This window comes from Anser cygnoides, chromosome 1, assembly GCF_040182565.1.
Source record: "Anser cygnoides isolate HZ-2024a breed goose chromosome 1, Taihu_goose_T2T_genome, whole genome shotgun sequence".
NCBI lineage: Eukaryota > Metazoa > Chordata > Aves > Anseriformes > Anatidae > Anser > Anser cygnoides.
The window spans coordinates 182,645,210-182,933,567 of record NC_089873.1 but is presented as its reverse complement, the minus strand read 5'-3'; the positions used below and the strand labels follow the sequence as shown (position 1 = coordinate 182,933,567).

The 288,358-nt window shown below is 41.6% G+C and overlaps 5 protein-coding genes and 2 long non-coding RNA genes across 14 annotated transcripts; 4 read left to right on the top strand and 3 right to left on the bottom strand.

Moving 5' to 3' along the window:
- Window positions 1-53,074: 53,074 nt before the first annotated feature.
- On the bottom strand, window positions 53,075-80,759 carry CYSLTR2 (cysteinyl leukotriene receptor 2). 4 transcript variants are annotated; one of them, XM_066988907.1, is made up of 4 exons: window positions 80,357-80,759; window positions 80,158-80,230; window positions 63,863-66,810; window positions 53,075-57,496 (listed from the first exon to the last, which is right to left on the bottom strand). In XM_066988907.1, the coding sequence occupies exon 4, from the start codon at window positions 57,329-57,331 to the stop codon at window positions 56,402-56,404; it is 930 nt and encodes a 309-aa protein (XP_066845008.1). In that variant the 5' UTR covers window positions 57,332-57,496; window positions 63,863-66,810; window positions 80,158-80,230; window positions 80,357-80,759; the 3' UTR covers window positions 53,075-56,401. The 4 variants fall into 4 exon arrangements, with proteins under 4 accessions (XP_066845008.1, XP_047902560.1, XP_047902563.1 ...); XM_048046603.2 differs by lacking the exons at window positions 80,158-80,230; window positions 80,357-80,759 and having other exon boundaries at window positions 63,863-63,924; window positions 64,060-66,810; XM_048046606.2 differs by lacking the exons at window positions 80,158-80,230; window positions 80,357-80,759 and having other exon boundaries at window positions 53,075-57,354; window positions 63,863-63,924; window positions 64,060-66,810.
- Window positions 80,760-112,148: 31,389 nt separating this feature from the next.
- Window positions 112,149-148,423, top strand: LOC106035040 (RCC1 and BTB domain-containing protein 2). The gene is made up of 13 exons (XM_013179559.3): window positions 112,149-112,667; window positions 121,407-121,470; window positions 124,317-124,475; window positions 124,929-125,079; window positions 127,121-127,287; window positions 128,007-128,165; window positions 129,744-129,851; window positions 132,213-132,355; window positions 136,390-136,580; window positions 139,319-139,445; window positions 140,449-140,585; window positions 141,009-141,139; window positions 144,708-148,423. The coding sequence occupies exons 1-13, from the start codon at window positions 112,219-112,221 to the stop codon at window positions 144,846-144,848; spliced, it is 2,127 nt and encodes a 708-aa protein (XP_013035013.3). The 5' UTR covers window positions 112,149-112,218; the 3' UTR covers window positions 144,849-148,423.
- Window positions 148,424-149,771: 1,348 nt separating this feature from the next.
- Window positions 149,772-231,820, bottom strand: RB1 (RB transcriptional corepressor 1). Of its 4 annotated transcripts, XM_048046559.2 has the most exons (27): window positions 231,581-231,820; window positions 231,371-231,488; window positions 222,235-222,347; window positions 219,939-220,073; window positions 218,240-218,278; window positions 217,543-217,610; window positions 216,214-216,324; window positions 213,999-214,147; window positions 213,214-213,291; window positions 210,542-210,651; window positions 209,053-209,130; window positions 205,026-205,113; window positions 204,255-204,371; window positions 203,471-203,527; window positions 203,362-203,393; window positions 203,203-203,279; window positions 202,792-202,994; window positions 158,444-158,562; window positions 157,811-157,956; window positions 156,994-157,139; window positions 156,184-156,288; window positions 155,101-155,214; window positions 154,850-155,016; window positions 153,906-153,936; window positions 153,430-153,572; window positions 152,942-152,991; window positions 149,772-151,751 (listed from the first exon to the last, which is right to left on the bottom strand). In XM_048046559.2, exons 1-27 carry the CDS (start codon window positions 231,676-231,678, stop codon window positions 151,678-151,680), a joined length of 2,766 nt encoding a protein of 921 aa, XP_047902516.2. In that variant the 5' UTR covers window positions 231,679-231,820; the 3' UTR covers window positions 149,772-151,677. The 4 variants fall into 4 exon arrangements, with proteins under 4 accessions (XP_047902516.2, XP_013035011.1, XP_066844985.1 ...); XM_013179557.3 differs by lacking the exons at window positions 231,371-231,488; window positions 231,581-231,820 and adding an exon at window positions 223,287-223,305; XM_066988884.1 differs by lacking the exons at window positions 218,240-218,278; window positions 219,939-220,073; window positions 222,235-222,347; window positions 231,371-231,488; window positions 231,581-231,820 and adding an exon at window positions 217,864-217,920.
- Window positions 185,909-189,025, top strand: LPAR6 (lysophosphatidic acid receptor 6). Its single transcript, XM_048046562.2, is given in 2 exon segments — window positions 185,909-187,422; window positions 187,425-189,025. Coding segments are annotated over 2 exon segments (903 nt in total). The 5' UTR covers window positions 185,909-186,545; the 3' UTR covers window positions 187,451-189,025.
- A 2,721-nt stretch (window positions 231,821-234,541) lies between the features above and the next one.
- LOC106035027 (uncharacterized) lies at window positions 234,542-236,377 on the top strand. Its single transcript, XR_001206466.3, has 3 exons — window positions 234,542-234,678; window positions 235,349-235,417; window positions 235,584-236,377. It is a non-coding gene; the product is annotated as an uncharacterized lncRNA (long non-coding RNA).
- Window positions 236,378-242,663: 6,286 nt separating this feature from the next.
- Window positions 242,664-269,428, bottom strand: ITM2B (integral membrane protein 2B). Its single transcript, XM_048046570.2, has 6 exons — window positions 269,166-269,428; window positions 252,718-252,849; window positions 250,442-250,648; window positions 248,289-248,399; window positions 244,638-244,788; window positions 242,664-243,389 (listed from the first exon to the last, which is right to left on the bottom strand). The coding sequence occupies exons 1-6, from the start codon at window positions 269,265-269,267 to the stop codon at window positions 243,301-243,303; spliced, it is 792 nt and encodes a 263-aa protein (XP_047902527.1). The 5' UTR covers window positions 269,268-269,428; the 3' UTR covers window positions 242,664-243,300.
- Window positions 269,429-271,059: 1,631 nt separating this feature from the next.
- LOC125179837 (uncharacterized) lies at window positions 271,060-279,320 on the top strand. 2 transcript variants are annotated; one of them, XR_007157692.2, is made up of 4 exons: window positions 271,060-271,476; window positions 274,639-274,784; window positions 275,250-275,379; window positions 275,801-279,319. It is a non-coding gene; the product is annotated as an uncharacterized lncRNA (long non-coding RNA). The 2 variants fall into 2 exon arrangements; XR_010827943.1 differs by lacking the exon at window positions 271,060-271,476 and adding an exon at window positions 272,471-272,674 and having other exon boundaries at window positions 275,801-279,320.
- The last annotated feature ends 9,038 nt before the right edge of the window (window positions 279,321-288,358 follow it).

Here is a 288,358-nt window from a genome sequence, read left to right as displayed (position 1 = left end):
AATAGCAGAATCTACCACTATAGATAAATGTCTTGGCAGAAATCCTGTGATAACCTTGATTCCTAAGGCTGTCAGCACTTTTCCTTTCTATAGCACAGAGTCAGCTGATCCTTCTGATATTTTTAATCCAAATCTATTTTTAATTCATTCTTCTTTCATTTCTAAGACCTACCAGTCACATTTTTCCTCAGGTATATATATATGCATAATTCCCATTAGTATTAATGGCAGTGGTAAAGCATGGAACTGAGAACAACATGGTCCTATATAATTTTTTATTTTTATTTTTTAATGAAGCTATACAGTGAGACAACTGTGTCTAGATGAGGCTTCCAAAATAGTGCTTTGTTCATGGATTTTTATTCTCAAAGTTAAAAACCTCTTTTATGAAACGAGGAGACTACTGGTGGGAGCATTTCTCTTACAGGCTGACTTATTACTAAAGAAATGAGCACTTGTCTCAGATATTTTTCCCAGCCTGCATAAAGCAAAAAGGCCTCAAAGGAAGCAGCTGTAGGTCATTTTCCTTTCCACAGAACCACAACAAGAGCTGGTGCCTTTGTAGCGCTGGATGAGAGTTAAGCCAGTGACAGTCCCAGGGCAACAGTAACTGAGAAGATGAGGACAATGGGTTCAAACTAAGAAAAAACATGCTGCTGACAAACTCTAAATAGATCAAATTGTAGCAGAGATGCTGTGGGAGTCTGTAAAGAGTCAGATTAAGTAGCAGCAAGACTCATCTAGAAAAAACTGGAATGGCAAGCTTCATCTGCTATCTTAAAGTCATGCACATATGAAAAGCTACTTGCTGTTTGGGTAGCTAGAGTGCTGGGAGATGTCTCCTTCCTCTGCCATTCTCCTGGATGCTGTGAGCTTGAGCTTGAAAACTTTGTTGGGAGTGACTGCTCAGCTCATTCAAATGCTTTGCATGTGCCCGTGTGTAAGTCCCTTGCACCAAGCCAATGGTTTGCAGGGCGGTGTGGAGCTGAGTGCAACGCCCTCCTGGATTTTCTGTGAATCCCAGCCTAAACTTCTTGTGTCTTGGGTAGTTCCAGTATGGAAAACTCCTTCAGCAGCACGCAGGGGCAGGTGGGTGCGCTTGGGCATGGTTGTGCTTCTGGTGCCCTGAAAGAGATGACTGCACTCACATTTATTGACATAACTTGTATGCACTTCTCCTGAAATCTCCATACACTCCATGCTCTCATATTTCTTGTGTTATATCTCCTTCATATGGTATAGTGACCCTGGCATGGACCCAATGCCCTGAATTACCCTCGGAGCATGTGGTCTCCCCAGGCAATCTGGTGAACATCTGCAACTCATATTTAGTGTGAAACTAAGGATGAAGAGAGGACTCCCATGCCAAGTAGCTGCAGAGCTGGAATTAAAACGGAAAACACAATAAGTAGGATGAAAAGTAAACTATCAGGAATGTAAATAGAAATTTCAGCCATGTGTGGAAGTGGCAGAGATGAAGCTTTGCATGCAGTGTTGTCTGTTTGAGCAAGTTGTCATGTGATACGGAGAGTAAAGTTGAGATTGTACCGAAGGCTTCTTAATTTCTGTTGGACCAGCAAGAGGAATGTGTCTGGATCTTCCTGGTAAGGGAATCCTACTTCAAACCCACTTGTGTCACAGAAGATAGTGTGAAAATGTGTTTTGCATTGTTTATACTGAGGTTTAGTGCTTGGAAAAGGCTCGGTATTGCATTTTCTAGCCACTGAATCTGTCTGAAGGAGGTGCCTTTTATTGCTCCTCCAGCTACGAGAACACTTCTGTAATCTTTTGGCACTGGGCTGGCATTGCTGTTGCTGTAGCATTTGCAAGGACTCTGAAAAATATTGAAACACTAGCAGGGAATATGCACTCCCTATATTAACAGTGACTTCAAGAGAAATGGTCTGAGTGCTGGATTTGTATTCATCATGTGTCTCTGAAAGGCAGGTCTCTCTTACACTGAGGTCTGGGAGAGCGGCATGATGGAGGGAGGCATTTAACTTGCTGTTATTGAGAACAGCCTGCTACATACCTTTGTCCTAGGAAACCAGATAGAAGAAAAGAGTTTTGGTTTAGGGGAATTGTGTGATTTATAGTCGTAGTTGTTTCCTTTTTCTTTGCATAAGCCCTCTTGAGGTGCACTATAAAAAGCACAGGGAAAGTCAATTTTTATCGGAGAGTATTTGGAACAGGACCGTATACGGGAAGGAGCAGTTACTAACATCTGTATGGACGTGGCCAAGGTTTTCTAGGATGTTACGAATTGCCAGTCATTTCCATTTGGGATAAAGGAATCAGATGGGTGGGGGAGACAACAGTAGACTTGCTGCTTGTGACTACAGAATCCCACGAAGTCATGTGGTGAAGGAAGTGGCCGAGGCTGCACAGACATCAAAGGGGCAGGAGTCTTTCCTTCCCTGCAGTTTTTGGTGTTTCAGCACTGGCTCATATAAATGTTGGCAGGACTGCGGTGGGAACAAGTCTTTGACAGTGTTACAAGCCACATCTTTTAGATTTTCTTTTCATTACAAGCATGGCATTTTCCAGTTAATATGTAGTGACTGAAGAACTTTTCAGTATACAGAGATTTATCTGTCTTCTTCCTGAATTATAAACACTTACATTTAGTTTCACTGTAGTGTATTACAAACTATGTTTTAATGGTCCTGACATATCCAGATTGGTCTCTATGGCAGGCTTTCTCTTCCTCATTACTTACCTGTTAGTCAGTGCTTGATTTAGTCACGATTTTTGCCAAAATTGATTTTAGGTTTCTCCAAATTGCTGGTAAAGATTCTGCAAAAATCCTCGCTCTTTTCAGAGTAATGTGTGTCTGTGCTCTCTCCCCAGTATTATTTCTTCTCTGTCTTTCTGGGGGAAGATCCTAAGCAGCTTTACAATGGGATACAAACATACTTATTAATCCTAGCCTTAATTTAATTATTGAGGATCTGATTCTGAAAACATCAAAAGGAAAAAAGAGAAGCTTCATGTCATGGCCTAGAATTTTCCTCCAGAGACCTAAATAAATTAGTATGGACATCTTAAGTTTGTACATTAGAAATAAAATGGAATAGCCAAAAGCACTGTTTTTCTTCCCTGCAAAAGAGTTTGATCTCCGAGTTAATTTACAAGAAGGCCAATTCCAGTCTAGTCCTCAGGAGGCTCTCAGAGAATGTTTTCAAACCTCAGTGAGTTGAAATGGGGGGAACAAAGTGAGAAACATAGATATTAAAAATGAAAAGAGAATTATTTCCTAGGCTGACATCTTCTGAGATAATACGGTGTATGATACCTGCTGGTATTAACACCTACAATTTTGTAATTTCATTTGTTAATCTTGTTAACATGCTATTTTCCTTCTATTTCGGTTAATTAAAAAAGACACATCTGACCTGACAATGGTCTCCATGGTGCTTGTAATCACACTTTCCTAAATCCTGACACACTGCCGTTTGTTATCACATTTTCTTGGGTTTCCTGTTGTTTTTCAAGCCATTTTTCACAATTGAATAAGAGCTGATAGGAGATAACATGCCAAACGAGGTTGCGTGAGTTTTTGCTTTGAAAGCAACAGTAGTGAGAAAGCCATCATTTGGTAAGATTACTGGGCAAGGTTTCCAGATAAGCATTTAACTGACTAAATGCAGGCTGATGGAGAACAAAGCTGCCTGCAAATGTATACAGCAAGCCAGAGCTGTAATCTCTCTCAAAAAGCAAGGAAAATCATTCCACTGGTCTTCTTTTCCTTTAATTCAACACAGTGAGAAGTGGCTTTCCAATTTGGGTCCTGATATATCTGCTTGCATCACTGTTTATAAAACAAATCAAGCAAAAAGTAAAGGAAAGGACCTCTTTGTTAACCCTCACAGCTTTGCAGTTTTTTCCTTGACTGATTACAAAGTTCTTTCCGTATACTAATTAATCACGTTAAAAGGCCACACATGCTGATATATTCTGTCAATTTTCAATGCCAAATATCTTTGCTGCCAACAGGCAAGAAGAAGTTAATGAATGGAAGAGATTATATATGGAAATAATTCAGCTGGTAAAATGATGAGCAAGTAAAAATGAGACCAACTAAATGGAACTAAAAAGAAAGAAAGAAATTAGTAGGTTTAGATGATGTCCAAAAGACTTCTGTTGAAGTCATGACTAAAGTACTTTTATTATACACTGAATAGGTCCTCACCTGGAGCAAAATTAAACTTCAGTTAATTAAGACAGAAGGACTTCTTATTAGTGTTATGGAAACTACCAACATGAAATTTGTGAGGGGTCTGGAGAACAAGCCTTACGAGGAGAGGCTGAGGGAGCTGGGATTTTTCAGCCTGGAGAAGAGGAGGCTCAGGGGCGACCTTATCGCTCTCTATAGGTACCTTAAAGGAGGCTGTAGGGAGGTGGGGGTTGGTCTGTTCTCCCACGTGCCTGGTGACAGGACGAGGGGAATGGGCTAAAGTTGCGCCAGGGGAGGTTTAGGCTGGATGTTAGGAAAAATTTCTTTACTGAAAGGGTTGTTAGGCATTGGAATGGGCTGCCCAGGGAAGTGGTTGAGTCACCATCCCTGGAGGTCTTTAAAAGACGTTTAGATGTTGAGCTTAGTGATATGGTTTAGTGAAGGACTTGTTAGTGTTAGGTCAGAGGTTGGACTGGGTGATCTTGGAGGTCTCTTCCAACCTAGATGATTCTGTGATTCTGTGAAATCTGCTTAAACTACACAGTGAAAGACAATGTAAGAGGGTGTTTTGACTCTTGGTCAATATCTGACATGTCCTGAAAAACCACAGAACTATTGAGCAATAGGGTAATTTGTGTTGGAAGGGAGTCTCTAGAGGTCCTCTTGTCCAACTCTTCACTCAAAGCACATCCAGTTATAGCTTGTTGTTCAGGGCCTTGTCCAGCTGAGTTTTGAGTATCTCCAGAAATGCTGATGCCACTACCTCTCCGATAGATGTTCCAGTGTTTGACCATCCTCATGGTGAAAGGAATGTTTCCTAAAACCTGATCAGAATTTCTGTTTTTGCAATTTGTGTCCATAGCCTCTTATCCTGTTGCTATACCCCTCAGAGAAGAGTTTGGTTGTCTTCTCTGCATCATACTGTTATGTATCTGTGGTCAGCAGTGAGATCCTCCAAACCTCCTTTTCTTCAGACAGAACAAATCCAGCTCCCCCTGCCACTCCTCATGCATCTGTGTGCTTCTTCTGAATGTTTGCTTTCTCAGTTGACTATAGCATAACTTGCACTGTCTAAACCCAGCTGGAATGAATCTGAGTCATCCAAGAGAGGGGGAATCCTTCTGATTCCAAGTCACCAAAAGAGAGGAGAAGGTTGATGGGCTTTGTCCATAATTTGAGGCTTCTGATCAAAAAGTGTTTCATAAGTCCCAGGGTAAAAAATAAAACATAGAAAAAAACACCAAAAAAAAAAAAAAAACTGACACAGAAGTATGTTCTGCTTCACGGTAGCAACAAAAGAGACAACTTTGAACAGTCTGAAGGGATTCATTCAAACTAGATTTGTCTGGCACTGAAGGCTTCTGCCTAGTCTCTAGTGGAATTCCACACTCTTGGATCATTTCGTTGTTTCTAGAGAGTTGAGATAGCCAGTGGTGAAATGGTTAACCTGAAAAAGCAATTCTAGTAAACAGGCTTTGTGTTAACAGCACTAAGAGTCTGTGACTCTTGGACAGCTGTTTTTTCCATCTGTATAGAGATGTTGTATTCAGAAAGCTGCACCTCCAACCCTAAGGACCTTTCTTTTCCAATGACAACACAAGTTCCTTGGACTATGGTGAAGTACTAAGCAGTTTTTGGTAGGAAGGGACCACAAAGTATCTGCTGATTGACGACTAGTGGCATCAAAGAGAATTAAACTCACGTAACTTCTGAAAAAGCTGAATAAAAATTTGTAATGGGAAGAATGGATTAGAAAAACAAATCACAGTAATTCCTTTTGAACACGATATTTTTCTCATAAATAGAAAACAAACTGCAGAACTGAAATCAGTGGCTTGCCTTACAGAGATCTGTTCTAACAAATGACTGTACACTTTTTTCTGTTATGTGACCAGACTGCTTTTATGGTAGAAGGATTTTGAAACGAGGAAATGGTCACTAATAAAAATACCCCGTGGTCATTGCAACAGAGCTGTTGCAGATCCAAAGAACAAGGGGATTGTGATCCGCCTAGAGGTGAGGTAATGGGGTTAGGCAATAGTCAGACTATGCAGGGTATTTTCTTAAAGGGACAACTAATACACCGACTATGGCTTTTCCCTCTTGATCCTTCAGTCCCTGGAAAGCGACATATGTGATAACAAAAGATGGTGGGAATGTGGCACCAAAGACAGATTTACCTGGGACTCCAAAGAGTGGCTCAGAGCTCTGCAGGAGGAACCTGGGTTCAGGCAGATGTCCAGGAATCACTCAAGACAGGGTTGTGTGTGAGTTGTTCACATGCAGATACCTGGTACAAATTAACGTGGATCCTCTCAGCAGTGGTTTATTGTATTTAAGATAGGCAGGGACTACCAGTTTATACAACAATACAGATCACCAGGGACTGAGATGTTTCAAGATCCACAATGAACTCAATTCAAAACTTTCCCCCAAACAAATGATTGACTAAAATTTCCAGGAAATTTCCTTTGCTGCACAGGAAAATTCCATAGAGGGCATTGTGGTCCGATCTGTTTAGAGGTGCAGTGTCCTTGCTCTTCAGAGAATTTCAGAGGAACTCAGCAAAGCAACTAGTTTACATATGATGTCACTTTTTAAAAAATGGTTACCTGATCTCAATTTAATGCATCATATCCTGTACTTTTTTTCAGTCACAATGAGCACTGACCATCCTTGCACACTATGTCTTACCTGGGCTTGCATGGGGATGGGGAAAAGGAAGTAATAGGGAAAGAGATTCTCCTTTTTTGAAGTGGGTGAGATACAGCAAGGGTAATTTAAAAGGAGAAAATCTGGCACAAAGAGAGAACTGCTTGTGCCTCCGTTCTCGGTGGAGTTTTGAGTCATTCATGCAGTGCAGTAGCTAGGGAGCCTGAATGACTCATACATTGCTAACTACGGAGAAAAAAAATATATATTTTTTCTGAAACATTCAAGCATTACTCACATTTTCACTTAGTATCAGCTGATTCTAGTAGCCTTATTCCACCTTTTGGGAGCTGCAAGTTAGTATGCTGGGTTATATAAAAGATAGATTGGGCTCAAGTTCCCTTTAAAGTGATGAACTATACCTGGCATCAGGCGCCTTGCCTAAATTATGAAGTATTTTGCATGCCCCTCAGTTCAGCATGGAAGTTATTATCTTTAACAGAGAGGACCTGGAAAAATCATGAAACTCTCATTGCAGCTGACTTCAATAGAACTTGATAACTGTCTTAAATTTATGTTGCGACTCTCTCATCTTAAAGGCTTCTCAGATGTTTGTCTAACTGTTAAACAGAGCACATCCCCAGGGATTTCTTACCCATTGCTGAACTGGTGTGGTTCCTAGGATCTTTGGTGCTCAAAATCGTGGAACTGTAGGAAAAAAAATGAGCCTTGTCCAAGCTGAATGAGCCCAGCTCTCTCAGCCTCTCCTGGTCCACGATGTGCTCCAGCCCCTGGACAGCTTGGTGGCCCTCCCCTGGGATTGCTCCAGTGTGCCTGTGCCCTTCAGTATGGGGGAGCCCAAAACCAGACACAGCATGTGGTCCAGAGGTGGTACCACAAGTGTTGAGTAGAGGACAGTGATCAATTCCCTTGATGTGCAGGTGCCACTTGCTAATTCAGCCCAGTGTACATTTGGGCTTTGCCACAAGGACAGATGCTGCCTATGAGCAATGACCTGACGTGGGTAGTGTAAATGCACAGCATGGCTGCATAGTGCTAAGGTGACCTGGAGACGTATTAGGACTTCTGTATATGTTCACAAAGTCCATAATTTCAGCCTATTTGTGGAAGACTGTGTAGATTATCATAGATCCCTGGAGAAAGACCAGAAGTTCCCCATTTTTTAGAGGATACTGAGTCACTTCAGTTTTAAAGAAAAGTGAAATGAGATGGATCCTTTTTGCAAATACTTCTGAGATCTATGGGAAAGTGCTGCATAAGAGTTAGAAGTTGTTTTACACAAGCTTTCTGTGAATGTTTGTGTGAAGCAGGTCCCTGGTACAAAACTCTGCCCCAAAGCAAATTTCAACATTTGTGCTGCATTATTCTAGAAACTTTCTGTTATAATATATCACTGTGGCCAAGAGCTTAGTATGAATCAGAAGAAGACTCAATATTTTTCAGGATAATGGGAATATCTAGTTTTAGTAGCAAGGAGTACAAGATAAATAAAGACTTTGTGAATTCTGGAAAGGTTGAGGTTCCTTAATAAGAGGTATGTTTGTGCTCCAAATAGGAGTGGAGGAGCCGTTTCTGTTAGATGGAATATTTCCACAACTGTCTGATGCAATTTCATGTTCCTTCATCTGAAGTCCATGACAGCCCTTCCCAGAGACAAGACATTGACCTCATACTGGAAAGGTCCAAGATTTCTAGTGCTGAGAGGATGAAATATTTCACCAGAGAACAAGAAGAGCCTTCCAGTGCATCCCCGTGACTCTGTCCTCTACCCAGGAAGGCAGAAACATTTTCCTGCAGTTGGATGGGGAAGAATCAGAGGTGTTCAGCTACTGAAATCCAGAGAAACATAGGATTTATCTTTTCTGGAGGCTTATCAGAGCGCTCAGGGATGGACATGGACACAACAAGCTCTGGCCCTGCAGTGTACTAGGATGTCAGATGTCAGTCACCCAGGGTTAAAACTACAGTTAAGCCCATTTCTAACTTGTGATGCATTTACTTAAACATCCGCCCTTTTCTTAATAAACCAATACATTTATTGAATTAAATTAATTGTTTTGAATGTGTTGGGCTCCTAAAGTCGGGATTACATTAATTGAAGTCAACAGGTGTCCGTGGGGTAACACAGAGCTCCATCCTCAATGTGGTGATACTCAGTGTTCAAGGACCTTCACTGGGGAGATGTGGGCAACCCCAGGGTTTAGTCAAGCATGTTCTGGAGTGTGCATGAATCAAATAGAGACAGATGTTTGTTTGCTCACAAGAAATATGTAGGTTAATTCCATAAGGGAATGTATGTATCTTTATCTGATTGCACTTCAGGGGTAATTTGAGTGGAACAACTTCAATGGGAATTGTGGGAAGCACTGAACAGTCAGGTTACTCAGTTTCTTGTGGATTGAGAGGTTTAATATTAGCCAATGCAGTTGGAAACTGTTAGCGAAGAAATAAGGCAATGCTATTGCAAAATGTCTTTAAGATTTTGAAAGGTAAATGTTAGGAAATGAATCAAAAGCAGGACAGAAAATGACATTATGTTACTAAGTAATGAGTAGTGTAACTGTGAATGCAGGATGGAGTTATGGTCCACCCATCTCAGAGGTAGAAGACAAACAGAGAAGGGTGGAAAGGACAATCAGGAGTGTAAATTGGTTTAAGGACTAAGAGAAACAAATTGGACCAGGAGTCTTCATCTAGGAAAATAGCCAGTAGAAAGTCTGTAGAGACCTGTATATCCCATTGGGGTCTGCTGGGTTTGGAGTGCCATAAAGAAGGTGAGTAAAGTAGAAGTTATTCACTATTTCTCACATTATAATAGATAGAGGGGCTCCAGCAATCAGCAGGTTTGGCACAAACAAAAGATTTTTTTTTCTTGTAAATTTTTATTTTTTCACAGAGTACCTATAAAATTTTGGAACTGATTGCTGTGGTAATTGTGAAGGTGGAAACCCTAGGGAGACTGAAGCCAGACTGAACAAATTAGATCTGACTGATCGTTAAGCATGGTATTGGAGATACAATCTCTTGCTTGCCAAGTCACCCAACCCCTCCTTTAGCAGAAGGCACCAAGAAGACAGGTCACTTGTACATGCACCATACCTGCTGTTCTTCCTGTCTCTTCCCTGCTTACTACCATAGTTCTTGGGGCACCTGCCTTTGAGGAAGGCAGAGTTATGCATTTTTTCTTGTGTTTTGGGATCCTTACTTCCCACAATGTTGGACTTCTTTGGAGAGCGCGTTCCTGGCCGCATTAGTAAGACACTTGGGGGCTGAGCTGGGCATTGCCTGTAGCACATGGGGAAGAGGAACTGGTGGGCAGAGCAGGGAGATGCTGGCTGTCCCTGCTGGCAGAGGAACCCTGGCTGGGATGCTCCAAAGCCATAAGCAAAGACAAAGCAGGTTGTCTCTGCTTGGGCAGAGCTGGAAATGCTGGGATCTGAAAAGCTGAGGTGGCATTGTGGTGAACTCAAGGCGGGGAACACCTGGGGGCTACCTGGGAGGTGGCCATGTCCACCAAGGCTGTGACCAAATGCTACCAGGCACACACTGCAGGGGAAGGATGCTTGTCACTCCCAGAGCCTCCATCACATCAAACCTCAGGTTTAGAGTGGAAACTCTGGAGCAAACACTGCCACCTCCTATTACTCTGTGTGTGACAATGAGATACCACAATGAGGTCCTCCCTGGTGGGCCCCCAGGAGCTACTGTAACCCTCTGCACCTTATATGTTCAGAAGGAATCAGCCTCGGCAGAGAGTTAACACCGCTGGTTTCACTCTGCTGCTCTGCTGCATGAATAATCATGGAGAAAATTTGCATTCGTTCAACAGAGTGTGGGAATGTTTAAATTATAAAACTTGCTTTCATTTAATTAAGGGGGGGGGGAGGGGGGAACAACAACAACAGAAAAATCATTCATGTTAGATAGTCTAAGGTCCTTAATTTACTTTAAATGAAAAGGTTGCTGTCAGTTTACGTTCAGGCTAGAAAGATGAATAATTTGTCTGATCACTTGAGAAGCAGAGGATCGTGTTGCCCAGTGGTTTGTTATTATATTTCAGCAATAGTGTCCTTCTCGTCTGAGGTTAACGAGAGTTACAGAACTGACAAAGCACCACGCTGCTGTACTTCTGGCTTTGTCTCCTTTGATAGCTACTGCTGGAGCAGAAGCATCCTTACAATGAGACATAAAAATATGCAGGAACCATCAAGAAAAAAAAAGCTTTCTCTTGCTCCTCTGTAAATCCAATTTACATGTAAGTGAATTGACTATATTTCTTAAAATAACAAAAAAAAAAATAAAAGGGAGAAACTCGGGAACTTGCAGTATCAAATTTTATTGGAATGGCAGCCTTTTGACCAAAGAAAGGCCTTTGGGAGATATTTGCATTTTTCTGTTCACAGAAGAATGGAGTCTCCCTAACACAGAGCGCATTTCTTCCCCTTCCCTTACTGAACTGTGCAGTGTAGGTCACTCCACGCTCCCATCCCTCAATCGGATGATGCTGAAATTAAAGATCCCAGCCGGAGCATCTCTGGGTTCCTCGGGTGTGTTTGTGGTTTGTGCAGGTCTGGAAGAAGAAGTGCCAGGGTCATGGGACATCACTGGGGCAGCACAGCTGCTGGGGATGGTGTGGTGAGGGTGGGTGGTGGCAGGGGACATTGCTGATGCCCAGGGATGGGAACAGCTCTATCCTTGCACCCCTGTCTGGGTAGGATTTGCCCATCAGCTCCCTTCACACTGAGCAGAAATGCACTTGTAGGCCGTGGGTCCTCTCATCCTAAGGAAAGCAGCTAAATGAGTTCAGAACCATTCTCCCCCAGAAGTGCTGCCTGGCTCTCAGGAGAGCTGGGGGTGACCACCCCGTGCCCTGTTTGCTCAGGCAGAGAGCCCGGTCCTGCCCGCTGGGTTGTGTACTGGTGCAGCATGCCCTGATTTGGGGTGAAGCAGCCTTTCCCCTGTATATTGCCTAGCCAGGTTGGGAAGAACAACAGAGCCAATGGGCTACAAAACATGGGCAAACCCAGATATCCACCTGCCCTTACTGGCAAAGCACCTTGTTGACCACTCCAAGGGCCCTTCACACCCAGGAGGCAATAAACCCACACGTCACTGTGGCCTCTCCCTGTGGCCTCCATCCCAGTATGCAAACAAAAGTCAGTCTGGGAAAGGTCACAGGTTTCTTGGGTTTCTCCACAGGATCTGTGCTTGGCTGCTCCCTCTGCCCAGCCTCCTCACACCTCTGAGATGTTGAAATAAAATAGTGTGTCTTCGTTTCTGATGGGGACCAATGATTTCTGGAAAACGTGTGGAAATTCTTGGCAGCTTCCTGATTGCAAATAGTCATTGTGGGTTTGGGAGGGATTTGTTCTTCAGTCCTGGATGTTTTATTAACTGGAAGAGAATTTAGGTCAAAGCTTCAGACTTTGGACAAATCTGGGTTTGTGTCCACTGCCATATATAAAGGTGGCAGGTCCTTTATTGCTGGTGTGGGCGTGAGCTCAAGATGCTTCCCCCACCATGTTCTCCTTCATGGCACGTCCTCTTCTGTTCATCTCCTCAGGTGGATCTGCTCCACCCTGGGAAAGTCCTTGACTAATAGAGCACCTACTCATCAGGCCTAAACACCAGACCAGGAATTTGTCATGGGACCATGAGGTCCTTTGTTCATGCATTTGTTTAAAAAGTGATCCACCCCAAATCCCAGAAGGCTGAGACCACCACACCGTGCCCCCATTAATACGTCTGGCTTCTCAGATGTAATTCGTCACACCTAATTCAGACAGCTGAGAGTCTGATGCCTGGCATCCTGGGCTCCTTTTAGAGCCGGCTGGTACCAACAGGTCTGTCTAGAGAGTGTTTAATGTGACATGTTGTATGTCATACCTTAAGGCTGTACTCTGGAGGGATCTATTTCACCTCATTGATTATAAGTTGAATTTATGGTGACCAGCTCAGACATCCAACCTCCAGATGCTTTAAATAGAGTAAATTTATCCCTCTGCTCCTGTTCCTATACCATCTCCTTGGTATATACATCATCCATCTGTAGTGTCCTGACTTGCTAACTGCTGAGCGTTTCCCACAGACTTTATTTTTATTTGTATTTTTAAAGCAGCCTCTACAGAAGCTACTTCAGCCTGATGCTGACCCTGGGGGCTGCTACAAACCAAGCTGCAGTTGAGCTGAAAGGGGATAGCAAGGTCTAGCTGCTGCTGTATGTGGCCCAAAGGTGCCTTACTTAGTGCACACCAGAACACTGTCTGGTGCAGCTTGTGAGCTCCTCTTACTGCATGAACATCTGAAATGCAGCAGTAGGCATTTTCTCACAGCTCGTGGTCTTACTCTGGGGCTTCCTCCTCTGGGCAGGGATATCGGGACCATTACGCAGCACTAACACATCAGCCCTTTTATTCCAAAAGGGTGGTGACAGTCCAGCCATGATTTTCTGAGCTCATTACCCAAGAGGTATTACACAAACACGAGGAGCATCACTCACGCACAGGTAGACCATCAGGCATTTCCCACACTTCAGTCTCAGCTCTTCTCTGTCTCGCATATTTTTTCCTGACTTCATACTTTTGCTTTTAACTTAAAGTTCATTGCTCTCAGTCTCAATTTGTGTTTCAGTGTAGTCATCTAAGAAATAACACAAAACAAGGCTGGAAGTTAGGAGGAGGTGTTTGGTGACCAGGTGAACAAAGAATAACTCAGGCTTTCCACTGAGGAGGTGGTGCGAAAGAGCAAACCACCCTCGAGGACAGTGCATGGAAGGAATAAAATAACGTGGTTGCCTGAGATAGCCCAGACATCCTTTGAGGCCCTGTGATTCACATGACATTTGTTCCTTATTTTCAGCTTCTCAAACGTCCGTAATCCTGCTGTTATTATTTTTAGCTTGCTTTGCTGAAGAAACAAGGCTGATGTGATGAGGCCGCCTGTCTGCCTGTTGTCCCTCCTCCCAAAACTTTCTGGCCTCTTTCAGCCCAGTCTGGTGGATGATCCTACACATGCCATGGAGATGTTCCTGGGGATAAGGGGAAACGTGAAACCTGAAGCAGCACATGCTCTCACCTGCAGGAGGATATCCCAAAGTATACAGGGTGGCCGGGGTATTGCCATGCAATGGTAATGGGACATTTCTGTGGAAAACCAACTCTGCAAACCCCAGCTCTGCAGCTCAGTGAGCATCATCTGCATTCATAATCCTAGGTAGCTCTCCCGGTGATGGATTCAGCTGTCGGCATTTTGCCAGTTAGCTGCCTCCTGATGTGAGCTGCTTCAGACGTGTGTTTGATGTGGCTACTGGTGCTGTGCATGTCTGTATGTATACCGCACACCTACCCATGCATGAAAAGACAGCAAGGTCTTTGAGGACCAGCCCAGGAGCACAGAGTGATCAGTCCCAATTTCGGATTTCACGGTTTGATCCGTTGTTCACCTTCCCACACTGCCGAGGCAGCGCTGGAGCACGCAGGCAAACGCTGCAGCCTGGCCAGGAATAGAAACGCGTGCTTAGGTTTGTCTGCTGGGGCTGCCTAGCCTGTAACAGGAATGAGAAATTCTGCTTTGCAGGCATGAACCTGCTCCGTGTTATGGTCTCACAGCTCTGAACGCTTCCAAGGCTGCCTTACCTGTAAGCTGAATGATCAGTGCAAAGATACATTTCCTTTCCTGCAGGGCATTTCCTTCCCCCCCAGGTCTCTCCGCACCACATCACACACACCATTTTGCAGGTACAAAAGGATGTAATCCCACCCAGGTGCTCCCAAGACACCCCTCCAGTGACTGGCAGCTGCTGAAAGACCCCCTCTCTTCATTTTCAAGGTTTTCTCCACTTCTATCAGGATCCTGCTCTGCAAATATCACGCACAGCGTTTTGTTGCCTAAATATCAATTGCAGCCACACGATCTGTTCGTCCATGAGCAAAAGGCTTCCCCCGTGTCAGAATACGAATTGCAGCCATGAATTCACCCTTGGCTAAATCGCGTGTTTATTCCAGCTGTGAACTCTGCTCCTGCAGGGAGGGAATCATTACCGACATCAATTCCCTGCGAGGGGAGGGCCTCAGGAGGGAGCAGCACAAACACCGCAGAAAAAGCAAGCCTGACATGCTTGTTATGAATAAAATACCCAGCCCAGCTTTAATCACGGCTCAGAACAGCACAGGAGGCCTGGTTTATGAGGCATAGTACATGCACTTTTTTCCTCCCCAAGAGGAGTTTTATTTTAGGTAATAAAAACGAGGAGAAAGCACTGGAAAGTCAGGGGAAAGTGGAAGGACCCTTTGCACAAGAGTCCCTTCGTGTCTGTGTGGCATGGAGTAGAGAAGCTGTTTTTTTGCAGATTCCCTGTGTCCCAGTCTGCCCACTGACCTCCCGTGGTGGCATCCCAGGGACACGTCCCTCTGCCCCTCATCCTGCTCTAGCTGCTGCACTCAGACCCCCACACACATCCATGGACCATGAACAGCGTCCACCAACTGGGAGGACAATTAAAAATGGCTTTTAATGAAGAAACAGGACAGTTTGAGCTGATCAGGGCAGGGAATGGCCAGACAAACATAGTGACCAGCCCTGGTTTGCGTGCACATAGACCCTTTTATCCCCTTATCCCTCTATTTTCCCATGCTTGTTCCTCCCTAGGTGACCTTGATCCTGCTATCCCCACCTTTGATTCTTCCCAAAAACATCCTACAAGAAGTGTCATGCAGTCCCCAAATGCCCTTCCCCTGCACCCCACAGTGTGCCCCATGCCCTCCTCAGGCTTGGGGTGACACAGAGAGCTTCTCCCATGGGCTGCTGGTGACGGGTGTCCTTACCCTAGCCCATGGGGATGAGGCTACCTGGGGGGGCTGTTTTAAGGTTGGTGTCCCCCAGGGGTTTCTGGGTCTCGCCCAACTGCTGTGGTGCCTCTGGGCTCCCTCTGTGGGTGGAGATGGCCCTCTGATGGCTCCGATGGCCACCACTGGTGGCTCTGGTGATGGCCTTGGGGGGAGTGGGGCAGGGGGCGATTGGCCAGAAATCACTTTGGGTTACTGGGGTCTAGCAAGAGCATATGTCACTTACAACACTTCCCAGTGTCTCTTCCCCAAAACAACCGTATCTGGGTGATGGTGAAGGTGTGGGACACCTTCAAACAGCTCATTCACCCCTGTCATTCCTCAACAATTGAGAGGGATACATCCCTTTCTGGTTTTGCTTCCACATTAGCATTGGTTTTATGGTAATCTCTTATCCTTTGTTGAATATAAAACAATAAAAGGCTTTGGAAATGACTTCAGTAACCAAGCTCTTCTTTTATTTTCAGATTTAATGTAGCAACTATTAATTGCTTTGAGTCCAAAAAAAAAAGAAAAAGATTTTTCCAAAACTGTGTAATAGCATGAAGCACAAACACTTTTATGTTTTCAGTGCATTATTTGGTAGGTTTCTGGTGAGTAGGATTTTCCTCAGACTCACGACTGGCTTGTGGTGAGATAATACAGGGCTGGAGCAGAGCCTCGGGTCGGCGGCAGCCAAATAACGACGTCTTTCAGAGCTCACTTGGCAGCACTGGCCGGCCCCGAGTCCTTTCTTATCAACAGAGAGAGCTGGAGCAAGACTTTGAGGAGTGTCTGAAGTCAAAACCTGGAGGTGAATTAAAAGCCACCTCTACTGACCTCTGTGCGGTCCCATTAGCTCACCTGGATTCCAGGATAATATCAGGGGGCTCTTACTGGGCTTCATATCTGATACCTGCACGGTCCCACAGGTAGGTGAGGGTGGGAGCAGGAGCAAGGGGGAAGGCAGGGAGGTTTTTCTCGGAGCACACCACACTGCTCTGGCCACCTGCTACCAGCTGTGCACCTCTATCAGTACTGCTGGAGCAGCGTCCCCCATCCCTGTTTGATCACAAATCCAGTAGCACTAGGGAACGTCCTCCTACAGATCTGGAAGGAACCAAAAATGCTTTTATCCCCCCCATCCCGCTTGCCCGGCGCCAGACCTGCTGGCTGGAAGGGCACCTTCTCCTCCATCTCACCTCACTGCCTTAGTATCTGCCCCTCGTGTTGGCAAGGGTAATGATGGGACCTGCTCAAACCCCCCCTGAATTTCTCATTCATCTCCAGTAGACCTCAGCCCAAGTGGGCAGGGATCCAGTGATCCATGGCCAGCTTTGCAGATGTGGGAGATCACTTCAGTGGCCCAACGGTGCCACTAAGCTCCATGCATCCGTACTAGGGCTCACATTTATTAAAGGTGCTATTAAATGGCCTGATGGATATTGGAGGGCAGCCAGCACCTCTGGCAATAAGAAAACTCTTAACCAGGTGTCTAAATCTGAATGCTGGCAGCCCTGAAGACAGGTCCTCTTTCACCATGTCTTCCCTACTACATGGCTGCTGTAGGGCACCAGCAGGGCAAAGCCACCCTGCAGTGACCACAGGGAAGGTGCCACAGCACACATGGTGGTCTCTAATCCCTGTAAATATTTCTTCAAAGAGCTCGGTTGTACTTGCATTCCTGCTGGTACTGCTCCTTGTAAGGCTTCTTGCAGGTGCTGCAGAAATCCGCAGCCCACCTGCGTGCCAGCTCCCTGCCTCCTCTTCTCAATAGCATGCCCTGTTGTAGTGGAAGACAACAGGGATCTGTTGGTTTTTTTTTCATCTCAAATTAGCTGTGAAAATTCATATGAACATTTAGTTCTTTAAACATCCAGTACTAATATTCCTTTTGTTTACACTCAGATCTATTCCTGGCCTTATTTCAGAAATTAATCACCGCACACATAGCACCCTTCTCCTCCAGCTTCATACACAGGGAAATCCTGTCCCATACCATCAAGGCTCCCTAGATCTCCACTTTGCCTTTTTCACATGGCAAGTCTGTGCCTGTATTACTGAAATGAACTCTTCCAATTTCCAGCGATGGGAGCTGAAGCAGGTGAGCAGGTTCAGGGCTCTGCTTCCCACCCCTGCCCTTTCGCAACGCGCCTTCCCCGTGCACAAGCCCGAGTTACCAAAGCAACTCCGGGGGCTGACGGCTCCTGCTACTTGACACTGAGTGTTTGCTGCAGCCTCTCTTAACACCACAGCACACCGAGAAAACTCTCTCCTGCCTGGTGTAAAAAGAGAATCGTGTTGGATTAGCAGTGCTGTGAGAGATGGGGCTGCTCTCAAGCTCAGGGGACCGTGCCAAAGGCATCGCACGGTGCCACACCGAGCAGGGGGCCGGGGATTTGCCCCTCCTGGCTCTTTTCTCTTGCAACATTCCCTTGACAAATTGCTTCTCAAGCAAGTGATCTGTAAAATGGGGATAATCTCGCCTCCCGTTGACGGTAGAGAGCAAGAGGTGAATGTTTTTAATGTTCGCAGGAACACCAGTCACGCGGTGGTACCTCCCAGCTGGGCACGGCGAGCCTGTGCATCTGAAAGACCCCAGTAATGCTTTCCCCCACATTTTCATCCCTGGAAGTCCCTGGGAATACCCAGAGCTTTGCTCTTGGTCTCAGTGCTCAGCAGGACCCTCCTCTCTGATTCAGTACAGCCGCCTGTGACTCAGCTCTGAAAGACAGTATTTTTCCACTGATAATTTTGATAAGTATAACCTTAAACTGGGCTACATTACAGATGAGAACCCAAGAACACTTTTTAATCTCCTGTTATTTACTTGCAACAATATGAATCACGGTGCTGCACAGTGTACATGATATTCCCTGATTATATAATTACAGCACTCTCCATATACCGTGCTTTCTTAATTCATTGTGTTCAACATTCACCTTTTAGCGAGACGGGCTTTAATTTTCACATGCACATTACTCAATCTGAGACTAAACATGGAAATTGGAAACACGACTCCTGGTACAGCAGCCAAATCATGCCGGCCATCTATCTGCTGGGTTTTCCCAGCAGGATCTGTGGGTGACCAGGTCAGGAAGAAGCCTGCCACCCCCTCCCCACGACAGGATGGTCATGGATGGTCAGGATGCTGGTGCTGCGTGCACCCAGCGCTGAAGCTGCTTGTTGAGGCTCAGTGGTAGGTCTGAGGCTGCTATTTACCAGGCTGCAGTGGATCTGCCTGGGGAAAATCCCTTGAAACAATAAGCAGCATCACCCCCAGAGCCTCCTTTGATGGCACAAGTGGGGCCAGCTGCGTCTGGGCTGGCCAGAGAGGTGACCCGGAAAGTTTGCTGCAAATTTCAGGGAAATTACCTCTGCTGAGCATCACTGAATAAGCAACATCCCCACATCCTGAATATGATTAACTTACCCCAAACTTTCTCAAAGCTCTAAACTTGTATTTCATTCAGTATCTGTTGGATTTCCAGCCCTGCCTTAGCTCTCTCCTGACAGTTACCAACACAAAGATCTGTCCCTGATCTATTTCTCTCTGTGCCACCAACCCCTGCAGGGAGGATGCCAGTAATTTTCCAGGCTTGCCCCCACACATTCAGCCCACAACAACTGCTGCTGTGTCACTGAGGGGGCCGCTGAAATAATAAAGGTAAGCAAACAACGCCCAGGCTGATCAACAAACGCTGTTATGGGTGCCTTATGCTCTCAGAGCAGATCCTACAAAGCTTTGGGTTTTCTTTTGTTTTCTTCCCTTCTTCAATTTCTTATCTTCATACTTATGAACATGCAAATGCAACAGGGAAATTTAGGAAATCTGTTACTAAGGCAACTGATTAGGTGATGATGCAAGTTACCTTATTATTTGAAAGTCAGGGTGCCCTGCATTGCAATCAGCTTCCACCAAAGGGGAGAAGGAAAGTTTTTGGTAACAGTTACTCACTCAAAGGCAGCATGGCCCTAAAAAAGACTAGTCTTGAGAATAAACCATGTGCCAGAAGCCAATGAAATCCTGGAAAGTGAGTGGAGGCAAAATCTCATCACTTTCATGCAGGCAGGACTGGGGAGAGGGCAACTCAGTAGATGTCCTGCAGTCTGTAGGAAAAAGCACTCGTGTACTGAAAGTAATTAACTAGACATCCACTTGCAATTATAATTAATGATAAAGAAGAGAAATCATAGCAGCAAAGATGCAGGTTTTTTTACCTAAATGTTGTACCTAAATGCAAGGACACAGATGACATTGGACCAAGGCCTGTGGTTCCACAAGGTGGTTCACTTGGTCTAACTTTGTTTTCAAGAGCCACCTCAGTACCCAGCAGCTGGAACGGGTGCCCTGTCCAGCATGGCTCAAGAGCCAGGTGGAGGTGCCAAGGGAAGCCCATTGTGCTCCCCTGCTGCCACAGGGCACTTTTGTAGGCTGGGGATAACATGTCCCCACGTCCCCTTACCCAGCACAATGGCTGCCAGCAATAAGGAAAGGATGTCCCTGGAGAAACCACCAGCTTTGTTCCCTGCTCCCAGTCCCTTCTGCCTCCCTCTTCTTTCTGAGTACACAGATGAAGGCCACCATCACCACCTGAGTGCTTCCTCCTCCACCCACCCACATGTCCTTCACCCCAGACTGTTCAACAGCCACAGAAATCCCTGGGACCATGACAAGCATGCAGCTTTGGCTTCTCTCCATGTACCTGTTTGGGTCCCCATAGTACCAGGAACAGACTTTGCCTGAAATCCCCCAAAGTACATATACTGAAGTTGTCATTGCTATCACTGCTCCCAACCAAGGAGTGGGTTGTAAATAGCAAGGTGGAAGACTGAAACGCCTCTCTAGCCAAGGTGAGAATGAAACTTGCATTCATTTTCTTCCTTAAGGCTTCTCAGCCTTGGTGGGTGACAGCCCAGGGGATGGGGATCCAGTCAGCCCCCAGTAAGGGTGATACCTCCTGCCTCTTTCTCCATGTCCATCCTCACTACTTTAAGTCCCTTTGCAGCCTGCAACCCCAGAGTTTGAGCCCAGCTGCCTGCTGCCCATGTGTCACAGACCTTCCTCACCAGAGGAGTCACCTCAGGTGTGCTGGTGGCTCTGGGACCCTGCTCGATCCAATGCTGCCTGCAGCCAGGCCACCTCTGCCAGTTGTGAGTTTCCACTGTGAATTTCCACGAGCCTCCACACAGATCTGGCTCCTCCCTGCATGCTGGGAGAAATGTCCTGGACTTGTTATTTCTGGCCTGTTTTTAATGTTTTTCTTAATAGGTCCACATGCTGCTTGTCTGCTCACAGACAAGTTGTGGTTATTGTTTCTTGGGTCCCATAAATGGTGCTGGAAGAGTCAATAAAAGTCAGCAGATATGGATCTGGAGTGTGAGGTGTTGTCAGGAGCTGCCAGCCCTGGCTGCTGGGGCTTTGGTGTCCATATGGTGCTGAGCAAAACGAGATTCGCTTGCAGCTGTGTGCACGGTGTCAGGCTGGAAAACATGGACATTGTGTGCCCCACCAAAAATGTTGGAGGTAATGTCCAAAAATAACATGGAGAAATACCTTCTGAGGGACCTGGCTGGACCTGCTGATAGTGCCCTCATTGCCCTGTTACCTGGTGGCTCTCCAGACCCAGACAAATGTTCCAAGGATCCCACAGCAACCCACAAATCCTTATTCTCATCCCTCATTTCTCCAGAGCCGTGCCGCAGGCAGGCCATCAGCACTGGGGATTTCTGGTGCTGTGGCCAATCTGGGCTGCACTGCCATGTGCAGGGCAGGTGAAAACATCTTGCTGTTCCTGCAGGATGGATGGTCCTGCAAGTGATACCACAATCCAGGATGAGTTGCTCTTTCTGGGGATCACAGGTGGCCTGTGAAGCCAAGAGACACCATTCCTCCTTCTCTGTTGGGAGGATGATATGCAAAACTCCCCAAAAAGGCACAGAGGTCTGGGTACAGCTTGAGGTCTTAGGCAACACATCCTAGCTTAAAATTTAATTTGCTTCTGAGCCTGTTTGTTTCAGGGGAAGGCAGAGCCTCTGGTGCAATCCCGTGTGCCCAGGTCCTTAGGGGATGCAGTGACCTGGGTGCCGTGATGCTTGTGATGCTCGTGCCCCCAGCTCTGGGGCAGGGCTGGCACCGACCCTCTGCCACGACCTGCTCCGGGGTGTGCATGTGGGCAGCCGTTTGCACTCTGCAGTGATTTCCCAGTGGGCCGGGGGAGAAAAATGAAAAGTAAAATTAAATTGCAAAGCTGCATCTGCTCTGTGGGAAATGCTCAGGTAATATGAATAGTGAAGGAGGGAAGGAAACCCCCTACCACTTTCTAAATAGAGCCAGCAAGTGACTACAATGCTGGTAAGGCTAAAATGATCATCACCCTCCTCTGGAGGAATTAATGCACTTACATTAGGCTCAGTTTTCTATTTCATTTTCTTTTTTGGGGGGTTAAATGCAGTGTCTTGGAACATGCTGTTACAACGGGATTTAGGGACCAGAGTTTAGCACTCCTCGAGCCCCCTTTCCCTGCTCCTCTCGCATCACATCCCCGGCTGTCCCACAGCCTCATGCTCCCCCTTCTTGTAGACATCACCCAGAGGCTTCATGGCGTGTTTTGGCAGAGCTGAGCAGGAGCCACGGTACCGGGTGGGTGTTCGTCCAGTTGTAGGCAGGTTGCTGGGGTTTGCTTGGGATGTATTTCTGTGGTGGCTTTCCCCTAGGGCCATCCTCGGTGGATAACATGGATGTCCTGAAGTGTGACAGGAGGGCAGCCGAGTCACGTCTTCCCTCTGTGCTCCCCCAGGTGGGAAACAGCCTGGGCACAAGAAGTGGTTCAGTGCAAGTCTCCCCAAAACAGGGAGGGCTGTAAGGGACTTCCTCGCCTCTCCTGGCCCAGCCCAGAACTGCCGCCCTCGTGTAACCTCCCTCAGCAAGCTGTTGCCTCCACTTTTAGCTGCAGAGAAGAGTTCCCTCCTAAAACCACTCTTTTTTTTTTTTTTCTTTCATAGGGGCAAACGTGACTGGACCCTTGTGCATGCTTTCTGGGAAATGTTGGCTTTGGTTCAGCTCAAACAGGCTCTGCGGTTGCCTCGACAGAGCATCCCAAGGAGAGGGAGCTCTCTGTAGGGCCCAATTTGTCTTTCCCCCTTTATATACTTATTTTCCTGATTGTAATATACTTTGGCAGCCAAAAGGAATCGAAGGATGTTTTTAGGTTGAAAACTTTTAACTTTTTTTTTTTTGGTAACATTTATTTATTTATTGCAATAATTATACGTTAATTATGATGTCTGCTTCCAACTTTTGTTGCTCCTGTAACAGCTTCCTTGTACAGATGGGGTCATGCCAAAGCTCAACCTGAAGGGTACTGCATGTGCCGTTTTAGGATTTTTGATATGCATTTTTAAATTGCTCAGGTGAACTGGAGGTGAACAACAGAAATTCACTGTCATTTCAATATCTGCCACGGAGAAAGTGCTGAGCCCTTTACAAGCCCTTCCACCCATCTTGGTCTCCTCTGTCATGTTATTTGTTCTTCTGATTTTTAATCCAGGAGTTGGTATTTGCACTGGAGTGTTGTTTCAAAGCATTGACTGATATTGTGAGTGTTTTATCTGAGAGGAAGCTAAATAAATACAATTACTCAGATGTAGCCCATGAAGTTTGTCCAAAAGCCTGATCCTGCTTCTGCTTTTGGCAGTGCAAATCAGGAGGTAACATCCTCATCAGCTCCAAGATGCAGACCCATGGTAGCGCTGCATTAATTTGTTTCCTCGGATCGGGAGGCAAAAGCGAGAATTGCCCGGGGACTCTCAGAAGTAAAGCTTCACCTACACTCTGGTAATCTGGACTTCCAATTAGGACGGGAGTGATTTGCCTTGCAAAACCTGAACTCTGATTCTGCACAGCAAGCACAGCATTGCTGACATGAAGAAGCACTGGGGCTGGGAAGCACATCCCCCCACCAGGTTCAGAGCCACCCACAGACTTGGTGTGGGTGCAGACCATCCCCTTCTCCACACCACTGAGAGATACCAAGGAGGGTGCTTATGGAAAGTAAGTGGGAAAACACCCAAGCACAGCCAGGAAGTGATTTTGACGTTTGGAGGTACATCGGTATAAGGAAGGAGCAAACCCCAGCCAGGACCCATCCCGGCCAAGTGGTGTCCTGATACCTGCACGCCGTGGCAGCACCCTCATCCATCACAGGCAGCGGTGCCAAATCCCATTTTCCACACCATCTATCTCACCAGTCACTGTAAAACATTATATAACTCAGCTCCACTTGATATTCAGCCTGCATCACACCTCCACGAGGCTTCAGCCAAAGGTCTGGGCAGATTTTGCAAAATCAGACCCAGCCCGTTAAAGGGTGCCTCCTGGTTTCACTGTTGGGGCTGACCGTGTGGTCCTACCCAGCCCTGCATCGCCGCCCCTTCCTCACATACACCCTGCAAGGACTGCCAATGAGGAGGAAGAGAAATCTCCTGAGGGTGAGCCACCTCCGTGTAGATACCCTACTGCAACACACCTGGAAGCCTTCGGTGCACCAGACTTCCACCCAAATCCCACAGCATCTCTTAGGACTTCTGCACAGCCCTTGAGGTCTCTCTCTTTTTTTTTTTTTTCACATCAACTTTCCCTAGAATATCAACTCACATTAATTCCTTTCATGTGACCCACAGTCCTCAGCACAGCATCACCCAAAAAGACCATGCAGAGCTCTACAGCGCCCTATTATCTTTTCTGCACATTTTCTTATTTGGATATTTTGTGAGAGGTGGAGGACTGATTTAAGAAGGGACAGTCCAAGAGGTAAGAAAATGAAGACAGCCATACCAGGCCAAAGGTCCATCTAAGCAGGACTTCCAATGGTCTCTGTTGACACACAGGAAAAAGTGTAAAACAAGAGTGGGAGGAGAGCACCTCTGGCTCTCATGCAGCTTCCAAAAAGCAGAAGCAGCTTAGCTGGAGGCCACAGCTAGCCTATTGCATTTAATAACCATGCAAGAACAAAAATAAGTAAGAATAATCACAAGTCATCATTCCCCTGTGTGCAAATTGCACTCCTGCATTTTTCTAACATGCCACCATGTAGGTGCAAACACTAAAACTGAAAAAAAATGCAGAAAGTAAACCCTTCGAAAAAAAAAAAAGAAAGAAAAGAGAAAAAAAATATATGTATTGTGCTGCTAATGTAATTCTCCCCTGGGGGAGCAGCTGGGCGAGGGGACAAGCCACACCTGGTGCATGTGAGCGGCTTTGCCAATGAGCTGGTAGACGGCACTCAGCCCTGATGGAGATGAGGGTCACAGCCCATCCTGCATGGAATTTAGATGTGGGTCCTGCTCACAGATCTTTCCTGTGTGCTCTCTGCTAACATTTAATATCTGCACAGCTCATGCTCACAAACACGTGGAAGCCCTTGCCAGTCACTATAGGCTAACTCTGCATTTAAATATTTGGGGAGAGCAAATATCACATTATGTGTTTTGGATAAGAAAAATTGTTCCTTGCCTTGAGTTGGTGAGACAGATGACTAGCTGGGATGAATCACAAATGTTACAGTCCAATACATAATTCCAGATTGTACGGTGCTGTGGCACATGGCTATGTTCACTGATTTGATGGCTTATTTAACTAATCAGCACAGCAGGAGCGATTCGTTTCGACTATTCCAATAAATGAGAGCTCTGTAATTTGCACATGCAGCTGTAATAGTTGTAATGTTTCATTCCTGCTGCGCTGCTTAGTTACATAAACCATCTAGTCAGAATCAATACTTATTTACTGTACCTAATCAACACAGCCTGAATTACAAACATCCCGAATTTGCATATAGGCTGAGCCTCCGGGCTGTCCCTCAGGTACCAGCATCTGAGGGTTTCTTAATCTGTTCAAAAGGGCAGCAGAAAATCTTGTAAAAATCAGCTGAATAACAAACAGCCCTCGTGAAGGCTTTGTTAGCTCTTTTCATGTGAAACACGCCGATTTGACATTCAGAACCAGAGGCTGCTGGAAACCACAGAGGAAAGCTGCGAGAGCAGCCTCTCCTCCATGGCACAGACCTCGACGAGCAATTTCCAGGCAGCTTTCGATCACCGAAGGGGGGTCCGGAGCTCATAACGAAGCCCCGTGGCAACCAGCAGCCCCTGGGGTGGACGTGGGCTGGTGCCACATCGGGGCTGGGATATCGCAGTGGGTGAGCAGAGCTCCCAGGGGAAGCCTGATTTAGAAACAATCGGTCATGTTCATTTCCTACCTGGTACCTCATATACAGTGTTACGGTGCCCCTAAGGCTTGGAGGGTTGGCCATGGGTAATGCTGCTCCTCTTCATAAGCCTGAGCTCTTGCAGAGCGACAGCATGGCTGTCACTTTTTATACCTTTCTGGCAGGATCTGCCAGCCTTGCCATCAAAATGCACTCCTCTGAAGATTAGAATATCACCATACCCTGTGTCCATTTGAAAAGGAACATGACAGTTTCATTTCCCAAGATAATTTCACCCTCACGTAAAATGTAACAGAGGGGAGAGGGGAGAAACTGGAGAGGAAAAGGACTTCATCCTCAGAAAGATGGGGCTTTGAACTCCCAGGTTCAAAACTTCTCAAACAGCTTTGACTAGTCATTTCTGGTTTTATTTCAATTCTAAACTTTCTTCTTTTTATTTTTCACTTTTTTTTCCTGGAGGAACGTGCAGCCAGTTTGTCACAAACATGTTTAATCAGAGCAGATGGAAGGCAAAAGCTGGTGGTTGCTGTGAGCTCATGTTCCTTCAGAAGGTACATCTAGGGTCATCTTCCAGAACCGGCTCCAGGCTTCATGGTCTGCACAAGATTGAATTTTGCTGCCCAAAGGAGGCAGATGAAGTGAGTTTTCCTGGGGATGCAGGTGTCATATCCTTGCTGCCATGGCTTGGGAGAAGACTTTGTCTCTGTTGGAGAGCTCCTGGTGCCCCAGCATAGCCCCTGCCTCCTTTGGGAGCAGCAGTCTGAGGAGCTCTGCTCTTCAGGATGCCCAAAGCTCAATGCCTCAGTATTTAACCTGGACACTAAGCACAGACACCCAGTCCCATTTTCAATGCCCGAAGTGCCTTAGATATTTTCTTGGGATGGCAGATGGGGCAGCAACTAGAGGTAGGTCTGGTTTTTCGGGGCATCTCAAACATATTGAGCCCCAGCTTGTAAACAAGAATAAAAGGAAGGCCTTTCCTGGCATGGAAATTATTAGATGTTGTCTCCATGTATTTGTAGTAAAGCATTTGAGATATATGGAAGGGGCACATGGACACAAAAAGATTGCATGAAATTAATTAGTGTTCTTATTCTCCCTGGAGCAAAGCACCCCCTCTCTGCTCTTGTGCTGCACAGTGTTGTGGAGCAAAACACCCCGGCACCAAATACCTTGGGAACCACAGCCCTGTGGGCATCAGCTGGCTTTATGAAGCTGTTCTTTTTTTTCCAGCAGAGCTAGAGGACATTACGACTGCCATACCAGGCTGCACCTCCAGGCTCCGCAGGGTAACACAACAGAGACCCCAAATGTCTTTACCTGGCAAGCCCAGCATGAAGGCTGTGAATAGGGCTGTCCCAGTAAACCTGAAATACACACTCACAAGGCAAGCGCAAGACCTCAGTGAGCAAATTTGAGTATCGTTTAGGAACAATTTTAAGATCAGTACACAGAATAAGATGTTCTAGCATTCATTTTTTTTTGCTGTTATTGTTTTTTTTAAATAAATGCACAGCGTTGGAAGTATGCTCCAAAACCCAACAGAGACCCCTCCAGCATTGTTACCAATAATTACACCGTGCCACTTGGCTGCAGCATGCTTTTCAAAGGATCCCCAAACCTGAAATGCCTCTTTGCTGGTCTTCATGTGATGTTAAAGAAAAAAAAAAGAATAATTGCAGCAATTCTGAGATCTTGGCTTGCTCTAGTACCCACGGTGTTTAAACCCTGCGATCAAAAGAAACAGATTTGACATGAGCTTGGACAGAGACTGCATCAGCAGCTGCTCTTTTATCTGTCCAGGATGGCCTCTGCCTGGTTTTGAGGAAAAACTCTTGGCAGGTTAAGAAAATTGAACCCCACTATCACTCTGGGCCTTGAGAACGTGCAGGCAGTTTTGCTGCTGTGAAAATGTATTCCCCAGTATCAGTGCATGGGTAGGAATAGGTGTTTTCTCAGTACATGAGCGGGGAGGCAAAGTGCTGGTCCTGAGCTGCAGTGTGCCCTTTCATTCCTCCCTATTCTCCTTATTTACTGAAGATTTTGTACATTTGCCTGTTTTGCCAAGCTGCGAATCCCCCCAGGCCAGTACAACTTGTTTAAAATGCTTCACGGTTGCTGCTGGATTTGCACTTTGAGTTGGGCCCAATGCACTTGTACTTTGTAGTTGTTTCTTTGTTGTTGGCTCTCTGCTCATGAAATCTGTGTATTGAGGAGCTCCTCACTGTGCTCAGGTTGTATACGGAAGCTGAGAGAATAATGCAATTGTATACCTCTACATATTTTGTTTCAGTCAAAACGTGTTTTCGATCCTCATCTATTCTGCATCCTTGAACATTTCAAGGGATGGAGTTGAGGTGGATGTGCTGGTATCACCCCCAGCTGTGTTAACAGCCTTGGACTATGCTGGGTGCAGCCAAGACAGCGATCTCAGAATATTTCCAACAAGGCATGACAGAACAATATAAAAATTAGCAGAAAAAGCCAGACGAGGTCTGACTGTTTCACCATTGCTTCTGATGCATGCCTGCAGCCAAAGACTTACTATAGGGGAATGGGGCTGGATAAAGCTGTGGTTCAAACTAAGAGAAATTCATTGAAGACTTAAAAAAAATCAGTTTTTGATGGAATGCAGTAAAGGTCTGCTAGACATAGTGAAGGAAAGGTTTACATTTTTCTAAAATCCCCAGATCTTCTTGATCTGTTTGCATCCCCTCCCTCTGTAAATCCTCAAGCTGTTTTCCTGATTATCGTTACCACGCTTATCGCAACGGGGAAGGGGAATAATACACTTGACCAAAATTCCCAACACAGCCCATATTCCCTGCTGGGCATCACATGCTCTCTGGCTCCAACCCTTGAGGAGGCATCCCACGGAGATGAAGCAAATGTGAACCATGATTAAACTTAAAAAGGGTGTCCTATGGAACAGATAAGAAAGAAAGAAAAAAGTGAGACAAGGCCTGACCAGCGCTGGCAAAGCAATCATCAAAGCCCTGGTGTTAAAATGTTATTTATTATGCCTAATACTATAAAGAAAGAGAGATTATTAGAGAGATGAGTCATGAAGAGACGTCAGGTAATCTAACATCCCTTTAGATGAAGGGAACCCCAAGTTGTGCAGCATCAAACTGGCCTCCCGTCCGCCTGCACGCCCCTTCCGGAAAGGTTTACCCCATTTCTGTTATTCAAGCTACTAGAGGATTTTCTTACAGGAAAACATCTCTGTTCATAATTTCTAGGGTGTTCACATGAGAGTTTGTTGCTGCCTTGTTAGATAAAGACAAGGCGACAGGGACAATGCAAACACTGGTTCCACGTGGCGGCTGCCCACAGGCTCCTATGATGCAATGACCCAGCTGGGTCTGTCCTGAAGCTGTGGGAGATGTGCAGTGTGGCACAGCCCTGAAGACCAGCCCATATGCACAGGCACATCCTTATTTGCACACCAACTCCTCCACGTGCAAACTCTTTCCATCGGGATCAACACTGGCACCATCTCTGGTGGGCTTCCCATCGTGGTGATGAGCTCCGCAGCAAGGAGCTGGTGGGGCCAAGCTGCCGTGGCTGTGGTGGCTGGGCTGGATGGAGCAGCCCCACCACCTGTCCCAGAGCCACATCACCAGCAGAGCCCCCATCACCCCACACCCCTAAGGCATGCTCCGGCTGTACCCAGCTTCAGCAGGGACCAGCCCTGGCCTGCTTTCCCCAGATTTTGGGTTGGGAGATGGCTAAGCACGGCAGTTCCAAACTCCCTTACCACAAAATACATGGTTTTAGAAGTATTTGTATCCCCATGTATATTTTGTTTGCTGGGCAAGCACAAACAAACAGCACTTTGGACACAGACCATGGAAAAAGCAAGAAGTGCTGAAAAATAAACCTAGGAAAAATCAAAGCATTTAATAATGTTTTCATGATGGGTTTGTTTGTTGTTTTGGTTTTATACTTTTTTTTTCCACAATAAAGACTATTATGTTACCCTGGCATGCTGATCCCAGTTTTTAAATAGCTGTTTTCCCTCTGACAGAGGAGAAACGCTATCAGTCATTTAGTTTTCTGAAAGACACTCCCTTCACTTTTATCTCTCATTTCTGCCAATAACAGCATATATACCTATATTTATTTCTGTCTCTATCCATGACAGATGAGAAAGCAATTCTGGCATGAATATACTTGTTCACATGCTGATTCCCATTTGCCTGAATAAAATTTCCTCTCCAGACATCTGTCTACTGATCCATCCAACTACTCATCCATCCACACAAGTAGAAAACCCCATAACAATATTTGAAAAGAAAAAAAAAAAAGCCAAAAAAATAGGGCACAATTGCAACTGTAATAAACTGTAAGTAATAGAGAACACTATTTTTAGATTTTTTGACAACATATCACTCTCTGATTTATGCTGTACTGCCAGTGTGTTTATGATTCGAGAACTATATGAAGAAAACTGTTGTTGGCTGAGTAGTTTACAGAATGCATTTTGTCTTAGTGCTGCTGTTTAACTTCTGAAATATTACGAAACAGTCAAAAAGAATAACTTGGAGAGGAATTCTGCTGAAATCTTTCGTCTGGTGTACTTTTTCAAGCAGGTGTATTAAATGGCAGGAAGAGAGTTCAGCAACAGCTTTCTAACATAAGTCATGCAGCTAAGAAACCTAAGTGCTTTAAGATGAAGTTTTTGTCCATGAATAAAAGAGTAGTCTTTTCAGTACTCTCACAGCCTGGTGACTGCAGCTGAAAGAGGCTGAACTTTCCCCAGGAAGACTCTTCCACTTTCAGGCTTGTATGTCTAGGACAATAATTCAGTATATGGGGAAGATGTATATATAGATTGCCTTTTGAATCTTAGAATCACAGAATCACAGAATGGTTTGGGTTGGAAGGGACCTTAAAGACCACCCAGTCCCAACCCCCTGCCATGGGCAGGGACACCTCCCACCAGACCAGGTTGCCCAAAGCCCCATCCAGCCTGGCCTTGAACACCTCCAGGGATGGGGCAGCCACAGCTTCTCTGGGCAGTCTGTGCCAGTGCCTCACCTCCCTCATAGTGAAGAATTTCCTTCCAACATCTAGTCTAAATCTACCCTCTTTTAGTTTAAAATTGCTACCCCTTGTCCTATCACTCCTCTCCCTGACAAAGAGTCCCTCCCCAGCTTTCCTGCAGGCTCCCTTTAGGCACTGGGAGGTAGCTATAAGGTCTCCCCAGTGCCTTCTCTTCTCCATGCTGAACAACCCCAACTCTCTCAGCCTGTCCTTACTGAAGAAGTGTTCCTCCTCTCCATTCATCTGGTGGCCATATCTTCCCATTGGTGTCACTGAACTACCTTGAAGCATACACTTTGGAAAGGAGATGGCTCTGTCCAGCAGTCTGGGCTCTTCCATTGTTACTGAAATTTGTTGGGTTTTCAAATGTTGTTACTGATTTCTTATCTTATCACAAACTTGTAACAGAGAAGAAGATAAAAATGTGGCCTGAGTGACAGAAAGGAGTATCCTGAAGATGAGATCTACCACTTGAGATGTATTTTCCTCAGGATGTGTGTCATTAGGATAAACATTGTGTGAGCAAACATTAGAGGGATGAGCTCTGCAGTAATGCTCAGGTGGAATATCTGGTTAAATCTTCCAGCTGCAGCTTCAGTGATCTAAGTCTGGCAAATGAATATATCCAAGGAGGAATATTTAAATAAGACTCTGTCCACTGACTACTTCATGTGGTGTTGACACCGCAGTTCAGTAGATCTTACTGTGAAGATATTAAAGATACATCTCTTCTTGCCACTCGACCCACATTTACTTTTGCTTGACTGGTTGCAATAAAATAAGGGATACTCCAAGAACACTAGATATTTAATAATTGATGATCACAATAAACAAACAAACAAACAAATAAATAGTCTGTTCTTGTAGCATTTTTCACTGTCTTCCCTACCTTCTGGTGGGCATCATTTCTCAAGCTGACTTCCTCCAAAACTATGACTAAAATGTAATAGCATTACATACCCTCTTCAGGACTTTGCACCTTTTGCCACCTCCCTGCAGTTCCAGCATCTCTCCAGCTCCTTCATTCAGTGCTGGAAGCCTCTTTCCTTTGCGTTGCTGCTGCTTCTCCCTTGGATCCAGCAGAAACTGAGAGGAGGTGTGCAATGTCCAACAGGTGAAGGAGCTTGCTGCTGGGAATTTGTTCCTTCATCAGTTTCTCCGAAACCTCTGCTGGAAGGCTCTTGGCCCTTCCAAGCACAGAAACATTTTCAAGTGTAAGCCCCAATAGATAGAATCTTCTACCTTTTTTAATCAGACCTGACGGGGACCAAAATCAGCATGGTGACAAGCCACAATACAACCCTGGGCTTGTGGTGCTCCCTTGTCCTAATGGTGACCTGGGATAATTTCCATGATTTATTCCTGATAAAACAAAGCCACTGAGTTTTTGACATCTCCATTACAAGGAAGTGTTATATTTCTTGGGATGCTCTGGCTTGGGCCTTCTCACTAGTTTAGGGAGGACGGCTCATATATCGAAACTCTGACACCACATGAATACACACAGGAGGGAAAGAAGAAAAACCCATATGTGAATAGACTTCAGCCTCTCTGGTTATAATATTAAGATCGTAGCACATTTCAAGACATGTGACTTATGTTGCCACTGTGGATGAAATAATCTTACAGGGGACTGCAATTTATTCCCTAAATTAGAAGAAAAGTGAAGCTAGGATATAGAAATAGAATATGGGGAGCTAAGACAAAGAAAGTTAGTTCCCTGGCAATTCCCAACATTTCCAGGGTAACTTAGGGCATACACATCACAAAACCTGGCAGTCAGGAAACAACAGACATTTTGCATTTCATTCCATGCCTTTCAGCTTCCAATAGCAATGATGAACTGTGGCCAAAGTAGTTTGGGAATTTATGGTCAATCAGGGTTATTGGGCCTTGGCCTTAGGTCAGCAGGTCTCTAGGAGGTCATTCATCTCTATGAAATGCTCCGTGTCTCTTTTATTGCTGTTTAAATGATGAGCAACTGTGAATTACAAGAGTGGCATTGCTATATATCAAGCAGCATAAGGTTGGTAAATCTGAAATAAATTAATGGAGGCAAGTGGGGTACTAATTACAAGTTTGTTCCCCTTCACCTGTACTTTGCTGTTTCTGTTGCAGAGCTAGAGGCTGGGCTGACTTGAAATCAATCATGAAAGAAAGTTTGCAATGCTTTTTATAGTAAAGGAAGAGATGCTGGAAAATACAATACACAATTATCTTCTGCAGTGCAATTTATTAAACATGGTCTGTAGCCTCTTATATCTGAGATATGTTTCATATTGGCAGCATGAAGGGGGGTGAGGCAAAAATAGGAGAAAAACAATGAAAGGGAGTGTATTTTTACATAGTTCTCATTTTCAGCAAGAGAGAAAATAAAACATGAAATGAATCAGGTTTTAATAGATTATACACTGTATATATATTTAATAGATTATACACTGTAAGTGGCAAGTCAAACTGTTCTGAGAATTCTTAACTTTATTTTAAAATGACAATGGCCAAAGTATCATTTACAACAAGATTCAAAGGGGAAAAACAAAAAAAAACAGGAAAAATAGAAGGGAAGGGAAGGGAAGGGAAGGGAAGGGAAGGGAAGGGAAGGGAAGGGGAGGGAAGGGAAGGGAAGGAAAACAGAAAGAGAAAGAGAAACAAAAAGAAAAACAAAAAAAAACAAAAAGAAAAAGTGAAAGAAACAGAAAAAGTCAAACAGAAAAAGAAACAGAAACCAAAAGAAACAGAAAAAGTGAAAGAAACAGAAAAAGTGAAAGAAACAGAAAAAGAAACAGAAAAAGAAACAGAAACAAAAAGAAACAGAAAAAGTGAAAGAAAAAGTGAAGGACAAAGACAAAGACAAAGACAAAGACAAAGACAAAGACAAAGAAAAAGAAAACGAAAAAGAAAAAGAAAACGAAAAAGAAAAAGAAAAAGAAAACGAAAAAGAAAAAGAAAAAGAAAAAGAAAAAGAAAAAGAAAAAGAAAAAGAAAAAGAAAAAGAAAAAGAAAAAGAAAAAGAAAAAGAAAAAAAAAGAAAAAGAAAAAGAAAAAGAAAAAGAAAAAGAAAAAGAAAAAGAAAAAGAAAAAGAAAAAGAAAAAGAAAAAGGAAAAGAAAAAGAAAAAGAAAAAGAAAAAAAGAAAAAGAAAAAGAAAAAGAAAAAGAAAAAAAAAGAAAAAGAAAAAGAAAAAGAAAAAGAAAAAGAGAAAGAAAAAGAAAAAGAAAACGAAAACGAAAAAGAAAACGAAAACGAAAAAGAGAAAGAAAACGAAAAAGAGAAAGAAAAAGAAAAAGAGAAAGAAAAAGAAAAAGAGAAAGAGAAAGAAAAAGAAAAAGAGAAAGAAAAAGAAAAAGAAAAAGAAAAAGAAAAAGAAAAAGAAAAAGAAAAAGAAAAAGAAAAAGAAAAAGAAAAAGAAAAAGAAAAAGAAAAAGAAAAAGAAAAAGAAAAAGAAAAAGAAAAAGAAAAAGAAAAAGAAAAAGAAAAAGAAAAAGAAAAAGAAAAAAAGAAAAAGAAAAAGAAAAAGAAAAAGAAAAAGAAAAAGAAAAAGAAAAAGAAAAAGAAAAAGAAAAAGAAAAAGAAAAAGAAAAAGAGAAAGAAAAAGAAAAAGAAAAAGAAAAAGACAAAGACAAAGACAAAGACAAAGACAAAGACAAAGACAAAGACAAAGACAAAGACAAAGAAAAAGAAAAAGAAAAAGAAAAAGAAAAAGAAAAAGAAAAAGAAAAAGAAAAAGAAAAAGAAAAAGAAAAAAAGAAAAAGAAAAAAAGAAAAAGAAAAAGAAAAAGAAAAAGAAAAAGAAAAAGAAAAAGAAAAAGAAAAAGAAAAAGAAAAAGAAAAAGAAAAAGAAAAAGAAGGAGCAGTGTTGCTGTGAGCCACCAATGTTGTTTATCAAAACGAAAAGTCCAATACACCTCTCAGGAAAAATCCAATGCAGCACTGGATCTGCAATGTACCTATAACCCTAAACTGAGAAATCACTATGAAATTTCCCTACTCTGGGTATAGAAACTTGCCCAAGTTAACTCTCCGCAGTGCGCTTTTCCCCATGGTGTGTGCTCACTGAGCTGTAGGCACGGAGCAGTTTTGGTGACTAAGTTACCAGTGACCTCTGCTGGGAGGAATCACGTACATTCAGCTTCGTGTCACGGGTCCTGTGCTGCTGACATGTGATGGAGATGCCTCTGGCAATGGTAAACGTGTATATTATATTCATATACATACATCTAATTTATGCATGCCTATGTGCAGGAGCATGCATCTTCCATCCGTGTTGACACTGGAATTTCCCACATGACCAAGCTGTATGAGAGAGTAAATCCAACCCAGTACTTCTAAAAAGAAATTTTCTTTGCAATGAGGAAGACTTAAACCACCTAAAGAGAAGGATCCCTACCAGTTTCCTGTAGGATATAACATCACATGCATGTAAACATACAATGTTCAGATATCTTTGGGTTCCTAAGAGCTGAAGGGTGAGGATGGGGTTCTAAAGACCTGGCTTGTGACCGATGTGACTGAAAAGCAAGGATGCTTGTGATGACTGGTGCATCTTCCAGGTGGCTTTTAACGAACAGGTTGCACATGCTCCGAGCATGAGCAGTACAGTGTCAGACAAGTAAAGGTTGAAACTGGCAATGTACAAAATATATGAGAAAGAGAGAGAGGAAAGAAATCAGTGCAAACAAAATAATTCAAAGAAAAAAGTCGCTCCATGGAATTACCATCTTTCCTGTGTGAGTGAGGCCAGCACCGAACCATTGTGTAACTAAAGAAAAAAGACCTCTCTCTCCATGACATCCAGTGTAGGCATGTCCCATTGGTGGCTCAGAGAAAAAGACAAGCTGAAAGCAGTCCATTGGAGAAAGTATTTAGAGGGGAAGAGTCAGAGCTTATAAACTGAACTAATTTGTTCACTTATAATGAGTGGCATGAAATAATTACTGTAGAGTGGAAAACAGATCAGATGAACCTGCAGTGGAGTAGCAAGGGAAGTTCAAGATGCCATGTGAAATTCTGGTCAGTAATAGCTCAGATCAAAAGTGGTACTGGCCACACAATTAACAGCACGAAGGACAGACCTACACCTGGAATTTGCTTTGTCCGTGAAGTGAAGTCAGTTTATAATGGAGCAACAAATCACTGAGATTGAACAAAGAATGTAGACAAACAGGATTTATTCCCTTATTGAAATATTCTAGTGGCATTCCAGCTATCCATCTCTTGCAGGAATTTATTGCCATGAGAACAGAAGATGAATCAGGTTTTAAGACTGAAGATAGCAATGAAAAGACTGATCTTGATTATATTAAAGAAGAAATGACAAGATTTAATGAGACAAGATTTAGTGTGGCTGAAGGAGAGAAAAGAGTCCAGACTACAAGGCAGAGGAAAGAAAATGGGGTTGTCCACAGTGATAGATGATGCAGAAAAGGCCAAAGGGAAAAGATCTGGGTTTCATCTTAAAGAGCTTGCAATGGGGTAGCGGATGGCATGCAAAAGCCAATGTCAAAGTAATGAAATGCAAAGCTGAGAAGGAGAAGATGAGCTGGGTTTTTGGCTCAGCCAGACAAACAGCATCTCTGTTGCACGTGCACTTGTAGCCCAGAATATTGGACACTGAGCTGTTGACTGCAGGGTTTTACATAGAATGGAATTGTTTTGTATGAGACAATGGTTTCATATAAGACCATCCTTCCAATTCCTTACCCACCAAGTGGTCTGTCTGTCAGAACCATGTCTCTCCCCTTTAGAGACAGGGATGTTGTGCGGGACAGTACCAAATGCTTTGCTCAAGTCCAGGTGGATGACATGAGTTGCTCACACCAGGTAAGGAGGCTGTATCTAGGAGACCGAGGAGAACCATCAAAGAGCTGATATATTGCCTAAATCTGTAACTGGGGATGTCCCTTTGACCTGGCACATGCATACCCCCAAGCAATGAGAAAAGGGGGTTTCAATTTTTCCCTATGACAGTACTTAACACACATTTGTCAGGATGTCTCTCAAAAAATTATAGAAATGGTCACTTTCTATATTTTATGTGGCCCAGTTAAGAAACTTCTGAGTATTATTAAATGCTCGCAATTAACATATTGCGAAGAACACACAGGGGAAGGTAGATACAAGAATGTACAATTATTTTTTTTAATATATATATATTTCAGTGCAGCTGGAAGATATTTAATCAAAGAAAAAGATCAAATCTACTCCACGAAGGTCAGTAGATCTGCTGCTGGCTCATACACAATAAGGATGAGCTGCTACATCCTAGGAAAGATTTAAGACTCCTAGTAATCTGGTCAAGTTAGCATGATTTGCTCTTGGCTTTGCCAGAACCGAATAATAACCTGACAGAAAGGATGTTTTGAAGATACAATGTTTTTAACCATGTTTACTAATGCGTATAAAAGATAAGATGGTATCTCACACCATCAGTGTAGCAGAAATCAATGAGCTTACGTTTCATCGCTGTGATACCTGCTAGCACCAAAACACAGGACACAATTATTACTTTCCCCTGAACTAAAATCAGTGTTGCCATTTCCACAGTGATGTCCTTTGAGGAGCAGATGAATGATTCTCAGGGTATTGAGGTCTTAATCTCTGTTTTTTCTTTTCTTGCAGATTTTTTCTGATCTCCGCCTGGACATTTGTCCAGGTGGAGATCAGTGACAAGTGCTGTTCCCCAGGGGTCAGTATTGGGACTGGCACTATTTAACGTCTTTGTTGGTGACGTGGACAGTGGGATTGAGTGCATCCTCACTGAGTTTGCTGATGACACCAACCTGAGTGGTGAGGTCAACACACTGGAGGGAAGGGATGCCATCCAGAGGGACCTGGGCCTGTGCCAACCCCATGAGATTCAACAAGGCCAAGTGCAAGGTCCTGCACCTGGGTTGGGGCAAATCCAAACACAAACACAGGTTGAACAGAGAATGGATTGAGAGCAGCCCTGAGGAGAAGGACCTGGGGGTGTTGGTTGATGAGAAGCTCAACATGAGCAGGCAATACGAGCCTGCAGCCCAGAAACCACCCGTATCCTGGGCTGCATCAAAAGAAGTGTGGCCAGCAGGGTGAGGGAGGGGATTCTCCCCCTCTGCTCTGCTCTTGTGAGACCCCACCTGGAGTGCTGCCTTCAGATCTGGAGGCCACAGTACAAGAAGGACATGGACATATTCGAGCGAGTCCAGAGGAGGACCATGAGGATGGTCAGAGGGCTGTAGCACCTCTGCTATGAAGACAGGCTGAGGGAGCTGGGGTTGTTCAGCATGGAGAAGAGAAGGCTCTGGGGAGACCTTATAGCGGCCTTCCAGTGCCTGAAGGGGACCTACAGGAAAGCTGTGGAGGGACTCTTTGTCAGGGGGTGTAGTGATAGGACAGGGGGAAATGGCTTTAAACTAGAGGAGGGGAGATATAGATTAGATATTTGAAAGAAACTCTTCACTCACAGGGTGGTGAGGCCCTGGCACAGGTTGCCCAGAGAAGCTGTGGATGCCCCATCCCTGGAGGTGTTCAAGGCCAGGCTGGATGGGGCTTTGGGCAACCTGGTCTGGTGGGAGGTGTCCCTGCCCATGGCAGGGGGGTGGGACTGGGTGGTCTTTAAGGTCCCTTCCAACCCAAACCCTTCTGTGATTCTATGGTTCAAACTCTGGGAGAATGTACAGTTGCCACTAGAGAATTAGAGAATATATGAGAGGAGAAAATAGAGAAATGAGAGGAGAAATCAGGAGGCAAGAAAAATGTGCAAACATGGGGGAGACAGGATGGTACTGCCATTAAAGGAGGGGGGGAAGGAACATGGTATTTTTTTCTATGCTAGCAATTTGGAAGATCTGACAATGTCTTCACTTTGAATGTTTCTTAGCTATGGAGATGTAACTTAACGAGGGAAGCTGTAAGAAAAAAAGAATAACAACAATAAAGGGCCAGAGTTAAAAGCAAGAACAACTACAACAACAACAACAAACACCGCAACAACAATACAGATGGTTAGAATGTACCTCAATACAGCGGGAATTAGCCCCCTTTTTAGAAAACAAAAGTGAAGGCATCAGTTGGGAAACAGTACTAGTCAGCCATGGAGATAAATCCTGGGCTAACAGAAATTTTCATGAGATTGTACCCGCACACAGGGCCATTAGCCATCCTCCGACTGGGAGGGAGTGGAAAAGATAACTGTGGCAAGTCCCATGTGAAAAATGAAAACCACATCCTCTGTGCTGTGCAGTGAGAAAAGGTAGTTGGTTATTTCTGCTTCCTGTGGGCTGCATGGTTTTCTTTTTTTTCTTTTTTTCTTTTTTTTTTTTTTTTAAGGCAGCTCAGCCTTTGACAAGCAAGAGGCAATGGGAAGCCATCATCTTGGAGCCTGCAATGGCCAGCCACCACTGCAAGGGTGCTTCCCAGCACAGGGAAGATGTAGACCTGTTAGAGGGGGTCCAGAGGCGGGCCATGAGGATAATCAGAGGGCTGGAGCACCTCTCTTATGAATAAAGGCTGAGAGAGTTGTGGTTGAGCCTGGAGAAGAGAAGGCTCCAGGAACACCTCATTTTAGCATTTCAGTACTTAAAGGTGCCTTATAAAAAGGATGGAGAAGGGCTCTATAAGCCAGTAAATAATCATAGGACAAGGGGGGATGGTCTTACACTAAAAGAGGGGAGATTTAGGTTAGAGGTTAGGAGGAAATTCAGAGGGTGGTGAGGCACTGGCACAGGTTGCCCAGAGAAGCTGTGGATGCCCCATCCCTGGAGTCGTTCAAGGCCAGGCTGGATAGGGCTTTGAGCAACCTGATCTGGTGGGTGGCATCCCTGTCTATGGCAGGGGGCTTTGAGTTAGGTGATCTCTAAGGTCCCTTCTAATCCAAGCCATTCTATGAGTCTATGATTCCCACTGCCACCTCCTGGTTGGTGACATGGGTCTATGTCCATGTGGCAGGATAGTGTCAACCCCAGCTTTCACATCTAAATTTAGACTACTCTTCAACGTCTTGATATTGGTTTAAATTATTCTTTACTTATCCAAAGGGGAAAGAAAAACAAACAAACAAATAAAAAACACTCACTTTAATTCTCCCAGTGCTTCAAATTCTTATGTTATTTTTTTAGCCCATCCAAAAGACTTTGAAGGGCTCTGGGGCATGGTCACAGAGGCAGCTATATGCAAGCTTTTGTCTGTCGTTACACAAACCAGCCTGTGGTACTTCTTGCCCACACACACTTTTCTCATATCCCATATAAAAGACATATTTAGGGAGCTTTGCTTGGCCACTGAGGCCTGTCCCAAGTGGTGTCTCCAGTGCTTGGGGGCTCCTAAGGACTTACAAGATTCCTGACAAGACAGGAATGGATTTGCCATGGGAGCTTGTCAGAGTCGTAACTCAGCCATACAGAAGGTCACTGTAGGAAAGCTATTTTGCCAAGAACTGAGGTGCGCATGAAGATCTCCCACCAGATTTTGACTGTGCTGAACACAGAGAGGAGCAAAGATGCCCGATGGGCATGTGTTAGAAGCTGAAACACCGAACTAATCGCAGATGTTGGGTGGTAATTGTGGAGCAAGGTAACTAGCACAAAGAGCTGGGACTAAATGTCAGCACAAAGCTTAAGGCTCTTAACGGCATAAAACCTTAACAACATATTACCGTGCAGCCAATATTAGGTTTAATAACAAATACTGCAGAGTTAGCAGCAACCTCCAGGATGACAGGGCTAGCATTGCAAAAGTTAATTTGGATTTTTAAGATTTATTTATTTACCTGGAACAAAATATGGGTAAACATCAGAAGAGCTTTGTACAGGCAGAGAGGTGTAAGTTGTGCTCATCAATATTAAAGTAAGCAATTACCTATAAAGACATAATATCAGTGATTTGTTTCAGTGGCTGGTATATAAAGCGTGACTACATTGCTATTACATGCTCATCTTATAAAATGACTAGGGAAGGATCATGGATAGTAGAGTGCCAAAACTCTGTTTGGTCTTCATTTTATGGGGTAACAGCTTAATTTACCAATCTGGTGGATTTCAATTTGGGAAGGAAGCAAGTAAAAAAGTACTTGACCGAGTGAATTCTGGGTTGATTTGAGGTCCTGCCGGTATCTGTTAAACTCTAATGGAAACTGAGAGGCAGAAGTCACAGTCTGCAAATTTCTTTGTGATTTAAACATCTGTGGTGGGGTCCAGGTCTAGCTTAGGACTCCTCTATATAGATATCCATGTGCAGTAGTCAGCTGGTGCCATTTGGTCCCATGACACCTATGGAGACTATGACACATGTGCATGCCAGGCAGCTATGACACAGCAATTACAGGAGACACATATCCTGGTAAGCTGGGCAGGATATCCCCCACCATTTAAAATGACACCAGGTTGACACCACTAATGACCATAGGGATGTACGGACAACTGAAACCAGCTCCATGCCGATACAGACAGAGGAGGCTAGGGAGTCACTGGGCTGAATGCTGTCATTGGTGAGCCTCTGCTTGTATCCATCATACCTAGTGACATTTGGGATGCCCTTGTGTATCCCTTGGTCATGTCTATCAGCCTCATGCGAACGCTGACGGGCCTCTAAACGGCATTAGGCACCCATGTGGGGGTGACTAATAATGAGCCTTGAATCACCATTGCTGGAAATTTAGACCTTGGGTCCAAAACCTGTAGCACCTGGCAGACACAGCAAGGGAAGCTCTGACTGTTTTGGCTGGCTGGTATCACATCTTCCCACCTTTCTGCTGTTCCAAAAGAGCATTTTTCAGGGCATCTCTGGACAGAGTCCCCATTCACTGAGAACTTATCTGGGATAATTTTCGGGAAGAAGGAGCTTATAAAGCCAAGCCAATACCTGCTAATGCTGTCCCAGGAGAGTGTGATACTCAATACTGATGGTCATCCTGAAGGACCAACCTTCTTGAAAAGTGGTGTGAGTTTTGAGTCCTTGCTGTGAATTTCATTTCTCTTTATCTTTCTGGGTGCATTGACATTTCCAAGCCTTGCATTGTGCAAGGTCTCTGATTGACAGCAACCACCTCTCCGTTTATCCTTTCTCTGGAGTGCCAGGGAGTAGAAACGTAAGAGCTCAGACCTCCACTCTCAGATGTCACTATGCATCAACATCAACCCGTCACCATGGAATTACTCTAACACTGCAGGAGCCGCGAGAGCCCGGCAGCCTTCTGACAAGACTGGCAGATATTTTTAATTGTTTGAGAGCATCACTTTAACAGCCTTAAGTCACTCAGAGCTGGCACAGGACCATATTTGTTCACAAATCCCAGAGGGCTCCCTCTGCATTTTAATGTGCAGTTTGAGTGTATGCGATTTTCTGGTACGCTGTATTTTTAGCAAGAAGATAGGTTTCTTTTGTATTGGCTCAGGAAGGTGAAAGTTTATCATTTAAAGAGCTCGGTGATGTCATCTGTACCGAGGGATTTACTTTTATGAGCTCACTCTGTCTGCTGCTGTGTGACAGCTGCATTTTAAAACTTGCATTGCTTTATTGAAAAATCATATTTATAAACACCAAACTGCGTACTGTGGTTAACTGTATAAAGGCTATTTAAATGCCTAAGTGATAGAGCAGGATTTGCTTCATTTTTCTTTGCAATTCTGCAAAGCTTCTCATATTTCATGTTCAGTTCCACCTGTAAATATCTGAAGCAGTCATTGACCTCTGTGGAGCTATGCTGAGTTTATATAGGTGCACCAAGGCAAAATTATTCATACTTGCAGGACCTTTCTTCCAGCTGGAAGTCTCCAAAGACTAATAAAAGGCACCAGCAGATTAAGAACGTGGCTATTACTGTTACTGCTGCTGCTGTAAGTAATACAGCTATTCATTGTGGCTCAGAGTTGCACAAGAGAGGTGGTGGAGAGTTTTCACGGTGCAGAATAGCAACGGGGATTGTCCAAAGTAGGCTGCCAGTACAACAGGGCAGCTTCTTCTCTCCTTTAGACATCTACATTGTAATCAGTACTTTAACCCAAACCTTCCCTAGATGTCACTGGCTACTACTATTCAGGGTCTCTTACTTCACACTGAGACCAAGTGGTGCAACGTGGTTCACTCTTCCTAAAAGAGTGATTAAGCACTAAAAGAGGGGAGATTTAGGCTAAAGGTTAGGAGGACATTCAGAGGGTGGTGAGGCACTGGCACAGGTTGCCCAGAGAGGCTGTGGCTGCCCCATCCCTGGAGGTGTTCAAGGCCAGGCTGGATGGGGCTTTGGGCAACCTGGTCTGGTGGGAGGTGTCCCTGCCCATGGCAGGGGGCTGGGACTGGGTGATCTTTCAGGTCCCTTCCAACCCAAGCCATTCTACGATTCCTGGTACGAGTCCATGTGGTTGCAGACAAACTCTCTCCTGGCCAGCCCATGCAGTGCCCTGAACTCATGTGTTGCCTGAGATTGTCAACACGGACCAAAACCTGCCAGGAAGCTGCAGTCTGGCAGTATGAATGAACATGTGCTGGTGTCCTCAGCCTCACCACCTTTAGTTTTCAGAACAGACAAAGCCAGGAAGTTCAAAGCCTATTTTCCTCTTTTCTTGGATTTCCCAAAGCTTTAGCCTTTAGTTTTTAGCTCAAGGGAGAGAAGCATCAATACTTGCGATGAGGGAGTTCCACCACCAACCCCCCCCCCCCAAAGTGGGTGACTCCTTGTACCTCGAGCAGAGAAGGAGCAGGGCTCCCTTGGTAGAGAGTTAGGAGCATAAAAGCTATCCGTCTGCAAAGAGGACAAAAGTGATCCTTTGTCTCAGAGTTTTCCTCAGAGTTTTCCTCATGAATCACTCATGCTACTGTTGACTCATTTCTGAGTGATGGAGAACAAGGGAGAAAAACAACAGTTTCTGGAACCTGCATTTCCCTTTACTAGACTGCATGTAGATTTTACCCTACTGAAAGCAGGAACAGGAGGCTTCTGGACATTTGGGTTAAATCAAGGGGTTGTTGAGACCCCAGTGTGGGACCCCCACTAATACCTGCAGAATATCAACTGCAGAAGGAGCTGCTTCATATCACTCATTTCAGTCTTCTTGTCAGCTATTACTCATTTGTCTTTCTGTGTCATATGCACAATATGCCTTGGGAAAATATTCAGATGGGCTCGGTGCTGATGATTCTTTAAGTTGTTAACATCCCACAGTTCTAAACAAAGCATCATGACAAGAACTAATATTCGGGCAAAACTTTTAGACTAGTGTCTCTTGGACTCTGCTGCCCTCTCTACCTCTTTCTCATGCAACACTTCCCCCGTGACTGTAAGCCAGTCATAGTGAGACTGACGTAAGTTAAACTTTCTATACAGTTTCTCTAAATGCAGCATGCATCTTCCTCTCTGCCACTGCATGGCTTTGATTCCTGGATATCAGCAATAAGATCTTTTCTTTGTCTCCCTTTTTTTTCTCTTTCTTGTCCCCTTTCTTTCCTTTTGCTCATGTCTTTGTCAACTCCTGTTTCTCTCTCTCTTTCTCTCTTTTTTTTTTTCCATTCCAGTATGTGTGTTGTTTTTTTCCTTCCCTTTGTTCCCCTCTTTCATTCCTTGGATCTATGCTCTCTCCCCAGTTTTCTGTGGCTGGAGAAGTGAGAAGTATACATGAAGCCAGCAATCAGCACCAAAACACAGTTATAACCATACCCCTAGAAAGAGCATCCAGCTTCCAGCATCCATTCCCGTACAAAGATGTTGCTCACCAAGGCCATAATTTTGTCGACGTAACCCTGCCTTGGTCCTCCTCACTCAGGCTGGATCTTTGCTCCCAGTGGTAGCTGTGAAGAACCAGGGTCTTCCTGGCCAGCTCCGTGTCCCTTTCCATAGTAGGCCAGGCCATTTGCAAGCTGTGGTGTTCAGCAGTGGGATCAGGGACCTCCACCTCTGGCACCCATTTCTCATCAGTCAGAAATGTGAAAAGAGTGTTGTCCCACAGGAGAAGTCTCGGCTTGGCGCCAAAAGCTGTCTCATGCTGTGATGAGTTATCCCATAAAAATGTTTCTGTTTCTAATTTCTTCCCTATTTCTGCTTCTTCTCACTACTGGTTTTCCCGGTCTTGCTTCCTTTCCCTACTTCTCTCTCATGACATTGTTTCTTACAGTTTCAGCAATTCATCAAGTTAATATAAAACAGCAGTCTTATGGTAGTCAGTAGATTCAGAGATGATTCATTTATAGGAACCGTGATTTGCTCTGGTCCAGTCCTTGCATCACAATACTCAGCCTCTTCCTCCAAACTGGGAGAGATCTAGGGTAAATGGTGTTGCAGACTGAAGAGCAAACATTTTTTTAGTAAGTCCTTCAAGCTGGGGGTCACGGACTGACCAGCTCTTGGTTAGTACTGCTATTGAAGAGGAAGAAAAAGAGATGCACATACATGAGGATATGTCAGTTATCCTTCTCTAAAGAAAGATCACAGCAGGAAGAAGGAGATGGAAGCTGTAGGGAACTTTGTATTGTGGGTCCTCCATAATCAGACCTGAAACTCATCCCCTTTTACCTTATTATTGACAATGCTGCCACCAAAAGTGAGCATGTGGTAACAAATTAAAAGCAAAGGACTCCAGCATCATGTTGAAAAGCCTGTGGGAAATCTATGACAGGAGCAACATCTGAAGTGCAAAATGTGAGACCACTTAATCTTTGAGTATTGTTAGATAAAAGGGAGCCAGGCCAAGCCAAAAAGTTGATTATCTGCTTCTCAGAGAGTCTGTTATGTCAGTCCCAGCTCCATTTTGGAGGGCTCCAGGTGGCTCTCTCCAGGTTGTTCTGAATGTTAACATGGGTGTGAGCTGGTTCAGACTGCTTGGCCTCTTTTATCCATCAGCGTAGGCACTGCTGTAAACATTCATAACAAGAGCAGATATGTGGCCCTCCTCTGTTGTAAACAACAAATTATTTCACTTGGGCTGAAACACTGTGTGCAGTCCTGAACATGCATGTGCAGGAAGAGGCCATCAGCCTCAAGTGGGTGCACAGAAGAATGACATGAGTATGTGACATAGAGTATGTGACATGCTTATCTGAGCAATAAACCAAAACAAAAATGTTTCCACTCAATAATATGTCTTTCAAATAAATCTCAGGTGGGGAAAAAATAAACGAAAAAAAAACAGCTATGGAAGATACAGGAGAGTGCCAATGCTTGAACAAAGCATCTATAATTGCATTTAGACAGGAAACTGGAAAACTGTTTCTTGCCATCATCTGGAAAAAGGTTTTCAAAGAAACATTTTATTTTAGTCATTTAAGTGCTTTTCAGGTGCCTCTGATTGCTTTGTGTACCTGGACATATGGTGTTGTTGTTGCTGGCAGCAGAGCAGCACCATTTCCCAGGAGATATCTTCCAGTGCTGCGTCCCTGTGGTTTTCACGAGCAAGAACTGAGAGATTTAAGATGGGATTTGTTTTGCTCAAGAGTAGCAATCTATAAAATATATTTAAAAAAAAAAAAAAAAGGCTGAGAATCACCCTGAGTTGCTCTTAAAGTCATTGTGGTCAACTCTGTGTTAGGGTGGAATAAACCAGCACTGGGAAACGCCCACCTCCTTCTGCTGATTATATGGGGAACCAAGAGGGACTTGTGCATTTATCTCACAGGCATCGGAAACCCAGAAACTACTTCTGGTAGCATCACAGTGCTTATGGAAGACGTTCTCTGAATTACAGCCAAACAGAGATAGCACCTCTGGTTTTCCACTGATCATCTCATTAGGAAACCACCGGCATTTGTAAGCACCAGAAACACAGACAACCCTTGGGCCTCCATCTCGCAGGATGACTCACAGAGGAGGTGGAGACATCCTGGCTGATGCTAGAGCCATGAAGTTCTGACCTAATATCTGTCCCTTGCAGCTGACATCCGCTCAGGAAACCCCAGTAGTGCCGGGGAGGCTGGGCTGGTGGGGCAGCCTCCGTGCCGCAGGCAGCAAACCTGGAGGGAGGGGAAGGTGTCCTCTGCAAAAACTAAGCTAAATGCACCTGGAGGCAGAGACTCTGCTTGAGGAAGTTCTTGCAACAGAGCAGTTTGGGGAAACGTCAAAGAAGTGGAAGTAGTTTCTCACAAAAGTACAGCACAAGTGCAGGGGGGAATATTTCTGCCTTATTGTATTTTATGGGAAGAAATGAAGCCAAGTCTAATGTACTGCAGTGTTTTCAGAAAATATAGGGGAGATTTCTTCACAGCCCCCCTGCCTGGGACACTTCTCCAGCCGAGTCTATCTGAGGTGATCATCTCACCCCAGGGTTTTGTAGCTCACCATAGACAGATGTGCCTGGGATGCTTCAAATGCACATCGTCACAATGTGACCTCTTTATATTTCTCTGAACTGTGCTGCACTATGATTTCTATCACTCTGTGGTTTACAGGGTGGAAATCCCTGTTCGTTATGTCAGCGTTTTGCTTATTGCCACACAGTTCTGGTTCAAACTTTGGGCTTTGCCTCCGTATCCATCACAGGCTCATTCTACACCACAGCATAATACTGAAATATTGAGGTCTAAATAATCTGACTAGTTTTAAATTGTCTGGCCTGGCCTGGAAAGCACCTGGCTGCACCAGGACATTGCTCCATGCACATGAATTCAACCTTGATGTAGTTATGGTCTCCATACTCACTTCTTCCCCTACTCAGAATTACTTTTTTGTCTGTCTCCTCCCATAGAAATCAACATATTTATTAACATTCTTTCCTGTATTTTGTGTTTTTAGGCACTTCCAGATACTCTGCTTGGATTTTGAAAATACAGTGTCAGTGCAGTTTGCATCTGATTTTATACTTTTCTACATTTGCCAGAGGCAGCTGGGCAATCCCACAGTGTATGAGCAAAAGTCCCCAGAGCTGCAGAACAATCTGACTGTGTTCTGTTACCACCTCCGCTTATGGCACATCTTTTTTGAAATAATAAAATTTGATTGCTTCTTACACATTTGTGTATGGGAAGAAGATATAATACTGTCTTCTACTGGAGGGAGATTATATTGGCCTTCAAATCAATTTCAATTCCTCATGAGTCTTCAATATAATTTTATTTCATCTTTATTTTTGGCTATTACATTTTCATCTCTTCATTCTACTTTAAAAATTGGAATTCTCTTGATGCCTTCCACATTGATAAATTAGTTGTAATTGGGAACATTGCTCTTAATGGGAGAGAGAGGGGGAGGTTTTAGGTTAAAAGTCCTAAATATTTTAACAGAATCCCTTTACTTTCTTCAGTGCTGTTTTGAAGGGTTTGAATTTTTGCTAGATCTCCCTTTCTTCTTTGCATATGTTGAAGCACTTGCGAACCCAGCCAGAGTGCAGCACTATCCAATGGAGTTTGCACATAACTTCTCAAAATCTAATGCTCAGCCTTGCTGCTTTTATGCTCTTGCTTACTCATGCTGGTGGTACATGCAGGGAACACAGATATCTGCATTTTGGGTTGTGATGTCCACATTTGGTAACGATGTTTCATGACAACTTTCTGATTCCCTTTGGATGTGTAATCCCCCCCCCCCCATTAGCACATTTAATCTGAGTGACAGCAGATTTGCTTATTTTTCTTACATACTGTAGTCTCTTGGAAGGATCTATGGATCCCAGCAGTCTGCACACCATAGGGCAAGAAATACTACACCAGTGTCAGGCTATAAATCTGCTGTTTATTTCACAGCCGTCAGTAGAGATTTTTGAAATCTTTTCCACGTGGTTTTCATGCGTGTGAAAAACAGACAGCTTGTCAACTTCTTAAAAAAGAATACAGCATGTTGAAAGCTTTACATATCACCTCAGGCCAAGTTGGCTTACAGTCAAGTTGGAAGTAGAAATTCTCTCATAATAAGGATTTTGAGCAAAATTTAGCAAAATGTTGGACAAGAGATTTAGGGTGGTTTTGTTGATTTTTTATTCCCAGAAAGGAAAGAGTTTCACCAGTGCACCATGAATGCCAATACACCAGTTAATGAACAAAGTTTCACTATTGTATACATCAGATCTGCATTGTAATTTGGTGGTAGAGGAGGGAGGGCTGGCTAGTTCTGAAGCTTATATTTTGGTAAAATCTGTTACTGGAATATTAATGGAATATGGTTATAAAAGACATTCACCTTGAAAAGTTTGGCACTGATTATCAGATACTTATTCATTGACTTCACAAATTAATATCTATGGGCCCGTATATAAGTACCTAAATATATAAATATACAAAAAATAAATGTGAGAGTGTGAGTGTGCCTGCATGTGTAACTAAATAAATGTGTACCGAAAACTTAAGAATATGAATGCACTCCAAAGGCAAGTATATTATGGGACCATGTGATGGCTACGAAAATGCCCATTACAAACCAAATGCCCATTACATACCAAAAAATAAACATCTTTAAATGTACGGAAAAATTAAGAAAGTTCTCAGCTATGAGGCACAGTCCAAGCAACTTGGGAACACTCCTGTGTGACTTTAAAGGTTCATTCCTGGAAGATTGGTTCTAAGTAAATGAATTTCTGAAATGGAGATATTGCCATGCCATGCCGATCTATTCCTGGCAGAGGTTTCATAAGTTCCTTGCTTTTACTTGATGTTTTCTGAGAAAGTCTTTGGCACCATCCCCCTTACTGTTGGTTTCTCTTTGCCCCGTGACCCCGGTTCCCTATGAAACTTGAAGCTGGATGCACCCTAAAGTCAGTTTTAGTCACGCTTAGCTAAAAGAGTTCCCTCTGGTTCCCCATCCATTTGGCTGCCAAAGTGTCACACGCATTTTTTGGGGTGGGGCAGGAGAGACAGGCAGATGTCAGGGTATCCTTGGCCCTCCAAGCTGCCCAGGGGTACAGGAATGATGGTCATCCTTACCCCTTCTCTTCTGACCAGGTATAGACGCTCTGCCAATGTCTTGGTTGGTCTCCAAAGCTATGTCATCTCATCAGCTCAGTGGTTAGATGGCATATAAACAGTATGGGTGGAAACAGCAGGGTGTACTGGCCAAAGAGAGGACATGGGAGAGGGGGTATTTTGGTTTGGGAGTTCCCTTTTATAGGTGTGTGTCTCTACATTGATATTACTGGTTTGGTTCGATGAGTAGCTGTGTGTGCGCCACTCTTGGTTTAGAATCTGAGGTAAGAGGACATGATCATCTAAAGGCTTTCATGAGGAGATTCAGTGTTTTTTAAAGGTGCTTACTGCTGGCTGATTCAAGGGAAAAAGTCTTACTTGGGGAGTGGTGTTTGGAAAGGCTCATTTAAATGCTGTCTTGCTTCAGCATGCTGCTCTTTGCTCATGGCTTTGGAATACTCAAGGTAATTTAGGGGGAGACAATAACACTTTTTGCTTCTTGCCAGTGTAAAGTGCATCAGTGGAACTGGTATCTGAGGAAAGTCTGTCATTTCTACATTTATCATCTCCCATAGCACAACCCTAAGAAGAACTTCTTGTCCCTATTGACAGGCTGGCTGCCAACGTCATGTGCTTGTGTGATGCTGAGTTTTGCTGACTGTGAGTCAGGTCTGCAGGATCCCCCTGAAAGACAGGGCGCTCAAGCTTTAGATCAGATAGTCAGAAAATAGCAAAAAGCACCACAGGCCATGTTCATAGACCTTGAGGTCATCTTGCTCCTTGCAAGCCTGTAGATAGGTTCTCCCTGTGAGACCACAGCCTGCTATTTGAGCTGCAGTGGCCCTGAAAAGTAAATGGTAAAATGAGAGATCCTGAGACTGGAGAAGGTCTGCAGGTGGGCTTAAGATGCATTGTCTTTGAGTGTTGGCTTGAACGTCCCATTCCTCTGAGGATGGTGCAATGTGCTTTCCTATGCCAGTCCCAACTGGACCTGCCCATCTGCTCTTATGCTTCCCCATACTGCATAGCCTGCTAGCTCCATAGCCCAGCTAGCTCAAACATAAATCACTACTTAAGTGTAATCAGGAGTTTGCAGATGGAACAGAAAGGTCCACAAATATGGCCAGCCAGAGGGTGTGCTTCAAATCCGGGACCACAGGCTGCCCAAGTGAGTGTACATCTGTGAAGGGCTGGTGTAGCAGCACTGAGCTGTGTTCTCCACACACCACCTCCACCTTCTGGAGGAGCTGCGTTTGCCTGTTCTGCTGCTATCAGTTTTATATAGGGAATTCTCCATGCTTACCATCAGCCCAAACCTAATGCCATGCAGACTGGCTAGGTTCAATGTCTTCAACAGCAAAGTTCAGTGAGATTCAAAATGAAGAAGAGAAAAAGAAAAAAAAAAGAAAAAAGAAAAAAAAAAGGAAGAAAGAAAAAAATCAATGTGATAGTACTGTTTTTAGAGTATGTTCACATTTCTGACTTGGGTTTAAATCTTGTCGTCTAGTGGTGAGGGACCACCAGAAGAGACAACTCCAACTGGAGTAATAAAGGCCTTCAAAAGATGTATGATGACTCTTGGGCTGGATCATTTTTCCCATTCTCTCTGGGTTTGTCCTTGTAGCTGCCAAGAAAAAAAGCTAACACACAGCATGCAAGCAGTATCTCAGCAATGAGCAAAGCATAATATCAGGAAAAAATATCTTTTTTCCTGAAACTCTGGCAAGGGACTAGTTGCAAAGAGAAACCGAACACAAGCGAGGCTGTCTCTTCCATGGAGGGCTTGTTGGGCCAGGCCTCAGCAGGGCCTGGAGCCAGCCTGCCAGGGATGGCCAAGCTCTCTGCTGCCACGTGCTTTGTACCAGAAGCATTTCATGACCAGGCCATAACCACATCAGAAGGCTGATGAATGAGACAGCAGTGGTTTTCATGGGCAGGGCTCAGCCCCAGCTTTGTGGCCTTTGTTATCAACTTCTATATGCCAGCATTTGAAACAAAGCCCTCAAAAACAGATATGGAGACTTGCAGTGGGAGGTCACTAGAAATTACTTCCAGCGCAGAAAGCTGGCAATAAGATAAAAAAAAAACCCACCTGCACCAAGTGTAGATCCCCACCACAGCTGATTTCCTTTACAAAAATTGTGTACATTATAAAACATAGCTCCAGTGTGAGTGAACCTTCCCCAGTTCACATGCCATGGCTGCTCAGAGGAAGGCATAACACCAGCAAACATGTTTGTTCCATGTCTGGAAACGGGGACACCCAACCTGATGAGTCAATCTGCCCACTACCAGCCCCAGCATGCAAGGCCTACCTAAGGTGATACAGGTGGCAGACACTAAAGTGCAGAGCTTTATTTCTCAGCTTCAGAAATGAAGGGTCTAATTTTGCTCATGTGAGCAGGAATATGACTTGAGTGACCAGGCTTTGGCCCCAGCCTTAGGCAGCTTCGTGCTTTCAGCTGTAAAATCAAAGGGAGGGGAAGTGGTGGTGGAAATCAGGCCAGATTCTCTGAGAGGCCAAAAGGGAATCTGGGACAAAGGAAGCTATTTAATTCCTTTGGCTTCCTTAAGCTTTTGACCAGTGGATAAACAGATGTAACTACATACCATCAGCTGCATGCAATTAAATACGTTGCTTATATTTGCAGATGTCTAGAAAGATTCCTGTATGTACACAGCACAATGTTGTGAGAGGTAGGGGATTACAGAGCTAGATGGGGACAGTCATGTTGTGTGTCAGGTCATGGTCAGTGCTGGCCAGAAAGCTGCAGCACCTTGAACAATACTGGGCTCTCTCAGGGAATTTGAGTTTGCGCTTTTAATACAGCCTTTGAAAGAGGGTGTCGTTCGAACTGGCTCAGATACCATGCAGGAAATAAAAATATTAGTACACAAATGGACTAATATGAAATAACATCTGACTCTTCCTGACTGTGACTGAACTTGGCTGTTTTGGATGGAACTTATTTCCGCTCCTGTCAGCTGGAGGGGCAGCAGGTCATTTCTATCTTGGGACGATGAGAAGCAGCAGCAGCTCAAAGACAGGCGAAAAAATCTGACGCCTGGTCTGCTGCCAACAGACAATGTGCTGTTACAGCACAGAGGAATATGAAGCTTGGAAGGGGAAACAAAGTGTGTACCTCTTTCTCCAGACACGCTTAGGAGCTCAAGCAAAATACAAGCCTTGGTAACAGTATATATGTTGAGGAGGGCAGAAGAAATATCATGAAAATGAAAATTATGTGAGATAATACATTGCTTGTAATAATACATTACATATATTTATATAAAAAGCAGCATTATGTATGTTAAATATACTGAATATGACACAACAAATACATATTCCATTTATTTATATATATTATTATACTAGTCATAATTTGTAATGTTTATGATATAATTTAGATATAATTTAGACTACTATATATAGTACATTGGTTATAATAAAGTTCTCCAGCCCATACTAGAAACAAAACAAAACAAACAACAACAATAACAAAAAAAACAGGTTGCTCAACAATTCTCTTCCAATTCACACCAGTCATCCCTGAAAGGCTTTTGTTCACCATTGGCTAGTTGAAGAGTAATATTTATGCCAAACATTGTTTTTTTCTTCTGATTTGTGCCACTTCCATTTTTTTTATGCATGCGGAAAGATCTTTTATAAAATGGCAAGGAGCAGAGTTATCCTTTGGGAGGGCATAGGGTCACATTTGGAAAACAGAAGAGGCAGGATGCAGAGGCATGTCTGTAGTCCACGAAAACATGATGCTTCCCTGTGCACTGTGACACTGCTCCATCAGGAAAACATGCGAACCAGGGTGAAAATGCAAATGTGAAGAGTGGTATTTCCCTGTGCTGAGGGTCAAGTGGTTCAGGATGCAGGAAGATTTACTTTAGAAAACCTCTTTGTCCCTGGTGTAGCTTTGGACTGAAAAATTGCCTTTGCCTAGAAATACCAGGGCTTCCATGAATGACAGGAAAACATGTATATGAAGCTAACACATTTACAATTGTTTAGGGGTACCAGTCACTTAAAGACTTCTATTTCTATACTTATATCTCTTTCAAGCTCAAAAATTTACCATTGGTTTAAATTTTAAGGCACATAGCTATTTGTAGATTTTTGTCTCCTGGAAAATTAAGGAACTGTGCCAAAATACTTTGTAAGGGTAGGTGGTCCCTTGAGGAACCCAGAAGCATTGCTAGGAATTTAACTGTCAGGAGCTTTATTTTTCATAATAAACATGGTGTGTGGTTTTGTTCTTTTTTGTTGTTGTTGTTGATTTTTTTTTTTTTTTTTTTTACTACATGGTCCTCTGTTCAGTGGGCAGAAACATACAAGGGTACCAAATAGAGAAATGACAGTAAATGTGAGTGTGGCATGTTATGCATGTTATGCAAGTTATGCAAGTATTTCTAAAGTTGTAGGTGAGGATCTCTAACACGGATGAACTTCAATCCTTTTGCAAGTAAATAATATTAAGAAAATCTGTTAATATATCCACACCCCAGATTTTGACTCATGTTCCCAACTATTTCCTTGGTGAAGATGACAACAGGATGCTCTCATACCTCCAGAGACATTTCTGTCTTGTGAAATATTAGCCCACTTACACAAACTCGATCTCCGTGTCTTCATCTTTCTCCCCCTGCACTCCAGAGAGATTCCTTGTTAGCTGTACAATCAACACAAAACATAACCTCAGCAACTAGTCAATCTAGTTTATTGAAACATGGTTTTGACACAAGTGAGATATATCTATCCTTTAGATGCAAAACTATTCACTAATAGGGTGCATTTGGATAGACACAGACACAAACACATTGGTGAGATTAGGCTGAAGATAACCATCTCTAGTTATTTTCCATTCCCTTGTAGCATTTAAGGTGTAGAGTACCTTGCCAGAGGCTCCAAGATTGTCACTTGTCCCTGCTCAGGCTTACTCCTGACAGGGGAAAAACACATAAAAAGAAGTTGCCCTCTTTCCTTCTAATTATTTGCCCACTATCTTTTTGCACAGGCTACCATCTTGATCCCACTGACATTGCAGACCTTACGTATTACTCTTTATTCCTTCAATAGCATGGGACCCAGCACTGCAGGAATTCATATGGCTTCCTTACATCAGCTTCAAGATGTGCCGCTGGACACATAAGCCAATCTGAGCTATTGAAATAAGGATTTGGAAAATGAAAGTCGGTGAAAACTTCATGATAAAGCTTTGTGCTTACGTCAAAGACAGCATAAAATGACTAAAACACATTGACTCTTCAATTGAATATAACCCTTAGATAGCCAAGAAAAACAGGATTTTCCCAAAGCTATGTCAAGTACTTTTCCACCTGACCAGCAATGACATGTTTTCTGCAAATTTGAGACAGAGCTGAAAATAGCTAGTTGCAGTTATTTTTGCTTGGGAGTAATAATGCTCAGTTTACCAAGAGCTTTCTCCAGCAAGGTTCAGAGCATTGAGAAAGCACTTTCACTGGCAGAAACCTTCCTTTGGGAGGATTTCACAGGAAGAGAAGGCTTTCAGCCGCGTCTGCAAGTTTTCATGAGACAGTTGCTTTCCTGGGAAATATGACAAGCCATGACAAGTCTTTTTTTTTTTTTTTTTTTAATTATTATTAAAAAATGAGTTACAATTAAAAAGAAATCTCAATGTGGTCAGAGTTTGGACGCTGTTTTCACTTAATTGCAACTGGTCTGATTTGTAGGAAATATGCTACAAATTATTCACGGACTTAAAAATGCAGACAGCAATTTCATGAGATTTCCCAAAGTACGCATACGAGTAACTTGTCATTGCCTAAATAATTTTAGTTTTCTTCTGGATCCCTACATGAGGATGAGCTGCCAAACCTGCAGCCTTCCAGCTCCATGCCAGCCCACGTCCTGCCCTCACTGCCAATAGTCATCATTCGTAGCATCCCAGTACCCACACTGTTTGCTGGAAACCATTATCTCACTTGATAATCAGCGAAATGTTAAACAAAATACCTCAGTGGCCAGCTCAGAGAGGAAAATCTGGAAATGGTAATGCCTTCTAAACAGGCTGTGCCAGCACTGGGTCCCATTTAGTTCTTCACCTGATCTACAAAGTCAGCCTCAGCAGAAAGTATTAGTGATACTTTACATTTCTATTATGTGTAAACCTTTGGCCAGTGTTTGTGAAGAGACCTTGCAGAGGAGTGTGAAGCTGTTGGGTGACACAGCACCTGAGATAGGCACCTCTGCATGTGCAGAGAAACAGAGAGCAAAGAGGCACTAAGATACTCAGGTGAGCGTTTTCCCTTTAAATCACTGGTTGGGTATCGTGAAATTAAATAAATGGACTCCAGTAGCAAGGCACATTCCTTTCCTTCCCTTGTCATGGGGAAGGTGGGCACTAGAGCTGCATCTACAGTGCTCAACAGACAAGGACCAGGGATCACACCCAGGCACCTAACCTCTGACCAGACATGCCACTGAACTCCTGCCTTGCTTTTGGCCAACCCCGTGAGGTCTTTCCCAGACACTTGTGGTCCAGAGGGGCCTGGCACAGAGCAGCGTGGCTACAGGGTGGCCAGCGCCATGCAGCCTCTTTCATTTAATAGCATGGACCCAGTCTAGATGCTCCAGCAGGAATGTGCGTATGTGATTTTGCAGTTCTGCACCAGCTACCTGCGGTATAAACTTCTGATTCTTGCTTTGAAATTTTCAGCAGCAAAGTAGTAGAGCACAGGGTCGAGGCAGCTGTTCATGGCAGCAAGGCAGAGCGTGACCACCAGTGCTTTGTGCACGGACAGGTTGTTCTGGCTCCAGCTGTCGAGCATCAGGTGGACTGTCCTCAGTATGTGGTACGGCAGGAAACACAGGAGGAAGAGGATGAGAGTGATGATGATGGTTGACAGTGCCTTCCTGTGAGAGACCATCTTCTTGCGCTGAGGAGTCCTGGACTTGAGCAGTGCCCTGATGGCAAAGACATAGCAGATGATAATCGTGCAAAAGGGCAGGATGAAGCCCACAACGAGGACAATGCTGTTCATCATGAGGAGAATATCTGTGCTTTCAGGGTGGAGGTCCAAGCATTTGTCTGGGTTACTGTACCCAGCAATTTGTTTGCAAAACAGAGGGCTGGAGGCTGCCAGAACAAAGACCCATATCGCTGCACAGGTTATCTTGGCATACTTCATGTTGGTTACTTTCCAGCGCTTGAATGGGTAGACAATGGCGGTGAAACGAACCACGCTGAGCACGGTGAGAAAATAAATGCTGCAATACATGTTCACGTACAAGGCGTAAGTCATAATCCTGCAGACAATATCACCAAATATCCAATGCGATCCCAACAGGTAATAGGAGGCCCGAAAGGGCAAAGTGCTCACAAACATAAGATCTGAAACAGCCAAGTTCTGCATGTAAATGTTTACTGAGGTCTTCCTCTGGGAAGGCTGGAAGAAAACATATATGGAGAGGCTATTTCCAACAGCACCCAGGAAGAAGATAAAGAGGTACATGACAGGATAAATGGCTTGCTTGAAGGCATCAATGGTATAGTTGAATGAGCTGCTATTTGAGTTGTTTAGCATCATCTCGGAAATATTCATAGTCTGGAGTAGTCTCTGCCTTCCTGCCAAAGTAGAAAGAAGTGGAGTGAGTTCAGGGTTGCAGCCTCTGCAGGGACTTCAGTGCTGGGGTGGTTTCACAGGGCAGAAGTTACAAGATGCAGTGGAAAATAAAGGTTCCTTAATGAGTAATCACTTGCGATGCTCCTGTAAATGATCTCAAGATGTAAAAATCTCAAGATATAAAGCACCAAGTAAGCTCTAAATGGTTTCAGTATTACAGCATCTCTTTGTTATCTCAAACTATGAAAATCCTGGCTCTTGAAGGTGAATGTTATGCCTACATTTTGATGGCAATTCCCTGATCTTCCCTATGCAAAATAACCTGACTTACCACCAGCCATTTTGTAGCAGGGAGGTTTTGAGTCCCCAGTTACCTCCCAAGGGAACATCAAAAGAGAAATCACTGTCCGCTGGTAAGTTTGTGCTTCAAATTAGGATAAAAAGTCAAAATTCGTCTAGTTCCAATTCACCAATTGGAACTAGACAATTTTTTCTGGTATGTTATCTGCTGTTGAAAGTGTGTCACTGAGCTTTCCTGAGCAATACCAAGGGCATATTGACACACTTCAATATGTGTCAATTACGGATGTTTCGACCTGAAACACTGAGTAAATGTTTTGCTAGTCATGCATGGTTCCTTTTTTAACTCCCTCCTCCTTATTTCTTCTTTCCTCTAATTGGTTTCCAAGGTCTCTTTTTGTGGGGCCTTTGCTTCGTTTACTGCTTTTTCAACCTTTTTTGTGCTCATTTCCTCTAAATCAGACACTCATCTATGCACACTTCCAGGACTGCCTGCATTAGCAGTCCTAATGAAAATGGCCTGCGAAAAAACAGGCTGTGTTCATAGAGAGTGACATTTTCCCCCTCCATGAGACTATATTTCAATCAAATCAAAATCTCTGATCACTAAACCACTCTAAATAATATATATTTCTAATTAGAGGCTATTTCCTTGCTAAACTCCTCGTTTCTTCTCCCAGCAAACCTGCAGCTAGTAGTATTTGAAAATGAAGTCTCTAGTCTTGTTACTTGTTTAACAGTGGGACAGCAATCCCCTCTCTGCATCTACCAGCACATCCCAGAAATGAAGCTCTGGAAATTTTTACCCTAAAAAAGAGAATTATATGAGATTTCCAACTGCATTAAGAAGGACGTCTTAATTTGCTCCAGAGGGAGTGATACTGGGCCAATGGCACATGATTGTGCGTTGTATTTTAATTTGGACCTCACAGGCTTCATGATTTTAAATGAAATTATTTGCACTCCTGGAGTCTCCCTAGGGGGGAGAGTAGGATCTAGACTTGGGAGCCCTTGTCTGCCATTTGCCCACTAGAGTACTGGCAATGCTGCTGCGAATGGGAGGTGATTTGTGAACCCTTAGCCTTTTCCCATGGTGTGGGAGCCTGTGCCATGCTGAGGGCAGCCCACGACATCTTCAGGGCTGTGTCTGGATCCCCTAATATAGCAACCAGATGTGCCCTAGCAGTCACCTTTTATTGGTTCCCCTGTGAGACGGAGCATGGGAAATGGGACCTCTCCAGGCTGGGCTCCTGTGGGACAGGCTTACCCTCCCTGTGGCAAGACGGGACCGTGGCAGCTTAGGCAATGAGGACATTTCACTCACAGTGAATTTGTGTCCATCCCTGCAGTGACCGCAATCATCCCTCCAGAAAACAAAGACAATATCTAGGAAGCTTAGGAGCACTGAAGACTGGAACGGGGAAAACTGAATATTAGTGCTCAGCAAAGCCTCTGGGAACAAGTGCTCCTAGAGTAAACCTCATCCGAGAGCCTCTTCCACAGTGGAGGGGATAGACAAGGTACAGTCCCTAACAAATCTTTTGTGGTCTGAGGAGTTTTGAATGATTTTGGTTGACTCTGTACAAGTTGCTTACTGTCTGACACCGAAGTTTTCTGTGTGGGATCAGGAACCAGCTTTTCTCCTAATGGAAGTTGGTCCCATTTTGCAGGGAAACATTGCATCCCTATGTATTACAAAGGAAAGAGACCTGTTGATTGTGTTTTGCTATGACTCAAGCATCTGTGCCTTTAGAAACCTCGAAACACAACAAAATATCTATCAGTGAAGAAACCTGCCAGTTGTAGAAGCATCCCTGTTTTGTGGGCCACCAAGCTCTTCTGTGAGATAAAGGAGTAGAATGAGGAGGAAGAACTTGGAGCATGGTCAAATTCAAAGCCCTGCTCAGCACCACGAGTAATGAAAGTCCCGTTGATGAAAAGCCCTTGGGTACCTGTGCTCTGGGGAAAGCACTACAGGCACAGAACCTGAATTACCATTGGTCAAGCTCTTCAGGTGAGGTTATCCAGCTAGCAACTACCATTACAGATATTTTGTGCTCCTTATCTCTCCTGCCATCTGAAGACCTTCAAGAAACCAGATGTGTATGTGTAATTGAGGAAACTCAGCATTCTTGCATCTGGCAAGCGAGCCAGTACTCAGACTCCTCTCCAAATTATACAAGTAAAACCTTAAGGTGTTATGGGCTGTCTAAGAGAAAAAGACTGGGGACCAGTAGCCTGAAATGCGTTAACCACCATGGTGCCTGCCTTCTGCAAACGGCCAGGAATGACCCTTGCAATTGTCATATGCAGATGCTCCTATTAATTGTGTTTTAACACACAGATCAGTGTCGAACAGAAGATGTGCAGTGAAAGACATATTCCACGCAGGACTATCTCAAGCAACCACAGAGGAGAAGGAGAGAATTTTAATCCCGTCCTTGAAGCCAAGAGCTGTTCACCAGCCAGCTAAGGCCAGGAGATGGCTCCTTGGTACACAGAAAGAATGACATGTCTAAGGAAAGGCAACAAACTTTTTCACAGAGCATCCAGACTGTCTCCTGGGTCAGGAACAAACAGCAGGGGTTTCAGGTGAGAGGGGATCTATACGGTCCCCAAAAAGACTTCCAAAGGGAGATTGATAGTTCAGTCTAATATCCTTCTGAGAAAAAAGAGGGAGAGAAAGGGACAGTCTGCAATGAGAGTCTCTCTTCAGTGGTGCTTGAAGACTTCTCTGCTGTAAACTCGCTGGGAGGAGTTTTTTCTATATGTGACTTTCTCTTATGGAAGCTACCAAGAAGAAGGAGCTGATGCACATCCCAAAGCTCTACCTTGGCAGGAGAGGGAGCACATCCACTGATCAAGGAAAAGGGAGGCTTTTCTGAAGTAACTGCTGTGTAAGTAGATTAGATGTTGAGTTTGGGCGGTCTTATTTTTTAATTTCTTCTCCTCCGAGAAGTCTTCTAGAAACATTTACAGCTTGATTATTATGGATATCATAAAGGAATATTGACCTTTTATTATAAATCATATATATACAAAATTATATTTTTTTTAATTTTGAATAAAAATGCTGCCTTTTATTTTAGCCTGGCTTGAGTGTGATTTACGATTATGTGGCAATAAGAAAGTGAATCTAACACTCTCAAGAAACATGGGTACACAAGCCTGGTGGGGAACTGACAGAGCAAAAGAAAGAGGAGACTAATCTTGATTGAAGGAGATACTAAACTAATAAAAGTGTCCCAAAACTATCAGATTTTAAGTTGGGGATGCAGATAGCAGTCTGCACAGACTTGGGGTGTTTCAGCACGTGGATGAGACTGTAGAGAGGAGAGATCTAGGATGTAAGGAAATGAGGGATCTTTCGGGATAAAGGCAAGCCGTACAGAAAGGATAGGCCGCTCCATACCCAGAGTGAAGCCGGTGTGCTGGCACTGCAGACTGAAAGGTTTGCAGAGGAATAATTGATTAGAAGCAACAGGAGAGCTGACGGGCATGGGAGAGCAAGTGGGCTGGACTGACAAGAGCTGCAAGAGCAGTGCTGCTGACATCCAGTGCGCTGCTGAAAAGGCCAGGAGGGAAAAAGCAAAAAAAAAAAAAGCTGTAAAGCACAGCTGCAATAACAGCAATAACCAGGGAAGGCAAATCCAACTGCCCGTAAAGGCTGGCACATGCTATATTGAGGGAGTGAGAAAAAGCAAACCTTACACGTAATTCTGCACCAAAGCTCAAATCCTAGGATAAGACAGGGGGGCTGGAAGGTTTGGCATGAAACAGCAGCCCTGGTGCAACAGGCACCTCAGAGACCTGCTGGGGAGAGGATAATCAATGGGAGCCTGTGTTGCCATGCTACCGGCTTTATGGTAATGATAGTGTAGGATGTACAGGTGGAGGAGTGGCACTGTGCAGGAAGGACTGTGTAACTAGCAATAGCATAAAAATATTATCGCTACAGAGAAGCGCTACGAAGTCCTTGTGGGCAAACATCCCATCCTATGATAATAAAAATATAGTACTAGGACTGCACTACCAAGCTCCTCATCACGACGATGATAGTCATCAGAAAATGTTAAGTGAGATTAGAAAAGCTGAAAGCAGATAGTATTAGCAGGGGATTTCAGATGCCTTTGTACAGATGTGATACTGCATCAGAATAAGATACAGAGATGATATCTGTATGCAACAAATGCACAGTTCCTAGGATAATTAGTCCCACAATCCACAATACAAGATGTAATTCTGCATTTGATCTTTAGTGCTGCATGGATCCTAGTTAAAGCAGTTTTGGATGGAGAGAGCCTTGTACTAACAATCACAGTAGAGCCTGGTTCCAGAACCAAGCATTCTACAGAATTTGGGGGGGGCATTAAAAAAGAAAGAAGAAAAAAAAAACACAGAAAATTCAACAAAACCTGTTAGGTCAGAGGAGCTAGATGCACTTGACGTTATGTGTGCAGGAAATATTAAGCTGGCTAGATAAGTAAGAAGCCAATAATTAGTGAGGTCCATGTGGCATTCATGTGAGTATCCCAAAGGATCTCAAATGTGGCACTGCTGGCCAAAGCACATAACCCACCATTACAATCAAGCACGGTGCCAGGGGACCAGTGTGTCACCACTAAAGCTCTTCACCTACAAGAAAGGCTTGAGAGAGGAACTCGAAGTCTGTGAGTTGGTGGTCTCGATCCTGCCCTACTCGCCTGCTGAAGGGCTGTAAGGATGGATGAAGGGGGGCATTTTATACGTGTATATGCATATTTATGCATTTACACAGTTGGATTTGTCAAAGCTTTTGACAAAGCTCTGCACTAAATGTTTCTAAGTTGCCGGAGAGCTGGAAGGTATGTTCTCCTACGGACTGAAAGTTGGCTAAAGGGTAAGAAGCAAAGTGTGGGGCTTAACAAATCTGCAACACAGTCCTCTAGAGTTCAGTAGTCAGACCAGACTTGTGGAGGATTTTAAGAGTGAGGACTAAAAAATCTGGGTCTCTTCAGTACGTACAGGAGGATAGGGTCAAGGTCTGCAGATTTTCAGAGGTGGAGGATAGTGTGAATGCACTATTATTCACAGGGTCCCACAGCACTGGGACTTGTGGTGCTCAGCAGGGCTGTTGGGAGTCTGCTTTCAAGCAGGTAGAAGAGGGTGTTCCTCTGTGCAGTAAGGAGCAGGCAGCACTGGCAGCCTGGGCTCTCCCCAGTTCTAGTGGGGAGCTACACCATGAGCGGACAGACAAGTCAGCCAGCATCTCAGCTGACAATGGGAACAGTTTCTGTGCTTGCCCGGACGGAAGGACATGCTCCTTTTGGGGAGGTGTGATGGAGGGGACTGCTGCTAAATGTATAAATGTGGAACTCTCTATTTCCAAATTGAAAAAGACCAAGTAAAAGCTCAAAATCTGCTGCCTTGAGATCTACTACTGAGATCTCTGTAATGCAGAGAACTACCAAAGAACATATTTTCAATAAGATGTTCTGCATATGTAATGATGAATAAGGATTTCAGGCTATTCATTCAAAATACATATCTTTGTCATGCTAAGAGGTATATAGACCTGGTTGTATTACAGGAAGAAGAGGTGCTCTGTGAATCTATCACAGTATCCCTTTTGTCTGCAGAAGACCCCAGACACCGCAGTCTCATCATATTCATTATCTGAATAGGAAGGCAGTTGTGGTATTGCTGCTATACAGAAGCAACAGAAGTTCTAATATTCCTTAAAGTTCATGTTGGCTTTCTTTCTAGTATTCACTTTGTGTTTCAGGAGCAGCATTACCAAGAATAAATGTAACAGAATGTAATATTTGGAATTAACACTGAATTCAATTTGCCAAAACATATGGCATTTTATTAACCTTTCTACATGCAAGAATCTGACCTCTAGCCCTTTTTATTTTAAAAGTTGGCCATAAACTAAATCTGTATTTGTCATCTAGTTAAAAAACAAGACTTACTTAATCAGATCCACTACTTGACTGCTATCTTCCATCTGGAAACAGTCCTAGTTACATAAACCTACTTTTCTTTTTTTCTGCCAAAGAAAATTCAGAAGCCCTGTGTTATCACAGAGAAATTTAGTTAACAACCACAGCTACTAGCAAATTCAAAGTTTACTGCAAGTAAGACGAAGGTCGTGTTTTAGTAGTTTGTATTTGAGTTATTGCAACCCTTTTTATCTACATCAGAAAAAGCAGACAAATCTTGTCTTACCTCAGCTCGTGTGCCTTCTGGTGTGCTCAGTATTTCCTTCTTCTGCTTGCTGTTGTTAACAACTTTCAGTTTTGTTAGTGGAAAGGAAAAAAAAAAAAACACACAAAAACTTAAAGCAAAATTCAAATGCTATTTATGCAGAAGCCACAGAAGGGCAATGAGTAGTAGGAAAGGGAAGTAAATCCTGATGAACAGACCTTATGGGTTCTTAAGAGAGAAATGGTCTCAGCTCAAGGAGTGGTGCTAGCAATCACATGGCAATGTTTCATATCTTTCACCCAATGGAAGGGGCCCTGCAGCTTACGTGGTATCTGGAAGCTCTCTGGATTTCTGTATTTGGCTCACACTTAAATATATGTGCTTTTGGGAAATCAGGATTGCTTGAAGTATTAGAAGATGTTCCTGTATATGTTTCACATGGATAAGAGTAGTTCTTGGAATTATGGAGAGGCCATATACCCACTTTATCTCCGAGGCTTCTTATGCAGAAAGGTCATGATGAGCAAAACCATAAGCAGGCATCTAGGAGTTCATGAGAAATCTAATTCAGCTCGCAGTCTAAAGACAAGTTTATGGAGCAGAGGGACTAATTTTCCCTGAATGTAGATAAGAACTGAATACATCACTATTTTAGGCCATGAACAAGACTGGAGTGAATGACTTGCTGTCCCTTAACATTTTACCACTTCTCGGTGGAGCTACAGTAACTGTAGTGTTGGGTGCTCCTGGACAACTGCAATGCTGAAATAGAGTTCTTTAAACAAAGCTTGTTAATTCTTTATAACTGCTTGTTTATCCCTCTTCTGTGTCGTCAACACACAGGTAGACCAGACACACCTCAGGTGCTGTGTTTTATTTCATAAACATCAGGAAACGCAATCAGGAATTCACACAGAGCTGCTTACCACAGCTCAGCAGGTGGGGAGTCTCCCAACAAACCTTCTCACCACCTACGTTTATAGTCTTTTGCATCCCAAATTGCTTTAGGTCATCCCATTTGTAATCTTTCCTCCATTGGCCACTTGCATATGATTCTCTCATATGGTGTGCTCCCTATGTGGGGTCGTAGTGGGCAACATGCAGTGGCTGTGAGGATCAGTGCCACCAAAACTCCCAAATCCCACGGAGGTACATATAGCTTTCAAGTGGCTCCATGGGCTTCCTTTAGCGTGGACCTGAAGGAGGACATGAAAAAACAGCGTACCAAGGAACTAGACTAACATCTTCAGTCTCTGGGGTGAGCTCAACATCCATGAGTGGTGGCTTTGAACGTTTGCCTATATTTGCATTGACACTGCAAAGTAAGTTTAAAAAGACCCCTGGTAGAAGTCAATGTCAAGTGAACTTTCAAGGTGTGGTGGCTGAATTAGGACCCAAATGAAACCACTCCACTTAGAGTGATCCACTCTAAGTTAGGGCCTAACTTAGACTTGCCAGCTCTTGTGGCACCAAGGGTTGTAGAAGGCATCCTCTTGAAGCTGTGGTCATGCTGGCTGCTTTGCTTATTGTCTCAGCCCAAGGTCTGCCAGCAGTGGCTCACATGTGTGCTCCCAAACCCACTTTGGCCATAAAGACAGGTGCTGTAGATACCTGAAACAGGAGGTTTTAGCTCACCCAGCCTCTTTTGACCAAAGCAGGGTAGGAAATAACCCAGTGGGCAGCTTTCAGGGGCAGAGCCCTTTAGGAGGAAGCTACGATGTGCAGCAAGAGGCAGCATGGGGAATGACTGCTTCAGACAGCAAGACCATGGCCGGAGGAGAGTTATGGGCCCGGAGTTATCTCACGAGATGCGCCATCCATTGAGACTGCATCTTAACTGTATCTCATCTGCAAGTGGCAGAGGCAGTGCAGAAGCAGTCTGATAGCATCTCTGTCACATGGTTCACGGTGATAATCATGCTGGGACTGATAGGCAGGCTGTTCCCAGATACACAGGGTCAGAGACTGAAACATGCAAAAAAGTTAGACATTGATCATGTTATTTTCCTGAATGTGTTTTGAGACTGACTCTTTCGCCGTATGATATGGTTATCTTCATTGCCTGCAAGACTTCCTATATTCACGTTCTAGTACACCCTGCTTTCTGGACAGACCTTTTCCCTTCCTTTTATAAAGTAATTCTGCATTTTGCTTTTAGCCTCAGTTTGAATAGATGGGGTTGGCTGCCAGCTCACCCTGCACCTGACGAGCTAGATCCGGAGTGACTGCTTGGGATTTTTTATATACAGTCAGTGGATGACTCAGCTTCCGAGGAGAGTTTATTACATTTCTTACTGATAAAAACTTCAGCAATTCTGGAGAAGCCATCTCAGAATATCATGAAAGAGTCATTACAAGACTCTGTGCGCACATCACACTCAACAGTTCACAACCCAGATTATTTCTGCATCTTGAGTTCCACAAAACTCACAGAGGATTCAGGACGCAGTAGAGTGCAAGCCACCCCTATGGGTTGCAGTTACACACCGTCCTGCCTCTGTTTCTCTTCCCTTTTTACACTTATGGCTGCACAAAAGCACAGTTTCAGGACGGGGTGACTCATTCTTTTTAATTCCCCTTCTATACAGACCTGCCTCCCCTCCAGCCCTGCACAGGCTCATTGCCCATGGAGGGCACCACTCCCTCCAGCCCACAGTGGTGAGCAAAGCCACCACTGAAGGCTCTGCATTGCCGTTGCATGGAGAAGCTTACCTTTCAGACTTGAGATAAGCATCCCAGGCCAGTTAAAAGCAAACATTTAGATTCTCCTTCTCCTGTTCAGCATTTTCTGTAGGCTAGTTGGAATGTCCTTGTGGGCTAAGCACTACCTGGTGGCAACCAGTCAAGCAGTCTACCTCCCATGCCTTGCTTAGCATGGACATCCTAAACACATATCATACTACCACATGCTGCAAAGGGCCAGGCCTTCCTCCATACCTGTGCTGTATTTCTGGAGAGCTGGGAGTTCTCTGTGGGGAAAAAAAAAAAAAAGAAAAAAGAAAGTGCTTAAGGCATTTTTAGAGAGCTCTGCACAGGGGTTTTCTGGCCTGGGTAGAGCTGCTGCTCCTGTTTTAAACAACAAAAGAGCAGGTGTCTCCTTCTAAAATAAGTCTTTAGGCACATCGGACAAATTGCCATCTTCATTTTTCCCACTGACTAGAGAGGAATGCTACATTTTGTCTCCTAATGTCACATCACCTGGTGCACATCTCTATCCCTGCAGTCTCACCGGGCAGGTAGTTGTCTGCTTCACACTGCAGCAAAGGGGGCCGAGAGCTGCCCGACACCCACCTGGGCAAATCTGTGTGTCTGACACGTATGCGTAGCCCAACAGCTATCAAGCTGATGCGCACGTTCATCAGCCAGTGCTCAAGGGGCACAAAGGCATTTGTACATCAGCCCCACTGCCATGGGGACCATGCATGTGAGATGTGGCAATCTCCAGCTTTGGGGCAGCTATCAAGTGACCCAAGCAAGCCAAGTGAAGAAGTCCGCATATTTTTTCTCCTGTTCAGTCAGTGTTTTGCTTTCTGCAGGCACAAACTTCCAGTGGCAGAGTTTCACTTCTGCATGACAAGAGATTTTTGATAAAAATTGATCTGTCAAGCAAGCAGGAGGAATTACCTTCATCGAAGGTTTTAGCACTGCATGTCTTCAGCACAGCAGCTTAGCCTACTAACACATATCTCTTTTCAGAGACTAAAATCGTAAAGCCTGCATTCATTTTCTCTGCAATCCAGGAATAAAACAGTATCAAATGCTGGTGGCTCATCTGCTGACAGCCATAAGGCTTGATAGATGGGAAGATGAAAGTGACTGCTGCATGAAGAAAGGGGAAGTAGGGGCAATTTTAACAGAAATAATTCAGAAAGGAAAAGCACAGGAGGTTTTCAAGCTGTTTCTTCTGCAACAGTAGTAATTACATCTTTTTTAATTGCCTCTAGTTATCTTGTTACTGTTTGCTATTCCTCTTTAATATACTGATGAGGGCAGAAGAATGTTAATATTTATCTGGAATAGCAAAAGACACCTAATATTGTTTTTATATAAAATAAGCTGTCCTTTCACAGAATCATAGAATATCCTGAGTTGGAAGGGAACCACAAGGGTCATCAAGTCCAACTCCTTGCTCCACACAGGACCACCCAAAAATCAGACCATGTGTCTGACAGGATTGTTCAAACACTTCTTGAACTCCGGCAGGCTTGGGGCTCTGACTGCGTCCCTGGGGAGCCCGTCCCAGTGCCCGACCACCCTCTGGGTGCAGAACCTTTCCCTAACCCCCAGCCGGACCCTCCCCTGTCCCAGCCCCATGCCGTTCCCTCGGGTCCTGTCGCTGTCCCCAGAGAGCAGAGCTCAGCGCCTGCCCCTCCGCTCCCCTCGTGAGGGAGCTGCAGGCCGCCATGAGGCCTCCCCTCAGCCTGCTCTGCTCTGGGCCGAACAAACCAAGGGACCTCAGCCCCTCCTCATACACCTTGCCCTCTAGATCCTTCACCATCTTTGCAGCCCTCCTTTGGGTACTCTCTAATAGTTTTATGTCCTTCTGAAATGTGGTATGAACTACCAAAACCGGATATGTTTTCTGCCCAACCCTCCAAGGGTGACTGTGGGCCTTGGGAAGAATTGTTGGTTTTCAAAACTGTGGATTGATGGTGGCTGGGAGCATTAGTGCATTTCCTGGACAGTTACCGATCTAATCTTTGACTCTGAAAAGGCTGAACTACAGCAGGACAAAACACCAAACACTTTCTAAGGCCTTCTTCTAAAGCCCATTGAAGTCTTCAGAAAGAAAAGGTTTTGTTTTGTTTTGTTTTCTTTTTGATCAAAACCTACATAAGATAGCCTCAGAAACTTTGAAAGGAAAAAAGAGCTAGCGATCGCCACCAGTCGCCTTGATGCTGCAGTGACTTTCTGCTTGCATTATGTGTTTTGAATAATTGTACAGTCAGCAACTGCAACCTCTATTAGTTCTGGTTGTTTTTTGTGGGGGTGTGGATGTGTATTAGATATTACAGAATTGCACATTGATTGGATAAGGAAAGTGCAGAATCTGAAGGGCTTGCCAACGACTAGTTATCTCTATCTTAAATATGGTCTCCCAAAGACTTGCTGTTTATATATTGTGGCACATGTACACAATGTTACAGTAAGTTCCCTACTCAGAAAGCTCTTTTGTTTTGATCTGTGTTTATCTCATATTAAGTGTTCTGTTAATCCTGTGCTATTCTGCTGAACTCTCCCTTCATACAAATATAGAAACCACACGCAAAACAAGCTTCTTTTAATGTATTTTTTCTGACTGTTTTATAATAACCATGACACAACAACTGGATAAAAAAACACCAACGATGTTCCAAAGTCAGAATGATCAGGTTTTAGTGCTCTGCATCTTATATTCAGTGGTTAAATGCCACTGTTAAATATAGCCTGCAATTCTTTCCACATAAACTCCAACTAAAAACAAATCCACTTTCGTATCAGTGTAGTCGCTGCTAATTCTTAACCTCATGAAGTTCAACAAGAGGAAGTGCAAAGTGCTGCACCTGGAGAGGAACAAGTCAGCTGGAAAGCAGCTTGGCAGAAAGGACCTGGGGATCCTGGCGGACAGCAAGCTCAATGTGAGCCAGCAATGTGACCTTGATGCTAGGGAGGTTAATGGTGTCCTGGGCTACAGTGCGCAAAGCAGTGCCAGCAGGTCAAGGAAGGTGATCCTTCCGCTCTGCTCAGCACCGGTGAAGCCACACCTGGAGTGCTGGGTCCATTTCTGGCCCCCCAGTACAAGAGAGATGTGGAAATACTGGAGAGAGCCCAGCAGCGGGCCACCCAGATGACAAAGGGCCTGGAGCACCTCTCCTGTGAGCAGAGGCCGGGAGAGCTGGGACTGCTCAGCCTGGAGAAGAGGAGGCTCAGGGGGATCTCACCCAGGGCTGTGAATCCCTGCAGGCAGGGGGCAAAGAGGCCGCAGCCAGGCTCTTTTCAGGGGTGCCCAGCGCCAGGCCAGGGGCAGTGGGCACCAAGGGGCAGGCAGGAGGCTCCCTCTGAGCACCAGGCAGCGCTTGTGTGCTGGGCGGGCGGCTGAGCACTGGCCCAGGCTGCCCAGAGAGGCTGTGGGGTCTCCTCTTGGGAGACACAAGTCCCTTGCTCTTTCTATCCGACATTGACCGCTTGTGTCTGCCAGAGGTGATTCTCCCTGGAGTATGTAAGATGTTCTTCCTTCAGGCACCACCTGTACCTGACATAAAACGTAAGTTTAAATTTTTGTCCTGGGTCTGGATTTTAATGATGCTTCTTTAGGTAAAACTTAGGCTTTGGATCTCAGTGGCAACATTTTCTATTCTACAGGCTTTGTGAAATAGTTTAGAGCTTTGGATGCTTACTAAACTGTATTTTAAAATACCATATAAAGATAGACTGACTATATATGTGATTTTGAAGGAGATAATAATGTGACCTTTAGTCTCAGGTTTTTTTATCAGAATTTTAGGAAAATATCTAACTGTTTATAAATGATTGGTCATCAGTTGTGAAAAATGTCCATTTACAAATGAAATTTCCAGCCTTGTATTATATATTTCTTTCATAATTAGTTTGCAACTAGTGTCTCTCCAGATAAAAATGAGAATTAATTTAAGCTCATCTCTGTTACCCACTACATGCTTTTGTGAAATGATGTAGCAAAATCCTCTTTACTGGTACATACTGGCAGAGTCAGGCTGGAGGTGATGGTGGCAAGGGCGGGAGAGGGCAGGGGGAATTTCTGCAGCACCGGGTTCCTCCACCCTCGTAGGACAGGAATCATTCAGCACTATGGGTAGTCTGTCACCCACACATCCCACACCACCGTGCTCTGGAAAGCTGCCCAGACTGAGCCGATTAATGCCGTCTTTGGTCTTTATCTTCAATGTTTTAGTCTCAGCTCTGGGTTTCTTTGCAGAAGACAAGTGAAGCCTGAGCCATGATGCTGCCCCACATGCCTGGGTACCAAGCCTGGGGGGTACCTCAGCACCCATCTTTGGGGTGGTTTGTCACTGGTTGACCTTGTTCACCAGTACCACTAATGTTTGGGACTAGCCTGGAAAAGTTTGAGCAGCCTGAGGTGGGCTGGCTACAAGAATGGTTGATAGTCAGTCAAGCTTGCATGGGGTTTTACAGCAAAACCAGGAGATAGCTCACTATGTCTTTTATAAACTGCCTGCTGTTTTGCTTTTAGAGTCCTCTGTGCAATGAGGACAGGCTGGGCAAAGGCTAACTGCTCTTTTTCTGCAGAAAGAAAATAAACGCAAATACATGATATAATTCAGTTTTGTTTGGCAGAGATGTTTCTGCCGGTTTGTTATTGCTGCTACAAGACCAAAGCTGTAATTCTCTTTAAATCTGGAGCATGACACCAGAGAAAAATTAGCACAATGGTTTTAGTTTTATGTAACATTCCTAATACCCAGCGACCGAGTGCTTTAGAAGAGAATAAACAAAATGAAGTAAGCTGTTTGTTCAGCATGTTCCAGCACCCATCCATCTGCTTCCCTTTGTACTCGCAGTCCTGCAGCCACAACTTTTCTCATCCACTCCTGTCAAAAATGTGACTCATTCTTCACATAATGGACTGGGGAAGAAGTAGAGAAGTTTTTATACATAATAAAGCTTTCTCTTGCCCAGGATCTCCTGCATCAGCTTATTTTACTTCTCATTAAAATGAATGACACAATGAAAATGTACTTTTTGTAGCTCTAGTTATCTGCAGTAAGATTCACTATCTGTGCCACAATTAGCTCTGCTTGACTCTTCTCACAACCAGGCAAATGAAGCTTTGGTATAGCTAATTTTAAGACAAGGAATTTGTTCAATTCCCAGGCCAGGAGGGTACTAAGGGTTAGTAAAGTTTACAAGTAGTGAATTTTGTGGATAGAGGGGAATTCTCTTCTCTCCTCAGGCTCTGATAACACACTTTCCTGGATGTACAGGGCTGGCATGGATGTCCAGCTGTGGAGGCAAGGGCTTGAATCTGAATGCCTTTGAAATCAGAAGCCACTCTACAGTGGGGACACAGGCCAAAACTTCTGTCTCTGTCACGTTTTTAATCTGCGTTGCATCAGTATAAAAACTATATATCCCCAGGCAGATGAAGTGTTTTCCATGGGAAGGGGCCATGCATTCTGCCCTGTTGGTGGCATCTTCAGTAACTCTGTTTTCCATGGAGTTGTGCTGTACTCTGCTTACAGGAAGACTGATACTGAATTCCCATGCTAAGGCTGTTTTCCTGGAGCAATAGCACAGATCTCCCTGCTCTTGCTTTACACATGCTAGACTGGTTTTAACAACATTTCTCCTGGCTGATAGACAAGAAGCAAAACACACAGCAGGCCGTCAGCAGATTTCCAATTCAGATGAAATCTCACAGCTTTTTTTTTTCACACAAATCTCTCACTTTCTCATGAGACCTTCCTATGAATCAAGCAAGCATTGCTGCTGCAAGAAACTAGCATGAGTTAGACCAATTTCCCCATGAGGAGAACATCACTTGCCAAGCAGGTGGCGGGAAGAGATACAGCAAGCCCAGAGGGTGACCTGGTCTGCTGGGAACCCCTGTCCCATACATGTGGCACATGTGGCACTGTGCTGGGGAGAGGAAGGCACCTACCAGTGTAGCTGATCTCCAGTCAGTTGGAGGATGTCTCTGACAAGGAGATTGATCCTTTGCATTTCTCAGTGCTGAGAAATTTAATGTTTCTTAGTTGCAAACACTGGTATTCATGCACAGGGCAGGAGTGGGACTACAGCCTGTCAACTCTGATTGAGATGCCCATAAACTTTGCCAGCTTATTTTGTGACACTGAAGTTATTACAGAAAGTCACAGGCTTATGTAAAGAGGAAACAAGACAAAGTTAATATGCTTTAAAATCACAGCAGCTATTTACCTTCTGGATCTTAACATGACTTGACAGAACTGCATGATGCAGTCTCCAAAAAAATATCACTCTGTGGAAAGCTCCAGAGAACATTGCCTTTAATATGCCTTTTGCACTTCATTTGCTCTACTCTACACATTAATTTCCTAGGCATCTTTTAAGTGAATTCAGTCAGATAGTAAGTATAATTCCTAGGAGCTACCTAAATTACTTTTCTCCAATTTGTATGAGCACTTATATCATTTTAGCATCATTACGTGATAATTTAAACCTTTCATTTCACTACTAATCAAATGCAATTCTAGAAAATAACCCAAATGTTCTAATTTAACAATAGTATCATGTCTTTACTTTCTTTTTTTTAATAATCAAGGATGGTCACTATAACCTCTGAAGGTAATAGAAAAGTTTCCACATATCGGTATAGCAGTGCCATTTTCTTATGTCAAGCAGACTTACTAGGTCTTAGAATTCACTGCTTGCGTCTCTGCAAAGCTTAAATGCTTCAGTAGGGTCAGCAGCTTTATGTACAGCATCGTCTGCATACACCCTTAGAAAACTCCACAGGCCCATATGTATGCATATGGGTCTCATACAGACAAAATGCTCCCTTTCCCTGGTACCCTGGCTGTGACAGGGACCAGCCAGGGGCACCTGTGGAGCAGTTCAATAAAAAAAAAAAAAAAAAAAAGTCAAGTATGTAGTGATGCTTCCCCAGAATAATCTTTCAGCTGTCAATACCTCTTGCTTAAGGATTTGCTGTGGGAGATTCAATAACCCTTGATGTTTTTTTTCTTCAGTGAATTTGCCCATGCCAGCCCCTGACAGCCACAACATCTTGCACAGAAGAGTTCCTCTGCTGAACTGCTTATCGTAGAAAACATATGCTGCTGAATCAGATTGTGTGCATTAAAGATGTACAAAAGTATAGTAGAGTTACATGAGTGAAAAGCATATCATTTCATCTCTTTTGAACTTTTGAACTTTTCTTTACTCCCTAGTTTTGTACTGAAAAAGAGCAGAAAAAAATGTTTCTTCCTATGTAGGAAGAAAAGACTGGCTGATGTGGAATGAGGATCTATCTAGGCCAGCATCCTATCTCCACCTGTGGCTAACAGAGGAGACTAGGAACAAAGCAAACTTGGCACTTCCCCTTAGTATTCTCCCACCTTGCATCTATTTTAGCAAAGACAATTCCTTTTGTGTATTCTGGATCTGGCTCCCATTTATCTCTACTGATGACCCTTCAATCCTATACAGAAAAAAGTGGTGCATTTGGAAGACAGCATACAGCTTTCTGGCATTACCGTAGGTGACAACTTTCCTTTTATTTCCAGACTGGATGTGAGTGTTCACCCTTCCCAGGCCATCCATGGTTTTGCAGACATTTTCCACATCCCCATATCATCCCTTTCCCAGGCTGAAAAGCCCAAGCCTACCCATTCATTCCTTGTATGGGAGAGGCGTTGCACACTTTGGTCATTTTTAACCCTGAAACTCATCCAATTTAATACCCACTGGGCAGGGGAGCTCAATACACCACAGAATATTAAAAACATGTGTGCATTATAGATTTACACAGTGGCATAGTAACGTTTGTAGGATTTTACACAGTAGCATAACAAGTATTATTTAATTATTAATATTATTAATATTTGTTATTAATAGAATAATTGTTTATTTTACTTCGACCCTTTCTCTCCTGATTATTCACACAAGGATCTTCTCTTCTACCCTCCAGCTGTTAAATTGCTTTAAAAGGTCCCCTTGGCAAGAGAGCTTCTTTGATTTCCTTTGAGCATTCAGGTATGCTGAATCCATGTCTCCTTTATTCATGTTTTTTTGTTCAGAGGACTCTAATATTAATTTGAGTGATACAATTTCCCATTGCAAAAGTTCTTCCTTGCTATGTCAAGTTTATGCATAGATCCACTAATTCTCAATGTTTCTTTAACAGAGTTACTAGTAATTTGCCCAGTATACACATCAGGTTTCCTAATTAGTGGTTCCATTTTTCTCATTAATCGTCTTCCATTCCTTTGGTACTAAGACAGCTGTAAGTGCAAAGTTACACTTAACAGTGAGAAATTTGGTGATTTCTACCTGGAGCTCCTTTGATGCTCTTCAGATAAAAATGATCAAGAAATGGGGACTTGTTAATTCTGTCTGCTTGTTCCATGACATTTTTAGTTCAAATTGAGACATGTCCTCTGATAAACCCTCTGCAAGAAGAGCTATTCAGTCTCTTCCTCAGCAGAGAGATCCAAAAAGTACAAATAAATATGTGTTTTTTTTTTCCTGCCTGTGGCTATTTTCCCCCACATCTTTCACACATTGATAATTGAGTTACACCAACTCACCCCTAACGGCAGTGGTGGCAGCAGGCTTTGTGCTGAGGAGAGTGTGAGGCACACAAGGCCCCAGGGGATGTCTGAGGGGGTTTCCGGGCCCTGAAGCTCTTGGGACAGTCCTGTTCATCATCTTATCAGTGATCTGGATACAGTATTGTGTGCAGTTCTGGGCTCCACAATCCAAAAAGGATATTAAGGTCCTCGAAAGCATCCAGAGGAGGGCAACAAAGCTGGTAAGAGGGCTGGAGGGCATGTCCTGTGAGGAGAGGCCCCCTCCAACTGTTCTGTTTGGTTCGGTTCGGTTCTGTTCTATTCTATACTATTCTAAACAATCCTCTGAGAGGCTTTGCAGTCTGTGTTTTTAGGGTTTACTAAAAGCTTTTATGCCTTTTTTTTTATATATATATATAAATAATTTCCAGTGTTCTTTGGATTTTTGAGGGATTTAGGAGAAGGTTTTTTTGGCCTGCTTTACTGCATTTTTGCACGTAGGCACAGCTTAACGGATCTGTCCATTCACCCTATTTGGTCACAACTTCAGCGTCCCGAAGGAAGCTTTCTTGGTCTTAATTGCATGCCTTTCACTGATGTTTATCTATGCTGTCTTCCTTTTGTGCCTTCCCAAATCTTTTTTGATTAGCAGAAGACATTTTCTTTGTTGCTCCAGTATGGTATCCTTGAGTGGTCCCAACATTGTGTACAGTGATTCAATTCTGCCCTTTTAAACACCATCTTAATAAACATCCTTACTTTTGTGTACTCCCCCTTTGTAAAATTTAACAGCTCTAAGTGAATCTTACTCGTTTCATTGGGAGTTTTTGCTTCAGTCAATCCTGCAAATGTTGTAAATCCAAGCAACTCATGGTCACTACTACAAAATGGCTCTTCCATGGTAACAGTGACTGTACGTCAATGTTGTTTCTTCTTGAAGTCCTGTGCAACCTGCTCCAGCTGACCCCGTTTTGAGCAGGGGGGTTGCACTAAGCAATATCCAGAGATTCCTGTCAGCTACATCTATTCTGTGATTCTATAATGTAATACTATAGTAATAACATACTATTATATAATAGCAAACATTCTAGAAAATAATGTAATATGAATACAGTCATATTTGCAATATGTTAATATAATATGATACGCTAATATTGTATTTTTCTTTCAGAAACCTGGAATTGCAACCCACAAAGATGAACATGTAATTAACACAAGTAGAGTTTTCTCTAACATAGAGCAGAGCTCCATCAACATAGGTGTCTACATTGTTCATGGATACCTTGTGCCCAGTATTATCACGTATCATCAGGTTTCTGATACACCTATTACATTGATATCCTCATTCTAATTTTCCACTTCGATTTCTCTGTCCCATTTTCCAGACTTCACCTGTTTTTCCACATTTTCTATTTGAATATTGCAATAGTCTGTCCTATCCTTTACTCAGTATTACAGAGTTTTCCACTAGTGGATACTACATCTCAAATCACGTACACTTCCTTTTAAATACTGATCTGTGACCTTCTTAAGTCGAAGTGTCAACAGCATGATTACTTTATGGTGTATATCAGGTCCATCTGGCTGGTATACTCTCCCTTTACTATAGAAGTATCCTTTATAGTCAATGAATTTTTATGCCTCCCCTTTATATCATTTTCTCCAGCAACTATTGGAATTATGTCTCTGCCTCTTTCTAGTCTTTTATGAGGTGCCAGGAGCATTTTGGACAGAGAGCTTCCAGCTTCCTACTCAACATGGGTCATAAGTACCTCCAGTATTTCATAGAAGCTGATTCAGACACCTTTTGAGGTTCACCTGGCAAGCAAGTCACCGCTATGAGCTCACCTGTTTACATAAGTGATGATCAAACTGCCCTCTGCTACAGCTGTTCCTCCCTATGACAGGTATCTCTGCCTCTGGAGGGCTGGCTTCTATGCAAGCAGCCTAATTCTGAGATATCTGGAGAAGGGTAGGGGAGCAGCTACTTCCTTCTGGGTAGGAAAGGAAATAGAGCAGTATCAGAGCACTCCTGGATAAAGATTCAAGTTCTTGTGGTTTCCACCTTAAGGTAAAAATTTTTCAGTATTAAGTTAGTCCTGAAGGATTTGATTAAGGACTTAGTTAAGGATTTAATTCCTTAACTTAAAGACATAGGGTTTAATTTAAACCTGAAAGGTAGATTTTGATGCAGGAGAATCTATTCCTATTGAAGCAGCAGGAGACTACTTGGTCTGTGCTGGAAATTAAATGCTTTTCTAAGAGAGGTTAAAAATCCATGGAAAAAGGCAGATAGCCACTAGGAAATTTTAAGAGAGGTGATTTCTGAAAGGTTACAAGGAGTCTTCAAGAAGCTCAGGAAGATGCAAGAGGAAGAAAGGGCGGATATTTTTCAAACAGTATAGGATGATTAATTCAGGTATGTCTAGTGCTATAGCTGGAAGCGCTCAGAAGGCCAGCAGAGATCTCTTCTAGTGGACTTACTAATCAATAGGTAAATACAGGCCGAACAGCAAAGCACATAGATCGATGCTAAGACCTGAACTGACAGAGCTGAGGAATTCTCATGTAGGAATTATGGTTTATTCACAGCAATGATGTCCACTTATATGTGAAAACATTTGGAAAAGGATTAATAAATTGAGGACTGCAATAGAAAGAGGTGGACTGCTGCTAACATAGCTATGAAAGAATACTGATATTTCAATGACTTATTTCTTCAGGGCCTACGGTGGTAAAGCTGGGCGTGGTGAAACCTTGGATGCTATCATTCAGAATAGTACCTGGGAGAGCATAAGGCTTCTGGTGCCCAGGGTAATTCAGAAGGAGGAAGAATTAGGCTCCTTTGAAGGTTGTCTTAGGTATCTTGGGTTGTCTTCTGCCCAGGGAGATTGTGGAGTCTTCTTCTCTGGAGATATACAAGGCCCGTCTGGATGCCTACCTGGGCAGCCTGCTCTACGGAACCTGCTTTGGCAGAGGGGTTGGACCTGGTGATCTCTAGAGGTCCCTCCCAACCCCTACAATTCTGTGATTCTGGATATGAGCATCTGATTGCAGCGTTGGTAAAATTCTGTCCCTAGCAGGACAAGACACAAGGCATGTAAATCATTGCTGGTGAGCTCTTATATCAAGACACAAAGAAAAGAATAGTTCTGTTACTAGATTTCATCCAGCTGTGGTAAGGTAATCAAAGAAGGCCTGCGACAGATAGATAGAAGTAAGAAAATAGCAGCTAAGCAGAAAGTCTAGAAGGGAAGGATGGCTGCTGTGCAGCGAGAGAAAGGAGACCCCAACAAAACAGGGTGCCCAGTAGGGAGAAAAACAAAGGAAGAGTCATCGGAGATCGAGGAAATGGTCCCTTTGTGTTTACTGCAAGGCACATGCTGAATGCTGACCAGGACTGGGTGCACTGGGAGAAGCCAGTGAACAAAGAAATATCCTCAGCAGCTGAGACTGCAGGAGAATGACAGCAGGGTCATCTGAGTACTGTGCCCCTGAAACCCATCCCTGGGATCTTCTCAAGTACGGGGCAAGGAGGTTCTAACAGCATTTACCAGTGGCTCTGAGCATCTAAGATTTGAGACAGGCAGTAAACACCAGTAGCATTTACAGTAGAAAAGAAATATAAACCTTAGATAATATTTACTAGGAAAAACTTCCCATTGGTAAATTTAAAAATAGAGACCCCTGGGAAGAGCAAGAGTCTATGAAACGGTTATTCTGAGAAATATGGTCCATAATAACAGGGAAATAATGCATGCCCAGAGATGTTCTCACATACCATAAATGTTCCCAGATTGTCTACAATGTTAAATGGTTTGAACAGCTGATAAACAGCAGATTTCTCAAGTAAATAAAAAATGACATCATGAGAAAATAGGCATCCAAACTGAGAGAAAGAGTCATTGGCAGGAAGATACAGAAAAATATACTAATGATTGCCTACCAAACAAAGGTGCCAACACTAATCATAAGAAACCAGGCATTCCTATTCTTAGTATAAAGAATAAATTCTTAGTATCTGTTCCAAGGAGCCCATTACAAAGAACTTAGCAAACCACCCTCCCTTAGGCAATGCATGCATGATTCAACTGTGACAGGGGTTGAAGCATTTCCCACTAAAGTCAAAAGAGAGGAAAGCTATATGGAGATTTCTGGGAAAAGAGAGACTGCCAAAGGAGCTACTTCTGTAGGAGACATTACTGATTTGTACTTCAAATGGAGTGGACTGAATGAGTTAGTCAGTGAGTCCATACTCCCTTTTGCCCTTTGCGCAATGAGTATGTGGAGAACACCATCAGGGCTATGACCATGATTTGATTCCATCACAACGGAGAAAACAATACCAGAATAACGATAAACAACATGTCAGTTAATATACAGGGTGCCAGTTTACATTTTGTTTGTGGTGACCCTCAAATGCTTGCCTGTTGGCATAGTACGGTGCTTGGAGGCTAAAGAATTATTTGCCTGAGCCAAGGTAACCTATGGAGGTGAGGTGAGCAGAGTATCCCAGTGACACTAGCAAGGAAAGCACAAAGGAAAGTGATTGCCAGTCTCACAGTCCACCCGTCTTTGGCTCTCCAGTCTGAAAAACCAACTACTTTATTTATGTAACCTTCATTTTGGCCCCAGAGTAAGGCTTGAACTGGCACTTCTGTGTCTTTCGCTTATGACTGCACCTCTGTCAGGGGATGAAGTGAGATTTCGCTAATCAAGGTATGTGCACAAACCCCAGTTTACAGTATGACTTTCTTAAGTACATAAAATATTGAAAAACTCTCAAAAGGAGCTGAAGGACCTGCCTGGTTTATTTTAGAGTGCAACTGACTATGAGGAGCTAGGACACCTATGCTAAACCAAATCCTTATCTGCTGAAATCCACCTGGATGTTTTTTGTTTGAAGGCTGGTTGTCCTTAGCAACTTCTTAGCAAAAGCAAAAAAAAGCCTTCAGGAAATGGCTTAATGACTTTGATCTAAGCAATCAGAAAGCAAAAACTCTACAGATGTCTAGTGTATGCATTGCCAAATAGGAAAGGGTCTCTTTTCAAGGCAAAATTACTTACCGATGCAGTAACAGAGGTTGTTTGAAGTGAATTGATATGCATTCATTCCTGGTACATATGAATACTGTGGCCTCTCCAGTGAGAAAACCATGAAAGTGAATAAAATGTAAGGATATTAATTTTGAAATAAGTTTGGGCTTTTGTCTCATAATGATCATATGCCAAAAGAAAGTAATATTTGAGACTTTGTAGACCTTACCTCTACAGTCTTCTGGTGGAAAAAACTTCTCCTAAGAGGTCATCTTCATAAGGGTAAAGAAAACAGGGCTGGAAAACATTTTTTAAAAATGTAAAATACATCTCTTAAGGGAAGTATATAGAAGTGCTTTCACTTACAGTGTTTCCTTCCCACACTCTCATACTGGTAACAGCATTGCCTACCTGAAATGTCCAGGAAGACAAGGACTGCAGAATACATGAGTGTTAGTTAAGGCAAAGGAACACAGATTCTTAAATGCAGTATTTTCTTTTTAAATGTACTTGTTTCTGGTCATTAACTCAATGGGTAAATTACATGGCACCTAAAATAGGCCTTCCAGTATTCTATCGCAAGTAATTGCTGTTCTACATCCAGCATGTCAGCTCCCAAACCATCACAAGTTTTCAGGACAATGTTGCAAAGGTTCGTTATGTGTTTGCACTCTCTCCTTGCCAGTCCTAATGAAGAGTGATGGGCTTTGCTGATTTTATCATGGGTGAGAGGTTATATGTCAAGGATGATCTGAGAGGTGACAGATTCTTGTCTGTCAGAAGGGACAGAGTCTTTGAGCCAGTGCTTTCTTCTAATGTCAAAAAAGCCTAAGAATGCTGCAGCCCACTGAACAAAATAGGCCAGCAGCGCCAGAGCGCTCTAAAGAAATTGGACTTTGGAGTAGCAGCAGTTCAACTTGAAAGGGCCACAAATTTGGACAGTGGTCTTATACAGTGCTTCTTGCATTTCAGGTTCAAGAATATCTCTCTGTCGATGGAGGACTGAATTCTGAAAACCAAGTCTCCATGTTGATTTGAGCACAGAACTGAAGGCAGATTTATGGTTTCAGGGTATGTGTTTTACTGTCTTCTGCAGTTTTATGAACCAGCAAAATAAACATACAGACAGACTGCATTAAGAAGTACTTCAACACCCTCTACAGGAACCAGAAACTGAAAATAAAATGATTTCTACCTGCATTTAATTCTGGTGGATTGAACTGATAGACTCAAATTCGTATGGATTACTCAGGTAGTTCTGAGAACTCTCTTTCTCCTGACCTCATCGATATGTACATTATATCCTAGCAACTCTTACATGTTTTGTTTTGTTCTGTTTTTCTCAAAACAGATGTTGACTTGAAGAATACAAACTTCCCTCACCTTTTCACTGATTGTATACTTCTTCTTTCTTGGTTCTAAGAGTAGATTGTAACTACCATGCAGTCTCTGAAGAACTTTATAATACCAATGTTTGAAAGCAAATTTAGTCCAAGCAGTCCATGCTATTTCCAAAATTCAAGTGTGCCTTTTGTCTTATCATCTGCTAACACCATTGACAAAGGGTAGGTACAACTTCTGAGTAAAATTCCAGTCTCTAATGTATTTTGGAAGTACTGAGAAGGGCTTAGTCCATATTGTGTCTCAGCATACAAGATCATTGTTTTCACCTCGGTGACTTGCTCAAAGAAGAGAGGACAAGAGCAGGTAACACAAAATTCAGATCCAAATCAGCAGTGCATACCGAGGACTTTCTCTGGCATGGAGTAAAGCCCTGAATGCCTTCTTCTGTGGAAGGAGCTTATGAGCATGAGACCAAAACTGCACAACTCAGGAGCACCCACAGACACTACAGACCACTCTCCTAGACTACAGGAGAGAGAGAATGACTTTTCCTGGGTATTTATACATGGGTGTGAGGAAAGAGTGGGATGGGATGTGGGTATCAGTATTCAAGATGCAAGACACACATAATCAAGCACCATGAATTTTATCTTCACTAAAAGCAAAACCTAATTCTGCTGCCAGGCTTAACACCTCTGCTCACCTTACTCTTGGAGATTATGGGCAAAGCTGGGGGTTTCATAAGCAGTCTCCTGAGAAAGTCTGTCCTACAGAAGCCACACAAGCATCTTATGTAAATGCAGCCAGAATGCCTCCACATCCAGCCACAGTACCCACGAGCTTAAATACCTCCTGTAAAACTGGATAATTTGTTACCCACATGTCTCATCCCCCTTCTTGTCGCTGGCTTTAATAGCTTTTCTCAACAGATTTCATGTAATGTGAGCCACAGGGTGGCAAAGCATCTATTAGGGAGACCTGTTCATAGTGAAGCATCGGTTCGTCTTTGAAAAGGTCAGCCTTCTCCCTTGTGTGTTTGGAAAAATGAGCAATCATGTTATAAAAATACTAAAAATACCTGAAAAATGACTTGGAATCATTTCTCCAAGATGTGTCAATGCCGCTTTCGAAGTGAGTTGCTCTTGTGTGAATAGGGTGAGCTGAATTTCAGACATGCTGGTTCTTGCTCTACCTCTTAATGAGTTCTTTGGATGCCTACTTGTCATATAATTTTGCCATTTGCTATTTGATTAAGGATGTGTTTTTTAACCATTCCAGTAATTTATTGAGTTCTGTGTGAGCTGTGGGTGTGAGTACTCTTTGATCTCTATTTGTATGCACACAGTTTGCTAAAATCCCTGCCGGTTCCTGCTAAAGGAAGAAAGCAAGTTGCTACCTGTAGAGTGGTTCCTATGACACTTTGCAGTCGCCTGGATTAAACCAGTCTCTTTTGCTTACTGAGGTGGCTTTGGGAAGAAAATGTGCTTCAATGAAGCAGTGTCCAGTTTGAACTCAGAAATTCCTTTTATGTATATGAATATTCTTTCTGCATATAATATATGTAAGAAGAGCGATCACGGACTCCTGATACATCACACGATTCAAGCATGGGGGTCTTTTTAAGGGGTGTGACTGTAAGATGGCAGAATACTATTTTCCCCATGTTGCATGAAGAATATTCAGGGACACACACTTGCCATTTTATTTACAGAGTCTCCAGCTAATGATGAAAGCTATTTTAGGAGGAAAAAAAAAAAAAGGCCCACAGGGCAGAGAGGAAAAGCGAAAACTCTCTGACTGACCACCTGGGAAGAGCAGACCCAGATGAGCATCCTCCTGGTTTTCTCTAAACTAAAAAGCTCCAAAATGAAAGGTAAGAAAGGAGGGAAATAAGGTGCGAATCTCACGCCAGTGGTGGCTGCTTCCTGTGAAAACCCATCATAACAACAATATCTGGGTTTGCAGGTGGAAAGCCATGAAAAAAGCATGAAAAATGACAAGAGCATGAGGACAACAAGGGAAAAAACACTGCTTTAGAAGCTCTGGAAAATGCTGCCTCAGCTGCTTTGGAGAGAGGTTGCAGAGCTGTGAGTAAAAGGCAAGCTGCAGGGCTGCAAATAGCAGGCCCTCAGCATTACCAAGGCTGAGGCATTGAGGTGCAATGGGGCAGAAAAGCCTCAGGTCCAGACCATGGAGACCACTGCAGCAATGTCACCTCTCCCCTGAGCCAACCAGGCTGCTGCTGTCTGGTGAAACAAATCTCAGCATCAAGACGCTGAGTCACAGACAGATGTTTTCAGTGCAGTGTTGCCAATGTGGAATGAGCTCCAGAAGGAAATCAAAATGATGCAAACCATAATTAACCTTCAGGTGTGCTGCAAAATCCTCCTTCTTGTTTCAGTGGTCCCACTTGAAAGGCCAGAAAATCCCAGTTCTACTGAGGGCACTCGGGGTACTGAGTGGTTTTTGGATGACACATGATATAAAAAACCCTGTGACAGAGAAAGATTTTGACTGGCAAAGCAATATAATCATAAATCTGTTAGCCAGGGTAGGTAGACCAACAGAAAAGTTGTTCCACAATTTACAAAGCAACATAACCCTTGTATTAGAAATGTTATTAAAAATAATAGATCTTTAGAGCTAACAGCACCTTTTCCTAGGTCTTTGCATGATGCATCTGAAATTAAAAGCTATCAGTTCTTCTTGAAACAGCTGGAACATGGTAAAACTGATTTCAGTTCATAACCAGAGGCATCAGTCCTTCAGGGAGAACAAACTGACATTAGGCAGTAAAGAGGTTTGAAACAACTGCAGGGACATATAAAGATAAATTTCACTGCATCAGTTACATGTGAAAGGGCACCCCAAAACCTGCTTTGTAGGGAGGTGAACCAAGCAGCATCCCTGATCTCATCCAAATATGTGAGTTGGGATGCCTTGGTACAGACAGGCTCTGTTCTGCTCTTACAGTGCCTGTTACTACAGGGCCATGCTGCAGAGTGGAGAAAAGACTCCAGGCTATAGAAAAGTTGGAATAATGTCATCAATCTTCTTTCATATTTTATGTAAGCTAGCATGTTCCATACAACAATAATAAAGCATAAACTAGATATTAAAAAAAATAGTAAAAAAAAAAAAATCTGCAGAAAACATCCTAAGCCATGAAGTCAAGAGTGAGATAAATAATAGCAGTTGTCAAAAGTTAGCAGAAGGGGATGCAAAACTCAGGAGCGAGACACTGGCGCCATCTAGAAGAGGAACAGAACATGCACCGAGCAAGAGTTAACTGGGAGCATAAAACACAGCCCAGCCTGGTTTGCGAAGTGCAAAAGACACTTCTGCTTCTCACGCACTGGATTTTTATGAATTGTAAGACCACTTTTCAATGAGGAGGATTCTCTACATTTCCAAGCCTCGGTGATACTAAAATAAAATACTTACAAGTGTTTTTATCCTGTTTTTATTCATATTTTTTCATATCACCATCTAGTTACTGAGACATCTTCCTCTCCATGGCTGCTACTTTCAAAATCTTATTTTAGTGGCTTCATACATAAACCACTGAAACAGGTACTTTTCAAGACCCAGTTTTCCATCCCTTTCAGCTAACTTTTTTTTTGTCCCCAAGGCACCGCCAAGATGTGGGGACTCTGAGGGCTGAGGTGGGCAGCTGTTGCTCAGCCTTTCATGAGGGTTACAGGGAGGCATTGCGGGTGGCTGGCTCCGTCCTAGTGCGGTGTGACAGAAGTGCCCAAAGCGACTACAGGGGGTGTGACTGTGGCTTCCTGCTGGGAAGGCTTTGGAAGGGAAAAACAATGTGTGATGTTTCTTTTTTTTTTTTTTTTTCTTTCTCTGCTACATGCAATAGGCCATTTGAGTGGGATGAGAAACCATTTCCAAATGGGAGAGCAAAGGTGAAAGAACTGCACTGGTCTTGCTGGTGTTTTGAAAGTAACTCTTCATGATGCCCTTATTGCAGTCTGAGATTCATGAATGTTTTGAACATTATGAAACCTTGTATTCTAACATAGCAGTCAACACTCAGGGGCGTATCAGCCATGTGGAGTCTCTCCCTGTTACTTAGGAGAGAGATACTGCACGACATTCATGCAACAAGGAGATACTGCAGCTGCAGCTTGTGCTGGCTGCTCACAGAATAATACAGGAGAAAGACCAGACCAGGTGAGCAACAACTCAGACTAACCTGACCACCAGGAACCAGAGGATCAGCTCGAAGGGGTACACTGTTAGCCAAGAACACCTATATGAGACTGCCATGTCTTGAAAATATCTGAGCTGTGGGTCTACAAACACATCCCCAATTTTGCCATCATCTCTTCTCCTTCGTGTGTCATTTTGTTAGACAAGAGAACTGACTGCTCTCCACAGCTCCACCATAAATGAACTACCCTGTCTTTCTAATAAAAAGGACTACTCAAGGGCATGAGACGTCTACAGATGCCCTCTCTCAGGAAAAGATCTTCACTAAGGTTTCAGGTACCTCTGATTTCCACTTGGGTTCAAACAACTCTTGTTTTGACTATTTTTCTTTTGTGTGCTTGAATCAACTAATTTCATACCTTTGGTAGGAATTCTCCAGCGTGTTTCAACAGGACTAGACAGGCCAAGATTTCTGAGCTCAAAACCTGCCTGTACATCTATATTGCTCTGACAGGATTTGTTCCACCAAAATTAACTCCAAAATGGGAAGAGAAACATAAGTTTTATAATCCATGGTTCTGATACTGAGCAGCCAGACAAGATGATCCTAAACAGGGAGACCTTTCACAGGACTATTTAATGGAGGGCTTATTTGTCATCTGTGTGCCTGATTCATGGGGGGAAGCCAGCAAACCTCATGGCAGAAATATGACGCTCAAATAGGGCCACACTGTAGGGTTACACAGGGTCAGAGAGTTAAGTGGCAAAACCACCAGGGGCAGTTTTATCAGTAATATGGGAAAAACTGTGTAAAAGTATGAAAAGTGCATCTTCCTCTTGTTGTAGTCAAGTTACTGACTCGATAAGGCTGTCGTTTTGAGCTACACATTGGTGACCACATGAGTTGGTCACTGCTGTGATGCAAACAGTGCAGCTCGAGAGGCCAAAGTGGCTGAGAACTTATTTCACAGAATCACAGAATCACAGAACTGTTGGCGTTGGAAGGGACCTCAAGAGATCATCGGGTCCAACCCGCCTGCCAAAGCAGGTTCCCTAGAGCAGGTTGCCCAGGTAGGCATCCAGATGGGCCTTGAATATCTCCAGAGAAGGAGACTCCACAACCTCCCTGGGCAGCCTGTTCCAGTGCTCTGTCACCCTCACCGTGAAGAAGTTGTTTCGCATGTTGGTGCGGAATTTCCTGTGATCCATTTTGTGGCCATTGCCCCTTGTCCTGTTGCCACAAACCACTGAAAGAGGTTGGCCAAATCCCTCTGTCTCCGACACTTAAGGTATTTGTAAACATTGATGAGATCCCCTCTCAGTCTTCTCTTCTCAAGGCTGAACAGACCCAGGTCTCTCAGTCTTTCCTCATAAGGAAGATGCTACAGGCCCCGTATCATCTTTGTGGCCCTCTGCTGGACTCTTTCAAAAGTTTTCAACAAATTTCAGTTGTTGTAAGGGAAATATTAAGGATTTGTCTTCGAAACAGAGGAAGGCGTCTATCAGACAAAAGGCAAGAAAGCTTTGTGATGTGTCAATTTCTCAGTGTGGATGGATTTTGGGAGAAGTCACAACGTTTGATGCTGTGTTATAAGGAGGCTGCGATAAAACATTTGAGAGTCAGGGTGGCTGCTCCACCAGCAGCTGTTGAGATATGTGTAAGATTACTGGGACCTTACAAGGTCTTGGTCTAGTAATGCTGTAATGACATAGACATGAATTAACTGATGTTTGATGAGGGGGACAGAAACAGAATCTACTGCAAATTAAATGATTTAGGCTTTAAAAGGCAATGGCTGAGGAATGTTTTTGGAGAGCTCATCACCTCTTCATCTCTTGTTTCTCTTTTGTCCAGAAAAGCAGGTTGTGAGCAAGAAAAACATAGGAAGTTAATCCAAAGTTGTTCTTTGTGATTTTTTTTTTTTCATTTTATCAATTATAAACATTACCTCTTGATTTCTACTTAACTAAGCTTATTACTTCAGTGTTACGTTCTTAGGGTGAATGATCCAAACCATTCCTAGCTAAAATAAAATGACCACCATTTACTGGGGCTATATATAAACTCAGTCTAATCAGACCAACGTCTGTGCCTGTGACACTAAAAGCAGTGAGATTAAATTAAAATCCAAAAGTGGTCACCAGACATTCTGGCCTCTAAATTTTCAAAACATTCAGACTCGAGTGGAGATTTCAGTATGGAAAACCTGAAGTGTAGGAAAGTTGGCAGTCATGCTTGATTCTACCTCTGAACTTTGGAGGCTGGCATGCTTTTTTCCCTAAGGTAAGCGTAAGTAATAGCACTCACGGCATGACACAAAGCCCACAGGACCAATGTTTTAATGAAGTCAGGATTTTCTTTGGATGAGAAACCTACAAGCAAAGCCAAAAGGCTGCAAGAAAAACTACTGCAAGTGGAAGGTAATTTATCTGAACCAGAGTCCCACCACAGTGGTCGCAGTGCTACCCTGCAGATGTAGCTTCAGATAGGAGCCAAGATGGTTCCTCACTGCCAAGATGGTTCCTCACTGCCAAGATGGCTTCCTAATGGAGATTCTTGTTAAGAGCTATTCTCAAGAACCTTGCACTGGGATGAGGTAGCCGAGTGACGGGAAGGTCCCTAATGTGGCTCAGGGGAATGAAAATCCAGACTGGGGGAAGTGAAAGGGGCCTAGAGGAAAGAAGACCTAGGGCAGGAGCACCTGGACTAATGGAAACTGCAAGCTGGACTGATGAATGAGGCGAGGGAAGAAGATATCTGTGCAGATAAGATGACTGAATGCTGCTGTGGAGAAGGACACTTTGCCCTTTCCAGCTGAGAGCATCCTGCAAGGTCCCGGCCTGCTTGCCTACACCAGGCCCTGCACAGGACTCACAAAGTGCATTTGCCTGGGCCTGTCCTGAGCGCTGCGTGCTGGTACATCTACACAGAACTACACCCAAAGGCAACGACAGCTCCCTTTTAATCCACATATAATGCACATTTGAAATCAAAACTGACAGATTTTAGCAGAATTAGCAGACTCAGTGTCTCAGCTCTCAACAGACAAATTGGAGTTGCATTATCCCCCCATTTTAGAGGGTCTTGAAAAAACATAACTTGTGAAGCTTTCAGACTCTGAAGTTGTGTGTATCATGGCAAATCCCAAACAGAGAATAATTATTGCTTTAAGAAGAGGAGCAGAACAAGGCTTATGGGCCAGCATTATTTCACCTAACTTTAAACACTCAAGGTGTGTGATATAGGCAGTTATTCACCAGTGGCTTCCTTCTGCAGAAAAGAGAGAGAAACACTTCCAAGAAGTAATTCAAAGTTGACACTGAACTGAAAACGGCTGAGGAAGTGCTAATATCTCACCACTGACTCCAGAGGGAGCCTTGAACAACTGTCTCCTCATTGCAGTGCCGCTAAACCAGGCCAAAGGCTGAAGGCTAAAGCAGGACAAGGCCAGCTGCTGAGGAGCAGGTCTTGAACAATCATCACTCTTCCTCATTGCAGAGATTAAGGTAGAAATTATTTGGAGCAAAACTAGGAGGGGAACTAGAGGCTGCATCACAACATGCCTGTGCAAAGGGAAAAAAGAAAATTGTCTGCGCAATTTTTTCTGGCACTTCCTAACTTTGGAGAGCTTGGGCCTGAAGCCTTCACGCTCTTTTATCATAGCTTGCTGTGCAAGATGTGCAGATGTGCAGATAGGAATGGTAATAGTACTTTTTCTTTTTTCTTTTTTTGTTACCTATCTAGTTTCCATTTTCAGTTTTGGTTGGATACAGGATTTCTTTCACCTTCAGAAATGCCCAGTGAAACTGTGAGTTATGTTTTAGATGATACAATTGCTTATTTAGTACATGGTATGCATATCTCTATATATATTTGTGTACACATCAGTACATTATAATACACAGAGTATATTTAGAAGGAGCATCAGGTAATCAAAACATACCTGGAGGAAACAGGAATTTTTAGGGGATATAAAAATACTTCTGCCATGTTTAGATTCTGGTTTTCCTTTAGGTTGTGTGAGAGGAAGGGACAGGGGTTGAACAAGCACTATACCTCCAGTACTGCACCTGTGTTAAAGGCAATCCAAATACTTCCTGCATGTGGCTCAAAATAGGTTACAGACAGCTCTCCTAATTCAGGCATAGGCTTTTTTTTGTATACTATTTCTGTAGAAGATGCAGAGTACGTCTCTAAAAGGTGGTGTCAGAGCAGCTTCAGAGGGAGCTTTCCCAGGAGCCATAGAAAAGTTTTGCCTGCAGCAGCACCCTGCAGCAAAATGCCCTTGGCCAGAGCTGCTGATGAAGTACCGCTCCTCATCTTTCCCTTTTCCTGCAGTTCTGGGTGGAAAAACCACATAACAGCATATCCAGAACATGCATAATTATATACGGAAACATTATTTATAGAATATAATTATGTAAGTATCACTCTGTCTTTGGCATGACTTGCACACAGCATCATTCTCCCTGTAGCCCTCTCTACTGAGGGAATTAGCTGCCTGTAATGATTTACACACTTGAGAATGAATATTGAGTTAAATCTTTGAGTTACTAATGTTATTTTAGGACAACAGCCAAGTCATACTAAGCTATTTTGGTGAAGTTTCACTGGAATAAAAGATAACTTTAGGAAAGACAATCTTGCTTCCATTTCCTACATCTCAGTCATACAGAAGTGAACAGAGTTGTACGTTACTGCTGTTGACACCTGACAGTACCCAGAGATGGATATAGCAGACAGTGCCATTTCACAAAGCAAACAAAAACATGCATGATCTCACGCAACCTCTCTTATGCTCTCACTTGTGCTCTTTTGGGAACACAATGGGAATTGTCAAATGACATTCTCCACCATCAATACTGTGCCTCTTTTGCAAACTACAGGTAATAAACTACAGACAATATGGCATATAATACAGAATCAATTATACACTTAAGCTTTAGTAAAATTAAGGTTTTCTTCTTCCTTCACATATTTTCCAAATCTACCTCCATTCATGATCTGTCAAAATTTGTCTCCACTATCTAATTATTGAGTAGTTTGTGGTCAGAAGTCAAACCTTTAAACCATTTCGCTCCAATTTAGTAATTTCATCCTCCGCAGTATCTCTAAGTGTGGGCACTGCTCTCTTGTTTTCAGTCATTTCAGAATTAATAGCATCCGTGATCTTATTCCATTTTATATAGCACTGGTTAAGGCCACAGAAAATGTTTGATGTGCCTTTTAATCCTAAGATTATCTACACACTAATTTGCTGTGAATTCCAAGACAACTGGAAGACAGTACGATAGTAATCTTTAAACTTTACAATTTGGTAGTAAGGTTGCACTATTACTGAAATAACATTCCTGCTTTTTAGCAGCATAAAGAGCATTATCATACACACATCATCGCCTATGGTCTTACTTTTCCTTATGTCGGTTCACTGTTTTGCAGGAAGAAGTCACTACCTCTCTTGGATTATCTGGAAGAGTTTAACAGTAAAAAAATAATCTCCATGTTCTTACATCCTGTCTTGCTAAATTCAAATCAGTACTGATTTCAGAGCTTCTGAGAATCATCATCAATTCAAAAACTTTTCTTCACAAAGCAAATGCATCTGCTCTGACTTTTAGGACCAATTAAAAATTTTAAAAGGAAAGTTCTCAGCAGCAGCCAAAATAAATCTTCCCCCTTCCTGCTCCAACCTGCAACTAGCCAGCATTTGTTCCTAATTATATTTTCACACATTACAGTGTCTCTTCCTTTGGAGAAACATATGGAAACAGCAGCTAGTAATACTTTCCAACAACCTGTATTTTCCCTGCATTATGGTGGGTATAGTGTAATGGATGCATCTCTGGCAGGCAATGGGTCTATCAGTGCTCACAGTAATAGTATGCACTGCAAGGTCCATATATCTGCTTCTCTTTGACTTGTAGGTGGGCATTTGGAGCTGATGTATGTTCATAAAGGAAGCTGACAGAGGCAGCAAGTAGACTGCCACAGGGCAGATTCCCAATACACCCTGTCTGCTTTGCTGCCTTCATTCAACCATAGCCATCAGAAACCAATCCCAATTACACTGTTAAACTGGGTTAATGACTACTTTTTGTCCTTGGGAGGAAATAAAGCATAAAAAGTCCTGGGTGTTTTCAGCATATATCCATTATATTTTAAGTGACTGGGCCTACCATATTAGGCATACATCCCATTACAAACAGTCTCTATAACTCTTTTTCATTGGCATGGGCACTTGTGCTTATAATGTGTCACAAAAAAGGAGGGGTTGAAGGGCTGTATGACCACAGATTGCCCCATGAAATGCCATGTACCTGATGTACTATGCTATGAGCAAATAAATGAATAAATACAGTGTGAGCCTCTTGTCTACCAAACTTGATGTCCCTAGGACAGAACAGGTACACAACAAAACTGAAAACAACAGCTTCCTAATTCACTGTCAACTTTCATGAACACTTCCATGTTCACTCTCAACACTCCTTAAGTTGGTGGTCTGCAGACTGCTTTTATTTGCAGTAATAAGCCCATGTCAGCTGTACATTGCGGGGGTGGGACACAATTCTGCCAACTCCCTGCACAAACAGAAGGTGTTGAATTAGGAAGTTTTCTCCAAAAACTTTCCAATATTGTAAACAGACTTATTTAATCACACCAACCCACACTAAATCTTTCTTCTAATTTTGCCTTAGGCTCTCTCTTCTATTTCAGAAGACATAAACTTTGAGGTCTGAGGCCTATCCAGCAAGAGGGATGCAATGCACTGTCTTCTTTGGTTCACTGCAGATTTCGGTCTCTGTCAGTCCAAACACAACTGTCTGCCTTACAATTTGTGGCTCAAAACACAAAAGACTGTGATGGTTGAAGTAATTATAATATGTGGGGGAAAAAAAAAAAAAGTTCATTTCTATTCAGAAAAAAAAAAATGTTTTTAGAAATGCTGTACATGCTCATAACGAAGAACAGTAAGGAAAAAAATGTAGTTAGCCTTCAAAGTTTAGCAGCACGTTATTGAAACATTATGTTGATGCTACTCAGCAAATACCTCAGTCTACCCCAATACCATACCACAAATACTGCGAATTTGTAAGAAATAAATGCTATGGTTGCATGTGTGATGAGGATTAGCAAAAACACAGCCAAGATGGGGTAAAGACAGTTTTGTTGCAGAGCATTAATAATTCTGCAGGGAAAGAGGCCAAAACACTGGTATTAGCGTTCATCACTGGTACGATGAGATTACAGGCAGTGCAAAGACAGACAAGAATCTGATACAAACCCAATCAGACTAGCAGGAAAGCACAGCTATGTTTTTTTTCAGAAGACCAAATCATTTTCATGCACAACCCAAGACTGAATTACTGATGCCTTCCCAGAGGGTTCAGCTGCAGCCAGCCCCCTTCCAGAAAAACTACCTACTTTTGAGAGGGGAATTGCTTACCCAGCCAGGAGACTGAGCTCTGCACCTGATTTTCCTGACAATTTGTCAGCTTTGCTCAAAAGACTGAAGAAACAAAGGATTTGGATCACTGCCTGTAGGGAGGCACTATGATAGTCACTTGAGAAAATGAAGGGTTTTACGGAAAGGAGCTGGGAACAAAGCTCAGTGCTGAAAATGGAAAGTGAGATAGCGCAAGACAGAGCCTATCAGGCCAATGGGAAAACCCATTTCTGCTCTGGCATCAAACATATCAACACATCATCCATCCTAGCCTTTTGGGTTGGATCCCAAGGCCCCAGGTGTGAGGGTTTGAGGAGGTGTGGGGTAGCTCACCCCATGCTTTGTCACTGAGCAGCTCCTCTGACCAGGCTCACACAGATCACCCCCCAAAGCAGGGGGTTGTGATAAGGCTTTCAGGAGTCACCAGGAGAGTTTCAGCACCCACTAACTGAATCTACAAAGAGATTTTTCTACACTACGTGTGTATGTGTCTGTGCCTGATGCTTCTCCACATAGCAACAGGTTTCTGCACAGGGCAGACCAAGCCCAGAACTTTTTCATATCTCATACCAAATATATATATATATATATATATAGGTTGAAACTAATGGATTTGTGCAAAAGAAGTTTTCATTCTAAATAACTGATGTTTTCTGATGACATAAAAAGTTCTTGGCTGTCTCTAATTTTCATAGAAAACTATATTTAGTGGTTTTTTTTGCTTTTAGTTTGTGTTTTAGTCTCTCTCTTACACATATACTTTTGTACAACATCAAGCCCAAAGAGGCCACAATCCCATTTGAGACTTGCACATGTAAATAAATATAGCGCTAATTGTGGTGCACACAGAGTGTGTGTTATTATCTGCCACAGATATAGTAGCCCTGCTTCTGAGTTCAAGGAGTTCACATTAAAGCTCTGGGACTGTAGATCACTTTTCCTGGAATTTTACATGCTTTTCTTAAAAAGGCCATGAAAACCTGTTCCTGAGGCAGTGAACCAAGGTCAAATGGATTCTGTTTTCAGTCTGGTTGCATATTTGGACAAGTTTAGAAAACTCTTATCAGTTCATTCAAAGAGGGTAAAGCAAAGAAAAATGAACCACGGAGGAAAAAAAAAAAAAAAAAATGCAGCCAAATTACTTCATGAATGCCAGAAGTAATAAGTCAATCAGACTTCTTCTTTTTGGGTCCCTTAAGCCACCTTTCAGCTGCACGAATGTGCTCATCCCACAGTAACCCAAATGTCCCCCAGGCTCTCCTGAGTTCCCCCAAAGCCAGAAAAAATCACATGCTGGGGCAGCTAGTGGCTGCTAAAATGGATGCATCATGATCTGGGTCTGCTTGTTTGTCCGTAGGTAGACCCGTTTGTTCAGAAATCTCCTCCACCTAGCTGTCAGTCTCAACAAATCTGGTAGAAGCACGATTATTTGGAAAAGCTCCATCCCTCTGTTTAATTTGGTTGAAACAGGACAATGAGTTTAAAAGTAATTTGCTGAGGGGAAGAGAAGGAGAGAAAGGAGCAGAGAACATGATTGTATGGATATCTTTTCTTCTTTAAAAAAACTGGTGTAAGAACTCAGCAAAATATCAGCAGTGAGGAACTCCCGTAAAATAGGAACAGAGAAAAATAGCACTAGAATTATTTTTAGTGTGGCCAGAAAAGAGAGAGCTAGACAGTAACAAGAATAGATAGCAATAATTAGTCTTTCAGGTTTGGAGATTCAGAAGGCAATTTGCATTTTAAGTAACCCAATACATATTGAAACTAATAATATCCAGCATCTCTTCTTTTTGATTTTTTATGTCACTGTTCTAAAGAGAGATCAAGACTTTTTTGACTTACTCATGTTGATTAATATCTTAATTGCAATTTAAATGTCTGGAAAGATTATTGATTTAAATTTAAACCTAAGTGCTCAAAGATTGCTCTCAGCTTTTCCTGATGGAGCCAGAGAACAGGCATTTCTAATTCTTTGTACAAATCAGAGTAAAAAAGAATTGTGTGAATGTAAGCTATTTGCTCTGATGAATATCAAATGAAAAACACGAGTGATTTTTTTTTCCTGATATCTATTTACTTCATGACAATATTACAGCATTTCTGCACATACCTCCGAATAGACAACATCATTATAATTATTAAAAAGTCATCCACTGGCTCAGTACATCATGCTTTTGCTTTGTGGGCTGCCATGTGCCCATGAAGTCTGAACAGTAGCCAGTGGTGGATTTACTCCATCACAGATTTCTGAGCCAGTCACGATCCTAATTCCCCTCTGTAGTCAGCAGAGAAGAGGGGACATTGCCAAGATTTAATTCATCTCGTCCTAAAGCAGACAGCTAAAACAAAATAAATCACCCCTCAAAATGATGATTATTCTCTCCTGACCGTAAAGGATGCATGAGGGATCGTATAGGTCTACCCTATAGATACCTGAAGTAAAGGAAGATGCTCCCACCTGCTATGTCTGCTTGTGTGGGGACTGGACCCAACCTCACTGAGGAACACAGAAATTTCTCACAGCTCACATCACTATAAACTCTAGTTTCCACTTAAGAGGCCATGGCTTTTCACAGCATGAAAGAAGGAATATTTTAGAGTTATTAAAGAAGGAAGAAACCTGTACTTCTGTGAAGCCTTTTGTTTCTGGGGAATGGAACCAGATTCCTCCTGATATCACACGTTATGAAAAGACTCAATTCTAGGCGGGCATTCTTCATCTAGGTTTAGTTCTATCCATATTTATTTGCTTATGTGATCTTTGTCGGTCTCTGAAATGTTTTCTTTCTGTAGAGCAGACAGCTAAAAATGCATGATTTTTTTTTTTCAGTTAACGTATGGGTTTGATTAGCCATTTGGATTCAAAGTAGCAGGAGGAAGAATGAAAAGAGGTTAAAATTTTCTTTGCAGAGTTTTGGACAGAGAATAGAAAAGAACAGGGTTAGATAGAATTGCAACCATAGCTCCTCAGAAAGAAAGAAATTCCACTAACAAGGAATAAAACCAAAATCATTGCTAAGAAAGAGCTTCTGAAGAATGTTTCTTTATATATGAAGCCCCTGAAGGCGACAAAAATGCCCAAAAGAAATATCTTTGGTAAACTGGAGCTGGAACTCCTCTTTAAATTTTGAACAGCTCCATCCCAGCATTTGCAACATGAAGCTTGTACCCAGAAGTCCAGATGGCTTCCAGATGAATAAATATCATTTTGTCCACACCCCACTTCGCCCCATTTTGCTTGTCTTTCTGTTCACTGAACCGTGCTAATCTGAACCCTTAGCACCGCTGCACGCTCTGTCACTTGTCAAGCGATGCTTTTAGAAGTCGCAAGCCTTGCCTCAGTCCCCTGGCAGCAAGTCAACCGGTCAGCAGGCAAAGCTGGGTAATTACTGCTTAGCCTTAAAGAGCTTAACTTGTGTTTGCAGAGGCTTGTGTCCTGGCAACACCAAGGCACCGAACCAGAGAGTAAACTTTCTTCTCCCTGAATATTTTCTGTATGGGAAAGGACACAAGGGACTTTAGCACAGACACAAAATGATGGTTACCAAGAAGGATTACCAGGGATTGGGATATCTGGACTATCCTCTTGGGTTGGCTTGCTGACTTTATAGAGAAGAGACTGCTGGGCTCCATTCCTCCTTTTCCATGTTTATAGAAAACTGCACTGGCCTAAAGGTACTTTGACAATTGCCTTAGCAGAGGTGCTTAGAAAAAGGCCTGTCAAGAAGGCTGTAACACAGACAAGAGAAAAGGCAAGCTAGGAGGTATTAGATTGTCACAGGGCAAGAGATGTTTGAATAGCGGACAGCAAACCACCAACAGAATGCCAGCTTATAGCCACTGTATTGTAGCAGCGAACCTTTACTACACAAACATCTATTTTTAAGTGAAGTATAACCAATTTAAACATAACTGTACTAAGCAAAATGCAGACAACTCAGAATGAGCATACTAAACGCAATGTCAACAATTTAAACTAGAGCAGGGGAAAAACACAGTTATCAGAATGACGGGGGATGATGCCTTTAATGATTAATCTCACCCACTGATGAGCCATGCTGGAGGAAGTTGTGAACCTCTCATATTCTCCATCACATCAGATGTCTCCTTCGCTAGGCAGCACCTCTGGACCACCACCAAGAGCTACCCAGAGCTCGAGCTGGGGAGCTGCTCTTACAGGGTGGTTGCTTTCAGCTGCCTGATCTACTGGCTGATGCAAAAGCACCAGTGTGTGTCTAGAAGGTTGGTGGTCCATGAATAGTGGACTATTATCTAGTGAATAGTCTATCCATGTCCCTGAGGAGAACATTGTCTAGACCATTCATGAGCAACCGAGTAGGCCAACACAGCTGTGTCATCTGTGAGTAGTCCATTGATATGTTTAAGGACCACTATGTGATAAATCACAGATTTATTTGTATAAATTGGCTATGCAAGCATGTTACGTGAGCATCTGTTGTCCCATGCCATAGCTGAGGAAAGGAACGTCTCACCACACAGGTTACGTGTTCCAAGTAAAGGTAAAGTTTTGTTTATCCAGTCCAGTTTGCTTGTTGGGTTTCTCTTGTTAGTTTTTCATGGCTGAAGCATCCTGACTGGCTCCATATGGAAGAAATAAATTTCCCCAGACAATGACCAGGGTAGTAAGGAAGGAGCTTAAGACAGCTACACTCAGTTTCTCTACGGCTAGCTGCAGCCTTTCCATGATGTTGGCGTTCAGTGTGTAGGAAGTTACGCTGGAGTGATGGCAGCAACTGCCACCCTACGTGTCATGCTCATGCATGAAGGTGATCCTGTGTCCACAAAACAAAAGTCTAAATGGACGTCTTCAGTCACCAAATCATCTTGCAAATGTAGGCAATCAGGCTATACAACCCTGTTCGTGGTCTAAATGCCAAAGTATCAAAAAGAAGCTGCAGTGTTCAACCTAAGTACACTCATTCTTCACTGTTATGTTACTCCTATTCCCATTTAACTCGTGACATTTATGCAATTGCATTTACACTGTAATCTGGTAAGTATTGAGGTAGTTTAAAGCTATATTAAACACGTTGGATGCAGAGTGACAGAAGTAGCAGGGTATTTTTGGAGTCCAGTATGAGCATTATCAAAAATGTGGAGGGGAGCTGCATCCTACCACATCAGTCAACTCTGTTCTGCAAGAATGAACCTAAACCCAGCTTGGGGCTGGATTTGCTGCCTGTTTCTGATAACCTATGAGAGTCTTCAGAGGCAGTCTAACTTGTATGTTCAGGGAAAACCAGACCTACTACTTTCCTGGGACGTTTCTCAAGGTGTTTATCAGCTGTACGAAACAGTCCTGCTGTGCCTGACCTCTCTAAACCATCTCAGCAAGATCATACAGCCAAGAGACACGTGAGTTCATGGTCTTTCTTTGAAGAACACTGACCCTGCTGTCAGCCAGGGAAGAAGGGAAGCACAAGCAACCTTATATTGGCATGGGAGAAATGTGGATGTTCAGAGGGAGATCCCAGAAATGCTTTAAGCTTCAGGTTTGCAGCAAAAACTTAGAGATCTTTAGGGTGTGTTTTTTAAGACTTTGAGAGTCCTTGGTTTGGTTTGTACCCCTGAACCTTGAGACTTAGGCACCATTTATGTCCTGTGTCTAACCTTCTAAATCCAACCTCATTTCTTCAACTACATTCTGCTTAGGTCCCCTAAAATGTCAGTGGTGCCACAACTGCAACTGATGTTACTCTGCACCTCATGGATTGGATTCATTACTTAGAGATACTTTTTACTTAGCATTTGTATGGGTCTGTAATGTGCACAATACTTGTTGCATAATGTACCACTGCAAGCTTGTAATACAATAGGAATACCAACCTCAGCTTGCAATGCTACTGGGGCTACTGTGTTTCTCCATTAGGAGCATGTTCTTTTTTTTTTTTTTTTCTGTTTCAGCTGGGGGCCTTTTTTGGAAAGGGGTGTGAGAGCCAGTTGTTGGGTTTTTATGGATAAACAGCACGACATAAACACCCCACAAATCACTATTCCAACGCATAAAAAAGCATTTTTGAAAATGTGCTAATTGTGGTTCTAGTCTCTCTTTACTGGCGTACTCCGTTAAGCCTGTATAGAAAAATAGGTGGTATCTTAGCAATTTTTTTGTTCACCATTTAATAGTCATATAATCTGTTTTTAGTCTTTTGGCTAGTTGAACTATCACAAGAAGAAATACATAACCACAGTGCTTGCATTAATGATGCCTGGAAAAGAGTAACAAGCACTTCACTTTGAGAACCTCTGAGGACTTAGGTACCAAAACTGGGACCCGGGTGAAATGTCAGTTCCTTACTCAAAGTTGGTATGAAAATTGCCACAAAGATATTGCCCAGTATGAGATAAGTGTCCCAGGGGAATGCGCTAAGCTGGATGCATGCCCTGTTGAAAGACCTGTGTTCTCAAGTTCTTTGAGTTTGCTTTGTCTATCTCATCCCAAAAATGAAGTAGCAATGGGCATGAAAGATGGACAAAGTCTGTCTCCCTGACTTGGGAAAAGGAAGGAGCAAAGCCAGATGTGCTCTGCCTGGGCTCCTGATGATCCTGGAGAGGGCTGTAACTCCAAGGCTACCATAAACATCAGGGCTAACACAAAGCTATGATGTTGCACACAGCTGCCTGGCAGCTGCAGTTCTGTCAGCTGGTTTCATGATAGCTATTATACATTTTTAGTTTTTTTTGTTGTTGTTTTTTGGTGTTTTTTTTTCATTCTGACCCTCTTAAAATTATTTAATGACCTGTGGGCTAAAAGGTTATGCTGTCACAGAAGTCTTCCTTCATGTGAACGGAATACCTTTAGTGATGGTACACACGATTAACAAATGAGAAAGGTTTGGGCATGGAGCAGTGACACAAGTTTGCCCTTTGAAAATGGAGTCAGTGGAGTGCATATCTAGAGGTGAAATTTTGGACCTCATATATGTAAGAGTCCCTAAGAATTTCTATGCTAAATTGATTGGATTAATTACCCAAAACGACTTCGTACTACTTTGTTAGCCTTATTTACAAATTAATATGTATAACCATATAGAACTGTATGCCCAGAGAATTTGTGGCTGCTCCATCCTTGGAAGTGTTCAAGGCCAGGCTGGATGGGGCTTTGAGCAACCTGGTCTGGTGGGAGGTGTCCCTGCCCATGGCAGGGGGTTGGGACTGGGTGGTCTTTAAGGTCCCTTCCAACCCAAACTATTCTATGATTCTGTGATAACCAACATCCACATAGGCAAGTAATGCACCAGATATTAACTCTTTTCTGAAGACAGAAAGCAGAGGGAAGACTGAACAGTCTGTATTACAGGTATTGAACTCTTCCTTAGGAGGACTTTGCTACATTCTTGGCTATATCAGAAATCTGTTGTTATTTTGTCCAATGCATTTTGCAATCTACTGTCTGTATCAGCTTTAGAAAAGAAGGGAGAGGAAATATTTTGCAGTGAATATGTCCAGCATTTTATTATCTAAATGTTTTAGATAAAGAACTACTAATCCATTAATGGAAAATAAGCTACCTAACTTAGGGTGATTAGACTTCTTCCAGTGGATCCCCCTTCAGACACATGAGCGATCCCAGGGTCTTTGAACAGCCAGGACCAGTTGGGTCCCTTTTTGCACTTATCACAAAACCACTGAAGAGAGAACACCACTAACACCCAGGAAAGCTGTGATGTACAAAGAATTTTTGGCACTGGTGGAACTAAAAGAACTGACCATAATTTTGAAGTTAATTATATTCCCTGGATATTAATTTAGGAGATCAAACTTCAGATGTATACCACAACTTGAGATTTATACTTAAGATGCCCCAAACTTGAGGTTTGTACTACACAACACGCTTACATGTGATGCTCAGGCCAAGAAAAAGTACAAAAAAGGAGTGATGTGAAATAGTAACCGTACTTCGGTGTTTAATTACAGTGTTAGGCACTCTATTGAACAATGCGATTTGCATTCCAAAAGTGCTTCCTGGACTTCTGCATCTCTTGTCCCTTTGGACAAGAATGAAAAGTTCATGCTTTTAAGAAGCGGATTTTGTACTACAGTAGAGTTGTCAGAGCACTTCACAAAGAACAGGACTCCTGCTTTGGGGGCTTACTGACTAGACAACAGGCAAGAAGCAATTTCACTCCATCTGTAAGACATTCAAGGACAACAATCAACACTTGAAAGAGAGAGGAAGGGGACTGGGGAAAAGAGAAGGAAAGAAGTGCTGTAGAACATGTCATGTACAAAATATTTAGTAGTAAAAGAGAAAAAAACATCCCTAAAAAAAATAATAATTTAAAAGTGGAATTAAAAAAAGATGGAACTCACTTTACATGTAAACAAATAATTTCAGGTGAACTATTCTGTTCCATGGCTAAAATTTAAAGCACAATTTGTTTCCTGCCTCCAAAAAAAAAATAATTTTATTTAAATTAGAGGATTTTGACATTAGAACTAGGGAAAAATTAGGATTTGTGCAAGGCTTCTTTATTCTTCCAAATTCCTCCTAGTAGAAAATGCTCCCCTGAATGGCACAGATTCTATCTGCTTTTTAGAATCATCTTCATTTTTTCCATGAAGAGAAGCTGACAGGGTGATTGATGAACTGTCACACAGTGTGACTTGTAGCTATAGAAACATATGAAAAAGCTGTGAAACGCAGTATGAGCCATTCCCCAGTGTACAAAAGAGAACATCAAAAATCTTATGGTGGTCCAGAGACCCTTGTCAGTGGAAAAGATTGAAGGTTTCGGGAAAACTTCACCTGACACTGACAACTCGACTTGCCTGTGGCTGGTCTGAGGAACTCCAGTTTTGTAATTCCAGCTCTTTACCCAGAACAACTTGCTTATTTTCCTTTCCCTTCCCCAGGTACTGTGAAAAGTAACAGTTATACATCACTCTGGGGAAAATATAACATGTCTTTAAAAGCAAGTAATAAATTCTATTTCTATGTCACATTTCCTACAAAGAGTGCTGAATACTGTATAGACACGTTGACTCAACAGCCATATCTGATATTGGACTGTTTGAATTAATCTAGTATTTTATTAGATTTACTAGATTTTTATTTGCCTGTTCGTTTGTTTTCAACGTGCAGGTTAGTAAGACCATGAAGAACTTGAAAAATAGCAATTTTAAGGTTGATAATAAAGACAGATACTTTAGGGATACTAAGTAGGCCCAGACTTATTGATTCACCTTCATTTTGAATTCTTGCTTTATTTTTTGACATTGTCGATTAATAATAATGCTCATGTATATCTCTTATGTATGACACTCTATAGATCATCTTTAGAGCTGATCTATCACTGATTTGTGTAGCATTTTAAGTGTGTCTTAACACCTATATATGGTGTACATACCCTATAATGTGTATATAGTAAAATACTGTCACATTTCTGGTGGCAATACAGTAATTTGCATTTACACAGAATACATGTTATGCTTCCTTCTTTAAGCTATTCATTTCTGTGTATTTTAGTACAGCATATATGAAACATATTCAATGACTCGGGGTGGGTTTGGGCATGCCTGGCTGCCCAACCAGTCTTGCATCACATTTCCTAGACTCGTACAAAATCTTCAGTCCCTCTGACCTTAATAGAGAATAGTCCTCACATCAACAAACAGCAACAGTGCTTCCGTTAAAAACAAAACACCAAAAAGCCCCAATCCCAGAAAGCACTGAGCATTTCCTCACAGGAAGAAAAAAGCGCCTATCTGTGTTATCTCAAAAGCTAGAAGCATAATTAAAACATCCTCTACATAAGGACAGAGAATGAAAGAGGGGCCATTGGGGGTCAGGTCAAAGTTTTACCAAACCCAGTGTTTTCTCCCCAGCACTGACAAAGTCTGTTCCCTGGCAGAGATTATAAGAAAAGAATGGGGTAAGTAAACATAAAACTTGCCTTAAATATTGTCGTAGCCTTCAAACGTTTGTATCTCAGAGACTTCCTGAGTCTCTGTTGAGCAATCTCAGTTGATTGCTCTCCCATGACTTCTTCATGAAAACTTTTAACACTTGCAGAATCTTGTAACAGGAAGTTTTGTGGGTTGAATTGCACTTTGTGAGGAAAATATCTTTTTGTTTGAATTGTTAGTCTAATGCTGTGAATTTAAAAATAAATAAATAATTTTTTACACACATCTTCAGACAGATGATTACATCAATGTCATCTTCTTTCAGATGCTTATGAATTCAGCCCTGAGTTGCATGTCTTGGATCAACATTTTGCAAGAACACTTTCATTCACTCTCTTCTAGCGTAACATTTTAAAAAAAAAAAAAAAGAGAAAGAAACCTTTCACTCTGTTTCATATTCTGTTTCCTTGAATAATTTACTGAGGATACCTCCAGGATGTGTACGTAAATTGTATCTACCCCCAACAGACTAATAATCACGTATTTTTAAATTCAATCTTATGCATGTGCCTTTGTCTAAAGCCTCCTTCTCCACATTCTTCTTTCCTCAGGTCTGACAGAAATAAAGCTAGGACAAAGCCGTAGTTAAACCCCATGAACTCATCATACATGGACACACAGGCTGAACACTTGACCTTAGAACATCCAGACTCTTTGTTAGCTGACTTCCTGGCAGATTTGACCTGTGCCAACTAGCACAGTTCAGGGATAGTGCATACCGAGCACTGCTCCCAGTGGGCTCTACGGTGAGCACTGCTCCAGTTCTGCTCCCTAAAGTCTACCTCAGCACCATCTCAGCAGGCTTTGCACCTTCAAATACTACATGCTTTCAGTAACTTGCCTTAATTTTATTTTTCTTGAAAAACTGCATGGAAGAAATCACGTGTTGTGTTTCACCATGTGTAGATTAAACTTTTAAACAAAAGGTAATAAACAGCCACATTCAAACACAATGAACTGGAAAAAAAAAAAAAAAAAAAACTCAGCCATAAGTAAGTGTTATGTCTGAAGGCCACAGGATGTTTAACAGCACAGAGCAGCTCCAGGGCCAAGAGCTACACAACATCAATTTGTCAGTCTGATCTGAAGGGAAATACAGCCTTAAATAATATGGACGTTAGCTAGGCTACGCCAGGAGGCTTCATGGCCAAAGTCTTTGTCCTGGCCATCTACTATTTAGTAGAGGCGTAGCCAAATGTACTTATGATCTTTGTGTGAATGAGAATCAGAATCAGCTATATTCAAGTGATACTGCCTGTTTCTTATCATTAAAGTAACCAGGTAACTCCAAAAATGGCAAAGGTGGTTCTGTTGATGGAAAACATGATATTTTGATAGGGTAAATTTTTAAATGTCATCTCATTTTAATATTAGTTTGCAAGGATGATGCTTTGAAGCTGTTTAGAAAGTGCCAAAATTCTTCTGATACCCTTCCAGGACAATTCAAGTCCAAGTTAGCACTGAGCAATCAGATTCTCCATGAAGTCCCACCTTCTAATCAAAGACTGCTTTAGAAGCTTACTGCAACCACAGCAAATAACGCTTTATTTGAAATACTGAGAAACCTCCACCCTGCTGGGAATTCCCAGTTCCCAGAATGTCCCACGTGTTTTGCTATTTTATTTATTGTTACAGGCAAAGTTTAAATGATGGGAAATGGACAATATAAATTCTTGCATCGCATTATAACCACGTCTGCTTTACTGAAACCTTTGTTTGACAGGATGAACACACTTAGCCAGATCATATATGTGTGTTAATTATAGTAAGGAAGACAACAAAATGACAATACTTATAGCAAATCCGACCAACAGGAAATGGTTATCCAGCTGAGATAAAATGTTTATCAGGAAACTTTGTTACACTATCCAAAACATTTCCTGTCTGCAACATTTTTTTTTGTGGGAAAAAGAAAGTTTGTGGTGCTAGAAATAGAATTTTTGCAAGGAATTAAATAACAGTGCTATAGAAAATCATAGCAGTCACACTTCTGTTTTGTTTCCTGTTTTCTTCTTTGTATAAACTACGATGTAACATAAAAAGAAACCCACCTTCAGAATTAACATGGGCATTCATTAAACATGAACAAGTTGATAAACATGAACTTCAAACATTAAAAAATAATTTAAAGCTAATTTTACCTATGTAATATCTAAGCATTGTAATCATGCAGGTAGCAAAGCCCTGTCCCTTCTCTCATTGACACTGATGGTAATGTATTATTTATGTTGGTATATATGGAAAGGATGAAGTAGACTGAAAAACAGCACTGATAAAGACGTCTACAGAGCTATACTCAAAGTAAAGAGGAACCAGGGATTACGTATTGAAATGTTTATTCAAAATGAAAATAATGAAGAATTAGATTTCCCTAATCATGATTTTTTTCAAAAACAAGGAAAATCTGATTTGTTTAAAACATAATAATAAACTGACATTTTGATATGAACAAAGATTTGACAGGACTAACCTAATAAGATATTACTGAACATGGAAGCAAAATATATCATTCTTTCTAGACTTGTTGCTCTATCAACTGTTTGAAGATTAACTGACAGTTTATTCCATTTTTAAAAGATCCCAACCCAAAAAAAAGAATAGTGGATGGCGATGGATATTTAAAAGGAATTCAGGTACCAAAAGTGCTCAAGTATTTTGAATAATTGGGTTACTGTGAAGTAATCTTTTTATTATCTATATGAAACAGACTTTGCTTTAATTAAAAACAGCTATTTGTTCATCTCTTAAATACAGGTTGTGTTCCAGTAAATGGAAGTAATGATGGAGTCCTAGAAATGGAATGGAACTCAAAAGGTCATCTGTTTGACTACCATCAGCTGAACTAGAATCAACAAAAGTTATTTTATTCTGATATACAATCTCTAATGGTAGAAACTGTACAACTTCACCAGGCAATCTATACCCAAGTTCCTTATTATTACTGAGAGTATTTTTCCCTACCGCCAAAGCAAAATTATCTCCTTTATTTCAATTTTTCTCCTGATCATTCCGAACAAAAAAGTAAATCTCCTTCCTCTTTACAATAAAATTTCACATTCTTAAAACTGTTACTCCATTTTCCCTCAATCCTTTCTTCTTCAGTTTAATAAGCCCTACTCACTCAGTTCTTCCCCAAGCCTGTTTTAAATGTTCATTGAGTTTAACTTATATTGAATTATTTAGTTGTTTTACAAATTTCTTGAAAAACAACTTTCTGCAGCTGTTCCACAACTTTCTTGAGCTCCCATAACAGGGAGCTGATAACAATATTCCTTTGAATCTTTCTCCATAGCAAGAAAAGGGCATGGTTTCTTTTCTGACAAAACAAACAAACAAACAAAAAAAGGTTAGCACTACTATTTTTGCTATTTTTATTTTAGTTTATGGCAGTAGAGTATTAATAAAACTACAGGGCAAGTAGAAGTGAACAAAGCAGGGCAGAACTAAGATAATGCAATTAGAGTTTAAAGGATTGCTAGGATCTTGGTCAATTTGAGAAGAAAAACATTAAAAAGCAAAACAGTCAAGATAAAGCTACTTAACCACAGTAAACCATTTTGTTACAGCAAAATGACTTGCTGTATTGATCTACTGTGACTATAAGTAGTCTTTGGTCATCGGTGTCAACTTCTCCAATTAAAGGTATTATTTAGGCATAGGACAAATTTAGGCATAGGATAAATTTATTAATCTAGAAACAGACAGAAACTAAATTGTCTTCTTCAAGATGTGAAATCCAAATCCGATCAATATCTCTGCTTCAAATAAACTGTTTGAGTTGCTCAAGTAGCCACATGTCTACATCCTGTGGGAGGAGTTCTGGAATGGCTTAAAGTATTTGCAAGGCCATAAAAAATCATGACAGGAGACTGACTGACTTTCTTCTGTTACCGTAAAGTTACCTCCAGAAAACAGAATGAAAAAATCTGTTTTGCATCTACCTGCTGTCAGAAGCAACAATACTGACAGTGAGAACCAGCCTAATGACCAGACAGACATTTAGGGGGAAATTGGCATTGCATTTGAAATGGATTCGATGACCTAACTTTATGGTAATTAAGTGAAATTCCTAATACCTTTAGATAATACGAACATAAGAATATAGGGTTAATATCTAATGTTTATTTGAAAATGAGTGAAATTTGAAGAAAAAGTAAAGCAGCATTTTGCTACCGACTCCACTGATGCCAAGATTTCTCTCTACAATGATAAAAGGGAGTCATTTAGGACTGTCTGAGATAGAGAGAGATATCTCTGAGATATCTGTCAGAGATAGCTGAATCCAGCGGCCCAGCAGATGAGAGGGCACTGCAGCTCCATGCCCCAAGGTTCAGGCAATAGCAAGGCTGAGCACGTGCTTCCAAGGCACACCAAAACACACGCAGTACACACACATGGCTGACCACACAGATCAACAGACAGAGAGCAGTGCCTTACCAGCTCCAGCACCACACAAACATGAATGGCACAAACTGCTCCATCCTGTTCCTCTCCTCTGTCGGATTAGGGTTGAAGACTGCTAGCAGTGTCCAGACATATACACACAGGTGTCCATGGACATTCAGTCACTATAGCTGGTTCCAGATCTCCTGCTCTCCTCGATTGCTGGCACTTGGGCATACAAATCCCGAAGGTTCATAGTCTGCTGGTGTTTAGATCCCTTCTCATTGTAAGCACAAACAGAAACAATCTCAGTGGCAGCTGGTCCGGACCTACAGTCTACCCTGTAGCTGAATCTCAGAGCCCCTGGTCTCACTGGTGGTTGGCTCAGACCAATGGGCCCTCTGTGAGGCAACTTGTAGATCTTTCATCTCTACATGGAGCCCACGGACCTATGATCCCTACAATAGCTAGCTCCCAGATCTCTTATCCTACTTGCAGGCTACTTGGTCTTGAAGAACTCTACCAAATTACAGTTACACACACACAGAGGATTGACGCTCCCTAGGGAAATGTAGCACAGTCACGGTCTCTCCAATTGCTGGCCCACAGACCTATGGCTCATATAATATATATGGATTATATGATAAATATGATTTATCACTTTCAAAAGTTTACCTAACTTTTCTCGCAAGGATCCCCTTACCTTCCTGCCCTGATGCTCCTAACCACAGTGATGCCTTCTCCTTGCTTATGGGAGACCATGATGCCAACTTCTTGTGACTCTTGAGGAACATTACGTTTGGCTGTTGCTACCACCATCCCTAAATTCTTCAGGTAAGATGATCTGAATGACAGACAGGATGATGCAAGGTCTTTATCAAGACAGCAGCTACTCCTTTTCGGATGTCCAAACCAAACAGGCTACAAACAAAGCATTTAGGGCAGTGAGAGCGAGAATTAACAAAATCACTTAAGCCGCAGTCCCAGACTACTTTGGCCAAGTCTCTACCGAGTGTCAGGTGGATCTGCAGCACATTCCAGGATTCTGACTGTTCCATTTTCCCTGACCAATCTGCACGCTGGCCTGCTGGCTACCTGTCCTAGAAACCAAGGCGTGGAGCAGAAGGGAGAAAGGATGAGCCAAAAGGGACGCTGCTTCATGCCCAGGTCTTCCCTTGAAGTGAAGCACAGCTGTGATCAGAGCACAAAAACAGGTTTCACGAGCTTGAAAATTCTTGGATCCACCAGCATAACTGAGGTTTCTTAGCCTTTATTTGCTAAGGCTCTTTTTACTGACAAGAATGTAACCTATCCCAAAGCATGTTAAAATGTGTAAGTGCTTTTTTCAATCTTAGTTCAACAGAAAAAGACAGCTCTTGTTAAACATCTGCTTTTGGGACACTTACCCTTTCTTTAACTTGCTGTGTCTTCAGGTCTAACAAGTTTATATGAAAGCAGTCATAAAAATCTCAAACATCCTCTAATCTCGCATGTGGTGACAGAACTTACCGGCCTATGGTTGCCTTGCACTCACATTATTTTGCTTCCACAAAGGCTGACGCAGGCCTCTCGTGGTAATAACTGAGGACGCCAGTAGTTTCCCCGATGCACACAACTGAAAAGTCATCCCCAAACCCACAACACAGGTAATGGGAACCCTGCCATTGAGGTGGGAAGCTGGTTTTATTTTGGCCTGAAAATACTCTTAGCTTTCTCACTTCCTGATGACAGGCTTTTGAAGAAGAAATACGACAAAAGGTTTACTGAAGTATTTTATTTGGCAACTGTTTAGCAAAACAAGTCTCTACCATTACCACCTCTGCCCAGTAATGCAGTAGTTGGGCTCAAATACAGAGGCTTTAACTACTGAATGAGAACTACAACATTTGATAATTTTGTAGCAAACTCCAAAATTATGTTAGTCCAAAGCTTTCATCACCCAGGAAGTACAGAAACCCTTCCCAGTGCTTCAAATTCTTCGGGGAGATCTGTTGAGGAATGTGAGATCAGTCTGTAACTGTTTCATTGTTCTGAAATATTCCAGACAGAATTGTGTAATTGATTTTGAGAATCAGATTATCGTGAGTTCAAGGTGATGGGGATGTATCTGGGATGTATCTGTGAGGCTCCACATCACTACGCTGCGGCAGCCATTTACGGCAGCTCAAGCCTACAGATTTGCCCAGTGCCTCCTGGAAGGTTTCCAGACCACATATTCCATAAAGGGAGGTGGACCCTTCTTGGAGAACTTGCATCCTGAAACTCAACTGGTGTACCGAACTGGTGCTTACATACTGGAAAAATAAACAACTTCAGGCAGAAAACAGTACTGAGGAAAAGTAACTGAAATCCTATGGGTTTGGAGTATGTTGGTGCTGGAACCAGTAAGCCTGTTCACTGACTTATAGGTGTTTACAATCTCTGCTACGTTCTCATTTAATGTCTAATCATATTTTTACACTGTACAAAATAATACTGTCAAATTAAAAGCAGAATAAATGTCAGTTAATCAGAAAAGAAAACCAGGTCATCTTCCAAGAAGTATTATTCCAAAGACCAAATGGAAATGCAAAAAATTCAACTGGAAAACATATTAAGAAGAAATATATGCAAAGCTTAAATTTCAAAGGACAATACTTTGCTATTTGATAAAAAGAAAATACAGTCCTGGTACATATAAAAAGAATGTCTGTAAGATGAAACAGAGATATACTTCCTTCCATTCATTGCTGCTGAGTTCTAAATCTAGCACTACACTTAGGAAAGAAGAAAAGCAAACTGGAAATGGCCCAAATGAAAGGAAGAAATTGAGACAGGTGTAGAACAACCGGTATGTAAAGAAAGGCAGAAGTAACATAATCGCTTTTTGGTTTGAAGTAATCAATAAATGGAGACCACTTTCAGCGTCAGACATTTGTCCTCCATTTCTGATTTATATTATTATGGCTTTAATTTCTCCCCGTTTCTTTTTATGTCTTTTTTTTCCCATTAAATTAAAACACCACTCAATACTTAATGTTTTCTCATTACAAAGAACCTATAAACTGTAATCTAAATAATAAACTGTTTTTCATAAACTAATCACCTTCTAAAGCATCTCTCGTTTTCAAACCATTGATCATCTCCGTGCAACCTATCACATTTTCAACTTCGCTATCAAAATATATAGTAGCTTTATGTGCAGTTTCCCACTAGTTGGTTTCTAATAATTACTGGAGGCAAATTTCCTGTTAACTTCTATTTGCTTCACTTTTTATACATTCAGAAATGACGTTAGCATTTCTTACTTTCACACTTTCAGTTATTGTTCACCGACAATCTGTTAGCAAAATGTTTCAAATGCAGACTCTTTGCTTGTAGATTTGCTTCTAGATTTAAGGGCTTCACTGTATTAAACCCAATTTTGTTTGAATGGGTCAAGCACACCATCTGTTCCACCAAGTGTGACCTTCAGCCTAACACAGTACAGTGTTCTTTTGGTTAAATAAAGCATAACTTTTAGAAAAATATCCAATGTTGTTTTACAACGTACACCGAAGAATCAATAAACAGCTCGCAGCCCAAAATTAAACTTGTTTTAGGGAACAATTGCTTCTACTAAAAATGTTTGTCTTTCTGCCAATCTGAAAATGAATAGCTTGCTACCATTGTCTGCTAGACTTGACATTATCAGGTATATTTTTACATTTACACATGCATCTGAGTTCCGGCAACCTTTTTCCCCTGAAATGGATTCAGGAAAACAGGAAACTGGGAAATGAACATGGCAACAGACAATAAATTGTATTGTGTTTTACTGTGATCATTTTATTCTACATAAAGAGAGAACAAAACTATGGGGCAACACATTACTGTCGTCATTGAGTCCAACACCCCCAAAATCCGCTGACACTCTACACAAATCATTACTGATATCTCATTCGAATGAAGAAAACATTCCTAGGGAAAAACACTTCCAATTATCTTGGAAGAACCACAGTGACTGAGCCAGCAAAGCGCTGACTGAGCCAGCAACGCAGAAAACAGAGACCCTTTGCAGATTAAAACGCATTGGGAACACTGAACGTATTTTGATGTGTAGTATATTTACTTCCAGTTGACAAACTAAAAAGAGATGGATACTCCACAGAGCACTGCAGTTAGGGACAGACAACACACATGCATTAGGGGAGCACATTAGGGAAGAGCACTGGTAGACCCTGCGGTGGTACGGGCGCTTCCCGTATTACGTATGAAGGACTGGAGGCAAGGCACGTGAAGCACATCACATGAGACCATCACACAGCATAGCAAGCATGGAGAATGGAGTCTCTGCTCCTTCGGTAACTGCAGAGACAGGTTCGGCTGTTTTACATACTTACACAAGCCTCATTTTTTGAAAATTGCCTATTGATCTGTGATTGTGATTATCAATTGTGATTATATTATGAATTGTGATTATCGTGACTGAAAAAAAAAAAAAACTGAGACCTTCCCCAGGTGATAAAGGAGTTTCATTTTTGTCAGAGCGCTAGCTCCTACGCCACATTTCTTTCTTCTTCTGAATAAGGTTCCCACAAGAAAAATCTAACAATGTTATTGTATAAAACAGCAAAGGTCTCTGAACATACCACAGCAAGGAAGCAGGGTATATCAAACTGAAGGTAGGAGATATGACCAATAAAAACATGGATGCTACCTTCAGAAAACATTTAGGCTATCCTGTTAAGGGAGAGATAAACTTTAAACACATATTGTAAGAGAAATAGAAAAATAGTTACGTCCCTTCATTTCTCTTGGAAAAATAATTTTAACAATTTATTGCACATACAAATAGTACACAATGCTTGGTGTTCTCATAATAACCATCCCTGAACATGTCTCTCACTACGTGACGTTGTCAACTGCACTTAGGCCGAGGCAACAGCTGGAGGAAAGGTGTTTCTGTGCGCTCTCCCTCAGTGCCGTGCTTGCTTCGAGCACCCAGCTCTTCTCAAGGCGCCCACATCACCAAAAGCGATGCGCCTCAGAGAAGAGATGGGGTGTGTTTTCTCAGCCTCTCCTCGCCTCAGCTCGGCGGCAGCCGCACTCCCAGCCCCGAGGGGCCGCCCCAGCTAAGCCTGGCTCGGCTGCCCGCTCCGGCTGCGGTAGGAGGATCCCGGGGAGGCGCTACCTCCCTTCCCTCCCCCTCCTGGCGGCTGAGGAGGCGCCTGACAGCGGCTGCACCCTCCCCAGCCCCACTGCAGGGAGGAGGAGGAGGAAGAGGAGGAGGAGCCGCCGCCTGCGGGGAAGGTAAGCTATACGGAGCAAGCAGCCCGCCGCCGCCCTTCCCTCCCCGTCCCCCGGGCAGAGCCGCCCCGCTGAGGGGAGCGGCGGTTGGGACCGGTACGCGGCGCCCCAACGGCCGCCGCCCGCCCCGCCCCGCCCCGCGCCAGCCGCCGCCGCCGGGCATGGCGGGGGAGGGTGGGACGGAAAGGGCGGGCGCTGCGCCTCCCGCCCCGCGCCGCCCGGCCGGCATCTTGGGGCTGCCCGCTGAGGGGGCGTCGTGGGCTTTCCCGGGCGAAATTCCATTGTGGTTCCTTCTAGAGATTGGGTTTCTCGTGTTGTTGAATAAAAATAAGAGGGTGCAGTTAGCACGGGGATCGCGGTGTGGTTGCAAACTGAATAAAGTCTGTTTACGGATGGTTTTTGTGCATCGTTGTGACCCGCTGGGGTGAACTGGTGGTTGGTTTGGGGGTGAAGTAATGGTGGAGGGTGTGAAAGGAGGCACGGGTAAGGGGAAAGTGGAGAAATAATGACCCTGCTGCATGTGGGGTTGGGGAGAAATAAACGTGACAGAGTGACACTTGGTGGTAATGATGTGATGGGCAGTAAAGCAACAGGAAAAGGCTGTGTGGATAAAAAATAATCAAGCTTATCATTGCTTTGATGGGGAAAAGAATATAGGATCTTTTGATGGTGTCTGCTATAGACCAGAAAAGCTGGATTTCGATGAGGATAGTGCTTACTGAGAGAAAATATCAGGAATTTTATCATAGGTGGGCTTGTTAACATCATCATTTGGAAGGAAATACAGCAGTCCGCTTCTTACACAGAACTGCTCGAAGCTTGCTGAACAGGCACTGAATTGCCCGGTTCTCAGTGTGAAAATTTCTGGGAAGAGCTTTCAATCCAGAATCACATTTGTAGTTTGATTGTTGACATACAACACAGGCCTAAACAAAGGTTGAAATTCATGATCTTGGGAGGGCCAACTTTGAAAATCAAGAGGCTTAATTCGTGATGTCAGTTGCACTGAGTCCTGAGGGCCCTGAAAGTAAAGAAGGTATGAACTTGTTTTATGCCAAAGGTAAAGTTTGTTTGGAATTAATATCCAAAAAAGAAAAAAGGTCTGCCAAACTGTTACTGATCTCAAAAAGAATGTTTTGGAATAAAGAGTAGAAAAAGGACGGATAAGCAAAGAAAGCTGCAGGAAATAAAGTGTAGTGATGAAGTGAAAATTGTCCAAAGTTAGTCTGAGTTAGTTATAGGTGAGTGTTTTTAAAGCTTGTGTAATCATCTAAGTAAAAATGAAAATAGATGTAAGACCTCTAGGTGATAAAGTTGAAATAAAATAACCTTGGCCTCACATTGCATGAGATGTCTTACAGTTTGGAGACTATTGCAGCAAGTAGATTTAATATTAGATGCTTAAACACATTAAGGAACAATATTTTGTCTCTGGATTAGTTTTTAAGAGCTGGGAAACTTCTATCTGCTATGTCTAATCCTATACTCTTGCCATTTTTGTTGGTCACTTACAATTTCAGAAGACTCTTAAAGAAATACCCAACTGGACAGTTAGAGTCATTTACTCACCGAGAAATACTGCTAAATTTTTTTTCACGTGCAAATTCTATTTACTGTTGTCTCTCTCCCTTCTGTAAAATATATCTTTTTTTATGCAGACAGCTATAACTATCAAAGTTTAAACAATCTGAATTCTTAGATCCAGGTATAGAATATCCATTATTTGTATATCTATTTTAGATGATACGTTTATATTTACATGGTAGATGCATATTGCACCGTCCTTCAGCCCTGCCTGGCCTTTTGTGCTGGGTTCATGGGAAACACTCTTGCAAGTACCCAGTGTTACAGGGAGGTCTAAGTACAGCCAGCAGTTCATGCTGTGGTCCTGTTAGACATAGTCTTGAAAAAAATCCACTCTTGGTGACCCAGTGTGCAGAAAGACTGTGCTAAATCTAACAATGAATGTAGAAAAGAGAGCCAGATGTGGTTTAATAATGCTTATGGGCTTGTTTATTTATTTTGTTTTTGTTGTTGTTTTAATTAAGGCATAGAATGTTTTAGAAGGTACCTTTTATAAATTAAAGCTTTTAGCTTAAATGGGGCTAGAAGGCATAGAAGGCCCTTCCTTGGACACGTAAGGAACTGGTTGGAGGTTAGAACTATAGGAGCTTTCCTCTTCAACAGATTGAGCAGGATGTGAGGTCAAAGATCCAACAGCTAGACCTGATACATGGCTCAAAATTTGGCTGAATCAGGTAACGTCTGGCTAATAACAATTTCGGCTAGGTGAAATCCCATTAGAGGAGGCATAACGAAGTAAGTGCATTTGCTTGCTGGTTTTGTATTAATGTAATGACATATTTATGATTACATGATAAAATAAAGACCCTTGCTTGACATACTGTTCCTATGGCATTGAACTGGTGTCATCAGGCTCCCACTTGTAGTTGCAATGCATCTTAACGTCTGCATTATACATTGTTTATCCTGATAAGCTTGATGAACTGTTAGTATTTCTTAAATTCTTAAACCTTAAACATTTTCTGAACTAAGATTCATTAAGGTTGTAAAAAGAAATGCTCTCTATTTCTTTCACATATTTTATTGCATTATTTTGCATTCATTTGCTATGCTACGTGGTTGATATTTTTAATAAAGGTATTTTAAAACCAAATCTTCAGAATACTTTCATTTCCCTGAAGCTGGTTCCTTGAACTCTCAAGTCAAAATGAAAAATCAATATAAGTTTCAATTCTACCAAAACGGTAATATGGTAAATTAAATGCAGTATTTTAAATGGACAAGAGCTAATAATTGCATCCATTGTTAATATTTTATTAGGTTTGTCTCTGTATGGATTACAGGAACTGAAGAGTGTTCAGAGTTTGGCTAGAAATTTGGCAAAGAGAAAGAGCTTTTCATGTTAGTTTTCTGAAAATCTGGAATCGGCCATATTAAAAAAGCAAATATTTTTCTTTGGCATCTCAGGTTAGATTTAGATTATATTAAATTTAGATACAGGAATAACATCCTGTCCCCAAGAAACTGTCTAACAAATTGTTTGATTATTTTAATATACCTGAAGATCTGGAGATAATGCTCATTATATATTTTTTTCTTTTAATGCAAAAGTAAACCACTAATTATGTGAAAATGACTCTAGCATGCTCCTATCATGGTTTTCAGCATTGAAGGTAGTTTGTGCATTCATTTTCCATTATCTGAAACATTTGATTGCCTTCAAAAGGTATTTTTGCTCTTATATAAAAGAGTGAAAATAATTTAAAAATATTTTGTGATCAACACCTTTTAATCAGGCTTTTTTAGCTGCCAACCTTGAGATTTCAACATAGATTTGCTGAAGACTATTTTCTAATCTTTGTACTTCTGCTTTTTGTTTGTTATATATTTTCTGTTCCTTAATAGTTTTTAGTTGTTTCATTCAAATCTTAATTTTTTTTCCAGTCAAGTAGATGGATGCCCAAAGCTTTCAAATTATTTTTTCAGGGTGACTGGAGGGTTTGTGGAATGGAGAAAAGAATTTGAGATTTGTTTCTTCTGCTTTAAGCGTTTTCCCTCTGGTAGATGACGATGCATTTTTCCAGTCAGTTCCACTCTTGCTGCTCCCTGGTAAACAATACACCATTCTACATCAATGACGATGAGAGACAACAGTTCTAAGGGGGGAAAAATAGAATAGGGATGGAAGAAATAAAGAAGCTTAATATGGGCAGTGTGTCTTACCATCTGTTTTCTATAGGACTTACAAAAGTCCTATTGAATTTTACAAAAATCAAATTAATCAGATTTTCTTCCTAACCAAAAGCTCCAAGGTTTGGGGTGTTTTGTTTTTTTTGTTTGTTTGTTTGTTTTGTTTTGTTTTTGAGGTGAGGGGAAGGTGTCCCAGGAGTCTTCATATGAGTTTCAGAGCAATTTTGTCACTTAGGGCAGAAATTTCGCACCAGATCCTGACACTTATTTTTAAACCATCAAAGAGTTGAAAGGTCATGTCATCTGTTTTCTTTCCTGCCTTCTCACTTATTTCAAAACATTCTTCCCTGATATATTTGTTCTTTACCACCACGGTACTAAAGCTGAATTGAAGGGCAGTGCTGAGCATGGGTTATAAAACAGTATTCCCACTAACTTCCTTGCTTTGGTATGTCCGTGTTCCCTTGTTGTATGTTGTTTGTATCTTATCCTGCACTGCTTTCATTTATCTCAATTAATTTATTTTGGGATGATGAAATTACTGGGAAAGAAAAAAAAAGCCTTCGCGTATAGATTTCAAGCATCTAGCTCCAATAAATCATTCTGCATGTAAATGGGGCTCCAATGTAAGAAGGACATGAACCTATTCAAACGAGACCAGAGGGCTGGAGAAAGGCTGAGAGAGTTGGGGGTTGTTCAGCCTGGAGAAGAGAAGGCTTCGGGGAGACCCTATAGCGGCCTTCCAGTACCTAAAGGGGGCCTACAGGAAAGCTGGGGAGGGACTCTTTGTCAGGGAGTGGAGTGATAGGACGAGGGGGAATGGCTTTAAACTAGAAGACGGGAGGTTTAGATTAGATATTTGGAAGAAATTCTTGACTCGGAGGGTGGTGAGGCACTGGCACAGGCTGCCCAGAGAAGCTGTGGCTGCCCCATCCCTGGAGGTGTTCAAGCCCAGGCTGGATGGGGCTTTGGGCAACCTGGTCTGGTGGGAGGTGTCCCTGCCCATGGCAGGGGGGTGGGACTGGGTGGTCTTTCAGGTCCCTTCCAACCCAAACTATTCAATGAACCTCTGATAATTTCAGTGGGGTCATACTGGATGTCTCTTCCTGGAGCCAACAGGCAGAACTGGTTATCGTGCTAAAAAGAGAGATAGCATCTGACTAGATGTTTTTTGGCTGAAGTTTTGGTTCTGTAGAGTGAGACAATAAGGCTGTCTTATTTTAGGTCATTTTAATTAGAAATTTCTGTAGCAGTTACCTACTTCACAAGGTCAAGGATGTCAGGCTTTCAGACTGTCAAGACTGCAGTCTTTCAGAGGTTCTTGGATTCAGCCTCCAAATTGCATGTAGTTTTGCTCTTGAAATTAGTAGGCAGCCAGTGGAGCTTGCATCAGAAGCCAAGAAGTCACAGTACGGTGTCAAGAAGCAAGTAGGGAATGAGAAAAGAGCGTGCTTTCGTTGGAGATGGCAGCTCTTCAAACAACCACTTACTGTTTGCCAGGGTCTGCAGTTCCTTGGTCATGGAAAATGCTGCATCAGTGGAGGAGTAAATGAAGATCTGAGTTCTGTCAGTTTATGGTCAGCACTAGACAGGGTAGTGACATTTCAGTGTTTGTACATGAACAAGGATGATAATTTTGAAAATAGACTCATGTCTTCCCAGAAAGGGAATGTAACCTCTTCAGTGGGAGTAGCTGTCAATAATATTACTGTTCTGTCCTCTCCTGCAAGATCAGTTGAACAATTTAGCATCGTTTCATGACTTTTCCTGCACATGGCTGCTGAGAAATCAACAATATCAGGCAAGGTTAGGTCCCTTTCCTAAAGGTGTCAGCAAGTCCTTTTTCTTCTGTGACTTTTTCCTTCTACTCTTTCCAAGGCCTTTGGTTAGAGTTATTGGGGGAGGAAGCTCCAGACAGACCTTTGATTCAGCAGATGAGATTCAGAAATGCTGAAATTAAGTGCGAGGAAATACTAAGTGGGGTTCTGGGAAGGAAAAAAAAATGTTTGCTTGCCAAGTTCCTAGAGAGAGAATCTACAAGCATGTTTACATTCAAATGAGTTAGTGAACCTGTATAAATATTTAGGATTAAATGGTCTGGTTAGACTCTTAATAGAGCTTAGCTAATAGAACCAGCATCTGTGTTACTTAACTTAATCTTATCTATACCACAGAGGCATACATAGTCTACCCACATACCATGGCTGCAAGAAATCCAGAGTCAGAACTTACAAATTGCACAACTTGACTCAGGCTGCCAGAGTACGCTGTCCAGATTCTTAAATTGGACTTGGATTCCAGATAGGAGATTTATGAAAGTTCAATGTAAATGCTTTTAAAACACTGTGTACTTCCTCAAAAAATGGACATTTACTATGAAGTTTCTTCTTTAAGATTTTCGTGTTAGATTTTTTTTTTGAAAAAACAGTTAGTGAATATATATATATATATAAAGTTTTAATGCATGAGAAATATTTCTTGCTTACCTACTTACTTTTGAAAGTATTGCCTTTTTTTTTTTTAAAGTAATGACTTGCTATTCTAAGGTAAGGTTTTTCAGCAATTATATGCATATTTTAAGATTTCGTAGGTGAACAGCCCTAAAAACTTGGTTCTAATAGCTAGGACTGTATTTTTCTTCTGTATCTAAAGTACTCAAATATGAAGGTTTTGTTCTTTAAACATTTGATTAAAGTACTGTTTTTCCTTTGCTTCACAGTAATTTTTCTGAAGGAAAAATTCCTAAGAGTAAGCAAACATGAATCATCACTAGTATGCTAGAGGTACTCAGATAAAAATGATTGTTATGTAGGCTTAATGATTTAATATATTTTCTTTGTCCTTCTTTGTTTTCAGGATCTAATACTCAATATATACTCTTAAATCAATTGCCTGTTTTTACAAAGAACACCCTTGCAGATGCAAACATGTGACAATCAGTATGTACTTGTATTACATCAAATGAATTTGAATAAAAGAATAAATGGGTATCATCTGAGGCATCCTATGTACCGATGCCCTATGTAGGACTGTTCAGAAATAAAGCACCTATGTTTGCAGAATGGTTAGAAGAATGGAGCTGCAGGGTAATTTTCTCATAGTTATGTTTAAGATAAAACATCACTTTTGAATTGTGAGGACATGTAAGTGATCTCTGTTCTTGCAAAAGTTAGTTCAAAGCTCTCAGTATGTTTCTGGGGCTCTGAAAAATTAGTGGGCCGGAGATCCTTTTGTTAGGTAAGTGAATGGTCCATACTGATGTATCTTCATTTATACCAGCAGATAACCTGCTTTTAAAGTCAAACTATGTGCTTTTGTCTAAACAGAAGAAGTGGAAGTAAAATGTTAGAACTCGAAGAATGATGAATATGAGTCGTGTATCAAATGGCTTGCAGAAGAGAGACAGAATCCCACATTCACTTAAATTAGAAAATTCATAGTTAGTAGTTAATCTGTTGGAGAACCTGTCAGCCATGTAGGCTAAAGGTGGCTAAGGAGATGATTACACATATCAACATTGACAGGCAGTGTTGGAAATTGAAGCTGCAAAATTTTGCATGGCCTTGTTAATCAGTTTCACTCTTAACACTGCTGACGTGGTTGACGTTAAACGTTTCAGAACTGCAGTTTGGGAACACAATCCTGCTCTGGTCATGCAAAAGGCCTTAATTTGGCAGGTTGTTTCTAGTTTCAATAGAGATAACATTCGCAACATCAAGTGGTCGCGTTCTCATTGTCTGAACAAGTAAATATGTTGAAGAAAATAAGAAAATAACAAATTTCTTAACAGCAAAAGCATACCAAGTTACCGTGTATTATTAAGGTGTAAAGCATGGTAAATGGCCATGTGTGTTCCTTCAGGGCTCTGTTCAGTTGTGTAAGCGTAACTGACTAGTGCTCATTTAAGGCAAATAAAGAGATTTTTTCTTCATTCAGTGAATTAAATCATATTTGTTAAATCCTTAAAACTGACAATATTTAAATCGTATGAACTTGATATATTCTACATCTTTGGGCTTGGTCTTACAGGATGAAGGCTTCCATAAGAGACATGTTTTGTAATAACATTAGCTAGTTTTATAAAGCTACATTTGATACTTCTTTTAAAGTGTAGTAGTCTTCTGAAAAAGAGCTAAATAAAATGGTGGTTTCTTGTTCTTTGGATGTTATTGTGCCTCTAATCAGAATTTTCCAGACATTCTGTTTTCAGTGAAATGTAAACAGATTTTTAGCATTGGCTGAATCGGTGCCCCTCCAAGAAAATGACATTTACCACTTTCCAACTTGCTGAGTAAAAGAAGCCCGCACAGCTTCAAAGCTGCTTAGTAATTTGTGCAGTTTTACTGGAAATGGAGTTGCATGGCTTTATGGTAGGGAATTGTTTAAGGATAGCAGGGGCATGCATATTCATGTGGGAAGAAACATCTGATCTGGAAATTGTTTCCACTGATGATGCACATCACAGAAAGCATGCAATTCTTTTACAGAGCTGGCAATATTTTCTGAAACAAAGTGGACATTCTAACAATTCTCAGTAAACCTGAAAAGCCCCAAATGTTTTTTTCTAACACGGCTTTTCAAAATGGAACTGGAATAAGAACATTTGAAGGCTTATGCCAGAAATGGAAAGCTTTGTCCAGTGTGCTTTTTCTTTTTTTTGAAAGAACTGTCTTGAAAAATTACATGAGCAAGGTTCTAAAGCTATTTTTACTACAATTAAAAAAATTAGAGTATTGTATTTATTAAAACCTTTTCCTTTCCAATAACTGACTAACTGTACTACTTATTAAAAAAAATAAATAATTGTCCAAGAATTACTATTTAGGTAAGAATACAGAATAGTAGAGTCCATCTCACTGATCACTGTACAGTTAAATATAAAAATGAAATTGTCTGAGCTTCATGATTTTTGTTTTCTCACCCAATACAGGCAAATAGTTCTGGCTTAATATGGAGTGTGTATAGTTCTATAAAGTATTTTTGCAGCAATATGATATGGTGATTTTAACCACAGTTCTCTCTCTGCAGGGGGACACAGGCACAAATCCATATGGAGGATGAAACTCTTCCTGCTCAAGAAGTCAGTGCCAAGGTCAGAGTGTGACTTTGTGTTAAGACTTTCATACTGCTCTACTCAAGAGGATTAAGCTGGTTTCATTTAGTACTAACTTAGTACATGCTGGTAGCTTTCAAGATAAACTTAAAACCAAAACTCTAGGTATAAAATGATAGTTGGAAAAGAAATGTTACTTATGTGATCCACAGATCGTTAGAAGAACAATACATTCATTTGAAGTGGGTTGAATTGCTCCTTTGTCTTACAGCATTGGTGTAATTTAGAATTAAGTTCTGAAGTTACTTGTTTCAGCCTAATGTTTCAACAAGATGAACTTGTAAGAATTAACTTTTGTAGCATAATACGATGAAAAAAATCAATCCCGTTTTTCTCTTTCTTTTTCTTTGAAAACCCTGTGTGTAAAACTTCACGAAACGTATCATTTAGGTTTTGAGCGTAATGATAGTGCCTTGTTACGGTGATCTGTATGACAGAACTGAATAACCAGCTTTTAGACTGATTGATGAGGTCAAGTGAAATTTTGGGGATATTGGAGACATAGCTGATACACCTTTGCGATAGGTAGCTGGTTCATTTGAAATCTCAAATTTTTGTCTAGCTCTGTCTTCCGTGAACCTGTGCAATATAACAAGGGAACTAATCACTGATGGGACATAAATATTGTAGGCTGATTCTTCAAGCTCTCTTTTTTTGGGGGACAAAATATGATGGAAAGTGAGGAAGGGGGAAAAATCTTTAAAAGTGAAAGAATGTCTCTTACTAAGTTGGATGAAATTAGTGATTCCAGAGACAGGATTTAGATTATGTTTTAGTCTGACAAAGTCCATTAATAACTCTTCTATTTAAAAAAAAAAAAAAGTCAATATTGTAAGTATTTTTCTTGGGTGCTTTTTATAGTACTTTTTTCAGAGTATGATTTTAATGTTAAGAAATGCTACAGTTTTTTCTTTTTTTGTAACCTGTTAATTATGAGGGTAGGACAGGAGTTCTTTGTAGAAGGAGATTACAGAAAAAAACTTCACTCTTTAAGATGAATGGGTGCTCAGTCATCTGCTGTGTACTTGGAATTTATAGCCCACATTTTAAAGAAACCAGTAGCTTATTTTGCTGAGGCATTGGTAAGGGAATCTAAAATTGAAGGGCACCCTGACCGTCCTTTTGAAACTCTGGCTTCATCAGTCTTGAGCAAAAGTGGAATGCAGTTTTGTTAATGCAATTGACTAGTCTGTGATGCTTTTGCTACTCGTTATCGTACTTTAAAAGTCCCTAAAATCTTCCATAAAACTCATGCTAACCTCTTGACATGAAACAAACTGTTCTGTGAAAAGCAGATTTATGAATCCTGATTTTAGATGAATACGTAGCCTTCATCTCTTATAATTTTGCTATGTGTCATGGAACACAGCGTTTCCTAAACTGGCTTGGCCCTACTTACTTGCTAACTTACTTCATAATGTATGTGTATGATTCTCCAGTTGCCTACTGCCAAATGGATTGTGTAACAGCTGAATCTTACTTCCCTTTCACTTGCAAATTTGGCTGAAAATGGTCACTGAATCTAGTTATTTGGTGTGAGGAGATGGGGAAATAGCTAGTGTCATCAAGACCGCAGCTTTTTTTTAATGGAACGTGACCAACCCTCCTTCTCCTTCCTCAGAAGTATATTTGTTTAAAGGTTGAAATTCACAATTTATTTAGGGATTTATCTCTAGTTTCAAATGTTTTATCTGTGCTTCTGTGAACATTTTTTCATAGTAAGTGATATTAGTCAAAAAAGCAATATACTTAAGACTGACACAGATGACTCTAAAGTAGAATTTATTCATATCTCTGTTTCAGTCAGAGGTTAAAAAAAAAAGTATTGTGACAGTTCATTTTGTAGGTCTGCTACTTCCTAGATGTAAGCAAATCATGCAGTCCTTGCTGTTATGTGGTGAACTACATAATGCCATGATAGGCAAAAACTGTTCTTACTTATCTTCAGAGCTGGCAATTAATAATACTTTTCTTCACACCCAGAACTTATTTTAATGTTAGTAAAGAAACTTTGATGAATGTTCTATGCAAAATTTGCAGCTAAATTTTGATACTGCAACATTTTCCTGATTTATGCTATACTAAAGCAGTAGAAATGTAGAGTGAGACTCAGACATTAACTTGACTAGTTTTAATGTCTGGAGAGAGCTAGTTTTCTTTTCCTTTGACAAGAAACTTGTTATTTCTCCTTGACTAAGCTGGAGAATGTTCAAATATCTTTTTTCTTTTATTATATATTTACTTACAAATAGAAATATTCTTAGAAAGTTTCCAAAGATTCAATAATTGTTGAAACACAGACTATTTCAGAAGTGAAGAATAAAGGAAAAAATTTCTCAAGTTTTCTTGAGTTTCTATTTTTAATGCATGAAAATAAATGTATATATTTGTTAAATATAAGTATATTCTTGGGCAGTTCTTACATGGTTCTTTTTTTTTTCCCTCTTAACAGTAATTATAGAATCAGAGGAAAAAACACATTATTTTCAAGTTTTGGAGGTATACTTCACACCTTGATATTAAAATCTGGTATATTGAATCCTGTAACCTAGCAGTTATGTTGTATAAGTACAATGAAAATATGACTGCAGCATTTAACTTTTTATTTTATACTTTTCTTCATGTGTATTGGTACTTTCTTTCCGGATCATGATATAGTTTATTTATTTTAATGGCTTTGCTCCAACTATTGTTCTAGAATTAAAATATATTTTGTGGTTGTGAAAGCTTGTAGTGGTATATCTCTGAATTTATCCTTTTACTATGCAAATTTATATATATTTCTCTATGTCTAGGTATTTTATATCATTTTTCTATAACATCAGGTCTTGGAGGCAACATTGTTGTCAGCCCTGAAGATGCTGGATGTTGGGAAATGGCCAATTTTTTCTCTTTGTTCACAAGAAGAGCTCAAGTTAATTCGTCAAGCTTGTGTGTTTGGCAGCGCTGGTAATGAAGTGTTGTATGCAACTGAAAATGATGAGGTAATTGTTCAAGTGTATGAACATGACATACTTGGTCGTTCATGTATCAAGTTATTATGAAAGCTAGTACTGTGATTGTATACCTAGGACAAGTTGCATGCTGAATACCTGATCATTTTGATTACTGCTAAGACATTTGCAATGCAAAGTACTGGATTCCTACCATGATCAGAGAATAAAGAGAAGATGGGGCTAGACATTTATTGGAGATGCATGGACACAAGTTGGAACATAGGAAATTCCAATTAAATATTAGGGAAAAAAAATACCATGAGACTTGTTAAATTCTAGAGAGCTTGTGAGATCTCTTCCTTGGTGTTGTTCAAGACCCAATGGGATATGGCCTTGAGTAAACTGATATATTCAGACTTCTGTTCAGAAGAGGTTTGGACTAGTTGACCTCTGGAGGTCTGTTCCAACTCAAATTATGATTCTGTGATTCTTTTGTAACAGGTTTTTGTGCTTGGAGTGAACTGTAGTGGGTGTTTGGGAACAGGAGACATCCAAAGCACTATTGAACCAAAGAGATTAGATTCTCTGTGTGGCAAAAAGATTGCCTGTCTGAGTTATGGAAGTGGTCCTCATGTTGTTCTTGCTACAGAAGGTAAAGTATGATGCAAATACTGCTTTTTCAGATAGGTCAACTTTAATTAGTCAAGCAGGAATTAAAGGTCTGTTGGGAGCATAAGAGAGAAAACTGGGATATACCTTCTGGGCTATCAAGTCTAACATGCTTTCATTAGCCAACATGACATGTTACTTCTGTTCATAGCTAGTTCTTTTTGTAAGTTTCTCAAGCTCTGCTTTGATCTTGTTACTACTTCTGGAAGATTTTTCAGTACACAAGTTAAATTTGGAACTTCTGGTTGGATTTAAAATGTGTTAGTGGCTACATTATGCTCCTGTTCTTGTGCCAACATTGTCCTTCAGCTAAAATGCATCTTTTCCCTCAAGTACTTACTTCCAGATGTGCTTTAGAACTTTTATATTGCCTTTCAGCTTTTTGTTTGCTGTTGTCTCATTGGCGCTCTGTTGAAACATATACCATGCTAGCAGCCCTTCTGTGGATCTGTTCGCTATTAAGTACATTATTTTTGAAGACAAATGACTAATGTTGTGTTCTCAGTGAGATTCTTTTAGAGCCTGCCTAGTATTTGTCTCCATTAATGAGAAGAAATCTTGTTAACTAGTTTAGATTAAATGAGTAAAGGTAGGTGAGGTGAATTATGTTCTCTGTGTATAACTATTCTTTATATACTGTTACACCCCATGATTTTCTCCAGTCTTCAGGGCCACCCATTCTGGAAGCTTTTTACATATGCACTTGCATTTTCTTTTGAGCTTTGTTGCTGGTAGATCTACTCGTATCCCATCATACTCCTTATCCAGATCATAAAGGGAAATATTGCACAAGAACAGGTCCAGAACTGATCCTTGATGACTTTTACTCATAACTCCATTCACGTGATTACCTGCCATTCAACACAGACTCCTTTAACCTGCCTGTCAGACTGTCCTTATGCATTTCACAACTCTTGCGTTAATTCCTATCATTCTCATAGTGATGAAATGAGGAGAAGGTTGTTTGTATTTGACAGCATAAAGCCGGTAGATGCAACCTGTTATTGTAGAGAAATATTGGTTTAGTGTAGCACATTTTCTCTTGTTAGTTTTGAGGGAACCCTTCTTAGTGAAAACATAAGGAGTCTGGTGATCTCTTTAGAGATCTGAAGAAGTTCTATGTCAAATCTAGATCTCCTGGAATAACAGTGTAACTTAGGTGTAGAAGATGATGACGATGGTAGACAAGATGAAATTAGAATAACTATTCACTAAATCTGGCGCTATTGTAACAAGAGGATACCTGATTTAAAACAAAAGAAAAAAAGTGAGTACAAAAAGGTGTTAGCATCATGCAAAACAGGCCAATACACATACATTAAAGTAAATTAGAAGGGTTGTGCCTCATAATATCTGTAATCTAGTGGTTCTAAATGCTTGGGAAGTATGAGGGGAATGGGCTGCAGGTTCATTTTCCCCCTAAACAGTATCTTTTTTTTTTTATTGCTAGTCAGAAACAGAATTCTGCACTAGATAGACTAGATGCCTAACCCAGTCAGACATTTCTTGCATTCTTAATTTTACTAGCATGTTTCTCAAAATGCAAGACACGAATGGCATGTTTAAATAATAAATAGCAGCATTGCCTAATTGTTTTTCCTACAAGCATCTTCATGTATATTGCAGTGGGATGAAAAGCTTATTATTTGAACTTTTCAAAAGTGGGAAACACAGGGCCAGGACACAGACAGAAATTTTGGCTGGCTCTCAGTAACAAAGACATAAACTGAAATGGGGACTCGTGTCATTTCATCTTTTTCTCTCCTATATTGCTCTATCTCCTTTCTTTCAGCTATACGATTTCTTTTTACGAAGATTATGGTGATACTATCCTTTTGGATTGGTGGTAAACACTATGAGAAGATAGTATTGGGATAGTCCATGGGATTAGGTGCCCAAAAGGGCACATGTATACTTAAATATGTATAATGTGTTACTGAATTTGACTTTTCAGTTCGTAATTTCAAGTTATGTAGTCATTGGAAAAATAGATTTTAAAACAACTTTTTCCATTTTTATTATAGAAGGAGAAGTGTATACATGGGGTCATAATGCTTATAGCCAGTTGGGCAATGGTACAACAAATCATGGTTTGGTTCCCTGTCAAGTCTCCACTAACTTGGTGAACAAAAAAGTCGTTGAAGTTGCTTGTGGCTCTCATCATTCTATGGTGTTAACATCTGATGGAGAGGTGAGAAAAGCTAGAATAAATCTCTCTTTTCTCCTAATGAAATCTTTGTACATGAGAAACTGGAAAACATACTGCACCTAGTGCATTGGTTGTGCTTTCTGTCCTCAGGGTGCTGGAAAACATATTGCACCTAGTGCATTGGTTGTGCTTTCTGTCCTCAGGGTGCTGATGCAACACAAATGTTTAGCAAAAATGGAAAATCTGTTAGTCTATCTACTTTGAAGTGCATGCAGGACATGGATTTTTTGTGCCACATCTGCTTGTAATAAGAAATTATCATTTCTTCCTATTCTATACCTTATTGTAGATGCTTAATGGCATTAAAACTGACGTCAATTTAAATCATGTTCATGTCAGGAGTTTTACCCAGTGAAGTAAACAGTTTTATTGTCATTTACTTTGAGATGCCATTTGTGTGCAGTTAGTTACTCTGCTTTGGGCTCTGGAAATCTAACATATCTTCTGTACGATTGCAACTGTCGTGTTGCCTCTTAACTTTGGTTGGTGGAACATTAAAGAATGGAATACATAAATATTGTGAGTGGTGTAGTTTTGATAGAAACAATTATATTGTAAACCTGTGTATCTTCCTAGATCTTAAAAGAATACATGAACACAAACTCAAAATGTACTTTTTAATGCACGTAACTTCTTTCTTGAATACGTACTTAGAACTGTATGTTATAAACTCTACTTTGATGACAATTCTTTTACGACAGGTATACACATGGGGTTATAATAACTCAGGCCAGGTTGGGTCTGGCTCAACAGCTAATCAACCAATTCCTCGAAGAGTTACCAGCTGCCTACAAAATAAAATAGTAGTTAACATAGCCTGTGGACAGATGTGCTCCATGGCTGTGGTGGAAAATGGAGAGGTAGGAAATTTTAATTGAAATTTCTGACTGAATTTTATTGTATGTAGTATTATAGGATTTGGGTCATTTTAAGCCTTTCAGTAATGTACTATCACTGGGAAAAGCAGTATTTATTTCCAGAATCCCTCAAACCACGTGCTTATACTGTTTGTAAAAATCTTTGTCATAAGATGTATGTTGCATATTCTCACATACTTAAGCACATTTTCCTATTTGTGCTGGTTATAGCTTCTTTTTTAGAAAGAAGTTAAACAGAAATTTGTTCACTAATATTTGGCTTACGACTTCTTGGTTTATGAGGTTACTCATAACATTTCACAACTATTACTTTGTATCAACTACTGAAGTTGGCTTTCCTGAAGGAATTCAAGTATCAAACTTCAAATTTACTTGAAAATACAGTTCTGAAGGAAAAAAAAGAAGGAAAAAAAAAACACATTTTGAAGGCCAGATTTTTGCAAATGTTGGGATTCAATCAAAAAAGCTATATATGTGTATTTAACATTTCATGTTAGCTTGATTTTCTCATGTGTAGAAACAAGGAACTTTGTAACAGCGATTTACTGATTTTTAGAGTTGGTATTATATTCTAACAAAAATGAAAGTAGTGATTAATGTTATCCCACTGCTGTCTTTATAGCAAAATAAAGTATTTTGTCTATACTAGAATCTTATATATCAAGAACGTGAGAATAATCAGTCAATACTATCTTAGTTTTCAGTGTCCATATATACACATTATCTCAAGAAAAAAAGAAAGACGGAGAAAATAAAAGCACATTGCATATGTTTGTTCCACCTCAATACACCTTGAATCCCTCTCATACTTTTTATTTTTTTTAAATCTCCATTGTAAGGATATCAAGGGGATATAGTGTTCCTTCTGCTTTAGTTCATATGAGCTGAAGACTGAGGGCAGCCTAAGTCCTCTCCAGATTCATCATTCCAAGCATTTCAATTAAGACCTAGGTAGCTACTGACTGCATTAGAGCAGTGTAATAATATGTCACTGAAATTATCAGTACTCAGTATTCTCCTTCTTATATTCATTGCAAAACCATTAATAGTCTACTCAAACTGTTGTGATATTTTCCAGTTTATACTTGTTTTAATATGTTTTCTTCTGTGTTAGATTTTCGAATGAGAAATTAGCTCTTTGAAAAAGGGAAGTATTTGTGCTGAATCTGCTCTGTGCTGGGGAACAGTCCTATGAATCACTTACTTTCCATTTTTATAACTTCTAAAAAGCAAGATGAATATGAAGGGTTAGAATTTTAGATGAGCGTACACTTAGAAGTTTTAACTGATGAAGCATCCAAAATTTGTCATTTCAGGGGCAGAAAAATATATACTTCTTTTATGTATGATTATATAGGTATCTGTATATTTATATAAGTTTTGTGTATATGTGTGTGTGTATGTGTATATATATATACACATACATGTAAAGTACAGATCCTAAGGTGTGGGAACCCGAAATATTGAAAGAAATTATTATGGGAACAGTGAAGTAGTTGTATTGCTTTCAAAAGAATTACATACAAGCAAACAGTAGAAATCCCTGTTTTTGTTTTTAAGGTCTATGTCTGGGGTTACAATGGTAATGGGCAGCTTGGACTGGGCAGCAGTGGTAATCAGCCAACGCCATGCCGAATTGCAGCCTTGCAAGGCATTCGTGTACAGAGGGTACGTGTGTGATGCTCCATGTCAAACCCTTTGTGAACAACTGAAAAAATGCTAATATTCTGTATGTGAAGAATGTAGTACCGAAATTTTGTTTAAAGTGCCGTTTAATCAGAATGAAAACGTATATCTTAAAATGAACCTCTGAGAAACTGTGGCCCTGTGGAGTTCAGTGGGAATTTTGCTATTGACTTCAGTGAGGTCAGGATTTTACTTCAAGAGGACTAGGAATTTAGAAACGCTTGGTCCTTTCTAATAAATATTTTTTCCTGACATTTTTAATAAATGTCATTTTTAATAAAGTCTTAGACTTGTGTTGTGGTTTAACCCGGCTGGCAGCTAAACACCACACAGCCGTTCGCTCACCCTCCCCCCTCCCTCTCTGGGATGGGGGAGAGAAACGGGAAAGTGAAGCCGGTGAGTTGAGATAAAGACAGTTTATTAAGACAGGAATATAATAATATAAGGAATATAATAATAACAATAATAATAATAATAGTGATAATGATAATAGTATTAACAATAATAATGTGTAAGAACACAAGTGATGCACAATGCAATTGCTCACCACCCACTGACCGATGCCCAGCCTATTCCCGAGCAGCCGGCCCCCCCACCCCGGCCAGCCACCCCTATATATTGTTTAGCATGACGTCAGATGGTATGGAATACCCCTTTGGCCAGTTTGGGTCAGCTGTCCTGGGTCTGTCCCCTCCCAGCTCCTGCTGCACCCCCAGCCTGCTCGCTGGCAGGACAGAGCAAGAAGCCGAAAAGTCCTTGGCCTGGTGTAAACACTGCTCTGCAACAATTAAAACATCAGCATGTTATCAGCGCTCTTCTCATCCTAATCCAAAACATAGCACCCTACCAGCTACTATGAGCTACTTAACTCTGTCCTAACTGGAACCAGGACAACTTGTCTTCCATTCTTCATTAGATTGTCTTTTTTTTTCTGGGAAAATGCTACAGTTTAGTATTTTGTCCTTCTGGCTGACTTAATATCATTTTTAGAATTGCACTTCAGCCACAATCACTAGCAGGTGTTTGGAGTCAGACCAAGCTGTCCCCACTTGATTTTAGTCAACAGTTGGTATGATTTCATGGTTGGTGTTGAACTTGGGTGGCTATTATGCTCTACCAAATAACTGAGCTGCCATCAGTGCTACTAGCAAATCGGTAACTTCTTTATAGAATATTTCAATCAGAAATATTTGAAGTAAATGCAGAACTGATACTGAAAGTTTTAAATTGAGACACTGAGGACACTGCCAGGAAAATGACATGTTCTGCTAGGAGAAATGTTTTTGTACGCTAGTGAGAATTTGCAAGAGTGTTTTGAACTTTGAATCATAATTATCACATTTAATCAGATAAATTATGGATTATTATTTGAATTTGAAACTGAAGTGAGCTCATTTATTACATAGTTTTACATTCAGGTCCTAGGATGTAGTCTGTAGCTTTGATGGTAACAGTTCCTACTGGAGAATAGTATAATAAAGCAAATAATACTTTCCCCTCTGTATATTTTCTTGTTTAGATAGTATGAGCATTCCAGTAAATTTGCCTTAAATCCTATTTCCATCCACTTCATTTGCTTGATATCCATTAATACTAAGCTGTAGACATCCAATCAGCAAATCACTTAAATATTTATTTCATTTAAAGCATATCTCATGCTTCCTGGATGTCAGTGGACTACATGTACTTACACTGTATCTGCTTTGCAGACTATATAATGGTACATGAGCTAGTTTTGAACAAGGTAAATTGGTTTTAGATTAAATTTCATCTCTTCTTTTTCCTTCTTGGGTGGCTGCTCCTGTTGCTTATCTTGTATGGGCACTGGTGGTCCTCAGGCCCAGCTGTGGAGAGTTTCCTTCCACTGATGTAAATTATCTCAGCAGAGATAAGCAGCAGAGCTGGCAGAAGGTGGGGGACAGTTTTGTGTAGGCAGGCACTGGGGAGACCTCACTTGTTTTTACAGTGGTAAGCTATTCAAGTTGGGGTAGTTGCTTATAGTGCAGGGTTAGTGCAAGCCTTGGTCGGCCTTTTCTCATGTTTTTTTAGCATACTGTCCATATTTGTCATGTAGCTTTCCTTCTTTCTCAATCCCTAGGTATTCCTTTTTGTACTCTTAAGATTGTCTGGTGGGTTCCCTCACAGATTTCTGTTTTTTTTAAAGTCAGTTTTCTACTTTGCATCCCATTTTAATCATCTTACCTGTATTTGTCATTTTTTAAAATTTTTATCAACTATAGTGAAGTACAATCAATAACATCAATGTATAACATAACATGCATCTGTCTATATTAACTAACTATTGCATAAAAATGAGATTTTTCCTTTTATTATTTCTTACAGGTTGCCTGTGGCTGTGCACATACGTTAGTGCTAACAGATGAAGGTCAGATTTATGCCTGGGGAGCCAATTCATATGGCCAGTTAGGTACTGGGAATAAAAGTAACCAGTCTTACCCTACAACAGTTATTGTGGATAAGGACAGGTAATACTTACATCCTAGCAGTCAGACGTTAGTTGGCATACGTTTAGAAGAGCTACATAAAATTATGGCATTTTTTAACTTTTCTTTTTGAGGAAACAGACTATCATTTTTACTATAGTTCTCTTGCTAAATGTGAACAGATTGGAAATTTGTCTGACATACAAATTCAGTACATTAAAGTTTGATTTTCACAGAATCATGGAATGGCTTGGGTTGGAAGGGACCTTAAAGATCGTCTCGTTCCAGCCAGGGATGAACCACTTTCAGGGATGGGGCATCCACAGCTTCTCTGGGCAACCTGTTCCAGTGCCTCACCACCCTCTGAGTGAAGAATTTCCTCCTAACATCTGGACTAAATCCCTCTTTTAGTTTAAAACTGTTCCCCCTTGCCCTATCACTACCTAACCATTTAAAAAGTTGATCTCCATCTTTTTTTACAAGCCCCCTTGAAGTATGGAAAGGCCGCCATGAGATCTCCCTGGAGCCTTCTCTTCTCCAGGCTGCACATCCCCAGCTCTCTCAGCCTTTCTTCACAGGAGAGGTGCTCCAGCCCCCTGACCACCCTCACGGCCCTCCTCTGGCCCTGCTCTCACAGCCCCACGCCCTCCTTGTGCTGGGCCCAGCCCTGGACGCAGCACTCCAGGTGGGGCCTCACGAGGGCAGAGCAGAGGGGCACAATGCCCTCCCTCCCCTGCTGCCCACCCCTCTGGTGGTGCAGCCCAGGACGCAGTTGGCCTGCTGGGCTGCAGGCACACGCTGATGGCTCCTGTCCAGCTTTTTGGCCACCAGAACCCCAAGTCCCTCTCCTCAGGGCTGCTCTCAGTGAGTTCTTCTCCCAGTCTGTGCTCATGGCTGGGATTGCCCCGGCCCAGGTGCAGCACCTTGCACTTCTTGGCCTTGTTGAACCTCATCACGTGGGCCCACTTCTTCAGCCCGCCCAGGTCCCTCTGGATGGCATCCCTTCCTTCTGGGGTATGACTGCACCGCTCAGCCTGGTGTCACCTGCAAACTTGCTGAGTGTGCACTCGATCCCACTGTATATGTCACTGCTAAAGATATTAAACAGCACCGGTCCCAGGACAGACCCCTGAAGGACACCACTCGTCACTGGTCTCCACCTGGACATGGAGCCATTGGCCACCACTCTCTGGGTGCGGCCTTCAAGCCAATTCCTTCTCCACTGAATGGCCCACCCTTCAAATCCATCTCTCTCCAATTTGGAGACCAGGATGTCATGTGAGACTGCGTAAAGGCCTTACAGAAGTCCAGGTAGATGACATCGATCAGTCTTCCCTTGTCAACTGATGCACCCACTCCATCATAGAAGGCCACCAGACTGGTCATGCACAGTTTGCCTTTGGTGAAGCCGTGCTGGCTGTCTCGGATCACATCTGTGTCCTGCGTGTGCCTTGACATTGCTTCCAGGAGGATCTGTTCCATGATCTTCCCAGGCACAGAGGTGAGGCTCACTGGTCTGTAGTTCCCTGGGTCTTCCTGTCCAACCTTTTTAAAAATGGGAGTGATGTTTCCCTTTTTCCAGTCACCAGGGACTCCACCTGACTGCCAGTACTTTGCAAATAGGATGGAGAGAGGCTTGGCAACTCCATCAGCCTGTTCCCTCAGGGCCCTGGGACACACGGCATCGGGCCCCACAGACTTGTACCTGATCAGTTCCATCAGGTTGTTTCTAACCTGCTCTTCACTTGCAGTGGGAGGCACTTTGCTCCCCCAGCAAAATCTTGCCCAGAGGTTCAGGCACTTGACAGATGTGGGAAGCCTGATTGGCAGCAAAGACTGAGGCCAACAAGTTGCTGAGTACCTCAGCTTTCTCCATGTCTGTCGTTACCAGTTGTCCCCTCTCATTTATCAGAGGGGACACGCTCTCCTTGGCCTTTCTTTTCTGGTCAATGTACCGAGAGAATCCCTTCCTGTCATTCTTTGCATCCCTCGCCACGCTCAGTTCCATCCATGCCTTGGCTTTCCTGCCCCCATCCCTGCACACCCAGACAGCATTCCTGTGCTCTTCCCAGGCCACGTGTCCCTGCTTCCCCTGCCTGTGCATTTCCTTCTTGCACCTCTGTCTGACCAGCAGCTCCTGGCTCAGCCAGCCCGGTTGTTTGCCCTCCCTGCCCACTTTCTTACACAGGGTATGGAGAGTTCTTGTGCTCTAAGGAAAACATCCTGAAAGAGCTGCCAGCTCTGCTCAGCTCCGTTGTCCCTAAGGACAGCGTTCCAGGAGATCCCATCCACTAGGTCTGTTGACAGCTGGAATTTTGCTCTTTGGAAGTTCGGGGTCCTGATTTTGCTCTTGGCCAGGCCCATGTTCCTCAAGAGCACAAACTCAGCCACAGCGTGGTCACCGCAGCCCAGACTGCCTCCGATCTTAACCTCTTTAATGGGTTCATCTGCATTTTCACTGAAAGTGCCTGGATCTACCCCATAACCACCCTTGAGAAAGAAACTGAATGTTCTGAGCTCGAATGTGCCATTTTCTGCTTCAGCTCGCACTGCGCTTCAGAGGTCTTCATTGCAGTTTCTCTTTGGTGGTGTAGTTTCATTGTTTGAAGTCAACAATAAAAGCTTTATTGCCTCTGAATATAAATTGTATTTTAACATGCTACATTTGACAAGGAATACACACAGAAAAAGTGAAGAGTGGACATCTGCAATTTGTGTTATATCTGCTAATAAATCCAGCTCGTAACCCAGGGGAGAGAGAAAGGGATCTGTTCTCTTTTGGTACTGTTGCCTGAAAATTAACCTTAGATTTTTACCAATTGAATACTTTACTGTAGTCCTTGATGGGTAGCGGTGCAGTTATTTCTATTGCTAATTCAAAGCCATGTATGTATGTGGGCTGAGAGATGAATCTATTCCGTACTACTGAGTGGTGATTGTGGTCTCCTGTTGTGAATATTAAGAAAATCATTATGTCTCTTTCTACATGTGCCTGTGTCTGTTACTGTAAGGAAGATGGAACTCCTTGGTGGTGATGAGACACGGCCTGGTTTTGAACATTGCTATTTCTTTGTGTTAAAATGTAACTGATTTTTTTCCAAACACTTTGACTGCAGTTGAAATGTTACCACATTTTAATATTGTGCATTGCCTTTTCCTTTTGTTGGCCAGAATGTGCATTCCTGGTGTCAGTGAGAGTATTACCTCACTAAAGCCTGCAAGATTTGTACATGCAGCTTTAAACAAGTTGTTTCCCAGCTATTTTCCCCAGGCAGCTGGGAAAACAAGTAAACAAGCTGTAGTTCAAGCTGCAAAACAGCAGATTGTGTAATGTTGTACACAGTGGGAGTGAGGAAATCCTAAATCAACTTTAGGATCACTGAGATAGCCTACCATAACTTCAATACATTTAGAAACAGCTTTTAGTGCTCTGCTTGGTTTGAATTTGTCATTTTCAAAATGAAAGTCTGTTATATGTAAGTAATAATAATGGTATAAGTAATGACACTATAGTATTTTAATTAAAATAAATCTGTTTAGATTGTCAGTTTATGACCATTACCTATAAACAAGCAGAAAAAATTTGCTCTCGTTAACTTTCTATGATGACTCAAAGTACAGAAAAACTTACCTAGACCTGACTTCTGTATTTTTCTTATTGGCAACACCTCATTTTTTCCTTCGTCTTCTCAAGTACCTCATCTCCAGAGCTTAATGCAGCAACTCACCTCACTGTGCAGCACCACCGAAGGCATGCAGAGACTTGGAGCTCCTCGTGGCTCTGTTTGAGGGAGCAGAGTGCGTGCTGCAGCCTGGTGCTCTGCTGCAACAGCGGCTCCTTACACACACAAGGCTTTTCCACCAAGAAACTTTCTGAGCGCACACTATTTGAAGAAACATTGAGAGCTGTTTTAATTTTGCCACGTCTGATAGGAAACGTTCTTGCAATCTGAAGCGCATGTGTGCTTGCAGAGAGGGTTTGCACCAGGGAAATGCAGGAGGTAGTGAGCTTTTTCACTGCGTTTTGTTCTTGTGACAGTGACTTGCTTTTGTTCTTTTTCTGCCTGTGAATTCAGAGTTATAGAGATCGCAGCCTGCCACTCTGCTCACACTTCGGCTGCCAAGACCCAGAGTGGCCAGGTGTACATGTGGGGCCAGTGCCGCGGCCAGTCTGTGGTCCTTCCCCACCTCACTCACTTTGCCTGCACTGACGATGTGTTTGCTTGCTTTGCTACCCCTGCCGTTATGTGGCGTCTTCTGTCAGTAGGTGAGCTTAAACATTTTTGTTTCGACATTTTCTAAATAAAATCTTTACTCCATAAAACAGGTGTGCATGTATTTGAAGCTTAAGCTTAGTTTATTGCAAAAAAATATACTGGGAATTACAGATGTATAGAATGATAAAAATTGGTAAAGCTTGATGGCAGTGCTAAATGATTGTCTATTTTATTGATGTGATCTATTTCTATGGGAAATGCTCTTTTTTTGTGTGTGTATTTTGTGTGCATTTGTTGTTGGAATGGTGTTCTGAATAGCTGGTACATACTGTATTTCTTGTGCAATTATTGAATGTTACTGTACAATGGCCATGGATGGAGAAGCTGAGTTTGAATTTGGAGAAACGAGGGAGCCGTGCAGAGTCATTACGAGCCATGAAACTTTCTTTGGTGCCTTTTAAGTAGACTACTAAGAAGGAGGGATTCAAATTCCCACGTTCAGAATTGGTCCCAGGCACTTAGAATCCCAGGCACGTCACAAGTGATCATTACCTGAGCTTTTGAAGAGGCAAGTTACTGGATCTCAGATATTTGATTTACATGAAGATCACAGAATCACAGAATGGCTTGGGTTGGAAGGGACCTTAAAGATCACACACTCCCAACCCCCTGCCATGGGCAGGGACACCTCCCACCAGACCAGGTTGCCCAAAGCCCCATCCAGCCTGGCCTTGAACACCTCCAGGGATGGGGCATCCACAGATTCTCTGGGCAACCTGTGCCAGTGCCTCACCACCCGCTGAGTGAAGGATTTCTTCTTGAAAATTCTTCAAGTTCATTCTTCAGCTACAAATTCAATTCCATATTAGTTGCTAATCACTGACCTAATCGAAGGTGAGACTCTTGGGGTTGTCTGTAGATGTCATATGGGAGCTTGAGCAAAAAACTAGAGTACAGCAATTTGTTCATTTGTAATTTGAACTGTGTGGCGTGCATCATGCATCTGTTCCACTTCTGGACTGTTTTTGCTATTGCTTTTATGTTGCCGTGTGCTTTTGTCTGAAAATTGCTGAACACACTCTGCTCCCGTGATCCATTCTGAATGCTGGGCTAAGGAAACTTTGATACTAGTAGTCGTATTTCATCTTTGGGAGAGTAGGGGATTCAGTGGAGAATCCTGCCCTGAGGAAATGTCTTCCCCGAAATTCGTGTTTTGGGGCATAGTCCAAAGACCTCTGTTCGCTCTAAGGTTGAAGCAGTTGGATTTTCTTGGGTGGCTTGATCAGAACTGTAATAAATATGCTCGATTCCTGTGGATATTATAAATATTCTTAATATTGGTCTAATACTAATTAGATGTAAATTGTGTTACTGCACTAAAATCCCAGGTAACGAGGTGGCTGATTCATGTAAACATGTTTGTCAGTTTTAAGTTCTAAATAAAAGGATCTCTGGTGCATTTGGATTTGAAAATTGGCTTCACCTCTGAATACTGCAGAATCCTTCGAACTGTTACAGTAGAGCTTCAGCTTTACATTGGTTGTTAAAATCCCTATACTTGGTAGCAGATGTCTGAAACCATATCATACAAAAGAAGAAGTAACAGTAGTTTTGCAGTATCATAATTTCGGAAGGATTTTTATTGCAATTTCCTTGCTTTTTTTCCTCATCCTTTCATCTGTAATCCAAAGCACTTTTGCTTTTATTGTCCTAATTGGGTATACATACGTATTCCTGAGCATTTTCCTGAGCAATTTCAAGTGCAACAGTATCCAAGTGTGTGTATATTGTGTAGGTTTTTTTTTCAACTGCTTGTGGTGGAGGTGCTTCCATTCACAGCAGACTACTATTGTTCTTTATAACTTGGTAGGCTACAGGACCTAGGATTTATGTAATTTTCTGGAGAGGACAGCTTATTACTGCTCCACAAAATTTGTATAAACCAGTAATTTGTATTCTTCTAGTAAGGAGAAAAAATGTTTTCTGGATTAAGAATGGTGTTTGAGGTTTTTATTTTGTTAATAGTAGTAAAAAAGATAGTTCTCTAAGACCACCTAATATGCTGGAGAATCAGTTCAGAATCAGACCTGGAAACAGTTCAGGAGATCAAAATTTCTGTGGAGACAGTTTTCAAGGCTGCCTGTTAACTTTATAACGCAAGTGTCATATGCACAGTGGGATGTACGTACATATGAGGCACACAGGAATATAGAGACAGACACAAAGAATGTTTCCTAATACTATAACTCAAGGAAGAACACTCTGAGTAGACCGGTAACTGCTGGTATTTACCTTTAGGGGTATTGTACTGGACAGTTTCGTATATAATGGTTCTCTTCTGCTTTAAGATAATGTCTCCTCATGTGAATATTTCAGATACTCTTACTCTGAGTTTTAGTGACTTTGTGGGCATCTTATTGTAAGCAGCACCTTTTATTTGGAATAATTTAGCCAGTAACAACTGATAACATTTGCTCTCAGACACGTTATTAAACTTGTGAGACTATTATATTTTTTTTCTGGCCTTGTACAGATGAGGTTGAGGAGTGGGACATGCTTTTTGTTTCTGAGGCATATTTGTTTGGAGCAGGAAACCAGTAAGGACTGAAAGATGCCCCTTATTTGCTTTCCTGGATGTTTATACTGAGCATGTTTTTTTGTTTGGTTAGTTTTTACTAGCCTTACAGAAAAGTTCTATTAAGAATGTTAAATGCTGACAGACCCACAGGATGTTACCATGAGCGATATCAGTATTACCAGTCACTATCAATTACCCTTTTTATCCTAGAGCCTGACGACCATCTAACAGTAGCCCAGTCACTGAAGAAGGAATTTGACAACCCTGAAACTGCAGACCTAAAGTTTCTAGTGGATGGAAAGTACATCCACGTCCATAAAGTTCTTCTCAAAATTAGGTAAGGAACAAACTGTATAGTTTACTATAAACTAAACTGTATAGTTACGTCCACTATGCTGAGTAATTACTGCTTGAAAATATTGACTTTGTACGAACTCCCTTTTACTTCAGGCGTGAGACTCACCTGCTGTTCTTCACTGTTACCTTATTTTCCTTACTTCGTTGCTGCTTGGAAATTTCAGACATGCTGCTTACTAGCAGCCTTTTCATCACTTTTCTCCATCAGACATCTATCCTCGTTTGTACTACCTAAACAGAATATAGTACAAGAATGTGGCAGAAGCTAGATAATAATTAAGTCTATGAATTTGACTTGATGCTTTTGTATTTTATTTTAAAAAAAGAAAAAAAAAATTAACTGATAAAATCAAATGTGAAGAAGGTAAAGTAAGTGATAAATAACTATTTTTCATTTGTATATAAGTTGTGATGTCTTTACGATGTAGACTTGTCCAAGAGTCATTAAAGGAAACCAACTTACCTTGTACATTAAATTTTTTAGTAAAAGAAAAGCATATTCTGATGTGTAACATTTGGAAATAAAGTGGCAAAGAGGACGAAAGAGTCATATCTAAAGTACTAACAACGTCCTTTTCCTTCCTCACTAGATCATGTTGTAGAAAGCAGGTTGAAATGTGAGAAATGTCTAACATAATTTAAACTTTATCTGTTACAAGCCAGGTAATCGAATTAATAGTTCATATATAACTTCTTTAAGAAAAGGACCTCAGAAACACATGGACCATCCTTAAAGATATTATAAGTAGAAAGGGAGCCTGCTATAAAATAATAATAACAACAAATAAAAGAAAATTCTGAATTATGTAGGAAGCTGTAAAGAAATTAACATATTCAAACCAAGATATCATATAGCTAGAGTTTATGGTTGTGCATTTGGTCTGCTTTTTGTTTGTTTGGTTGTTTTTTTTACCAACATCTTACTGCAGTTCATCTTTCATGCTTAACTCTTTACAGTAACAATTGTTGTTCTTGTTTTGTAGGTGTGAACATTTTCGTTCCATACTGAACAATGATGATGAAATTATAGAAATGAGTGAATTTTCTTATCCTGTTTACCGAGCCTTCCTGGAATACCTGTATACAGACAGTATTAGGCTCCCTCCTGAAGATGCAATAGGTATTGGCCATAAATGGAACTCCAGGTTACTGGTGTAAACTCATTGCTTCTGATCTGAAAAACTGTTCCGTTCTTACAAAGGCACTAATGCCATTGTAAAACCTTACTGTTTGAGTAGCTGCAGCATTTCTATCACAAATGAAAAAGAGCTGTTCCCTGCATGAATTAAGAGTGTGTAAGTCACTAACTGATACCTCGAATGAGGTGTAATATAGTAGACAAGAAGACACAAGACTTTCAAATTAGCAAAGTGTCCCTTTTTGATACGTCATTCAAAGATCTTTAAAAAAGCACATGATCACCAGGGGGAAAAATAGAATAAGTGTGATTAATTGAGCTTAAAACTATAGAGTAATTGATTAGTTTGAATAGAAATGTGTATTTTTTTCACCAGGATAGCTAAAAATGCATGACTTTTCACAGGACTGCTAGATTTGGCAACACTCTATCGAGAAAACAGATTGAAAAAGCTTTGCCAGCAAACAATCAAACAAGGCATTTGTGAAGAGAATGCGATTGCTCTTCTTTCTGCCGCTGTCAAATATGAAGCTCAGGTAAGCAGAACTTCTCTTCAGGCAAACAGTTCCTTTCTCAGAAATGAAACTGTTTTAATATAAACCTAACTGCATTTAACGTGAGTCACAATTACTTGCAATTACCCTTTCTGACTTCCCAGACATGTTTTGCCTTATTTAACCTATAAAAACTGCAGCTACTAGCGATACCTTCCTGACCTGTTGGCTTGCACCTGTGAGTCAGGATCCTTAATCTGCTTGCTGCCTGCTCGTGTAGCACAGCATGGCGAGCACATTTTTCACTGCCATTTACTTCTCTGCCTTTGCGTTCTCCACCTGCTCGTTTTGTCTGTTTGTAGCTGGTACAGTCATTCTGGCACCACCCTGTACAAACAGTCGGAGAATTTACCTGTAAAGTCCTTCCCTGTTTATGCTTGTGCTTATATCAAAAATCCATTTTTCACCATGTTGCTTACGGTGGATTGTGCTGTCATGCAACAAATTGCCCATTGTTACTCCTCTTTCCGTATCCTGTCCTCTGGTCTGCCCTTGGCTCTGGAATGTTTCACTGGCACTCAACCTGTCATCAGCAGTACTGCGAGCACTTCATTTGTAAACAGACAAATATTTTGAAAGATGTTTTGCTTTTCTCGACTTCTTAATGCTATGCTGACTGCGGGAACGGTGATGTGGTGGGTTTTGTTAGTCAAGAAATCCATGTAAAGCCATTGTCATAACTGAGCAGTTTAGTTGGCCATGGAGAAGTCCTGATCTTTCTGTTCAAGGTTTATTTTGCTGTGTAAGAATAAAACTAAGATAGCCAAACAGAGAAATTGACCTTTTAGAAGAGCCAAAATACATAGTTGGTAATATTATTCTTTAATTAAACGTCTTCCTTTTGCTTTTACCTGGTTGTGAGATGCAGATGCTTAAAATAAGATGCATTGAGAGATGGTTCCAGGCATAGGAAGCAAGTAGAAAGAAGGGACTGAAACAAAAACTGAGTTAGGCGTGTTGCAATAACCTGTTCTGTATGGCAGCAGTATACTAATGAGATAAACTCATGTAGGACTTGCAAAGAGGAGGCTGGAAGTTTACAGTGAGTTTTGTAAACGAAGAGGGGATAACATCAGGTTAGTAGATGATGAGATTAACAGCTGCTGGTAGAGAGATGAAGTCAGACTTAACCAAGGTATCAAGACTAATGATCAGTAATGGAAGGCATGGACAACTGAGGCAAAAAGAGGAATTGTAGTTTCAGTGTGTTGTGGAGGTAGAAGCCCCGAGTAACGGGAGAAGCTGGACAGGAGAGGAAGACGGAATGATTTGATTCTCCTAAGAGCAGAAATTTTCATTACAAGTTTATTCTGGAATTTCTCTTCCTAGAAACTTTTCACCAGTTTTGAACATCTCAAAAATAGAAGTAGCTTTAGTTGACCTGTGTCAGGTGGAGTAATTAGAAATATGTTTAGGTGTATTGGGGAGTAGTGAAACTAGCCTGGACAAAGTACTAGAGATTATGTCAGAAAAACAATAAAAGAGATTGGGTAGATAACTATGTATATGCTATCCTCCTCTTCCTCCTATGATTCAGTGTTTTATTCTGCATACACCGTATTGTTTTAAAACACATGTGATATTTTAACACAGTCATCAGACAATGGATTGGTTTACCTGCCCCTCACGCAGCATGTACAGGAGTAGGTTGTTGTCCTCCTCCCTACATCCACATCTCAGAAAGGGATATAGGAGAACTGCTTCAGGGAAGTGCTGTAAAGACTTCTTTATATGGGGTAGCCTCTGTCTAGGGCACTGTGAAGTAAATCAGGAGACTTAACACTGATACGGTAAACATGGGTTTGAGAACTGTCTGCAGTGTATTGGCACTTCGGTAACAAGCCGTCCAAAGAAGGATTATGAAAAAGGGCCTGGTAGCTTGGAAGTTTGGAAAGGGAGAATTAGTTCTTTTTGTGGGTTTGGGGTTTTTGATTTTGGGTGTGGTTTTCTTTTTTGGTCATCAATGTGAATGCTGCAAGTGGAAGATTATAGTGCTGTGCTTATCTGCCATCAGCAAGAACATTAACTGAAGACTTGCTTGGCTATTGCACGCATCTGGTAGGATTAAAAATTCTGATAATATTTTTTTCTATCCTCAGGAAGTACAAAGATCGTCTGCTAAAAATTATTTTTAGGTTTATTTCTAACGCACAATGTGGAAAATTTTAGGTTGATCATCTTTGATATAACAGAATTAGTTAGAAAGATAGCGTTTCTTGAAATTGCAAAATTAGTCACTAGAATTCTCCGATACCTTGGTCATCTTTTCAGTCAGTACCAGAAAAGGCAGCTGCCGTTCAGTTTATTTAATGTGGAAGTTTGCACACTGACTGTAGAGCAACATCTGATTACCCAGGTAATGGCAGCAGCACTCCAGAAGTGTACTGAAATCTGAGCTGCCAGTGACTTTGGTCTTCTATATTCTACATTTTTTCTTTTTCCTTTCTCACCCCTTTTCTTGCTGTGTCCTCTGTCAAAGCTTCAGTTGTATCTTAGCAAAGGCAACAGACCTGAAGTTTCAGTCTAAGGAAAAGGTTTCCAAAGGAAATGCGCAAGTGTTCTGCTAAATTTCTTTGTACAGGCTGCAAAGTTTGTGTAGATTACATAGAATAAAATTGGCGTGGATTAAGAGCGCTCTTTTTGCTTTAACTTCCAAGAGTTTATAGATCATGGATTATACTACCAATTTAGGTTTGCCTCGCAGCTGGCCCCAGCTGTGCTTGCTGCAGAAGGCAATTCATTTTCCTTCAGCAGCAAGTTGTTACGTAGGAACCAGCTAAGTTCTCCTAAGGTAACCCACTGACCCAGTAGGTGGAGAGGAGGATTGCCACTGTTGTGAGCAGTTCGAGTGGGCAAAATTTGCTGAGTGAAATCACAGTTGTATGGCTTAATGGCTTGTACCCCATCTTGCCCTGAATATCTGAACGTCTTTTTACAGCAGGACCATGGTAAGACAGAACATTTCAGCAATCTAGGTATCCCAGTACCAGGAGAGGGACATAAAATTCCTAGGCCGACCACAAAAGACACTCATATCCTAACATACAGTTTGTGTTCAGTGAGCAACAGCTATTTAGGAATCTCAATTTCTATATGCTTTCTCCGTGTTATATCATTTTTTTGCTTTTATTTGCAGAAAGACTAGGATATCTGTTGGTTTTCACAGGACCACCAGTGAATTCAGTGCAGGGAGGAAAAGGAAAGAGTCACTGATACTCTAGTAGGCGTATGCGGGGAAGGCTGATGGTGTCAGTTACTAATAACCTTTTCTAATGAACTCAGTAAATATGACGGAGTCCTAGAGTCAATTTAGGTGGGTGCTCTTGGTTTTTGTGTTTATTCTTTCAGAGGGGGCTTATTGAATAGTTTATATTGACAAATTTCATCCTATCGTTTGTGATCTAATGAAGCTGATCAGAAAAAGGGATTGGTAATGTGAGAAAGCTGCTATATTGTCTGCTAATTACATGATGGATTTGAAACAGGAAAATAATGATAATAATGTTGCTGTCGGTCGTTCAAATTACAAATGAACTCAATCTGTTCCTAGGACTTGGAAGAATTTTGCTTCAGATTTTGTATAAATCATTTAACTGTTGTTACACAAACGCAAGGCTTTGCAGAAATGGACCACGATCTCCTGAAAAACTTCATTAGCAAAGCAAGCAGAGTGGGAGCATTCCGAAACTGAGACCCGAGTACCACCAAGCTGAAGAGCACATCCTCTTCCCTCCTGGAAATACTTCTCCCTTGGAGAACTTACCCATGGTCAGAACGTGCAGAGGTGTGGAAAGAAGGACTTGGTGTCCACCAGCTTAGGAAGTGTCTCGAAGTCTGCTCACGTACAGCTTTTGGAAAGATGACTTCCAGCGTAGATGTATGGTGAGAGTTCGTTGCCAGCAGTCAGAATTTGACAGCAGAATCTAATACAGTAACTTCCCTTTCCCACTTAAGCAAACTAAGCTGTCATTATCTCGCCTATTTTGAGTATTTGCTTTTTGGTTTTTTAAACAACCTGTATCTGGATTTTATGAGGCAGTGACATGTTTGCTGCTAAAACTTCTATAGTGTACTTTTATCACCAAACTAAGTTGATATGCCATAGTGGGCTTCTTTGTGCCTGGTTTATCATCCAGTGAAGATACAGACTTGTTTTTCTGAATACGTGCTATCAATTTTGTTGCGAGGAGAGGCTTTCTGATTGGTAGGAGGTTTTGTCTCCCTACATGTTCATTTGGAGTGTAAATACTTAAACCATGAAGAGCTTCAGCTAGATATCACAGGATATAGTTCCTGCCAGTTATGCCCGTTGTTCTAGACAATGACAAAACTCTTCCTCTCCATTGCAGCAAGCATGTTCCCTGGCACCCCAGTGGGGCAGTAAACATTCAATAGTATCGGTCTGGACATGAATTACTGTTTTCTGAGTGTTTCTGAGCACTCTGAAAAACATCTGGTTGCTCGTTTCTAAGAAAAAGAAACCCGAATGAAATCTCCAGGAAAGGGAAGTTCCACTTGAGGTTTGTTTGTTTATTCTTGTCTTACTGCCTGTCCCCAGATAGATGATTTTACGAAAAGTGGAGAAAGAAGATAATTTTAAAGGGAAAAAAATCAGTCTTACAATTAAATCATGGAAGTGAGACTCAGGCTGTTTTCCTTCTGGCAATAGGGCACCTGGTCCAAATACGTTGTTGTAGGTTCTCTGTTGGTCCCTAAGGGGACCACACCACGTGCATTACATGGCTATTTTAGGTGAGAGGAGTTGCCCTCTGGACGTGCCTCTCATATCACTGACCATCAAGGGCGACGGGATGGCTCACGTAGAGTAGGTACTTGATTTCTCACCGACTACAGTGAGCGAAGATGAAATCCCGCTTCGTGTTACGCAGACGGGGGTTGCCCCTTTACGGAAGATGCTGAGCTCATGAAGCAGTTACTTCAATATTTTTTTTAACAGGCAGCTGTAAATTAACTCTGAGAAATTATTTATCTTGAAAGACTGCGTGAAGTGGCTTTAAGGGCCTTTTGCGGGATTTTACAGGTGCAGAAGGCAAGAAGCTGACTGTCTCGGCTCTGTGCACGGATACATGTCGTGCAGCCTTCACTCAGACCCTTACTCTCACACAGAATCCTTTGGTGACTTATCCTCATCCTCACGTGTGGTTTCCAAGAACCACATTTAATTCCCTTAACTGATCTCAACTTCATTTCATCATTTCTGAAGTGGAAATAGCTGTCCTTCATTATGTCAGATTATTATTTCTCAAGCAATCAATCATATTCCTTGAGGAGAAGGAAGAGGAGAAGCAAGTCTGAAGAGAAGATGAGGAGAAGGAGCGAGTAGTTCCTCTTTTCACAGCAGGCTCTGCGGATGTGATTGGCTGGGTGAGGCGTGCAGTCAGCAAAATTTACATAGGAAGAGGGCTGGAAGCAAATTAATTTGGAAAAATGCTCTGGTTTAAAAAAAAAAAAAATCACTTCTGTTTTCAAACCATCACTAGAAAGATACTGAATTATCTACTGCTGCCACGCTTTTTTTTTCTGTCTCCTGATCATACAGCTTTGTCCAGCAGCATAACTCCATCCTGCAGCAGCTGTGTCACTAGTCTATATTCAAACAGAACTGGTCAAAACTTTTCAGTACATAATGCAGTTTCAGCAAAACCACAACTTCCCTCGGGGGGGGGAAATCCGTTTTGATAATTCTGCGTTGAAAGGCACTTGATGCAGGCACGCAGATAAAACAGTATTCAGAATGGGGGCACAAGTTTACTGCAAACCTCGCGGGTTTTGGTTAAAACATCTTTGCCCAGCGTTAATGATATCAAGAACACAGATATAAAGCAGTGCTACGTGAGCCGAGGCCGGGGAATTCCAAACCTTTTGGGTGAGCCAGGAATGGACGGGGTGAAGCCTTTGTCCCCTTCACCCCGGGGCCCGAGACCCGCCTGGGTAGTTATGAAATGGTAAGTTCAAAAAAAAAAAAGGTATGATAAAAGTCTCTCCAAATACTCCTGTTGTTTTACTTAATGAACCCAAACTGGCAAAACGAAATGTCCACTTTATTTATTTATTATTCAGTGTCTGATCAAAACCTTTCTCTGCTCAGTGAAGAGCCTGGCTCCCCGGGGATCCCGCTCCCTGGACTTAATGACACCACTCTCCTCTGCAGGCTCAGGGTCACAACACAGTGGTTCGACATTCCGAGAGCCCCAGATAGAAACTCCTGCAGTCAAAATGTTTTCTTAGCGAGGCATTTTTTGGCTTAATAGGACCAATAGTGCCTTTGGTTGTTTTTCTGTGTTGTTTTTCTGTGTTTTTTTTTCCCGATTCATTTTTCTCCTGCTCATTTCCCACCTCCCGTACACATTAAAGCTTAGCTGTAATTTCAGAATAGCTGACAAAGCCTGTAATTTTGAGAGAAAGCATCTCCGGACTGAAAGAAGGTGACTCTAAAGATCTCGTATGTCTGTGTTGGCTTTTATTCATGCAACGTGTATCATTTGACCTGGATGTGACAGTATTTTATTCCTAGAGACGTTTATTTATTTCTTTGTTAACCGTCATTTGCATGCACTTTCCTTGGCACTTAAAGGTCAATGTTTAAAGAAACATACTGGCTTAAGTGGTTAAATTTGGATGCTTGTGCATAAATGTGCTTGAAACCCAATCATGGGACGCTTTAGAAGAAATTAAGGATGCATTTTACCATTGTACGATTGTCTGCAAAAAAACTTACATTGTGGTTCTTGCAGGTTAAGTGCTTAATAAAGGGGTGGGTCTCGTTCTTTTTTGGGGGACACCACAAACAAAAAATGTATTTGTTATGTGAAAACGTGGTCCAGCATAAAACGTGCCTGGGGTTGAAATAAAGAGAGATCTTCAACTTCTCAGAAAGGGAAACGCAGGTGGATCGAATTTCTGAATCAAGTGGAATTTGGAAGAAAAGATAGGACAGGAATAGGATCACTTCAAAGTTACGTTACTGAAATAAGAGTTAGAATTGCGATGCCATTTAGTAGTTTTGTTATAATACCTGGTAACTCTGTAAAGTGCTGTTTTTATGTTGTCTGAGTAATTTCCATGCGCTTTCCTTGTAAAACAAAGCATTTAATTACTCCATAGAGACAGGACTCGCTGGGTACCACCTAATGATGTAGAAAGTTTACAGCCTGAACATAAAAAATATGTTTTGATTACTTGTTTCTTAATAAACTTGCCTGGTTTTAACAGACCATTAATAAAAACGCCATAGTATTTAAAGAGTGTGAGTGGGATTTTTTTCTTTCTTTTCATCAAAGGGGAAGAAAGTCTGACGAATGTTTGCTCAGATTTATAAGCTGAGGTGGCTACGTAGTTAGTAACGTGGGAAGAGAAGAAATAAAGATACTGTTTCAGAGAGAGATTTAATTAAAAGACCATTAGTGTTTTTAAGGAAAATAACTGCCACCAGATAAAGTGTACGTAAGCAGAATGAAAACTGAGGCTGCAAAGCAAGAGGGCTGGAGAATTTGCAGCAGTGTGTTTCCACCTTTCACATTAATGCCCTAGTGATTAAATCATTAAAAAAAATGCTTCAGACCACCAAGAATTGCTTCTGAAGCTGATGTTAGTTCCAGCTTTTACGACCAGCTTATTTATTACCTTTTAAAATATCTCAACTTGCACTTTGCACCAGTATCACTCAGCCCTCGTCTGAGCACTATTCAACACCTCCCAGTCAAAGGCAGAGAGGAGAGAATAAGTTCCAGTGAGAACATAAGAACAAACTGTTTGGAAAGAGGACAGCAGCAAGAAATTAAGGCTTAAGGTATAAAACTACAAAAGTCTGGGAGTCAGCACCTCCATCTCGAGACGTCTGCATGGCCGAGGCAAGCCACTGAATTCCCTCAGCATCAGGGGAGAGAAGTGGGCCTTTCTGAGATGTGGAGGCAAATTGTTCTCCGCTGGCATGTTCCTCCACGCTCATTAGGGGAGTTTGATCAGGGGTACGATCCCCAGCAGTAAGGCACACAAAATGCCTGTCTCGTTTTCCATCCAACTCTTCTGCTCTGGAGTCTAATCTTTTTCGCTGAACACAGGTTCAATAGCACAGGGCATTTTGAGTAGACCCAGGCCTTGCTGTAAGCTGTACTCTCAAACACAGTGAGATTTCAAAATCTGGTAAGAAGCTGATAGCTGCAATATGCCTTTCTCTGCACAAGAAGATGTTTTTAGAGGGGGCAGGGACCGGCCAGTTTGCAAGTGCACTTGTGTGCTCTCGGCATTATGTCCTGCGTGTCAGTTCTGTGAATAACCCCCCAAGCTCAGCAGAGCTCTGACTCACCGGCACCTATAGACTCTCGTAAGGCAAAGACAGGAAGCGTGCACGGCCGAAGTGCCTGCAGCTGGACACCTGGCTGAGGCAGCGATGACAGCTCACACTCCCGTTTTGACATCCTGGGCTATTTTCAGCAGTTCCAAGAAGACGAGAATCGGTGGTGAAAAGCAGGGTGGTGCAGCGACGCGAACGCTTCTCAGTGCAGACACGAACTTCTCCAAGGACTGTCTCAGGCACCCCTGCAAGGGCTGTGCCATACAAAGCCTTCTGCTCATCTAATAAAATCACCAACTGTACATCTTTGAAAAGCTATTTTATTTGTCTTGAAAGGAGAGAAACTGATTAGTTGTATAAAATATTATCATACATTTGATGTAAAGCCTTCAGTCTGTTTGAGCAAAAAATACATTGTCACAGTAAAGAAATAACAGATCTGTTTGGTACTGGGCTCTGTAACGTTACCCCTGGAGACTCTCACCAAAGGAGCACTGAGGAACTTCAAACGCTGTAACAGAGCTTGGGGATAGCGACCCCAACACAACACACGTTCTGTTTGCAAAACTGCAAGAAGTGAAAAAATAAACATAGGGTACTCGTAACGCTTCTGTACATCTTTCAGGAAGAAAGCTGAAGCCATATTGAGACTAAAAAAATAGCTCAATTTTATTTTAAAATTCAGTGACAAATCCGGGTGCTGTTTGCAGCATTTTTAGTAGCTCTAGGGTTAGCTTCTGATCAACACCAGAACTGATCTTTAAAATGTACTACTGTAAGTATTCTAGGTTCAGCTATACAATTTCTAAATAAGCTACCCAGAGATGCTTTAAGTTGTTACTGTGTAAGGAACAGCAGGCTTTTCTACTACAACTGTATTAATTTAAGTAGCTGCAAAAGCTACATTTCATTAAAAAATGGGTAATTTAAAAGTGGGATCTCATTTACTTATGTAAAAGTATTATTTCTCATTTCTTCTTATTTCTACTAGGAAATAAAACAGGCTTTCCTTAACTGGCTATTTTGCAAACCCTTTATCATTGCGAGAAAAAATCCAGTATCCAAATCAGTAATTTACAAACACATTTAAAAAAAAACAACTTTTTTTTGGCTACTTGTAACTGGTCACAAGTTGCCTCTTAAATTCTACCTTTTGGGGTCATGAAATTTGGCTTTTGTGCAGATGCTGCCACCAGGCCAACGAGAGACACCCTGCACTTTTAGATAGCAGGCTATCTACTCTTACCTGGAACCCAACTTTCGACACAGCTTTCAGCTGCAGGAAATAGCTTTTGAGCCTGTTTTTCAACTTTTTGGGTTTGGCTACAGTTAGATGAAAATTTGAAATCACTCCAAGACAATTCCACGTCACTGACAGCTTACGTGTACCAGGCGCAATGTAGGTCCGTAGTGCTTTTTGTTTTAATTGAGATTTTCCAAGATATTAAGGAGCCTATCAAGTACTTTGCACATGGGAATAAGTCTTGGTTTCTGGGACTCATTTAATCTGTGAAATTCGCATTCAATAAAATTCAAACTGGACAGATGGGCAGTGCCCTCTGAAGGAGTGGAGCGAGAGCTGGGACAGGAAAAATGCAAAACATTCTGTATCTGAGGTATGGATTACTGGTTTCAGTAGTACAGCTACATAATGAGTTCACTTTGCTTTCTAGTTCTACTTCTGCAGTGAGATCCTGACCCTGCAAGACTGCTGTGCAGCTTAAGTTAATGGGAATTTGATCTAATTATATACAGAGTCAAATCCTTGCAGTGTCTGGCCCCTAATTTTCAAAATTTGCAAATAATGCTTCGAGTTCCGATATTAAAATGAAATCTAAGTAACAAAAATTAGTGCACTTCAAAACATTCTAGCTAACATTTTGCCTTTAGACAGAAAAATTCAATCCAAGGAGACTGAACTGGCTTAAATCATTAATGTCGCAATAGGAAACTAAGACATTTTCCAAGTCTGTTTTTAAAATCCTCAAAAAATATATAAATTAAATTCAGTGGCTTACATCGGATACATGCTACATCATAAGGCAAAGGTATCATGAAAAATATTTAAAAAATAAAAAAGTCCAAATGTTTTCAACTAGGAGTTTGGAATAAAAAGCGACTAAAAAAGCAACTCAATTAATGAAGGCTGTAAAACAAAAACAATCTAAGAGGGCCTGCAGCGCAGACCCTGGTCCTGAGAAGAATCTCACTTTTCTTCACTGGCTGAGGTATCATTTCCATCGTTCAGTTTCTGCTTCTGCATTCTTGTTCGAGTGGATGCTACAAAAGAAAGAATGAAATTAGCTACTTCCTTCAAAATTATTTTGGATGGGATTATTTATTGTAAAAATTGGTAATGACACAAGGAATAGAAGCACACTAGCCTAAGTAACAAAACCTGCACTTAAAAATAAATGCAAAATGTTATTTCAGCAATTCTTGCTCGATTCTCATGGCTGTTGTATCCTCACTTTTATCTGTTTTCATCCTTAAGATGAGCAAATGGACTGCTCCGTGTAGGGCTCTGCCTTGTCGCCAGACGGACCGAATGGGTTGCACAGTCCCCACATCCCAGGGCCAGCCCATGTAGCAAATTCCCTTTTCCCCCCAGTGACATACGAACACAGCTGGCCATGGAACAGAGCAGAGCACGCCATCTTAACCTCTGCCACAGGTAAACACTGAAGCATTTCCCCTACCCTAAAATAAACGAGAGGCGCCTGGTTCTGCAGTCACCCCTGTCCTGATGAGCAATAGCACCTAGGTAAGAATTTTTAACGGGCAAATCCACTCAGCTACAGAGCTCGGATTCTACCAGAGAGGTCAATGCCTGGTCAATCCAAGAACGCTCCTTTCTCAGGAGCGGAAAATACAAATTCAGAAGTGGAAATGGAGCCGCTTTGTTTTTCATGAGCTAGATTTGAATTTTCTTTGAAAAACATTTAAAAAATTGAAAGAAAGGTTGATCTGCAGTAGAAGAAAAGCAGTCTTGGGCATTCGAGTATAAAAGCAACACATAAAATTAGGTACAATTTTCCTGTGCGTATAATTTTCCTCGACTATACTGTAATGACCTAAAATGGCGTTCTGGTCAACTAATGCTGTTGCAATTACTACTGATTTCTACCTGCAAGCTCTCAGTAAAGGATCTGTCATTACAACAAATGGGAAAGCCCTGGAAAACATTTAATTCAACTTCAAAAATTCTAGTATTTAGGAAGACCAAGTCATGCTCCTTTTCCTATTCACATGCAATGGCATGATAATATTAAATAGCATAGTGCCATTGAAAAGAGCCTTCTGAGGATTTTCACTTAATCATCTCCATTTTTTAATATTAAGTGTAGCAAATATAAAAAAGCAAGCACTGAAATGCTATCAATGTTGAACAATGTTTTTATCTGAGTTGACACAAATTATTTTATGCAAGGCACTCACTGCTGACAAGTTACTGAAAAAAAAATACTCACTCATTTCTGCAAGCTTTTGTTGGAACTTGGACTCCTGGGGTAGGTGTTTACTGCAGACAGAAAGCATTTGATTAAAGAGAAGTTAAAAAAAATATATATATATATTTTAACTTTTATCCTGATAAACCTAACTATAAATCAGTATTAATTAATTTCAATGCTATTGCCTTATTTTACAAAGATAAACTATTTTTTTCCTCCAAAATAAACTCATGAGATGCTTGATTTCAACACTGTCTAAGGACAATAGCATGATTTAGATTTAGCACTCAGCAGAAACACCAGGATGCTGAATGTATAGGCACTGAATAAATCCTTGCTTTTGACATCATGACACCAAGTGTCCTATTAAGTATTATGCTTCCAGCTCTCATTTAAAATTTTTGAACTTCCGTAACTATAAATGGACATTGGGATGCATTCTGAAGGGCCTGAGAACCAAACATAGTTTGGTTCGGTTTACCTGAAGTCCAAGAGCAATCTCTTACCTCCCATCTGCTTCATCTTGCCCTTCTATATCAAAGCGCAGCCTCTTCAGTGGCTTAGGAGCATCGCTTACTTCAGCACTGCGTTTTAGCTGCCTCTCACTGTTGCACACCATCTGGTTTATTTTTTGAAACTTTTCGGAAGTCTGAAATGACACAAAAATAGCGAAAGAATTACCAGTAAATCCTGAAACTACTCAGACTTCCCAGATTATCCACTACAATACTACAAGTTCTAAAGCTGCAGCCTAAGAACTCTGCTTTTAAAATGTTTTGCATTTGATTTTAGTCGTTGTGAAAGAAGTCTGAATATTTGAAAAAAGGTTAATAGTACACCCCCTGTAATCCTTGTGCTTACAAATTCCATGAATTACTACATTAAATTAGAAACACTGGCCGGTTCTACAGCTGTCAGGAGGCTCTCTCATTCCTCCCAAAGTTACACGCATTCCAGATCAGACAAAAATTGTAAAACTCACCCCAAACGACTCTCCGATTGACACCAGAATTCTGCCAAATGAAGAAAACAAGTGTTTTAGATTAAGTAACATTCCGGAATGAGACACAAAAACATCCATTAATTTAAACAGCTTCGCATGAGACATTAACGAGCTCTCTTTCTCTTCCTCTCTGTGCCAACAGTGCAAACACAAACTGTGCTTTGCCATGTTCAGATCATTCATGTTTCCATTAGGGCCAGTGAAAACTCAACTGCCAAACCAACAGTCCCATACAGATAATTAATTAGAAACTGTGGCCTGAAAGAATCAAAGGCCCGGCAGTCCATCCCCTATCAACAGGAGGACACTTCAGTGCTGAGTACCTGATGATCATCCCTTAATTAGATAACCTTTAGATGTTTGCTAATCAAACCCATACAAGACTTCAACCTAAAACATACAATAATTGCACAGTGAATCAGTTGTACCAGTACTCACTTGATCCGACTCTGAAAAGCCCACTGGAGATATGCACGGGCTTTTAATGGTGAGATGGAAATGCTTTTTACAGACAGCATGCCTTTGATTTGCCATCATCCTTATCAGCTAAAAGCTAGTGACCAGGAGTTTGAAATGTTTAGCTAAGTCAACTAAATATTCTGAGCCATCTTGTTCCAAAAAATTATTTTCTCCTTAACCAAGTGTAAAAAATTCATTCATCTTTTATGCTCCAGAGTCAAAACCAACAACATTGAAACAACCAAGCCAAAAAACACATATTGGATGCAATTATTTGGGGAGAAAAAAAAATCTTACATACTAACTAAACTGAAACAGAAACGCGCTCAAAGATTCCAAATACAGGACACAAACTTTTAAGCAGAAAAGATAAAAAACACAGACTATTGATAAACTACACCGTGCAGTTCTCTGGAGTCCCAACAACTTCACTTCGCTCAAAGAAATGGTTCCAACCAACATACCTAGACCTCGGAGTCATCTTTGTGGGAGACTGAAACCCATCAGAGAATTTGTATGGGCTCTTCAAGGGTGAGATGTAGATGTTATTGCCAGCAGGGACACGCCGAGGAGAAGTGGAAAACTGGTAAGGGCTGCGAGGAATGTGTGGGATAGGTGACAGAGTAGGAGGCTATAAAATAAAATAATAATGTTTTATTGTCTATATATTCCCATTCTATTAAATAAGTAATACTGAACACAGCTAACACCTTACCCTGTTGGAGGCATACTGCAAAATGTTCGTTTTCAGTTTCTGCATAAACACTAAGTTGTAGAAGACTATAATGGAGTCGTACTGTTCTTCCCTGATAAGAACACGTTTGAAGGTCTGCACAGGGTGAGAAAACCATACACAACAAAAATAAAAAATGAAAAAAAAATTACATTTGACAAACTCATAACACCATTCATAAACTTTGTGGCATGTGTCAGGTACCAGCCTTTGTGACTACTATTTAGAACGTTTTTTTTCAAACGTATGAACAGCAGTAGAGGTTCCTACTTAATTAAGCAGTACATCCCTTTCTTTACTGTGAATGTAGTTAATCAGTACTATAACAATGTTTTCCAAATTTAAGCTCCATTTACTTTCACACACCCGATTGTCATTAAAAAAACAAGGCCTTGCTACTTTTGCTACTATAATCACCTTGCAAGGCTAAAAAACTCTTCATTACTCACCTGACATGGATAAAACAGTTCTTCAGGTTTGGAGACAGAGCTCAGGGGTTTAGCCAAGACACACAAATACACTGAGAAAGTCTGCTACTAAAAGGACACTTACAGTTCAAACAACTGTTTTTTCTACCGAAGCAACTTTTTATGTTAGAATCGAGCCTGTAACTTTAATAGGCCTCCCTACACTTACCTATTTGAAATATAACCACATTTCTATTGGAAATATCTATAAAAAGTAATGTCTCCCCTCAACGGTCAACTGAAGCTAGGTAAATCTAAAGCAACTTAGGTTGCTTTTGAAAAATCTTGTTAGTACTCCATTTGAATCTTTCATCTAGTCTCCAGATAGAACCATAAACTGTTATTTAGTATCTTGAATTAAAAAGGCAGAATGAAGTTTGCCTTCTGAGAACTACTAACATATTTGTGCAAGATGTGTAAAGAGACATTTAGTATTAGAGCTAGTTTTCTCATCCCCAAAATTGAGATACAATAAAGCATTTGGAGAGTTTGTACTGAACAGGAACATTTGTATGCCTGGTTTTTCATTTTAGACAGAGGAAAAACAATTTAAAAATTTGTTTATCATATTGTATATCATATTAAAGAATTTCCATACCTCTTGGTTTGTATTGGGAAGCTCCTTGTATGCTGAAACTATTATTTTAAATCTAAGATCCACATTTTTTACTTTGCATATGCCATACATGGAACACATCATGATCTATTAAAGAAACAAGAAAAAAACAACTGAAAATGCAGCAAATTAATTCGGGCTTTTCATTTTGAGTTTAGAAATCCTACTTTTTCTGTGATACTCTTCTATGCTTTCATGTTTTTAAAACAGAAAGCAATTCTGGCTTCAGCGAGAGCAAAAGAAGCTTTGCTACTGACTTTGAAACTTTCCTAGCAGCTGTTCTTGAAGTAAACAAAAGCAAAAGCTCAGTTTATAAGCCTTCTGTTAGTGACTGTGCTCTGAAAGTCACCGTGCAACTCACCTTCGTAAGAACTTTCAGAAAATGTCAACTACTGTTCCTTCCTTTTCTGTAGGACAATTAACTAATTGCAGCTGGTAATACCTTTTCAAACCCATTTCACAGACTGAAACTTTAGGGTCCAATAACAAAACAAGGATCAGTCAAATATTTTGTCTTCCCAAAGAAAATCAGTATTTTCTTACACAAATTAATAGAAAATTTGGTCTCTGTTCATTATTTTGAATATACCCATAAATGGTATTTTGAGCATTTCATGGTACTTACAAACAAACCAGAGATGATCAAAAATACACTTCACTAAGTGCTTAATTTCTGTTATGAGTGATCAATAGAGAAATAAAAGCTCAAATCATAATTTTTAGCAGTTAAAGAATGTGTAAGGAACATTTTGTGCAGGAAAGCCTTTTGAAACTTTTTTTTTTTAGTGTTACCTGGTCCAAGTGTCTGTCTCTCATAAGCTCATATTCATTTTGCAGTGTGTGCTGGAAGAGGGTCCAGATCAAGGGTTCCAGGTCAGGATGTTCAGAGAGAAGCCGAAAGAACAGGGTACGTAATCGAAGATAGGCCAGTAGATACACTTGAGGGATAGAAAAGAAAAATAAACTGAAATGGTAATAATAGGGGTATACAAAATAAGAGGAACATGATGGAGGATGGATAGCAATTAAGTGTTCACCATCTCCCACTACAAGAGCTATGAGCTATCAAACAAACTAGTTAGGTTCAGAAGAAATGGAAGTGGATACATGGAAGTCCACACTGTACAATACTGCACATATGTCTGTGTCGAATCAAAAGGTCTGGACAAGCATTTGGAAAATGAATCTACTGAGAAGTTATTAAGCAGACGTACCACAGAAAGCTCAGAAAAACCCCCAAGCTGGAAAAAGTCAAAGCTTAGAAAAGCATTCAGGGGAAGCATCACATAAGCTTGCCCAGTTCTTAAGCTTTTCATGACACCTATTAATGGTCACTGCTGCAAAATGGATATTACGATAGACGAACCCTTCATCTAAGCCAATGTGGTCATTCTTATAAACAGTAGATAAGCTTTCAGCTGAAACTTGGTCTGTAGAGTGCACTCATTAACCCGCTGGCACCATTTTACTATTTCTTTCAATAGCAGTTCAGTTAAGGGTTTGTATGGCCTTTTGCTACATACTTCTATCATTACCTCTTAAGAATGTTGAGCTCCAAAACCAGATAAATGACCGCTTTACAACTTCAGTAAGTATAGAAGCAACAAACCTTTTTTGTAGAACAGAGAGAGGGAGGTAGATTTTTGCGGTTTCTGTGTTTGCGGGCTTGCAGCTGGCTGAGCATCTGGATTGGAAGTAGCACTGTGAGGGTGTCCAGATGCTTTCTTCTTAGGAGATCTCACAGGAGAAAGATACCTGGAGATTCAACTTCTATTAAGCACTTAACATCACAAGATAAAGGAATAATTTAAAATGAATAATACTTGCACGAACTCTTCCCTCTCCCCCCATGAGACTAAATGTATTGGTACTGTAACCAGTTATTCCCATAACAGAAATAAAATTTCAAATTACTGATTAAATACTAATCTGTATTCCTTCTTATTACAGCTCAGAAGAGCAAGAGAAATGTGTTAGTGATAGCACAAAGGAGCTGCATCATCTTTCTCTTCTTCCCCTCCTCTCACAAAACTCGTACCCATCCACTCACTCCACTAACTAACCTCAAGCCAAAAACCAACTAACGTCAAGTCAAAACCATTTTACTGATAAGCGGACTTGTTTATTCCTAGACAAATAAGGTAACAGTTTGCAATTACAAGTTCGATGGGGCTTGGATTTAAATATTAAGGGAGATATTAGCTATACATTTCACTAGACACCAAGCATGCACGTCACTTACAGGTCTGCTGCAGTGTGGTTATGTTGGAGAGGCAGATTTAGAGTGGAGGCAGGCTCAGGCTGATCAGTTTGACCTTCTCGTTCTTTCGACTGCTTGATAAGATCAAACAGAGGTGAATCCTAGAAAAATCACAGTAGCAATACATTACACTGAGAATAGTGATTGGATAGATGTTATTCCTTCTCTAAAAACAACCCCCCAAATATGCTCCTAAACAGAAGATTAATGCTTTGAAATCCTTCAAAACACTCATGCTTTGTCCAATAATACCAACCAATTTTAACTATTAAAATACATCAAACTTTTTTTTTTTCTGTCCACTAGATACAGGTCAATTGCAGAGTTCAGACATGGCTGTTGTATTCTAAAGTCTCTTATTGATTCCTATTAAAAAGCCATTCCTGAAGAGAAAAGTAAATGGCACATAGAGTATGAAGACAAAAGGTCACGTTCTCAAAAAACACATGGGTGACTAGAAGGTAACTGATGAAAGAAAGGTACTATTGCTGCTACAACATCTACCTAATATTTTACATGTGACAGATAACATACAAAACACAGTCATAGCCCATCTAATTGCACCAGGGACTATTCAGATCTCTGCAATACCATTTTTGGATGTGATTTTCCTAGGGCTACTTTTGGCAAGGGCTATAGTCGCTCTGCATCCATTAAATCTCTGCCCTTACGCCCAGCTGGGATCTTAAAGGCAAATACAGCAACCTGATCCTGCTTTGGTAGCTTATCTTCAACATTACGTAGCTTTCAATAGGCAACCATGATGATGGAGAGAAACTCCAAAACATCAGTTTGATATTAAAGGACATATTTAACTTGAAAAGAAGTACACATTTTGATTTTAGGTCAGTTATCTGGACTTTAGGAAAGGCAGCTGGAATAAGCTTGAACTTACTACGACCTTGAATTAAGGAAGCAATGAAGAGAGGATGTAAGTGGAAGGTGGATGGTTCTGGCTGAAGTAACATTAGTACTACTGCTGACAATAGTAACAAACAGCACTCTTGCAGAAACAGAATCTCAGGCTTTCGCCATCTGCGTGTCACGTACAGGGTAGAATTCTGCTGAGACTGCAAGTCTTCACGGGAAAATAATTTGGCATCAAATTTATACCTAATTTTGAAAACACGGGGTTGCTGGCTTCTGTTTTTTACACTTTCTTTAAACAGGACTCTCATCCTTGAGCTGAATGTTGCCTGCCAAGAAGGCAGCATCAGAAGTCCAGAAGCAACAGAACAACATCTTACAGAAAACCAGCTGCCTTCTCAGAGTTGAAAACAGTGTCCCTAAAGACAGGGCAAAAATAGAAATTCAGCTTTTTCCTCCAAATGGTCTCCTAAAAGCCACAAAATCAATTAGGTCAACACTTTGTACATAAAATGTCATCTGATTGTCCAAAGTCTGTTTGATCCTACAAATGCATATATTACTAACAAAATGTGATGACACAAACGACAAACCTGTACAATAACAAATACGAACATAGCATGCTGTTAAGCAAGCTGAAGGTGATTCTTACCGGTTTTAATAGTATTAAAACCAGCATTAAGACCTCCTTTTAGTCTTACTTCTAAAAGAGCACTTTCCTTCTGAAGTGTGACAACTACAAACTCAGAGCAACAAGATGAGAGCGGCTTGAGATTTACAATTCTTCACATTGTGTAATTTTTAAATTAGGATTTTGGCAATACTGAAGCAGTTCCATCCATAACAGAAAAACATCAGTTACTGACTCATAACCACACAGTTATTTCTCCACCATTTCTCAACCAGATCTTGGACTGGCTTGCATCATCCTTCCTTGTATTTAGGAATGCACGTGCTTTCTCACTTGTCTCTTTCAGTGCTGCCCTTGAGGAAAATGCAGACATGACCTCCATTTCTTATTCTTCTGGCCATTTTGCCTGCTCTTTTTTATTATTTCTAACCATGTCTCACTACGCTCTGAAGGATCCAGGTTTCTTTCCCAGAGCAATCACTAATTCATTCTGAAAACATCTCTTGATTCCCTGACTAAGAGTTAATCCCACTTCATTTGTTTAACATTTTAACTAGAATGACTGGAAAGTATTTTTTTAAATAAACATAAGTAGAAGAAAAGGGAATTGATACAGGGTGAGCAAGAGGTCAAGAAATGGAAACTGAAGTCACAGTTTTATAAGTTAGCACTCAAGACCAGAAGTTCTGGGTCCTCTTCTCAACCCTGCTCCAGTTTTCACTACACAGAGTGTGGTTTTATTAATCACATCATTTAATCACAGAATCATAGAATATCCTGAGTTGGAAGGGACCCAAAAGGATCATCGAGTCCAACCCTTGGCTCCACAAAGGACCACCCAAAAATCAGACCATGTGTCTGAGAGCATTGTCCAAACACTTCTGGAACTCCAGCAGGCTTGGGGCTGTGACCACCGCCATGGGGAGCCTGTCCCAGTGCCCGACCACCCTCTGGGTGCAGAACCTTTCCCTAACCCCCAGCCTGACCCTCCCCTGTCCCAGCTCCATGCCGTTCCCTCGGGTCCTGTCGCTGTCCCCAGAGAGCAGAGCTCAGCGCCTGCCCCTCCGCTCCCCTCGTGAGGGAGCTGCAGGCCGCCATGAGGCCTCCCCTCTGTTTGGCTTAACAAACCCAGGGACCTCAGCCCCTCCTCACTTTGCCATTGAGACCCTTCACTTCCTCTGCAGCCCTCCTTTGGGCACTGATAGCTTTATGCCCTCCTTACACCGTGGCACCCAGACCTGCACACAGTGCTGGAGGTGAGGCCGCACAGCGCAGAGCAGAGCGGGACAATCCCTTCCCTCGCCCGCTGGCAGTGCTGGGCCTGATGCACCCCAGGGTACGGTTGGCCCTCCTGGCTGCCAGGGCACGCTGCTGGCTCGCGTTCAGCTTGCTGTGACCACAACCCCCAGATCCCTTTCTGGGGGGTGCTCTCCAGCCTCTCATCCCCCAGTCTGTACGTATAGCGAGGGCTGTCCCGTCCCAGCTGCAGAATCCAACACTTGATCTTGTTGAACTTCATGTGGCTGGTGATTGCCCAGCCTGCTGATTTGCCATTTGCCAAGATCTCTGCAAGGCCTCTCTACCCTCAAGGGAGTCAGCAGCTCCTCCTAATTTAGTATCATATGCAAACTTGCTTAGTATGCATTCCAGTCCTGCATCCAGGTCATTTATAAAAACATTGAAGACAACTGGCCCCAAAATGGAGCTCAAGAACCCAACCAGTGACTGGCTGCTGGCCTGGTATAACCCCATATACTACAACCCTTTGGGCCAGATCCGTCAGAGAACTGTTCACCCATCGCGTTATGCACTTCTATAGCTGTGTGCTGGACGTTTTGTTCAGAAGGATACTGCGAAAGACAGCATCAAAAGTTTTGCTGAAATCCACAAGGATTACATCTACTGGCTTCCCTTGGTCAACTAGGTGGTCATAAAAGGACCATAAAAGGTCAACCTTGTTATAAAAGGAAATTGTTTGTTAAGCAGAACTTTCCCCTCGTAAACATGTGTAGGATGTGACCAGTGATTACACTGTCTTCCAAGAGTTTTTCAGTAACTCCTAGAATAATCTTCTGCATAATTTCACCAGACACCAAAGTGAAACTAACAGGCCTGTAATTACTAGGGTCTTCTTTCTTGTCCTTGAAAACTGGGACAACATTTGCCAGCTTCAAGCCAACTGGGACCTCCCAACATTCCCAAGACTGCTGACAATACTTGAGAGAGGTCTCTTAGTGAGATCAGCCAGCTCTCTGAGTACCCTGAGATAAATCCCATTGGGCCCCATAGACTCATATGCATCCAGCTGGAGCAGCAAATCCCGTAGAAATTCAGAGCTGGCTGAGAGTTTATCATTCCTGCAGTCACAATCTTCCAACTCAGGGTATCCCAGGGCCCATCACCAGTGTTAGAGGCGAAGAAGTCATTAAACATCTCTGATAATGACTGAATGAGAGGAGACATGGCAGCTTGCTACCTATAAAAGGGAACTGCCGACTTTTAAATGATTTTCCCTGTTTCTTTCCTCCTATTTACTAGCATTAACATTCATTCAATCTCCATGCAAATCAATCTGATGCACTAAAAAAGCAGAAATTTAACTTGAAGAAAAAAATTGGTTTGAGTTGAATCAGCTCAGAATCGAGCAAACAAAGCCGAACAAGCATTAAGAACAGTCAAGGCAGCAACGCTAAGGTTGGGAACAAAGTAGGAAAGAGCAGAAAACAGGGAGTACAAGATCTCCCACATTTGCTGACAACAACCTGTTAAATCAGCTGATTTGCACATGAAACGTTACCCTATGGGAATTTATATGAAAAGCACTGCTTTCCATCAGGTAGATGAAATACAGTAAGCAAGAAGATATTCGTTGCATTGAAAAATCTACTTATAGAGACAGAGTAGTAGGACACAGCAAGCCCAGTACATCTCCTGGCTTCCCAAAATTCTCATTGACCTGGTGGTAAAAAAATAAATAAATAAATAAAATGTGTGGCCATAAATGAGTGGTTGTCACATCCCAGCTGGCTTCCAACAGCAGAGGCTGGCTGGCATGAGCAATGGTGGGATGTGCTAAAGCATTGACTCAATGGGTTACCTTGGGCAAAAAGCACAGTCACCCGTGACCTGACTGCAGAAACTTGGTTAGTAATGGGGCTGCACGAGGCAGGAAAAGGTTATTTAGCTTTTAGACCTGTTGAAATGAAAGGTGAGCATCCTGACAATCATAATTTGCGCTTTATGGTTGAAAGCGCTTTAGGTAAAGCCATCTGTGCTCTTCTCCCAGGGCCATCCACCACTATTACTTATGGCTTTCCAAGTGCACAGCCACACGCTGCGAATGAAAAGTAGGTACTAACCGCATCGACAAAACCAGTGCCTCACAAAAAAACAGAGACGATGTTGAAATACACAGATGTGAGTTTTTGCAAATGCATCTATCCTCCACCCTACAAAACACATCAGCTATTAAGGGCTTAATTATAACCCTGTCTCCTTCCTTTATATACATAAACATGAAAAATACTTTTATTTAGTGAATCTTGAGCTTGCAGTCATTTTTCTAGGCCAGAAATTACCCAGAGCTTATCAGTGCTAACTCTGTTCAGCTTCAGTCACACTATTTGGTATTCAACAATCTACCTCTCACTCGAATGAACAAAATATGATGTCAATAACCAGACAATTACCAGTCCCCTAAGTAAGAGTCCAAAAAAAGAACTTTAACCCCCAGGTCCAGCTTTATCTAGCAGGAACGTTAATCAGTAACTTGTTTCTAAAGTGACGTTATTCACACTATCTTTTACAAATTTTATATTGCTTTTCAAAGCTTTTAAGCAGTGCTTCGGGTCAACAGGTCACCTCCAATGCATTCCTTTCACGTGAAAGGAGTTTTGCGCAATTTTTACCTTAATGCTAAATGCAGCCACAGAATAAATTTTATTAATAAAACGTGATGCTGCTTTTCCTTTGAGACTTCCACATGGTAGCTAGCCAAGCCCCATTTTAGTGGTGCGAAAAGGAAGGAATCAAGTAACGGCCAAGATTTCTCTGGGTCAAATGGCCATTGGCAGAGGAACCAAGAACAAGACAGAAATTTGACTCAGTTCCCTCTTACACTAACTAAAACTCTGCCAAAACCAAACAGTGCATTATGTGCGGGTTAGTTCAGGAACCTTCTACAGGATGCTTCCCTGCGACAATACCTGCACCACAAGCCTTTACGGTCATTTTTCCACAGTCTTCAAGCTCATTTTCTGGACAAAATACACTGAATTTCTTGTTGGCTAACCTTTATTTGGCTATGATGAAATACAGGATACACGGGTGCTTCACAGCTTCCTGATGTTTATATCAGCTCTGTCCCAACTCCATGTTTAACGGGACTTTGGTTTCCATGAGAAGATTAAATGAATGACCTAAAGCCTTAAATACAGAGAACAGCTACCCTGGGGTTTGGGTGTAGTCCACTGATTATAAAGGAAGGCCCCGAGCAGCTTTCCTCTCAGGCAGTGTTAATTAGCAGTTTACAATATTTTAAGGTCTGCTTTTCTCTTTATTTTCTACTGCTTTACACTTCCCTTCTTTACATTAATTTTCTAGTTGGTTTTTAGTTATTTGCCCGTAATATACCTTAATACAACGTTTATCGCTAAATTGTGCATCTCAATGCCTAGCAGCATTGTGGGGTTTCTTGGTTTTTGACAATTAACACCACCACAAATTATTCAAATTATTGAGTTAATCAATACAATACATAACATTAAGAAATGTTTTTCTTCATAATATGCTAAAAGGTAGATGTGATTTTGTATGGCAAAATAAAGCTAATTTAGAATTGACAACCTTGGAATGAAAGGACAAGGAGCAGATGGGAGCTATCAACTTCCATTCCTCTTGTCCAGGACAGAATTACATGCTTAGAAAGCTGACTTTTGTTTGCAACTGCGTTTTCAGAAACATTACACAACAACTGGTATTCAGAATTTTGAAGTAATTTAGATCTGCCACACCAAAATATACTTCAGTCTACATTTAAAGAGTATTGCCATGAAAAAAATGCAAGATTAGGAACTTTTAATTTCACATATATGTACACATCTCCTACTAGATGAGCTGTTTATATAAATTATGATCCTATTAGGTCTTGTTATTACAAAATTTATTAAGATAACATTAACGACTGCAGTGTTAGCGGTGTAATTCATTTAAGAATATTGTCAGATCTGCTTTTAACTCTTTAGAACAACTGTATGTTTAATACAAGTCCTCCTTCTAACTTAGGGCTAGTATAACACTGGTTTACAGAACAAAATGTTGTCATCAAGCTTTGTGATAATCTCCTTTTATCTAAATACATAATGGACAGAGGAAAAAAGGAGAGAAAAAACAATGTTAATTAGTCCTGGTCATTTGACAGCTCTATTTTAACAGGCTTTTCCTCCTCACACAAAAGACTTGGAAAGTCATAAACTACAAAGAAGGTGGCAAGCACATACTGACAGCATTTGCAAATCACGCAAACTCCAATTATTTGAAGTCCTTGACAGAAAGCACATGAACAGCTGATCTGAATGTGGGTGTCCTAGTTCCAAGCCTACTAGGAACTTTGAAGTTCAGTTCTCTCATGTTCCAGATTCTCATTAAAAAAAAAGTACTGCATGGAAAGAGCAATTATTCTGACACTTGGAACCCCTCATGGAAACTTGGAACTGCTTTAGAGATCCTGCTGTAGATAGTCTCTAGCATACCTACATGCATATTAATATGAAATCAAGCATCTCTAATGGGAGCAACTGCCATTTCCTACAAAGAGGTACTTGAAGGCCCAATGAAAAATAAGCTCAGATATCTTCAGTTAGAGAAGGAAAGCCAGGTTGCCACAAGCCAGGATATGCATCTTAAATTGGTGTTCCTTTAAATAAGGCTGTAAATCCATTATCTTTACAATTCCTCTCCACTCTCAAAATTGTTCTTCAGAAGATGGCTTTGTATGAACCAGTTCTCTATGTTTCACAAAGCTGATCTGTGAATGTCTATGGGGCCACCTCACTACAGGATGTAAGAGCATCACCAAGATATGTTTCCTAGAAATGGAGAAGGATGCATGTGACAACTTCTGGGAGAGCACCACACATGCATCTTCCCTTGAAATTAGAAGGAAGGTGCGAGAAAAGATGTAAAAACTCAAGAAGTGTATCACATATGAGTGGTTGGAAAGCTGCCTGGCAGAGAAGGACCTGGGAGTATTGGTTGATAGCCAGCTGAATATGAGCCAGCAGTGTGCTCAGGTGGCCAAGAAGGCCAACAGCATCCTGGCTTGTATAAGAAGCAGCGTGGCCAGCAGGGCTAGGGAAGTGATTGTCCCCCTGTACTCGGCTCTGGTGAGGCCGCACCTCGAGTATGGTGTTCAGTTTTGGGCCCCTTGCTACAAGAAGGACATGGAGGTGCTCGAGAGACTCCAGAGAAGGGCAACGAAGCCGGTGAGGGGTCTGGAGAACAAGTCTTACGAGGAGCAGCTGAGGGAGCTAGGATTGTTCAGCCTGGAGAAGAGGAGGCTCAGGGGCGACCTTATCGCTCTCTATAGGTACCTTAAAGGACGCTGTAGTGAGGTGGGGGTTGGTCTGTTCTCCCACGTGCCCGGTGACAGGACGAGGGGGAATGGGCTAAAGTTGCACCGGGGAGGTTTAGGTTGGATATTAGGAGGAACTTCTTTATTGAAAGGGTTGTTAGGCATTGGAATAGGCTGCCCAGGGAAGAGGTTGAATCACCATCCCTGGAGGTCTTTAAAAGACGTTTAGATGTTGAGCTTAGTGATATGGTTTAGTGGAGGACTTGTTAGTGTTAGGTCAGAGGTTGGACTGGGTGATCGTGGTGGTCTCTTCCAACCTAGACGATTCTGTGATAGCAAGATGAACAGTTGACAGGCACGATTAGATATCAGGGCTGACAGCTGCTTTCAAAGTAGAAATAAAGTCAAGCTAAATTTTAAAAAGTGAAACAGGACTCAAGCAATCTTCTAGCAATCATTTTTTTCTTCAGTTTTTAAATGTTAACCATAAAGATGATAGACCTGTTGTGTTAAGAGTGACTAATACTATTGGTATGTGTAAAAAATACTACACAGACAGATGATAGTACTTTACAAATATGAAATCTACTGACACAGCGATTGCTTTGTACCTCTGTAAACCAATCAGCAGTTGAATATTGAAGAGAAAAAATGAACCATGAGCATCTCAAGACTGTTCTTGTTTGCCAAGGCAGTGAAACTAGCTTTTGGAAATATTGCTTTAAAAGGAGTTTGGAAGAACAGCCTTCAAACAGAAATGCGTCTTTATTCAACTACTTGGTTTAAAGCACTCAGAACGACCATGGGAAGACTGCTGCTACGTGGCTTGCAGTAGGCTCCTGCATGGCTTTCTTCAACAGCTTTTCTGCTCAACACTCACCTAACATACACCCCTTTTTATTAATATATATATATAGTTACCTAGCAAGCCTTTCAATATTCAGCACATTAAAACCTTAACTACACAACGCTCTAAGTCAGCATAAGCCAGTATTGCACCAAAAGACACAGTCCCAAACCCCTCCATCACCCTGCTCTGTCCTTCCAACTATACCCAATCTGTCTTGTTCAAGTAGAGTTGAGTGACTGCATGTTGAAGTGGACCAGGAGCTGTGCTTTTTTCTGTTCTGCTGGTTTTTCTTAATTTTCGGCAGGGGACGCCTTAGTTGTACACTCTGAGGTGCTCTCCTATTTATGGCACCTTATGGCAGTGCTGGTGTCTGCACGGGGTCAAATGAAGAGACAGAAACGAGCAGCTGTAGGATGACATGAGACAGCATCTTTCAGTGGCAGTACCAGGGTAGAGAAAGGGAAGTCATGCCTCACAAATCCCAGGATTTCTCCTCTAAAGTAATAGAAGCCATCTGTGAACAGGATGATCCTGCAGCCAGAGGGTATCCTGGTGTGGTGGTTTTACGTGGGTGGGCAGCCAAGCTCCACGACAGCCGCTCTCTCACTCCCCCTCCTCAAAGGGAAATGGGGAGAAAATACAATGCAAAGGGCTCAAGGGTTGAGACAAGGATGGGGAGATGCACAGGCAAAAGACTCAAAGTAGATAGACAGCAAAATTTATTGCCTATTACTAATAAGCTAGAGAAGTGAGAAACAATGGAAAGAAAAAAAAAACCTTCATCCCCATCCACTCTCTTCGACCTCCTCCCCCCGAGAGGCACAGGGGGATGGGGGCTGCGGTCAGTCCCTGACGCTTCGTCTCCACCGCTCCTTCACGGTCACTCCCTGCCCCTGCTCCACGTGGGGTCCCTCCCACGGGATTCTGGCACCCCCAGGCCCCTGCTCCTGCATGGGCTCCTCTCCACGGGCTGCAGCTCCGGCCCGGGGCCTGCTCCTGCGGGGGCTCTCCATGGGCCGCAGCCTCCTCCAGGCCACCTCCACCTGTTCCACCAGGGGCTCCTCCACGGGCTGCAGCGTGGAGATCTGCTCTGTGTGGGACCCGTGGGCTGCAGGGGGACAGCCTGCTCCACCAGGGGCCTCTCCACAGGCCGCAGGGGAACTGCTGCTGCCTGCCTGGGGCACCTCCTGCCCTCCTGCTGCACTGACCTGGGGGGCTGCAGGGCTGCTTCTCACTCCTCTTTCCCAGCTGCTGTTGCATGGCAGTTATTTTTTCCCCTTCCTAAATCTACTCTCCCAGAGTCGCAAACAACATTGCTCATGGCTTGGCTCTGGCCGACAGTAGGGCCTTTATCTAACATGGGGCAGCTTCTGGATTCTTCTCACAGAAACCACCTCTGTGGCCCTCCCACTACCAAAGCCCTGCCACTTAAACACACTACACCTGTTCTCCATGAAGGCTCCTTCAGGAAAGGCTCTTTAAAAAGTGCTGCCAGGGGGCAGATGGGAAGGCAGACTAAAAGAGAAATATCACAGGCATGAATAGTCTGTTTTCACTGTGGAGAGAGGTCATCGTTGAAGCTTCACACTCTCTGCTGAGACAGCAGCTGTTTAACTTTCATTAAAGATGGGGAAAAGGTGGCACGACCAGGAAGGAAAGGCTGCTACTAGCAGCACAAAATGCTCAATTGTAGGTGAACCAAACACACTGCAAAAAAAATCTCACTAGTTTCAGTGACTGGATGATAAAGTTGCCATGGTACTTATTGATAAAAGCGAAAATAATGAACAAAAATTACCCTAACTTTACATTCACTAGGGCTCTGTAATCACTATTATTCTATGAGACATTTAGAACTAGCGTAATTCTGAAAACGCCAACTCAATGCTCAGAAGTCAAAGTGTAAAGAATTATTAGGAAAGTAATAAAAGTTACCATTGTGCCAGTACAGTAGTAGCCCGTGGCAGGATATGAGGAGACATTTCTTCCCAGAAAGAGCAGTCAGGCACTGGGACGGGTTGCCCAGGGAGGTGGTGGAGTCACCGTCCCTGGGGGTGCTCAAGGAGAGGCTGGACGTGGTGCTTAGGGACATGGTTTAGTGGGTGACACTGGTGGTGGGGGACAGTTGGACCAGATGATCTTGGACGTCTTTGCCAACCTTAATGGTTCTGTGTTTTTATGGTTCTGCTGGACATCATCACTGTAAGTGAAGTTGTAGCCTAGTCCTGCACATAGTTTTCCCCACAGCAACTGCCACAAGCCTCTTCCAGATGGATCTTTGGTCTGAATTGGCAGTGCTGCTACATAAACAACCTTATCTGAAGTCATCAGCGTGTTTATTGCCTAGCTCCCCATTGTAGCCAGGCTTCAGTATGACTAATTCTTGGACACACCTTATTTGTCAAGGTTTTTTAGGCAAAAGCCAAACGTCTCAAAGACGAATTGAGCTCCTACCAGTTCCCCCCCAACACTCAGCACAAGAATTCGCATACAATTCATAAACTAAAACGCACCCAATGTGAGCCGTTTGACTGTCGGAAATGGTGATGCATCATCAGTCAGCAACAAAATGTCCTGCCAAAAATCTTGAGGTTGAGAACTGTATCAACAACCTTCAACAGTAAGAACACTGCAGGGTGTGAAGACATTTTTGGGAAAGGAAGTAGAGAAGGCATGCTTTAAAGGACCATTACATTAACCAACAGCATGCAAGTATTAAGAACACAGTATTTCTACGATTATTATACATGAAAAATAATTGCACTCAGAAGCAAAATAGCACTCAAGCACTTCCTTTCTTCATTATTTTGGGGTCACAAAGTGCCCATTTCTGTAAGGAGAATAAAGTTATGTAATTACTCTAGTAACAACCAGATTGTTACAGTACCATATCGTGCTAAGTTCGCTCTTCCTGGCCGTTTCATTTCTGACTGACTTGCACAGTCACTGTTCCCAGAACAGTTAACCAAGAGTAGCAGTTCCAGGAATTACTTGTCTGAGTACAAGTGCAAACACGAAATTCCCCTTACTTCTCTGATCTTCTTCAATCCAGCAAAATACTCTGAGGTGATTACAAAGCAGTGTCAAATGTGGATGAAAATAAGCCAGCATAATGGCATGCTGATGAAAACATGCAACCTCAGCCCAAGAGTGAGCCTGTTACCTCGTTTTCCTCGCAGCCTGTGCTGGGACACACATCACAGCGCATCAGCTCTGCCTTTGGATGAGGCATTCCCAAGAAATCATCATACTGAAACCTCTAACTTCAACTAGCTGCTCAAAGCCCAGCTGGCAACACGCATCTTTTTCCATGAAAAAAAACATTTAACACAAATTTCCTTCAGGTACCAACAACATGGCATCTCTTCTAGATCTTTGCTTAAAGCCAGTAATTCAGTTTCAAGTCTCATTTTCTTTCCAGTTTCTCCTTAGCTGGACAGACTTAGGCACAACATATCACTAATAACTCTTAAGCCAGGTAAAGCAGTTAAGGGTGCTGAGAAACTTTGTGGACAGCAGTTTTTAAAAGCTGGAGGGTATCTTTTAACAGAGCCAAGGATTTGAGGAATTACGAATTGAATAAAACCGTAGACAACAAATAACCTGCTGAGAATGTGGATGTCTAGAATGAGTTGCAAATACAGTAAGATTAATCCTGTAGAAAAAGGAGCATTAACTGGGAAGAGTTACATCTTCTGAAACCTGTAAGAACAGACTGGTGTACGATCCTGAGAAGCAAAAATTACTGCAAGCGCTCTGCAATAGACTTCATATAGTTTAAGTAGAAAAAGGAGGTAAAGAAATTGGAGTTCCAAAAGCAACCTGATATGTCGTGTTTCACATCAAAATGCAGCCACACAAACATGAATACTGTTTTTTATGCAACAGATTTAATGACTGCTTTTAGAAAATATCTCCATCTGCAAAAAATTACACATGAAAGTGAAAAGATAAAAACTAAATTTGTAGCAAAGCTATCTTACAGCAGAGTGTAACAACACTCTGGGCATAAATCCATCCTTTATAATGGCTTTTGGTCTTAATTTGAACCTGTACTTCTGTGACCACCATTAGAGAACGGGCAAATTTTAGTTACCTCAGTCCACACCTAGCCTTTGCTCACAGCAGACAAAACCTGGCAGTCATCCTGTTGCGCTCAGCTTTCAAGAGGCATAAGCAGAGCTTCTGAGCACCCAGCTGACAGGATTAGCAAGACGTCTCCAGTTAAACACTGCTGCCTTACAAGCACTTGGTTAACGATCAGATAAAATAAGATACAATGGAGGTAGGGAGGAGAGTGCTGGAAGTGAGCTTAACATTTTAAAAACTCCTTGGGTTGGACTAGATGACCTTCAGAGGTATCTTCCAACCCAAACTGTTCTATGATGCTATTATTAGTCAGTCTTCATTAAGAACACATTCTTCCCAGTCTGAAAATAAGAAATTCAGTTTTCATAGTACGATACAGAACAGTATAAAAATCAGAAAAACATCCCCAAACTTCTCAATAACTTGTCTGAACAGATCTGAAACAAAACCTTGGAAGACACTGGTATCTGTATTCTTTGACGTTGCACCCATTTCACACTTTTTAGTGATTCTGCAAATCTGGTATTTTAACATTTACTTGGTATTTTTCCTGCCGCTTTCTTTGAAAGTTTTACAGCTAATTCTGAAGTGGATATTACATGGTTTGCCACCCAGACTTCTATCTGGTTATTGCTTCACTCTCCCCTCCTCCTCTTGAGGGCAATTTCACTGATCTACAGTATTAATTGGCTTCCTCAGCTACATATAAATGCAGACGTCTATAACAGAAACAATTCTAACATTAGTACATCTACACTAGCTTTTCATACATTTGAGACAAAAATATAACCAATATTGTCAAATGCATGAGTATTGCCAAGAAATGATGGAATCCGAAGTGTCTTACACTAAAATATGCAGAGAATCATAGAATATCATGGGTTGGAAGGGACCTTAAAGCCCACCCAGTCCCACCCCCCTGCCATGGGCAGGGACACCTCCCACCAGACCAGGTTGCCCAAAGCCCCATCCAGCCTGGCCTTGAGCACCTCCAGGGATGGGGCAGCCACAGCTTCTCTGGGCAGCCTGTGCCAGGGCCTCACCACCCTCTGAGTGAAGACTTTCCTCCTAATATCTAATCTAAATCTGCCCTCTTCTACTTTAAAGTCATTCCCCCTTGTCCTATCACTCCGCTCACTGACAGAGTCCCTCCCCACCTTTCCTGTAGGCCCCCTTCAGGCACTGGAAGGCTGCTATAAAGTTTCCCCAGGGCCTTCTCTTCTCCAGGCTGAACAACCCCAACTCCCTCAGCCTCCCTTCTTCATAGGAGACAATCCAGAGCTACTTCACGATCCTCAGAAACATGAAAGAAAACTTAATAAAAATGCAAAATATACCTGCTTTAGTATTTTTCTAACAGAGTAAGAACTAACACTTTCCAAAATTAAACCATTATTTTTCAGCAAATAATGTTAAGACATGATATTCAGCACCTCTCCTCATGGCCGCAGACAAAAATCTTTTTTTGAAGACTCGGTGAAGGATAGCTCTGGCAAAACAGGCTGGCCGATGGCTGAACATTTCCCCCTCAGGTATTTAGAGGGAAGTGATGCAGCAAATTACTGATTTATACTGCTTTAAAACACTTGGTTTCCAGTTTGCACCATAAAGTCAAGCATAAATGCTTTTCCACGTAAATACAGTGGCCAACTATACAATGTTTGATCGCTTGATGGTATAGGAGACAACTGTTAATTATTACTTGACATAAAATATAAAATAAGCTGCTTTCATTCACCTTGGCAGTTTGGGGGGTAGTGGAAAGAGTGGTTGGATGCTGCCATTGGGAATCATTTGACTAGCAAATAACAGATATGCAGAGAGCTGCAGTAGATAGGTAGTACCACCAAGTTATTGTTGCAAACTCAACACATTTGTGTTTTTTTTTAAAGCTTCCTTGAGGCTGTTAAAAAAATAGACCAATTTATTTTTTTCCTTAGCTATTTGAATTACAGGAACTAACAGAGTACCATGTAAAGATAAGTGACTCGAGCAAAAACGTGTTTGTAGAGAAAAGTGTCTGAGCGCTGACATACCGAGACAAAAGCAAGTCAGATCATGAGATAAGCCCTGCAGATGGCTGCAAACTACACAAGCCTGTGTTTAGAGCACTCTGAGCACTTCTGTTTGTGTGACTTCACAGGGACTTGGGGCAGCAATATCAATCATATTCAAGTTTTAAAATCACAGTAACAAGAAGGCAAAGACACCATATTTTTTCTCTGAAATATGATTACCAGATCCCCCCCTTCGCATTTGAATAGCACCAGCGCAAAAACTTCCCTCCCTATGGGGAGGCTTTGTGCTATGCAGATGTGCAGCGAAGGACCCACACACAGCATCCAGCTTTCCTATGTGCAGCCCCCGTTGCCCACCCGTTCTGAAACCCAAAACCAGACCTGGACTTCAAGGCTCCTTGTGAGAAAGGTGAGGACAACCAGGTGCCTCAGGAGGACGACTTCAGCAGGGCTCACCAGCACTCACCTAACTGGGGACCCAGAAGTAAGGCCACCAGCTGAGAGATGGGAGTAAGGGGCTTGGGCTTTCGGTACTTGAGTACTGAGGAAACGACCCTCCTTTTATATTAAAATGACTAAATATAAACATTAATATATCCTGAAAAAAGCGACAAATTTCCTGAACAAATTTCATGCCTTTTTTTTTTCTGACAATCAGGTACTCCTGAGTGTTTGGAGATGTGTTTCTAGAAATCAAGAAACTTGCATGGCCTCTGCTCTCTCCCTCCTCTGTGCAGCGTTCATTCCTTGACCATTTATCTTGGGGTTGTATTTCTGTTGGCATCTAATTAAAAACTACAGCGCACACAGAAAAGAATGCTGTGACTTTCCCTGAAATAATAAAGCAGTGATGCTATATTACACACAAAGCCTGTGTATCAGCAAAGCAGTAAAACTGACTTAGGTGACAAGGTATATGAAATTATCAAATGATCAAAACTTATGTTTCCCCTGATCTCATTAAATTACAAATATCTTGCTGTTTCCACAAGAAATATGCCAAATTATTCGGTAACAACATGCTTTTTATATTCAAGCTCTCTGGATTTTTCCTTGTGAGAAATTCTCAGTCATTTCTAAACAGAACAAAACCCAGGTTTCAATGTTTCTGATGAAACCGCTACGTTTTACAGGTCCTGTTTCGAGAAAATTGAAGTGTTCTGATGCCAGTTTTACTTCCTGAAGTTTCAGGAAAATGAAATTAGCTTCTAAAGATACTTTTTATTTGTCCTTCTTGCAAGAAACCTCAATGAAATATATTCCCACAGAAAGCTTAGATTTTGTGAACGTGTTTTCCAGCAAAGAGCATTTCCAACTCTTCCTGTGAGTCTTAAGAGTCAAGATCCAGTGTCTCTTTTAGCAACTTCAATATAGGAGCATACTGATCAGGCTTTTGAAGGCATTATACTAATTTTAAACCCTGGTCACACTGTGAACTAACATTGCATATGATTTAATCAAAATATTTGAGTACTGTTACTGAAGTTGCATACAACCATGTAGAATTTGGTGCTGTCTACTTTCTGTGAGCTTGGCAAGTTTGGATGACTTACAAGCATCCTCTCACCATAATTAATTTTAAACCACCAGACATACAGAAGATTCCCAAAATATTTCCCTTTAGCTCTCCAACTCCAGAACGTGTAAAGGTCACACATTATGTGGACAGAAACGCAATCTGAAGCCCGTTGAATTTTACAGCTTCTCTTATTATTTGCACTTGAAAAAACAAACCCAAACTGCAGCTTAGCCATTTCTCCCAAACCTACCTTTCACGTACTTTCTATTCTGCTTATTTCCTAGCAAAATAAGCATGCTGTTCAATACTGAAGCTCTGCATGTTCAAGCTGTATAGACATGGAATAAAACTTACCTCTCCCAGGCACGAAGACTTCAGCAACACCTATAACCTTTGGCACAGCTACAGCAACTAAAAATGAATTCTGACTGACAGGTCTATGCAGGAAGAACAGTGCAGATGCACTGTTTGAGCACAGCATGCTCAAATGCATTAAATGAGCTGTTTCAGCCCCAGTTACACAGATCTCCCACATTTTTTCCCCCTCCCAACAGCAGCTGAAAACCCTTCTTAAGAAAGGGTGGAGGGCAGAAATGGTTCACCTTTTTAAGAATTAAATTTTATCAACTTTACTACGAATGTGAGCTCTGAGAGAATTACCTTAAAAGAAGCAAAATGTCCATGAAATCAGCAGGTCATGGCCACCATAGATTTTTATTGCATTTAAATAAGGAAAAACTTCCTGCTTCAGAAAATTTTAAGAATAAGAAGAACACTGAAAAATACAAGTTGACCTTGACATTTCAACACTTTGCTTCTGGTAAGGAAGCAGAGCGTTTTCACACCAACTCACTCTAGATATATGTTTAAATTGTTCTGTGCATTCCAGTGTTTTGTTCCCTCAAAGGAAGACAGGCAAAGAACACATGGAAATAGCTGTCAAATGTAAAGAAGTGGCTTTGTTTTGGATGCAATTTTAGTCACTGCCTTTACTTTCACTGTAGAGAAAATGCCTATTTCTGCTTTTGGCTGGTGTGATATCTGTTTTGGGCAGCTTCACTGACATCAGTAAAAACATATAAAATAAATATAAAGTGAGAGAAATCAAAGCAATTATGTAACATCCTACAGCCCAACATGCACCCACAAGTGCCCCAAAACAGCAGACAGAAGCCTTATGTGTAAGTGTCTATTTATGAAAGTCTCATGCAAGGCACCTCAACTCAATTGCAACAACCAATCAGTACTTGTTCTGCGAAGTAGACTTCTGTATTTTTTTTTTTAAACTTACATATCTAATAAGCTCCTCTTTTGTCACTCAATGTGCATTTTCTACACCTACTCCGAACCAAATGTATCACTAAGCCATAGCAAAAGCAGCAGATGAGTTTTACTATAACCCTCCAATGAAATAAGTGCGTGTAAATCGAGGTATTCCTGAAGTTAGATCCACAACTGACAGACTGAACTTGAATTTCTCTCTGCTGACTTTCTAGTCTTGGTTTTAACCATACACTGCACGAGGTACCTGCAGTATATTTGTCTGTGGCTTTGTAACTGTCTAGATGGTTTGACATGAGCCTGTATACTTTAACCTGACAAGGAGAATAGAAGCTGATACCAATAGAGAGGACTGTCAGCTCAAAGCATCTACCACCCTGACATCAGTAAGAAAGCTTCCAGCATCTTCAATGAAGCAGATTGGGTGTTTGGCTGTTGTCCTGAATCACACCTCTATCAACCTCAAACAGCAAAGCACGACGATGGGCAGTATGTCCATGTTACTGTGCATTTTTATCTTCCTTTGTGAAAAAATCAGGCACACATTTTTCTTTACTATGTTATAGACATCACTGTTTCAAGCCATTTACATTAAAAAAATTATAGGGTGCCACACCAGAAACACAGATCTCACTCTGGAGCTTAGCAGAGGCTTCTAAGCATCGCATGGCCAATATTAAGTTAACATCAGTCCAAGAGCAGAAAGAAAAGGAATTTGAAAGCCTCAAAGTCTAACACCCCACCACAACACCCACTGCAAAGTTTCACAGTTGGCTTAAATCAGTTTAAGTGCGCTGGTACTTCTCTAAACTGCACTCGAGCATCTGCACTTTCTGCTCTGTCCCTTGCTTTAACATTAGCACAGCTACGACTACGGCAATTATGTGCTTGTTAGGATTAGCATAAAACCAAATCATTTTCCTCATTCAATGGACCGCACGTAAATACGTACAGCACAGGAGAGGAAACAGGACTGAATGGAGGGCAGTCTGATTACTTTGAGCAACAGCCCACATTTAAACTCAGTTAATCATGAAAACCATGTCCTCGGTTGCCTGGTGCACGGAAACACGAGAACCTAATGGATTCAAGAAGTACACAGTTAAGATAACATTTGTAAGCAGATATAGGACCTTTGTGGTCTTTCCTAAATAATGGGTACTTAATCTGCTCATTCTTACCCTCGTCCTCATATCAAACATTTTTTTCTTTAAAAGTTGATGCAACTGGTAACTACTGAAACCTGGAGCTAATAGCTTTCAAAACTACTGCTTCTACCGCAGATTTGAAGGACCTGCATGGCCACGTTTTCTTTTTTTTCACCTCTATCAGTACACCACTAAACCATCACAGATAGCAGCTGAGAAAGTTTGACAAAACCCAGAAACATAAGCAACTGGTACACATGACAGCGCATGCTGCCCGCCGCCACCCAGACCTCACTCTGACCTCTGTGGTCTTTAACATTAGCACAGATACGACTGTGGAAATTAAATATTTGCTCGGATTAGTTTTAAACCAAGTCATTTTCCTCACTCAGCAGAGCACTTTTGCGGTCTAAAAGTACCTGGGGGAACCTACACCCCACTGCATGGATGGCTCTCTGGAAATTGCAGAGGCAAGCTTCTGCTCTCGATGCAGATTTCTGAGCTCAGGGGCGAGGTCCCAGTCTCCCCTCTTCTGACAGGGTCACTCCAGTACCTCCCAGAATGGCTTAACTCTTCCAGGAGGTCTGTTAAGAAAGACTCACATGACAAAAACCGGTTCTGTCATGACAAATGTCTTTTCAACCAAGCTTAAGACCTTGAAGATGCTTATCTGATGGAAAAAATGTCGTCTTTAATTTACATTATTTTGTAATGGTTTTGATTGTCCAACTCCATTATTTCCAAGATATCAGCAGAAAAAAAAAATCATGTGAGAAGCACATCCTTTGTCCCTCCTCCAAAGCATTGACATGTATTCTTACCTTGTAGGTCTCCCCTCATTGTCACACTGAAAATGTAACTGCCAAAAAAAGTGTGCAATGCAACAACGAAATTCATAAAGCACTGAATTTGTTTCAGCAAACTTCAGAAAAATGGGCTGGGAGGAAAAGAGCAGTTGTATGGGTAAAGTCAGCTGAAGGACCTCTAATACTGTTTACCAGAACTAATGACATGCTACATAATCATTTAAGTGATCTTATGATGCAGAATTTAAAGAGGTTATTTGCTGACTTACGCTTTCTTTAGAAAGTAATCGTTCCTCATGTTAATCAAGTCCGAGCTGTGCTTTTTGGCAGCAGTTCTCTCCAGACAAGCATTTTCATGTCAGTATTTATCTATACTAATTAGCTTACCAGCTTGAACAACTCTTACGAAACGTTTTTCCCCCCTAACTTCTTACGTTCCAGTTTTGTGAAGGAAAGCAAACTAATTCTATGTTTTTTTAAACTGTATGAATGCACATAAATCTTATAGAACAAGTATGACAAATTCTTTCAATAGCTTCAGAATGCTGTCCTTTACAGAAGAGAATAGGAATGTGACTGCAGGCTTTGAGCTGCCGCTGACAAGCAGAGGTTAAAATCCTCTCGTATAAAGGCAGAGGCCTCCGCTGTGTCAAAACTGCAAGAGGCTGCAAGCACTCGATCCAGTGGCTGCAAGTAATTTGGCACAGAAGTGAAATATGTCTTTAAGACCTACACGGATAAATACCAGTTATCCTGACACGGAACCCAGTCCTGGCAAGAGAAGAAGAGAGGCTGGGCAAAAGCTTAAACTAAAGACCTGAAAAATAACAAGCAATTATCTTAGAAACTAAATAAATCATAATCTTCTTTCTACAAGTTCTGCCCTACCCCATTTCATCCTGTACGTTTGGAAAAGCTTCCAAAATAATTTCTGAAGCATCTTCCATTTCCTTTCCGTCATTCCTAGGATTTGCTTACTATGGCAGTTGATTTTTTATTTCTTTCATCAAAGTCGTGTTTCTGCACTTGCAAAGTATTTTGAATGCAACTTTTGTCATTAAACGTTTTGCAAATTTCAGCCAATTCCAGTTAAAGTCTGAATTTCTAATCCTATGGTTTAGAAAGTATAAACTTGAGTAGTGCCAGAATATGTTATAGTCTTAGGGAAAGCCATTTTACTTATTTCTTGTATATAAAATGGAGAGAAATCTGAACTACCGACAAGATTTCAGCTGTACTTGCAGAATGGTTGGATAAACGTCCATCCCTTTAAACCATTCAGTCAAAAGCTTGAAGCTTGAAAAGATTTGAAGTTGTTTAACCACCTACTAACGTACTGTACTACCAACTGCAGTTACTTACGTGTTGTCATCGTCTGATATCCAACACACTTAAAGGATGATTCCATACTGTCTTCACTAGTGAAGACCTGAAGATATTTCCTTTAATTAATTTATAAAGAACTGCTCCAAACATCTCCTCAGGATATATCTGGATACCTGTTTTAAACCACCAGCTCACAACATCACCATCCCTAACAAACCAATAGCCAAGTGGACTCATTAAACTCCTCTAAATATGCAACAGAAATGGCAATTTTGTTCTTCATGCAAAGTAATTTCTCCCTTAGAGTGAGAAAGAGGTAGAAGCTTAAATTGTTAGGGACCTAACACAGACACACACTGTTCATAACTACAGAAAATGAAAAATTAAGAATTAAGGCTGGCACGGAGTGCTAAGTAGATGTTTCATTTCTTACCTGCTATTGCTGCATGTATCAGATAAAAGTGGAGGGCACGATTTTAAATGTATCAGATAACAACTGACATGTTATCAACATATCATCAATATTTTACCAAGTTACTGCTTACTCTTTTCAGATATCTTTACAATCAAGTTCTCAGAAAAAATTTACTTTGCACATCAAAATATTTTAGAACATAAGCAAAAACTAAGATTTTCATCAGTTGCACAAAAAAATGCAACTCAAAAACCCTTATGCAAATATTTACCAGTCATCTGTTAGTGGCCTAAAACACTGTTGTAACTGCTCGTGTGTATTTACAATGCAAACAACCAATCTGCATATCCCACTACACCATTTACATAATTCCAGGTAAGCCTTACGTGTTCATTAGTGTAACTGGAACTCTGAGATAAAAGCTTTTTTTTTTTTTTTTTTGCTGTTAGACACTGCATGTTTCTATCAATGCTAGAGAAAACTATTTCCAAATTTTAGATAACGTGCCTTAAAAAACTGACGCCGTAAATTCAGTTACTGTCACAATAGCTGTGCTCAACAGAAACCAAATAACATCAAGATTAAGCTCTAAAGCATAAGCAGAGGACGCATACAATATTTTCTGAAATAAAATATTCTAAAAATATCTTCAGAGCTTGTACAACATACTCCAGGATATAGTTCTGCACTTTCCTCCATCAAAGAGCACAGGAAATTTTCCGCCAACCCTGTTCCTGAAACCTTTTATGCAAAATCAAAATGAAACAAGGGGAAAAAAAAAGTCAAATTAGTAGCATTTGAAAGATTCTCCGATTTTCCCATTAAGTCTCTTAAGAATTTCCCCTTTAAATTAGAGCATCTATAAAGCCTCGAGTAGTCTTATGAAGGATTACATTATGCTAATAGGTACTGCGAAGCCTGAACACAGCCCCAACAGCAGCACTTGAGATTTGAAGCTCCACTTCAAAGGAGAAGGGGTCCCAGCTACGAGAGAAAAGCAATGTAATGTACTTGTTTGCCTCTTAGTTACTTAGAAGTGATTAACCACCACACATTGGTTTTCCTTTCCACTTATGTCAGCTTTTACATAGTATTCTGTAATAAAAATATGTTCTCGGTAGACTACTTCTCTTTATGATATTAGGTATAAAGGACAGTACAGGAAACAGCAAGAGATTGTACGTAACTAGTGGTTCAAAAACTGCTTATTCGTACATGGGCATACCAAAACTGTTGTGAAGAAGTGTTTCAAACTGAAATACACTGCCCTACGCTCCTAGAATTTGACTAAAAGTGGCATTTTTAAAGTACGGTTGGCAAAATCACTGCACATATTTTTAAGAACAAAGAACCACAGCAATCCATTACGCTTGAGTTGTCCAAAGACACTGCAACAACAAACTACCTTTGCTATACTGATATTTGGGTCTAAGAAGCCCTCCCTCCATGAATCCAAAAGGTGGAGGAAAACACAAAAAGGACTCCAGCAGCCTAAAATTAAACAAAAGGAGAGAAACCGTTTCCTCTTTTTGTAAGCAAGAAAGGAAGAGCTGTGCTTCCTATAAAGGAAACACAAATAGAAGAGAGAAGCATTTCAGCTATACAGGAACGAAGAACTCTTACTTTATTCTGAGCTTCCTTCTTCCTTTTTAAGCCATTACACACAAATTATTTTAACTTGTAGGACCCAAGAATCTCACAGCCCAAACACTTTAGCTTGCTGCCTTTTTTTTTTTTTTTTTAAGGATATTTGAAAGACTTTTTGCATCTATGTATCAGAACATAGCTAGTAAAAGAAAAAGTAATCCAGAAAACTGGTTATAATCAGTCAGTCCATCTTTCAGCAGAAAATGTTTACAGTTTTAACTTTTACATGTAATTGGTATATGTAGTTTCATTTGCATCAAGCTAATCAGTTTCCTGATATGAAGGAGTCTTCTGCTGGCTATACAACAGTCATTCAGTATTGGTCTGACAAGATAAAAATCATCTGTTCACCATAAAACATATAATGCTCATTTTAAGACTTGTCTACTACACTGGTGATTGGTTTTGGTGGTCGTGTGTTTGTTGTTTTTTTTTTTTTTTTAAAGGAAAAAAACTGAATTTTCAGGCCCCCCAGGTCCCTTTGCTGCAGAGCTACTTCCCAGCTGGGTGCCCCCAGCCCGTCCTGGTACCTGGGGTCGCTCCCCCCTAGGTACAGGACGCTCTGCACTTCTCCATGGCAGACTTCACGAGATTGCTGCCAGCCCATCTCACCTCTCCCGCCTGCTGAGGTCCCTCCAGACGGCAGCGCGGCCCTCTGGTGAGCCAACCCCACACCCCAGTTTCATTGCCAGCCCTGCCTTCTCTGTAGCTATATAATTGTGCAGTTGAACCAAGTGAAGTCCTTGAATAGATCCTTTTACTTGGCAGGGATCTAATCTACAACTACAGAAATTTTATCTTACTACATTTTTACCCGATTTGCTAGCCATTATAATTACCTCAATATCATATTTAATAAAGTGTTCTCCATCCAAGGACTTCAAACTGTTTTTAGCAATTAAGACAGCCTCACACCCCAGCAAGGAAGTGAACAAGCTCTTACACAGAGTGAAGCTAAAGCACAAAAATCAGAAAACTTTACCAAGATTGGAAAAGAACAAATATCTGTGACACAGCCAGCTACAGACTTCCTGGCTCCCAGTCTCAACCATTAAATTCCTTCCTGTACATGCACACACACACTCAAACAGAAACTCCAGTAAATAGACTAAAAATGCTTCAGAAATCATCACTACCCCATGAAAATGAATAGATAAATAGCAAGGAACACTTAGGGCAAGTAAAATACTATCCTGCCAGGGTTCATGATGTTACTATGTTACTGATACTGCCCTTGCTTTTTCTCTAAAACAAGTCAGAACATTTATTCCTAGCATCAGTGCAATTCATGAGTTCAGAATTCATTTCACTGCTGACTGTGATTTCTGCATGATTCCAGCACTGAAGACTTGAACAACACTAGACGAACGTGCAACACTGGTCAGAAGAACTCCAGAAGTTTAGAAAGCCTTCAAATATTTGTTTCATTTCAGTGAAACATTTCTTTGCCATTCAACTTGGACTCCTGAATTTAAGGGGTCCTCATGCAGCACCAGCAACAAAGGGTAGGTCCTAACTCATTCTTGTCTCTACTCTGGAAAAGCAGACAGACTTAAATACACATCTCCCTTCAGTGGCAGCATCATTTCCTTTGGGGAAAACAAAAGCCCTAAGCATACAGGGCCCTCCCTGCAGCTGTTTCCTCCTGCCTACCCCCACCTGCCCATGCCAAAGGGAAGTTTGCCAGCAGCAAAGGTGGGTAAGGAAGGTCATTACTATGTGAATTCTTCCTCCATAATAACTAATGTACTTTTTTTTCCCCTCCCAGTGCTGGAGCTTGCTTTAGGGTTTTCCAAATCTGACAGCATGGAGCGCAACAGCTTGAAACTTGAGAGCACGCGATGAGTTTTCCTCCCAGCCAGCACTGGCTCTCAGCCAGACGAAGGCTCCTGCGGACTCCAACGCAGGCTGTCCTAGCGGATGTTCATCCGCACAGAGAAGCGTACGAGCAGGCTGGAATGCAAATTCAAACAGTATTTGATAACCATCAGTCACGTTTAATTTAAGGAAAGGGGTATGCAGTCCCCTTCTGCCATACAAATTTTGACAATAAAGAGAAAATGAGTCAGACTGCCTGCTCAGTCACATACCCATTCACTGCAACATGATACGAAGTCAAAACCTGTCAACTTGGGCTTTTCAAGTTTTCTTCTGCAGGTGGAGAAGCCCTGCAGCTGATTGCTATTTTTGGAAGAATACAAGTATCACTTATTTCTTCAGTTAGCATGAGGGGCTCATAGAAAAGCAACCAAATAGGTACAAGGGGAAGTCCCAAGCTTACCCAAGGACAGCAGAAGCACGTACCTGATTCCCTAAACTACAGCTCTGAGAAGTTCCCGTGTTCATGATACGAGCACAAGCATGGTCACCAGGCAGGGGCTCTGACTAACCAACTGCAGGCTGAAAATGCACTTTCACAATTGCTCCAAAATATATTTAATGTGGCAAAATTTACAGCACCTCTGGTTACACATATCCCCATCCTTTCTCTTCACACCCACATCTCAGCTCAAACAGAAAATTAAGAACTGATGAATAAAGAGAGACTTATTCATTTCTATTTGTTTCTACCTCTAAAGATGAGTTTTCACTTGAGGTTTTGACATATGTCAAATTCCCATACTGCGGGGATTTTAGCAACTGAAACAGCCCCACAGCTTTCCCTGAGGAAAAAAAAAGACAAGTCAGAGTAGGAAAATTGAGTATAGAGCTCCTATGACCTGATGCAGGACACATTGGAAAAAAACAAAACTGCCTTTTATTCACGCAAGGCTGCTAGGAATGGAAACAACATTCAACCATGTGTTACAACTACTTTTGTGAGGGAAAGCCAGGAAAGGTAACTTTATGTTAAACTGTGAATTGAGCTAGACACACAAGAGACTCTGCCAGGCTCACCTTTTCATTTCTTGCCAACTTGGAAGTGGAAAACATACCTTGCTTTACAGTTATGAATTTCAAAAATATTTTTAAAATACATGTCTAGTGGTTATGGCCTACTGAAGTCTGAAGTGAAACTGCTTGACTTCACCTCCAAATCAAGGTGAAAGGGTTTCACTGAAGCTAACCTGAAACAAAATACATGAGACCCATTTTAGGACTGTTCTGAATTTTGTCTGAGGTACCTTGCGTTAAGAAACTAAGCCAAAACCCTGTGGAGGGTATTATTTTCTCTCCTTTACAATAGACTAGACAATTTCTGCCTAGCAGAGCCTTGCTTATGTACAGCTGATTAAAATCTCGTTCAAGAGAGCCACGCCACCCAGCCAGATATGAAGAGGTTTGTTTTTCAAAGACTTTGAAATATACTGGTTTTGATGCCAGAAGTCAGAGAGTCTCTCCAAGCTGATGTTAAATAAATGAGTCTGTCTAAACTGAGATTTATCTCTTATCTGCCCCTAAAGGCAGTAAGAGCTGCTTTTTAAAAAAAATTTACTTAATTTAATTAGTTACAACATGTTTTCATTTCATTACTCAGCGACTAATGTGAATATTTCGTGCATGTGTGATAACTGGCCCCATTAATTTATCAAAACCAACTGAATAGTGCAGTATTTATTTTGGTACAGTGTATTAGTTCTGTGCTTAGGTACCAGAGAAAAATGCTTTTCCCATAAAAAAAATAAATGTTTGAAATCTACTCTGTAAGAAGTGCTATCTGTGCCTATTAGAAATAAGTTTGAGGCATATTTCCTAGCACAGATTAGGAGTTTCTCCTCCCACTGCAACACATCTCAGTTGTGGGAATGTCCCGGAGCAACCCCCAGGGCATCACCCCGTACCTCTCCCTCTGAGTAAATCAGGAGGTGAAATTATTTAATTATCTACTGGTATTACTCTGTCCCTCGTGAGGAACGTACTGGCGTACTGAGGGAAATCTAGACAGGGCTACTCAGCTGATTTTTGGTGGTTAAACACGCAGCCTCTTACAAGGAAAGACGATCTTCCAAAAACGTAAGCTTAGTTCAATCCTACATAAAACAGAAAACCCCTCTTTTGCTACCACCTCTGACAAAGAACGAAACTAACTTTTAGGCGTGAGAGCTATTCTGACGCAGAAAAGCCTCCCCACAACCAAAGCAAGATTTTGCAGCCAGACTTCCCAGCTTCCACACCGCATGCAGAGCACCCCTGGGCGGGCGCAGGAGGAGTTAGGGACCCGGCGGCAGCGCTGAGAGACGCGGGGCGGGCGGGCAGCCCCAAGCGAAACCCTTCCCCGGCGAGCCTGGCCTCTCCTCCCCGTGATGTGACGCTACAAAGGGGGCCAGCTCTCCCTGCCCTCCGCACCCGGAGGCTGGGCCAGGCGGGGCGAGGAGAAGGCCGGGCACTGAGGCGAGGCAAGAGCCGCCCAAGCACCCAGGTGCCGCTGCCGTCCTGCTCTCGCTTCCCGCCCGTGGCGCGGCGAGCCCTCAGCCAAGCTGAGAAGCTCCTTCCGCAGAAAGAAGGCTGTGAGAAGGGAGACATGGCAGCGCCTACGCTTCACCGAGCCTGGGAAATCGTCCTCTGAAGCCTAGGTTTTTGCTGGTTACTTCAGTTTAGAAGAAGGAGGCTGGGACGACACGAGCTGCAGAATGAGACAGAAAGTCCTTCATCAGATGGAGGCAGGGGAAGAAGGGAGCTAAAAGCAAGCCTGGGGACAGCCACCTCTGCTGCAACTACGAGGTTTTATGTTGAAAAGCTGGCTGATTACAGTAGCTGTGGGAAGAGAAGAGCGATGTCCCGGGGGTTACTGCAGGAGATGCACCCTGCCACTGTCACCGCTTCGCTGAAGCTCTGAGGAGAAACCGAAGCTCATCGGAGCACCCAGGACACACACCTACAACCTCTTGCTTGAAGTTTGAAAAGTTGAAATAAAAATACCAGAGAAGGCTTTGAACCACAGGAAGCCAGGCTTGTGTTTTAAATATACCATTATAATGGTAAGCTCTAATTGTTCCACTGAGGACTCCTTTAAATATACTTTATACGGATGTATCTTTAGCATGGTATTTGTTCTTGGCCTCATAGCAAACTGCGTTGCTATCTACATTTTCACTTTTACGTTAAAAGTGCGAAATGAGACTACCACATACATGCTTAATTTAGCAATATCTGATCTGCTTTTTGTGTTTACATTGCCCTTCAGGATTTATTACTTTACGGAAAGAAACTGGCCCTTTGGAGACATTCTTTGCAAGATTTCTGTCACACTGTTTTATACGAACATGTATGGGAGCATTTTGTTTTTGACCTGCATAAGCGTAGATCGCTTTCTAGCTATAGTTTACCCATTTCAATCGAAGACCCTTCGAACCAAAAGAAATGCAAAAATCGTTTGTGCTGTAGTATGGATAACAGTGTTAGCAGGGAGCACACCGGCAAGCTTTTTTCAGTCTACAAACCTCCGGAATAACACCGAACAAAGAACATGCTTTGAAAACTTTCCAGAGGCTACCTGGAAAACTTACCTATCCAGAATTGTTATCTTCATTGAAATAGTGGGATTTTTCATTCCACTCATCGTGAACGTGACCTGTTCTACTATGGTCCTACGAACGCTGAACAAACCCCTTACGTTAAGTCGGAATAAATTAAGCAAGAAAAAGGTACTCAAAATGATTTTTGTCCACCTGGTGATATTCTGCTCCTGTTTTGTGCCTTATAACATTACCTTAATACTTTACTCTCTCATGAGAACGCAGACGTGGATTAATTGTTCGGTGGTAACCGCGGTCAGGACTATGTACCCTGTCACCCTGTGCATCGCCGTCTCAAACTGTTGTTTTGACCCAATAGTGTATTATTTCACTTCGGATACAATTCAAAATTCGATAAAAAGTAACAGGCTCACTAGAACACGTGATACCAGGTTCTCCGAGATGCCAGTTTCAGAAAACTTTATTCAACACAGCCTTCAGACCATAAAAATGAAAATATTTGACAGTGACTCTCCAAAATAAACTGCATTAGAAACTGCTGGGACTAAACTGGAGTTAGAAGCCTGCACATTTCTTCAGCTGTGAAAATATATCCTGATCTGTAAATGTTACTCCTCCTTTACATCAGAAAAGTTTATGATATGAATAAGTGTTAAGCATAATAGTACACAGAAAATACTTTAATAACTTACATCAGACATCTGTTTTTATTGTATTTGTTAAAAACGAACTTCTGTTTTCAGCCTACGCTACCAAAGTCCAAAGACTAGTTTGTCAAGTCAAAAAACAAATAAGAAACCAGGTCACTTCTAAAATTAGCCTAACTGCTCGTTCTAAACAATTATATCGGTTTCCAAGTTACTGAGGACAGGGGGGCGAAACTAGTTGGTTTACAATGCAGAATCCACTTACCGATCATATTGGTCATGTAATTACAGCTAGCATGCCTGCTTTCAAATTTCTTCTTCCCTCTCCCTTGCTCCTAATCCCTTTTTTTTCTCCCAGCAACTTCCTTCATTGTAAAAGGCTTCGATCACTGTGCTAACAAGATCTTCATTTCTCCTGTACCTGCCCTTCCCCAGTTAGCCATCTTCCATAAGTAATAAATTACCTGTCTGTTGCCTGTTCCCCAAAAACCAACAGATTAGTTATCTCCCCTTCCACTAATATCCCTTTTTTCTCCACAGGCCCAAACTATGCTTTCTCCCAGATTACCTAAACAATTCACGTGCTTACTTTAACCTCAAAAACAATTCATTCTCAACACATTCAGCTTTAAAGACTGCTGTTTCTGCTTTAAAGACTGCTGTTTCTGTTTCAGATCTGGAAAAAAAAGACTACTGTTTCTCCACTTATCTGATAGAATATATTCCTTCTCCACAAGCCTTACTCCATAAAGAAATTAAAGCTTTGAGTAGTTTAGGGCATCTGGAAACAACTCAGAAAAACTGGTTTTTCTTCTCACCTCTGTCTCAGATGTCTGTGTAATTATAACAAAAATAACCTCTGATGACTGAAGCTGGTGCTTTTAAGTACAGTACCACTTCATTAAACTCTCTTCTGAGAAGTTCTTCAACTCAACACAAATTTTAAGCAAAATAACATCCTCCAAGTAAGGTAACTCCATCCCAAGATACCATATTGTTATTAAAAAGACACAACCCTTGATGACTAGGAATGAGTATGCACGTTAGCTAAAATATTTCTTTCAGGAAACTATTTGGTGTCCCATAAAGAAATTCAAGACACAGTAATGTTCAGAATGAGCCTTCCTCTCAAGCTTCATGCCCAAGAAATATTTTGGCTTTTTAACATTAGCATTTAAAATTTCTGATGTTATTTTCTTGTGAACTTTATTTTTATAAAGTTAGTTGAGACTACGTGCTGGCAAAATTGAGACACTGTAAAATCAAGGCCAATGTAAAGGAGAAGTCTATGTATATTACTGTTACAAACAGGAATATAAATACAAAAGAGTATTTTTAAGTGTCCTGCTATGTATGTTTCTCAGTTATTAGAACACTGTACATATTCCTCTAAATTAATTTAACACTAAAATTAAATAAATATTTAAAAGGTAGAAGTGTCGGGTTTTCCTCCCCAAGGACAATGGAGTGAAGAGCTAAATTAAAATGAAGTTATATTTTAGATTTATGGCAGTCAGTTGCACCACAGATACAGTACTCTGAGGCACTTTTACTTCAGGGCACTATATGGAAGAATGACTCAATGTTGGAGAAAATGCATGTTGGGCTATCAGAGTAAATGATGTACTGTCTGAGTTTACTTCTAGCACAATACTTTTGCTTAACTGTTACAAGTCATTTTTACATTGAATACTACTATTGGAAAACTTGAGTTACTGAGGCTACTAGAAATTGATAGATTTCAAATGCTACTAAATTAGAAATTCATTCTCTGTACGACTGGTGAAAGGAAAATTCAAACAGTATAAGCTAAACTACAAAGATAGGTAGATATTTAAGTTTATGCTAATATCTTAAAACAGGCAATGCTCCTAGTTGGGAGTCCTACACTCTCCTGATTCGTATCTGACTTCAGAAAAATGCATGAGAAGAACCACTGAGCAGAAATCCAGCATGATTCCTATACAAGCAGTCACTGAGAAATTCAAAGTTCAGAAGTCAGATACACATCTGTTTTGAAGAGCCTGTTTAGTATTTGGAATGGTAAAAAAAGCTTTTTGTTATCAGTATTTGCAGTCAAGTTTTATATCCTTCACATACTTGATGAACTTCAGGGTTTCCTTTCTTAGTTGTTCTGAGAAGAGATGCTGCATTTCAACAACCCCGTGGAAGCACCTACCATCAGTGACAGGGATGACTGCCTAGGTGCCACCACTGACACCACAAGCACGCAGCAAGAAGTATGATGAGGAGTTGAATTTTTATACAGAGCTGGTTTGTTTTGAGGGTGAATGGCATTTAATCATCTCCTTCCTGATCCCCTCCAAAGGCTTTAAAGCTCTTGGGCTCCATGTCTAGACTATGGCTCATGCCGCGCGTGGCAGTGACACCCCGTCCAGTAGCATCCCTGCACTGCAGCCACGAGCACCACTGGAGCCTCACCCTGGTAGAAGGAAGCTGCTCCTGCTGAGATTACAAAACTACCCCCAAAAAAATCACTGGACTTGAAAGCAGAACAAGATGATGAAAGTAACGTGTTTGGGTGCTGCCCTTTGAACCAGACTTTCCTCTTAGTTCAGAAAGCCTAGGGAAGCATGAATAGTGTTTTTTTTCTGCCTTGCACTCGCTCTCTGGGGCAGTAGCTTCTGCTTTTTGCCCTAGCACAGCACAGCAGCTTTCCCACCAGCTAACGGCCTGCTACCTCAAAACTGTGTGAAAAGGCTTTGAGTTTTTAATTACCGAACATACTTCACTCTTGCCACAGGAAAAGAAAAAGACAGAAGAGGAACATCTGTAATTCAGAGAATCTGTGACTTGAGAAATTCCTGATCTGAGCAGTTCAGAAGAAGGGAAGCAAACCTGTACCTCCCAGAAAAAGCTGATATAAAACCAAACTACAAGCTCATCAGGACTGGATGAGGTTTTCTCCTCCTTTTACAGCTCTGCAAGAAGATTAACCTGGAGGGCGATGGATGGAGCAACACTTCCACTCTCCTGAACAGCTGCACTCCTTCAGTCTAATCCTGCTTTTGATACCAACTCTGCTGTCTCTCTGGCAACAGACAATGCCAAAATTTAAATCTAGATGAGGAGTTAAGCTAATTGTGCCACGGCATCTTAAATAAAAATATCTTACAATGTCAGAGCTCCTGAGCATCTGACAATACACTGCATCCAGTACGTGCTAAAAGTGCATTATTTTTACTCATATGGCTATGCAGAGGTTTAGGAGTTCATTTTTTAGGACTGTAACTTGCAGATTTCTTCTTTGTATTCTAGTTACTTCGTCTACAGAGTGCAGATACTACCTACTTACCAGGATAATAAAAGTAGTGAAAATTTAGTTAACTTCAAGTCTTTGTGGATCAGAAAGAAGGCAGGCAGCAGCTGCTCACTAGATAATGAACAGTCTGCTCCAAAAGACATGGAAAAAAAGTCTATCAGAAATCTGATTTACTTCAGCTTATTATTTCAAAAAAACCAAAAATATTTCCCCTTTTAAACTTAATATTCAGCTTGAAATCTGAATTTCTGGCTTTCTGAGGAACAGATTTAGTGTAAAAATTTGTCTCCTTTGGTATACACACCTTGGACATTCAAAGAAACGTAGGACCAATACCAAGTCAGATTTATTTATATTTTTCATCTAGAAGGGCTTAAAAACTAGATTCATCAGGGAAGCGAGAAATCTGTAACTGGAATCAACATCCAACCTTTTATTTCTTAAGTAACTTCAGTTATAGAAATGCAGCTGGAAAAAGAGCTCGTTAGAGCAAGCAGAAGATAGGAATGGCTGTACTGGGTCAAAGCCCAGACATGCACCTAATCTACGATCGTGCTCCTCCAACAGTGGCCAAAGCTGGATGTCTGGGGAAGAAGATAACAGCGGGAGGGGCATGCAGGGCTTCCCCTCTTCATCACTTGCATTTCAGACTTACTGAACAAACAAACACATCTGACCTAGAAACACACACGTTTTTCTTCTGTGAGCTTGTCCTGCCTCCCTTTGAACTCGTCAGCTTTTAACATCCACAACACTCTGTAGCAAAATGTTCACCTTGAGTGTATGTGGTAGGAAACAAACCAAACCGAAAACCTTTTGTATCAAATCCACTGGCTTCATTATTGTCTCCTTCCGAAGAAGCAAGGAGTATTTGATTGCCATACCGCCCTTCTGTACCACTCCTCTTATGCTAGTCCTCTATCATCTCTAGCAAATGACAAGCGGTTTTCATTCACAACTTCAACCAGCATCACAGCCAAAAATAAGATCTTCAGAATTACACAAAGTACTCCTGTAAAATCACAGTGAAACCAATGAGGGCCACTTCGAGGCTGGTCATTTTAAAAATCCCACGTGAGCATGGTAAATCCTGGCATTATGCATTCTTCCAAGTTAGTTTTCAGGAGTCCTGTTAATGAACAGCAATTCCTTCATACTTTTCCAGCAGTAAATATATTAGAGGGTCCTTGCACCCTACCAGAGTATTATTATTTACACCTCAGTGTTACTGGTATTTAAGCATCACTGACAAAATGCAAGAGGATACATTTGAAAGCTAATGCAAAATGTAAATTAGAAAATAAATCTAAGAGTTATAAATGCCTGGGCTTCATTTAATTATCCAGTTATCAGAGTGCTGATAAAAACTTCAGTATAAATACAATTGACAATCACTGAATTAGCACATTTTCAGAACACACTCAAGAGAGCTCATTAAAGAAAGGTGCAAAGTTAGAAAGCCATGCTTGCCATCTAGTACCTCTGCAAGAAGTCAGAATTAGATTAGAACAAACCTCTCTGCTTTGACACCAAAGCACTGCATAGCCTTTCACATTTATCATCTCCCTCCCACCCCCAGTTCCTGTTACACAATTGCTTATAAAACAAGCTCTGTTTTTCCTGAAAGAAAGCTGAACTTATCACAAAATTAAAAACAAAAAGAAAATACACCCTGCAATCATCTGTTTTTCCTATAAAACCCACCATTTTGTTGGAAAAGTGAAAATTCCAGAACTGAGAACTGAGATTTTTTTTCTATTTAACAAAAACTTATTTTAAACACAAAAATCAAAGCACAAGGAGTAACAAAGGAAGGCCTTTAGTGATAAGTTCCCAGCTTTTTATCCACAAACAATTATTTTAAAGGATAACTTCCCACACACACAGCTTTAAGACGCTCCCTACCTTCATCCTTTGTAAATAATGAGTTGCTGCCCTGAAGAAAAAGTCTTAAATAACAACGCTAGTAACAGGAGGTACCAGAAATTAATGCCATGATCTTGGGAACAGAATCAAGTGTACTTCATGTGGAAACAACTGTGCCAGGCTCACTCTTCTGTTTTTCAGTTAAATTCTGCAAAAATTGCTTCTTTATAAAAGGAAGTCAATTGTCCTTGTTAGTTGCAAGTCTCCACCTCCTGTAAAATTATGCCACATTACATCTATTGATTTTTGGAAGTTTGTCCTTGCAAGCTCTTTATAAGAAGAAATATTAATGTAATAAAAATTGGGAAAAAAATCCAGGTTGCTAAGGAGTGATAGTGGAGTAATTCACCATTCATCACAGCATCAAGAACTATGTTTGACTTCAGTTAAAACCATCTATAATGGAAGCTCTGATGCTTTCATTAAGTAATGAATTGTACAGAGCTCTGAAGATCTCCTAACAGACAAGTTAGTTAAATTCATAGCAAAACATGACAATAAATTGAGAATAGAGATAAAGTATAGGAATATCTGCATTTTTAGCCTGAGTAAAAATATCTTTCATTAATAAAATCAAATTCCAAAACATTTTGTTTGCTCATTTACACAAGTTAAAGTTTCTTTAACATTTCCACTGTGCTATCTACCGCATCTTCATGCCATGTTTCACATGTACCTGTGCATGGTTAAGTGAAAAAAACAATATTCATGTATACATGCAGTAACTTAAAGAAAATGCAACAGATGGAAAGAAAACCCACTTCTAATGGTACATAATTTGGTGGTTGGGGTTGGACAGGATCCTGTTAGCCCCCTGAGAGCTTAAAAGCCAAGGACATAACTAAAAAACACACTTGAACGTTTCTTCAACGCCCAACTTTGCTTACTAATGGAAACAAATTTTATCTTCCATAGAAAAGCTAACTACAGAATGGCTCAAATAATAGTCAGGAAAGGACGAGCAATGTAAGCTTCTGACAACTGTTGAGGACCACAGGTCACATAAAACATGCAAGCCAAGCGTTGTTTTACTACAAAGACTTACAAAACTACAAAGTTAGAGAGCATAATCCTATCCAAGACAGGAGCAGCAGGGATACAGCTGCAGAATTTAACCCATGTACTATTTACTTTTGCATTTAAGGAGACAGCTCCGCTAAGTTCGCCCCAATCCAGACAGATTTCACAAACGGAAACAACTGTAAAGCTCCCTGAATATATATATGTATCTCCCCGAATTTTAAGATATTTTTCCTCATGTGCAACCTTTAAAAATCCCTACAAAGCATTTGTAGTACAGATACCGCAATGCTGCAGAACAAAAGGCTTTTAGTTCATGCTACCTAGTAGGACTGAAAATGGAAGTCCTACAGCCATGGTACGGCCACAAAAATACAGAACACCACAAATCAAAAAGCGAGAATTCCCAGAAAATCATTTCACTATTGTTTGTTAAAATGTTACGGATCATCAGAGCAACCTGAAGGGAAGAAAGGCTAAAAACTATGATACTGTGTTAATCAAGATCAATTTCTGTGCCTAAACCCAGGTTGGGACCAGACAAGATACAGTGAGGTATCTTTGTATTGCAACCAATGTAGCTTGCAAAGGTCAGAGGCTACGAACAGCTCACCAGTACAGCTGTAAGCCTAGAGCTGCAGAGACCATGCCGTTACCCTGGCTTCTGTAACCACACGGGTACGCAGCTTGTTCAAGTACCTAAGTCAGAGGCCTCTGCATAAACAGAAACCACAAGTGTCCTTAAGTGAGAAACACAAGCCCAACCACCACCTACAGCCAAGCCAGGCGTCATAACAAACCACGTTTTGTTAACATAGCCTTCGTGCTGAACAGAAAGGGAAACAGTTATGAACATTAAGCGGATGATTCATTTCTACTAACCTTAATGGGCTAATATTATCCATCTAGTTTAGGGTGGTCATTGAGACTGATGTTCTCCTCTCTTTATAGAGAATGGGGAGAGATACCTTCAGAAAATTAATAATCCCATCACAAAACACCTGCTTAAGATTAACAGAATGAATAGCTTTCTCCAAGTGCAGCTATTCCTTAAGTACAGAGCAAGCCTAAACACAAACTTTTGAAGGCTAACAAAGAAGGATTCATATGCCCCCGGTAAGAGAACCTCTACATGTTAAAGCAGTAGATGAAGTGGAGAACAAACCCTTACTTAAGGATGGCATCCAGATTTCTCAAAATGAAAATGCTGCCAGGCTGCTGTGTCTTAGGTAATCCCTTTGGTCGTGTCTGTACTTGAATCGAAACAGCATCTTAAGGGTTGGGCTGCCTTGGTATAACTGAAACAGGTAAGTCTTAATACATAACCAATACCTTACAACCCTAGTGAGTGTTTGTACCCTTTGTCAGTGCCTATCAGGAGGTGAGAACATCGCCAATACAGACAAAAGCAGAAAGTGCAGGACCTCTCTTCTAGTAGCCTAGAGGATTTGGGAGGATGGTAACACCCAAGCACAGGTAACAGCTTGAGTCAGCCTGATGACAAATAGGAGTGACAGGGAAGATTTTCAAAGTGCTGGTGCTGGAGTGAAGACTAGCATTCAGTAGTCTTCCTGGTTCTTCAGAGTGCTTTCAGCTGCTAAGGCAGGTAAAGGTTTTGAGGCTCAAAAACCACAGTAAAATTCCTACTAAAGGCCACTAGAAAGGTGAAAGAATCACTTTTACATATGTGTACGTAAATATATTTTATTTATACATCTATTAAAAAGATTTTTATGCATATACCCAAGCTAAAAAAGTATATAAATATATATATATGCTACCATATGATATGTACACAAACACAAAGCAAACATCTAAGAACGTGCTTAGTATTGTAAAGGCAGGAATTTAAAAGCTGGCTTTTGCTTTAAAACCTGTAATTTAGAAGGCTTTCCAGGCACAGTTGTGACAAATGAAGGGTCAGGGCTAATTCTTAACCCTGACAAAAAAAAGCACACACAGCACAACCGGTGTGATTCTTCAGCATTGTCACGCAAACCAGCAGCGATGGCAGTGACCTGATCACACACACTTCTGGCGCATGCTCATGATGCAAGAGAAATATTTTTAGTATGTAGACAGAAAACCTCAAATCAACTGTCAGTTCCTCCTTTAAGAGGAAAGCTGCACCCTCCTAAGCTAACGTTTTAAAAAGGAGAGTAAGTGTGTGGAATGGCATAATTTGGTGATGCTTAACGCAGTCTGACCTTTAAGAAAAAAACAGAAAATTCAAAGTTATAAGTCGCTGACCACAGCAACATCGACACCGAGACTGGGTATGAGGCACCTAAAATCCAAAAGGTGGCAGCAGATAGGGGAAGCCCACAAGATTTCATGAGGTGCCTACCGTTACACCAGTCAAGCTCCCCTAAGTCAGCCATCTCCTGCCAGTCAGCATGCCCGCAAGTGCTGCCATTCTGGGTAAGCCAAACATTTCTTGTGCCTACAGCACAAGTTCAGGATTCCTATATCTAAGGTCTTTGAAAGGCAAAGTTCAGTAGACATGGAAAGAGAGCATCTGCTGGATTTGTTAAGAGAAACCGGCTGCTGTGCAGCCGCACGTATGACTCCCGGAGCCTGAAGGGGAGAAAGTAAGAGGAGGGGTGACTCACTTGCCAGCGCTGAAGTCACTCCTGTGGCTGAGCCCACGATTACATCTGTAGCCGTTCACACGACGAGCCATGGCCTGTCCTAAACCCTTGGGGGCAAGCAGCAAAGCACGGCTTGCACTCACACAGCTAGAGCTTCCTCGCCCACTAATCCACAGCAGCAGTTGGAAATAGTTCGTGACCTGCATCACGCCCCACACCTTGCCCAGGCACTGTCCCAAAGAGCACCAAAAAAAGGCCCAAACGAGCCAGGGAACACAACAACAACAAAAAGATATTTGTCCGGCAGTACTCAAGCCTGAACCACTGTCCCTTTCAGGCTGTCAGCATACATGCAGCCCCAGACTCTAACCCTTGGCACCCGGCCTTGCTTGGCTGCCTATCAGCAAAGTTTTAGGGTCATTCTTCTAATAAAGCAACACAACTTACCCAGTAACCTTTTGTATGTGTTGATGGTATGACCTTTCCTACTTCTTCTAGTTTTAAAGGCAATGTCTTGAGACACTTAAGTCAAAGAGAGGGCTTTCTTAACTGCACGTAGACACCTACCTCCAAAAGAGATGTAGGACTTCAGACAAACCTAACAGAAAGAGCTCCCAAGAAGGTCATATACCACCAGACAAAACACTAACCTGCACTCCTAGATGTTATTCCTCCTTACAGGGAGCACAGAAACCTAACCTGAAATTGTACGCTGCATCCAAGGAAACAGGCAGCAAGCACTTGAGCATGGGCAGCTCCACAATAACCACGTCCTTGTACAAAGACTACCAAAAACTAAGGAGTACTTGACCTGCAACTCCTAACAGCTTGTCTGTTTAAAGAAATCTTATGCATGCTTATTTAATGTTTTCCTCCTTACTGCATGATCAAAGAAGGTCTGCTGTTATTCCGGCTCAGGGAGTTTGTCATATTTGTGCAGTAAATATATTCTCTGGGAATGCATTGTTTTCTTCTGGAAGGTATTTCTGCCACAACAAGCTGCATAAATTAAAACCAATAGTAGTCTCTGCTGTGGGATGAGGCAGCCGAGCACAAACATTAACTACATATTTAGTTGACGAACACGCATTGCAAACATTGAGTTATGTTCAATCAGTGATACATGACAAAACAGCACTGCAGATCTCATCACAAATGTTTAATTGACAACAGAAAGCACAGAGAAGGCGCTGATAAAGGAGAAGCATTGCAGAGCACAGTTTAGACAATGCTACATGGAAGAAGTTAAAGATCAGACCAAGGGGTTAGGATAAAGCAAAATACACTTGCTTCCTTCAGACTGTACTTTAACCATTAAGAGAAATAACCTTGAAGAGACACCTTTATCTTGCATCAGTCGTTACATCGTAACACCTGTCAATATTGGCTCTCCTCCTTCCTTTAAGGAAATATAAACACTAATTAGGCCAGGAAGTGCTAAAGAGCAACACAGCCAGTGAGTGAGCAACTGCACCTGTAGCGCAGTCATCTGTCTCTCACACAAACACACCCACAAAAAAAAAAACTAGCAGACCAGATCACCACAAATTTGCAGACCTAAGACCGCATTAACTCCATTCAGCCCAGCGCACAGGGGCAGGGGCAGTATACTTCCCCATTCATTTCTGGGTGCTGTGGGGTTGCAGCTGCTCCCACTCCCATTAACTACAGAAGCTATCAGGTAACCTTTTAAAACCACAGTCCTGTGTGGATTACCCTTTGGACTCCTCTTACTCATGAGGATGCACTAAAGTATGACTTCAAGTATGCCAAATGTGATGTAAAACAGGTACAGTCTGTACTCTACCTACTGTAGACGTGAAGAGGCATTTACAGGAAGCATAGTCCCCAAGCAGAGGCATAAAAGAGACCTAGTGCCTTGCCTGGCCCTCCCACTTCATGGCTGAGAGGCATGGAAACACAACTGGAACAATTTGCAAGTATGGATAACAGGACGGACACTCCACAGGCATTTTCTTGATGTTTTCTTCAGTAACTCAGGAAAAAAATTGCAGAGATACATTTCAGATAGTACTGAGGTCTTGCTCCTAAAATAGACTGTGAAAACTGACAGACTTTGATTTACTGGCACTGAAAGTCTGCTCCTCCCTGGTTCTTTCCCAACGTAGAGCAGTGAGCAGCAATACTTCAGCCAAACACGAGGCACAGCAGCTGACCAGGCTTTCACTAAGGGAAACTCAAAGATTTGTGAATGTGTTCACGTAACCTTCATCTAAGATATTCAAAATAATTCCTGACTGGCTATTAGACAGATCAATTTGACAAAAAAAAAAGGCTGAGTGTGAACTCCTGGGCTGGCAGACAACAGGCTATCCTCATTTCATAGGAAATGGGCTTGATCTGTTCCAAGGTTTAAATTATATTTATATAGACATGATAAAAATGAATCAGTGACTACAGATACCTTTATTTTTTGAAGTAATTTTAGTCTCTTTAACTGAAGCTATCAAATTAAAATGGTGCCTTAAATACTTTAACGAGATGAAGCACAAATACTCCGAAGTTAAATATAGATGTATAGATAGTATGGTATTCTTTTACTTAATGAATAAAAATATGTAGTGTTAGTAATGTATTCCAAATTGATCTTCACAGTCTGTAACATCGCTCATTGATGGAAAGTAGAGAATATTTCTTTTTTTTCCCCTCTGTGCTTCTGCACAGCTTTCCTTGTTTTATCCCCCCTCTTGCTTTTCCCTTTAATTAAATTATCTTTATCTAAACACATGAGTTTTGTTTTTTTTTTTTCTTTCCAACATATTTTCTTCACCCACTCTTCTTCTGAGGAGGGGGAGTGAGAGCGCAGTTGTGGTGGAGTTCAGCTGCCCAGCAGGGTAAAACCACCACAGCTAAAGGAAAGGATGACCTAGAAAAGTATCATCTGCTTCCTGAAGTACAGATGACTAAATCAGCTAGCAATGCAAAAAGCAATAAACATACTCGCAATGACTAGCAAAGGAGTGATGTATTATCTTCGAACACCAGTGAGAAACCATCTTTCACATTCATTCAATACAGCTTCCAAAGTCAGATAAAGGTCAGATGGGCTCTTAAGATTTTTTCTTCAGAGAAATTATGCAAGGCGTTTTCCCTCATAAAAGCTCTGTGACAAGTAAAACTACAATAAATTCAGCTATTCTCTGTTCATTTTCTGTCCCTTCAAATCTCGCATTGCAGTCCTGCTTCCAGAAGCAATCAGGAAAATGAGGAAAGATCGGATAAACACAGACAATACAGCTGGCTTTCCAAAGAGCAGACAAACCTTGTAATGGATTGTTTCACCTCTGGGGAAAAAGTAAGAACTAGATGAAAATACAAAATTAGTTTTTTTGCATGATACACACTTCTTCAGAGTATAACACTTCTTAAAAAAATACATTAAATATGTTAGAGAAACTTTAACCTAAAGAGGTTACACTTAGGCTAAAGAATTACATTTTTCATACTAGAATCACAGGATACCCCAAGGTGGAAGGGACCCACAAGGATCGAGTCCAATCCCTGGCTCCACACAAGACCACCCAAAAAATCAGACCATGTGTCTGAGAGCATTGTCCAAACGCTTCTTGAACTCCAGCAGGCTCAGTGCCATGACCACTGCCCTAGGGAGCCTGTCCCAGTGTCTGACCACCCTCTGGGTAAAGAGCCTTTTGTCAACACTGACATTTCACTACTTCTGGTCCCCTGAGCCACCGCTCTCCTGGTTACAGAATCACAGAATGGTTTGGATTGGAAGGGACCTTAAAGAAAGTCTAGTTCCAAGCTCCTGCCATACCTTCCACTAGACCAGGTTGCTCAAAAGGTTGCTTATATGTGTAGGATATGTGTAGGCTGGTTAAAACTTGCAGCCTTTCCCCTTACGTGCAGCTGTAGCACCAAACAGGGTTCAGGTACTCACCTTTTTTTTGTATTCTTCATAGCACTAACAAATGCTAAAGTAGAGACTATTCTTTGAACCATATTGAAAATTTTAGTTCCCTTTAAGCTACAGAATACCTGCAAGAATTAAACTGTTTATTCAAATTACAATGGATGAGGAAGACAGGGATGGGCAGCAATGCTGGGTGGAAAGTAGGTAACTGCAGGAGTCCTACAAGGAGGCAACGGAGACCAACACGAAGTCACAAGATACCTGTACACTCCTGTTGCAACCAGCCCATAGCTGCTTGCCAGCACCAGCTTCCTTCAGCTTTTGAGAGCCTTGCTGTGCCCTCTAGTGATGAGCCTGCCAGCAACAAGGAGGGACAACAGGAGGCTGTGGACTGAGCATCCTGAGCTCCTGGTGATCCAGAGGAGATATGACAGAGGACAGTAAAGTAGAAGGGCACCTGGCTACATGTACTGCATGTTTCTTTGTATTTATTCCCTCCTGTACTATCCACAAGCTCTTTTCTAAGCCCTGTTTTTTAATAGAGGCCAAGCACATGTGGGAAGGGAACAAAACAAGTACTTTTTGAAATACTGTTTCACAGACGCCTACTGGCAACCACTGAAACAAACTGCATAAGCCACCCCAAAACAGTGCCAAACACACCTCTGGTAACTCACAAAGATGGATTGAATACATCAAAGAAACACCCCAAACATTCAAATAAGGCATTCAGAGAACTTGAAGTAATCTTGTGCTTGTTGCTGATGTTGTAATTTAACAAAAGACTTCAATTATACCCATAATTATTACAAACACAATGCTTTGGATTTCCTAGTCTGAAAGCCCAAGTCCAGATCAGATTATCTGCATGTTGTTCCTAGGTAGAAATTGGTAGGTAAAGGCTTGTTGCTGATCAGTAAGCTGACAAACTGGTTTGCATTAGGTAGCAGAAGCCAATTTCTGCTCTGCCTTTGTCCTCCAAAGGATAAAATTCTGAAACAAACACTCTTTAAACATTTCAAGAAGAGTTCAAGCAATCTGCTTCATCTTCCCTGTTGCTGTAAGCTCTGGTACAAGACTCTCAGCCTTCGAGTGCTTTCAGGCAGTCTCTTTCAAAGAAAAGCCAAACTATGATGGAATTCATACAGCAGTGGAGAGGCCATGTGCATTTCTCTAAGACATTCATATAATGTGCAAAAACATTACAGAGGAAAAAATATTACACTGGTATATCAGCTGTAGCACAGCACCAGGAGTTCTGGGGCACACGCAATGCTGGGGTGATGAGCATGAAGCCAAATCCACAAGTTTTAGACCGCTAACGCAAAGGTCACCATCTTAACAGGACACATTCAGAGAGCTGCCTGACTCATGCCCATTGACACTGTTGGCAATGGAAATCAAGCAAAATGAGCTGCTTGACATAAGGAGGTCAACCAGACTCAGCTTGAAGCATGGTAATTATTTCCTTATAACGCTGAGGCCAGTGTGCTTCTCCTGAGCTAGGAGCCTGAGCCCAAGATGCAGCTCCTGTGGGTCTGACACAATGATGCAGTCTCTGTTCATGAGAGCACAACCCCACAGCCTGGTAAAATATCGCCAGTATGAAAAAGTTGTTAGCTTTTCAAGCTTAAGTCATACCACAGAACAAAACCATACACAAATTTGCTTCACAATTGGAGTATCATATTGGGTAAGGCATTGTGTTCTTTTAGACTTCCCAGAACTGCAAGGTACCAGATGGATTTTTACACAGTCACTATGCTTTCTGGTCAAAATTAGTAGTCTTTATAGTCTCCTGTTTTGTCACATTAATAGCATATTTTTGGTTTAAAAGTAACACACAGTATAAAGGGACAGTGGTTGATTTACTGAGATTCAGCCTCAGAAGCATAACCCAACCTGCCAGCCTGATTTTTATGGCCTTCAAAAATACCAAAGGAATTGAAGCGCCAAATACAACATGAATCAGAATTGTAAGTACTATTAACAACCACATCAGAGGCACAGAACTAAGACCCCCATATCAAGTAGGAATTAAAACTGGATAAAACAGCATGCATATAAAAGCACAGAATGCATTGCATTGCCTATTGGCACCAAGATAGCATTTAAGAATATTACCCTTCATATCCACGGCAGACTGGTAAGAGATGTTGGATTACGATCACAGAAACGAGAAAAACTATCAGAAAAGCTCTGTCACTTTCTCTGATATAACCTTTTTTCCAAAACCCGAAGACATGTCAAGACTAAACTTGTTTAGCTCTTGTATTACGAGAAAAACTACATCTCAACAAGACTGCAACTTATTTTATAGAGTTGAGTGTGATTTTTCTAAATACACATTATACAAGCATAAATACTACTTGAAAGCATTACTTACAGATTGCCAAGCAAGAGATTCCATAATGCGATGTTCACAGCGTTCTAGATGCTTTATCATGTCCCTTGTTAGGCTCGGCTCAGCTTTAATAAAACTTTCAATCACCTTGTAGAAGTCAAAAGCTTTTAAATCAAATACATTGAGAATCCATGGGAAGGACAAGTCTGTTTCAGCACTGCTGCCATCACTTTGTGAAGCAGTTCCTACAAGGAAGACAGATCAGTATTACCAAGAGCGCTACATTCTTTTACTTCTGTTGTATCTCCTTTTTTGTGTTTATTGAATCATTGCCAGTTTGGAAACTTCAGCAACCACTGTTTTCTTGCTATTTACTGTATTTTATGTATTAGAACAAATAGCAAAAACTATTGATAAGTAAAAATGCTCTTTGGCACTTTAGATTCAACTTACTGACATACGTAGCCATGACAACTTCAAGAGCACATGCCAGAAGAGATGTGTGGAAGATGTTATCATTCAGCAGTTTGCTAAGGGAAAAAAACAAGTCATTACTACTTGCCTTAACACTAAAATAGCGGATAATAATAATAATGAGTTATGGGCACATACCTAAAATTGTGCACTGAAAGGCGCTCTTCTTCCTGAAATGCATAAATCAAGCTTGTGATTCTTTTTGGAATTCAGAAATGCAATACCAAGTTACAAGTACTAAACTTACCGACTTTAGCATAGACTCCATCACTCTGTAATACAGCCGTACCCCAAGTATATATCTCTATTAAAAAAAAAAAAATTACAATTAGTTCTTCAAACTGCATCAGGCAGACTCATGTTTTATTGATTTAGAATATTCTTTTTTTTTTTCCCCCCTTTCTGTTTTGTAGTTTGGGTTGGTTGGTTCAGTTTTTTTTGGAAGAGATACTATAAAAACCTCATTCTCCTCATCTATAATTGTCAGTAGTACAGGAAAGGCATCAAAGGCCACTAGGGTTTGTGAGCACCTCAACCACACGAAGACCAATCCATGTTTATGTCAAGTCATGGCCTACAGGAGAAAAAGCAGTGCTGACAGACAGAAGGCTACAGAGTACAAACTTGGTTGTATTTGCTTTCCAAAAATTCTTGTAAAAAGCACGGCTGGCCTACTGATTTTATAAGGAAGCAAGTCACACTTTGCATAGTTTCAGGCTAAGTTACCGTAATGAATGCAAGTATACCTTTCACTACATGCATTATGCCCAGCAATTTTCTTATTCTTCATTAAAGTGCTTCTAGCACACTCCCCCACCCAGCTCCTATTGCTCCTTAAATAATGAAAATCACTTGTTAAATATCTTTACAGAGCATTAGAAAAAACCACATCCTTTCCTGAAGTTGAAGAGTATTGTTGCTTCCTGACATTATTAATCTTCACTGAAGGAGGACAGTCATTATGTCTGCTCTCACACTAGCTAGTAGCAATAGAGTTCAGATGAGTAATACTCAAACAAAACGCTAGTTACCTGTGAGCCAATCTCAGCACATCCCTGTCCAACTGCTTCAGCAAATTTCTTTTTGAAGATGTGGCCAAGACTTTCCACTCTTTTCAGGATACTATCTTTAGGGTTCACTGTGCAATTCTAGTGGAGGACAGGAAGGAAGGCAGGAGAAGAGGTGGCAAGGAAAGGATATTTTACTTCAAAAACATTTTAACGATTTAATCAAATGAGTCCTGCATCACTTTGTAACATCTCTTAATCATGTCATCAGCATAAATCAGAGTGGACTATTTAAAAAGATGGAATATATAACATATACGTGGTGTTCAACAATTCCCAGTAACTACAGCTTCATTTCTCACATGCATCTAAACTGCAACTAATACTAGTAATATGAGTACTACCAACTATGTTAACGTCTTTCAAGTTTTAAGTACGGTTAAGTTGCTGAATATGGACACAAGAGATCCTCTGTGAACACATCCTTCTTTTCTTCCTATGTCTCCTTTATACCCCTTTATTTTTCCATCTGATGTATAAACCATTAGCACAGTAACAGACAGGTTTAAGTACTTACAGTCTCCCAGTACACATCAGATAGATAGAAATGCTTTCTAAGTTCGGAGTTTAGGAGTAATTACATTTAAACCATCCCAATGAAAATGTACATCTTCCAAAGTGTGTGTTAATAAAAGAGTTACCAGAACACGCGTATCAGATCTCTATGAATAGGTTTTAATTGTGTGACAATTCTAACAATCTTTCAAACACATTTCATCAAGTCACTTCACTTACATTGAAATACGTGATAAGGGTATCTGATGGTTTATCAGTTGCTGAGTTTAAAATCATCATCAATTGCTGAATTGTATTCATTGCAGCTCTGGAAAAAATAAAAAGCATTGAGGTTGACTCAGTTTCCAGAAACGGAACAGCACTTCTGCGAACAGAAAAGTTTATGATTTCAGTTCTCAACTCAGTTATCAAACAACCTTCTGGGAAATATCTGTTGTACTGTGTTAATCATTGTGAATTCTAATAACCTGATTCATCTAATTCTCGCATTATTAGAATGATTACAACCCATAAGTAAGCAACCAGAAGATATAAGTAATAAATAAAGATCACTTCTAAAAGCAGTAAGGTGGAATTGCAATCCCTGTATGTGAAAATATTCAGTTAAATTAAGCAAAAACCTAACAAAAAATTATTTGGCTTTTGTAAAAAAAGACTGGTGAATGAAAACAGCTTTGTTTCAAATCTTGTGATCGCAAGTATAGTAAGAAAAATGTACTGAAGTGTGGCACTTGATATCCATTCACAAGATGATACAGCCTTTTTAACATAAATACTTAAAAGAAAAGCCACATTTTTCTGAAGTAGAGCTGCCAATGTTCCCATTAGTAATAGCATGAGGTGGTCTTCTCCCACCCACCCCGGGTCTAAATCTAACTCAAGTTTTCATGTGACTTTTTAAGATTTTTAAAATTTTTAAGTCTCTTCTACTTCCAATAGGAAGGCTGTAATTTGCTGAAGTCCTAATTCTACCTTCTGTATCTGCAGCTAGGTTGGAAGATTTTTGCATTTAAGATCCTTAATTTTTAAACTGTTACGGATGAAGAAGAGGATGCGGACATTAAAGCAATTTTTCAGTGTTCCTGAGAATTATAAGTAGTATCTCCTTAGAAAGGAAGAACGATGATTCTTTATTGCCTAGATGAGAAGCAGAAGATCAAAAATATATGCATTACATTTTGTGAAGTGGGATATATTGAAATATTGAACTATGCGTCCATGTATAATCTTATTGGCTTTTTTTACAGTTAATTAGTAGAGAAAAATAAAAAAAGGCATCAAAACCATGTGCACATATACATAATGCTTCGAAGATTCCTGCTAAAAACAGATTCAAAACCATATTCAACATCCATTGATTTATATCCAATGCCTTTTTCTAAAAAGTTAAGACAAGAAGTTAACTTACTAAAGTTAACCCAAGTAACATCAGTATTTCAGAAGAGCTATAGTTTAAGAATAATTCTAATTCTTTAAGACAAATGCATAGGATCTTGTATTTGACAGATTAAGTATCTTGTTAGGGTATTTCTCTGAAGACAGCATTTTTCAATTTATCTTTTAAAACTGAAATTCTGATGACAAACATTTTTCATGACTTTCAGAAGGATCAGTATTCTAAGATAGAGCACAGCACTTTCTCAAATTGCGCATGTTATGCGGGAGGTGACTGAAATATCTGTATGTGGGAAAATAAGAACAACGATCTTGCCATACAGGACAAGAAGATAAGTGCACAAGCTAGTACCTAACAGTCCACATTTCCAACTTTTGGGGACATAATGTATTCTTCTGCCTTTGTTGTTCGCACATACATACAGAACCATGGTATCCATTACCATCCATGAATACTTATGTGGACTGGTTTATTTCAAGTTCTGTGTTAAGCAATACCATAAAGTTCCTATTCTTTTAGGAAGATTATTGTAATGATTTTTCACTTAACATCTAAAAAAGTTTGATTCCTCAAGTGGTATAGCTATTTCCTGAATTTTTTATTCAATTTCTGCACTGTTTAACCTCAGTTTGGCTTGTATCACTCAAAAAATAAGTGGACAAAGAAAAAACGTTTAGTCATCATAATTGTATAGTCCAAAGACACATTCTCTAATCTATTTTTCAGAAGGCTTGGGAAAAGCACTTCTAACAGAAATTCTACTAATGATAATAAAAAGCTTGAAGACAATTGAAAAAATTGAATGAAAACAACCCATAATTATGGTGCTCTGAACTAGTACTTACACCTATTTTATCTACTGGTTTTACCTGAATTTTATGTAATGGACCAGATAGAAAACCACTGATGAAAATGATTATATTCTCACCAATTTCAGGGGGCTTAAAAGCAGATCCTAAACATCTAGCTACAGTAAGAAAACATTATAAGAAAACTCCAAGTATTAAGTCTAGTGCTTTCATCATAACCTGTAAGGGGATCTACTTAATGCAAGGAGTTAGCAATACACTTCATACTCTGCATTGGTGATCAAAGGTTTACTGCCATCTAGTGACAGCTCTGTGCTTTATGAAAAACAGTTGCTACAGCCAAAGTCATTCCTATTGAACAATAAACTACTTGGGCTATCTCAAATGGCAGCAATTTTGGAAAACTCAGAGAAGTCCCGAAGTCTGAATGGAGAGAATCTGAATCTCTCACTAGAGCTCCTCAGAGTTACTTTAGCACATTTCAAATTTTTAGCAGTGTGGAAGCTTGCTACTCCTGGACTTTATTAATAAAGACTTCCACATCAAGAGTTTTAATCAAGCATATTTCAGTGTTAAGAGTTGTTTTCTTAATGCCAGTACAACCAAGAAGTGGCAGCAACAAGCTGCCAGTTTGTGGAAAAAACAGGATTTGTTGTCAATGACCTTCTTGTTAAATACATTTCAAGTTATAGATGGTCTAGATCCTGATATCACACATTTAGTCGGGGAACCACCAGTCAAGCTGTTGCCTATGTGGCTAAAAAAAGCATCACTAGCAGCTGAAGACTGGAAGTGTAAAATTAAAAGGCACCATTAAGACAAACAAATAAAACCTTTCACAGTCACAGGCAATTAAAAGTTCTTTTGTGCACTGATCAGTATCTAATCTCAGCTGCATGTCTCCATTCAGTATTTTTATTAAGCTTTTCAGAACCTTACTGCTTAGTCGGCTAAAAAACATTTTCTATACACACTATTTAGTAGGTTTTGTAGCGGATGCACAAGCCCAGAGTCCATTTCATTCTTTCACAAGCATATAGACACAGTAGAGGCATTTTAAACAAAAATTAAAATAATTTTTACTCATTTGAAAAAATGAAAGTAGTAATTAAGCATAATACTTCAATTTTTCACCTCTACAAAATGCTAAAACGGAACTAATTTACATAGCAAGCATGGAAAACAAACTTCGCTGTCCAATTTCATTAAGCCTGACACCTTCAGAACAACTGCCTGTGCAAACAGTTATGTTTGTCCACGTAGCACATGACACTGCGGTGACGCAGCTGACTGGTTCTTGAGCATCCAGGAATTTCTAAGCACTGCTCAATAAAAATCTTTCTCCTTTCACTAAAAAACTGTGTGGCACACAGGGAGAATAGCACATACAGATCTCATTTCCTTTCTTAACTGAAATCAAGCTTGGAGTTTTCCTGCACTGGATTGCAGATCGAACAATCTGCAATTAATACCACATTTCTACCATATCTCCCCATTTTCCCCAATAGACCAGAATATACTAGCATTCTGGAACACTTATTTTGACATTATATAAAGAAAAAAGGTTTGTACTCCAAAACGTTCATCTTCACTTATAGAAAGATGACAACACTAGGAAGAAGATACCATGGGAGAAGAAATGCGTGTATAAGCAGTTTTGTATCAGGAAAGGAAGCCACAAGATCTAGACTTAAACTGATGATGGGAATATGGCAGACAAAAGTACTAGTGTGAAAGTAAAAAGGTTGTTCTCACAAGAACAGATACAGTAATCTATTTTACACATATTAGACTTAGACATTTTAGACATATTACACTTCTTAGACAATTAAGTAAAAGCCTTCCTATGATTTCCAGCAACTTCACCAGCAACATTTGCATTTGGCATTCTCAGTACATGCTCACTACTCATTAGGAACCATGACTACAGTCTGTTTTATAAAAAAAATACTTTAAAGAAACCAAACCAACTACTCTTGAGATGAGTATTTCAAGCTAGGACATTAAACAAAAGAACACAGTTTAAGTGAAAAATTCATACCGAACAGGTGTCTGTGGAAGTATTACATTAAACTCCTCATCTGGATTGTTTTTTCGTGGTGTTCTCTCCAACTGTGAACTACAGAAATATAAAACAGACTTATGAAGCACACAAGTAATCCAGAAAAGTACATGTTCTATAGAAACTTAATTAAAATTAATCTGCAGAAAAACTATGAAACAGATTTTTAAGAGATCTAGATTTCCAACCATTCCACATGTTAGAGCAATGTAATTTATATTGTTAAGGAGATCTATGAGTAGGTTGTTGGACTGGATGACCCCCAAATTTCCCTTCCAACTTGAAGTTTTTCCTAGAATTCCTTTTATAACAACTTAGTTTATATGTACTACTAGAATAGGGACTGCAGCACCTCTCCTATAAAGAGAGGCTGGGAGAGCTGGGACTGCTCAGCCTGGAGAAGAGGAGGCTCAGGGGGATCTCACCCAGGGCTGTGAATCCCCGCAGGCAGGGGGCAAAGAGGCCGCAGCCAGGCTCTTTTCAGGGGTGCCCAGCGCCAGGCCAGGGGCAGTGGGCACCGAGGGGCAGGCAGGAGGCTCCCTCTGAGCACCAGGCAGCACTTGTGTGCTGGGCGGGCGGCTGAGCACTGGCCCAGGCTGCCCAAAGAGGCTGTGGGGTCTCCTCCTGGGAGAGCGGCACAAGGCGCCTGGACGGGGTCCTGGGCACCCTGCACTGGGGGGGCCCTGCTGGAGCGGGGAGGTCGGAGCAGATGGCCTCTGAAGCTCCCTTCCAACAACCTCAACCGTTCTGTGATTCTGTATTATGTACAGCTCCATTTCAATCCAATTCTAAATGAATGTGTTTTCTAGTGTAGGTAAAGTCAGTCTCATGCTGTGAGCACACATCAAGTGAAGTTGAATTGTCAATAACCACTGTTACTTCAGAGTACGACTAAAAAAATCCGATATCTGCATTATTGAGCAGCACCAGGGAATGTGCCAAGACACCGGTACTCAACTGTTTATTCTGTTAAACAGTCAGTGGCATATTTCTGTCCCATGCAAATCTACTATTCCCCCCGATAATTTCTGGGTACAGGCCAGAGGTCAGAATGGGCTCAGGAGCACTCCCAGCAGGCAGCTTATACATACCACCAGCTGGTTTGAAGAAGTTTGACAGCAAGGACCCAGCTGTCCCCAGAGCCATAACACATTCTCAGGCACATGTAATAAACTAGCATGCAACCTCCTCTTTGCAATTCCTCAGCTGCCACTGGACTGGAGGGACTTGCACAGTAAGAATTGGGTTACAAAGTCCATATCGTTTTATCTAGATATGTAGCAACTTGTTTTATGATTACTTAAGCCGTAATACAAAGCAAGGTTGGTGACACCAGAAATAGCTGAACTACAAGCCCAAGAGATCAACAGGATACAGAGATCTCCACTTAGAACACAGGACAGGGTGGGGTGGGGGAACAAGCTCACGTTTTCTATTGTAGTGCAACAGCAGTAAGAGGAAACATTACCATGCTATGACATCGGGCTGAAGAGTTTCATCATGATCCAGAAACAATCTTGCGTCTATGTCTTTGTTTTTGAGATACAGCTCATTGTATTCTTTCGAGAGAACCTCAACCTCAAAAAAACATTGAAAAATTTTATTTTACAGCACCAAATTCGACAATTCGCTCAATAACGTAGGCTAGCACTACCTCATGAATACAACCAAATACAACGCTGAAAAACTCTAAGAAAATGACCTTGGAACTCATAAAGTCACTTCTTATACAAAGAGCTGAAACATACCCAGAGGAAATTTACCGTTCCCATGTGCAAACAAAGATAATCCTTTATAAGGGAAAACAATTGAAGATCATGAGACATTTCTGAAGAAATATAGGTCTTGATACTGTGAAAGAGCTAAAAATAGCTGGAATAGAAGATGTAGACCTGCAAATCATACTAGTGTTTCTAGGCTTTTAAATCTTTCCTTCCGGAAAAGGATAGAAAAATGTGTCTTTATGTGCAGGAAACATAAAATGTGTGCCTTTCAAACAGCTACTAGACAATCCAGAAGGCCCCCATCTTTGCTTGTTTGGAGATGGAAGCTTAAAGATGCAAAGCTTAAACTTCGTTAAGAAGTTTTCTTATTACTCATTAATGTTTGTGTTGATGTAACTTTTAAGAGACATGCCTAGTTCTACAAAAACAAGCCGTTATTTCATAGTCCACATTCTTCTTCTTAAAATTACTTCTTCTAAAAGTTTCTTAGTTGATTAGATCCCACATTGATACATTATCTTGCATGAAAAGTTTGTGAGTTTGAGTGACTAACGCTAACTGGAAGTCTAAAACTGTTCTTCAGGGCCAGATACCAGCCTCCACATCAACTCTGCCACTGTGCTTCTGCAGAAGCAGTCAGTCACTTCAATTATCTCTTCCCTGAGCCCTTAATCATACTAAATAATGCTGTGCACATTCCAACAAGAAAAAACAGGCAGTGCATACAACAAATTAACCCCATACCTGTCCAAGCAAAAGCTGCAAGCATCTCTTACATGGCTTTGCTCTTCATCCTTTTTATCTTCACCAAATTTGCACCAAACTGATTTCATGGTTAGAACTTTGAGGTAAGGACTATTAAATCCATACATTTTTAGACTCCAATCATTCCTTTAATTTTTCATTAACAAAGCTCATCATCTTTTCATCTTTCATAACCTTCCTAATAGTTTAAACATTCTTTTTGTCTGAAGTATTTCAGTATCCTATTAACATCTATAAGCTTCAGATTCTTTCACTGAAAAAAAAAAAACAGCTTCGAGACCAAATGGCAGTACTGTGTTATTTCTGAGGAAATCTTCAGCCAAAAATAAAAGTTCTGAATCAACTCATCCATTAGTTCATACAGCTTGATCATCAAGCATGCAAGTGAAGACAAATGTAAGCAATAGTAAGTCCCAGAAGTTTTACTTGTTTTGGAAACAACATTAAAGTTTATTGGAAGCTCAGTGGTTTGTGTTGGTGTTTTTGTTGTTTTTTATTATTATTTTAATGGAAATAAAAGACAATTCAAATGTCCCTTATCATTATCAATTGTATGGATGAACTTTGTTATGACTGATGGTTAGTTGGTTTATATATAAGGATTGACTACCTCTGAAATACACCTGCAACTTTTTGCTTTGTTTTTAAACACATCTCATGCAGGTTTCAGGAGAAAGACTCATGTGATAGGTCTTTTCTTCAAATATTATTTCACAGATTTTTCTTCAGCAGTATTAGGCTATTATTCTGATACTATGCTTAAATTGTGCAGTTGGTTGAGAACCCTGGTTAATTTGAGGATAAACTGTATAATGACCGCTGCCTCAAAGTTCATACAGGGCTTCTAAATTGTACACACCCAAACACAAAATCTAGACAGATTGCTGATACAGAACACGATGTTGCACTTACCCTGAAGTTCATATTGAAAGGGATAAAGAGATTTCAGTGGGTCTTGTATTTCGTTCCCCACCCAACATACTATAAAACTGAACACAACGTATACTTGGCATACCTGCAGACCTTCAGTCTGACAAACGGCTCATTTTCACAGGGCTCTAACTAACAGTGACACACAGCTAAAACTACTCTTTAAAGAATGATGGATGTAACTTCTTTGAAAGAAGTTCTCTTGCATGCAATTCTACAGAGGTACTCTGCTGCATCCAAGCTACAACTCAGTAGGATATTAGTAATTCTACAAGGACACAGCAGTGCAAACTCTGCCAGTTGTGAGACTACGTCTGATCTTGTGGAAACTTCTCACACATGACTAAATACATGTCCCAGTTATATTAAGGGATGTAATTGAAGATTGTATGCAACCACAGATTGACTTTAGAGTCTTGATATTCTAAATTGTAACTTAAATTAATGGCTTTACCAAGATTATGGATATTCAACTCTGTTATGCTTTGCTTTGAGCAAAACCACTTGCTCAACCTCAGGAAAATCATTTATTAGATTCAAATGTAAATGCTACATATACCCAATGAATCCTGGAACCCCTGTGAAGTCACATTCCTGAAACACACTGCATTTCGCTAGATTATTTCACAACAGCCTATCAGAACTTGATCAATGTGTAAAGAGAATCTTAAATAATCTGGCATGAAGTAAAGTACTGCTGTTGAGCTTAAATTCCAGTTACCTGTGGTAGTCCATTTGAAGCTACAATACCCATAGAATTCAAGAAAGGAATAAAGCTTGTGAAATACACATTTTTGACCTAGAAAAAGGAAAAAGCATAACATTAGTAACATATGCAGGCAGCCATGCATACGCTGCTTTCATGTCTTTAAGTCAAGAAACTAAACGAGACGCTTTTATAACAGTGTTTTGTTTTCAATAAAGCAAAAATAAAGTTACCTACATATCCAAAACTTAGTTACATGTAAGCACGCAGCATATAATCCACAGCTGGAACATTAAATTTAAAAAACATTTAAAAGTTTAAAAAAAATTTAAAAGAACAACACTCCTTCCAACCCCCTTCTGCTTCTACTATGATCATCTGCTTGGGTATTCAAAAACAGTCCTTTTTATACAGGAATAGATTTATCAGGAGAGAAAGAGGGGAACCGGGATTTTACAATCCCACAAAGAGCTGTGCATTAGGTGTGTACATTTTTTCCACTGTGGGATACAGCTGTGAAACCCCCCCTTGAGAGTAGCCCATGCTACACGCTCTGATCAGCATGTAACTTCACACTGTATTCTTCACAGTTAAATAACCCTAGTAAAGTTATCACCCATACCATGGGACTATTTTTTAGACTACCTACAAGAGAAACTGCACAACAGTATAACACCCTCACTACTGAACTTAAGAGAATCAAATAAGCACAATTATAGAGATTTTTAAAAACTGTTTAAGCAAACACATTCCAGATGGGGTTTAGCAGAAGATCTAACATACATTAAAACAGACCTTACCTCATCTAAATTACAATCGTGCTCTTTACAAAGGATTTCAATAACTTTTGTGTCAGTATCAACTTGTTTTGAAGTGCGTGTACTCCTGTTCTGACCTCTTCTTGGAGTTCGAGTTGAACCATTCACAGTCACTGCAGTCACAGCAGACTCTGGAAAGACAGGCAGAACCATCACAAGGTTAGTCACCTTAAGAAAAAAACTTCAGAGATTTAATTATTTATATGACTCTTCAGGCATTTAATTATTTTCCCTTTTCATCTGTTCAGCTGGGTAAGAAAATTACAGAAAATCTATAGAAAAAGAAAACCAATTTTTAAAATCCTATATCAGTATTTGGACATTGTTTTTAAAACACTATTCAACACAAAATTTAATAGCACTTTTTGTGAGCAGCAAAGAATATTTGTTAGCAGCATAGAATATTTTTAAGCAGCATAGAATAAGTAGCAAGGCTAGGAGAGCCTTGTCTTTTCACAGATGAGTACTATTTTTTCTATTTTTATAGAAGTGTGAAATGATGAGCTGAAAGAGTGACTTGACATTTCTGAAGGTTAATGAAGTCACACAGGATGTAACTGCTGGTGGGAACCTGGAGTATGGTTCTACAGAGAATTCTTCCTTTCCCGAAATATCCCAGTCAAGCATGAAAAAAGAAGTTCACCTTGAAGATATCAAAAACCTTAACTAAAATGAGGTTAAAACATCTTGTTTTGTTAAGCTCAAAGCAGACAGCCTCAATACCATCAGCTTGAAATATCTGAATTATATTAAGAACATATTAATACAGTTAAATGTTTTAAAACTGATACTCCAATCAGTATGCTGTTCTCATTTGTAACTTCATTCACATTTGATAACTGTTCTATGAGAAAACGTGACAAATGACACTGCTCTGGCAGTTGCATCTTAAATCCCATCAACCCTCAGCCAATATCATAAAGCTCAGACAAATGGCCTGATTTTTGGGCAGTCCTGTGCAGACCCAGGAGCTGGACTCAATGATCCTTGTAGGTCCCTTCTGCCTCAGGATATTCTATGACGACACTGTTTAAGCACAACATGAAGCCTCTCAGTCACAAGGACTTGAATAATACGTTGTGTTATTTGCTAAAAGAATGAAGCACTGAGTGACAGCTTGAACAGCACCTGTATCACACAGCCCAAGTCAGAATAATGCCTTACACTTAAAACAACTGAGACCCATATTTGCAATTTAGACAGAAGTAGTTCTTTTTCAGTGTTTCTTTTTCAAGATAGAAAACACACATCCTGTCTTTTAATAATGAGTTTTTTTAATAATGAGTTGCTGGTCTTCATAGTTTCACTATGGATATTTAGTGGTAAAACAACAGAAGCACAAGTAGATTCGGGCTATGAATTCCACTACCTCACCCAAATCCAACACAGGATATACCTGTGTATTATCAAAAACTGTTTTCTACATACTGCAGCTCCAAATACTTCAGTGTACCAATTCTGTAGCTTGTGGAAGAAAAATATTCAAAGACAAAAATAGATTTCTATCTTTCAAAGTTAGAAGTAAATGCTTCCTTTCTCTGAATTGAGTAGTTTCCCAGGCTTTACATATGAAAATTGAATGTACAAAAAAAGTTTGCTGAACATGACTTTCTATTGGTAAGACCCATTATATTTTTGCCTAAAATAAGGAAGAACCACTTGCTAATACCAAACAGACATTAGTAGAAATCTACATTTTTCCTCTCCCGTTTTATTTTGAGCTACAACTGCAATCAATTTATCCACCATGTATTTTTTTTTAATGTTTGTGTAGTCCTGTACCTTGCACACTTCAATTGTCATCATACTGCTATAAATCAATGAATTGAGAGTCATAGCACCATCTTCTCCTTTTGTAATTCAAAGCAAACCTAAATAATAGTACTCAATCAACATCTACCCAGAATTATTTTAACAAACCAAGACTACTCTTCTTGCAGGCTTCTAAACAACTGGAATGAGCAGAGGGCATTGCAAATGGATGGCAGGAATAGAAAAAAATCAAAATATTAAATACACTGCTACATTCAAATAATTCAGTTCAAGTTCATTAGCATCTAAATTGAACTAAATATTAAAAAATCCATTTTAAATGAGGTTAAGAAATTTCATTATATTAATTGTGAATGTTATAAAGACTAGTGGAAAGTTTAAAAATTTACTTTCTACTTAGTTAACAAAAACATGAAATCCTTACTGTATGGTTCCTTGAGCATAGCAGGTGGTGACAGTTTGATAAAATAATCTAAGACACACAGCAACAACTGGAAAGAAATCACCAGGTCATCTTCCATTTGCAACACTTTACCTGCAAACATTAAAAGGTAAAGACAACTTAAATTTGAAAGTCATTGTTGGAAAAATAATGAGGTGGAAGTTTATTTAATAAAATACACTACATTTAGTAGTGAAAGCATTGTGTGGGATGCCCATGTTCTTCAAAGCTTATGTTTCTTAGGGGGTTTGCTGTTCTGGGGAAAGCATGCATAAAAATATGTATAATTCATGTAGAAATTCGTTTTACCACAGTGGAGTAATTGTGTAGACTATTTTACCTACACGTACTTCTTATTACTGCACAATTCTTCTTCATTTTTTTTGTGGTCTCAATAAAACTTTGTGAAAGCTGCTAAGTATTCAAAAAGCATAAGTGAGTTCCCAATACAAAGCGAAGAGAAATTCAAAACATGCTTACTGTATGCCTGGCCTGCCCACTGCATATGAAATGACTTGCAAGTTAGCAAATATTAGTATGAAGAGCACTTTAAAAACTACATTACCCCAGCTGTTCCCAACTTATGATTCACATGCCAGAAAAGATCTACAGAGCCATTCCAAGATTTCCAGTGTCTCCACGAAGTGTTTGGAGAGCCGACAGCAATTCAGAACAGCTATAGACACTACTTGTGTTCTATTTACATGTACAGATTTTGTATTTATTTTCTAACTGATTTCAATAGCGGAGATGTGCACACTTTGCTGAAAAACAGATCTGGAGGAGGCAGCTGCTAAGACACACGATGCATTCCTTTTTGTAGGAGCAGTACAATGAGACAGGACTTCTTGTACTATTGTAATTGTTTCATTACTCAGCTTTAACTGGGATTTCAGCCTTTTCTAGGAAGAACTGTAGCATTCAAAGGACAATTTCAGGGACTTCGTTTAGTTTAAAAAGATCTGCCAGTCTTTTTGGGTAGTCAGCCATTACTAAGATACCGGCAGACTATAACAAAGCATCTCAGAACAGACTCAAATACAGAATACCGACCTTCAAAGTAAAAAATCTCTTTAAAAGCTTTACAAAATATTATTCATAAACTGGAAGCAATACCAGCTAAAAGAATAGCCCAACTGCATAGAAAGAAGTATTACTGAGTAGTTACAAAGCCATGCAGTCAGAACACTCTGGAACTGTGCTACAGCTATTTGTAAAAAGGATGCTATTCTCATATTGGAGGTGTAAAAACAAACCCATAAACACACTTCAACAATATTCAGCAGAATAACTGCGTTAATCAAAACTCACCTTTTGCCAGCAAAAAAGTAATCCAGTAATTTTTTAGGACTAATACAGAACTGAGTTCAGCAGAAATCCTGTAAATAGACAAAAATAAAGACTCCACATTAACAGTTCTGTAAAACTAATTTCTGAAAACATGCTTCAGTCTATGGAACAATTTAAACAGCATGCAACATTTCCCATATAGTTAAGCTTATTAATTATTACATTCCCTACGCAATTAATACTACACGTGAAAAAATTAAGTCTTCTGTAAAGCCATTCAAGAATCAGGAAACATCTGTACCATCCTTGGAAAAGAAAGTGAATATGGATAATTCACTTAACTGTTATGAGCTGTTTTCTCTCGTGCCTTTGACTAATGCCCTATTCTCCAGTCACAGCATGAACTCAATCTCATTTGGGAGTTGCTAAGGCATCTTTTCATCCATTCATTTGTTGCTATGATTAGGAAGCTCACTCTCCAAATGTTCCTTTCCACCAGGCCGAGACACCCGCCATTGGGTGGAGATCCTTCATGGAGGAAGTGATCAAAATTTATACATATATCACTTCTGCAGCTTTCATCATCTCTCACTGAAATTCAAATTCCCCACTAAATTTAAATTAAACACATGACATACTATGACTTAGGTCAATCTTAGCAGGTTAAAAGACAAAGCACAAACATCTTGACAAACACAATTTGGAAAGTCAAACTTACTCACTACTGGGTTGTTCCAGATAAATAAGGCCACAAGTCCTAGAAAATAAAAATATTTATTTTTAACATTTCCCTGGAACTATGCAATATCTTTGACTTCAATACAGTAAAAAATACAATAATGTTCTGAGAACTAGCATAAGTTTTAATAATTCTGACTCTCGGAAGAATATTACCAGACCAACTCAAGCCCTGCCAGAGCTGAAATAATGCTATTGCTAAAGTGCTTATGTCAAAGTTTAAATAGCAAACAATTTTAACTTGGTACAATAAAATTTGTTACTATTTTCTTCCAGAAAAAACAGTATTTTTACGTATAGTTACTCAGTACCTTGTAAAACATGACAAAGCAGGTGCCACAGCTGTACAGACCAGTCCATAAAAGATATTTTTAAACCTTTACAGTTTCTGCAGTGTCATTGCAAGCCTTGTAATACCTGATGCTTCTTCCCAATTATTTTAGATACATGTCATCAAGAAAAATTCAGTTTATACAAAAACAAAGCAAGAAAAAAAACAAACTGCAAATCCTTCTGGCTGAAAAAAAAGTTACTGCAATTCAACTGTAGCAGTGTAAAAACAGGGAAAAAAGGATTTTTAAAAACAGAACTTTCTAAACCAAAATTCAAATTCTGTATATGTAAGTTGCACGCATATTAAAATATAGCCAAACAATTTGCCTCTTAATCCCTTCCCTCAGTGATACGCTGGACAAAAAGTTTTGAAAAAATAAGTGAAGAAAGAACTAGGGGGAGGGACACAAAAACAGAGTGTGCCTGTGTAAATATGCAATGATGCTTTTACAGCTCGGTAAAGACTTGCAATAAGTAAAAACTAAACATTAACAACCCGCACAGAACTTCATAGCTTTAAGGCAACTAAAAACTTCACAAAAATGTTACAAATATATACATTACTCAAGCTAATGTTAATGGACTTTGAAAAGAAAAAAAATAAATCACAAGACACATTGGTGCCTTGATCCTATAGTCTGTCTTCAGGTTAAAGAAGAGTGGTAACTTACCAACTTGGAAAAACTGGACCAAAAAAAAGCATCCACTTGGGAATCTCCTGAATTTTAAGTGACACACAGGAAGCTCTCTGCATGCTGCCATAACCAAATTCAATTTATCCCATACGAAGATGAGTGATTTTGAGTGTATGGTCAGCTAAACCACTCGGGAAGGTTTATCTTGATTACAGCTGAGAACTGCTGTTAGAGCAGTCTCTGCAATGCCCCGAGACTCTGGAACAAACAGCCTTCAGTTCCAGATCTGGGACACAGAAACAATCTTATTTGTGCTTTTTCTTTCCAGAGCTCCTAAGAAAAACTCTTGGATCAGGAACTGGGGGGTAGGGCAGTGTAAAAATGGAAACACCGTTAAATAAAAATTATTAGATCGTAAAACAATCCTTCTTACATTTGTAAAAATCTTAAAGCGACTAGCAATCATTTGTCACGCTATTCTTACTGTTGTTTATACTGCAACAATGGGAATGTTCAGAGCATTGGAATAGTTACGGAGTAGAATATAAGATGTGTTTATTCAATGCACATAAACAGCTCCACTTAACTGATCTGTAAATATTAGCACACAGTTGAAATGAGCACTTCTAATACACAATTTGAAAAATACAAATACCTAAACGTTGACCGCCATAAAGAATTTGTTATTTCAAAGTGGAAAACATACACTACCTTTCAAACTTGTGATATAGTGCAAGTAAGACATCATATTTCTTTTTCAGCCTTGATACAGTGCTATCAACTTTAGTGCTTACAGTATCCATGTTAACATCCACTTCTTTGAGAAACTGAAAAAACGTGCACACGCTGAAAAAAAAGATGACATTATTTTAACTCTGAGAATGACTACTCTGAAATAGCTCTTCAAAAAAAACACTAAAAATCATTGCCTTGCTTCACTAGACTTCAACATAGTCTTACTAAAATTAGCAGTGACTGAAAACCTTGCTTTGGGAAAGACTATTTGTTTACCTGGAGCTCCATATACCACTTTGACATTTTCTAGATTTAGAAATACTGTTCAACTAAGTACCACAGGTCTCTACTAACACAGGTTCTACTACAGAAAGAATTTTCTTGGCTAGTACAGATATATTTGGTAGTCCAAATTTGCTAACTAGATACATCTTCCTTACTCTGCCAGTAAGACCATAAACACCCAACACTGACATCTTGACTTTTCTGTTTTACTTAAATGTTCTACTTTAGAAATTGTTCTTATTACTCTAAGAACATAAACCGTGGCTTCATCCTTGGCAAAGAAAGACCTAGGAATTAAAACAGGTGAATGCATTGAATTATATGGAACTTCAAGTCTTCCAGCAAGCATTTGGCAGCAAGGAAATAGTATTGTACAGGAGACCAAAGTCATCCTTGTAATACTATGGCCATCAAGAACGTGTGGTTTTTGTTGTTTTTTTAAACAAAAAATGGCTAAAAATTAATGTGGAGGAAGCTATCAAACATTTTGATTCTTTATCAAAACAGTATTTTGAGAGTTCTGTTTGCTTTGTAATAAAATAAAGTCAGAAGTTCATTTAGAAATTCTTTTACCACGTAATGAAGAAAAAACCTTTCAAATATATTTGTGTGGGTCCAGAGGGCAAGATGACTGGTAGCAATTCTCTGCCAGATTGACTTTATAGCTGCTGAAAAGCCCAGAACTAGCGAGCAATTGAGTATTGCTAAAAGCAAATAGAATAATAGCTTATTCTTTGAAGCCCGAGGGGAAAAAGTGTCTTTCGGTTTGCAGTGTAAGTTAGTCAGGTGAATGCGTTCTGTACTCCAGCAGAACATACTGAACATCACCTCACAAATGTGATTAGATTTCATCCGAGTAGTTTCAAGTCAGCCAAAATTGAACAGATTAAGTTGAAACTTAGGACCTGATCACTGTTCTGTGAGATCATATGAGGAGAAGAGGCATAGAGAAGTCTAACCGTAACTGATGACTCCCAGGAAAAGAATATTCTGGCCCAAATCCGGAATTACCAACCTGATGTGCTCCACATCCTGCCTTAGCCTCCTTAGCATCCTTGGTGCTGCATGCAAGGGGAATGGGTATCTTGACACCCCCCCCCCGCAGCAGGATGCCTAACCCCTGCTGTGTATTCCCATTTTTGCAACACTGTCTACAGATGTGAATGTTTCCCCCCAACAAAAACTTGTAAATTCACTCCCTTGGCTATCACAAAGACAAGGATGGGATGAAATTACAACTGCTACGATCTCCTACCAAATGCCCATGTCCCACACACTCATGGTGAGGCTTCAGCCATGATAAAACCACAGCAATGCACTAAGCTGCTGACAAACACCAGGGGATGATGCAGTGCCTGAGAACATCAGAAGGCTCTGCTCACCCACACAGGGAAGGGTTATTAGGCAGAAAGCACTGGAATCCTGCTCCTTCAATAGGCCTAACACAAGGGTACACCTATTGCTGTTGCCACTTCACTTTACATTAAGAACAGATATACTGTAATCCTCATTTCTCTAATATGAGCTTAGTGAATGTAAAAATATAATGGTAACATTTTCGAGTCAAAAGCATGTAGAAAGGTAAAAAGTTTAAAATGGCATTAAAGTGTTTGAAAGTGAGCAGCATACTGGCAAACAATTTGAATGCTAATTTTTTTCGCCACTTTTTGACTTAGCACAAGCCTAATGTTAATGGAAAGGTTTTACAGAAAATCTTGATATCGAGAAAGAAAGGAAAATATCAAGCATGATTTATACCAAGTTAAATCAATTCAAACTTTATCAAGGACAAGAGTCAAAATTGTCATACAATCATAAGCCAATCTCAGTTAAAGCAAATAAATGCCACTGTTCCCTCAACTAGAATAAGATAGCAAGACTCCTAGTTCACTGAGATACACAGTAACTGCCATAAGTAACCTTCATTTTAAAAATCAAGCCTGATACGCAAAGATTCCCACTGAAATCTAAATTCACAAAAACTTACCTTATGCTTATACTTTTCAGAAGCTCTGTGAAAGTGAACGTCATTTCATCCAGATCAATTGCTACAATAAAGATACAGACTCCCCACGTTTCCTTTTTCTTTTTGTCATAAGCCTTTCAGAAAAAGAGAAAATGGGTTTTATGTGTATTATGTAATACAAGTGGGTGGTATACAGAGAACATTAATTTGTTCACAGTAGGTTAGAAAATGTAAAACAAGAGACGTTCATGCAGACATTCATGTATGATAGCCAGTTATTTGGTAAGTGAAAACCAGTAAAAGTTTTATATTGCAGATGACAGATCAAGTACTCCAATTCTTACTATACAGTACTAAATGAATTTTAACTGTAGCTGTAATTCAGCTAAGCTTCAAAATAAAAGCTGTGGTTCCACTGACAATTTATATAAAGCAGAAACATTTTTTTTTAAATGTACATTAAAATTACGATTTGAAAATAGGAACTGCTTCCCATTCAGGATTACCTGAGGGAGCGAACATCCCTCATCATTCAGTTACACTTCCACTGTTATGGACACAAACTACATTTTACCATAACAAGACACGGGAGGTTAAGGAATGAGGAGAGAAGGATTTGTTCCTTCCTAGAAAGGAGGCAGCCATGAGAAGCAAAATAATTAGAGACAGGGAAATAAATACTCATGAGCTTTATCCTACAACTGGGTCTTAATAGCACAGCTGGACCACAAACATCTCCAGCAAGTCATGGTAGTAACAAACACCTTTAACCTTAAAGCAGAGCCAGGAGGGAGCTGAACCATCAACCTCACACTCTTCTGCACTGCTTAGTTTTAACCCGCTCCCTTCCCTATTTTACTTTTTCCTTCCCCACCACCCCAACTAGGTGTCTCCCAGGCAGTACCTCTTGGAACCACAGGGACCAGTTCAAACCAGCAAATACTTTCGAAAGGCAGCAGGGATAGGATCACACCAGACCTAGCTCCCTCCATCCTACATGGTCTTCCAGAACTACCCCAAAAGCCTCTGTACCCTTGATACCCCTCCACATCCTCACTGGAGGTAGCACCTACCCCTAGTTTCCTCTAGCAGACTGCAAAGCATCTCCATTGTCCTCTCAGCCGCTTTTGACAGACCTCTCCCTCACTCAACGGTCACACACTGAGGTGACAAGAGCACCGTATGGCATCCAGAGCATGGCTGTCCAGCTGTTTCTTCCTGAAGGAGACTAACCCTAAGCAGTCCCAACACAAGTCAGTTCACAAAACTCAGTCTGGCAGTGAGGAAACCAACTCTGGCCCTCTTCTTCATCACTTTAACCATCACTAATACCTTGTCATGTCCACAAATAGCACAAGAACAATTTCACTAACTAACATTGCTAATAAATCTTCTACAATGGCTACTTTTTTGGGACCAGTGTTTACACATTTGTGAAGACTGGCTGGGGCCTCCTCCAAAGCATGAGAAGTTTCATTTGTTGGAAGAATATTAGGTAAGAATTATAGTCTTAGAATATCTCAAGCTGGAAGGAACCAACAAAAATCAAGTCCAACTCCTGGCTCCACGCAGGACCACCCAAAAATCAGACCATGTATGTGGGAGTGCTGTCCAGACACTTACTGAACTCCGTCAGGCTCAGTGCCATGACCTGGAGAGCCTGTCCCAGTGCCCGACCACCCTCTGGGTGCAGAACCTTTCCCTAACCCCCAGCCTGACCCTCCCCTGTCCCAGCTCCATGCCGTGCCCTCGGGTCCTGTCGCTGTCCCCAGAGAGCAGAGCTCAGCGCCTGCCCCTCCGCTCCCCTCGTGAGGGAGCTGCAGGCCGCCATGAGGCCTCCCCTCAGCCTGCTCTGCTCTGGGCTGAACAAACCCAGGAACTCAGCCACTCCTCATGCATCTTGCTCTTCAGACCCTTCACCATCTTTTAGCCCTCTTTTGGAGGCTTTCTAATAGTTTTATGTCCTCCTTATACTCTGATGCCCAAAACTGCACACAGTACTTGAGGTAGTCTAGATCTGAATGCTAACTGACCAGACACCTTCAACAACATGGTAATTGTCAGTTAAGTTACTTTCTTCCTACATTCCTATTTGAATTTTTCTATGAACTGTGACACCTTGTACAGCAGATAATTATTTTGAAAGAAGCTCCTAACAGACTGAGATGCATTTGATAATACTTAAAGGAATGCATATTAGTATCAACTAGCCATTGTTTTTTGTTTATTGGAAGCTTTCACCTTTTAGACATTTCAGGTACCATTATGTACCACCAGCAACCTACAGATGAGGCAAAAAAATGTGGGAATCCTTGAGGGGATTTTGCATATAACAAAGGCTTTGTTAAGAAATGCACTGCCACCGTCTCAGACAACTTCAACACTCCTTTGCTAAGAGGTAAAAGCCACAGAACATAAAAACAAAAAGCATCCTATAGGATGGGAATGGTTTCTCCTGTATTAGTGTCTGTGACCCATTGAAAAAATCTTTAATGTTACCTAGTTAGCTACTAAGAAGGATGACTATTCACTTCCTGAGGACGACACCATCAAGGTTGATCTTGTTTAATAAGGAAGTCCTTCTCACTTTATGCTCCTGCAAACTCAGATCATGGCACTGCTCTATAAATACAATGTTTTGTAGGTCAGGAAGACTGAATGTTAGGAAGCAGAGCCCTTTTTCCTAGTATGTTGCCTACAAAAACAAGGTTAGCTCCTTTAGGAGGCTTAGCTCTACACAGGGAGGATGAATGCTTGAAGGCTATAGCAATGGTTTAGTTGGTAAGAGCAAGGTCTGGTTTTGCAAGAACAATCTTTAAACTCACCCCAAACCATACTGGTTTGATGAGAACAGCTCATTTATTTCTACCATTAAACAAGATGGCAGCCTTTCAATCCACTAGATTCAAACTACTACAGCAAGTCAAATTCTAGTTATCTGGACTATCCCCATATCCACTGCTGATGTTACGTGTTGTTTTGGACATCTTCTCCTCAACCAGACAGATGTTGAACAAAAATTCCACAGAAGCCAGAATAAACTAATAGATTATGAGTATTTTTCTACTAGCAAAGAAAGGTGAGCAGTACCTGAGCGTGCCAACCTCTTAACATCAGCTGAGTGATGGAGAACAGGAAAAGAAGCCAGACCACCAGGCTATGTATACACATCATGGGATTAGAAGAGGGGGAGAAGAGGTAAGAGGAGGTCTTCCCATTACATCCAACTGCTGAGTGATCTCCTTTTCATATTCCTTCCCTCCCAAACCATACAGATGTTTAAGTCATTTCCTATACAAACTAAACGAAGCCATAGAACAAACTGCAGCATCATCACCCAGTTCAAATACTTTACGAATGGCATACCTTTAGACAAGCCAATCCCATGACACAGATAAATGGTTTGTTTACAGTTAAAACCAGACAATTCACCCCAGATAGACTTACTTGAAGGCACAGGAACATATATAAGACAAATTCACAGCCAGAAATTCATTCCTGAGGGTTATCTTATTGACCAGTCTGACTTAAGCTCTTTGTTGATACAGCTCCACTACAGAAAATGGGCAGGACAATGACTCAATGTTTGCTCTTGACTGCCAGTCAGTTCAAATAAGGTAACTTCTAGTAACCTCATTTCAACTCATAAATCAAAATCCATTAATCACTAACTCAAAGATTATTTAGCACTCAACAGTTCACACAGGAATTGTTTATTTGCTTTTAAGCATTCTGGGGAAATCAATGCTGTAATATTCAGGTAATATAGGTCAGTTGCATTAAATCAATCTAGTTTTCTGTAGAAAAAAATCTAAAGCTTTACAGAAAGTCTTTCAATATTTCTTATTCTGCAGTTACTATTACTATTATTTAATCTTTTTTTTTTTTTTAGCAAATCATCAGTTTGCCTAAATCTAGTGAAAACAACCTGGACAACTGGCTTAAAAGGCTCAAATTGAATTACTGTGCAATGGGATCATTGCCTCTCTGCTTTCCAGATATTGCTGGAAGTTAAAGGCACCAACAGAAATAACTTCAGTTCTCTACCTCAAAATGGTCTCCAGTGCTACAACAGATGCAAGGAAGAGATGGTAACAGGAAATCTCAGTTCTAGTCTGTACAATTAGAGATATTTATTATGAAAACTGTTATCAGTGTTGGCAGAATGCCTACAACAGTGACCCAGGAATAGAGACTTCTGATGATGTTGCATAAAAGAAGGCCAAGAGAAACATAGATGAGAAGTATACAAATACAGACAGGTACTTTAATTAAATGGGATGTCACACTGAAGCCTTGTTTTATTAACGGGAACACACAGAACCAAAATCTCAGCCACCACATTTTAATACACGCAATTACCTAGATGGTGTGAGAAAGACTCTCAGGTATGCTTATGATTACAGGTACAAGATGGCAGGAAAAAAGATCAAGAAGCGCTCACAATAAGAAACTTAACAGATTTAAGACCTGTAGAAACAAATTTATAGGAAAAAAATCTGAAAATGAGTGAAGTGCCCACTATCTACATACAAAAAGTTCTGTGTAAAGACAAATCCTCTATTTTTTCAACAGTATTTTTTTTCCCCCTATTAAAAATTTGACAAGTCAAAAAGAGTACATGCCACTTAATTATGCTTTTCAAGTGCAAGAGCAAAACACATACATGCACTGGATCTGCTGTTAAAGTACTGAGTATGACCAGCTAGAGGCCATGGTGATGATTTATATTTGCTATGGGACTTTGAGCAGTTTTTTATGTTTTATTTAAAAATAAAGGATACTACAAGACTCTGCTCATCCAGCTGAAGCAGCAGATTCAGATTCAGTTTTGCTGCAGTTCTGTAAGAGACAAAGCTCCAGCCAGAAAATACTTTATTAGCTTGTACATTTTGTGCTTTTCCTTAAAGTAAGAAACCTCTGCATGTCATTAACATGAGGAGTAGGTGGTTTATCAACCATAATATTTTCTTTTTCATGATACTACAACCAAAAAGATTTAACTTACTCATGAAATTTTAGAGGTTTGGAACATGTCACCAGCTGATCAGCTTTTCTGTCTGTCTAGAGCAACCTTAAATAAAGCAAGAACTATTTTGTTCCTCCATTTAGGCTGCAGTTCATTTTTTACGTTTTCTCCACTAAGAAAATAGTTCTACTTGAGTCAATTAAGTGCTCTGCAGTATCCACATAGCAGTCAACAGAGTCAGAACATAAGATGTGCAACCAGAAACAAGAAAAGATGACAAGAGGGCCAGGTTTCTCAAGTAGTTCCATAAACAGCAAACAAAATGCAAAGCTTTTACCCAGGCATCACAAACTGCAGCAAGTTGGGCAGCTGAAACACACCAGACCCTATTTCTCAAGGTCCTTTGCAGACTCCAATTTCTATCAGCTTCCTAAAGCACTGATTTTCTTTGCAGAAGTTTGGTTCCAATTTAGTCAACATGCCCATCTGTTCCTCATATTGATTCTTTCCAATACGTTAAGCAATAATTCACTTTATTTTTCCTGATAACCTACTTCAGATTCGCAGGTTGTTCTCTGCCTGAACAGTAGCAGAATATAACAAATGCCCCAAACTTTCTCCTAATAATATAAGTATGGCTTCCAGGACCTCTCCTAAGCTTTCTCACACCAAAAACCACATACTGCTGAAAAGTATGTCAGTACTTCCACTAAATCTATTCACTCCATCTGGAGTTTACAGGCACTACTGATTCATAATACAGATCGCAGGTGAGTTACACACAACTGGAGTACAAGGGTCCCCATACAGGAAGCCAATTTGCTAAGGCAACAACTGTCAATGCGTAAGAGTTTTGTAATGAAGATAGCGAAGACAACACTAAACCAAACATTTTCTTTACCTAAGTAACTTGGTTTGGTAAACAAGATTAATGACAGAATGAACAAAAGGCTTTGTGTGACATTAATGCAAAAGCCTTATTTATATATGCACTACCATGTTTGCAATAAACTTGCACTGGAGTTCACCAGATACAAAACAGAATTTAAAGCACAAACATCTTTCTGGTTATGCATCAGATAACTTCTTTCATACCATATACCAGCAGTGCTGCACCTCTGGAACCAGCATTAGGGATTTTGTCTCAGAGCTCTCAAGTTACGATCGTATCATAGAAGAGTGCAGTTCAACTCTGGTTGTCAGAGGAAAGCTTTAATGTTCTCTGCTTAGGAAGGAAAGCCCCATCATCTTTGCAATGTTTTGAACAATTTCTCTCTGCAGATTTAGCATTTCAAACTACACGCTGGTCTCATTTTCCAGAAAGACATGTTACAGGAGGGACATAGCCATGCTTTCTCCTCCTACACACCCCCCAGCAGGGTTCAACTGTTTCAAGGATTCAAGGTCCAGCTGCATAACCTTGAGTCAAACCAATGAGGAAACAGAGAAGCTGAGAGCTGTAAGAAAGCTACAGTGTGGACCATGCAAGATAAAAAAGGTAAAGTTACAGAGAGAAGTAGGATCATTAGTAGCTCAGATTCAAAAGGAAAAAAAAAAGTCAATACAGAAAGGTGTAATATCCTAAAAGGAAAAAAAGCAGCAAGTCAGTTTTGGTGGTGTTGGGGGATGACGGCATGGGGGAGTTATTTCAGGGAGCAGCACATACCAGCCTTTTTCCTCCCAGCTGATGCCTGCCCGTCCAGCAAAAACACCTTAAGTGTCATCGAAGTGCAAATACACTCGGGCTCATAGGTCATTACATCCTAGCTATCTTTTGTGTGCTTGCCAAAATAGTAACTGTAATAATAATAAACCTTGTTTGCAGAGTCTCTTTGCACGTGGCTATGTGTACCCTAAGCAACCCAGAAGGGGCAGTTAATAATAGATAATTTTTACTTGAAGTTACTAAACATCCATTAAGGATGTATCGTGTTCAGACCAGGTCAGAGCCCACATGTGCACCCTGAACCTCTATCATTGACACAGTCTTTTGTGTCTCAGCCTCGCTGCCTCCTTGCTAGCACTGCAGGTCCCCTCCATACCTTCAGAGGAGGGCAAAACTGAGATCAACGATAAAAAAAAAAAGAGGCTGATGTGATAGTGAAAGTAAGGTTTTATGCTCTGTAACAGGTTAAGATGCAGGATCGTTAGATGCTAGCTTTACTTCCATCAGCGGTCTTATGATTTGACCTGCCTTGAGTCAAACCAGCTACAAGGTGAAGCAGAAGACTTCCGGCAGGCATTTGTCTCAATTTGTGTCCTGCTATTTCCCTTTTCGCTTGAGAAGGGAAAGCAGCTTGATAAGCAGCTTCTGCTCCTGTTCAGAGTTGAAAGGTTAGTACCAACTAGAACATGCACAGCTGATGCTTGTAGGACAAACACTGAGACAGCCCCTCACACCGCACCCCCTTACCGCAGGGAAAAAGGGAGTGGGCACTTAAATACAGCCTCCTCCTGAGTGCTCACAACCTAAAGCAGAAAGTCACACTGCAAAGCCTCGCTCCCCATGATAACAGCCTGACTTGAAAAGAGAAGCAGCAATTAGCCAGGCTATTAATTTGCTTGATTTCAGCCCCAAACGAAGCCTGCTGCTTCAGTTAGAAGCAGCAGCTCCAGCACCTGACAGTTTCCTCATTTCAACACCTTGCTGATATGTCAGAAAGTTTGAGGAAAACATCCAGAACTGCACCACAACATAGCATAGACCTTTTCCTACACAGGGAGTCTCTTAGGATAGACCTTGTTGCACTTGAGCTGCAGGAGAACAAACATTAGTTACACATCACAATGAAGGCCTTGTCATTGTCCTGGTCTGAACAGATAAACAAAGTCAATCACAGAATCACTAAGGTTGGAAAAGCCCTCCAAGATCATCAGGTCCAACCATCCCCCACCACCAATGTCATTCACTAAACCGTGTTCCTAAGAACCAGGTCCAATCTCTCCTTGAACACCCCCAGGGACGGTGACTCCACCACCTCCCTGGGCAACCCGTCCCAGTGCCTGACTGCTCTTTCTGAGAAGAAATGTCTCCTCATTTCCAACCTGAACCTCCCCTGGGGCAGCTTGAGGCCATTCCCTCTAGTCCTATCGGTAGTTATCTGTGAGAAGAGGCTGACCCCCAGCTCCCCCCACCTTCCTTTCAGGTACTTGTAGAGAGCAACGAGGTCTCCCCTGAGCCCCCTCTTCTCCATACCAAACACCCCCAGTGCCCTCAGCCACTCCTCACAGGACTTGTGCTCCAGGCCCTTCACCAGCTTCGTAGCCCTTCTCTGTGCACATCCTCTGATGTGGAAAGGGAGGGTTTCCAAAGCTCTTTATCTTATCCAGCCACTTCTAGATAATCAGTGAAATGACAATTTCACCTGAAAGTGAAATTCGCAGAATTATACTGAAACCTGTCTTGGTTTTTTCACTTGACAGGACTGACTATTTCCGTTTCGGTTCATACCAAGAAGCCTGACTTCGCTTTTAAGTAAGTGCTCCCCGGGGAACCTCCACAACCAGAAAATCTTATTTGTTACAGCAAGAGCCACACAGCCTTTCCCCCACACCGTTTCTGTTCTGCGTCAACAAACTCACAACTGCACCAAGAGCCGCTTTGAAACCGCAGGCAGCGAGGTATCAGCAGCGCACAGCTCCTGCTGCAGGAAAACGAGCAGCGGCCACAACAAACACACGGATGCTAGACCCCAGATGGGGGGAATATACCCAAGTTGGGCGTTTTAGATTTAAGTCGGGTCAGTATCACAAAGCTTTGGTTGGGCTTAAACTGTGTCATAGCCATTCTCTGAGTCAGCAGTAGTGGGGGGGGGGGGGGAAGTGAGGGGAAAGAGAAATATTTTAATCTATTTGCACACCCAACGACTAATGTTGGATAGGAATACCTGAGCCACAAGTACATACTGATTACAAGCATGGAAGGGGAAAAAGTAAGAGTTTGACAGTAAAGTTCACATTTTTCTGCGGCCCCTTTCAGCACCTCCTGAAGAGGGGCATAGCAGGCAAAGCACACAGGGGAACAGGTGGGGATGACCCCTCTACAACTGCCTTTGGGATGCCTGAAATAACTCGCAGAGGGGGCTGCCCACGGGTCGGGGATTCCTGCCGCCGCTCAGGGTCGGCGTGGCGGAGCTCCCCACCCCCTGCCTCCCCCGGGGAGCGGGCTGCCCGGCCCCACGTACTCACCGGAGCTCCATCGGCGGCGGACAAGCTCTCGTACGTCTTCCACGCCTTCTCCCTGACGCTGCCCGACACCTTCAGGGCATCGCAGAGCGCCACGAAGCCGGCTTCCCCGACGCCGAGCCTGGCGAAAACAAGAGCGCACAGCCTCACCTCCGCCCGCCGGGCTAACGGGGGCTCCGCGACCGAGCCGGGCCCGTTAAACCAGGCGCTTACCGGGGGCTGGCGGGCGGCGGGGCGCTGCCGGAGCCGCCGTCGGGGCTGGAGCGCTGGCTGCGGGCGGCGCCCGGCCTGCGGGGGGGCTTGGGCGGCATGGCGCGCCCGGCCGCGCTCCCTGCGCTCCTCTCCCCGCCGCCCAAACCGCGGGAAAACTGCGTCACCACCAGCCGCTCTGACGTCACGTCCGCGCCGGTCGGTGCCCCGCCCCGCCCCTTATCCGTGCCGCTCCGCCCGCCCCCCCCCCCCCCCCCCCCCCCTCCGCCACCGAGCCCGCCCCGGGCTCGAAACCGGGGCGCGGAACCCGGAAGGAGAAGCCGCCCGCCGCTCGGCCAATCGCAGCGCGCCGTTGCTCGGCGCTGGCCAATGGGAGGAGGGCTCGGCTTCGCGCCACTGGAGCCCTGTGGTAACGGGCGGGGTGCCTCGCCCCACCCCCCCCAACCCCTTATCGGGGCAACCGCCCCCCGTCATATATACACATATATACACGTATGTACACGTATATACACGTATATACACGTATACACGCATGTATACACATATATACATGTATATACACGCATATACACATACATACACATATATACACATATATATATGTATATACACATATATACACGTATATACAAATATATACACATATACACGTATACACATATATACACATATGTATATACACATGTATACACACATACACATATACATATATACACATATACACGCATGTATACACATATATACACATACACACGTGTATACACATATATACACATGTATATACACATGTATACACACATACACATATATACACATATACACATATACACATATATACACATATATACACATATACGGATATACACATATATACAACGGTGTGGGTATAGGGGACAGGAATTGAAGTCCTGCGTGGCCACCTCTAAACCTGACGCTCATCCACCTCCCCAGCGCAATCCTGTTTGTAACACCATGCACTGTATCTAACAAAGGAATTTCATCCGGCCTGCGGGATTTTTGGGGGCCGTGAGGAACCTCATGAGGTTCAACAATGGGGAGTGCAGGGTCCTGCACCTGGGGATGAACAACCCCAGGCACCAGTACCGGCTGGGGGTGACCTGCCAGAGAGATCTGCAGAGAGGGACCTGGGGGTCGTGGTGGGCAGCAGGCTGACCATGGGCCAGCAGTGTGCCCTGGTGGCCAAGAAGGCCCATGGTGTCCTGGGGTGCATTCGGAAGAGTGTTGCCAGCAGGGCAAGGGAGGCGATCCGGCCCCTCTAGTCAGCCCTGGTGAGGCCACACCTGGAGTACCGCGTCCAGTTCTGGGCTCCCCGGTACAAGAGGGACATGGAGCTACTGGCGCGAGTCCAGAGGAGGGCTGCTTAGATGAGGAGGGGACAGGAGCACCGGTCTCATGAGGACAGGCTGAGAGAGCTGGGCCTGTTTAGTTCGTACAATAGACTGAGGGGAGACCTCATCACTGTGTGTAAATATCTGAGGGGAGGGTGTCAAGAGGATGGAGCCGGTCTTTCAGTTGTGCCCAGCGACAGGAGGAGAGGCAATGGGCACAAACCGAAGCACAGGAGGTTCCGGCTCAATATTAGAGGACATTTCTTCACTGTGAGGGTGACAGAGCACTGGCACAGGTTGCCCAGAGAGGTTGTGGAGTCTCCTTCTCTGGAGATATTCAAAACCCACCTGGATGTGATCCTGCGCAATGTGCTTTAGGTGATCCTGCTCAGCAAGGGGGTTGGACTGGGTGATCTTCAGAGGTCCCTTCCAACCTCGGCCATTTTGTGATTCTGATGGATGTTGAGCCGATGAGATTCAAGTCCCCATTGCCCCTGTTCCAGATCTTAACATTTACTCCGTCATCTACAGTCACATAACCTACATTTAGAAGGCAGATCACTGCTGCAAGTTAGCATGCTTCCTTTGAAGTTTCTTTATTACGGCAACTCGCTAGTAAAAGCACAGTCGTTGTATGTAGGGGCTCTTGCTACATGCCCACATTTACCATCCATTCGTAAAGCAACTAGTTTTAGTGGCATTGATGTCAAACTTCTGGCTTTAAAAAAAAATATGAGTACAATGGTGGTATACTAAAAAAATTACCAGCCCTTAGGATTCACATGCTTTATTTGCTTGTTTGGGCTTTTTTCTTTTTTCATTAATTTCTCATTTAAAAATAGGCAAACAGGCCATTTTCTGGTTCATAATTATAATTAAACCAATTACAGTAAAGTGAACACAGAACAAATGGGATTTCTGAGGTAAATCCACATACATAAACTCCAAGCGAAGTGTTTGAATTGCAGACTGTAGGATTCAGACATTCCTGTAATTCTAGCAGGCTGTAACAGAAACTTTACCCTGCTTCTCAGCGCATTTCAAATACTTCTCAGAATTTAATATTTAATATTTTACTTCTCGATGATACCAGATGGCGTGGAAGGTTCAGAGTCTAGGTCTGCGCATGATCTACAGCCGAACCACGGACAACCGGGCAGATCCACCAGCTTGGAAAAGGGAGCAAAAACCCTAAAGCACAGAAGAGCCCATTGCCCTCTCCTCGTCAGTGGCTTTCAGAGCACGGAAGAATTCAAGATGAGAGCAAAGCATCCCGGAAAACTCGGTGGCAGCCAGTGGAGACCCTCCCAGCTGTCAGCAAGGAGGAAGCACGCCCTCCTGGGTAGCTGCCCTCGCAGCTGCGTTAGCGTGCTTTCAGAGCCAGGCCCCAGATCACCCGAACGATAGGCAAAGAATTTGTGCTGCTCTCATCACTCCCTGGCTATTACTGCTTAGGGAGCGGCACGTTCTATTAAAGAGCTGACAACCGGTGTCGGCGTAAATGCTTATTTTCCGAAATTGTTAGCGCGACGAGCCTCTTCTCGAGTCAAATTTTATGCAGCTTTTCATCAAGCAAGGCGCTCAGGGCTCCCCTCCAGAAGCAGGTACAACCAAAAAATAATCTCAGTGCTTCATGTTGCAGCTCACTGAGAACCAGAGGCAGCAGATGAATCGAGGTGCAGTAGCCTTTAATCCATCCCAGAGCCTCAGATATAGCAACTACACCTAAACTGCGTGAGGAAGATCTAACGTGTATGTAATAAGAAAGGCGTATGCATATGTAAAGCTGTATGCAAATTGCTGCATTTTCTTCCTTGCTAGACATTTGAATTTTAATCCTGTATTTTAAAACATTTCCTTTTAAATGGAGCCTTTTGGCTTTTGGGATACAATGGCAAAGGTAAGAAGAAAAGTAGTTCTTAGTGGGAAAAAAAAAAGAAACACTGCAAAATCAAATTAGGTATTAATCATCTTTTCTCATCAAACCTGACATTATATTTGTTCTAAACATCTTGGCACAACAGCTTTTGAAGTGTAGGTCATACACAAACGGCAGTCTGCGAAACCTTGCCCAGTCAGGCAGTCCTGATTCATTGTTTCCAGCTGCTAAACAATCTTAAGTAATTTCATTATCTTAATTCTTTCGCTTAAAAGTGTTGCTATAGTTTCAGAGTAATTGCCAGTGGAAATAGAAATCATTCTTTCATTACAAATGAAGCCAAGCCTTTTTATTTTGACTCTTACTGCTGAGATAAGGTAGAAGTTTGTTACGTTTTTAGTTGCCATAAAAGTTAAGTATTTGTGATGGGGAAACTTGATTTAAGTGCACCTCATGGTCTACCAAGTCTAGCTTCTTATTTCCACATTAGCCAAGACCTCTACCACCTAAGTTACAATTCTAATAAAGCCATTTCTTCTGCAGGTACATGAAAGAAATGTATTTTCTGCAGCCACTGAACTGGGAGCATCTGGATATTAGTCCAAGCACTAGGTATTGACTGAATTTTTGCTGGAATAAAGCTCATGGGCTGTAAAATTCAGAGATTATTAAAATGTCTTTAAAGAACTAGAGTGGGCAAAAAAAAAGGGCAAGCTAGAGCTGAATGATTTCTCTTGTATTACCTGTTGATAAATAAAGTGTCTATTCTTTTCCCTAGGAAACCACAGGGAGTTTTGTGAGAACACAAACCCTGGCCAGGCAGCAGGGTTATAATTTTCCTCAGCCAACCTTTTCTGTGCAGGGACATCCCTTGCACCGTGCAGCAGCCACCAGTCCGTGCCACCAGTGTCACCGGGAGCCCAGCAATCCCTCCCAAAGCCCCAGCACAAGCGCTGGCATGGGCAAGGAGCAGGTATACCTTAAGAAACAGGCCTTAACAAACGCTTTCATGGAACAGCCGCCCAGAGCAACAGACAAACTTAAATGACAGTCGCATTTCAGGAGTGCCTCGGGGAGGAAACGGCTACGCTTTGAAACAGCCCTAGCCAGGCCTTTTCAGCTCCCCAGCATGACTTTCACTGGTAACCTGGCATCAGCTCTTCCTTTGAAGTTCGAAATGGTGCAAAAGTGTCTGATTTGTACCCATTTTTGGTGATCTGTTTGAAATACCCTCTCACAGTACCAATGATGCTGTGTAGGTTAAGCTCTTATCTCAGGATACACTGAGAAAGGGGAGAAAGAATGTTTCTGAGACTCAAAATATGCTTGTTTATACTGTACCTAGACTGGCCCCAATATCATTGTATCCTATGTAAAGACTCAGTTCAAAATACGAAGGACAGAAACTGTTTCTAAAAGTTTATATTTCTACAGTGATGTAAAATCCATATGGGCCACAAACAAACTTCAATCCATTTCTCTCTAAATGGAGAAGTATTTCTTAGCTGTTGGCTTCTCTAACAGTTCAAAGCCTCTCCCTATACACGTTACTAATAATATTTTCACTCCACATTTATTCACATCTACGAGTGCAGTATGTAGTGCTGGGGTCTCAGTTACTGTGATGAGTCCACAGCAGGAAATCTATACCAATAGAGTGGTTAAGCCCATTGTTAGTGGGGTATTTCAGGCAAAGAGCGTGCACACACTCTTCTCACGTGTTCTGACCGTGACGGCTTCAGAGATCAGAAAGGAGATGATTATTGGTGCTGGATGGAGCGACGTCTGCATGGGCATCACACCTAGATGCAAACCCGCAAGCCGAGCCTTGCACGGGTACTTCTAAGCTCTCTCCATTTGGCATTAGTTAATAAAAGTTTTGTGCTGGTTAAGCATTTTGACCCGAGATTGACTTTTTTTTTTCCTCTTTTTTACTCAGATAACTTCATTTATCTATTTATATAAAATCATTTATAATTGTATTAGGGCCCGATGCAATGCATTGCATGTGCTGGGTGAAAACAGCCACCCGAGTCATGTCCATTTTACAGATTTGTGCTAGCATTGACAAAAAGAAAAATCCCTGAGTGGTGCAATTTATCAAAAGAAGCCCTGGTGCAAATGCAATTACGGCAGAAAAACTAATTGTTCCTGATACAGCTTTCCTTGTTTCTGGAAGATTTTAGGACATAAATGTAAAACGTACCTTTGTGCGCATAACTACATCACGCCATGTTTTGCCACACGGGTACAGTCCTATGTGCCCCCATACAGGTAAAGCACTGCTAACCCCAAGCACATTCTGTCCTGGGGGTTTGTAGGGCTCCCTGCGATCCCTCTGGAGTACAGCTTGTCTTTATTGGTACTGATATTTCAACAGAAATAAAGGTCAACAAGCAAACAAGCCCCAACCCTATTGTTGTTTGCGGCTACGCAGCCGTGTGAATGACCCCATCCCGATCCCTCCCTTCCCGTCCTGCTCAGTCCCAGCTTCTGCTTCCTCTCTGCGTGAGAAAGCGTGCTCCAGCATGGCCAACACCCTGTCCTGCTGCGGATGGTCCCTGCAACAAGGATGTTTCCTCACGTCTCTTCTTCCCAAGACCACGAGAAGTAGAATACGCTCCACTAGAAGTAGTACTCGGGAGTCGACTTGAACCAACAACCTGCAAACCAATGGAAAATGAGTGACCAGAGCTCATGGTCAGCAGATGTGGGTGTTTCTCTGAATTAAGTCTACCTGTGACCTCGTCTATTTGCTAGAAGTGAGCACAAGATGATTAAATTCTTTATTAAGGCTTGGCAGTTAAACACCCTGGTTAGGTGAAGGCATTTTGCACTCCAGCAACACCCTTAGCGTGACAACAGCTCTACAGACTCTTCATTTTTTTCCCTCTAACAGCAAAACATCCTCCTACGACTCGAGCAAACAATGCCAGTGAAAGCACAGCTCTGCTGGTATTTCTAACCACAGGCGTCTGCTAACACAGCCACGGGAGGCTTCCATCCTCCCACCCAACTCACGGCAACAAAAGCAGACGCTCGTCTTGCAGAGAACGCGGCTCTCAGGTAGGCACTTCCATAAAGCCTCTGTTGGCTCCCACAGGACTGATTCAGCTGGAAACCATCTGCAAACGAATGAATCCCGCCCTTGCTTTGTCTCTGCAAGCGCAGCACTTCTGTGCTCCTTGCTGCAGGTAACCCCACAGCTTCTCCTTCCACCAGGTAACCAACCTCTGGCGTTTTCCGTCATTCACACCTTTGGTGCTTTCTTCGTGCCAAAACCTGCCCCTCGGCTCTTCCCGCTGCAAGACTTCAGGTAGAGGATGAGGAAGGACTGGGAGCTTTTACCACGCTTTGCAAGCCCAGATCACGCACATCAGCTGGGGACCAAAACCTTGCTGAACACCAGAAGCATGTGGCACACAGAGAGCAACACAGCCCCCTGCACAAAACAAACACGGTGGCAGATGACAGTGGTGCTGCTCTGTTTCTGCTCCTTTGGTGACAAGCTGACTCCCAGCACTAGGATTCACTAGTCTGCAATGTTTGCAAAGATATTTGTCCAAAAATGTCATTTTTACACTATCACTTTCCTGGAATCCCTCGGGCTTGAAATGTAGTTTCCTTCAGTACAGCACAGCTAGGTTTGTTTATCATCCCCTTTTTCAATTAGAAAAATAAAAAATAAAAAACAGAAGAAGAAAGCCCAGGCAGTTCAAAGAGTTATTTTTTTCCACTTTTTCCAAGAGGGCAGAATTTCCATCAGGAGCTTTTTCTGGTCTCAGGGTGTTTTAGGTCTTCTTCTCATACAAACTGCCTGGCATTTAATAAGATGTGAGCACCTGCCAGGAGCTTTCCTTCATTCAGCACAAGTTTCTCTCTTCTCCAACGCTTATTTTCACACTGCTGATAGAAATAAATATCCCTCCGCTGGTCAACAGATTCAAAAGCTATTAGGGACACAGGTGTGCAGCATGTTCATGGGAACCTTCGGTCGATAAGAACCAATCTACTTCTCCCCACCACCTCCACTCCTTCCTGGCTGGTCTCTCCATCAAAGGATGCTCCTCAGATCGCAAAGTTTCTTGCCGAGTTTTATTTGGAAAACAAGGTAAAGACGGTGAGAGGCTTGCTAAAAATATATATAAATAAAATAAGTTCCGTGTTTAATTTATGGAAAAAATTGGGGTGTGGACCCGATGATCTCTTGAGGTCCCTTCCAACCCCTACAAATCTGTGAAAATAGGAATGGCATGCCCATGAAAAGGTAGGAAACATGCTTTAAAGTTCTTCAGTACAAATCTCAAAGACTGAAAGAATAACCATTTCCTGACATACATTTGACCTTTATGCAAGCACACGATTTCAACATCCTGACTGTCTATAGCTGAAGTTTTCCCAGTGGATTTTCCAGCTTGCTTAGACCTACACCAAAGTGTAGCTATGTAAATTTAATTTATACGTAAACATCTAACCTACATCTACATGAAGTTTTAGTTGACGTTCATGACTGACATCCACCACCAAGAATGGATTAAATAACTTTCGGAAAGTAACAATTACACTTTTCATTTTTCATACAATGCACCTATATTAAACTGCAAGTGAAGCCAAGTGCAGAAGAAGGAAAAATGTGTTATTTAAGAAACTTCCTTTAAAACAAATTATTTTATCTCAGTCCAGACGTTCACAATAGTAGGAAGTGGGATGATAGCATGTTTACAATTATATAATAGCTCCAAAACCACTAAAGCATCCTCCCACTGTATTAATAAAAGATGAAAAATAAGATCAGTCCTAAGCCTCTTGACTGAATCCACTTAAGACAAAATATTTGGACACCTATGGTGCATATTATTTAAAAAAATTGGTTTAAGCAGCTGATATTTTATTAAACATTCCTACTTTCCTGATAAATCAACGCTCATAATTTGGTTGGAAGGACAAGCAGGTCAATTCCCATATTGTGAAAGCTCAGAAGTGGATTTTGGGGGAGATTTTCCAGCCTTGGTTTTGGGTGTTACTCCCTTTTTTCTTCCTCTGTAAAATTTTTCTCACAGCCAGCTTCAAAACCACAGGTAATAGGATACATCCTGTCCTGTACTCTCTCCCATAGGAGTTGCCATGCAAAGATCCCAACCATATCAAAAATTTCAAACTCACTTTAAGAACAATAGTTTAAGTGCAAATGGCACGATACAGACTGGTATTAGCAATACTTGAGCTAGCTCAAAATGAACCGGCAAAGCTCAAATGGTGCAGTCCAGCATCATGCAGTGGTGGTTAATGTCCCAGAACCAGATAGTGATCAGCCCCACTTACGCTGCTTATACGGATTCTGGATTCAAGGTTGGCTTGGAGCAGCCCAAGAGAGATGGTTGATTTTCCAGGGTCAACACCTCCAAGTTTGAGAATGGTCCATTCTCACTTGGAAAGTCAAGTAACGGTGGCAGGAGGTCTGCATGGGAGAACAAGGAGCTCCTGACAGAACTCAAACATAAAAAGGAAGGGTACAAGAGGTGGGATCAGGTCACCCAGGAGCAACATGGAGACACTGCCCAAACAGGGCAGGAATGGGGTTAGGAAAGCCAAACCCCACCTGGAGTTGAATCTGACAAGGGACATGAAGGCTAACAAGGTGGGCATCTGCACATACATCAACAGCAAAAGGAAGGCCAGGGCAAGTGTAGATCTGTTGCTGAATGGGACAGGGGTCCTGGTGACAAAGAGCATGAAGAAAGCTGAGGTACGCCCAGTGAATGGCATCTCAGGGAAAGGCTGGGGTACTCCCAGGTGGCACCTGAGGGCACGGCATGGAGCTGGGACAGGGGAGGGTCAGGCTGGGTGTTAGGGAAAGGTTCTGCACCCAGAGGGTGGCTGGGCACTGGGACAGGCTCCCCAGGGCAGTGGTCATGGCACTGAGCCTGCTGGAGTTCAAAAAGTGCTTGGATAATGCTGTCAAATGTATGGCCTGATTTTGGGGTGGTCCTGTGTAGAGCCAGGAGTTGGACTCGATGATCCTTGTAGGTCCCTTCCAGCTCGGGATATGTCTTATTATTGGTCTTTACTGGCAAGATCTATGTCCAGGAATTGCAGGCTCCCAAGATGGAACAGTGAAGCCTCGAGCAATAAGGACTTACCCTTGGTGAAGGAGGATCAGGTTATGGAATATTTAAACAAACTGGACATATGTAAGTTTACAGGACCTGATGGGATGCACCCGTGAGTGCTGAGGGAACTTGCTGATGACATTGCAAGGCCACTCTTGATGATCCTTGAAAGATCACGGTGATCAGGCAAAGTTCCTGAAGACTGGAAGAAAGCAAACATTGGTCCCGTATTAAAGAAGGTCATGAAGGAGGATTCAGGAGCTACAGGCTGGGCAGCATCACCTAGATTTCCAGGAAGGTGATGGGGGAAGTTATCCTGGAGGCCACTTCTGAACATTAGCAAGACAAGAAGGTGGTTGTGAGTAGTCAGTGTGGTTTTACAAAGGAAAAATCGTGCCTGACCAACCTTACTGCCTTCTGCAACGAAATGTTAGTAGATAAAGGGAGAGAAGTGGATTCTGTTTATGTTGACTTTCTCAAGGCTTCCAACACTCAAAGTGACGAAGTACAGACTAGACAAATGGGCAGTAATGTGGACTGAAAACGGGCTGAAAAACCCAGCCCAGAGGTTTGTGATCAGTGGCATGAAGTCCAACCAGAGGCCAGTCACGAGTGGTATACCCAAGGGACTACATACAGTACTGTTTCGTAGGATGATCAGTGGCCTGGATGACAGGACAGAATGCACCACCAGCAAGTTTGCAGATGACACATAACTGGGAGGAATGGTTGATAGACCACACCGGTGTGCTGCCATGCAGGGGCAACTTGACAGGCTAGAGAAATGGGCTGACAGGAAAGCCATTAAGTTCAGCAAGGGAAATGTGAAGTCCTGCCCCTGGGGATGAACATTCACCAGTACAGGCTGGGGGACACCCAGCTGCTGGAAAGCAGCTTTGCAAAAAAGGACCTGGGGGCTCAACAAATTGACCACAAGCCTGGAATGTGCCCTGGCACCAAAGACGACAAACAGCCTCCTGAGCTGTGCTTGGAAGAGAGCTGTCAGTAGGTTGAGGAAGGAGATTCTTCCCCCCTGCTCAGCACTGGTTGGCACATCTGAAGTGCTGGATCCCATGTATTTAAGGGATGGGATTAAGGGATTTGAACATCTGACATGAGAGACAGAAAGAGCTAGGACCATTCAGCCTGGGGAAGAGAAACTTCAGGGGTTTCTTGTATGTGTAATATCCATATACATGTATGTGTATAAACACATGATTGAAGCAGTCATGAGACAGAATTCTTAGTAGGGTCCAGAATCAGGATGAGAGACAACAGGCACAATTTGAAATACAAGAAATAGCATTTATAAACATACTTTTTTTTTTTTTTTTTTACTGGGAGGGTGGTTGAGCACTGGCACAGGTTGCCCAGAGAGGCTGTAGTATCTCCAACCTTGGAGATACTCAAAACCCAGCTGGACACAGCTCCAGGTTGACTGTGCTCTGAGCAGGAGGCTGGACTAGATGATCTCCACAGGCTCCTTTCAACATCAGCGATTGAGCAATGTTTTGAAAATATGTACAAACTTCACAGTGTAAGGTTGTCCTTTCCCTACATATTTATTCAGGCTGGAATAGCGGTGAACTGGATGCTTTAGTAATCTGTGCTTTGTCTTAGTTATGCACAAGTCAAGAGCTTAACACACTTGTGTAATGAACACTCCTGGCTCTCCGCTGGGTCAACCTAACTCACAGCACACTCAGCTGTGGAAGAAAATACCAGACTAGCGGAAGAAAATACAAAACTTTTAGACAAACAGGTTTATAAGATTTATTTTCCATTGCACATACATGGATTATATACAAGTTAGTAACATAAGTTACTTCTTAATTTTCTAAAAGATTGTTACAGCAAACACTTGCCATTTTAAAACATCAAGTCAGAAATCAATCTAAAAAGGTAAATATGACAATATTTTAAAAACAAAACAAATTGCACTTAGTTAGGGAGTCAAATACAGATTTGTCTATATGCTGTAACAAACTATATAGCAGGTAATATTACAGTTAGAAGTAGCTCTTGCAGTCCATTTGTACATTAATAATTCTTTTCAATTTTACTTAATTAAAAACCGGTGGATAATTCAAAGCCTTTATCTTCTTCCTAGTATTCAAGATTCATCACATGAAATGCACTAGCAACTAAGACTTTATACAATTGCTATTCAAATATAAGAACACCACCACACCTGAAAATAAGGAAAAAAAACTAAAACGTATTGATTTTACATGTATCATGAGATGAAAAGTATGGAAGGTGTTCAGCAATAAAGCCCTGTCCACTACTTACATAAAAGAAGATTTAAAAAAATAATCACTGCACACAATACAAAGGGTGGGGTCATACGGTAGTTTAAGTCTCCTGTAACAGTAATATTTCTCCTTACTGTTCACAGATGAGTGTTTCCATAGCAAACCTGTTCTCAAAGTGTCGAATCTTTCGGCAATTAACAGCTTCACGCTTCTGAATTCCTGTTTGTAAACAGACAAAAGAGTGATGGATATTAGAGGCGTAATAGTTTTATATCCACTATAATAAGACGTCACCAGAGACCAGAACTCTCTCTCCTCAACCCCTCCTCTCAGAGGGAAGACACAGACACACACATTCATCCTTAGAAAAGAATCGATATGCAGGCGATGATCCCTGCAGAGGCATGGTGAACCAAACTGCAATAGTGACTGAAGTTAAAAGCAACCTACCAAAACCCCTCTAGTGGTTCTTTTTAACCCAGATCAGTTCTCATTCTACCTCGGTGAGTCTATAGAAGTGCTGTGTGGACAGGAAAAAGGGAACAGCAAAGCAACAAGCTGCCATAGGCAGAAAAGAGATGAATAACCTCTTTCCACAACAGTAGCTATTTAAACAACATCTAAGAATCAGAGAAAAACTGAGTTTAACCAAATATTAGTCCAACCAATGCTCACTGCCATGCTATGCCCATCATTTATTACCACAAGAGCAACATACTGAATTCATGCTGTTAAGACCTTTGCACTTCTAAACATTGTTCTGTATTTATTATCTATATATTTATTTTCCTTGTTTTTCGAAGCAATCAGGTCCAACAATATGGCTAGAACAATTGAATTTCTTCGGTGGCCACCTGTACACCACACATCATTTTTTAAAAAGTCTCAGTGAAAACTGAGTGAAAATTTTAAGGCAATATTTGATAGCTTGTCAAAACTCTTCCAAGTAACTTTTTTTTTCGTAAGTTTTCCATGAACAAATACCAAGAACTAAAAGTATCCTATGAAGACAACTCTTTCACATTTCACTGATGCAAACAGGAAGATGTGGACTGGTTAATAAGGGACGTTAGTGACAAGAAGAACCTGCCATTCTGTGCTTGGACTACAAGGCTGTGGGCTCTCTCATATGAAAGGGTTTTTTGCTTTTTGGGGTGGACTAAGAAACAAGATTGAAGAAAAGCATCAATGAAAGCTTGAACCACAGAAAACATACCCATGCATACACATAATTTTTAGGAGTTCCTAGCCCACTGGGGCCTTGAGCACTTCTGCACAATAAATGCCTTATTTCCATACCTACATGGAAAGTATCAGACATACTTAAGCCCACAGAGCCAGTTACTGCAATAAGCAGTTCTTGCTTTAATAAGAGTCATTCCTTTCACTACAATCAAGCCCATTTATTGAACTCGAGTGGCAATGAACTTTCTCTCCCCACAAAGGACCGCACGGAGGAACGCTTACCTTTCATGGCTTCTTTGCGCTGTAGTTTATAGGTTTCCTTGCCGCGGCAGAGGCGGTAGATAAAGAATCCCAGCTGATCCACATTCTCAATGCGATCAGTAACAATCATCTGTTCGTGAATCAGATAGGACTGAGGCAAATACGTTCCAGCCTGTTGAATACAAGCATAGTAGCTCTGTCAAAAGGCATCCCTTCATAGTCTAAGTACACAAAGAAACACTTTGCATTGTGATTCTTCAACGTGGTTGCAATGTATTTTCTTTGAAAATTTTCAGAATATGTATTACCTACGGAATTTTATTATAAACATGCAAACACGACGGCACTGCACTATACATAATGATTACATTCAACCCTTCCACCAATATATACATCCTCCTTTCTCCTGTTACAGTAACATCGCTCTTCAGCAGTGTTTTCTTCCAGGAGCACCCGTTATCATGGATCAAACTCCACAGTTCTCCTACGAAGTTTTCACTTAATCAACCACAGGCTGACAGACTTCAGCGGGAACTTTTCCCAAGTAAGAGCTGCAGAAGCATGTTCTGCATCAGCATGTTCTTGCTGATGAAACCCACCAGGTGCAGCATACTCCGGCTGCAGTCCACGGGATTTGGGAAGCCTTGAACGTTTTCACAGCACGGATCACAGCTTAGAAACTAAATGCAGGAAGAGATGGTCTGGGCCTGCAAGCTATTATCGGGGGGTCCCACAACTGTTTACACAGAAAAGTATTAGAAAGTCTCTGTGATAGATGAGGTGCTTTTAAGGCAATAAATTGAAAAAGGGAAAAGCCAAGACAACACACAAAGGCTTCCCAAGCCTTTTCTACTCTCTTCAGTGTTATTTTGCCGCAGCTGAAACGACAGAAGAATCAGGCTTCATTATCCACAGCTGAAGATGCACAGACCTGTGCATCAACTGAATTCCTAATATTGCTACTGGTAAATAATAACCAACTTTTCTGAAATGTTACTTCATTTAAGAAATCCTTTTAGTGTGATTCTTATTATGTCAGTAGAAAAGGTGTTGCTTGCTTTCTAAATATAAAATGGTTGGTTATTATGGAGAGAAACCCAGGTTCTGTGGCAAAAGAGCACTATCCTTTTTATTGTCAATAAACAACTTGGAATTTCCATTCCTAAACACATCCATCCTTCCAGCCCAAGCAACATGTTGAGAAGAAGCTGATTAAATGCTATTCTTTTCAGTAAAGAAAGGAAAGTCCATATAAAATTCACTTGAAATTACAAGAATTTTCTCCAGCATGTGTTGTGAAGAAAGCCACAGGAAATTTTCTTCTTCAAATAAGAGCTGGGAAGATTTCACGATTTTCCCAAACTGTCTGACTTGTTATTATTTGGTGAAAAGCTTGGTAAGCAAATCACTGCAAATCATCTTAATCCCTGCTCTCTAGAATTTCAGAAGAAAGCCCCAGGGGAGTTCCAGAGCATTGCAGCAGCTCAGACCACCTGCAGGGTGGGCAGCAGTGCTGGAGATGCTCTCGGGTCTGTGCCATCCAAACCACAGGACATCCCTGGACCCACTCAGCCCTCCCTTGGGGCTGCAGGAGGAGGAGCTCAGTGGCTGGGCTGCAGGCATCATCCTTGCCCAGCTACTACAGGAGCAACTACCTAAGGGTGGGATCCAGCATAGCCACAAATGTCATCATCTTTAAGATGTCTTCTGCATCACTGGTGGTGAGAATTGGCCAGTTGGCTTTACAATGGTCAATGAACAAGAATACCTGGGTTTCGGCCTTGCTCCCCAAGGAAAGGAGGCCTTTCACTCAAGCAGACTGTATCAATAAATAGAGATGTCATTCTTTAAGCTAAAATTACAACTTTTGAAAAAGCAAAACAGCCCAGAGCACGTCCATCTTCCAAAAATGCCCTTGGCATGTATTCAGAACTCATTTTAATGACACAACTACTTTAATTTCATAGTTTTTTTTTTTTCTTTGTGCAATCAATGTGAGTGCAGGACAGCGAAAAGAATTTTACTTACTTTGTACATCTGCAGAGTAGTTTCCCAGATTTCAGTTACAAAATGTTTAGCCTGATTTTCTGAGACATCAAGTGCCCACAGCTTTTTGTTAATACAATGAGAATTAAACAGATGTCTGATAAAATTAGGGCACTCACTGCTGGGGACAATGATGAAAACAGTTTGCTTTTGCACAGATTTTCAATTAAATGCATGATGCCTGGTTATCCTGTTACTAGCAAACCAAGCGTATTTGATTTCGTACCAATGACAAACTAGGAAAGTAACAGATTTTAACAGTGGAGTTTGTGTGGACTAAAAAGGCCAAAAAAAAAAGGGGGGGAAAAAAACAGGAAAAAAAAAAAAAAGAAGGTGTCTGAGTTTTATAGACACAACTTCATCCTTATGCACAGGATAATGGATGTGTGGTTGAATAGCCAGTCTTGAAACAGGCATCAAAAAGCAGCACAGGACTTGCTTGTGAATTCGTTTTTCAAATGAAATTCATTTATATACCCAAACCATTCAGAAACAGCTAAAATGGTTCATGGAGTCTGAATTCCAAAGCCACGTTTGAAAGATGCAAGCCCAAAGATGATACCGACAATTCCAAATTTATAAAAGCTCAGTTAAAAAAAAAATTAAAACACCCTACAGGTATCTTAGAAAAAAGTTAGCTTATCAGCTCTCTTCCCCTCCCTGAGTATTCTGGCTATCATATAAAGAAAACAAAAGGCTGAAAACCACCGTAAACACTATTTAAATATTCATTGAAAGCACACGTACGTATGTGGAAAAAAAGTTAAGATCATTCATAACAGCTTAGTAAGAGACCCCATCAGATTATCTACTTTGGCCTCTTCAATTTCACAGGCCATTACGTTTCACCCAGTTACTACTACTGAGAGAACAGCGAGTCCCTGTGGTGGCAACAAGCCAGCCAGCACCACAGGCCAGGCAGTGCCGTTCAATTATCAGACCCCACTGGGAAGCGATTAGGAGCTCCCACAACATCGCACTGAAATCTCATGTTCAGTCCCTCAGCGACTGTGGTGTCTCGGCCCGTTCCAGGGTCCTCGTTTTTAAGGATGCAGAAATCTTGTTCTGAAGGTCTGGTGCTCACTTCCTCTTCCTGAGACGCAGACCCAGGAATTTGGCTATATGAAAAAGCTTTTCATTTCATTGGGCCTTACTAATCATATATACCCCAAATCCTGATCAGTCCTACAAATATCTCCCTGGAAGTACAAAGATCCACTGAACATGCTTTGAACAGTGCCCACACTGAAGGATTTCCCAGTGCATCTAATGTAAGTGTCTCAGCTGAATAGGCTTAATTCAGGACTTTATGGAAAACCTAGACATAATGGGTTTTAAATTAACTTGTAGATTCCTCTCAAGGGGTACGCATACTCCCCATTTGCCCAGTGCTGTCAACCAAATCTGTAGCATCAAAGAACAAAATCAGATTTGTTTGTCTTCCTCTGAAGGTTATAACCTAGAAGGTTACAGCCTTTTATCTCTCTTTGCAGAGATCTCCAGTGATCAGTTAACTTTCTACCTCATTCATCCCACGTGAATGTCAGTCCTAGCCAAAAAAAAAAAAAAAGGCAAAACATTTCCTTTTCCCATCTTAAGAACAAATCACTTATTATTTAACCGTACCTTGATGTTGATGAGCAACTCCAAGAAATTCTTAGGCGGCATCACAACTGAAGTGTTCAGAGGAATCACATAGCACTTATCCAGGCTCAGGTCAAGATAGGCAGTGAGTCTCTGGCGAGGAAATATTTATTTTAAACAAAATAAGCAGAACATTAGAAAAATCACATGAAGATGTCGCTAAACTGCTATTGCCTCATGTTTTTCTTCAAGTTAATGTTTTGTTCTCTATCAAATCTGTCCAATAAAGTCCAATTTGAGGTCAATACAGAAATAAAAGGCATTTTTGATAACAGTTTAAATCCCTTACTGGGATTTGTGCAAGGCAGCAGGCAATAAGTAGCTCAAATGCACTACATTAATGGAATTACAAAGGTGCATCTGAACTGTGAGGGGATCACATGCAGTATTCATTTATTCCTATTGCCTGTTTTTTGTAATAATAGAGCCTTGCTCAAACCTGCACAAAATCTTTTATTTTGCTGTAGTGTGAAAAGGTGCTGATAAGAACGAGCTATAGGAAAAAAAAAGACCACGTTATAAAGAATGTAACAAATAAAAATCCCTTTATTTACTAAAATACTACTCAGGTGAAGTGTTAATTTTTATTCATAGCTGAATTATTATCTTTATAGCACCTTTATAGCACCTGAATATCTGTCATTATTTGATAATTAAAAGAGAGAGAGAGAGAGAGAAAAGCCCCAGGAATAAACCTGATGAATCCTATGGTTCTGTTCACTGAGCTGTGTTTTACTGCATCTGTTCTTGCTTAAGAAAACATTATCTCAAGCTGCTGAAAGCTCTAAGGCTGCGGACGTATGTAAAATACTGAGCACCACGAGACCAGTAGTCAAAATAGTACCAGGACAGCAATTGTCAGTGCAACTAATCTCATTACACAGGAGTATGTGCTCTGCCCATGGCAAATGCTCCTTGCACTGACCTTTAGAGCAAAGCATTAAAGATGCATAGTTAATTTTAATCCATTAAATAAAAAAGTAAGTTTCTAATATTATATTGTTCCCATTCACTTCTTACATACTGCTTTTTTTCTAGTTTTCCCCGTTTAGAGGCTTTGCTCTAACTCTTAACAGAAGCTCACTAAATATATTCAGGAATATTTTTAAATGACATAGCTTAAGCAAGCTCTGCTTTTCTCCAAGTCTGGTTATGAATATTTGATAGATAGCACTCTTTTTGCTTGGAAAACTTAAAACTCTTAAGTGCATAAAAAATAGGACACTTCCCTATTCTTCTTTTCCAGCCCTGCTTAAAAAAAGCAGTTCAGTGAAGCCTTCAAATGTTCACAGAAATTTAGCTTCCTGAAAACCAGCTATAGAACATTTCATAGCTATCACTTTCCATCAAGCTGACACAGAAAAGGACTTCTAATTGTTTTACAGCTCTGTCATTACTACCAAGAGCTGTAAGCCCATCAGCTGTCTTACCAAAAATTTATTACCGAGATTCCCACTAAAGCTGTTTCTACAAAAAAGGAAGAAACAGCTCCAAGTGCTTCAACAGCCTGATTTGGTGCCTTTAAGAAACACAGTAGCCTGTGGTGCACAAGGAAAATTTAGCTTCTGCTAGGCTTCTTATGATACCTGGAAAATGAGCTCTCTTCCTCTGGCAGGCAGCTGGTCGTTTCCTTCCCTCTCTCCTGCTGCTTTGGGGTTTTTGAGCTGTGCTAGGCAGCACCTCTGAGGGCGCTTGACCATACCTAGTGACTTCAGCCACAATCAGCCCCTGCAAGTTGAGGTCAAAGGTATGAAAGCCCTCTCCAAACTTCCCTCGTCACCACAGCAGTTGGTCGAACTCTGGTTTGCTGGAGTTAGCACGGTGAGAAGCGTATTTTCTTTACTTTCTCATACTGAGGAAAGGAAATGGCTTGAAGATCTTTCCCGTTCTAAAAACAGAACTGTATTTGCAAGTGGTGCTTTACATACTACCTCATGACGGTTGTATAATGCTGTACTTTGTATGCTCGGTTAATAATTGCTTCCAGCCTGCCGATGATCAAAACGTTTCTGCTGCCTCCTCCACCCTCTGCTTTCCGCCACCAAAATAATTAGGGAGTACATTTATCAGGATGACTGAGGGGGAGCGTTTTTCATGTTTAAAATGCTTTCTGCTTGTTCAGAAACATTTCTTACCCGATGGAAGTCATGGACAATATCAGCAGGATCGCTATCAGCAAACTCAGGGACTGGCACGCTGATAAACTCCACATCTTCCTCCTCCAGGATCTGGATATTTTGCTCAATTGTGTGGTAGCGAGCGCTCTGAGCCTCTGCCCCAGGCTCAGGTAAACTTAAGCCGTCTTCAATGTACTTTATTCCACAGAAATACACACCGCCCTGCTAAAAATAGTAAACAACCCAGCAACAACAACATCAGCAGCCTTGTTAGAAGTTTAATATTCTCAAAGCACTACAGAGAAGAAAAACTTGTCAGACTAGATGAAATATTTTTCCTTTAATTTGATTCACACGCGTAGACCAAAGTAGGAGACAGTAGCTATCTGCAACAGGACTGTGGGCAAAGCCTTCATTCTGCTGAACCCAGTGGGAGTCCTTCCCTTCTTGACTTCAAGGCAAACAGGATCCCAAAAGCAGGTTCTTAACATCTAGTCTTCTGCTTTGTACCCAGGATCTGTGGCATTATTTTTAGAAAGAGTATGAAATTCTTAAGCCTATATGCATGCATGTTATTAATTTATGATTTAACTGCAGTCTGTAGCTCCAATTTAAAGCACTGAACCTGGTCATCCAAATGAGCTTTAGAAAGCAAATCTAACTCTGAATTTGGTCCCGCTTTGAGAAGGCGGTTGGACCAGGCAACTTCCAGAGATTCCTTCAAACCTGAATTACTCTGTGATTCTATGAAGCTGTTTAGTTTTACAGGGCTTGAGAAGTTCTTAAAGTCAGTTGCTAAAATAAATTGTTTTCATTGTGAACAGTTTTTAATGGAAAAAAGGTAACCAAAAGAAATGAAAAGAACCAGTTCACATCCTTCTGTCACAGTACACGCAGTAGGGCTCACCTAAGCAGAGCGTAAAATAAACTGCTAAGTCAGAGGAAGTCACGTAACAGATTTATAGGCCAGATAGTTTTTGAAACATATACCTTATTGCTCAGCATATGCACATGCCAGCAATTTAGAATTTTACATAAAAAACACATCTTCAGCGCAACACTAGTTCAATTCCTGAATGTGTCCTTCAACCCAGATCTCGCTCGTGACCAAGTATCACAGGTTTGAGTTAAATGGTATTTGCAATTTCAGCTTGCTGGCACATGAAAGGTAAAGAGCATGCTAAGCACCAATGAAACAGGAGTGAGTAATACAGCCAGCCTTCAGCTGCTCTGAGCCTGCCAATCCACCGATGTACTGTGCTGTTTGTAGCACTCCTGCTCCCTTGTACGTCAGGTTAACTTGATAGCCAAAGCTACTAAAAGTGCAATTTCAACTGGAATTTCTCACGTTCAATCATTTTGCTTTCTACATTAGCACCTAGCAAAATGGGGGGCAAAATCCTAACAATGTGGACAAGAACCAAGAATTCCTACCTTACAATTGTGCTCACTCACCAGTGGGCTAGAGGGATTCAAATTCTGCTGATGCTCTCACCTTTCCTGCCCTTGCGAATTTTGCAACTCAGCACAGCTTCTGCGGGAGGGAGGGTGCGCTCACGCCACTTGGGCAACAGCCCAGCAAGCCCAGCGTGACCCAGTGACAATTCCCCCAGAAGAAAACAATATTTAACTCTCATGTCCCGTGTTCCAGGAAAACGCTCCGCTTCCCTGGCACCACTGCCTTCCCCGGGCTCTTTGTGCGGCGGTGCCAGTAGTTAAAATATGTTTTGTCAGAGATCTCGTCTTGTCAGTGTGGATTAGACTTGACAGAGCATGCTTAGCCACACTGACTGTGCTTCTCCAAAGTCCCCTGCGGGGCCTGTTTTTCGTATCCCCGTGGAGGCTAGGAAGGAGGAGAGTCGCTGCACCGCTCTGGCGAGCGGTCCCTTTCCTTTGCATGAGCGGTTCCGCATGTGTCTAGGAATCGTGGGTCAAACAAGGAGGCTTTCAAGGAGTTAAGCCACCTTCAGTGTTTGGCAAGTGCTGAACATGAGAAATACTGGGTGAAAATCTGGGACACCGCTGGAGTTCTTATATTCAAGTCCTATATTTAGATATAATCCGTTCTCCGTGAGGTGTTAAAAACTGTTATTCCTTTTTATCTGCCAACTTTGGTCCTGCCCTCCTCTGCTGATAGAACAGGCCATACACTTTGCTTGTAGAAAGGCTGAAGTTTCCAAAGATAAAAAAGAGAGCAAAAGGGCTATTTGGTTTAGTCAGACGCTCCTCTTTTAAACACAAGGAAAGCGGTGGAAAACACACAATGCTCTCGTAACAAAATGTACTTGGCTTACCTGGAATGCGAAGTATTTGTACAGATAGGCACCACCCAGGATCACACCAGCCAGCATGAAGGCCAGTCCAAAGCACATGCACCAGCACCAGGCCCTCCTCTGCCCAACAGGGACGACAACATCCTCCGGCTCCTGCAATAGATCAGAGAGAGGCCTTCAACGCGGTGTTCCCAAGACACCTACCACAGCAGATAGCTTGGGCCCAGCGAGCACAAACATTGCACCCATCAGAAAAGGCCACGAGCACTTTATCGCAGTCGTTTGGGAATGGTTTTCGTTTGGTTTTGTGGTTTTGAAACATTTAAAGCAGAGCTATTTCAGCTGAGGTCTAGGGAAACTTGCACCGACAATCACTTTTTAACGCCATCGTCATGGACTAAATCAGCAGAGACAAGGAAAAGTAAAAATAAAATCTCTCAAGACACTCAGTAACACTCTGTGAGCCATTTTAGGGACTGCAGACAGAAGTATCTGTTCTCAGGCAACCTCCATGCACCAACAGCGTGGCGAGGAAGCCAGTTCGGAAAGGTCAGATTTTTTTTAGCATGGTATATGCAATTTAAGTGAACCTGCAGAACCAACAAAAGATCACAGGCAGTAAGAAGAGCAAAATATATCCTTTCTTACACTGGCGCATCAAGAAATAGACCTTACCACCTCTCTGCTGGCAAAACAGGAAGAATGGGAATGACAAAATGATGGTTTAAGAAGTCCTGCTTCAGGAAGCTTTGTGCCTAAGACAGCGTTGGCCACGCATTACTTTCTGCTGTGCGTGTTGCACTGAAGGAATGGCAGGATGTTTCCCCTTTGGGGCACTCGTTTGCATAACCATGCAGCCCCCACAGGCATCCGAAGCAATAAGCTGCTGCTTGCTAAATCTTTCCTCTATCAGCGACATCACAATGCTCTTTCCTCCCTCGAGAGCTTGCATAACTCTCATCAAAAACAAAACAAAACCGAAAAACCCCCCAAAACAACAACCAAGAAAAACAGCACGATAGTGCCCTAATATGATTTGAGTCACCTTCTTCCAAGCCATGATAATCCTAGGAAAATATGAGAATTCAACTAAATACAAAGCAATTCATCATCCCTTCGCAGCCAAAGGAACAACAGGATAGCACGATGACCGGGGTGAAACCACTACGAGTAACCAACCAAAAAACCCCAACCAGGACAGAGGAAGAGCAGGAGGGGAGTGCTTGAAAAGGGACTGATAGCTGTGATAGTCAGTGAATGTTCTGGCTCATGTGGTATTGGCTTTCTTCAGTATTTGCTAATTAAGACGATTTCCCACTCGAAAAAGAAGTTGTAGGTATAACTCCCCCTCAGGCTGCCATGGTCCAGTTAGGAAGGAATTCCTCTCATCTGGCCACAGCCATCACAGCAAGTCTGACACCAAAGAAAGGAGGCCCTCCCTGCACAAACAAGGTGGGGAGAAGCCGGCACTTCCCCAGCATGACTCATCCCAACCATCTCCGAGTGGGATAAAAAAGCCTTTTGGAGGCACTTCTTTCTTTTCACTGATTATAGGGAGAGATTCCTGGTTAACGAACGAGGCACCTAATTCATATGCAGCTAAAATTAGGTGATGTGAAACCCACCTTTGCAGCGCGCTGCAATTATCTTCCCTACAGAAGTGGCGACGCAGCTCCTTTGCCAGGCAACAGTTGCCAAAACCCGATTCAGAAATATTTAGAGTCCAGCTCCAAAGATATTCCCCAGATTACGCTTTCTGTTACCTTGCGAAGCGCTGCAGTAAATCAGATGGAGAAATCTCCATCTTTGGAGGTTTTCAAGACCCAACCTGGCTGATCTTGCTTTGGCAACCACCCTGTTTCTAAAGGGCTGCTGGCCCAGAGGACCTCCAGAGGCCCCTTCCAAAAACCACGTGCCCGTGATTCATTACGAGGCAAAGCCAGAGTGGCTAGAAAACAGTTGCCTGAAAAAAAAACAGAATGAAAAGCCAAGTAACAACTTTAAGAAGTTTTTACTTTACTAATTAGTTAAGGAATTCGGTAGAAAGCATTACAGGATTAGTAGCTGCGTGGTTTTTAACCTGGCTGCTTGCGGAGACTGAGAATAGACCGTAATACCCACGGTAAGCTAATTAACTTTCAGGTCAGGTTGGGATTCACTGCGGATTCTTCTATACATCATCTCAATTATAAATCTAAACCAGGTAAAACAAGGATTTTTATTTTTACGTTGCCCTGTGTCATTAGGTAACCATTTCCCTGGGTATTTCAATGCATAGAGGACACCCGACTGAAACTTTTTTCAATACCTGTCATTTAAATGGTTTTAAGTGAATATGAGAAAAACGGATAGCAAACTGTCTCTGGGACACAATGCCAAAATATTCCCTAGTGAAGAATATAAAGAGCACCTTTATTCTTTCTTTCTGATATTATTTCCTCGCTTATTATTATTATTTTTCTACCTCCAAGGATAATTATCCGTTTGTGGAACAACTGCCTCTTCCCTTCTTCCATCATGTTGTAAGCTCAGTACGATTTACAAAATACACATCTGGGAAATGGTGCAGAAGGGATATAGTGCGTGAACACCTACTTAGAAATGCAGATTAATGTCAAATTAAGTTTGCTTAGGCCACAAAAATAATCAGAAAAAGGAATGCAACTTTTACACTTCTACCAAGCCAGAAGGAACCTGAAGGACAAGTTTATGAGAATTCCACCCTAAATAATTTTGCTTTGATATACAAGATGACAGATGTGTACAATAGGTGTAACAGAACTCTTTAATCCTCTACCAGAAGCTAAACTTTATCATTATTATTTTTTCAGGCATCCCTAACGGTAGGGCATTAACATACTTTGTGTTTGCAGTTGCCTATCGCATTGATTTGCCCACAGCCTGCCAAAAGCAGCAAGCCAAAATTAGAGCAAGATTTCAAGCCCGGTTTAACCTCTTGTTTAGACAGAGTACGAAAGTATTGCATCTCAGTACAGCGGAACCACAAGCATTAGGTAAGAGTGAAAGTACCTGCTGTTGTTGAAGAAGCACACAGAATGGATTTCCTCTTCTGAATTTGACAACTTGGTATACCACCAAGCAGTTTCAAACCATCTTATGTTAAAATAGTATAAATAACCAACTGAAGCTAAATTATACTCATATTAGTAGCTGTCCTGGCTAAGCTGGCTAAGCTTTTGTACTGTTGCCATGACAGCTTAGTTTGGGCTGAACTGACCCAAAAGAATAACCCATCCGACGCTACATAAATCTGACCCTCTGCACCGCGAGAGATCAAAGCGCGACTCAAAAAAAGGAAAGAAAACACAAGAACTGGAAGCAGATCCCAGCAGCAGGGACAGTGCTGAATTAGCACCTCTCCCCACGTAGCTGGGACTGCACTTTGTTCCCTGATAGCGCCGAAGCCGCAGCACAACAGGACACTGCAGCCTCGCTGGCCGATTTTTCTCTAGGTCAGCTTTCCGCTGCCAGAGGTATCTGACAAAAGCGAGCATCGTGTATTTGAGGTGAAGATTGACCTCTACAAAATATGCCTCTGCACTTCTGCAACAATTACTCATCGTTGTTCTGGTCCTCTTCTCTCCTGCCTCATCGCTGCCTCGTGCACTTCCAGTTCCATGGTGAATCCTCAACCTGAAGAGGATGCCACACAAGCAATCTTCTCTGATGCAAAATGCCTCCGGAGGAACTGGATGCAAGCCCAAAGCTGGCTTTTTTCCCTTGACGAGCTGATTGTTCTAATTGGAAAACATTTGATTAGCCTACTTCCCATGGACAAGACATGAAACAGAAGCATCTTCTGCCACTTGTACACTAAATCCTACAAAGTTAAAATTAAATTAATCAGCTCAGAACTTCCCAATCGGAATAGCTCCGAGCCCTGCAGGAACATTTTCTTGTAGATATAAGAGATCATTTAATACTTCTCATTTTCTTTGAGATTTAAAGGCGTTGGCAGGATTCCCTTTGCTCTGTAACTCTTCTTCTCACACCAAAGACTGCAGCTTTCAGTAAGGGTGCCTTCATCAAGTGACCACAGCAGCTAATAACGTGCAGCTGCGTCGTGTCTTGTTACTGGAACTATAAAACACTAGCTAGTGGATAAATGGTATCACAAACGCCTTGTCAAAGCACCTCTCGATTAAAGAGAAATCTTCACAAAAACACAGTTACAACAATTAGCATCAACCGTTCTAGAGTAGATTAAAAGAAAAAAAAAAAGAGTTAATAACCCTTAAACTTGCAAACATCAGTAATTATTACGGGGCTACTGCACATACATTCTCTTCCTCTTTTCAGTTCAACTTTAATGCTACATTTTTTCTTTAAAAAAAATAATGCTTTTCAGAAGGACCAAATTCGTGTTTGGGGTAGCATCGCAAATTTCTGCTAAGAAACTCCAATACTGAGACAGAAAATGTGTATAATTAGACTTGGTAATTACTTGGATTTTTCCCTTGTGGCTTTTTGTACATAGTCGAATATAATTGCTTTAAAATGATAGAAGTTAAGCAGTCTAAAAATTTACAAGGCTTATGTCTAGTTCGTATTAAAATGGGTAAGAAGATTATCAGACATTGTTCCTTTGCGTAAATTAAGGGTACGTCAATTTTATGATTTAAAAACTTCATATTAATCAACTCAATATGAATCTACCTAAACCAGAAAAGAAGGATGTCCTTGCATACACTGTGGGGAGCCCAGAATATTGCATGACCAGTGTGCACCTATGCAAAAGATAATGGTCATAGATTAAAAATAGGTATGGTAGGGAGAAAGAAAAAAAAAAGAAAACACCAATTTTGGGGGAAAAACCTTTCAGGTCCACCCTAGGCTCTGATCCGCAGAGAAAACCAGATGCAGATTATTGCTGAGTATTACAAAATATTACTAAAAATGGCTGTAGCATGATACACAGTCCGTAATTATGCATCTGAGAATAACATCTAATCCATACAAACACAAACACACACACACATATATATATAAACTTTAAATTTGTGTGGGTAGAACTGGCTGGAAACTCTTCGGAGATGTTTTCTTCAGAGGTCCTCTGTGTGCCAGTTAGCCAGATGGGCAGAAGGCAGTGGGGCAGACAGAGCAAATATTGACCAAGTGCAGCTTTTAATAGTGGAATGGGGAGAAGAGAAACTAATGATAACTCCCTAAAAGTGTCTGTTAATGAAGGAAGCTAAAAAATCTTGGAATAAAATACTGACCCAACGGCTACAGAGAATGGGTTCTGTTGATCGAGCTTGCCTGCTCTGACTTGCAGCTCTGATGCCTGTGGAAAACCCTCCCAAAAGACAGTCAATATAAAGTGAACTTAATTTAGAAAGAACTCTGCATTCCTCCCATGGTATTCCTGCCTGAAGACTGCTCCAAGCCTGGCATTCTATTTATTACTTGTTGCAGATGGGAAATTAAGGCAGGCTTTTGCAAGACTCCTCACTTAGCTGGCAGATGCTGCCGAACTGGAAGGCCATCAATACTCATTTGCCTCTCAAGCGGCAACTTTATGCTTCCTAATAAAATTATATCGAAATTTTTAGTACAATGTTCTTTTAACTTGCTATTGGAACAACAGGCTCCATATACAACAGACGCTTCAGAGATCTCTCGCTGACCACAAGGAGTGACGTATTCTTTCGACTCGGATGACGAAGCCCGAAAACAAGCTATAGTTGTTTACGTGCAGTTAGCATCTGGGCACTGCAACCCTTCTGCGGCAGTGCCGCCAGTTCCTCCTCTGGCAAGATGGACGAGGACTTGTCCATCTGGCCAAAGGCTCTCTGCCTGAAGAGCTGCGGGAAAACCAGACCTTAATTCTAATTCCTCTGTTGCTCGCTGCCGCCACGTAGCTTGGATAACCAAGTAGATGAATCAAGAAGAATTATCTATCAGGCAGCTAGTGCTATGAACCTTTTCCTGTAGTCCAAATATCTGTGCATTTTCTATACAAAAATACTGTACAAATTTTGTGCATTAGGAAATCCATCAGAGTCAAGAAAATACATTCCAAGAGCTTTCAAAAGTTCAAAGTCAAAGTTACTTTTTCTGTTAGTCAGACACTACCTTTCACCAAATGATGGGAGTGTTTCCCATTTATAAAATTAGGTGTCTGTCAAGTGAATCATCATTTCCTGGTTCAAACATCACAACCATCGTGGAATAAACACTAATATAAGCAGCCAGCTCAAGATCGCCTTAAAAAGCTAAGGAAGAATTAGGATTTCATTACTAATGGACAGAAACATGTTGCATGTACCTGGTAAGACAGAGGTGAAGGTGGAACAGAAACAACACGGTAAATAGGCGAGTGAAGGGAAATAAAACTAGAAAGATGGTGGAACACGTAGGTCGATGTCTCTGCAGGAAGTCAAGAAAAATTACAACTGCAAGTGAATGCCAAGGACGTGAATCAGCAGTTCACCCGCAGCTACGTGATAGAGGGACAATTAAAAAAGCATGTGTTGGAAGAGTGATCCTGCAACTCTTAACTGATGTGAGTAATCCTCATTTACCTAAGTGCTGCCTTCAACTTCTGAGATTAAGAGATTACAGAACTTGATAGCAGCCAACAATTAAAGAAAACAGGTAAGGAGATGCAGAGAAAGAAACCTGTAACTAGTCTTCTGCTTTGATTAAATTCATGAGCAGCGCTGTTAAGTGTGGTTATTGTTAGCTTTGTTATTGTTAGCTTTGGTCTTACATTGACTAGAAAGTGAGGAAAAAAAAAAGCAATGCCCAAACCACTTTTTTTTTTTTAATTGCTAGTGTGACGAGGCAAAGACTTTCTCCAGGTGATTCTTGTGTACAACATTTGGCTATAACCTCATCCCAGGCTGTCTACAGCGATTGCACATGCATTGTATTTCACTCTGTTTTCTCCAAACTATGTTCCCCAAATTGTTCCTTTTGTTTCCCTTCACTTCCAAGATCCCCCGATTCCCTTCTCTCACCACCAGAACTGCTATTTTCAAGACTTCCTGTAACTTCTTCCTTATCCCAGGTCCGTGCCCCTGTATTCTTCCCCCTCCCAAAGTAGTGTTTGCTGGTGTGCCACGCTGGGCACACCTTATTTCCACTCCCTCCTTTCACTACTGCTCTACAAGACAAACCATTCACAGTGCCAGCACGCTGCCTGCTTGGGAAGACAGGCTAAGCTGCTTCCTTCACTTTGGGGCTTTACCATCCTTCTGTCCTCTTCCCCCATCCCCTTGCTCCCCACCTGAAACCTCACAAGAGCATTCCAGTTCCCGATATCAGCATCACTCAGCATGTCCATTGCCTTTCAATGCCTGCATGCTGGATTCACAATTCTGAATTACTGTGCCACTGACAGCCAGGGAGCTGCAATCGCCAGAATAGAGAACTTTTTCCAAGCTTGGCTAGTAAAGAGGTGCTAGAAGCCAGGTATTTTCGGTGATATACATGGTGATGAGTTTACCTGTACATTCTCATAAACGAGAAGGAAGAACATTCGCTCTGCATTCCGTATCTGTTTTTCCTTGAGTATTTTAAGAGCAGAGAAGTGTTCTGGTATAAGCTTGCAAGGCAGACCGAAACACACACAAGCAAACTTGCAGAGCTATCTGGCAAGAGGTGCCTGAGGGCTGTTTATGTTGTTGAAACCCCAAACCTAAGAGGTTATACGGCACATTCTCCAGAATACCTTTTGCTTTCAGAAAAGAAAATCGCTACATCCTGTAAGGATACAGCATGCCAAACATGACATTTCTATAAACCGTCCGATTCTGAAAAATGTTTTGTTTCTGCACATTGCCAGAAGGAACTTGTTTCCCCACCCACATTCCTTGACTTAATCGACTTGCGTTTTACCAAACTTATAAAAACTACACTAAATAAATCTATAATTTTAAGTGAAATATTTGTCTCAACTTTATCCTGAATTAGCATCACTGTTCGAAACCAGGAACCCAGAAGGCTCCTATTCCATTTAAAATAGATCAATACTAAATTATCTTTTTGACCTTGGCTGTTCCAGTTCCCGTCTCTTCCTTATCCTGCTCGCTTCTTATCTCTGAACATTTCTCTGCTTTTCCTCCTCTGACTGAATCTCAGACATTAGTATGGCAGAACGCGATGAGGATTTAACCTAGATTTCTCTCAAGACTATTTTCCCAAACGGTGATGGCTCTTTCACCCAAGAGATCTCATTAGCATGCACATATGCACCACTGAGCCTCGCAATTTAATAACTCTATTCCCAGTTCAGCCACAGATGGTATGTCAGCTCAAGCAAGTTACAGCACCGCGTCTCGGTTTCTCTCAGAAGCAGACTGTAGAGCTACAGAACGGCTCGGGTTGGAAGAGGCCGCAGGAGGTCTCCAGTCCAACCCCTTGCTCAAGAGATGCTCGAGTTGACCAGGTTGCTCAGGACCCTTGTCCGATCGGGTTGTGAAAACCTGCAGGGGCTGACCCTGCCCTGACGCCCCCTTCCACGGGGATCCTCTTCAGTGTCCAGTTCTGAGCGAAAAACGTTTTGCTCTCACCCTGCTGAAGCTCTCCTCTTTCAATGTTTGACCACTGCTTCGTTCCCCTGCTCTGAAAGGCACCCCGTTTTGGTCCGAGCCTGCTGGGGTCACTCGGAATGGCAGCTCGACCTCCAACAAACATACTTTGCTAATATATACATTCCTGAAGTACGACGTTTAATATCTGTACAGCAAGCTGAGCTCTTCGAGTGGATAGCGCACTACTAGCGAACACAGACTAGCATTTAGTTACGGCACTTCAAGAGTAGCAACACAGAAGAGCTGACCTTGAAGGCTCACTGTTAATCACACGCTTTCTGGAAGAAACTACTTTAACAGTCTAATGGGTTTTGCTGCAATTAAACTATCCGGGGCTTCAAGTGGAGGCCGTACACCCCAGCACTGGGTACCTGGCCGTGTCCTGACCGGCAGGCAGCAGAGTGCAAAAGTAGATGTGGTGGAGCTCTGCTGCCTAGCAAGGTGAAGCCACCACACCTCGCCAGACACAGAGAGAGAACCTCTTGCAGTCACTAACCTTGGAGAAGGCAACCCGCTGCCAGACGCGGCAGCCTCAGCGCCACGCTCCACATCCTGCTCTGCAAAGGGGACTGTGCTTTAACACGTGCAGCTGCGCGGTTTTGCAGGTAGACCATACCTTTTACAGTAAATTCATTAGGAGACCTTGATGATTAAGCAGCCAGGTGACTAAATCTGTGCACAGGGCACAGAGGGAGCAACCCACCCCAGAAATCACTGCTCCCTCCACCTATGAGCTCCTCAATGCACATTTTTTCCAGTTATTCCGCTGCCTCCTTCTACCCTCAGAACAGAGGAAAGCGTGAGTTTGCTGAATCTTTGGAGGAAAAGAGCCACAAATTACCTATGAATTTATATTCAAGGAGCTCTAGTCCTCAAACACCTGGGTTTTATTTTTATGTATATATAAATATTACATGCTTTATATACATTATAATATATAATGTTTTAAAAAATATGTATTCGTATTCACAGACACTATTTGAAAGGGCAACCATCAGCTTAGTTTTTCCAAGACCCCTGTAATAACTGTTGAGCAAATACTACTTCGCCTGTTTGCTCACGGTAAGATCCATAAGGATGCTGTCGCACAAAGGAGCCTTGCTTGGGGATGCAGCACGGATGGCTCAGATAAGAGCTGGAGGCTCTGCATCCGCTGTGGTCCAAACCCTGGGCCACATGATGTCTGCTGCAAGACCGTTTCTGATTTTATTGCAGGCTCAACGTTATTAATTCTCTCCTTCCTTTAGTTTACCACATCTGGAAAATTAGGACAGATATCTGAGTTTTATAAATTAGCATGCTTTTCATCTGTAGATTCAAAGTAATTTCCACCGAGGATGAAAAGCAGGACATAAATAGTACGAAAATGAATGTTGTATTATTCATATAGACCAGGAGACTAAAAGCGGATAATGCCAACCTTTGTCAGTCACTGCATAAATGGGAGGGGAAAAAAAACGAACCTATGCAACAGCAAACAGAACACACCACTACTTATCCCAGCAGTAGTTCATAGGTTTGAAATAAGTCATGTCTTTAGAAGCACAGAATAAAGGACATTTTAAATGACTAAGACTTAAAAAAAAAAAATGCGAGATTTGCTTTCAAAGAGATTCCCTGAGAGTCAGACAGGACTATTTTCTTGCGTATAAGTTATCAGGAGTCTGTAGCTAGTGGCTACTGAGTATCAAATGTGTAAAATGCTGACAAACACCCACTGCAGAAGAATTAAATGAAAACATTACCGGAGCTAAGTATGTTTATCATTCTTACAACACCCCAAATACACAAATGACCACTGGCAAACATCAAGATTTTAAAAATTTCTGGTAGAATTAAAAAAAGAGGAAAACACCAGGCAAAAAGAAACATGATTTATTTGAGTCTATAAAAAAAAAAAAAGTGTTAGACTAAATTTGCAGCCATAAACATTTAATTAAAATACTTAACAGGAAAAATATATATACACGTTTTGAACTTAAACTTTTATTGAGATAGACGTTGATATGCTGGAGTAAACATTCGTTTGAATAGGAGGAGTCTAAAGCGTTTGGACATTTCCCTTGAAAATATTTGATGATCCCAAGCAAGTTTTCATTGGAATGTTTGCTTTTACAGTAAAGTGCAGTTTCTCATCTTGATCCAAATCTTCAGGAACAAACAAAGTTTCTAAACCTGAGCATTTCCCACTAAATCAGAACTTTGGGTTTCAATTACCTGTTTATGTGGCATTTTATGCTGCTCTGCCATGTTAATGTTCAAGCTGCTTTCATGAATCTTATCAGAGAGAAGAAGACTACGTCACAGCAAGACATGAGTGAACATAAGAAAAGAATTTATGGCATCAACAACAACAATTACAGCTGCAGGGTAGTTTTTCTAGACGTTGTGCTATACAAAGCTTCACCTAATTACAGACTTGGTCACGCGACAATGTTATACACAAAGGAAGTTCTCCAAATAAATTTTTAAGGCAGGGTGCCCAGGCCAAGTATGTATGTACGAGTTTGTTAATCTGAAGGCAGAAACTATACAGAACTGTGTAAAATGTTCTTGTTGCCTTCATGTGTATGGATGCCAGTTCTTGTTCACACAACCAACACCATAAATGACACAAACTCACCATGCAGTTATCACAAAGGTCTGGCAGAAAGCACCCCGTTTCAAATATTAAATACTGTTCTTCTGGGAATCAGCTGTGTTTCCAAACTAAGGCTTTGTATTTGTGTTTCACGTCAGGAAGTGACGAGAGAAAAGGAAGTGAGATACAAACCACTGGCAGAACTCCTCCATCCCAGAGGTTCATCTCCACAACTTGAGGATGGGACGAAAACAGGCTCTCCAACACCACTTTTTGACTTCCTAACCTCTAACCCCAAATCCCTAACTGAGCTTTGAAACTGGGCAAGATTTTCAGAGGCACTTGAGGAAAAGAACAAATTTTAAAGATCTTGCGGTTGGTTTGTTTGTTTGAGTATTGTTCTCTCAGTTGCTGGCAAGGTCTACAAAACAGCATTAGGAGTTGACCATCTCAAGACCACAGGGATGTTATCCCAGGAAGCTGCACTGCTTCACAGACCCCCCACGTAAGAGGATGCATGGGACACCAACAGCCACAAGGCTTCTTTTCTTAGGAAGAGCTCCTTATGAACAATCCCTCCCACAAGTTTTGTTTACGCAAACTCAATTTCCTTGAATTTATGCCTGCAGTTACCCGTGAAACCAAATCTGGATCAGAATCCTGGGTACCCTCATGCCTGACGCTGGAGGGTTTGCTTCTGAGGTCTGAGGCTTTCTCACTAAAACCCTACCAAAGTCAGGGAGAAGGGGGGAAAGAATTCAGTTTGCCAGATATTTTTTCTTCTTGGCCTCTTTAAAATAATCATCTCTTAATTCATACTGCTCTGAGAGACAGCAGAAGCTGTTGGTTTAATGACCTAGTTGCATCAGGGAAAATACAGGAAAATACAAAGCCTTACCGGAAATTTGGCTGGAGGAAGGCTATGAGAGGAGTAAGAAAGCCCCTCCAACAAAACAGAAACCAACACCACCAAACATCCATCTACAAAAATGTCACAAATTGGGAAAAAACATTTTCCTAACAGCAAAACAATAAGCAAACAACTGTGAGTGTATATACTAATACGCACCATATATGTTATATAGGATGTGTACTTCTATATATAAGCACAAAGGCGTTAGCTTTGTAGTTGCAATATTGTATTTCAGAATCATATAAAACCACTTATGCAAAATCTAAGGGCTTTTCTACGTGGAAAAATAGTGCTCATTAGTTGCTCAACATTATTTCCCAGGTGGGCCCTCTTATTCTGCGTTAAAAGTTCCCATTTTAGCGCACTTTAGAAAAGATTAAGCTAAACTGGAAAAGAAAAAAAAAAAAAGATTGAGTGAGGAGAAATAATGTTCTCATAAGGAATAAATGCAGAAAAGCTGCTGCTTTTGAAGTTCTTAACATTTACACCTTCACAATAAAATCCCTCTGCAGATACAGCGACCCAAAGGTCAGCTGTGATGTGTACGTGGGAATCCACAGCTTCTGAGCACGAAGCTGTATTTAGTAAAGATGCTCTGAGCTGAGCACCCAGGAAAAAAATCAGGTTGTCACCTACCTCCAGTGCAAGGGAGCAACTGCCCACGGGCTGCTGAGGGCCCAGAGAGCTTTGGGGAGGACCCGAGCTACCGAACATGCTCTGAAAAGATGTCTGAAGACTTCAACTGTGCTCAGAACAAACCATCTCTGGCTCTTTATTTTAAGGAAAACATTAAAATGACACGCATTGTCTGTCTGTTGGGAAACCGGGTCATAAAATAACCTATTGTATTGACAAGGAGCGAAGCGGAAAATTAAACATGGCCTGGGAACCTTGGCTAAGAGCATTCTGAATGTTGGCCAAGAGTTGTGGCATGGAAGTATCATTCCAAAATCAGCAGCGGAGTTGTAACTGGTGCCTACAGTAAGCGTGGAGCCCCTTCCACAACGCACAATACCGATGGATGATCACGCAGAGAAAGGATTAGCACTCCTGATTTTTAAACTCCTTTTAAGAACATTCCAACGTGTGAGACCATTGCCTTCTGCAAAAGCTTTTTTTAAGCTGTTCCCCAGTTACATCCCCTACTCTGCTTGCATCTTCCTCTCCTGACTTCCCCAATTACATTTCCTATCAGTGTGCATATCAGAAGTTATCGGGCAGATTTTGGAAAGGTCAGAGCATTTCTGTGCCACATCATCAATACAGTTTGGCTGCAAACCCCTGTTAACAAGCCCTAGGAAGATTATCCGCTTCAGAGTAATCCTGCAATGGCAGAGTTTCAGTCTTCATGATACTGCACTGGGAAAAGCATCAGGACAAGACTCAAAAAATTAGCCTAAAAGCTTATTCCATGAATCCTTCTTTTCCAGACATTTCAAACTATTTGTCCTTATTCATGAGTATCAGCTGGTTTACTAAGACCTCTTGCTCAAATCTGGAAGTTCTTAATAACAAAATTCCGAATGTGCAGTTCTGCTGATCCTCTCCCATTCTTAAGTTTTTTTTCCATTTACTGCAGACCAGAAAGCCTCCCAGAACCTTTTTTCGTAACAGAATCTTCATAAAATGTTAATTTGAGCATTCTTCACGTTCACTCTTGTGATCCAGACCTATCCATCATCCTACAGAAACTGGGTGTCTACAAAGATACCGGAGATGGGAAACCAAATGTCCCACATGGCATTTTGGAGATGTGACCTTTTTTCAACCTACCAGCATTCACTCTTCCATATGCATTCCCATACCACCTTCAAACCTCACTTGAAGCTACGCATCTTCCAGCAATGAAGTAAGCGATACGAATAACACATTGATCAGATGTGCTTTATTTTTCCCTTTCCTCTGAAGAACTGCATAGACAGTAGAAGTGCCTTGTAGAGGGGAGAAAAGAAAAAATAGTTTCTAGTCTATTTATATTAGAGAAGGCAAAGTTCAAAGAGCCTATCTTGCACTTACACTGAAGTTCTCAAGCTTTGCAGTGGCCCTCAGTTCTTTTTTTGTCCAAGATCTGAGGATAAATTCCCAAAATCGAAGACCCAAATACCTCTACAGCTATGGAACAATTTGTTTCAATACTTTTAAACCCTCGTGGATTGCACAGCCTTTTCTACTAAAACTACAGATACCGTACTCAAATCTGCTTTTATTCATGTCCTAAACCACACAAACACAAAAAAGCTTTTTCAAGAGGATTTTTGCATACCGGTAGGTACAGTCTGCAGTTCTGCTAAAAAAAAAAAAAAAAAAAAAGAGATGGAAATATGTCAAGGAGAATGTCAAAGGCTCGATGTCCCTCCAGAGCATTGATTTGCTTTTGGAATTTTCATCTGCAGAAAGCATCCGCTCCTCGCATGCTATTTTAGGGCTGCTTTAAGCCTTGAACAGGCATGTTCATCCCCTGATAACAGTGCAAGACTCCAAAGAACTTACAAGTAGCTACTGTGAAACCGGACTGCCTTTTGACCTGGTTAATAAATGTTTGCAATTGTCATTGCTAGGCAAGGAAAGCAGTAATGATACCTGCGCAAAGTTAAGGGAGATCCTGTATCTCTTCCTCAGCTGAAACAATTTACAGCTCTGCGTTAAGGAAATCATAGTCAAATAACATGCTTCCGTCAGTATCTGGACAGGGTCAGGAGCGTTTGCTCCCCAGCGTACAATTAGCCAGCTGTATTTTGTTTGTTTAGCAGTTGGAACAACAAACCCAAATTGGTAGGCGATCTGGAAACAAAATCATCCAGGGCAGAGCTGAATTCCAAGGTAATACGAAAAACCCTTCATTTTCAGAAACTTGTCATCTTTGCCTTGCTTACATACCGCTCAGTATCAAACTGGCTGCCAAACCCAGAGTCTGGAAGGGGCTCCACAGCTCAAGCTGGACTTGGGAAACCAATTACCTTCTACAGGATGGCTCTCCTGCTAGCAGCCAGTAGGCACCCAGATCACCTAACAGATTTCCCATAATTGCAGGGAATTTGAATAATCACATTGTGGCACACGGCTGCTTACTCTTCTAAGGACTTAAATGTTTCGGTCTGAGTTTTATAAATGCAGTACGTTTAGTAGAAGCGTGGGATTTAACCACTTTTTGTACCCAGGAAGATGTCACCATACAAGACAACTTGCGATATCCCTTTGGCTTTGAAATGACACGGATTCTGCAGGCAAAGAAACCGGCCCTATAAAATCACGGCAAAACCTACACAGGGGCATATCATCATGCTAAAACACAAACACACACACGAAAAACCTACAGAGTTTTCCCCAGGCAGAATTTCATCACTAAGATTCAGGGAATTAACAAACGCTCCCTCTTTTTGCAGATCCCATCTAGTATCTGGGAGGCCCGATGCACGAAAAGATTATGAAAACAAATGAAAACAGCGGGGCACGCTGTTTACGTGCAGCTGGCCATTTTTCAAGTTTTCGCTCTCTTTTCAAAGAGCTTAGAGCACATCACGTTACTGCTCATTAAAAACTGCCTTTGATTAGGGGAGCAGCGAGAACTGCAAGCAGAGACCTTTGCATTCCCTGCAGTTTTTGCACTTCAAAAACTTGTGCAGCGCTCGCAGCCTCGCTCTTTGTTGCTGCTTGGCGATGCCGGGGGAAAGGCGATGGCGTTTCCAGAGTCTGGGGGCTGGTTTTTGGGGCAGGGGGAGGCAGCTCTTTGTTCCCGTGCTGAAACCAACCCCAGGCTGACCCTCTCGAGCAGGTCGCCAGCAGGATTTGGCCCTGCCACCAAAGGGGGAATAAGCGTTGTCTGAAGACGGGGAGCACCGTCCCCCCCCCCAAGAGGGGCAGTTTGGGGGGCCCCAAGCCCACAGAAGGGCTCCCCAGCCCGTTTTGGGGACACGGCTCAGCCGGGATAGGGGGGGCTCGGGGACAAGGGAGCCCACACACGGCCGGACGGGACACCACGAAAAGGAGACGAAAAGCGTTTTAAAAGCCAGCTTGGCCGCGAGCCAAGCGCTGACGGGCTTAGAAAGAAATAAAGAAGAAAAAAAAAAAAAAAACCACCACCACCAACCACCCCAAAGTAGGGAGAAGCGGGGCTTTAAAGCTCGCTCTCCTGTCAGCCATTTTAGAAGCATGAGCTGGGGGGGGAGCACACCGCCGTGCAGCTCTCTCCCTCCCGGCCCGTCCGCGTTTTATGGCTGCAGGGGCGAAGGCTGAAAAAGACTCAAATCGTTCCCAAATGTCGTGGTGGCGGTGGTGTCCCCCTCAGGGCAGCACCTCGCCCGTGAAGTGACCGAGCTGCCCGCAGCGCTCCGGGGGGGGGCACGGTGCTGTCCGGAGGCTGCGGTGGGGGTCCCGCGGAGCCGAGCCCCCGGCTTTACCGGTGCCCCGCCGGGCTCACCTTGGCAGGATCCGGCGGCAGGATCAGCACCTGGCTGTTCTCCTCCTCCTTCTTGGCCGCCTCCTTCTGCGCCAACGCAGAGTTGAACGACACCTTCACCATGGCGGCGGGGGAGATGAGGGAGGACGAGCGCGGGGGCCGGCGGAGCTGCGAGGGAGGGCTGCCTCCTGCCTTGGCGCCCCCCGACCCTCGCTGCCGCCTCGCCGAGACTGCTGCCCCCTTCCTGAGTCCCCTTGGCAGGCGGCACCGCAGCAGGAGGAGGAGGAGGAGGAGGGAGGCGGGAGGAGGAGGAGCCGGAGCCTGCTAGGAAGGGTGGGGAGAGGGCGACGGGGCCTCGCCCTCAGCCCGGCCGGCGCTGTGTGGGGCAGGGTCGGTGCCCTCAGTCGCGGCGGCCTGGTCTACCCAAGCCCCCGGCCGCTGCTCGACCTGGCGGGCCCTCCTGCCTCGCCCCTTCCCCGGGGGTGACACCACTGGTTGGGCTCTGCTGGCAGCGCCTGGGTTTCTAGGGTTGTCTTTTGAATTGCATCTTTATTTTTAAAGGGGTAGCGATAGGGCAGAGAAGCTCAAAACCACCCTTGTTGCATCTCTCAGGAGTGGCGAGCGCGCCATGCCTGCCTGGAAAAGCACAGGGAAAAAGCACAAGAGTGAACGTCTCAGTGCCACTCGGATGCAGTGGGTGTAAGATGTCAAGTGAAAATCACACACAGCCCCACGCAGGGTGGTGTTCAGGAGAACTGTGCAAGGCACACAGTCATGTTGTGAATATTGCTATCATCCGAGAAGGATTTTATTTTAGTGACTCACCTGGGTAGAGCTTGATTCCTGGCAAGAGCTCGGCAGAGTAATGTTTCTGTCACTCTCAGTAAGATACCTGGCAAGCGAAAGGCAACCCTTGTGCACAGCGGGCACTTCACTGCTGACTTCAGCAAAATCTGGCCTTTCTAGGACATGAGATGGCACCATGACTGAGTTGTCCTTATGCTGTATGCCTGGTCATCTGCGTCCTTTCAAATTTTTCACTTAAAATGGCTGATGGAAAATCTAGCTTAACCTGGCTCATTCTATCACCCCAAAGTATTTTCACCCAAAGGTATATGGATAATTTAAGGAACATGTTTGCACTCAGAACTGCAAATTGCCTCAGGTTTTCCAAGAATTCAATCTAACTACGTTAAAATTCAACAGAGATTAACCGAATCCTTTGCAGATATTTCACAGAAGTGTAAAAGGTCATGGTTGCACAAAACGGACACAATACAGAGCTTTCCTTAGGCTCTTTCCAAAAATATTTGATGTGATCCTGGGGTTTTACTCAGCTTTAGTAGTAACTTTCTTAAAAAGTGTTTGAGCATCCTACATGGAAATCACAAAGTATTGTAATGAGGCTATCATAAACTACAGTAGGCCAGGTCACAACTATGGATTTTCTTTGGTAAATTGGACTTTATTGCCCCACTCCCACATTCAGAAGTGCATCGGTGACACCTCTTCTCCCAATTTCATTGGGAATTCTTGCAGGCGTTATGTGTATTCAGGACAATATTTAGCATGCAGTGGCCGCAGTTCTGAGTTTTGCTTTGCTTTGTTCTTCATGACATCTTCAGATATTCCTCACAAGATGATGGGTATGCAAAAGACAGTTGAGGGCAAAGGCATGACATTTTATTATCTTTGTCAAAGTATATCTAATACCCCAGGCAGCATGCGCTCTTGTCTTTTGGGATCAAATACTCTCTGTCTGCTTCTTGAATCATGCTTACAGATGGCGGCTTACCACAGGTAGATAAGGGCACCCTTATGGTGTTGCCACTTCTGACCTTTTGATTAGTAAGAATTTAGGATATTTGGGGATCTTTCTATTAGAGAACAGAGTAAGAATAAAGCAACAGGAAAACCTGTCTGCTTACTTTCAGGCTATGTTTTGCTCCTACGTGCTTGCTTTCAGGCTGTGGTTTCACATGCAGCTGAGTTGATTGGATGGCTCCGTTCCTCTGAAATGAAATCTTACCTCATCTTCCTCCTCTTGCCCTTCATGTTCCCCCACACAATACCCTTTACGCCCACCTCCTTCCACCAGTAATCTGCCAGTGCCTGTGCTGCACGTATGTATGACCCATGCATGAGCCAATTCAACTCTCCAATCCAGCAGAAAACTATCCGAGTTCTTCTGGATTATTTTTCTGCTGAGTTGGTGAGTTATGTCAGTTCACAGACATATATGGATCAGCATCAGAGTAAACAGTGGGACTGCGAGGCCAAAAACAGCAAGGGAGAGGGATTTGGGGATGGACGCCTCACCACTTTTGCAAAGGTAAAAAAAGCATTAGTGACAAAAGTATGAGAAATTAGAGATTTTATCTGAGATAAAAGTGTTATGTCAGCCTATTGCATCTCTCAAAACCACAGCCTCATTTTTTTTCTCAGGCAAGTATGTGCATCTCAATTTATATGCAGACGACTTTCTCGTTCTCTCTCACATTGCTGCCCCTTCTCTCTCACAGACAAGGCTTTAGTTCTTCAGTCCCCTGCCCCATCATTTATCAGATCTCAGGAACCCCCTGTGGGGCAGATGACCTACGCTGTTTAGATCTGTGTGTTTGTGTCCTTGGGCAGAGGTTTTCCATTGTTTCAGCTGTCACTGCAAAGGGGGCATTTAACTGATTTCTTGTTTACTCCCAGTGGAAAATGGCTATTACCTTCATCAGGACTGGGACTTGCTTTCTCTTTCAGATACCTCTCTTAAAAAGCCATGATGCTTCAAGCCTTGCTTCTGCTTGCCCATCTACAATTCAAAATCAGCCTACATGCCATCTCTCATACTAAGATCTAATACTAAGTTTCTAATGCCTGTACTAGACAATATGTGGATCAAAACACGTAAAACTGTGGGCCTTTTAAATAACTATATTGTCTTCCAACAAAGGACACTGTTTTGAGATGAGGAAAATGTAGTTTTTTATAAGGTTTCTTTTAAAAATCTTTTAAGTGTAACAATGTGGAAGGTTCCATATGGTGTCATGGTGTTTTTTTAATTGTTTCTTCTACTCCTTGTTTCTTATTAACTGCATGACATTTTGACATGGTTATGTCTTATTTCTCTTTTCCCTCAACTGCTCTTCCCAGTTTTATGTCTCTCTCTGTCTATCTACCTCTGTCTAACTATATATATATAATTCTTATTTTGGGAGAGTGCGGGAAAGGCAGACAACCGAAAGTTGTTTCTATGATAGACATGTCTTCAGCTTGCTTTCTTAGTCAGAAGTTGAAATCCATCTACACTTTTTCAAGGCTTTTTGCACCATGACTCTACCTGTCTGACCCATCCTTCCTTCCACCTCCTATTCTTTTCACAGCCCCCTCAGCTCCTCCTGAGAGTCTCGTCTGCCAGCTTCTTATGTCCCCCCAAAACTTTTCTGTCACACCATCCCTTTTGCGAGATCCCTGAATTCATTCATAAGGACTTGTACTAGGAATGGACTTTAGCTTAGATACATAAGTCTACTACGAAGGTAAGAACTTGTATATTTCACTGACAAAACCCTCTACCGAAAAAGCCACTTTTATCAGCAATATATGTACATATTGCTGTTACTTTATGCGTTGATCTGGCCAATTTTTTTCCAAGTTCTTTGTTTTGGTTAGATGGGAGCATATAGCCACGGCAGCATTTTTTTAGCTTTGTCCTTCGTTAAATCTGCTACCACCTGCAAATCTACCTTTCCTATAACAACGCAAAATGATAACATAAACCCAGTGTAAATGCCTGATGGCTAAAGCAGAAGTGAAAAGGTGGTACTTATTTTTATAAATAGGATGGGATAGGAAAGAAAACATATCCAAATGAATATGTCTGTTTATCAGCCTCTATATTCTTTTTTAATATCCCAGTGCCCACTGACATCAGCAAGTGAAACGGCATATAAATCTTTGCCATTCTTTAGATTGCAGATGGTTGGGATTGCAGACTGTTGGTGTTCTCAAATATTTTGGGGGCCCAATCTCTACAGCAGACTCCCCAGTTTTTCTTAGTCTCCAGGCAGTATTGTAATCTACATCTTAAAAATAACACGATTTTCACAATCTGTCTAAAATGCGGCCACAACTACGACGCATGAAATAAGCTTGACAAATCTATTGCAACTTGTCTTGTGCCTTCCGGCACCTCAGTCATCCCTGCTGTGAATAAAGCCAATTAGAGTGCGTAAGTGGCACCGCAGCACTGAATTATGCCCTAATCCAGCAAGCTGCCTTGCATGGCCAGCTTCTGCACCCACGTGGAACCCTAGGGCCCACCAAGACACGGCGGCTTGCCTGACTGGGTCTGTAGTTTGTCTGGAGGAAAATTTCCATATGCAATATGCAGAAATTTACCTGCACGTATAGTACCCAGTTGCATGCACTTAATTTCAGAGAATCTTTTGCAACATAAACCAGATCCCCCCTCACTTGAAGTCAATGGAAGGACTCATGCTTTTCTCTTAAAGCTGGTCCCGTCCTCAGGTTCAATACAAATGCTTTGACTTCAGTTTTATCTGGGTGTCATCTATTAAGTGCTAAACTGCACAAAGGCAACCTTTATATTAATTTATCTACATTTTATTTGCTCATTAAGCATCGATGATTTGGCCAGTACTAAAGAAGACTCGAATTAAAGACTATTGCTGCCCCAGGGATTTTATAATTTAAATCAGGTACAGAAAAAAAAATCTTAGGAAGCTAAGGACACGGAGTAACTTGAAGGCTCACTCTGTTTTCCCTTAAGCTCTTCTCTTTCTCTCCTTTCTCTTCACAGAGATAAAACTTGCTGCAAGCCCTTGTCCTCTAGTATCCTAGCAGCTGCAATCCCCTCCTTCCCATCCCCACAAATGCCATTATGTACATTAAACATATGCTGCAAATATATTTTGATTTTTAGGATTTATTGAGCTGATATTATCTCTCCTTTTTGCTTTGTCCATTAGCACTCAAGAGTGCCTAGACGGTCAGGTGCAGATATTTAATTTACCACAGGACACCTGCATCGGGAGGTTAAAGATGAATTCAGCTCGCTCCATTACAGTATATCCTAACATAAAGTGTCATAGTCTCCAATTTCTGTTTGGGCCTCAGGACTTTTTTGTACCTGTCGTTTGTCTCCCTTTCTGCTGCATCAAGCACAGACTTCCTCACTTGGCCTTCCAGGCTGGCGCCTGGCCCTGTCCATATTAGTTGTTAGATCTCATGGCCAGTCCTACAGATTATTGCTGGTGCAAACTTTGTTTGGTCCTGCGTCACGCACGCATGGAAGGAGCTGTCCTGTCCATCAGAAGCTGTGATGTTGTTGAATACACGTGTCCACAGCCCAACAAGGAATCACATCTGGGGCGGGTGGGTCTCCACAGAGTTGTAAAGTTTCCTTTCTCTCATGCTTTCCAGCCAGATCGCCAGGATCTTGCACATTTGCACTTAATTCTCTACCTTCTCTCTTCCTCAGAGTGAATAGTGTCTGTGCAGGGAAGACAAAGCCAGGCCAGACGCACTGCGCCTACTGGATGGACCCACACTCTGTGAGACCCCACTATTACAGGTTCTCTCCAGTCCTGTGTCTCAGGATACAGCCTCTCACACACCGATGTGCAGGTAAACTAGGCTGAGAGATCTGCTGATGTGAATTGATAGCTCACTCACCTCACTAGTCCAATTCTCATATACCAAATTTGTCAATTTTTCCAGCTTTTCCACTAGCCAAGTTCTCTCTCTCTCTCTCTTTTTTTTTCTCTTCTGAAGGTTTTGTTGCTTCTGTCGATTTTCAGAGTTTTTCTATGCTTACCAGCATTTGGCAAAAAGGTAAGGAACTGACATTTCCAGCCTGATGCTGTAAGATTAATTCTACCTAGCAACTGTTGGTTTTTAGGATAAACTTCTGCAAAGCTGCATAAGTTACACAATAGAAAGCATGAAACGCTCTATCCTGTTTAAACAGGTTTCAGTGGGGTTGGCATGCAACCCTGCTCACAGAACAGCAAGCTTTACATCTTGTACTGTAGGGTTAACGTCCCTGCTAGCCGCTCTGCCACACCTAAGGCAAACTTTCTTCCTAAACAGCAGGAGTGAGAGGCTGCACCCCAACATGCCTGTTTGAAGCATCACTCGGTATCTTCAGGTGAAGTTTCAGGTTGCACGGAATTTTGGACAACTGCATGTGTCTGCCAGAGCAGCACCCCCGTTGCATACGGTGAGTCAGTCATTGTGTGGTCTCATAGGTAAACTGGATCTCAGAGAAAATTGCTTTTTTATTTATTTATTTATTTATTTTGCCTCCATTACTGCCCTTGCTTAGTGGAGGAGCTTGCACTGGGTCAGCTCTGAGCCGTTCAGCCACACGATCCCTAGACTTGCCTCCAGGGAAGCAGCCAGAGCTGGCTGGTGGGGGAGGAAGGGGAAGGAGCAGTGAAAGGGCTCCTTGTAGGCAGCAGCCCACAGCCACTTTGCTTCAGATGTAACACGAAACCTCACTCGCAATGCCACAGCCACTGACATTGTCAGCCTTGGTAATGAAGATGGTTGGGAGGGGGTGGGGGGGGGTGTTAAAATGGCCCAAATGCTGAGATCTGTGTTCATCAGTTCTTTTTCTCCTTTATTTTCCTGACACGCAGGGCAGCCTGGAAAGACAGAGAAGGAGCAGCAACATAAATTTAGAGGAGCCGTGAAACCATACTGGTAACAGAGGGTGGGATCCATTACTTGTACCATAGCAGTAGTCAGAGGTATCCCTACTTGTGCATTTGAGATAAAATACGTTTTTAAGATTCTTGGACATTTAATATCCTTTCTACTCAATTTACAGACTCATAGAATAGCCCCCCCTGTTTTGCGTTTTTTTTTTAAAACATCCATAAATTCAGTAAGATCACCTGGCTTAATAAAAACAAGGAAAGATTTTCACAGGAATGCTGCGTCATGAGGGAGGTTTCTTTTGTGATATGGTAATTCTAGTAAAGCAGAGCAGTAGGTGAGGGTTCCTTGCCTCTGACTTCTTGGCATCATACAGCACAAATTTTCTGGTATTGCTTACAATCTGAACAAAAAAAAAAGACAAAAAACGAGAAGTTGAAACCATGGGTTATAATGACAGCAAAATTTGGAGTTGGCTGCAGCATACTGCTTGTTAAATATTGTTGTCCGTGGGCCAAAGAGAGTTAGGTATCTGGCAATAATTTATACCTGTTTTAAAACTTCCTTCAAGAAAATTTACTAAATGACTGCCTTCTCAAATCCTAAATGGATTTGTGGAAAAATGTTTACTCCCCAGAAAGCCTCATTTTTTGGCTTATTATAGAGACAAAAATCAATAACATGTAATCTCTCAACAAGGTTTTTCTGTTCAGGATTATTTAAAGCTATAGAGCTAACAAACAGCTTCCTTTATATTTCTGAGGTTGGTTAGTGGGGTAATGTTATGATCATGAGGATGAAACCCTGAAGAAGCTGAAGGTAACTTAAGAAATATTTCCTAGTTTCTCAGGAAATCCCTGTGGTCGGTTGTTACGAAATTCTCTGCATCCAACATAATGCAGCATTGGCTGGACCAGCACAGGGTAAAACAACCTGCGGCGTGGTGACTACCTATTCGCTATTTGTTCGGGATGGTGCAGACACTGCAACGGGGAAATAAATTATACAAGAAAAATAAACGTAATGGTAATTTCTAAGGAAATGCCAAGATTTAGAGAGAAAACAGTAGTCTCAGTGTAGGAAAGATTCTCAGCTCTCTCCTCTGGGAAAGTTTAGACAAAAAAATAATAATAATCTGTCTTCCTGCCTGTGACTTCATTCTCTAGTTACTGAAGTAAAAAGCAATATTCCCATTGACTGAAGTTGTGCAATTATGTGTCTCGACTGCCTTCGAGATAAATCATCAATCTTCACTCTGCTAAAATAGGAACTTACAATCTCCTTTCAAGATTATTAACATTTATATGCCAAAAAATACCTGGCCATTTCTGGAAGCAACAGGGAAGACTACAAAGGTTTTGGACAAAATGTATCATGCAAATGATTTGACAAGAAGCCATCATCAGTCAAAGGCATGGGTCAATGATTTTACATATGTACCTCGCCAGCAGCTAGTTTTCCTTCAGTCTTAATAATTCATAGCACAAAAGAAATTAGATTCCTAAATAATACTGCCCCTTCTAAATGGAAACAATTTAAAAAATAGGTTAAAACATTAAACTTTATGAAAAATAGATTCCTAGATATAGATTTTACATGGAAACGTAATATTTAACTGGCAAAGCTGAGGCCTCTTGTATATTGGTGAATGTCTATACCGGCATGCAGCTTGTCACAGAAGCAAGATCCTAATATGAAAATAGTGGATCATTTCCGTTGCCTTTTCTCTAGTAAGACTGTCATTTGCTTTCAATAAAAGATTGTCTGAGTGAAGACAATAGAAGCAGGTCCCGTATGTGAGAAGCAAGAACAAACACAAGTAAATAGGAACCAGGAATGAAGGAGAAGGAGCCAAAAATAAATAAACCAGAGGAAAAAGAGCAAGAGAAATAGGCAGTTTAATGAGACTGGGAGTGTGGAGATTAAGTCAATTTTCATGCTAGTTTTAAAGCCAAATTATAAAGAAAGCAACAACTCTTATATAAAAAAAATATGGGTAGACATGTTTTGGCACAGCGTGCTTTCCTCAGTACACATGGGGGCTATCACCTTGTTTTGTTTTGTTTTAGAAGGCCTAAAGAGATGCTCTTAAGTGTGAAAACATGTTTGAATAAATCACATTATAATTTTTGCTAAACTGTGTTTTCTCCTTTGTTTTGTGTTACGAGCTGAGTTTGTGAGCCCTACACTCAGCCTCAGGATACCTCTGGTTCCTCTAAAGCAGTAACTTCTGAATACAGTTTCTGGAGTTGCAGGGAATATTTGTGGCATGAGTGGGCAGAACTTTGTTGATTTTGGTAAACATTTAATAATGCAGAAGGATGTAGAAAAGGGTACAGAGCCTTTTCCATTTGTTTATCAGACCTACAGTCTGAGGTACTTTTGAAAATGTATACTGAATCAAAAATCCATTACGGATACATATTAACACCTTCCAAGATAACAGTGCTCATTCATCCTCTCCGCTAGCCCTTTTCAATAGAGCAGAACACGTCCACACTGCATAATTCCTCTCCTAGACAGAAAGAAAACATAACAATGGTGGGGGAATGGGTGCGAACTCAGCCCTGAGGTAAGGAGGGGAGGAGATGGGGGGAGCCTGAACCAAAAAGAAAAATAGAGCATAAAGTCCTTAGCACAGAATGAAAGAGCATGAAGTCCTTACCATAGGGAAAATAGGGTAAACTGAGCCATTAACAGGAAAAATGAGAGGAAGGCAAAATCCTTGCAGGAGGTGGAAGGGTAGATGGCAAGGGAGAATGGTTTGTACAGAGAGCTTTTGGCGTGAGAAAAGAATTGATATCCTAGCAGAAAAATTGGGGTACGCTGGTGTGTGTGTCTGTGGGTGATGGGAGGTGGAGAGTCATGGTCCTTTTTAAGGAGGGAGCAGGTAAAGAGGATGCCGAGCCACCAGGAAGGTAGTAAAATAATGACTGTAATGGCTGAAGTTTGAAACGTGGGGCTGGGGGACATGGGGAACCCTGAAACTGAAATGGAAGCTGTCACATTGAGAGATTTTTTGCGTGCAGTATGAAAGGTGGCTTTAAAAATAACAAATCTTACAGATTCGTAGGGTGAAGTTGAAGACAAAAAGGGCTTCCAGTTAAGCTGGGTATTTGCAGGAACCAGCTCCTCTGAGATCCCTTTGCTTTGTCATCAATTCTGCCCCACTGCCTCCAGGTGACGAGGGACCACTGGAGCCCCCTGTGATAATTAAAGGGCTTTTCAGTCACTGAGTGGGAACAGTTTTCAGGCAGACCCTTGTGGACCATGGTTAACCCTAGCCACTTCCACAGCCACCACAAACATGAACTTGCCTCCTGGCTGCCCATTTCCTCCAGGGAGTGATGTGTCACTTTGGGAACGCACGCCCTGAAACAACCCCATTTTTTCCCTTTCTGGCCGAGATCAAAGCTGGCTGGGGAGAGGGAAATGGACCTTTACAGAAGTGCAGTGTTTTGCCTGTCTTGTGAGGAGGCATGCACACAGCTCTGAGCCTGTGCAGTGTCAGTCAACAAAGCAGGATGTGTCAGTAAATCCCCTCCAACTGCTTTTATTGTATCCTTTCCTATCCAAATTCTTGCTTGGTACCCATTAGCTTGATGCTGACTGGCTCTGTGGTAAATGAAGCATTTTGCATTTCCAACTTGGGACACGGCAGAAAATACACAGGTTTTCTACTTAGAAAAACATTAACCTTGCAAAGGAAGGAAGAACATTCCGAGCAGTCCTTTCACAATGTCTTTGGGCAGAGAACTCCACCCATTTTTGTCCCTTAGCATTTCTCCCCTGAAAGCTGGAAGCCAGCCTTGACCCATGGGAACCCCTTTTAGCCCCTAACTATTAAATCTGGATGGACTCTTCCCTCTTAGTTCTCTTGGAATGCCACACTGGCAATCACAAATTTATTGCCCATTTAGTATGAATAAAGGCAAAAACTAGTTATCATGGACGTGCTCATGAACCAAAGTTGATGCGTTAAGCACAAAAAAAAAAATTATAAAAAAACCACTCCACATAGCACATACAGAGTGTACAAACTTTTTGACTGTCCCCGATGGATCACCTTGAAGCAATTTCCTCATGTAAATTAGCTTCCCTTGAAATATCCTGCAGAAAACAGCAGCCTGCTGCAGGGAAACTGAGATACATAGCACAGATGAAGAGTAGTTATTGAAAATAAAACTGAAAGAAACTGACCTGTTGGTGAATACTGGGGACAGGAAAGATGTGGTTGTTGAAAGGGGTTACAGATGAACTGACTGTAGGAAGGAAATTTGTTGGTCTCTTTTTCTCAGTAGTGAAAGCTGGTTTATAAAAAGCCTCGTTTAAACTGCTCAGAGTATTATTTTACAATTGCGATATGAATATGTAATATCATAGTATCCAGAATGGTTCTGTAGTAGCAAACCGACAGAAATGAGGGAAAGAATGATCCTGGGATAAGAAAAAAGCTGTGAATCAAAAAAATGTACCCTCTCCATGTTTGCCAGAAAGTCCCATTTGCTGGACCCTAAAGCTAAGGGGATTTTTTTGCCTTACATATCCATTAACTTTAGTAATAGGCAATACGTGCATTACTATGGGTTTCATGGTGTGTTCCTCCTCTGTTCTTCCCCTTCTCCATCCTCCCCACCACTGTGGTCCTTTGCTTGTCCAGATGGAGACCTGTTGGTGCATGGCGTAGGTCCTTCTTTTCCCCTACACCTGAATTTCCTTGCAGGGGAAACTAGAATGCTGGGAGGAGAAATACTGTACATGGGAACCTTATCCCAGTAAGCTACAATGTGGCTGGGCTACATTTTGGGAACTCAAAACTCTCCTGTCCCCCAATATCAGAAACACCCAGAGGGTACAAGTTACCCGATAACAGCTTTCGATAATTAGGGATTAAACTGTGTTTCTTACTGCCCTCCTCTGTAAAACAGGAATACTACTTTACAGCAAAGCAAGGGATTCTGACAACATCAGCTCTTTTTATGATCAAGCGAGTGCACTGAGAGAATAGTTATTTATCTAGAAGCATTTGATTTGTGAGCTGCTTCAAAATCCTCAACAAAAGGCTGTGTTCATATAGATATTCTGGACACCTAAATGTTAAATGGATGCTATTACAATTAAAAGGGCAGAGGAAGCCTATGGAAAATTGATAGGTGAATGTCAGGTTGAGACTTCTGTTAACTGAAACATGTAATTTATTAAAACAAAACAAAACAGTGAACTGAATCAAGACCATCTGTCCACGGTAATCATAAGTATATATTCATAGCATTGCATCTTTTGAGTAATAACTATCGATAAACAAACAATTTGAAAGAAAGATAACGCCGTCAAATAACAGGTTTTTGTGTGAGCAGAATGAGGACCCTAGTTCTCAGTCAGGAGTGGGCCTCCAGATACTTTGATGATATAAAAAATAGCAATAAGGAAAGGGAATTAAAAGGAATTGAGGATTAAACAGCAGGTTTTGACATGTTTAAAACTGTTGACTAATATACATCTATGACTAAGAAAAAGAATATATTCACATCTCAATTACTCAAGTTTTGCCCTTTTTAAGCAGTGTTTTATTATCTTTACTCTTCTGCCACAGGCTTTTATTAAAAGCAGAGCAAACAATGATCAAAATGTGCACTGGAATGTTTTCCTTTATGGAAAAAAAAAAGAAAGAAAAGCATCTTTCTCAAATGACAGTGTTTGAATTTTTATGTAAAATGCATTCTGAGCTAATCCTCTCTTACACAGGCTTGTTCTTGCACTGAGATGACAGGCTTTTAAATCTGCCAAAGCTGAGTTCAGGCCTTTCTTTCCATATCTGCAGTGCTTCTGCAATAGTTGCCGACGTCATTGCTACTTGGGGGAGCATAAGAAGGCTACCTTGGTTTATGGGTGAGCTGTGGGAACAGGAGATGCTGACAGCTGGGCCTTAAAAGCGAAGGAGGAACTGATGCTAAAACCATCTTTAAATGAACAAAACGGATAAGCAAGAATTGCAGATAATTAGTCAGACTTTAAAGGAGTTTCTTTATGTACTGTAAACCTCACAAGTTCACATGAGCTGTATCCATGTTAGCAACTGCAAGATACTGAGGCTATGTCTATACCAGCAAATTAAATATGCTCATGATCCCACTGAGGCCCACTGTGATGGAAGAACCCATACCCATTCTGTTGCACTCTTCTCTCCCAAAACAGGACAGTTGCTTCCCAACTTCTTGTTGCAATTGGTCCCTGACTGATTACCACACAGCATCCAGGAACTGTGTGGGAAAAGGCTGCATGCCTAGGTCAAGCATCACAAGAGGATCCCATGTCAGTGATATTTCTTCCAGTTTAATAGTCTGGATTCTCAAATTCCAGTTCCAAAGGACATTCACTGCTTACTTCAGCAGTATAGGTAGCATGGTACATTTGTCTGCTAACATGAATAAATGTGTTGAAGCCAACAGAATAACTCATAATAATGAAATTACAATGCTATTACATTCTATTATATATGTAAAACGACAGCGTGATTAATTATTACAACATCCGTCTCTGCATTCTCATATGTATTTGCTCTGTGAAGCCACAGGCCTCTGAACACTTGAGAAGATCTGGTGAATATTTATATGCGTAGAGTTGCTTGCATACTTAAGGGATTGACATACTGCTGCCAAGACAGAGACAGTAAAAGCCACCAGCAGCGCACATAAAAACATGTACTTTATTTCTTCTGGCAACTGAAATTTATATTATATTTCTGTTAGCACTTGTCCTGATTCAGAAAGTCAGTACTACATTCAGTTTTGGGAAGGTGAGGCCCTCACCACAAGATAGGAGATTGTTTTGTTGAAAGTAGCTAGAAGACCACCCGAAGTTCAAAACTAGCACAGTTTTACTGTGTTTTTCCCCAAGAAAGCCTTTTAATTCACCCACTGGAATAGTATCTTTTATAGTTTTAGTGATGGACATACAACTCATCCATCAAATACCTGCTAACACCTAGCCAATGTGTGGTTAAGTAAGAGACATAGAAGACTACAGGAAATAAAATGTTCCCTGTTCAAATCCAAATGATAAGTTTCTCTTCATGAATATGCTCTTACAATTAATCCCTCTGTCCATAAGTAGGAGCTCTCTGTTCCTGGTCACGTAGGATCAGGTTCTGGATCACAGAACTGTAGAAAAGGAAGCAAAGCAAGAGAGCAGGCAAGAGCGGGAGACAAAATTAGTATTTAATTTTTACTCTCAAAAGTAAATAACCATTTCCATATGGCACACAGCAAATGAAAGCTGTTTCCCAACTCATTTTCATCTCATGGTGAGATCCTCTGGTGGTGCCAACTCTGACTGAAGCTTCTTAGGAGGTTAGGGCATATAGTATTGCTTTCCTGTGTAGACTCTTTCATGACTAACATGGCTTGGGCTGATGCTATAAAACTCCTTCTGTGTAAGGCTGTAGCCTTTCCTTGTGCTATATGCAACCGTCTGTTTTCATGAAGTACATAGGGACCTAGTAGCTTTGAAGCCACTAGCCCTAAGAGAAACTGGGATGAAAATGGCCAGGAGTTATTTGCAAAGCAAAGCCAGACAGACACAAGAGCACACATACACCCAGAGCATGACTGCATCACTGTAATTACCATCAAAGCTAAAAATAAATAAACACAAAAGTATGATTTCACTGCACAACGTCCTCCTTATTTGTGAAAGTTCAGCTGGGCTAGAAACCGAGTTAACCACATTTTAATGATAAGCACATCTGAAGACTCTTGCTGCAGGCCTCAGGCAGGCGTGTTCTCGGAAAGCAGGCTGCGCACCAGGCACTGAATGCAGCCACAACAAGTCGCCTTTCAGCCTGCGTGCACCACCCTTTGCACAGCTAGGTCCTGAAACGGGGTGCAGAATCCATGCACGCTGTGGCATAGCTGTAGAAGAGCAAAAAATATGGACCCACCACCCCTAATGAAACCACAGAAGCTCTGTTGTGCCACCAGTGACTTAGACCTGCTTCCTTCACCCTCACCAAGAGACCCGGGACGCCTCCTCTTCAGAAATCTCTCTTTACGTTACTGAAACACATGCACTTCCCAACTTCTGGCACAAAGTGCACGCATCCTCTTTGCAGACCTTGACAGCCAAGAAACACATAAGTCGAGTGACTTTGTGAGGAATAATCTGGAGTCTGGAGCTCCTGTGGCTTCGCTATGTGCTCAACAGTAGCTCCACAACAGATGCTGTTGGTAGGAACCCAGCGAATATACTGCACAGAGGAGTTTTCACTGAGGGAAATGGACTTCAGCGTGAAGTGAGTTGGCACGCTTACGTTGTGCATGTGTGGGAGAGGAGGAAAGATTCCCCCGCCTCCACCACAGCTTCTACAGGACCACAGAGGGTCTCAAGGGCCCTGAGGGGATCCTGTCGTAGGTCTCAAGGGCTCTGAGGGGGTCCGGTCATGGGTCTCAAGGGCCCCAAGGGGATCCTGCTGTGGATCTCAAGGGCTCTGAGGGGATCCTGTTGTGGGTCTCAAGGGCCCTGAGAGGGTCCTGTCGTGGCTCTTAAGGGCCCTGAGGGGATCTTGCTGTGGGTCTCAAGGGCCCTGACGGGATCCTCTTGTGGGTCTCAAGGGCTCTGAGGGAATCCTGTCATGGGTCTCAAGGGCTCTGAGGGGATCCTGTCGCCTGGACGTCCCAGGTTCAGGGGCAGGGAGGGTTGTTTTTCTGTCTAAGGAATGTGGATGGCTTTGTAGATTGCAGTCACTCAGAGTGTGCTGCTCCTCAGGGGCAAAAGAGCTCTCCTTTCTTCCTGACTATCGGCCAAGTGAAATCACTTTTGTTTGGGGAACAGGGAAGGGCCGGACCCGTGACCTGTGAAACTGATCTGTGAATCTCTGGGCTTATAAATGCCAGCAGAGACAGGCTGGGCCTGTTGTGAGAGCCACTTGTAAAAACTGCGACCTGACAGCGAGCAAAATGTCAGCTCCTCTTAACAAAGGAATTGCTAGGAATCGCTGCTGAAAGAGAGGAAGTTCTCAAGCAGGCATTCTGTCATTTAAGTGACATTCTTTCCTCCTGAACGCAGGCTTCTGCACAGCATTTCCTCCTATTGTTGCCTAGCATCTGGATTACTGCAGCTCCCTCCAGGGGGCTGGTGTTACAGATTCTCCAAAAGCTTCGAGCACGTAATTAGATTGCTCCCTTAGCAAGCTGAATTTCCCAGAGGGGAAGCACGTTGCGCTGCTGGCCCATAACATGCCCGAGCTGCCAGCAAGAGCCGAGAACAAAGCTGGTTCTTCAAACTATGAGGACCTTGCAAATCCCTTTGGCCCATAGTCTGTAGCAGAAAAGTTTGGTGGGGCTCTGCCGCAGCAGTTGCGTGCCTTCAATAATGTGCTTCGGATAGTGAAATCCAAAAGGATTTGGGCTGCAGTTTGGCAGCAAAAGGAGCCAACCCAGCAGCTCAGCGTTGCCAATAGGCTCTGATCCTGCTCCCAGGCCAACCTCTTGCCCCTTTCACGGCGTCGGCCTGCTGTGGTGCTCATCCGACCAAGCCAAGGGATCGAGCAAGCCACCTGAGCTCCTAAGCGCAGAAAACCACTCACTTTTCCACAGGCTTTTCTTTTCTGATGGGGTTAGAAGACAAACTGGCCACTCGCTAACTAAATGCCGGATGGTACAAGGGAAGCATTAATGACATGTGGCTGTGGGGGAGGAAATGCAGAGGGAAAAAAGATGAACAGCCCCCTGTCAGCAGCAGCAAGCTGTTAAATTGTGTTCAGCATCACATGAAACCCCACCCTTGGGCCTCGTTCATTGCCAAGTCTTTTTTCTTTTTTTCTATTTTTTTGGTATCACAAAACCCTACAGTGGATGATATCTAATCTATTTTGGGAATTGGTGCGCAGTTCAAACAGATTTATTTTACAGGAGGTATGGATGATGGCAACCCACTGGGCAAATAACAGCCCAAACTGTACCTTAGGGTACGATTCCAACACAGCATAAGCTGCTCTAAATTTGGGCTGCTGCTGCCTGATTCCCCTCCCTCCTCACACACATTTCTTCCTTTCCTGCACATTTTGGCCTCGTGTCTTGCATGACACTGGTGCCAGAACAACCAGAAGATGAACCAAGCTCAGGGAGCTGATCTAGCTAGAAATCTAACTTGTGCTTTGTTTCCTCAGGAATCTGTTTTCTGAATTGGGCCGCTGCACAAGTCCATCTCATGCATGGGAAGGGGCAAGAACATTTAGCTGATGGCATAAACAAAGGAGAGAAGATACTTTGCCTTTTTAACTACCTCCCCTGTGATTTTATTTTACTTTTACTATTCGTGTTAGACGTATTTTTAAGCTTAGGCACCAGAACAAAAAGGGAAGACTCACAACGGGACTTGGGCTGCGTATATTATCTGTAGGCAGGTACCCAAGGACTGTGATTCATGAGCTTGATTTAGGCATCTCTCTCCTCTTCCAGGAACAGGGAGACTTAGGCAGTGGTGCATCCTTTTCCTAGCAACAAAACCTCTGAATAAGGGAGAGCAGCATCTGCTGAAACCAGCCAGCATGAAATGAGAAGGCAAAGATGAGAGCCGAGATTCTTCCTCTTCCCAGAATTAGACTTTATGGGAGACTGGACCATATTTTGATGCCTTCTTCCATTCATTCACTTCTAGATTTAGGTAACTAGCTCTTGCCCTGGGGAACAAACGTGTGTCTTGCTGAAACGTGGCCTCCAAGGAGAAAGTGTTTTTTTAATCTATTATATAAATAGGTAGTGTCTTGTTATCCACACAAAAAATAAAATTTAAAAAATTGGGGGTTCTATCTGGGTCCTCCCCAGACGGATACTGTTCAAACCTGAAGCTCCCTTCTTCTCGAAGGAGAGCTCCTTACGCAGGAGCAAAGAGGCCATGCAGCACAAGCCTTCCCTCCTGCAGCAGGGCCCACTGGGCAAAAAAGCGTGGAAGAATCAGCCAGCCAACTAGACCCTGAGCAACAACAGGAGCCTCAACTTTGTATCTTAATTATAGAGGTGCTCCCCTGCGAGATGGAGGTCTCAGGCGCCAGGCCTTGATTCCAGCATAGATTACATTTTTTATTCAGGGACTCCTTAAAGGAAAACACATAAGCAAATCCTGGGGCAAGGCTATAGGGAAGGTATTAATTCTCCTTACTCACTAATTCCTTTGATTTTTCAAAAACACGAGACATTTGTACAGTTGCTAATAACACTCTGTAAATGCCCAACAGCTCCAAGCAGGATCTAGAATGAACACTTTGTTATCCTAGGAAAAATAGATGTGTATTTTCACTGTAGTCATAACAAAGGAGGCTTCAAGCGTTCCTCCACATGCCAGTTGGGCTGTTTTTCTTATCATAGATATTCATCTCCCTGCAGCCTGTAACATCTTTCTGTGTTCATATGTGATGCATTCTGACAGCTTCTTTACAGTTAAAATTTGGTATTTCAAGAAATCCGCTCACAGTCTGGCTTTGAATATAGCACGTGAAGTTCCTTGAGCTTCCACATCACTTTCCATTTTATTTTCAGCAAACTCTGGTTAGCATATTCCTCTAAAAGTGTGAAACTTCAAATTGGAAAGGACTTGTTTGAATTCTCCTTCTGTCAATAGAAGTTTGTCATCTTTCCAAAAGATAGAAGCAATAGGGTTTGATAGAGGGCCAGATTCCCTTGCCACATACCGTTACTTTTGGAAAATCGGTGCATGTCAGGTGTTTGGAAGCGAGCACGTGTTGTTGTTATTCCATCAGGGCACAGGATTGCCAGAGGTCAGTCTGAAACTGGGGGCATTGCATGGCTCCTGCAACAAACACACCTCTGATATTCAGATGTTGAAACAAACCACAGCATTTTGTTTTGATAAAAACAAGCCTTGAGGTAACCAGGCACGTGGGATTAACAGCAAATACTTGGATGAGGACTGCAACAAATAGACATAAAATCACATGAAAAAGCAAAACTAAAGTCTCTCTGCAAAAAATTTTAAGATAAGGGCAGAATTTTCAATGCCCGAAGCCCACTTCTAACTGCTTATGTCAGAACATAATTTCTGTATCATGTCCTTGCATAAATAATCTTACAAACCTGAATCGAATCCTTCTCTTATTTACAACACTCTGTAGCGTTAGGTTACCATGTATAAAGACACTTTTCCCTCTTTCGAATTCCGCATTTCTTGACAAAAGCAAAGGCAAGTATGAATTCACAAGACAGGGGTTTGATGTGGATCCCCAGTGAGCAAGGGTCACCTTTGCAAGGCATCTGATAGCCTAAGAGAAGTAGAAATCCCACACTGTGGATGTGCGAGTGGGATGGGATAGCATTTTCACAGAGACAAAAGCAAGGTTGTTTATGAAATACCTATTTTTTGAGAAAAAAATAAATTTTTAAAACTGTTTTCCAAGATCAGTGGTGTGAGTTAACAGAAAAGAAGACTCTTAAGTCTCTAAAACAACAGAGTGCATGTGGCTGTATCTGCAGTGTAGAGCTAGAAGACTCTACAGTATGTTTCTCGTTTACCTTTTCTTTGCTTGA

What these genes read in the sequence shown, in the direction of transcription:
- LOC106035040 (XM_013179559.3), top strand. Translation starts at nt 112,219, where the DNA reads ATGCTTGGTGTTCTCATAATAACCATCCCTGAACATGTCTCTCACTAC. An exon ending in TGTTGTTCTTGCTACAGAAG is followed by an intron (nt 125,080 to 127,120) that starts GTAAAGTATGAT and finishes TTTTTATTATAG; the next exon opens with AAGGAGAAGTGTATACATGG. An exon ending in CTGTGGTGGAAAATGGAGAG is followed by an intron (nt 128,166 to 129,743) that starts GTAGGAAATTTT and finishes TTTGTTTTTAAG; the next exon opens with GTCTATGTCTGGGGTTACAA.
- CYSLTR2 (XM_066988907.1), bottom strand. Translation starts at nt 57,331, where the DNA reads ATGAATATTTCCGAGATGATGCTAAACAACTCAAATAGCAGCTCATTC.
- ITM2B (XM_048046570.2), bottom strand. Translation starts at nt 269,267, where the DNA reads ATGGTGAAGGTGTCGTTCAACTCTGCGTTGGCGCAGAAGGAGGCGGCC. An exon ending in TGCCGCCGGATCCTGCCAAG is followed by an intron (nt 252,850 to 269,165) that starts GTGAGCCCGGCG and finishes GATCTATTGCAG; the next exon opens with GAGCCGGAGGATGTTGTCGT. An exon ending in GCGCAAAGAAGCCATGAAAG is followed by an intron (nt 243,390 to 244,637) that starts GTAAGCGTTCCT and finishes GTTTACAAACAG; the next exon opens with GAATTCAGAAGCGTGAAGCT.
- RB1 (XM_048046559.2), bottom strand. Translation starts at nt 231,678, where the DNA reads ATGCCGCCCAAGCCCCCCCGCAGGCCGGGCGCCGCCCGCAGCCAGCGC. An exon ending in CCGCCGCCCGCCAGCCCCCG is followed by an intron (nt 231,489 to 231,580) that starts GTAAGCGCCTGG and finishes TGTTTTCGCCAG; the next exon opens with GCTCGGCGTCGGGGAAGCCG. An exon ending in CTGGAACAACCCAGTAGTGA is followed by an intron (nt 217,611 to 218,239) that starts GTAAGTTTGACT and finishes GTCTATTTACAG; the next exon opens with GATTTCTGCTGAACTCAGTT.